Source organism: Chiloscyllium plagiosum, unplaced genomic scaffold (assembly GCF_037043375.1).
Source record: "Chiloscyllium plagiosum isolate Xiang-an unplaced genomic scaffold, Cpla_swu_hap1 HiC_scaffold_39, whole genome shotgun sequence".
NCBI lineage: Eukaryota > Metazoa > Chordata > Chondrichthyes > Orectolobiformes > Hemiscylliidae > Chiloscyllium > Chiloscyllium plagiosum.
This window is the reverse complement of record NW_028270177.1, coordinates 46,070,375-46,358,732: the sequence shown is the minus strand read 5'-3', so window position 1 is coordinate 46,358,732 and position 288,358 is coordinate 46,070,375.

The window sequence follows — 288,358 nt, the reverse complement described above, 5'->3', positions numbered from 1 at the left end:
TTAAATTCCTGTCACTGACTGAGATACAATCCCTGTCACTGACTGAGGTTCAATCCCAGTCACTGATTGAGATTCAATCCCTGTCACTGACTGAGGCTCAATCCCTGTCACTGACTGAGATTCAATCCCTGTCACTGTCTGAGGGTCAATCCCATAAACTGACTGATATTCAATCCCTGTCAATAACTGATTTTCAAACCCTGTCACTGACTAAGGTTCTATTCCTGTCACTGACTGAGATTATATTCCTGTCACTTACTGAGTTTCAATTCCTGTCACTGAATGAGATACAATCCCTGTCACTGACTGAGATTCAATTCCTGTCACTGGCTGAGATTCAATCCCTGTGACTGACTGAGGCTCAATCCCTGTTACTGATTGAGGCTCAATCCCTGTCACTGACTGTGATTCAATCCCTGTCACTGACTGAAGTTCAATCGCTGTCACTGACTGTTGCTTAATCCCTGTCATTGACTGATGTTCAATCCCTGTCACCGACTGAGGCTCAATCACTGTCACTGTCTGAGGGTCAATCCCTGTCACTGACTGAGATTCAATCCCTGTAACTGAGATTCAATCCCTGTTACTGACTGAGGGTTAAACCATGTCACTGACTGATTTCAATCCCTGTCACTAATTGATTTTCAATCCCTGTCACTGACTGAGATACAATATGTGTCACTGACTGAGAATATATACCTGTCACTTACTGAGTTTCAATTCCTGTCACTGAATGAGATACATTCCCTGTCACTGACTGAGGTTCAATCCCTGTCACTGATTGAGATTCAATTCCTGTCACTGACTGAGATTCAATCCCTGTCATTGACTGTGATTCAATCCCTGTCAATGACTGAGATTCCATCCCTGTCACTGACTGTGGTTCAATCCCTGTCACTGGCTGATGCTCAATCCCTGTCACAGACTGAGATTCAATCCCTGTCACTGACTGCGATTCAATCCCAGTCACTGACTGAGGTTCAATCCCAGTCACTGAGTGAGATTCAATCCCTGTCACTGACTTAGGTTTAGTCCCTGACACTGACTGAGGTTCAATCCCTGTCACTGACTGAGATTCAATCCCTGTCACTGACTGGGATTCAATTCCTGTCACATAATGAGATTAAATTCCTGTCACTGACTGAGATACAATCCCTGTCACTGACTGAGGTTCAATCCCAGTCACTGATTGAGATTCAATCCCTGTCACTGATTGAGATTCAATCCCTGTGACTGACTGAGGCTCAATTCCTGTTACTGATTGAGGCTCAATCCCTGTCACTGACTGTGATTCAATCCCTGTCACTGACTGAGATTCAATCCCTGTCACTGGCTGATGCTCAATTCCTGTCACTGATTGAGGCTCAATCCCTGTCACTGACTGCAATTCAATCCCTGTCACAGACTGAGATTCAATCCCTGTCACTGACTGCGATTCAATCCCAGTCACTGACTGAGGTTCAATCCCTGTCACTGAGTGAGATTCAATCCTGTCACTGACTTAGGTTTAGTCCCTGACACTGACTGAGGTTCAATCCCTGTCACTGACTGAGATTCAATCCCTGTCACTGACTGGGATTCAATTCCTGTCACATAATGAGATTAAATTCCTGTCACTGACTGAGATACAATCCCTGTCACTGACTGAGGTTCAATCCCAGTCACTGATTGAGATTCAATCCCTGTCACTGACTGAGGCTCAATCCCTGTCACTGACTGAGATTCAATCCCTGTCACTGTCTGAGGGTCAATCCCATAAACTGACTGAGATTCAATCCCTGTCACTAACTGATTTTCAAACCCTGTCACTGACTAAGGTTCTATTCCTGTCACTGACTGAGATTATATTCCTGTCACTTACTGAGTTTCAATTCCTGTCACTGGCTGAGATTCAATCCCTGTGACTGACTGAGGCTCAATCCCTGTTACTGATTGAGGCTCAATCCCTGTCACTGACTGTGATTCAATCCCTGCCACTGACTGAAGTTCAATCGCTGTCACTGACTGTTGCTTAATCCCTGTCATTGACTGATGTTCAATCCCTGTCACTGACTGAGGTTCAATCCCTGTCACTGACTGAGATTCAATCCCTGTCACTGACTGGGATTCAATTCCTGTCACATAATGAGATTAAATTCCTGTCACTGACTGAGATACAATCCCTGTCACTGACTGAGGTTCAATCCCAGTCACTGATTGAGATTCAATCCCTGTCACTGACTGAGGCTCAATCCCTGTCACTGACTGAGATTCAATCCCTGTCACTGTCTGAGGGTCAATCCCATAAACTGACTGAGATTCAATCCCTGTCACTAACTGATTTTCAAACCCTGTCACTGACTAAGGTTCTATTCCTGTCACTGACTGAGATTATATTCCTGTCACTTACTGAGTTTCAATTCCTCTCACTGAATGAGATACAATCCCTGTCACTGACTGAGATTCAATTCCTGTCACTGGCTGAGATTCAATCCCTGTGACTGACTGAGGCTCAATCTCTGTTACTGATTGAGGCTCAATCCCTGTCACTGACTGTGATTCAATCCCTGTCACTGACTGAAGTTCAATCGCTGTCACTGACTGTTGCTTAATCCCTGTCATTGACTGATGTTCAATCCCTGTCACCGACTGAGGTTCAATTCCTGTCAATGACTGAGGTTCAATCCCTGTCACAGACTGAGATTCAATTCCTGTCACTGACTGATGCTCAATTCCTGTCACTGACTGAGGTTCAATCACTGTCACTGACTGATGCTTAATCCCTGTCATTGACTGATGTTCAATCCCTGTCACTGACGGAGGTTCAATCCCTGCCATTGACTGAGGGTCAATCCCAGTCACTGACTGAGGTTCAATCACTGCCATTAACTGAGATTCAGTCCCTGTCACTGACTGAGGTTCAATCTCTGACACTGACTGATGTTCAATCCCTGTCACTGACTGAGGCTCAATCCCTGTCACAGACTGAGATTCAATCCCTGTCACTGACTGATGCTCAATTCCTGTCACTGACTATGATTCAATCCCTGTCACTGACTGAGATTCAAACCCTGTCACTGACTGAGGTTCAATCTCTGACACTGACTGAGGTTCAATCCCTGTCACTGACTGAGGCTCAATCCCTGTCACTGACTGAGGTTCAATCTCTGACACTGACTGAGATTCAATCCCTGTCACTGATGGAGGTTCAATCCCAGTCACTGACTGAGATTAAATCCCTGTCACTGACTGAGGGTTAAACTCTGTCACTGACTGAGATTCAATCCCTGTCACTAACTGATTTTCAATCCCCGTCACTGACTGAGATACAATATGTGTCACTGACTGAGATTATATTCCTGTTACTGACTGAGTTTCAATTCCTGTCACTGAATGAGATACAATCCCTGCCACTGACTGAGGTTCAATCCTGTCACTGACTGAGATTCAATTCCTGTCACTGACTGAGATTCAATCCCTGTCACTGACTGTGATTCAATCCCTGTCCCTGACTGAGGTTCAAACCCTGTCACTGACTGTGGTTCAATCCCTGTCACTGACTGATGCTCAATTCCTGTGACTGATTGAGGCTCAATCCCTGTCATTGACTGCAATTCAATCCCTGTCACAGACTGAGATTCAATCCCTGTCAATGACTCTGGTTCAATCCCGGTCACTGACTGAGGCTCAACCCCTGTCACTGACTGAGGCTCAATCTCTGTCACTGACTGAGGCTCCATCCCTGTCACTGACTCAAATTCAAACTCTGTCACTGAATATGATTCAATCCCTGTCACTGACTGAGTTTCAACTCCTGTCACTGACTGAGGTTCAATCCCTGACGCTGACTGAGATTCAATCGATATAACTGGCTGAGATTCAATCCCTGTCACTGACTGCGATTCAATCCAAGTCACTGACTCAAGGTCAATCTCTGTCACTGAATATGATTCAATCCCTGTCACTGACTGAGGTTCAATCCCTGTCACAGACTGAGATTCAATCCCTGTCACTGACTGCGGTTCAATCCCTGTCACAGACTGAGATTCAATCCCTGTCACTGACTGAGGTTCAATCCCTGTCACTGACGGAGGTTCAATCCCTGCCACTGACTGAGGGTCAATCCCAGTCACTGACTGAGATTCAATCACTGCCATTAACTGGGATTCAATCCCGGTCACTGTCTGAGGTTCAATCTCTGACACTGACTGAGATTCAATCCCTGTCACTGACGGAGGTTCAATCCCTGTCACTGACTGAGGTTCAATCCCTCTCACTGACTGAGATTCAATTCCTGTCACTGACTGAGATTCACTCCCTGTCACTGACTGCGATTTAATCCCAGTCACTGACTGAGGTTCAATCCACGTCACTGAGAGAGATTCAATCCCTGTCACTGACTTAGGTTTAGTCCCTGACACTGACTGAGGTTCAATCCCTGTCACTAACTGAGGGTCAGTCCCTGTCACTGACTGAGGCTCAATCCCTGTCACTGACTAAGGTTCAACCCCTGTCATTGACTGATGTTCAATCCCTGTCACAGAGTGAGATTCAATCCCTGTCACTGACTGAGATTCTCTTCCTGTCACTGACTGAGATCCAATTCCTGTAACTTACTGAGATTCAATCCCTGTCACTGACTGAGTGTCAATCCCTGTCACTGACTGAGGTTTCGTCCCTGCCACTAACTGAGGGGCAATCCCTTTCGCTGACTGAGGTTTAAACCCTGTCACTGACTGAGGCTCAGTCTCTGTCAATGACTGAGGTTCAATCCTTGTCACTGACTAAGATTCAATCCCTTTCACTGACTGAGGGTCAATTCCTATCACTAACTAAAACTGAATCCCTGTCACTGACTGCGTATCAATCCCTGTCACTAACTGAGGCTCAATCCCTGTCTCTGACTGAGATTCAAACCCGGTCACTGTCTGAGTGTCAATCCATGTCACTGACTAAGGTTCAATCCCTGTCACTGACTGAGATTAAATTCCTGTCACTTACTGAGATTAAATTCCTGTCACTGACTGAGATACAATCCCTGTCACTGACTGAGGTTCAATCCCAGTCACTGATTGAGATTCAATCCCTGTCACTGAATGAGATTCAATCCCTGTCACTGTCTGAGGGTCAATCCCATAAACTGACTGAGATTCAATCCCTGTCACTAACTAATTTTCAATCCCTGTCACTGACTAAGGCTCTATTCCTGTCACTGACTGAGATTATATTCCTGTCACTTACTGAGTTTCAATTCCTGTCACTGAATGAGATACAATCCCTGTCACTGACTGAGATTCAATTCCTGTCACTGGCTGAGATTCAATCCCTGTCACTGATTGAGATTCAATCCCTGTGACTGACTGAGGCTCAATTCCTGTTACTGATTGAGGCTCAATCCCTGTCACTGACTGTGATTCAATCCCTGTCACTGACTGAGGTTCAATCGCTGTCACTGACTGTTGCTTAATCCCTGTCATTGACTGATGTTCAATCCCTGTCACTGACTGAGGTTCAATTCCTGTCAATGACTGAGGTTCAATCCCTGTCACAGACTGAGATTCAATCCCTGTCACTGACTGATGCTCAATTCCTGTCACTGACTGAGGTTCAATCGCTGTCACTGAATATGATTCAATCCCTGTCATTGACTGATGTTCAATCCCTGTCACTGACTGAGGTTCAATCCCTGTCAATAACTAAGGTTCAATCCCTGTCACTGACTGAGTTTCAATCCCTGTCACTGACTGAGGTTTAATTCCTGTCACAGACTGAGGTTCAATCCCTGTCACTGATTGAGATTGAATCCCTGCCACTGACTGAGGGTCAATCCCTGTCACTGACAGAGATTTAACACTGTCACAGACTGAGATTCAATCCCTGTCACTGACTGCGGTTCAATCCCAGTCACTGACTGAGGTTCAATCCCTGTCACTGACTGAGGCTCAATCCCTGTCACTGACAGAGATTTAACACTGTCACTGACTGAGATTCAATCCCTGTCACTGACCGCGGTTCAATCCCAGTCACTGACTGAGGTTCAATCCCTGTCACTGACTGAGGTTCAATCCAAGTCATGACTGAGATTCAATCCCTGTCACTGACTGCGGTTCAATCCCTGTTACAGACTGAGATTCAATCCCTGTCACTGACTGAGGTTCAATCCCTGTCACTGACGGGGGTTCAATCCCTGCCACTGACTGAGGGTCAATCTCAGTCACTGACTGAGATTCAATCACTGCCATTAACTGGGATTCAATCCCTGTCACTGACTGAGGTTCAATCTCTGACACTGACTGAGATTCAATCCCTGTCACTGACTGAGGCTCAATCACTGTCACTGTCTGAGGGTCAATCCCTGTCACTGACTGAGATTCAATCCCTGTGACTAACTGAGATTCAATCCCTGTTACAGACTGAGGGTTAAACTCTGTCACTGACTGAGATTCAATCCCTGTCACTAATTGATTTTCAATCCCTGTCACTGACTGAGATACAATATGTGTCACTGACTGAGAATATATACCTGTCACTTACTGAGTTTCAATTCCTGTCACTGAATGAGATACATTCCCTGTCACTGACTGAGGTTCAATCCCTGTCACTGACTGAGATTCAATTCCTGTCACTGACTGAGATTCAATCCCTGTCATTGACTGTGATTCAATCCCTGTCAATGACTGAGATTCCATCCCTGTCACTGACTGTGGTTCAATCCCTGTCACTGGCTGATGCTCAATCCCTGTCACAGACTGAGATTCAATCCCTGTCACTGACTGCGATTCAATCCCAGTCACTGACTGAGGTTCAATCCCAGTCACTGAGTGAGATTCAATCCCTGTCACTGACTTAGGTTTAGTCCCTGACACTGACTGAGGTTCAATCCCTGTCACTGACTGAGATTCAATCCCTGTCACTGACTGGGATTCAATTCCTGTCACATAATGAGATTAAATTCCTGTCACTGACTGAGATACAATCCCTGTCACTGACTGAGGTTCAATCCCAGTCACTGATTGAGATTCAATCCCTGTCACTGACTGAGGCTCAATCCCTGTCACTGACTGAGATTCAATCCCTGTCACTGTCTGAGGGTCAATCCCATAAACTGACTGAGATTCAATCCCTGTCACTAACTGATTTTCAATCCCTGTCACTGACTAAGGTTCTATTCCTGTCACTGACTGAGATTATATTCCTGTCACTTACTGAGTTTCAATTCCTGTCACTGAATGAGATACAATCCCTGTCACTGACTGAGATTCAATTCCTGTCACTGGCTGAGATTCAATTCCTGTCACTGATTGAGATTCAATCCCTGTGACTGACTGAGGCTCAATCCCTGTTACTGATTGAGGCTCAATCCCTGTCACTGACTGTGATTCAATCCCTGTCACTGACTGAAGTTCAATCGCTGTCACTGACTGTTGCTTAATCCCTGTCATTGACTGATGTTCAATCCCTGTCACTGACTGAGGTTCAATCCCATAAACTGACTGAGATTCAATCCCTGTCACTAACTAATTTTCAATCCCTGTCACTGACTAAGGCTCTATTCCTGTCACTGACTGAGATTATATTCCTGTCACTTACTGAGTTTCAATTCCTGTCACTGAATGAGATACAATCCCTGTCACTGACTGAGGTTCAATCCCTGTCACTGATTGAGATTCAATTCCTGTCACTGACTGAGATTCAATCCCTGTCATTGACTGTGATTCAATCCCTGTCAATGACTGAGATTCCATCCCTGTCACTGACTGTGGTTCAATCCCTGTCACTGGCTGATGCTCAATCCCTGTCACAGACTGAGATTCAATCCCTGTCACTGACTGCGATTCAATCCCAGTCACTGACTGAGGTTCAATCCCAGTCACTGAGTGAGATTCAATCCCTGTCACTGACTTAGGTTTAGTCCCTGACACTGACTGAGGTTCAATCCCTGTCACTGACTGAGATTCAATCCCTGTCACTGACTGGGATTCAATTCCTGTCACATAATGAGATTAAATTCCTGTCACTGACTGAGATACAATCCCTGTCACTGACTGAGGTTCAATCCCAGTCACTGATTGAGATTCAATCCCTGTCACTGATTGAGATTCAATCCCTGTGACTGACTGAGGCTCAATTCCTGTTACTGATTGAGGCTCAATCCCTGTCACTGACTGTGATTCAATCCCTGTCACTGACTGAGATTCAATCCCTGTCACTGGCTGATGCTCAATTCCTGTCACTGATTGAGGCTCAATCCCTGTCACTGACTGCAATTCAATCCCTGTCACAGACTGAGATTCAATCCCTGTCACTGGCTGCGATTCAATCCCAGTCACTGACTGAGGTTCAATCCCTGTCACTGAGTGAGATTCAATCCTGTCACTGACTTAGGTTTAGTCCCTGACACTGACTGAGGTTCAATCCCTGTCACTGACTGAGATTCAATCCCTGTCACTGACTGGGATTCAATTCCTGTCACATAATGAGATTAAATTCCTGTCACTGACTGAGATACAATCCCTGTCACTGACTGAGGTTCAATCCCAGTCACTGATTGAGATTCAATCCCTGTCACTGACTGAGGCTCAATCCCTGTCACTGACTGAGATTCAATCCCTGTCACTGTCTGAGGGTCAATCCCATAAACTGACTGATATTCAATCCCTGTCAATAACTGATTTTCAAACCCTGTCACTGACTAAGGTTCTATTCCTGTCACTGACTGAGATTATATTCCTGTCACTTACTGAGTTTCAATTCCTGTCACTGAATGAGATACAATCCCTGTCACTGACTGAGATTCAATTCCTGTCACTGGCTGAGATTCAATCCCTGTGACTGACTGAGGCTCAATCCCTGTTACTGATTGAGGCTCAATCCCTGTCACTGACTGTGATTCAATCCCTGTCACTGACTGAAGTTCAATCGCTGTCACTGACTGTTGCTTAATCCCTGTCATTGACTGATGTTCAATCCCTGTCACCGACTGAGGCTCAATCACTGTCACTGTCTGAGGGTCAATCCCTGTCACTGACTGAGATTCAATCCCTGTAACTGAGATTCAATCCCTGTTACTGACTGAGGGTTAAACCATGTCACTGACTGATTTCAATCCCTGTCACTAATTGATTTTCAATCCCTGTCACTGACTGAGATACAATATGTGTCACTGACTGAGAATATATACCTGTCACTTACTGAGTTTCAATTCCTGTCACTGAATGAGATACATTCCCTGTCACTGACTGAGGTTCAATCCCTGTCACTGATTGAGATTCAATTCCTGTCACTGACTGAGATTCAATCCCTGTCATTGACTGTGATTCAATCCCTGTCAATGACTGAGATTCCATCCCTGTCACTGACTGTGGTTCAATCCCTGTCACTGGCTGATGCTCAATCCCTGTCACAGACTGAGATTCAATCCCTGTCACTGACTGCGATTCAATCCCAGTCACTGACTGAGGTTCAATCCCAGTCACTGAGTGAGATTCAATCCCTGTCACTGACTTAGGTTTAGTCCCTGACACTGACTGAGGTTCAATCCCTGTCACTGACTGAGATTCAATCCCTGTCACTGACTGGGATTCAATTCCTGTCACATAATGAGATTAAATTCCTGTCACTGACTGAGATACAATCCCTGTCACTGACTGAGGTTCAATCCCAGTCACTGATTGAGATTCAATCCCTGTCACTGATTGAGATTCAATCCCTGTGACTGACTGAGGCTCAATTCCTGTTACTGATTGAGGCTCAATCCCTGTCACTGACTGTGATTCAATCCCTGTCACTGACTGAGATTCAATCCCTGTCACTGGCTGATGCTCAATTCCTGTCACTGATTGAGGCTCAATCCCTGTCACTGACTGCAATTCAATCCCTGTCACAGACTGAGATTCAATCCCTGTCACTGACTGCGATTCAATCCCAGTCACTGACTGAGGTTCAATCCCTGTCACTGAGTGAGATTCAATCCTGTCACTGACTTAGGTTTAGTCCCTGACACTGACTGAGGTTCAATCCCTGTCACTGACTGAGATTCAATCCCTGTCACTGACTGGGATTCAATTCCTGTCACATAATGAGATTAAATTCCTGTCACTGACTGAGATACAATCCCTGTCACTGACTGAGGTTCAATCCCAGTCACTGATTGAGATTCAATCCCTGTCACTGACTGAGGCTCAATCCCTGTCACTGACTGAGATTCAATCCCTGTCACTGTCTGAGGGTCAATCCCATAAACTGACTGAGATTCAATCCCTGTCACTAACTGATTTTCAAACCCTGTCACTGACTAAGGTTCTATTCCTGTCACTGACTGAGATTATATTCCTGTCACTTACTGAGTTTCAATTCCTGTCACTGGCTGAGATTCAATCCCTGTGACTGACTGAGGCTCAATCCCTGTTACTGATTGAGGCTCAATCCCTGTCACTGACTGTGATTCAATCCCTGCCACTGACTGAAGTTCAATCGCTGTCACTGACTGTTGCTTAATCCCTGTCATTGACTGATGTTCAATCCCTGTCACTGACTGAGGTTCAATCCCTGTCACTGACTGAGATTCAATCCCTGTCACTGACTGGGATTCAATTCCTGTCACATAATGAGATTAAATTCCTGTCACTGACTGAGATACAATCCCTGTCACTGACTGAGGTTCAATCCCAGTCACTGATTGAGATTCAATCCCTGTCACTGACTGAGGCTCAATCCCTGTCACTGACTGAGATTCAATCCCTGTCACTGTCTGAGGGTCAATCCCATAAACTGACTGAGATTCAATCCCTGTCACTAACTGATTTTCAAACCCTGTCACTGACTAAGGTTCTATTCCTGTCACTGACTGAGATTATATTCCTGTCACTTACTGAGTTTCAATTCCTCTCACTGAATGAGATACAATCCCTGTCACTGACTGAGATTCAATTCCTGTCACTGGCTGAGATTCAATCCCTGTGACTGACTGAGGCTCAATCTCTGTTACTGATTGAGGCTCAATCCCTGTCACTGACTGTGATTCAATCCCTGTCACTGACTGAAGTTCAATCGCTGTCACTGACTGTTGCTTAATCCCTGTCATTGACTGATGTTCAATCCCTGTCACCGACTGAGGTTCAATTCCTGTCAATGACTGAGGTTCAATCCCTGTCACAGACTGAGATTCAATTCCTGTCACTGACTGATGCTCAATTCCTGTCACTGACTGAGGTTCAATCACTGTCACTGACTGATGCTTAATCCCTGTCATTGACTGATGTTCAATCCCTGTCACTGACGGAGGTTCAATCCCTGCCATTGACTGAGGGTCAATCCCAGTCACTGACTGAGGTTCAATCACTGCCATTAACTGAGATTCAGTCCCTGTCACTGACTGAGGTTCAATCTCTGACACTGACTGATGTTCAATCCCTGTCACTGACTGAGGCTCAATCCCTGTCACAGACTGAGATTCAATCCCTGTCACTGACTGATGCTCAATTCCTGTCACTGACTATGATTCAATCCCTGTCACTGACTGAGATTCAAACCCTGTCACTGACTGAGGTTCAATCTCTGACACTGACTGAGGTTCAATCCCTGTCACTGACTGAGGCTCAATCCCTGTCACTGACTGAGGTTCAATCTCTGACACTGACTGAGATTCAATCCCTGTCACTGATGGAGGTTCAATCCCAGTCACTGACTGAGATTAAATCCCTGTCACTGACTGAGGGTTAAACTCTGTCACTGACTGAGATTCAATCCCTGTCACTAACTGATTTTCAATCCCCGTCACTGACTGAGATACAATATGTGTCACTGACTGAGATTATATTCCTGTTACTGACTGAGTTTCAATTCCTGTCACTGAATGAGATACAATCCCTGCCACTGACTGAGGTTCAATCCTGTCACTGACTGAGATTCAATTCCTGTCACTGACTGAGATTCAATCCCTGTCACTGACTGTGATTCAATCCCTGTCCCTGACTGAGGTTCAAACCCTGTCACTGACTGTGGTTCAATCCCTGTCACTGACTGATGCTCAATTCCTGTGACTGATTGAGGCTCAATCCCTGTCATTGACTGCAATTCAATCCCTGTCACAGACTGAGATTCAATCCCTGTCAATGACTCTGGTTCAATCCCGGTCACTGACTGAGGCTCAACCCCTGTCACTGACTGAGGCTCAATCTCTGTCACTGACTGAGGCTCCATCCCTGTCACTGACTCAAATTCAAACTCTGTCACTGAATATGATTCAATCCCTGTCACTGACTGAGTTTCAACTCCTGTCACTGACTGAGGTTCAATCCCTGACGCTGACTGAGATTCAATCGATATAACTGGCTGAGATTCAATCCCTGTCACTGACTGCGATTCAATCCAAGTCACTGACTCAAGGTCAATCTCTGTCACTGAATATGATTCAATCCCTGTCACTGACTGAGGTTCAATCCCTGTCACAGACTGAGATTCAATCCCTGTCACTGACTGCGGTTCAATCCCTGTCACAGACTGAGATTCAATCCCTGTCACTGACTGAGGTTCAATCCCTGTCACTGACGGAGGTTCAATCCCTGCCACTGACTGAGGGTCAATCCCAGTCACTGACTGAGATTCAATCACTGCCATTAACTGGGATTCAATCCCGGTCACTGTCTGAGGTTCAATCTCTGACACTGACTGAGATTCAATCCCTGTCACTGACGGAGGTTCAATCCCTGTCACTGACTGAGGTTCAATCCCTCTCACTGACTGAGATTCAATTCCTGTCACTGACTGAGATTCACTCCCTGTCACTGACTGCGATTTAATCCCAGTCACTGACTGAGGTTCAATCCACGTCACTGAGAGAGATTCAATCCCTGTCACTGACTTAGGTTTAGTCCCTGACACTGACTGAGGTTCAATCCCTGTCACTAACTGAGGGTCAGTCCCTGTCACTGACTGAGGCTCAATCCCTGTCACTGACTAAGGTTCAACCCCTGTCATTGACTGATGTTCAATCCCTGTCACAGAGTGAGATTCAATCCCTGTCACTGACTGAGATTCTCTTCCTGTCACTGACTGAGATCCAATTCCTGTAACTTACTGAGATTCAATCCCTGTCACTGACTGAGTGTCAATCCCTGTCACTGACTGAGGTTTCGTCCCTGCCACTAACTGAGGGGCAATCCCTTTCGCTGACTGAGGTTTAAACCCTGTCACTGACTGAGGCTCAGTCTCTGTCAATGACTGAGGTTCAATCCTTGTCACTGACTAAGATTCAATCCCTTTCACTGACTGAGGGTCAATTCCTATCACTAACTAAAACTGAATCCCTGTCACTGACTGCGTATCAATCCCTGTCACTAACTGAGGCTCAATCCCTGTCTCTGACTGAGATTCAAACCCGGTCACTGTCTGAGTGTCAATCCATGTCACTGACTAAGGTTCAATCCCTGTCACTGACTGAGATTAAATTCCTGTCACTTACTGAGATTAAATTCCTGTCACTGACTGAGATACAATCCCTGTCACTGACTGAGGTTCAATCCCAGTCACTGATTGAGATTCAATCCCTGTCACTGAATGAGATTCAATCCCTGTCACTGTCTGAGGGTCAATCCCATAAACTGACTGAGATTCAATCCCTGTCACTAACTAATTTTCAATCCCTGTCACTGACTAAGGCTCTATTCCTGTCACTGACTGAGATTATATTCCTGTCACTTACTGAGTTTCAATTCCTGTCACTGAATGAGATACAATCCCTGTCACTGACTGAGATTCAATTCCTGTCACTGGCTGAGATTCAATCCCTGTCACTGATTGAGATTCAATCCCTGTGACTGACTGAGGCTCAATTCCTGTTACTGATTGAGGCTCAATCCCTGTCACTGACTGTGATTCAATCCCTGTCACTGACTGAGGTTCAATCGCTGTCACTGACTGTTGCTTAATCCCTGTCATTGACTGATGTTCAATCCCTGTCACTGACTGAGGTTCAATTCCTGTCAATGACTGAGGTTCAATCCCTGTCACAGACTGAGATTCAATCCCTGTCACTGACTGATGCTCAATTCCTGTCACTGACTGAGGTTCAATCGCTGTCACTGAATATGATTCAATCCCTGTCATTGACTGATGTTCAATCCCTGTCACTGACTGAGGTTCAATCCCTGTCAATAACTAAGGTTCAATCCCTGTCACTGACTGAGTTTCAATCCCTGTCACTGACTGAGGTTTAATTCCTGTCACAGACTGAGGTTCAATCCCTGTCACTGATTGAGATTGAATCCCTGCCACTGACTGAGGGTCAATCCCTGTCACTGACAGAGATTTAACACTGTCACAGACTGAGATTCAATCCCTGTCACTGACTGCGGTTCAATCCCAGTCACTGACTGAGGTTCAATCCCTGTCACTGACTGAGGCTCAATCCCTGTCACTGACAGAGATTTAACACTGTCACTGACTGAGATTCAATCCCTGTCACTGACCGCGGTTCAATCCCAGTCACTGACTGAGGTTCAATCCCTGTCACTGACTGAGGTTCAATCCAAGTCATGACTGAGATTCAATCCCTGTCACTGACTGCGGTTCAATCCCTGTTACAGACTGAGATTCAATCCCTGTCACTGACTGAGGTTCAATCCCTGTCACTGACGGGGGTTCAATCCCTGCCACTGACTGAGGGTCAATCTCAGTCACTGACTGAGATTCAATCACTGCCATTAACTGGGATTCAATCCCTGTCACTGACTGAGGTTCAATCTCTGACACTGACTGAGATTCAATCCCTGTCACTGACTGAGGCTCAATCACTGTCACTGTCTGAGGGTCAATCCCTGTCACTGACTGAGATTCAATCCCTGTGACTAACTGAGATTCAATCCCTGTTACAGACTGAGGGTTAAACTCTGTCACTGACTGAGATTCAATCCCTGTCACTAATTGATTTTCAATCCCTGTCACTGACTGAGATACAATATGTGTCACTGACTGAGAATATATACCTGTCACTTACTGAGTTTCAATTCCTGTCACTGAATGAGATACATTCCCTGTCACTGACTGAGGTTCAATCCCTGTCACTGACTGAGATTCAATTCCTGTCACTGACTGAGATTCAATCCCTGTCATTGACTGTGATTCAATCCCTGTCAATGACTGAGATTCCATCCCTGTCACTGACTGTGGTTCAATCCCTGTCACTGGCTGATGCTCAATCCCTGTCACAGACTGAGATTCAATCCCTGTCACTGACTGCGATTCAATCCCAGTCACTGACTGAGGTTCAATCCCAGTCACTGAGTGAGATTCAATCCCTGTCACTGACTTAGGTTTAGTCCCTGACACTGACTGAGGTTCAATCCCTGTCACTGACTGAGATTCAATCCCTGTCACTGACTGGGATTCAATTCCTGTCACATAATGAGATTAAATTCCTGTCACTGACTGAGATACAATCCCTGTCACTGACTGAGGTTCAATCCCAGTCACTGATTGAGATTCAATCCCTGTCACTGACTGAGGCTCAATCCCTGTCACTGACTGAGATTCAATCCCTGTCACTGTCTGAGGGTCAATCCCATAAACTGACTGAGATTCAATCCCTGTCACTAACTGATTTTCAATCCCTGTCACTGACTAAGGTTCTATTCCTGTCACTGACTGAGATTATATTCCTGTCACTTACTGAGTTTCAATTCCTGTCACTGAATGAGATACAATCCCTGTCACTGACTGAGATTCAATTCCTGTCACTGGCTGAGATTCAATTCCTGTCACTGATTGAGATTCAATCCCTGTGACTGACTGAGGCTCAATCCCTGTTACTGATTGAGGCTCAATCCCTGTCACTGACTGTGATTCAATCCCTGTCACTGACTGAAGTTCAATCGCTGTCACTGACTGTTGCTTAATCCCTGTCATTGACTGATGTTCAATCCCTGTCACTGACTGAGGTTCAATCCCATAAACTGACTGAGATTCAATCCCTGTCACTAACTAATTTTCAATCCCTGTCACTGACTAAGGCTCTATTCCTGTCACTGACTGAGATTATATTCCTGTCACTTACTGAGTTTCAATTCCTGTCACTGAATGAGATACAATCCCTGTCACTGACTGAGATTCAATTCCTGTCACTGGCTGAGATTCAATCCCTGTCACTGATTGAGATTCAATCCCTGTGACTGACTGAGGCTCAATTCCTGTTACTGATTGAGGCTCAATCCCTGTCACTGACTGTGATTCAATCCCTGTCACTGACTGAGGTTCAATCGCTGTCACTGACTGTTGCTTAATCCCTGTCATTGACTGATGTTCAATCCCTGTCACTGACTGAGGTTCAATTCCTGTCAATGACTGAGGTTCAATCCCTGTCACAGACTGAGATTCAATCCCTGTCACTGACTGATGCTCAATTCCTGTCACTGACTGAGGTTCAATCGCTGTCACTGAATATGATTCAATCCCTGTCATTGACTGATGTTCAATCCCTGTCACTGACTGAGGTTCAATCCCTGTCAATAACTCAGGTTCAATCCCTGTCACTGACTGAGTTTCAATCCCTGTCACTGACTGAGGTTTAATTCCTGTCACAGACTGAGGTTCAATCCCTGTCACTGATTGAGATTGAATCCCTGCCACTAACTGAGGGTCAATCCCTGTCACTGACAGAGATTTAACACTGTCACAGACTGAGATTCAATCCCTGTCACTGACTGCGGTTCAATCCCAGTCACTGACTGAGGTTCAATCCCTGTCACTGACTGAGGCTCAATCCCTGTCACTGACAGAGATTTAACACTGTCACTGACTGAGATTCAATCCCTGTCACTGACCGCGGTTCAATCCCAGTCACTGACTGAGGTTCAATCCCTGTCACTGACTGAGGTTCAATCCAAGTCATGACTGAGATTCAATCCCTGTCACTGACTGCGGTTCAATCCCTGTTACAGACTGAGATTCAATCCCTGTCACTGACTGAGGTTCAATCCCTGTCACTGACGGGGGTTCAATCTCTGACACTGACTGAGATTCAATCCCTGTCACTGACTGAGGCTCAATCACTGTCACTGTCTGAGGGTCAATCCCTGTCACTGACTGAGATTCAATCCCTGTGACTAACTGAGATTCAATCCCTGTTACTGACTGAGGGTTAAACTCTGTCACTGACTGAGATTCAATCCCTGTCACTAATTGATTTTCAATCCCTGTCACTGACTGAGATACAATATGTGTCACTGACTGAGAATATATACCTGTCACTTACTGAGTTTCAATTCCTGTCACTGAATGAGATACATTCCCTGTCACTGACTGAGGTTCAATCCCTGTCACTGACGGGGGTTCAATCTCTGACACTGACTGAGATTCAATCCCTGTCACTGACTGAGGCTCAATCACTGTCACTGTCTGAGGGTCAATCCCTGTCACTGACTGAGATTCAATCCCTGTGACTAACTGAGATTCAATCCCTGTTACTGACTGAGGGTTAAACTCTGTCACTGACTGAGATTCAATCCCTGTCACTAATTGATTTTCAATCCCTGTCACTGACTGAGATACAATATGTGTCACTGACTGAGAATATATACCTGTCACTTACTGAGTTTCAATTCCTGTCACTGAATGAGATACATTCCCTGTCACTGACTGAGGTTCAATCCCTGTCACTGACTGAGATTCAATTCCTGTCACTGACTGAGATTCAATCCCTGTCATTGACTGTGATTCAATCCCTGTCAATGACTGAGATTCCATCCCTGTCACTGACTGTGGTTCAATCCCTGTCACTGGCTGATGCTCAATCCCTGTCACAGACTGAGATTCAATCCCTGTCACTGACTGCGATTCAATCCCAGTCACTGACTGAGGTTCAATCCCAGTCACTGAGTGAGATTCAATCCCTGTCACTGACTTAGGTTTAGTCCCTGACACTGACTGAGGTTCAATCCCTGTCACTGACTGAGATTCAATCCCTGTCACTGACTGGGATTCAATTCCTGTCACATAATGAGATTAAATTCCTGTCACTGACTGAGATACAATCCCTGTCACTGACTGAGGGTCAATCCCAGTCACTGATTGAGATTCAATCCCTGTCACTGACTGAGGCTCAATCCCTGTCACTGACTGAGATTCAATCCCTGTCACTGTCTGAGGGTCAATCCCATAAACTGACTGAGATTCAATCCCTGTCACTAACTGATTTTCAATCCCTGTCACTGACTAAGGTTCTATTCCTGTCACTGACTGAGATTATATTCCTGTCACTTACTGAGTTTCAATTCCTGTCACTGAATGAGATACAATCCCTGTCACTGACTGAGATTCAATTCCTGTCACTGGCTGAGATTCAATCCCTGTCACTGATTGAGATTCAATCCCTGTGACTGACTGAGGCTCAATCCCTGTTACTGATTGAGGCTCAATCCCTGTCACTGACTGTGATTCAATCCCTGTCACTGACTGAAGTTCAATCGCTGTCACTGACTGTTGCTTAATCCCTGTCATTGACTGATGTTCAATCCCTGTCACTGACTGAGGTTCAATTCCTGTCAATGACTGAGGTTCAATCCCTGTCACAGACTGAGATTCAATCCCTGTCACTGACTGATGCTCAATTCCTGTCACTGACTGAGGTTCACTCCCTGTCACTGACTGCGATTTAATCCCAGTCACTGACTGAGGTTCAATCCACGTCACTGAGAGAGATTCAATCCCTGTCACTGACTTAGGTTTAGTCCCTGACACTGACTGAGGTTCAATCCCTGTCACTAACTGAGGGTCAGTCCCTGTCATTGACTGAGGCTCAATCCCTGTCACTGACTAAGGTTCAACCCCTGCCATTGACTGATGTTCAATCCCTGTCACAGAGTGAGATTCAATCCCTGTCACTGACTGAGATTCTCTTCCTGTCACTGACTGAGATCCAATTCCTGTAACTTACTGAGATTCAATCCCTGTCACTGACTGAGTGTCAATCCCTGTCACTGACTGAGGTTTCGTCCCTGCCACTAACTGAGGGTCAATCCCTGTCGCTGACTGAGGTTTAAACCCTGTCACTGACTGAGGCTCAGTCTCTGTCAATGACTGAGGTTCAATCCTTGTCACTGACTAAGATTCAATCCCTTTCACTGACTGAGGGTCAATTCCTATCACTAACTAAAACTGAATCCCTGTCACTGACTGAGTATCAATCCCTGTCACTAACTGAGGCTCAATCCCTGTCTCTGACTGAGATTCAAACCCGGTCACTGTCTGAGTGTCAATCCATGTCACTGACTAAGGTTCAATCCCTGTCACTGACTGAGATTAAATTCCTGTCACTTACTGAGATTAAATTCCTGTCACTGACTGAGATACAATCCCTGTCACTGACTGAGGTTCAATCCCAGTCACTGATTGAGATTCAATCCCTGTCACTGAATGAGGCTCAATCCCTGTCACTGAATGAGATTCAATCCCTGTCACTGTCTGAGGGTCAATCCCATAAACTGACTGAGATTCAATCCCTGTCACTAACTGATTTTCAATCCCTGTCACTGACTAAGGTTCTATTCCTGTCACTGACTGAGATTATATTCCTGTCACTTACTGAGTTTCAATTCCTGTCACTGAATGAGATACAATCCCTGTCACTGATTGAGATTCAATTCCTGTCACTGGCTGAGATTCAATCCCTGTCACTGATTGAGATTCAATCCCTGTGACTGACTGAGGCTCAATTCCTGTTACTGATTGAGGCTCAATCCCTGTCACTGACTGTGATTCAATCCCTGTCACTGACTGAGGTTCAATCGCTGTCACTGACTGTTGCTTAATCCCTGTCATTGACTGATGTTCAATCCCTGTCACTGACTGAGGTTCAATTCCTGTCAATGACTGAGGTTCAATCCCTGTCACAGACTGAGATTCAATCCCTGTCACTGACTGATGCTCAATTCCTGTCACTGACTGAGGTTCAATCGCTGTCACTGAATATGATTCAATCCCTGTCATTGACTGATGTTCAATCCCTGTCACAGACTGAGGTTCAATCCCTGTCAATAACTAAGGTTCAATCCCTGTCACTGACTGAGTTTCAATCCCTGTCACTGACTGAGGTTTAATTCCTGTCACAGACTGAGGTTCAATCCCTGTCACTGATTGAGATTCAATCCCTGCCACTGACTGAGGGTCAATCCCTGTCACTGACAGAGATTTAACACTGTCACAGACTGAGATTCAATCCCTGTCACTGACTGCGGTTCAATCCCAGTCACAGACTGAGGTTCAATCCCTGTCACTGACTGAGGCTCAATCCCTGTCACTGACTGAGGTTCAATCCCTGTCACTGACTGAGGTTCAATCCAAGTCATGACTGAGATTCAATCACTGTCACTGACTGCGGTTCAATCCCTGTTACAGACTGAGATTCAATCCCTGTCACTGACTGAGGTTCAATCCCTGTCACTGACGGAGGTACAATCCCTGCCACTGACTGAGGGTCAATCTCAGTCACTGACTGAGATTCAATCACTGCCATTAACTGGGATTCAATCCCTGTCACTGACTGAGGTTCAATCTCTGACACTGACTGAGATTCAATCCCTGTCACTGACTGAGGCTCAATCACTGTCACTGTCTGAGAATCAATCCCTGTCACTGACTGAGATTCAATCCCTGTGACTAACTGAGATTCAATCCCTGTTACTGACTGAGGGTTAAACCATGTCACTGACTGATTTCAATCCCTGTCACTAATTGATTTTCAATCCCTGTCACTGACTGAGATACAATATGTGTCACTGACTGAGAATATATACCTGTCACTTACTGAGTTTCAATTCCTGTCACTGAATGAGATACATTCCCTGTCACTGACTGAGGTTCAATCCCTGTCACTGATTGAGATTCAATTCCTGTCACTGACTGAGATTCAATCCCTGTCATTGACTGTGATTCAATCCCTGTCAATGACTGAGATTCCATCCCTGTCACTGACTGTGGTTCAATCCCTATCACTGGCTGATGCTCAATCCCTGTCACAGACTGAGATTCAATCCCTGTCACTGACTGCGATTCAATCCCAGTCACTGACTGAGATTCAATCCCTGTCACTAACTGATTTTCAATCCCTGTCACTGACTAAGGTTCTATTCCTGTCACTGACTGAGATTATATTCCTGTCACTTACTGAGTTTCAATTCCTGTCACTGAATGAGATACAATCCCTGTCACTGACTGAGATTCAATTCCTGTCACTGGCTGAGATTCAATCCCTGTCACTGATTGAGATTCAATCCCTGTGACTGACTGAGGCTCAATCCCTGTTACTGATTGAGGCTCAATCCCTGTCACTGACTGTGATTCAATCCCTGTCACTGACTGAAGTTCAATCGCTGTCACTGACTGTTGCTTAATCCCTGTCATTGACTGATGTTCAATCCCTGTCACTGACTGAGGTTCAATCCCATAAACTGACTGAGATTCAATCCCTGTCACTAACTAATTTTCAATCCCTGTCACTGACTAAGGCTCTATTCCTGTCACTGACTGAGATTATATTCCTGTCACTTACTGAGTTTCAATTCCTGTCACTGAATGAGATACAATCCCTGTCACTGACTGAGATTCAATTCCTGTCACTGGCTGAGATTCAATCCCTGTCACTGATTGAGATTCAATCCCTGTGACTGACTGAGGCTCAATTCCTGTTACTGATTGAGGCTCAATCCCTGTCACTGACTGTGATTCAATCCCTGTCACTGACTGAGGTTCAATCGCTGTCACTGACTGTTGCTTAATCCCTGTCATTGACTGATGTTCAATCCCTGTCACTGACTGAGGTTCAATTCCTGTCAATGACTGAGGTTCAATCCCTGTCACAGACTGAGATTCAATCCCTGTCACTGACTGATGCTCAATTCCTGTCACTGACTGAGGTTCAATCGCTGTCACTGAATATGATTCAATCCCTGTCATTGACTGATGTTCAATCCCTGTCACTGACTGAGGTTCAATCCCTGTCAATAACTCAGGTTCAATCCCTGTCACTGACTGAGTTTCAATCCCTGTCACTGACTGAGGTTTAATTCCTGTCACAGACTGAGGTTCAATCCCTGTCACTGATTGAGATTGAATCCCTGCCACTGACTGAGGGTCAATCCCTGTCACTGACAGAGATTTAACACTGTCACAGACTGAGATTCAATCCCTGTCACTGACTGCGGTTCAATCCCAGTCACTGACTGAGGTTCAATCCCTGTCACTGACTGAGGCTCAATCCCTGTCACTGACAGATTTTTAACACTGTCACAGACTGAGATTCAATCCCTGTCACTGACCGCGGTTCAATCCCAGTCACTGACTGAGGTTCAATCCCTGTCACTGACTGAGGTTCAATCCAAGTCATGACTGAGATTCAATCCCTGTCACTGACTGCGGTTCAATCCCTGTTACAGACTGAGATTCAATCCCTGTCACTGACTGAGGTTCAATCCCTGTCACTGACGGGGGTTCAATCTCTGACACTGACTGAGATTCAATCCCTGTCACTGACTGAGGCTCAATCACTGTCACTGTCTGAGGGTCAATCCCTGTCACTGACTGAGATTCAATCCCTGTGACTAACTGAGATTCAATCCCTGTTACTGACTGAGGGTTAAACTCTGTCACTGACTGAGATTCAATCCCTGTCACTAATTGATTTTCAATCCCTGTCACTGACTGAGATACAATATGTGTCACTGACTGAGAATATATACCTGTCACTTACTGAGTTTCAATTCCTGTCACTGAATGAGATACATTCCCTGTCACTGACTGAGGTTCAATCCCTGTCACTGACGGGGGTTCAATCTCTGACACTGACTGAGATTCAATCCCTGTCACTGACTGAGGCTCAATCACTGTCACTGTCTGAGGGTCAATCCCTGTCACTGACTGAGATTCAATCCCTGTGACTAACTGAGATTCAATCCCTGTTACTGACTGAGGGTTAAACTCTGTCACTGACTGAGATTCAATCCCTGTCACTAATTGATTTTCAATCCCTGTCACTGACTGAGATACAATATGTGTCACTGACTGAGAATATATACCTGTCACTTACTGAGTTTCAATTCCTGTCACTGAATGAGATACATTCCCTGTCACTGACTGAGGTTCAATCCCTGTCACTGACTGAGATTCAATTCCTGTCACTGACTGAGATTCAATCCCTGTCATTGACTGTGATTCAATCCCTGTCAATGACTGAGATTCCATCCCTGTCACTGACTGTGGTTCAATCCCTGTCACTGGCTGATGCTCAATCCCTGTCACAGACTGAGATTCAATCCCTGTCACTGACTGCGATTCAATCCCAGTCACTGACTGAGGTTCAATCCCAGTCACTGAGTGAGATTCAATCCCTGTCACTGACTTAGGTTTAGTCCCTGACACTGACTGAGGTTCAATCCCTGTCACTGACTGAGATTCAATCCCTGTCACTGACTGGGATTCAATTCCTGTCACATAATGAGATTAAATTCCTGTCACTGACTGAGATACAATCCCTGTCACTGACTGAGGTTCAATCCCAGTCACTGATTGAGATTCAATCCCTGTCACTGACTGAGGCTCAATCCCTGTCACTGACTGAGATTCAATCCCTGTCACTGTCTGAGGGTCAATCCCATAAACTGACTGAGATTCAATCCCTGTCACTAACTGATTTTCAATCCCTGTCACTGACTAAGGTTCTATTCCTGTCACTGACTGAGATTATATTCCTGTCACTTACTGAGTTTCAATTCCTGTCACTGAATGAGATACAATCCCTGTCACTGACTGAGATTCAATTCCTGTCACTGGCTGAGATTCAATCCCTGTCACTGATTGAGATTCAATCCCTGTGACTGACTGAGGCTCAATCCCTGTTACTGATTGAGGCTCAATCCCTGTCACTGACTGTGATTCAATCCCTGTCACTGACTGAAGTTCAATCGCTGTCACTGACTGTTGCTTAATCCCTGTCATTGACTGATGTTCAATCCCTGTCACTGACTGAGGTTCAATTCCTGTCAATGACTGAGGTTCAATCCCTGTCACAGACTGAGATTCAATCCCTGTCACTGACTGATGCTCAATTCCTGTCACTGACTGAGGTTCACTCCCTGTCACTGACTGCGATTTAATCCCAGTCACTGACTGAGGTTCAATCCACGTCACTGAGAGAGATTCAATCCCTGTCACTGACTTAGGTTTAGTCCCTGACACTGACTGAGGTTCAATCCCTGTCACTAACTGAGGGTCAGTCCCTGTCATTGACTGAGGCTCAATCCCTGTCACTGACTAAGGTTCAACCCCTGCCATTGACTGATGTTCAATCCCTGTCACAGAGTGAGATTCAATCCCTGTCACTGACTGAGATTCTCTTCCTGTCACTGACTGAGATCCAATTCCTGTAACTTACTGAGATTCAATCCCTGTCACTGACTGAGTGTCAATCCCTGTCACTGACTGAGGTTTCGTCCCTGCCACTAACTGAGGGTCAATCCCTGTCGCTGACTGAGGTTTAAACCCTGTCACTGACTGAGGCTCAGTCTCTGTCAATGACTGAGGTTCAATCCTTGTCACTGACTAAGATTCAATCCCTTTCACTGACTGAGGGTCAATTCCTATCACTAACTAAAACTGAATCCCTGTCACTGACTGAGTATCAATCCCTGTCACTAACTGAGGCTCAATCCCTGTCTCTGACTGAGATTCAAACCCGGTCACTGTCTGAGTGTCAATCCATGTCACTGACTAAGGTTCAATCCCTGTCACTGACTGAGATTAAATTCCTGTCACTTACTGAGATTAAATTCCTGTCACTGACTGAGATACAATCCCTGTCACTGACTGAGGTTCAATCCCAGTCACTGATTGAGATTCAATCCCTGTCACTGAATGAGGCTCAATCCCTGTCACTGAATGAGATTCAATCCCTGTCACTGTCTGAGGGTCAATCCCATAAACTGACTGAGATTCAATCCCTGTCACTAACTGATTTTCAATCCCTGTCACTGACTAAGGTTCTATTCCTGTCACTGACTGAGATTATATTCCTGTCACTTACTGAGTTTCAATTCCTGTCACTGAATGAGATACAATCCCTGTCACTGACTGAGATTCAATTCCTGTCACTGGCTGAGATTCAATCCCTGTCACTGATTGAGATTCAATCCCTGTGACTGACTGAGGCTCAATTCCTGTTACTGATTGAGGCTCAATCCCTGTCACTGACTGTGATTCAATCCCTGTCACTGACTGAGGTTCAATCGCTGTCACTGACTGTTGCTTAATCCCTGTCATTGACTGATGTTCAATCCCTGTCACTGACTGAGGTTCAATTCCTGTCAATGACTGAGGTTCAATCCCTGTCACAGACTGAGATTCAATCCCTGTCACTGACTGATGCTCAATTCCTGTCACTGACTGAGGTTCAATCGCTGTCACTGAATATGATTCAATCCCTGTCATTGACTGATGTTCAATCCCTGTCACAGACTGAGGTTCAATCCCTGTCAATAACTAAGGTTCAATCCCTGTCACTGACTGAGTTTCAATCCCTGTCACTGACTGAGGTTTAATTCCTGTCACAGACTGAGGTTCAATCCCTGTCACTGATTGAGATTCAATCCCTGCCACTGACTGAGGGTCAATCCCTGTCACTGACAGAGATTTAACACTGTCACAGACTGAGATTCAATCCCTGTCACTGACTGCGGTTCAATCCCAGTCACTGACTGAGGTTCAATCCCTGTCACTGACTGAGGCTCAATCCCTGTCACTGACAGAGATTTAACACTGTCACAGACTGAGATTCAATCCCTGTCACTGACCGCGGTTCAATCCCAGTCACTGACTGAGGTTCAATCCCTGTCACTGACTGAGGTTCAATCCAAGTCATGACTGAGATTCAATCACTGTCACTGACTGCGGTTCAATCCCTGTTACAGACTGAGATTCAATCCCTGTCACTGACTGAGGTTCAATCCCTGTCACTGACGGAGGTACAATCCCTGCCACTGACTGAGGGTCAATCTCAGTCACTGACTGAGATTCAATCACTGCCATTAACTGGGATTCAATCCCTGTCACTGACTGAGGTTCAATCTCTGACACTGACTGAGATTCAATCCCTGTCACTGACTGAGGCTCAATCACTGTCACTGTCTGAGGGTCAATCCCTGTCACTGACTGAGGCTCAATCACTGTCACTGTCTGAGGGTCAATCCCTGTCACTGACTGAGATTCAATCCCTGTGACTAACTGAGATTCAATCCCTGTCACTGACTGAGATACAATATGTGTCACTGACTGAGAATATATACCTGTCACTTACTGAGTTTCAATTCCTGTCACTGAATGAGATACATTCCCTGTCACTGACTGAGGTTCAATCCCTGTCACTGATTGAGATTCAATTCCTGTCACTGACTGAGATTCAATCCCTGTCATTGACTGTGATTCAATCCCTGTCAATGACTGAGATTCCATCCCTGTCACTGACTGTGGTTCAATCCCTGTCACTGGCTGATGCTCAATCCCTGTCACAGACTGAGATTCAATCCCTGTCACTGACTGCGATTCAATCCCAGTCACTGACTGAGGTTCAATCCCAGTCACTGAGTGAGATTCAATCCCTGTCACTGACTTAGGTTTAGTCCCTGACACTGACTGAGGTTCAATCCCTGTCACTGACTGAGATTCAATCCCTGTCACTGACTGGGATTCAATTCCTGTCACAGAATGAGATTAAATTCCTGTCACTGACTGAGATTCAATCCCTGTCACTGACTGAGGTTCAATCCCAGTCACTGATTGAGATTCAATCCCTGTCACTGACTGAGGCTCAATCCCTGTCACTGACTGAGATTCAATCCCTGTCACTGTCTGAGGGTCAATCCCATAAACTGACTGAGATTCAATCCCTGTCACTAACTGATTTTCAATCCCTGTCACTGACTAAGGTTCTATTCCTGTCACTGACTGAGATTATATTCCTGTCACTTACTGAGTTTCAATTCCTGTCACTGAATGAGATACAATCCCTGTCACTGACTGAGATTCAATTCCTGTCACTGGCTGAGATTCAATCCCTGTCACTGATTGAGATTCAATCCCTGTGACTGACTGAGGCTCAATCCCTGTTACTGATTGAGGCTCAATCCCTGTCACTGACTGTGATTCAATCCCTGTCACTGACTGAAGTTCAATCGCTGTCACTGACTGTTGCTTAATCCCTGTCATTGACTGATGTTCAATCCCTGTCACTGACTGAGGTTCAATTCCTGTCAATGACTGAGGTTCAATCCCTGTCACAGACTGAGATTCAATCCCTGTCACTGACTGATGCTCAATTCCTGTCACTGACTGAGGTTCACTCCCTGTCACTGACTGCGATTTAATCCCAGTCACTGACTGAGGTTCAATCCACGTCACTGAGAGAGATTCAATCCCTGTCACTGACTTAGGTTTAGTCCCTGACACTGACTGAGGTTCAATCCCTGTCACTAACTGAGGGTCAGTCCCTGTCACTGACTGAGGCTCAATCCCTGTCACTGACTAAGGTTCAACCCCTGCCATTGACTGATGTTCAATCCCTGTCACAGAGTGAGATTCAATCCCTGTCACTGACTGAGATTCTCTTCCTGTCACTGACTGAGATCCAATTCCTGTAACTTACTGAGATTCAATCCCTGTCACTGACTGAGTGTCAATCCCTGTCACTGACTGAGGTTTCGTCCCTGCCACTAACTGAGGGTCAATCCCTGTCGCTGACTGAGGTTTAAACCCTGTCACTGACTGAGGCTCAGTCTCTGTCAATGACTGAGGTTCAATCCTTGTCACTGACTAAGATTCAATCCCTTTCACTGACTGAGGGACAATTCCGATCACTAACTAAAACTGAATCCCTGTCACTGACTGAGTATCAATCCCTGTCACTAACTGAGGCTCAATCCCTGTCTCTGACTGAGATTCAAACCCGGTCACTGTCTGAGTGTCAATCCATGTCACTGACTAAGGTTCAATCCCTGTCACTGACTGAGATTAAATTCCTGTCACTTACTGAGATTAAATTCCTGTCACTGACTGAGATACAATCCCTGTCACTGACTGAGGTTCAATCCCAGTCACTGATTGAGATTCAATCCCTGTCACTGAATGAGGCTCAATCCCTGTCACTGAATGAGATTCAATCCCTGTCACTGTCTGAGGGTCAATCCCATAAACTGACTGAGATTCAATCCCTGTCACTAACTGATTTTCAATCCCTGTCACTGACTAAGGCTCTATTCCTGTCACTGACTGAGATTATATTCCTGTCACTTACTGAGTTTCAATTCCTGTCACTGAATGAGATACAATCCCTGTCACTGACTGAGATTCAATTCCTGTCACTGGCTGAGATTCAATCCCTGTCACTGATTGAGATTCAATCCCTGTGACTGACTGAGGCTCAATTCCTGTTACTGATTGAGGCTCAATCCCTGTCACTGACTGTGATTCAATCCCTGTCACTGACTGAGGTTCAATCGCTGTCACTGACTGTTGCTTAATCCCTGTCATTGACTGTTGTACAATCCCTGTCACTGACTGAGGTTCAATTCCTGTCAATGACTGAGGTTCAATCCCTATCACAGACTGAGATTCAATCCCTGTCACTGACTGATGCTCAATTCCTGTCACTGACTGAGGTTCAATCGCTGTCACTGAATATGATTCAATCCCTGTCATTGACTGATGTTCAATCCCTGTCACTGACTGAGGTTCAATCCCTGTCAATAACTAAGGTTCAATCCCTGTCACTGACTGAGTTTCAATCCCTGTCACTGACTGAGGTTTAATTCCTGTCACAGACTGAGGTTCAATCCCTGTCACTGATTGAGATTCAATCCCTGCCACTGACTGAGGGTCAATCCCTGTCACTGACAGAGATTTAACACTGTCACAGACTGAGATTCAATCCCTGTCACTGACTGCGGTTCAATCCCAGTCACTGACTGAGGTTCAATCCCTGTCACTGACTGAGGCTCAATCCCTGTCACTGACAGAGATTTAACACTGTCACAGACTGAGATTCAATCCCTGTCACTGACCGCGGTTCAATCCCAGTCACTGACTGAGGTTCAATCCCTGTCACTGACTGAGGTTCAATCCAAGTCACAGACTGAGATTCAATCCCTGTCACTGACTGAGGTTCAATCCAAGTCACAGACTGAGATTCAATCCCTGTCACTGACTGAGGTTCAATCCCTGTCACTGACGGAGGTTCAATCCCTGCCACTGACTGAGGGTCAATCTCAGTCACTGACTGAGATTCAATCACTGCCATTAACTGGGATTCAATCCCTGTCACTGACTGAGGTTCAATCTCTGACACTGACGGAGATTCAATCCCTGTCACTGACTGAGGCTCAATCACTGTCACTGTCTGAGGGTCAATCCCTGTCACTGACTGAGATTCAATCCCTGTGACTAACTGAGATTCAATCCCTGTTACTGACTGAGGGTTAAACCATGTCACTGACTGAGATTCAATCCCTGTCACTAATTGATTTTCAATCCCTGTCACTGACTGAGATACAATATGTGTCACTGACTGAGAATATATACCTGTCACTTACTGAGTTTCAATTCCTGTCACTGAATGAGATACATTCCCTGTCACTGACTGAGGTTCAATCCCTGTCACTGACTGAGATTCAATTCCTGTCACTGACTGAGATTCAATCCCTGTCATTGACTGTGATTCAATCACTGTCAATGACTGAGATTCCATCCCTGTCACTGACTGTGGTTCAATCCCTGTCACTGGCTGATGCTCAATCCCTGTCACAGACTGAGGTTCAATCCCTGTCACTGACTGCGATTCAATCCCAGTCACTGACTGAGGTTCAATCCCAGTCACTGAGTGAGATTCAATCCCTGTCACTGATTTAGGTTTAGTCCCTGACACTGACTGAGGTTCAATCCCTGTCACTGACTGAGATTCAATCCCTGTCACTGACTGGGATTCAATTCCTGTCACATAATGAGATTAAATTCCTGTCACTGACTGAGATACAATCCCTGAAATTTACTGAGATTCAATCCCTGTCACTGACTGAGGTTTCGTCCCTGCCACTAACTGTGGGTCAATCCCTGTCGCTGACTGAGGTTTAAACCCTGTCACTGACTGAGGCTCAGTCTCTGTCAATGACTGAGGTTCAATCCTTGTCACTGACTAAGATTCAATCCCTTTCACTGACTGAGGGTCAATTCCTATCACTAACTAAAACTGAATTCCTGTCACTGACTGAGTATCAATCCCTGTCACTAACTGAGGCTCAATCCCTGTCTCTGACTGAGATTCAACCCCGGTCACTGTCTGAGTGTCAATCCATGTCACTGACTAAGGTTCAATCCCTGTCACTGACTGAGATTAAATTCCTGTCACTTACTGAGATTAAATTCCTGTCACTGACTGAGATACAATCCCTGTCATTGACTGAGGTTCAATCCCAGTCACTGATTGAGATTCAATCCCTGTCACTGAATGAGGCTCAATCCCTGTCACTGTCTGAGGGTCAATCCCATAAACTGACTGAGATTCAATCCCTGTCACTAACTGATTTTCAATCCCTGTCACTGACTAAGGTTCTATTCCTGTCACTGACTGAGATTATATTCCTGTCACTTACTGAGTTTCAATTCCTGTCACTGAATGAGATACAATCCCTGTCACTGACTGAGATTCAATTCCTGTCACTGGCTGAGATTCAATCCCTGTCACTGATTGAGATTCAATCCCTGTGTCTGACTGAGGCTCAATTCCTTTTACTGATTGAGGCTCAATCCCTGTCACTGACTGTGATTCAATCCCTGTCACTGACTGAGGTTCAATCGCTATCACTGACTGTTGCTTAATCCCTGTCATTGACTGATGTTCAATCCCTGTCACTGACTGAGGTTCAATTCCTGTCAATGACTGAGGTTCAATCCCTGTCACTGACTGATGCTCAATCCCTGTCACTGACTGATGCTCAATTCCTGTCACTGACTGAGGTTCAATCGCTGTCACTGAATATGATTCAATCCCTGTCACTGACTGAGGTTCAATCCCTGTCACAGACTGAGGTTCAATCCCTGTCACTGACTGCGGTTCAATCCCTGTCACAGACTGAGTTTCAATCCCTGTCACTGACTGAGGTTTAATTCCTGTCACAGACTGAGGTTCAATCCCTGTCACTGATTGAGATTCAATCCCTGCCACTGACTGAGGGTCAATCCCTGTCACTGACAGAGATTTAACACTGTCACAGACTGAGATTCAATCCCTGTCACTGACTGCGGTTCAATCCCAGTCACTGACTGAGGTTCAATCCCTGTCACTGACTGAGGCTCAATCCCTGTCACTGACAGAGATTTAACACTGTCACAAACTGAGATTCAATCCCTGTCACTGACCACGGTTCAATCCCAGTCACTGACTGAGGTTCAATCCCTGTCACTGACTGAGGTTCAATCCAAGTCACAGACTGAGATTCAATCCCTGTCACTGACTGCGGTTCAATCCCTGTTACAGACTGAGATTCAATCCCTGTCACTGACTGAGGTTCAATCCCTGTCACTGACGGAGGTTCAATCCCTGCCACTGACTGAGGGTCAATCCCAGTCACTGACTGAGATTCAATCACTGCCATTAACTGGGATTCAATCCCTGTCACTGACTGAGGTTCAATCTCTGACACTGACTGAGATTCAATCCCTGTCACTGACTGAGGCTCAATCACTGTCACTGTCTGAGGGTCAATCCCTGTCACTGACTGAGATTCAATCCCTGTGACTAACTGAGATTCAATCCCTGTTACTGACTGAGGGTTAAACTCTGTCACTGACTGAGATTCAATCCCTGTCACTAACTGATTTTCAATCCCTGTCACTGACTGAGATACAATATGTGTCACTGACTGAGACTATATTCCTGTCACTTACTGAGTTTCAATTCCTGTCACTGAATGAGATACATTCCCTGTCACTGACTGAGGTTCAATCCCTGTCACTGACTGAGATTCAATTCCTGTCACTGACTGAGATTCAATCCCTGTCATTGACTGTGATTCAATCCCTGTCAATGACTGAGATTCCATCCCTGTCACTGACTGTGGTTCAAACCCTGTCACTGGCTGATGCTCAATTCCTGTCACTGATTGAGGCTCAATCCCGGTCACTGACTGCAATTCAATCCCTGTCACAGACTGAGATTCAATCCCTGTCACTGACTGCGATTCAATCCCTTTCACTGACTGAGGTTCAATCCCAGTCACTGAGTGAGATTCAATCCTGTCACTGACTTAGGTTTAGTCCCTGACACTGACTGAGGTTCAATCCCTGTCACTGACTGAGATTAAATCCCTGTCACTGACTGGGATTCAATTCCTGTCACATAATGAGATTAAATTCCTGTCACTGACTGAGATACAATCCCTGTCACTGACTGAGGTTCAATCCCAGTCACTGATTGAGATTCAATCCCTGTCACTGACTGAGGCTCAATCCCTGTCACTGACTGAGATTCAATCCCTGTCACTGTCTGAGGGTCAATCCCATAAACTGACTGAGATTCAATCCCTGTCACTAACTGATTTTCAATCCCTGTCACTGACTAACGTTCTATTCCTGTCACTGACTGAGATTATATTCCTGTCACTTACTGAGTTTCAATTCCTGTCACTGAATGAGATACAATCCCTGTCACTGACTGAGATTCAATTCCTGTCACTGGCTGAGATTCAATCCCTGTCACTGATTGAGATTCAATCCCTGTGACTGACTGAGGCTCAATCCCTGTTACTGATTGAGGCTCAATCCCTGTCACTGACTGTGATTCAATCCCTGTCACTGACTGAAGTTCAATCGCTGTCACTGACTGTTGCTTAATCCCTGTCATTGACTGATGTTCAATCCCTGTCACTGACTGAGGTTCAATTCCTCTCAATGACTGAGGTTCAATCCCTGTCACAGACTGAGATTCAATCCCTGTCACTGACTGATGCTCAATTCCTGTCACTGACTGAGGTTCACTCCCTGTCACTGACTGCGATTTAATCCCAGTCACTGACTGAGGTTCAATCCACGTCACTGAGAGAGATTCAATCCCTGTCACTGACTTAGGTTTAGTCCCTGACACTGACTGAGGTTCAATCCCTGTCACTAACTGAGGGTCAGTCCCTGTCACTGACTGAGGCTCAATTCCTGTCACTGACTAAGGTTCAACCCCTGCCATTGACTGATGTTCAATCCCTGTCACAGAGTGAGATTCAATCCCTGTCACTGACTGAGATTCTCTTCCTGTCACTGACTGAGATCCAATTCCTGTAACTTACTGAGATTCAATCCCTGTCACTGACTGACTGTCAATCCCTGTCACTGACTGAGGTTTCGTCCCTGCCACTAACTGAGGGTCAATCCCTGTCGCTGACTGAGGTTTAAACCCTGTCACTGACTGAGGCTCAGTCTCTGTCAATGACTGAGGTTCAATCCTTGTCACTGACTAAGATTCAATCCCTTTCACTGACTGAGGGTCAATTCCTATCACTAACTAAAACTGAATCCCTGTCACTGACTGAGTATCAATCCCTGTCACTAACTGAGGCTCAATCCCTGTCTCTGACTGAGATTCAAACCCGGTCACTGTCTGAGTGTCAATCCATGTCACTGACTAAGGTTCAATCCCTGTCACTGACTGAGATTAAATTCCTGTCACTTACTGAGATTAAATTCCTGTCACTGACTGAGATACAATCCCTGTCACTGACTGAGGTTCAATCCCAGTCACTGATTGAGATTCAATCCCTGTCACTGAATGAGGCTCAATCCCTGTCACTGAATGAGATTCAATCCCTGTCACTGTCTGAGGGTCAATCCCATAAACTGACTGAGATTCAATCCCTGTCACTAACTGATTTTCAATCCCTGTCACTGACTAAGGCTCTATTCCTGTCACTGACTGAGATTATATTCCTGTCACTTACTGAGTTTCAATTCCTGTCACTGAATGAGATACAATCCCTGTCACTGACTGAGATTCAATTCCTGTCACTGGCTGAGATTCAATCCCTGTCACTGATTGAGATTCAATCCCTGTGACTGACTGAGGCTCAATCCCTGTTACTGATTGAGGCTCAATCCCTGTCACTGACTGTGATTCAATCCCTGTCACTGACTGAGGTTCAATCGCTGTCACTGACTGTTGCTTAATCCCTGTCATTGACTGATGTTCAATCCCTGTCACTGACTGAGGTTCAATTCCTGTCAATGACTGAGGTTCAATCCCTGTCACAGACTGAGATTCAATCCCTGTCACTGACTGATGCTCAATTCCTGTCACTGACTGAGGTTCAATCGCTGTCACTGAATATGATTCAATCCCTGTCATTGACTGATGTTCAATCCCTGTCACTGACTGAGGTTCAATCCCTGTCAATAACTAAGGTTCAATCCCTGTCACTGACTGAGTTTCAATCCCTGTCACTGACTGAGGTTTAATTCCTGTCACAGACTGAGGTTCAATCCCTGTCACTGATTGAGATTCAATCCCTGCCACTGACTGAGGGTCAATCCCTGTCACTGACAGAGATTTAACACTGTCACAGACTGAGATTCAATCCCTGTCACTGACTGCGGTTCAATCCCAGTCACTGACTGAGGTTCAATCCCTGTCACTGACTGAGGCTCAATCCCTGTCACTGACAGAGATTTAACACTGTCACAGACTGAGATTCAATCCCTGTCACTGACCGCGGTTCAATCCCAGTCACTGACTGAGGTTCAATCCCTGTCACTGACTGAGGTTCAATCCAAGTCATGACTGAGATTCAATCACTGTCACTGACTGCGGTTCAATCCCTGTTACAGACTGAGATTCAATCCCTGTCACTGACTGAGGTTCAATCCCTGTCACTGACGGAGGTACAATCCCTGCCACTGACTGAGGGTCAATCTCAGTCACTGACTGAGATTCAATCACTGCCATTAACTGGGATTCAATCCCTGTCACTGACTGAGGTTCAATCTCTGACACTGACTGAGATTCAATCCCTGTCACTGACTGAGGCTCAATCACTGTCACTGTCTGAGGGTCAATCCCTGTCACTGACTGAGATTCAATCCCTGTGACTAACTGAGATTCAATCCCTGTTACTGACTGAGGGTTAAACCATGTCACTGACTGATTTCAATCCCTGTCACTAATTGATTTTCAATCCCTGTCACTGACTGAGATACAATATGTGTCACTGACTGAGAATATATACCTGTCACTTACTGAGTTTCAATTCCTGTCACTGAATGAGATACATTCCCTGTCACTGACTGAGGTTCAATCCCTGTCACTGATTGAGATTCAATTCCTGTCACTGACTGAGATTCAATCCCTGTCATTGACTGTGATTCAATCCCTGTCAATGACTGAGATTCCATCCCTGTCACTGACTGTGGTTCAATCCCTGTCACTGGCTGATGCTCAATCCCTGTCACAGACTGACATTCAATCCCTGTCACTGACTGCGATTCAATCCCAGTCACTGACTGAGGTTCAATCCCAGTCACTGAGTGAGATTCAATCCCTGTCACTGACTTAGGTTTAGTCCCTGACACTGACTGAGGTTCAATCCCTGTCACTGACTGAGATTCAATCCCTGTCACTGACTGGGATTCAATTCCTGTCACATACTGAGATTAAATTCCTGTCACTGACTGAGATTCAATCCCTGTCACTGACTGAGGTTCAATCCCAGTCACTGATTGAGATTCAATCCCTGTCACTGACTGAGGCTGAATCCCTGTCACTGACTGAGATTCAATCCCTGTCACTGTCTGAGGGTCAATCCCATAAACTGACTGAGATTCAATCCCTGTCACTAACTGATTTTCAATCCCTGTCACTGACTAAGGTTCTATTCCTGTCACTGACTGAGATTATATTCCTGTCACTTACTGAGTTTCAATTCCTGTCACTGAATGAGATACAATCCCTGTCACTGACTGAGATTCAATTCCTGTCACTGGCTGAGATTCAATCCCTGTCACTGATTGAGATTCAATCCCTGTGACTGACTGAGGCTCAATCCCTGTTACTGATTGAGGCTCAATCCCTGTCACTGACTGTGATTCAATCCCTGTCACTGACTGAAGTTCAATCGCTGTCACTGACTGTTGCTTAATCCCTGTCATTGACTGATGTTCAATCCCTGTCACTGACTGAGGTTCAATTCCTGTCAATGACTGAGGTTCAATCCCTGTCACAGACTGAGATTCAATCCCTGTCACTGACTGATGCTCAATTCCTGTCACTGACTGAGGTTCACTCCCTGTCACTGACTGCGATTTAATCCCAGTCACTGACTGAGGTTCAATCCACGTCACTGAGAGAGATTCAATCCCTGTCACTGACTTAGGTTTAGTCCCTGACACTGACTGAGGTTCAATCCCTGTCACTAACTGAGGGTCAGTCCCTGTCACTGACTGAGGCTCAATCCCTGTCACTGACTAAGGTTCAACCCCTGCCATTGACTGATGTTCAATCCCTGTCACAGAGTGAGATTCAATCCCTGTCACTGACTGAGATTCTCTTCCTGTCACTGACTGAGATCCAATTCCTGTAACTTACTGAGATTCAATCCCTGTCACTGACTGAGTGTCAATCCCTGTCACTGACTGAGGTTTCGTCCCTGCCACTAACTGAGGGTCAATCCCTGTCGCTGACTGAGGTTTAAACCCTGTCACTGACTGAGGCTCAGTCTCTGTCAATGACTGAGGTTCAATCCTTGTCACTGACTAAGATTCAATCCCTTTCACTGACTGAGGGACAATTCCTATCACTAACTAAAACTGAATCCCTGTCACTGACTGAGTATCAGTCCCTGTCACTAACTGAGGCTCAATCCCTGTCTCTGACTGAGATTCAAACCCGGTCACTGTCTGAGTGTCAATCCATGTCACTGACTAAGGTTCAATCCCTGTCACTGACTGAGATTCAATTCCTGTCACTTACTGAGATTAAATTCCTGTCACTGACTGAGATACAATCCCTGTCACTGACTGAGGTTCAATCCCAGTCACTGATTGAGATTCAATCCCTGTCACTGAATGAGGCTCAATCCCTGTCACTGAATGAGATTCAATCCCTGTCACTGTCTGAGGGTCAATCCCATAAACTGACTGAGATTCAATCCCTGTCACTAACTGATTTTCAATCCCTGTCACTGACTAAGGCTCTATTCCTGTCACTGACTGAGATTATATTCCTGTCACTTACTGAGTTTCAATTCCTGTCACTGAATGAGATACAATCCCTGTCACTGACTGAGATTCAATTCCTGTCACTGGCTGAGATTCAATCCCTGTCACTGATTGAGATTCAATCCCTGTGACTGACTGAGGCTCAATTCCTGTTACTGATTGAGGCTCAATCCCTGTCACTGACTGTGATTCAATCCCTGTCACTGACTGAGGTTCAATCGCTGTCACTGACTGTTGCTTAATCCCTGTCATTGACTGTTGTACAATCCCTGTCACTGACTGAGGTTCAATTCCTGTCAATGACTGAGGTTCAATCCCTATCACAGACTGAGATTCAATCCCTGTCACTGACTGATGCTCAATTCCTGTCACTGACTGAGGTTCAATCGCTGTCACTGAATATGATTCAATCCCTGTCATTGACTGATGTTCAATCCCTGTCACTGACTGAGGTTCAATCCCTGTCAATAACTAAGGTTCAATCCCTGTCACTGACTGAGTTTCAATCCCTGTCACTGACTGAGGTTTAATTCCTGTCACAGACTGAGGTTCAATCCCTGTCACTGATTGAGATTCAATCCCTGCCACTGACTGAGGGTCAATCCCTGTCACTGACAGAGATTTAACACTGTCACAGACTGAGATTCAATCCCTGTCACTGACTGCGGTTCAATCCCAGTCACTGACTGAGGTTCAATCCCTGTCACTGACTGAGGCTCAATCCCTGTCACTGACAGAGATTTAACACTGTCACAGACTGAGATTCAATCCCTGTCACTGACCGCGGTTCAATCCCAGTCACTGACTGAGGTTCAATCCCTGTCACTGACTGAGGTTCAATCCAAGTCACAGACTGAGATTCAATCCCTGTCACTGACTGAGGTTCAATCCAAGTCACAGACTGAGATTCAATCCCTGTCACTGACTGAGGTTCAATCCCTGTCACTGACGGAGGTTCAATCCCTGCCACTGACTGAGGGTCAATCTCAGTCACTGACTGAGATTCAATCACTGCCATTAACTGGGATTCAATCCCTGTCACTGACTGAGGTTCAATCTCTGACACTGACTGAGATTCAATCCCTGTCACTGACTGAGGCTCAATCACTGTCACTGTCTGAGGGTCAATCCCTGTCACTGACTGAGATTCAATCCCTGTGACTAACTGAGATTCAATCCCTGTTACTGACTGAGGGTTAAACCATGTCACTGACTGATTTCAATCCCTGTCACTAATTGATTTTCAATCCCTGTCACTGACTGAGATACAATATGTGTCACTGACTGAGAATATATACCTGTCACTTACTGAGTTTCAATTCCTGTCACTGAATGAGATACATTCCCTGTCACTGACTGAGGTTCAATCCCTGTCACTGATTGAGATTCAATTCCTGTCACTGACTGAGATTCAATCCCTGTCATTGACTGTGATTCAATCCCTGTCAATGACTGAGATTCCATCCCTGTCACTGACTGTGGTTCAATCCCTGTCACTGGCTGATGCTCAATCCCTGTCACAGACTGACATTCAATCCCTGTCACTGACTGCGATTCAATCCCAGTCACTGACTGAGGTTCAATCCCAGTCACTGAGTGAGATTCAATCCCTGTCACTGACTTAGGTTTAGTCCCTGACACTGACTGAGGTTCAATCCCTGTCACTGACTGAGATTCAATCCCTGTCACTGACTGGGATTCAATTCCTGTCACATACTGAGATTAAATTCCTGTCACTGACTGAGATTCAATCCCTGTCACTGACTGAGGTTCAATCCCAGTCACTGATTGAGATTCAATCCCTGTCACTGACTGAGGCTGAATCCCTGTCACTGACTGAGATTCAATCCCTGTCACTGTCTGAGGGTCAATCCCATAAACTGACTGAGATTCAATCCCTGTCACTAACTGATTTTCAATCCCTGTCACTGACTAAGGTTCTATTCCTGTCACTGACTGAGATTATATTCCTGTCACTTACTGAGTTTCAATTCCTGTCACTGAATGAGATACAATCCCTGTCACTGACTGAGATTCAATTCCTGTCACTGGCTGAGATTCAATCCCTGTCACTGATTGAGATTCAATCCCTGTGACTGACTGAGGCTCAATCCCTGTTACTGATTGAGGCTCAATCCCTGTCACTGACTGTGATTCAATCCCTGTCACTGACTGAAGTTCAATCGCTGTCACTGACTGTTGCTTAATCCCTGTCATTGACTGATGTTCAATCCCTGTCACTGACTGAGGTTCAATTCCTGTCAATGACTGAGGTTCAATCCCTGTCACAGACTGAGATTCAATCCCTGTCACTGACTGATGCTCAATTCCTGTCACTGACTGAGGTTCACTCCCTGTCACTGACTGCGATTTAATCCCAGTCACTGACTGAGGTTCAATCCACGTCACTGAGAGAGATTCAATCCCTGTCACTGACTTAGGTTTAGTCCCTGACACTGACTGAGGTTCAATCCCTGTCACTAACTGAGGGTCAGTCCCTGTCACTGACTGAGGCTCAATCCCTGTCACTGACTAAGGTTCAACCCCTGCCATTGACTGATGTTCAATCCCTGTCACAGAGTGAGATTCAATCCCTGTCACTGACTGAGATTCTCTTCCTGTCACTGACTGAGATCCAATTCCTGTAACTTACTGAGATTCAATCCCTGTCACTGACTGAGTGTCAATCCCTGTCACTGACTGAGGTTTCGTCCCTGCCACTAACTGAGGGTCAATCCCTGTCGCTGACTGAGGTTTAAACCCTGTCACTGACTGAGGCTCAGTCTCTGTCAATGACTGAGGTTCAATCCTTGTCACTGACTAAGATTCAATCCCTTTCACTGACTGAGGGACAATTCCTATCACTAACTAAAACTGAATCCCTGTCACTGACTGAGTATCAGTCCCTGTCACTAACTGAGGCTCAATCCCTGTCTCTGACTGAGATTCAAACCCGGTCACTGTCTGAGTGTCAATCCATGTCACTGACTAAGGTTCAATCCCTGTCACTGACTGAGATTCAATTCCTGTCACTTACTGAGATTAAATTCCTGTCACTGACTGAGATACAATCCCTGTCACTGACTGAGGTTCAATCCCAGTCACTGATTGAGATTCAATCCCTGTCACTGAATGAGGCTCAATCCCTGTCACTGAATGAGATTCAATCCCTGTCACTGTCTGAGGGTCAATCCCATAAACTGACTGAGATTCAATCCCTGTCACTAACTGATTTTCAATCCCTGTCACTGACTAAGGCTCTATTCCTGTCACTGACTGAGATTATATTCCTGTCACTTACTGAGTTTCAATTCCTGTCACTGAATGAGATACAATCCCTGTCACTGACTGAGATTCAATTCCTGTCACTGGCTGAGATTCAATCCCTGTCACTGATTGAGATTCAATCCCTGTGACTGACTGAGGCTCAATTCCTGTTACTGATTGAGGCTCAATCCCTGTCACTGACTGTGATTCAATCCCTGTCACTGACTGAGGTTCAATCGCTGTCACTGACTGTTGCTTAATCCCTGTCATTGACTGTTGTACAATCCCTGTCACTGACTGAGGTTCAATTCCTGTCAATGACTGAGGTTCAATCCCTATCACAGACTGAGATTCAATCCCTGTCACTGACTGATGCTCAATTCCTGTCACTGACTGAGGTTCAATCGCTGTCACTGAATATGATTCAATCCCTGTCATTGACTGATGTTCAATCCCTGTCACTGACTGAGGTTCAATCCCTGTCAATAACTAAGGTTCAATCCCTGTCACTGACTGAGTTTCAATCCCTGTCACTGACTGAGGTTTAATTCCTGTCACAGACTGAGGTTCAATCCCTGTCACTGATTGAGATTCAATCCCTGCCACTGACTGAGGGTCAATCCCTGTCACTGACAGAGATTTAACACTGTCACAGACTGAGATTCAATCCCTGTCACTGACTGCGGTTCAATCCCAGTCACTGACTGAGGTTCAATCCCTGTCACTGACTGAGGCTCAATCCCTGTCACTGACAGAGATTTAACACTGTCACAGACTGAGATTCAATCCCTGTCACTGACCGCGGTTCAATCCCAGTCACTGACTGAGGTTCAATCCCTGTCACTGACTGAGGTTCAATCCAAGTCACAGACTGAGATTCAATCCCTGTCACTGACTGAGGTTCAATCCAAGTCACAGACTGAGATTCAATCCCTGTCACTGACTGAGGTTCAATCCCTGTCACTGACGGAGGTTCAATCCCTGCCACTGACTGAGGGTCAATCTCAGTCACTGACTGAGATTCAATCACTGCCATTAACTGGGATTCAATCCCTGTCACTGACTGAGGTTCAATCTCTGACACTGACGGAGATTCAATCCCTGTCACTGACTGAGGCTCAATCACTGTCACTGTCTGAGGGTCAATCCCTGTCACTGACTGAGATTCAATCCCTGTGACTAACTGAGATTCAATCCCTGTTACTGACTGAGGGTTAAACCATGTCACTGACTGAGATTCAATCCCTGTCACTAATTGATTTTCAATCCCTGTCACTGACTGAGATACAATATGTGTCACTGACTGAGAATATATACCTGTCACTTACTGAGTTTCAATTCCTGTCACTGAATGAGATACATTCCCTGTCACTGACTGAGGTTCAATCCCTGTCACTGACTGAGATTCAATTCCTGTCACTGACTGAGATTCAATCCCTGTCATTGACTGTGATTCAATCACTGTCAATGACTGAGATTCCATCCCTGTCACTGACTGTGGTTCAATCCCTGTCACTGGCTGATGCTCAATCCCTGTCACAGACTGAGGTTCAATCCCTGTCACTGACTGCGATTCAATCCCAGTCACTGACTGAGGTTCAATCCCAGTCACTGAGTGAGATTCAATCCCTGTCACTGATTTAGGTTTAGTCCCTGACACTGACTGAGGTTCAATCCCTGTCACTGACTGAGATTCAATCCCTGTCACTGACTGGGATTCAATTCCTGTCACATAATGAGATTAAATTCCTGTCACTGACTGAGATACAATCCCTGAAATTTACTTAGATTCAATCCCTGTCACTGACTGAGGTTTCGTCCCTGCCACTAACTGTGGGTCAATCCCTGTCGCTGACTGAGGTTTAAACCCTGTCACTGACTGAGGCTCAGTCTCTGTCAATGACTGAGGTTCAATCCTTGTCACTGACTAAGATTCAATCCCTTTCACTGACTGAGGGTCAATTCCTATCACTAACTAAAACTGAATTCCTGTCACTGACTGAGTATCAATCCCTGTCACTAACTGAGGCTCAATCCCTGTCTCTGACTGAGATTCAACCCCGGTCACTGTCTGAGTGTCAATCCATGTCACTGACTAAGGTTCAATCCCTGTCACTGACTGAGATTAAATTCCTGTCACTTACTGAGATTAAATTCCTGTCACTGACTGAGATACAATCCCTGTCACTGACTGAGGTTCAATCCCAGTCACTGATTGAGATTCAATCCCTGTCACTGAATGAGGCTCAATCCCTGTCACTGTCTGAGGGTCAATCCCATAAACTGACTGAGATTCAATCCCTGTCACTAACTGATTTTCAATCCCTGTCACTGACTAAGGTTCTATTCCTGTCACTGACTGAGATTATATTCCTGTCACTTACTGAGTTTCAATTCCTGTCACTGAATGAGATACAATCCCTGTCACTGACTGAGATTCAATTCCTGTCACTGGCTGAGATTCAATCCCTGTCACTGATTGAGATTCAATCCCTGTGTCTGACTGAGGCTCAATTCCTTTTACTGATTGAGGCTCAATCCCTGTCACTGACTGTGATTCAATCCCTGTCACTGACTGAGGTTCAATCGCTATCACTGACTGTTGCTTAATCCCTGTCATTGACTGATGTTCAATCCCTGTCACTGACTGAGGTTCAATTCCTGTCAATGACTGAGGTTCAATCCCTGTCACTGACTGATGCTCAATCCCTGTCACTGACTGATGCTCAATTCCTGTCACTGACTGAGGTTCAATCGCTGTCACTGAATATGATTCAATCCCTGTCACTGACTGAGGTTCAATCCCTGTCACAGACTGAGGTTCAATCCCTGTCACTGACTGCGGTTCAATCCCTGTCACAGACTGAGTTTCAATCCCTGTCACTGACTGAGGTTTAATTCCTGTCACAGACTGAGGTTCAATCCCTGTCACTGATTGAGATTCAATCCCTGCCACTGACTGAGGGTCAATCCCTGTCACTGACAGAGATTTAACACTGTCACAGACTGAGATTCAATCCCTGTCACTGACTGCGGTTCAATCCCAGTCACTGACTGAGGTTCAATCCCTGTCACTGACTGAGGCTCAATCCCTGTCACTGACAGAGATTTAACACTGTCACAAACTGAGATTCAATCCCTGTCACTGACCGCGGTTCAATCCCAGTCACTGACTGAGGTTCAATCCCTGTCACTGACTGAGGTTCAATCCAAGTCACAGACTGAGATTCAATCCCTGTCACTGACTGCGGTTCAATCCCTGTTACAGACTGAGATTCAATCCCTGTCACTGACTGAGGTTCAATCCCTGTCACTGACGGAGGTTCAATCCCTGCCACTGACTGAGGGTCAATCCCAGTCACTGACTGAGATTCAATCACTGCCATTAACTGGGATTCAATCCCTGTCACTGACTGAGGTTCAATCTCTGACACTGACTGAGATTCAATCCCTGTCACTGACTGAGGCTCAATCACTGTCACTGTCTGAGGGTCAATCCCTGTCACTGACTGAGATTCAATCCCTGTGACTAACTGAGATTCAATCCCTGTTACTGACTGAGGGTTAAACTCTGTCACTGACTGAGATTCAATCCCTGTCACTAACTGATTTTCAATCCCTGTCACTGACTGAGATACAATATGTGTCACTGACTGAGATTATATACCTGTCACTTACTGAGTTTCAATTCCTGTCACTGAATGAGATACATTCCCTGTCACTGACTGAGGTTCAATCCCTGTCACTGACTGAGATTCAATTCCTGTCACTGACTGAGATCCAATCCCTGTCATTGACTGTGATTCAATCCCTGTCAATGACTGAGATTCCATCCCTGTCACTGACTGTGGTTCAAACCCTGTCACTGGCTGATGCTCAATTCCTGTCACTGATTGAGGCTCAATCCCGGTCACTGACTGCAATTCAATCCCTGTCACAGACTGAGATTCAATCCCTGTCACTGACTGCGATTCAATCCCTTTCACTGACTGAGGTTCAATCCCAGTCACTGAGTGAGATTCAATCCTGTCACTGACTTAGGTTTAGTCCCTGACACTGACTGAGGTTCAATCCCTGTCACTGACTGAGATTAAATCCCTGTCACTGACTGGGATTCAATTCCTGTCACATAATGAGATTAAATTCCTGTCACTGACTGAGATACAATCCCTGTCACTGACTGAGGTTCAATCCCAGTCACTGATTGAGATTCAATCCCTGTCACTGACTGAGGCTCAATCCCTGTCACTGACTGAGATTCAATTCCTGTCACTGGCTGAGATTCAATCCCTGTCACTGATTGAGATTCAATCCCTGTGACTGACTGAGGCTCAATTCCTGTTACTGATTGAGGCTCAATCCCTGTCACTGACTGTGATTCAATCCCTGTCACTGACTGAGGTTCAATCGCTGTCACTGACTGTTGCTTAATCCCTGTCATTGACTGTTGTACAATCCCTGTCACTGACTGAGGTTCAATTCCTGTCAATGACTGAGGTTCAATCCCTATCACAGACTGAGATTCAATCCCTGTCACTGACTGATGCTCAATTCCTGTCACTGACTGAGGTTCAATCGCTGTCACTGAATATGATTCAATCCCTGTCATTGACTGATGTTCAATCCCTGTCACTGACTGAGGTTCAATCCCTGTCAATAACTAAGGTTCAATCCCTGTCACTGACTGAGTTTCAATCCCTGTCACTGACTGAGGTTTAATTCCTGTCACAGACTGAGGTTCAATCCCTGTCACTGATTGAGATTCAATCCCTGCCACTGACTGAGGGTCAATCCCTGTCACTGACAGAGATTTAACACTGTCACAGACTGAGATTCAATCCCTGTCACTGACTGCGGTTCAATCCCAGTCACTGACTGAGGTTCAATCCCTGTCACTGACTGAGGCTCAATCCCTGTCACTGACAGAGATTTAACACTGTCACAGACTGAGATTCAATCCCTGTCACTGACCGCGGTTCAATCCCAGTCACTGACTGAGGTTCAATCCCTGTCACTGACTGAGGTTCAATCCAAGTCACAGACTGAGATTCAATCCCTGTCACTGACTGAGGTTCAATCCAAGTCACAGACTGAGATTCAATCCCTGTCACTGACTGAGGTTCAATCCCTGTCACTGACGGAGGTTCAATCCCTGCCACTGACTGAGGGTCAATCTCAGTCACTGACTGAGATTCAATCACTGCCATTAACTGGGATTCAATCCCTGTCACTGACTGAGGTTCAATCTCTGACACTGACGGAGATTCAATCCCTGTCACTGACTGAGGCTCAATCACTGTCACTGTCTGAGGGTCAATCCCTGTCACTGACTGAGATTCAATCCCTGTGACTAACTGAGATTCAATCCCTGTTACTGACTGAGGGTTTAACCATGTCACTGACTGAGATTCAATCCCTGTCACTAATTGATTTTCAATCCCTGTCACTGACTGAGATACAATATGTGTCACTGACTGAGAATATATACCTGTCACTTACTGAGTTTCAATTCCTGTCACTGAATGAGATACATTCCCTGTCACTGACTGAGGTTCAATCCCTGTCACTGACTGAGATTCAATTCCTGTCACTGACTGAGATTCAATCCCTGTCATTGACTGTGATTCAATCACTGTCAATGACTGAGATTCCATCCCTGTCACTGACTGTGGTTCAATCCCTGTCACTGGCTGATGCTCAATCCCTGTCACAGACTGAGGTTCAATCCCTGTCACTGACTGCGATTCAATCCCAGTCACTGACTGAGGTTCAATCCCAGTCACTGAGTGAGATTCAATCCCTGTCACTGATTTAGGTTTAGTCCCTGACACTGACTGAGGTTCAATCCCTGTCACTGACTGAGATTCAATCCCTGTCACTGACTGGGATTCAATTCCTGTCACATAATGAGATTAAATTCCTGTCACTGACTGAGATACAATCCCTGAAATTTACTGAGATTCAATCCCTGTCACTGACTGAGGTTTCGTCCCTGCCACTAACTGTGGGTCAATCCCTGTCGCTGACTGAGGTTTAAACCCTGTCACTGACTGAGGCTCAGTCTCTGTCAATGACTGAGGTTCAATCCTTGTCACTGACTAAGATTCAATCCCTTTCACTGACTGAGGGTCAATTCCTATCACTAACTAAAACTGAATTCCTGTCACTGACTGAGTATCAATCCCTGTCACTAACTGAGGCTCAATCCCTGTCTCTGACTGAGATTCAACCCCGGTCACTGTCTGAGTGTCAATCCATGTCACTGACTAAGGTTCAATCCCTGTCACTGACTGAGATTAAATTCCTGTCACTTACTGAGATTAAATTCCTGTCACTGACTGAGATACAATCCCTGTCACTGACTGAGGTTCAATCCCAGTCACTGATTGAGATTCAATCCCTGTCACTGAATGAGGCTCAATCCCTGTCACTGTCTGAGGGTCAATCCCATAAACTGACTGAGATTCAATCCCTGTCACTAACTGATTTTCAATCCCTGTCACTGACTAAGGTTCTATTCCTGTCACTGACTGAGATTATATTCCTGTCACTTACTGAGTTTCAATTCCTGTCACTGAATGAGATACAATCCCTGTCACTGACTGAGATTCAATTCCTGTCACTGGCTGAGATTCAATCCCTGTCACTGATTGAGATTCAATCCCTGTGTCTGACTGAGGCTCAATTCCTTTTACTGATTGAGGCTCAATCCCTGTCACTGACTGTGATTCAATCCCTGTCACTGACTGAGGTTCAATCGCTATCACTGACTGTTGCTTAATCCCTGTCATTGACTGATGTTCAATCCCTGTCACTGACTGAGGTTCAATTCCTGTCAATGACTGAGGTTCAATCCCTGTCACTGACTGATGCTCAATCCCTGTCACTGACTGATGCTCAATTCCTGTCACTGACTGAGGTTCAATCGCTGTCACTGAATATGATTCAATCCCTGTCACTGACTGAGGTTCAATCCCTGTCACAGACTGAGGTTCAATCCCTGTCACTGACTGCGGTTCAATCCCTGTCACAGACTGAGTTTCAATCCCTGTCACTGACTGAGGTTTAATTCCTGTCACAGACTGAGGTTCAATCCCTGTCACTGATTGAGATTCAATCCCTGCCACTGACTGAGGGTCAATCCCTGTCACTGACAGAGATTTAACACTGTCACAGACTGAGATTCAATCCCTGTCACTGACTGCGGTTCAATCCCAGTCACTGACTGAGGTTCAATCCCTGTCACTGACTGAGGCTCAATCCCTGTCACTGACAGAGATTTAACACTGTCACAAACTGAGATTCAATCCCTGTCACTGACCGCGGTTCAATCCCAGTCACTGACTGAGGTTCAATCCCTGTCACTGACTGAGGTTCAATCCAAGTCACAGACTGAGATTCAATCCCTGTCACTGACTGCGGTTCAATCCCTGTTACAGACTGAGATTCAATCCCTGTCACTGACTGAGGTTCAATCCCTGTCACTGACGGAGGTTCAATCCCTGCCACTGACTGAGGGTCAATCCCAGTCACTGACTGAGATTCAATCACTGCCATTAACTGGGATTCAATCCCTGTCACTGACTGAGGTTCAATCTCTGACACTGACTGAGATTCAATCCCTGTCACTGACTGAGGCTCAATCACTGTCACTGTCTGAGGGTCAATCCCTGTCACTGACTGAGATTCAATCCCTGTGACTAACTGAGATTCAATCCCTGTTACTGACTGAGGGTTAAACTCTGTCACTGACTGAGATTCAATCCCTGTCACTAACTGATTTTCAATCCCTGTCACTGACTGAGATACAATATGTGTCACTGACTGAGATTATATACCTGTCACTTACTGAGTTTCAATTCCTGTCACTGAATGAGATACATTCCCTGTCACTGACTGAGGTTCAATCCCTGTCACTGACTGAGATTCAATTCCTGTCACTGACTGAGATTCAATCCCTGTCATTGACTGTGATTCAATCCCTGTCAATGACTGAGATTCCATCCCTGTCACTGACTGTGGTTCAAACCCTGTCACTGGCTGATGCTCAATTCCTGTCACTGATTGAGGCTCAATCCCGGTCACTGACTGCAATTCAATCCCTGTCACAGACTGAGATTCAATCCCTGTCACTGACTGCGATTCAATCCCTTTCACTGACTGAGGTTCAATCCCAGTCACTGAGTGAGATTCAATCCTGTCACTGACTTAGGTTTAGTCCCTGACACTGACTGAGGTTCAATCCCTGTCACTGACTGAGATTAAATCCCTGTCACTGACTGGGATTCAATTCCTGTCACATAATGAGATTAAATTCCTGTCACTGACTGAGATACAATCCCTGTCACTGACTGAGGTTCAATCCCAGTCACTGATTGAGATTCAATCCCTGTCACTGACTGAGGCTCAATCCCTGTCACTGACTGAGATTCAATTCCTGTCACTGGCTGAGATTCAATCCCTGTCACTGATTGAGATTCAATCCCTGTGACTGACTGAGGCTCAATTCCTGTTACTGATTGAGGCTCAATCCCTGTCACTGACTGTGATTCAATCCCTGTCACTGACTGAGGTTCAATCGCTGTCACTGACTGTTGCTTAATCCCTGTCATTGACTGTTGTACAATCCCTGTCACTGACTGAGGTTCAATTCCTGTCAATGACTGAGGTTCAATCCCTATCACAGACTGAGATTCAATCCCTGTCACTGACTGATGCTCAGTTCCTGTCACTGACTGAGGTTCAATCGCTGTCACTGAATATGATTCAATCCCTGTCATTGACTGATGTTCAATCCCTGTCACTGACTGAGGTTCAATCCCTGTCAATAACTAAGGTTCAATCCCTGTCACTGACTGAGTTTCAATCCCTGTCACTGACTGAGGTTTAATTCCTGTCACAGACTGAGGTTCAATCCCTGTCACTGATTGAGATTCAATCCCTGCCACTGACTGAGGGTCAATCCCTGTCACTGACAGAGATTTAACACTGTCACAGACTGAGATTCAATCCCTGTCACTGACTGCGGTTCAATCCCAGTCACTGACTGAGGTTCAATCCCTGTCACTGACTGAGGCTCAATCCCTGTCACTGACAGAGATTTAACACTGTCACAGACTGAGATTCAATCCCTGTCACTGACCGCGGTTCAATCCCAGTCACTGACTGAGGTTCAATCCCTGTCACTGACTGAGGTTCAATCCAAGTCACAGACTGAGATTCAATCCCTGTCACTGACTGAGGTTCAATCCAAGTCACAGACTGAGATTCAATCCCTGTCACTGACTGAGGTTCAATCCCTGTCACTGACGGAGGTTCAATCCCTGCCACTGACTGAGGGTCAATCTCAGTCACTGACTGAGATTCAATCACTGCCATTAACTGGGATTCAATCCCTGTCACTGACTGAGGTTCAATCTCTGACACTGACGGAGATTCAATCCCTGTCACTGACTGAGGCTCAATCACTGTCACTGTCTGAGGGTCAATCCCTGTCACTGACTGAGATTCAATCCCTGTGACTAACTGAGATTCAATCCCTGTTACTGACTGAGGGTTTAACCATGTCACTGACTGAGATTCAATCCCTGTCACTAATTGATTTTCAATCCCTGTCACTGACTGAGATACAATATGTGTCACTGACTGAGAATATATACCTGTCACTTACTGAGTTTCAATTCCTGTCACTGAATGAGATACATTCCCTGTCACTGACTGAGGTTCAATCCCTGTCACTGACTGAGATTCAATTCCTGTCACTGACTGAGATTCAATCCCTGTCATTGACTGTGATTCAATCACTGTCAATGACTGAGATTCCATCCCTGTCACTGACTGTGGTTCAATCCCTGTCACTGGCTGATGCTCAATCCCTGTCACAGACTGAGGTTCAATCCCTGTCACTGACTGCGATTCAATCCCAGTCACTGACTGAGGTTCAATCCCAGTCACTGAGTGAGATTCAATCCCTGTCACTGATTTAGGTTTAGTCCCTGACACTGACTGAGGTTCAATCCCTGTCACTGACTGAGATTCAATCCCTGTCACTGACTGGGATTCAATTCCTGTCACATAATGAGATTAAATTCCTGTCACTGACTGAGATACAATCCCTGAAATTTACTGAGATTCAATCCCTGTCACTGACTGAGGTTTCGTCCCTGCCACTAACTGTGGGTCAATCCCTGTCGCTGACTGAGGTTTAAACCCTGTCACTGACTGAGGCTCAGTCTCTGTCAATGACTGAGGTTCAATCCTTGTCACTGACTAAGATTCAATCCCTTTCACTGACTGAGGGTCAATTCCTATCACTAACTAAAACTGAATTCCTGTCACTGACTGAGTATCAATCCCTGTCACTAACTGAGGCTCAATCCCTGTCTCTGACTGAGATTCAACCCCGGTCACTGTCTGAGTGTCAATCCATGTCACTGACTAAGGTTCAATCCCTGTCACTGACTGAGATTAAATTCCTGTCACTTACTGAGATTAAATTCCTGTCACTGACTGAGATACAATCCCTGTCACTGACTGAGGTTCAATCCCAGTCACTGATTGAGATTCAATCCCTGTCACTGAATGAGGCTCAATCCCTGTCACTGTCTGAGGGTCAATCCCATAAACTGACTGAGATTCAATCCCTGTCACTGACTGAGGCTCAATCCCTGTCACTGACTGAGATTCAATCCCTGTCACTGTCTGAGGGTCAATCCCATAAACTGACTGAGATTCAATCCCTGTCACTAACTGATTTTCAATCCCTGTCACTGACTAAGGTTCTATTCCTGTCACTGACTGAGATTATATTCCTGTCACTTACTGAGTTTCAATTCCTGTCACTGAATGAGATACAATCCCTGTCACTGACTGAGATTCAATTCCTGTCACTGGCTGAGATTCAATCCCTGTCACTGATTGAGATTCAATCCCTGTGACTGACTGAGGCTCAATCCCTGTTACTGATTGAGGCTCAATCCCTGTCACTGACTGTGATTCAATCCCTGTCACTGACTGAAGTTCAATCGCTGTCACTGACTGTTGCTTAATCCCTGTCATTGACTGATGTTCAATCCCTGTCACTGACTGAGGTTCAATTCCTGTCAATGACTGAGGTTCAATCCCTGTCACAGACTGAGATTCAATCCCTGTCACTGACTGATGCTCAATTCCTGTCACTGACTGAGGTTCACTCCCTGTCACTGACTGCGATTTAATCCCAGTCACTGACTGAGGTTCAATCCACGTCACTGAGAGAGATTCAATCCCTGTCACTGACTTAGGTTTAGTCCCTGACACTGACTGAGGTTCAATCCCTGTCACTAACTGAGGGTCAGTCCCTGTCACTGACTGAGGCTCAATCCCTGTCACTGACTAAGGTTCAACCCCTGCCATTGACTGATGTTCAATCCCTGTCACAGAGTGAGATTCAATCCCTGTCACTGACTGAGATTCTCTTCCTGTCACTGACTGAGATCCAATTCCTGTAACTTACTGAGATTCAATCCCTGTCACTGACTGAGTGTCAATCCCTGTCACTGACTGAGGTTTCGTCCCTGCCACTAACTGAGGGTCAATCCCTGTCGCTGACTGAGGTTTAAACCCTGTCACTGACTGAGGCTCAGTCTCTGTCAATGACTGAGGTTCAATCCTTGTCACTGACTAAGATTCAATCCCTTTCACTGACTGAGGGACAATTCCTATCACTAACTAAAACTGAATCCCTGTCACTGACTGAGTATCAATCCCTGTCACTAACTGAGGCTCAATCCCTGTCTCTGACTGAGATTCAAACCCGGTCACTGTCTGAGTGTCAATCCATGTCACTGACTAAGGTTCAATCCCTGTCACTGACTGAGATTAAATTCCTGTCACTTACTGAGATTAAATTCCTGTCACTGACTGAGATACAATCCCTGTCACTGACTGAGTTTCAATCCCAGTCACTGATTGAGATTCAATCCCTGTCACTGAATGAGGCTCAATCCCTGTCACTGAATGAGATTCAATCCCTGTCACTGTCTGAGGGTCAATCCCATAAACTGACTGAGATTCAATCCCTGTCACTAACTGATTTTCAATCCCTGTCACTGACTAAGGCTCTATTCCTGTCACTGACTGAGATTATATTCCTGTCACTTACTGAGTTTCAATTCCTGTCACTGAATGAGATACAATCCCTGTCACTGACTGAGATTCAATTCCTGTCACTGGCTGAGATTCAATCCCTGTCACTGATTGAGATTCAATCCCTGTGACTGACTGAGGCTCAATTCCTGTTACTGATTGAGGCTCAATCCCTGTCACTGACTGTGATTCAATCCCTGTCACTGACTGAGGTTCAATCGCTGTCACTGACTGTTGCTAATCCCTGTCATTGACTGTTGTACAATCCCTGTCACTGACTGAGGTTCAATTCCTGTCAATGACTGAGGTTCAATCCCTATCACAGACTGAGATTCAATCCCTGTCACTGACTGATGCTCAATTCCTGTCACTGACTGAGGTTCAATCGCTGTCACTGAATATGATTCAATCCCTGTCATTGACTGATGTTCAATCCCTGTCACTGACTGAGGTTCAATCCCTGTCAATAACTAAGGTTCAATCCCTGTCACTGACTGAGTTTCAATCCCTGTCACTGACTGAGGTTTAATTCCTGTCACAGACTGAGGTTCAATCCCTGTCACTGATTGAGATTCAATCCCTGCCACTGACTGAGGGTCAATCCCTGTCACTGACAGAGATTTAACACTGTCACAGACTGAGATTCAATCCCTGTCACTGACTGCGGTTCAATCCCAGTCACTGACTGAGGTTCAATCCCTGTCACTGACTGAGGCTCAATCCCTGTCACTGACAGAGATTTAACACTGTCACAGACTGAGATTCAATCCCTGTCACTGACCGCGGTTCAATCCCAGTCACTGACTGAGGTTCAATCCCTGTCACTGACTGAGGTTCAATCCAAGTCACAGACTGAGATTCAATCCCTGTCACTGACTGAGGTTCAATCCAAGTCACAGACTGAGATTCAATCCCTGTCACTGACTGAGGTTCAATCCCTGTCACTGACGGAGGTTCAATCCCTGCCACTGACTGAGGGTCAATCTCAGTCACTGACTGAGATTCAATCACTGCCATTAACTGGGATTCAATCCCTGTCACTGACTGAGGTTCAATCTCTGACACTGACGGAGATTCAATCCCTGTCACTGACTGAGGCTCAATCACTGTCACTGTCTGAGGGTCAATCCCTGTCACTGACTGAGATTCAATCCCTGTGACTAACTGAGATTCAATCCCTGTTACTGACTGAGGGTTAAACCATGTCACTGACTGAGATTCAATCCCTGTCACTAATTGATTTTCAATCCCTGTCACTGACTGAGATACAATATGTGTCACTGACTGAGAATATATACCTGTCACTTACTGAGTTTCAATTCCTGTCACTGAATGAGATACATTCCCTGTCACTGACTGAGGTTCAATCCCTGTCACTGACTGAGATTCAATTCCTGTCACTGACTGAGATTCAATCCCTGTCATTGACTGTGATTCAATCACTGTCAATGACTGAGATTCCATCCCTGTCACTGACTGTGGTTCAATCCCTGTCACTGGCTGATGCTCAATCCCTGTCACAGACTGAGGTTCAATCCCTGTCACTGACTGCGATTCAATCCCAGTCACTGACTGAGGTTCAATCCCAGTCACTGAGTGAGATTCAATCCCTGTCACTGATTTAGGTTTAGTCCCTGACACTGACTGAGGTTCAATCCCTGTCACTGACTGAGATTCAATCCCTGTCACTGACTGGGATTCAATTCCTGTCACATAATGAGATTAAATTCCTGTCACTGACTGAGATACAATCCCTGAAATTTACTGAGATTCAATCCCTGTCACTGACTGAGGTTTCGTCCCTGCCATTAACTGTGGGTCAATCCCTGTCGCTGACTGAGGTTTAAACCCTGTCACTGACTGAGGCTCAGTCTCTGTCAATGACTGAGGTTCAATCCTTGTCACTGACTAAGATTCAATCCCTTTCACTGACTGAGGGTCAATTCCTATCACTAACTAAAACTGAATTCCTGTCACTGACTGAGTATCAATCCCTGTCACTAACTGAGGCTCAATCCCTGTCTCTGACTGAGATTCAACCCCGGTCACTGTCTGAGTGTCAATCCATGTCACTGACTAAGGTTCAATCCCTGTCACTGACTGAGATTAAATTCCTGTCACTTACTGAGATTAAATTCCTGTCACTGACTGAGATACAATCCCTGTCACTGACTGAGGTTCAATCCCAGTCACTGATTGAGATTCAATCCCTGTCACTGAATGAGGCTCAATCCCTGTCACTGTCTGAGGGTCAATCCCATAAACTGACTGAGATTCAATCCCTGTCACTAACTGATTTTCAATCCCTGTCACTGACTAAGGTTCTATTCCTGTCACTGACTGAGATTATATTCCTGTCACTTACTGAGTTTCAATTCCTGTCACTGAATGAGATACAATCCCTGTCACTGACTGAGATTCAATTCCTGTCACTGGCTGAGATTCAATCCCTGTCACTGATTGAGATTCAATCCCTGTGTCTGACTGAGGCTCAATTCCTTTTACTGATTGAGGCTCAATCCCTGTCACTGACTGTGATTCAATCCCTGTCACTGACTGAGGTTCAATCGCTATCACTGACTGTTGCTTAATCCCTGTCATTGACTGATGTTCAATCCCTGTCACTGACTGAGGTTCAATTCCTGTCAATGACTGAGGTTCAATCCCTGTCACTGACTGATGCTCAATCCCTGTCACTGACTGATGCTCAATTCCTGTCACTGACTGAGGTTCAATCGCTGTCACTGAATATGATTCAATCCCTGTCACTGACTGAGGTTCAATCCCTGTCACAGACTGAGGTTCAATCCCTGTCACTGACTGCGGTTCAATCCCTGTCACAGACTGAGTTTCAATCCCTGTCACTGACTGAGGTTTAATTCCTGTCACAGACTGAGGTTCAATCCCTGTCACTGATTGAGATTCAATCCCTGCCACTGACTGAGGGTCAATCCCTGTCACTGACAGAGATTTAACACTGTCACAGACTGAGATTCAATCCCTGTCACTGACTGCGGTTCAATCCCTGTCACTGACTGAGGCTCAATCCCTGTCACTGACAGAGATTTAACACTGTCACAAACTGAGATTCAATCCCTGTCACTGACCGCGGTTCAATCCCAGTCACTGACTGAGGTTCAATCCCTGTCACTGACTGAGGTTCAATCCAAGTCACAGACTGAGATTCAATCCCTGTCACTGACTGCGGTTCAATCCCTGTTACAGACTGAGATTCAATCCCTGTCACTGACTGAGGTTCAATCCCTGTCACTGACGGAGGTTCAATCCCTGCCACTGACTGAGGGTCAATCCCAGTCACTGACTGAGATTCAATCACTGCCATTAACTGGGATTCAATCCCTGTCACTGACTGAGGTTCAATCTCTGACACTGACTGAGATTCAATCCCTGTCACTGACTGAGGCTCAATCACTGTCACTGTCTGAGGGTCAATCCCTGTCACTGACTGAGATTCAATCCCTGTGACTAACTGAGATTCAATCCCTGTTACTGACTGAGGGTTAAACTCTGTCACTGACTGAGATTCAATCCCTGTCACTAACTGATTTTCAATCCCTGTCACTGACTGAGATACAATATGTGTCACTGACTGAGACTATATTCCTGTCACTTACTGAGTTTCAATTCCTGTCACTGAATGAGATACATTCCCTGTCACTGACTGAGGTTCAATCCCTGTCACTGACTGAGATTCAATTCCTGTCACTGACTGAGATTCAATCCCTGTCATTGACTGTGATTCAATCCCTGTCAATGACTGAGATTCCATCCCTGTCACTGACTGTGGTTCAATCCCTGTCACTGGCTGATGCTCAATTCCTGTCACTGATTGAGGCTCAATCCCTGTCACTGACTGCAATTCAATCCCTGTCACAGACTGAGATTCAATCCCTGTCACTGACTGAGATTCAATCCCAGTCACTGACCGAGGTTCAATCCCAGTCACTGAGTGAGATTCAATCCCTGTCACTGACTTAGGTTTAGTCCCTGACACTGACTGAGGTTCAATCCCTGTCACTGATTGAGATTCAATCCCTGCCACTGACTGAGGGTCAATCCCTGTCACTGACTGAGATACAATATGTGTCACTGACTGAGACTATATTCCTGTCACTTACTGAGTTTCAATTCCTGTCACTGAATGAGATACATTCCCTGTCACTGACTGAGGTTCAATCCCTGTCACTGACTGAGATTCAATTCCTGTCACTGACTGAGATTCAATCCCTGTCATTGACTGTGATTCAATCCCTGTCAATGACTGAGATTCCATCCCTGTCACTGACTGTGGTTCAATCCCTGTCACTGGCTGATGCTCAATTCCTGTCACTGATTGAGGCTCAATCCCTGTCACTGACTGCAATTCAATCCCTGTCACAGACTGAGATTCAATCCCTGTCACTGACTGAGATTCAATCCCAGTCACTGACCGAGGTTCAATCCCAGTCACTGAGTGAGATTCAATCCCTGTCACTGACTTAGGTTTAGTCCCTGACACTGACTGAGGTTCAATCCCTGTCACTGATTGAGATTCAATCCCTGCCACTGACTGAGGGTCAATCCCTGTCACTGACAGAGATTTAACACTGTCACAGACTGAGATTCAATCCCTGTCACTGACTGAGGTTCAATCCCTGTCACTGACTGAGGCTCAATCCCTGTCACTGACAGAGATTTAACACTGTCACAGACTGAGATTCAATCCCTGTCACTGACCGCGGTTCAATCCCAGTCACTGACTGAGGTTCAATCCCAGTCACTGACTGAGGTTCAATCCAAGTCACAGACTGAGATTCAATCCCTGTCACTGACTGCGGTTCAACCCCTGTTACAGACTGAGATTCAATCCCTGTCACTGACTGAGGTTCAATCCCTGTCACTGACGGAGGTTCAATCCCTGCCACTGACTGAGGGTCAATCTCAGTCACTGACTGAGATTCAATCACTGCCATTAACTGGGATTCAATCCCTGTCACTGACTGAGGTTCAATCTCTGACACTGACTGAGATTCAATCCCTGTCACTGACTGAGGCTCAATCACTGTCACTGTCTGAGGGTCAATCCCTGTCACTGACTGAGATTCAATCCCTGTCACTAATTGATTTTCAATCCCTGTCACTGACTGAGATACAATATGTGTCACTGACTGAGAATATATACCTGTCACTTACTGAGTTTCAATTCCTGTCACTGAATGAGATACATTCCCTGTCACTGACTGAGGTTCAATCCCTGTCACTGATTGAGATTCAATTCCTGTCACTGACTGAGATTCAATCCCTGTCATTGACTGTGATTCAATCCCTGTCAATGACTGAGATTCCATCCCTGTCACTGACTGTGGTTCAATCCCTGTCACTGGCTGATGCTCAATCCCTGTCACAGACTGAGATTCAATCCCTGTCACTGACTGCGATTCAATCCCAGTCACTGACTGAGGTTCAATCCCAGTCACTGAGTGAGATTCAATCCCTGTCACTGACTTAGGTTTAGTCCCTGACACTGACTGAGGTTCAATCCCTGTCACTGACTGAGATTCAATCCCTGTCACTGACTGGGATTCAATTCCTGTCACAGAATGAGATTAAATTCCTGTCACTCACTGAGATACAATCCCTGTCACTGACTGAGGTTCAATCCCAGTCACTGATTGAGATTCAATCCCTGTCACTGACTGAGGCTCAATCCCTGTCACTGACTGAGATTCAATCCCTGTCACTGTCTGAGGGTCAATCCCATAAACTGACTGAGATTCAATCCCTGTCACTAACTGATTTTCAATCCCTGTCACTGACTAAGGTTCTATTCCTGTCACTGACTGAGATTATATTCCTGTCACTTACTGAGTTTCAATTCCTGTCACTGAATGAGATACAATCCCTGTCACTGACTGAGATTCAATTCCTGTCACTGGCTGAGATTCAATCCCTGTCACTGATTGAGATTCAATCCCTGTGACTGACTGAGGCTCAATCCCTGTTACTGATTGAGGCTCAATCCCTGTCACTGACTGTGATTCAATCCCTGTCACTGACTGAAGTTCAATCGCTGTCACTGACTGTTGCTTAATCCCTGTCATTGACTGATGTTCAATCCCTGTCACTGACTGAGGTTCAATTCCTGTCACTGACTGAGGTTCACTCCCTGTCACTGACTGCGATTTAATCCCAGTCACTGACTGAGGTTCAATCCACGTCACTGAGAGAGATTCAATCCCTGTCACTGACTTAGGTTTAGTCCCTGACACTGACTGATGTTCAATCCCTGTCACTAACTGAGGGTCAGTCCCTGTCACTGACTGAGGCTCAATCCCTGTCACTGACTAAGGTTCAACCCCTGCCATTGACTGATGTTCAATCCCTGTCACAGAGTGAGATTCAATCCCTGTCACTGACTGAGATTCTCTTCCTGTCACTGACTGAGATCCAATTCCTGTAACTTACTGAGATTCAATCCCTGTCACTGACTGAGTGTCAATCCCTGTCACTGACTGAGGTTTCGTCCCTGCCACTAACTGAGGGTCAATCCCTGTCGCTGACTGAGGTTTAAACCCTGTCACTGACTGAGGCTCAGTCTCTGTCAATGACTGAGGTTCAATCCTTGTCACTGACTAAGATTCAATCCCTTTCACTGACTGAGGGTCAATTCCTATCACGAACTAAAACTGAATCCCTGTCACTGACTGAGTATCAATCCCTGTCACTGACTGAGGCTCAATCCCTGTCTCTGACTGAGATTCAAACCAGGTCACTGTCTGAGTGTCAATCCATGTCACTGACGAAGGTTCAATCCCTGTCACTGACTGAGATTAAATTCCTGTCACTTACTGAGATTAAATTCCTGTCACTGACTGAGATACAATCCCTGTCACTGACTGAGGTTCAATCCCAGTCACTGATTGAGATTCAATCCCTGTCACTGAATGAGGCTCAATCACTGTCACTGAATGAGATTCAATCCCTGTCACTGTCTGAGGGTCAATCCCATAAACTGACTGAGATTCAGTCCCTGTCACTAACTGATTTTCAATCCCTGTCACTGACTAAGGCTCTATTCCTGTCACTGACTGAGATTATATTCCTGTCACTTACTGAGTTTCAATTCCTGTCACTGAATGAGATACAATCCCTGTCACTGACTGAGATTCAATTCCTGTCACTGGCTGAGATTCAATCCCTGTCACTGATTGAGATTCAATCCCTGTGACTGACTGAGGCTCAATTCCAGTTACTGATTGAGGCTCAATCCCTGTCACTGACTGTGATTCAATCCCTGTCACTGACTGAGGTTCAATCGCTGTCACTGACTGTTGCTTAATCCCTGTCATTGACTGATGTTCAATCCCTGTCACTGACTGAGGTTCAATTCCTGTCAATGACTGAGGTTCAATCCCTGTCACAGACTGAGATTCAATCCCTGTCACTGACTGATGCTCAATTCCTGTCACTGACTGAGGTCCAATCGCTGTCACGAATATGATTCAATCCCTGTCATTGACTGATGTTCAATCCCTGTCACTGACTGAGGTTCAATCCCTGTCAATAACTAAGGTTCAATCCCTGTCACTGACTGAGTTTCAATCCCTGTCACTGACTGAGGTTTAATTCCTGTCACAGACTGAGGTTCAATCCCTGTCACTGATTGAGATTCAATCCCTGCCACTGACTGAGGGTCAATCCCTGTCACTGACAGAGATTTAACACTGTCACAGACTGAGATTCAATCCCTGTCACTGACTGCGGTTCAATCCCAGTCACTGACTGAGGCTCAATCCCTGTCACTGACAGAGATTTAACACTGTCACAGACTGAGATTCAATCCCTGTCACTGACCGCGGTTCAATCCCAGTCACTGACTGAGGTTCAATCCCTGTCACTGACTGAGGTTCAGTCCAAGTCACAGACTGAGATTCAATCCCTGTCACTGACTGAGGTTCAATCCAAGTCACAGACTGAGATTCAATCCCTGTCACTGACTGAGGTTCAATCCCTGTCACTGATGGAGGTTCAATCCCTGCCACTGACTGAGGGTCAATCTCAGTCACTGACTGAGATTCAATCACTGCCATTAACTGGGATTCAATCCCTGTCACTGACTGAGGTTCAATCTCTGACACTGATGGAGATTCAATCCCTGTCACTGACTGAGGCTCAATCACTGTCACTGTCTGAGGGTCAATCCCTGTCACTGACTAAGATTCAATCCCTGTGACTAACTGAGATTCAATCCCTGTTACTGACTGAGGGTTAAACCATGTCACTGACTGAGATTCAATCCCTGTCACTAATTGATTTTCAATCCCTGTCACTGACTGAGATACAATATGTGTCACTGACTGAGAATATATACCTGTCACTTACTGAGTTTCAATTCCTGTCACTGAATGAGATACATTCCCTGTCACTGACTGAGGTTCAATACCTGTCACTGACTGAGATTCAATTCCTGTCACTGACTGAGATTCAATCCCTGTCATTGACTGTGATTCAATCCCTGTCAATGACTGAGATTCCATCCCTGTCACTGACTGTGGTTCAATCCCTGTCACTGGCTGATGCTCAATCCCTGTCACAGACTGAGATTCAATCCCTGTCACTGACTGCGATTCAATCCCAGTCACTGACTGAGGTTCAATCCCAGTCACTGAGTGAGATTCAATCCCTGTCACTGATTTAGGTTTAGTCCCTGACACTGACTGAGGTTCAATCCCTGTCACTGACTGAGATTCAATCCCTGTCACTGACTGGGATTCAATTCCTGTCACATAATGAGATTAAATTCCTGTCACTGACTGAGATACAATCCCTGTCACTGACTGAGGTTCAATCCCAGTCACTGATTGAGATTCAATCCCTGTCACTGACTGAGGCTCAATCCCTGTCACTGACTGAGATTCAATCCCTGTCACTGTCTGAGGGTCAATCCCATAAACTGACTGAGATTCAATCCCTGTCACTAACTGATTTTCAATCCCTGTCACTGACTGAGATTATATTCCTGTCACTTACTGAGTTTCAATTCCTGTCACTGAATGAGATACAATCCCTGTCACTGACTGAGATTCAATTCCTGTCACTGGCTGAGATTCAATCCCTGTCACTGATTGAGATTCAATCCCTGTGACTGACTGAGGCTCAATCCCTGTTACTGATTGAGGCTCAATCCCTGTCACTGACTGTGATTCAATCCCTGTCACTGACTGAAGTTCAATCGCTGTCACTGACTGTTGCTTAATCCTGTCATTGACTGATGTTCAATCCCTGTCACTGACCGAGGTTCAATTCCTGTCAATGACTGAGGTTCAATCCCTGTCACAGACTGAGATTCAATCCCTGTCACTGACTGATGCTCAATTCCTGTCACTGACGGTGATTCAATCCCTGTCACTGACTGAGATTCAACCCTGTCACTGACTGAGGTTCAATCTCTGACACTGACTGAGGTTCAATCCCTGTCACTGACTAAGGTTCTATTCCTGTCACTGACTGAGATTATATTCCTGTCACTTACTGAGTTTCAATTCCTGTCACTGAATGAGATACAATCCCTGTCACTGACTGAGATTCAATTCCTGTCACTGGCTGAGATTCAATCCCTGTCACTGATTGAGATTCAATCCCTGTGACTGACTGAGGCTCAATTCCTGTTACTGATTGAGGCTCAATCCCTGTCACTGACTGTGATTCAATCCCTGTCACTGACTGAGGTTCAATCGCTGTCACTGACTGTTGCTTAATCCCTGTCATTGACTGATGTTCAATCCCTGTCACTGACTGAGGTTCAATTCCTGTCAATGACTGAGGTTCAATCCCTGTCACAGACTGAGATTCAATCCCTGTCACTGACTAATGCTCAATTCCTGTCACTGACTGAGGTTCAGTCGCTGTCACTGAATATGATTCAATCCCTGTCACTGACTGAGGTTCAATCCCTGTCACAGACTGAGGTTCAATCCCTGTCACTGACTGTGGTTCAATCCCTGTCACAGACTGAGTTTCAATCCCTGTCACTGACTGAGGTTCAATCCCTGTCACAGACTGAGATTCAATCCCTGTCACTGACTGATGCTCAATTCCTGTCACTGACTGAGGTCCAATCGCTGTCACGAATATGATTCAATCCCTGTCATTGACTGATGTTCAATCCCTGTCACTGACTGAGGTTCAATCCCTGTCAATAACTAAGGTTCAATCCCTGTCACTGACTGAGTTTCAATCCCTGTCACTGACTGAGGTTTAATTCCTGTCACAGACTGAGGTTCAATCCCTGTCACTGATTGAGATTCAATCCCTGCCACTGACTGAGGGTCAATCCCTGTCACTGACAGAGATTTAACACTGTCACAGACTGAGATTCAATCCCTGTCACTGACTGCGGTTCAATCCCAGTCACTGACTGAGGCTCAATCCCTGTCACTGACAGAGATTTAACACTGTCACAGACTGAGATTCAATCCCTGTCACTGACCGCGGTTCAATCCCAGTCACTGACTGAGGTTCAATCCCTGTCACTGACTGAGGTTCAGTCCAAGTCACAGACTGAGATTCAATCCCTGTCACTGACTGAGGTTCAATCCAAGTCACAGACTGAGATTCAATCCCTGTCACTGACTGAGGTTCAATCCCTGTCACTGATGGAGGTTCAATCCCTGCCACTGACTGAGGGTCAATCTCAGTCACTGACTGAGATTCAATCACTGCCATTAACTGGGATTCAATCCCTGTCACTGACTGAGGTTCAATCTCTGACACTGATGGAGATTCAATCCCTGTCACTGACTGAGGCTCAATCACTGTCACTGTCTGAGGGTCAATCCCTGTCACTGACTAAGATTCAATCCCTGTGACTAACTGAGATTCAATCCCTGTTACTGACTGAGGGTTAAACCATGTCACTGACTGAGATTCAATCCCTGTCACTAATTGATTTTCAATCCCTGTCACTGACTGAGATACAATATGTGTCACTGACTGAGAATATATACCTGTCACTTACTGAGTTTCAATTCCTGTCACTGAATGAGATACATTCCCTGTCACTGACTGAGATTCAATCCCTGTAACTAACTGAGATTCCATCCCTGTCACTGACTGAGATTCAATCCCTGTCACTGACTGAGGGTCAATTCCTGTCAATGACTGAGATTCAATCCCTATAACTAACTGAGATTCCATCCCAGTCACTGACTGCGATTCCATGCCTGTCACTGACTGAGATTCCATTCCTGTCACTTTCTGAGCGTCAATCCCTGTCACTGATTGAGATTCAATCCCTGTCACTGACTAAGTTTCAATCCCTGTCACTGACTGAGATTCAATCCCTGTCACTGACTGCGAGTCAATCCCTGTCATAGACTGAGATTGAATCCCTATCACAGACTGAGATTCAATGCCTGTCACTGGCTGAGTCTCAATCCCTGTCACTGACTGAGCCTCAATCCCTGTCACTGACGAAGGTTCAATTCCAGTCACTGACTGAGGTTCAATCCCTGTCACTCACTAAGGTTCAATCCCTGTCATTGACTGAGGCTCAATCCCTGTCATTGACTGAGATTCAATCCCTGTCAGTGACTGTGGCTTAATCCCTGTCACTGACTGAGATTCAATCCCTGTCACTGAATGAGGCTCAAACCCTGTCACTGACTGAGATTCAATCCCTGTCACTGAGTGAGATTCAATTCCTGTCACTGACTGAGATTCAATCCCTGTCACTGACTGAGATTCAATCCCTGTCACTGTCTGAGGGTCAATCCCAGTCACTGACTGAGATTCAATCCTTGTCACTAACTGAGATTCAATCCCTGACACTGACTAAGGGTCAATCCCTGTCACAGACTGACATTCAATCACTGTAACTAACTGAGATTCAATCCCTGTCACTGACTGCGATTCAATCCAGGTCACTGACTGAGGTTCAATTCCTGTCACTGACTGAGATTCAATCACTGTCTCTGACTGAGATTCAAACCCTGTCACTGATTGAGAATCAATCCCTGTCACTGACTGAGGCTCAATCCCTGTCTCTCATTGAGGCTCAATCCCTGTCAGTCACTCCGAGTCAATCCCTGTCACAGACTGAGGTTCAATCCCTGTCACTGCCTGAGATTGAATCCCTGTCACTGACTGCGATTCAAATCCTGTCACTGACTGAGGGTCAATCCCTGTGACTGACTGAGGCTCAACCCTGACACTGACTGAGGGTCAATTCCTGTCAATGACTGAGATTCAATCCCTGTAACTAACTGAGATTCCATCCCTGTCACTGACTGAGATTCAATCCCTGTCACTGACTGAGGGTCAATTCCTGTCAATGACTGAGATTCAATCCCTATAACTAACTGAGATTCCATCCCAGTCACTGACTGCGATTCCATGCCTGTCACTGACTGAGATTCCATTCCTGTCACTTTCTGAGCGTCAATCCCTGTCACTGATTGAGATTCAATCCCTGTCACTGACTAAGTTTCAATCCCTGTCACTGACTGAGATTCAATCCCTGTCACTGACTGCGATTCAATCCCAGTCACTGACTGATGATCAATCCCAGCACTGATTGAGATTCAATCCCTGTCACTAACTGAGATTCAATCTCTGTCACTGACTAAGGTTCAATCCCTGTCACTAACTGAGATTCAATCCCTGTCACTGACTGCGATTCAATCCAGGTCACTGACTGAGGTTCAATTCTTGTCACTGATTGTGATTCAATCACTGTCACTGACTGAGATTCACTTCCTGTCACTTACTGAGATTCAATCCCTGTCACTGACTGAGGTTCAATCCCTGTCACTGATTGAGATTCCATCCCTGTCACTGACTGAGATTCAATCCCGTCACTAACTGAGATTCAATCCCTGTCACTGACTAAGGTTCAATCCCTGTCACTGACTGAGAAACAATTCCTGTCATTGACTGTGATACAATCCCTGTCACTGCCTGATGTTCAATCCCTGCACTGACTGAAATTCAATTCCTGTCACTGACTGAGATTCAATCCCTGAAATTGACTGAGATTCAAACCCTGTCACTAAATGAGATTAAATCCATGTCACTGACTGAGATTCAATCCCTGTCTCTGACTGAGATTCAAACCCTGTCACTGATTGAGAATCAATCCCTGTCACTGAATGAGGGTCAATCCCGTCACTATTTGAGGCTCAATCCCTGTCACTCTCTGAGCGTCAATCCCTGTCACGGACTGAGATTCAATCCCTGAAACTAACTGAGATTCCATCCCTGTAACTGACTGAGGGTCAATACCGGTCACTGACTGTGATTCAACCCCAGTCACTGACTGAGCTGCAATCCCTGTCACTGACTGCGATTCTATGCCTGTCACAGACTGAGATTCCATTCCTATCACTTTCTGAGCGCCACTCCCTGTCACTGAATGAGATTCAATCCCTGTCACTGACTGAGATTCAATCCCTGTCACTGACTTCGATTCAATACCTGTCACTGACTGCGAGTCAATCCCTGTCATAGACTGAGATTGAATCCCTGTCACAGACTGAGATTCAATGCCTGTCACTGGCTGAGTCTCAATCCCTGTCACTGACTGAGCCTCAATCCCTGTCACTGACGAAGGTTCAATTCCAGTCACTGACTGAGGTTCAATCCCTGTCACTCACTAAGGTTCAATCCCTGTCATTGACTGAGGCTCAATCCCTGTCATTGACTGAGATTCAATCCCTGTCAGTGACTGTGGCTTAATCCCTGTCACTGACTGAGATTCAATCCCTGTCACTGACTGAGATTCAATCCCTGTCACTGACTGAGGCTCAAACCCTGTCACTGACTGAGATTCAATCCCTGTCACTGAGTGAGATTCAATTCCTGTCACTGACTGAGATTCAATCCCTGTCACTGACTGAGATTCAATCCCTGTCACTGTCTGAGGGTCAATCCCAGTCACTGACTGAGATTCAATCCTTGTCACTAACTGAGATTCAATCCCTGTCACTGATTTCGATTCAATCCCTGTCATTGACTGAGGCTCAATTCCTGTCACTGCCTGAGGTTCAATCCCTGTCACGAACTGAGGTTCAATCTGTGTCACTGACTGAGATTCAATCCCTGTCACTGACTGAGATTCAATCCCTGTCATTGACTGCGATTTAATGACTGTCACTGACTGAGATTCAATCCCTGTCACTGACTGCGATTTAATGACTGTCACTGATTGAGATTCAATCCCTGTCACTGACTTAGGTTTAGTCCATGACACTGACTGAGATTCAATCCCTGTCACTGACTGCGATTCAATCCCTGTCACTGACTGAGATTCAACCCCTGTCACTGACGGAGATTCAAGCCCTGTCACTGACTGTGGTTCAAACCCTGTCAAGGACTGCGATTCAATCCCAGTCACTGACTGAGGGTCAATCCCTGTCACAGACTGAGATTCAATCCTGGTCACTGTCTGAGTGTTAATCCCAGTCACTGACTGAGAATCAATCCCTGTCACTGACGAATGTACAATCCCTGTCACTGACTGAGGTTCAATTACTGTCACTGACTGAGATTCAATCACTGTCTCTGACTGAGATTCAAACCCTGTCACTGATTGAGAATCAATCCCTGTCACTGACTGCGGCTCAACCCCTGTCTCTCATTGAGGCTCAATCCCTGTCAGTCACTCCGAGTCAATCCCTGTCACAGAGTGTGATTCAATCCCTGTCACAGAATGAGGTTCAATCCCTGTCACTGCCTGAGATTGAATCCCTGTCACTGACTGCGATGCAAATCCTGTCACTGACTGAGGGTCAATCCCTGTGACTGACTGTGGCTCAACCCTGACACTGACTGAGGGTCAATTCCTGTCAATGACTGAGATTCAATCCCTGTAACTAACTGAGATTCCATCCCTGTCACTGACTGAGATTCAATCCCTGTCACTGACTGAGATTCCATTCCTGTCACTTTCTGAGCGTCAATCCCTGTCACTGATTGAGATTCAATCCCTGTCACTGACTAAGTTTCAATCCCTGTCACTGACTGAGATTCAATCCCTGTCACTGACTGCGATTCAATCTCAGTCACTGACTGATGATCAATCCCAGCACTGATTGAGATTCAATCCCTGTCACTAACTGAGATTCAATCTCTGTCACTGACTAAGGTTCAATCCCTGTCACTAACTGAGATTCAATCCCTGTCACTGACTGAGATTCACTTCCTGTCACTTACTGAGATTCAAACCCTGTCACTGCCTCATGATCAATCCCTGCACTGACTGAGATTCAATTCCTGTCACTGACTGAGATTCAATCCCTGAAACTGACTGAGATTCAATCCCTGTCACTAAATGAGATTAAATCCATGTCACTGACTGAGATTCAATCCCTGTCTCTGACTGAGATTCAAACCCTGTCACTGATTAAGAATCAATCCCTGTCACTGAATGAGGGTCAATCCCGTCACTATTTGAGGCTCAATCCCTGTCACTCTCTGAGCGTCAATCCCTGTCACGGACTGAGATTCAATCCCTGAAACTAACTGAGATTCCATCCCTGTAACTGACTGTGGGTCAATACTGGTCACTGACTGTGATTCAACCCCAGTCACTGACTGAGCTGCAATCCCTGTCACTGACTGCGATTCTATGCCTGTCACAGACTGAGATTCCATTCCAATCACTTTCTGAGCGCCACTCCCTGTCACTGAATGAGATTCAATCCCTGTCACTGACTGAGATTCAATCCCAGTCACTGACTTCGATTCAATCCCAGTACCTGACTGATGATCAATCCCAGTCACTGATTGAGATTCCATCCCTGTCACTGACTGAGATTCAATCCCGTCACTAACTGAGATTCAATCTCTGTCACTGACTGAGGTTCAATCCCTGTCACTGACTGAGATACAATCCCTGTCACTGACTGCGAGTCAATTCCTGTCACAGACTGAGATTGAATCCCTGACACAGAGTGAGGTTCAATCCCAGTCACTGACTGATGATCAATCCCAGCACTGATTGAGATTCAATCCCTGTCACTAACTGAGATTCAATCCCTGTCACTGACTGAGATTCAATCCCTGTCACTAACTGAGATTCAATCCCTGTCACTGAATGAGATTAAATCCATGTCACTGACTGAGATACAATCCCTGTCACTGACAGATTCAATTCCTATCACTGACTGAGATTCAATCCCTGTCACTGACTGAGATTCAATCCCTGTCACTGAATGAGATTAAATCCATGTCACTGACTGACATCATACCCTGTCACTGACTGAGATTCAATCACTGTCACTGATGGAGATTCAATCCCTGTCACTGACTGAGGGTCAATCCCGTCACTATTTGAGATTCAATCCCTGTCACTGACTGAGGTTCAATCCCTGTCACTGACTGAGATTCAATCCCTGTAACTGACTGAGAATCAATCCCTGTCACTGACTGAGGTTCAATCCCTGTCACTGACTGAGATTCAATCCCTGTCACTGACTGAGATACAATCCCTGTCGCTGACTGCGATTCAATCCCAGTCACTGACTGATGATCAATTCCAATCACTGATTGAGAATCAATCCCTGTCACTGACTGAGATTCAATCCCTGTTACTGAATGAGATTAAATCCATGACACTGACTGAGATTCAATCCCTGTCACTGACTGAGATTCAATTCCTGTCACTGACTGAGATTCAATAACTGTCACTGACTGAGATTCCATCCCTGTCACTGAATGAGATTAAATCCATGTCACTGATAGAGATTCAATCCCTGTCACTGACTGAGGTTCAATCCCTGTCACTGACTGAGATTCAATCCCTGTCACTGACTGAGATTCAATCCGTGTCACTGACTGCGATTCAATCCCAGTAACTGACTGATGATCAATTCCAGTCACTGATTGAGATTCAATCCCTGTCACTGATTGAGATTCAACCCCTGTCACTGACTGAGATTCAATCCCTGTTACGGACTGAGGTTGAATCCCTGACACAAACTGAGATTCAATCCCTGTAACTGAATGAGATTAAATCCCTGTCACTGACTGAGATTCAATATCTGTCACTGACTGAGGTTCAATTCCTGTCACTGACTGAGGTTCAATCCCTGTCACTGCCGGAGGTTCAATCCCTGTCAATCACTGAGGTTCAATCCCTGTCACTGCCTGAGGCTCAATCCCGGTCACTGAATGAGGCTCAATCCCTGTCACTTACTGAGATTCAATCCCTGTCACTGTCTGAGGGTCAATCCCTGTCACTGTCTGAGGTTCAATCCCTGTCACTGACTGAGATTCAATCTCTGTCACGAACTGAGATTCAATCCCTGTCACTGACTAAGGGTCAATCCCTGTCACTGACTGAGATTCGATCACTGTAACTAACTGAGAATCAATCCCTGTCACTGACTGAGGCTCAACCCCTGTCTCTCATTGAGGCTCAATCCCTGTCAGTCACTCCGAGTCAATCCCTGTCACAGTGTGTGATTCAATCCCTGTCACAGACTGAGGTTCAATCCCTGTCACTGACTGAGATTGAATCCCTGTCACTGACTGCGAATCAAATCCTGTCACTGACTGAGGGTCAATCTCTGTGACTGACTGTGGCTCAACCCTGACACTGACTGAGGGTCAATTCCTGTCAATGACTGAGATTCAATCCCTGTAACTAACTGAGATTCCATCCCAGTCACTGACTGCGATTCCATGCCTGTCACTGACTGAGATTCCATTCCTGTCACTCTCTGAGCGTCAATCCCTGTCACTGATTGAGATTCAATCCCTGTCACTGACTAAGTTTCAATCCCTGTCACTGACTGAGATTCAATCCCTGTCACTGACTGCGATTCAATCCCAGTCACTGACTGATGATCAATACCAGCACTGATTGAGATTCAATCCCTGTCACTAACTGAGATTCAATCTCTGTCACTGACTAAGGTTCAATCCCTGTCACTAACTGAGATACAATCCCTGTCACTGACTGCGAGTCAATTCCTGTCACAGACTGAGATTGAATCCCTGTCACAGAGTGAGGTTCAATCCCAGTCACTGACTGATGATCAATCCCAGCACTGACTGAGATTCAATCCCTGTCACTAACTGAGATTCAATCCCTGTCACTGACAAAGGTTCAATCGCTGTCACTGACTGAGTCTCAATCACTGTCACTGACTGAGACTCAATCCTAGTCACTGACTGAGGCTCAATTCCTGTCACTGACTGAGATTCAATCCCTGTCACTAACTGAGATTCAATCCCTGTCACTGACTGAGATAAAATTCCTGTCATTGAATGTGATACAATCCCTATCACTGCCTGAGGTTCAATCCCTGTCACTAACTGAAGTTCAATTCCTGTCACTGACTGAGATACAATCCCTGTCACTGACTGAGATTCAATTCCTATCACTGACTGAGATTAAATCCATGTCACTGACTGACATCATACCATGTCACTGACTGAGATTCAATCTCTGTCACTGACTAAGGTTCAATCCCTGTCACTAACTGAGATACAATCCCTGTCACTGACTGCGAGTCAATTCCTGTCACAGACTGAGATTGAATCCCTGTCACAGACTGAGGTTCAATCCCAGTCACTGACTGATGATCAATCCCAGCACTGATTGAGATTCAATCCCTGTCACTAACTGAGATTCAATCCCTGTCACTGACAAAGGTTCAATCGCTGTCACTGACTGAGTCTCAATTCTAGTCACTGACTGAGGCTCAATTCCTGTCACTGACTGAGATTCAATCCCTGTCACTAACTGAGATTCAATCCCTGTCACTGACTGAGATAAAATTCCTGTCATTGAATGTGATACAATCCCTATCACTGCCTGAGGTTCAATCCCTGTCACTAACTGAAGTTCAATTCCTGTCACTGACTGAGATTCAATCCCTGTCACTGACTGAGATTCAATCCCTGCAACTGAATGAGATTAAATCCATGTCACTGACTGAGATACAATCCCTGTCACTGACTGAGATTCAATCCCTGTCACTGAATGAGATTAAATCCATGTCACTGACTGACATCATACCATGTCACTGACTGAGATTCAATCACTGTCACTGATAGAGATTCAATCCCTGTCACTGACTGAGGGTCAATCCCGTCACTATTTGAGATTCAATCCCTGTCACTGACTGAGGTTCAATCCCTGTCACTGACTGAGATTCAATCCCTGTAACTGACTGAGAATCAATCCCTGTCACTGACTGAGGTTCAATCCCTGTCACTGACTGAGATTCAATCCCTGTCACTGACTGAGATACAATCCCTGTCGCTGACTGCGATTCAATCCCAGTCACTGACTGATGATCAATTCCAATCACTGATTGAGAATCAATCCCTGTCACTGACTGAGATTCAATCCCTGTTACTGAATGAGATTAAATCCATGTCACTGACTGAGATTCAATCCCTGTCACTGACTGAGATTCAATTCCTGTCACTGACTGAGATTCAATCCCTGCAACTGAATGAGATTAAATCCATGTCACTGACTGAGATACAATCCCTGTCACTGACTGAGATTCAATCCCTGTCACTGAATGAGATTAAATCCATGTCACTGACTGACATCATACCATGTCACTGACTGAGATTCAATCACTGTCACTGATAGAGATTCAATCCCTGTCACTGACTGAGGGTCAATCCCGTCACTATTTGAGATTCAATCCCTGTCACTGACTGAGGTTCAATCCCTGTCACTGACTGAGATTCAATCCCTGTAACTGACTGAGAATCAATCCCTGTCACTGACTGAGGTTCAATCCCTGTCACTGACTGAGATTCAATCCCTGTCACTGACTGAGATACAATCCCTGTCGCTGAATGCGATTCAATCCCAGTCACTGACTGATGATCAATTCCAATCACTGATTGAGAATCAATCCCTGTCACTGACTGAGATTCAATCCCTGTTACTGAATGAGATTAAATCCATGTCACTGACTGAGATTCAATCCCTGTCACTGACTGAGATTCAATTCCTGTCACTGACTGAGATTCAATAACTGTCACTGACTGAGATTCCATCCCTGTCACTGAATGAGATTAAATCCATGTCACTGACAGAGATTCAATCCCTGTCACTGACTGAGGTTCAATCCCTGTCACTGACTGAGATTCAATCCCTGTCACTGACTGCGATTCAATCCCAGTAACTGACTGATGATCAATTCCAGTCACTGATTGAGATTCAATCCCTGTCACTGATTGAGATTCAATCCCTGTCACTGACTGAGATTCAATCCCTGTTACGGACTGAGGTTGAATCCCTGACACAAACTGAGATTCAATCCCTGTAACTGAATGAGATTAAATCCATGTCACTGACTGACATCATACCCTGTCACTGACTGCGATTCAATCCCTGTCACTGACTGCGGTTCAATCCCTGTCACTGACTAACGTTCAATCCCTGTCACTGACTGAGGTCCAATCCCTGTCACAGACTAAGATTCAACCCCTGTCACTGACTGAGATTCAATATCTGTCACTGACTGAGGTTCAATTCCTGTCACTGACTGAGGTTCAATCCCTGTCACTGCCGGAGGTTCAATCCCTGTCAATCACTGAGGTTCAATCCCTGTCACTGCCTGAGGCTCAATCCCGGTCACTGAATGAGGCTCAATCCCTATCAATTACTGAGATTCAATCCCTGTCACTGTCTGAGGGTCAATCCCTGTCACTGTCTGAGGTTCAATCCCTGTCACTGACTGAGATTCAATCTCTATCACGAACTGAGATTCAATCCCTGTCACTGACTAAGGGTCAATCCCTGTCACTGACTGAGATTCGATCACTGTAACTAACTGAGAATCAATCCCTGTCACTGACTGAGGCTCAACCCCTGTCTCTCATTGAGGCTCAATCCCTGTCAGTCACTCCGAGTCAATCCCTGTCACAGTGTGTGATTCAATCCCTGTCACAGACTGAGGTTCAATCCCTGTCACTGACTGAGATTGAATCCCTGTCACTGAATGCGAATCAAATCCTGTCACTGACTGAGGGTCAATCCCTGTGACTGACTGTGGCTCAACCCTGACACTGACTGAGGGTCAATTCCTGTCAATGACTGAGATTCAATCCCTGTAACTAACTGAGATTCCATCCCAGTCACTGACTGCGATTCCATGCCTGTCACTGACTGAGATTCCATTCCTGTCACTCTCTGAGCGTCAATCCCTGTCACTGATTGAGATTCAATCCCTGTCACTGACTAAGTTTCAATCCCTGTCACTGACTGAGATTCAATCCCTGTCACTGACTGCGATTCAATCCCAGTCACTGACTGATGATCAATACCAGCACTGATTGAGATTCAATCCCTGTCACTAACTGAGATTCAATCTCTGTCACTGACTAAGGTTCAATCCCTGTCACTAACTGAGATACAATCCCTGTCACTGACTGCGAGTCAATTCCTGTCACAGACTGAGATTGAATCCCTGTCACAGAGTGAGGTTCAATCCCAGTCACTGACTGATGATCAATCCCAGCACTGACTGAGATTCAATCCCTGTCACTAACTGAGATTCAATCCCTGTCACTGACAAAGGTTCAATCGCTGTCACTGACTGAGTCTCAATCACTGTCACTGACTGAGACTCAATCCTAGTCACTGACTGAGGCTCAATTCCTGTCACTGACTGAGATTCAATCCCTGTCACTAACTGAGATTCAATCCCTGTCACTGACTGAGATAAAATTCCTGTCATTGAATGTGATACAATCCCTATCACTGCCTGAGGTTCAATCCCTGTCACTAACTGAAGGTCAATTCCTGTCACTGACTGAGATTCAATCCCTGTCACTGACTGAGATTCAATCCCTGCAACTGAATGAGATTAAATCCATGTCACTGACTGAGATACAATCCCTGTCACTGACTGAGATTCAATCCCTGTCACTGAATGAGATTAAATCCATGTCACTGACTGACATCATACCATGTCACTGACTGAGGTTTAATCACTGTCACTGATAGAGATTCATTCCCTGTCACTGACTGAGGGTCAATCCCGTCACTATTTGAGATTCAATCCCTGTCACTGACTGAGGTTCAATCCCTGTCACTGACTGAGATTCAATCCCTGTAACTGACTGAGAATCAATCCCTGTCACTGACTGAGGTTCAATCCCTGTCACTGAATGAGATTCAATCCCTGTCACTGACTGAGATACAATCCCTGTCGCTGACTGCGATTCAATCCCAGTCACTGACTGATGATCAATTCCAATCACTGACTGAGATTCAATCCCTGTTACTGAATGAGATTAAATCCATGTCACTGACTGAGATTCAATCCCTGTCACTGACTGAGATTCAATTCCTGTCACTGACTGAGATTCAATAACTGTCACTGACTGAGATTCCATCCCTGTCACTGAATGAGATTAAATCCATGTCACTGACAGAGATTCAATCCCTGTCACTGACTGAGGTTCAATCCCTGTCACTGACTGAGATTCAATCCCTGTCACTGACTGCGATTCAATCCCAGTAACTGACTGATGATCAATTCCAGTCACTGATTGAGATTCAATCCCTGTCACTGATTGAGATTCAATCCCTGTCACTGACTGAGATTCAATCCCTGTTACGGACTGAGGTTGAATCCCTGACACAAACTGAGATTCAATCCCTGTAACTGAATGAGATTAAATCCATGTCACTGACTGACATCATACCCTGTCACTGACTGCGATTCAATCCCTGTCACTGACTGCGGTTCAATCCCTGTCACTGACTAACGTTCAATCCCTGTCACTGACTGAGGTCCAATCCCTGTCACAGACTAAGATTCAACCCCTGTCACTGACTGAGATTCAATATCTGTCACTGACTGAGGTTCAATTCCTGTCACTGACTGAGGTTCAATCCCTGTCACTGCCGGAGGTTCAATCCCTGTCAATCACTGAGGTTCAATCCCTGTCACTGCCTGAGGCTCAATCCCGGTCACTGAATGAGGCTCAATCCCTATCAATTACTGAGATTCAATCCCTGTCACTGTCTGAGGGTCAATCCCTGTCACTGTCTGAGGTTCAATCCCTGTCACTGACTGAGATTCAATCTCTATCACGAACTGAGATTCAATCCCTGTCACTGACTAAGGGTCAATCCCTGTCACTGACTGAGATTCGATCACTGTAACTAACTGAGAATCAATCCCTGTCACTGACTGAGGCTCAACCCCTGTCTCTCATTGAGGCTCAATCCCTGTCAGTCACTCCGAGTCAATCCCTGTCACAGTGTGTGATTCAATCCCTGTCACAGACTGAGGTTCAATCCCTGTCACTGACTGAGATTGAATCCCTGTCACTGAATGCGAATCAAATCCTGTCACTGACTGAGGGTCAATCCCTGTGACTGACTGTGGCTCAACCCTGACACTGACTGAGGGTCAATTCCTGTCAATGACTGAGATTCAATCCCTGTAACTAACTGAGATTCCATCCCAGTCACTGACTGCGATTCCATGCCTGTCACTGACTGAGATTCCATTCCTGTCACTCTCTGAGCGTCAATCCCTGTCACTGATTGAGATTCAATCCCTGTCACTGACTAAGTTTCAATCCCTGTCACTGACTGAGATTCAATCCCTGTCACTGACTGCGATTCAATCCCAGTCACTGACTGATGATCAATACCAGCACTGATTGAGATTCAATCCCTGTCACTAACTGAGATTCAATCTCTGTCACTGACTAAGGTTCAATCCCTGTCACTAACTGAGATACAATCCCTGTCACTGACTGCGAGTCAATTCCTGTCACAGACTGAGATTGAATCCCTGTCACAGAGTGAGGTTCAATCCCAGTCACTGACTGATGATCAATCCCAGCAATGACTGAGATTCAATCCCTGTCACTAACTGAGATTCAATCCCTGTCACTGACAAAGGTTCAATCGCTGTCACTGACTGAGTCTCAATCACTGTCACTGACTGAGACTCAATCCTAGTCACTGACTGAGGCTCAATTCCTGTCACTGACTGAGATTCAATCCCTGTCACTAACTGAGATTCAATCCCTGTCACTGACTGAGATAAAATTCCTGTCATTGAATGTGATACAATCCCTATCACTGCCTGAGGTTCAATCCATGTCACTAACTGAAGGTCAATTCCTGTCACTGACTGAGATTCAATCCCTGTCACTGACTGAGATTCAATCCCTGCAACTGAATGAGATTAAATCCATGTCACTGACTGAGATACAATCCCTGTCACTGACTGAGATTCAATCCCTGTCACTGAATGAGATTAAATCCATGTCACTGACTGACATCATACCATGTCACTGACTGAGGTTTAATCACTGTCACTGATAGAGATTCATTCCCTGTCACTGACTGAGGGTCAATCCCGTCACTATTTGAGATTCAATCCCTGTCACTGACTGAGGTTCAATCCCTGTCACTGACTGAGATTCAATCCCTGTAATTGACTGAGAATCAATCCCTGTCACTGACTGAGGTTCAATCCCTGTCACTGACTGAGATTCAATCCCTGTCACTGACTGAGATACAATCCCTGTCGCTGACTGCGATTCAATCCCAGTCACTGACTGATGATCAATTCCAATCACTGATTGAGAATCAATCCCTGTCACTGACTGAGATTCAATCCCTGTTACTGAATGAGATTAAATCCATGTCACTGACTGAGATTCAATCCCTGTCACTGACTGAGATTCAATTCCTGTCACTGACTGAGATTCAATAACTGTCACTGACTGAGATTCCATCCCTGTCACTGAATGAGATTAAATCCATGTCACTGATAGAGATTCAATCCCTGTCACTGACTGAGGTTCAATCCCTGTCACTGACTGAGATTCAATCCCTGTCACTGACTGAGATTCAATCCGTGTCACTGACTGCGATTCAATCCCAGTAACTGACTGATGACCAATTCCAGTCACTGATTGAGATTCAATCCCTGTCACTGATTGAGATTCAATCCCTGTCACTGACTGAGATTCAATCCCTGTTACGGACTGAGGTTGAATCCCTGACGCAAACTGAGATTCAATCCCTGTAACTGATTGAGATTAAATCCATGTCACTGACTGACATCATACCCTGTCACTGACTGCGATTCAATCCCTGTCACTGACTGAGGTTCAATCCCTGTCACTGACTAACGTTCAATCCCTGTCACTGACTGAGGTCCAATCCCTGTCACAGACTAAGATTCAACCCCTGTCACTGACTGAGATTCAATATCTGTCACTGACTGAGGTTCAATTCCTGTCACTGACTGAGGTTCAATCCCTGTTACTGCCGGAGGTTCAATCCCTGTCAATCACTGAGGTTCAATCCCTGTCACTGCCTGAGGCTCAATCCCGGTCACTGAATGAGGCTCAATCCCTGTCACTTACTGAGATTCAATCCCTGTCACTGTCTGAGGGTCAATCCCTGTCACTGTCTGAGGTTCAATCCCTGTCACTGACTGAGATTCAATCTCTGTCACGAACTGAGATTCAATCCCTGTCACTGACTAAGGGTCAATCCCTGTCACTGACTGAGATTCGATCACTGTAACTAACTGAGAATCAATCCCTGTCACTGACTAAGGCTCAACCCCTGTCACTCATTGAGGCTCAATCCCTGTCAGTCACTCCGAGTCAATCCCTGTCACAGTGTGTGATTCAATCCCTGTCACAGACTGAGGTTCAATCCCTGTCACTGACTGAGATTGAATCCCTGTCACTTACTGCGATTCAAATCCTGTCACTGACTGAGGGTCAATCCCTGTGACTGACTGTGGCTCAACCCTGACACTGACTGAGGGTCAATTCCTGTCAATGACTGAGATCCAATCCCTGTAACTAACTGAGATTCCATCCCAGTCACTGACTGCGATTCCATGCCTGTCACTGACTGAGATTCCATTCCTGTCACTCTCTGAGCGTCAATCCCTGTCACTGATTGAGATTCAATCCCTGTCACTGACTAAGTTTCAATCCCTGTCACTGACTGAGATTCAATCCCTGTCACTGACTGCGATTCAATCCCAGTCACTGACTGATGATCAATCCCTGTCACTGATTGAGATTCAATCCCTGTCACTAACTGAGATTCAATCTCTGTCACTGACTAAGGTTCAATCCCTGTCACTAACTGAGATACAATCCCTGTCACTGACTGTGAGTCAATTCCTGTCACAGACTGAGATTGAATCCCTGTCACTGACAAAGGTTCAATCGCTGTCACTGACTGAGTCCCAATCACTGTCACTGACTGAGACTCAATCCTAGTCACTGACTGAGGCTCACTTCCTGTCACTGACTGAGATTCAATCCCTGTCACTAACTGAGATTCAATCCCTGTCACTGACTGAGATAAAATTCCTGTCATTGAATGTGATACAATCCCTATCACTGCCTGAGGTTTAATCCCTGTCACTAACTGAAGTTCAATTCCTATCACTGACTGAAATTCAATCCCTGTCACTGACTGAGATTCAATCCCTGCAACTGAATGAGATTAAATCCTTGTCACTGACTGAGATACAATCCCTGTCACTGACTGAGATTCAATCCCTGTCACTGAATGAGATTAAATCCCTGTCACTGACTGACATCATACCCTGTCACTGACTGAGATTCAATCACTGTCACTGATAGAGATTCAATCCCTGTCACTGACTGAGGGTCAATCCCGTCACTATTTGAGATTCAATCCCTGTCACTGACTGAGGTTCAATCCCTGTCACTGACTGAGATTCAATCCTTGTAACTGACTGAGAATCAATCCCTGTCACTGACTGAGGTTAAAGCCCTGTCACTGACTGAGATTCAATCCCTGTCACTGACAGATACAATCCCTGTCGCTGACTGCGATTCAATCCCAGTCACTGACTGATGATCAATTCCAATCACTGATTGAGATTCAATCCCTGTCGCTGACTGAGATTCAATCCCTGTTACTGAATGAGATTAAATCCATGTCACTGACTGAGATTCAATCCCTGTCACTGACTGAGATTCAATTCCTGTCACTGACTGAGATTCAATAACTGTCACTGACTGAGATTCCATCCCTGTCACTGAATGAGATTAAATCCATGTCACTGATAGAGATTCAATCCCTGTCACTGACTGAGGTTCAATCCCTGTCACTGACTGAGATTCAATCCCTGTCACTGACTGAGATTCAATCCGTGTCACTGACTGCGATTCAATACCAGTAACTGACTGATGATCAATTCCAGTCACTGATTGAGATTCAATCCCTGTCACTGATTGAGATTCAATCCCTGTCACTGACTGAGATTCAATCCCTGTTACGGACTGAGGTTGAATCCCTGACACAAACTGAGATTCAATCCCTGTAACTGAATGAGATTAAATCCATGTCACTGACTGACATCATACCCTGTCACTGACTGCGATTCAATCCCTGTCACTGACTGAGGTTCAATCCCTGTCACTGACTAACGTTCAATCCCTGTCACTGACTGAGGTCCAATCCCTGTCACAGACTAAGATTCAACCCCTGTCACTGACTGAGATTCAATATCTGTCACTGACTGAGGTTCAATTCCTGTCACTGACAGAGGTTCAATCCCTGTCACTGCCGGAGGTTCAATCCCTGTCAATCACTGAGGTTCAATCCCTGTCAATGCCTGAGGCTCAATCCCGGTCACTGAATAAGGCTCAATCCCTGTCACTTACTGAGATTCAATCCCTGTCACTGTCTGAGGGTCAATCCCTGTCACTGTCTGAGGTTCAATCCCTGTCACTGACTGAGATTCAATCTCTGTCACGAACTGAGATTCAATCCCTGTCACTGACGAAGGGTCAATCCCTGTCACTGACTGAGATTCGATCACTGTAACTAACTGAGAATCAATCCCTGTCACTGACTGAGGCTCAACCCCTGTCTCTCATTGAGGCTCAATCCGTATCAGTCACTCCGAGTCAATTCCTGTCACAGTGTGTGATTCAATCCCTGTCACAGACTGAGGTTCAATCCCTGTCACTGACTGAGATTGAATCCCTGTCACTGACTGCGATTCAAATCCTGTCACTGACTGAGAGTCAATCCCTGTGACTGACTGTGGCTCAACCCTGACACTGACTGAGGGTCAATTCCTGTCAATGACTGAGATTCAATCCCTGTAACTAACTGAGATTCCATCCCAGTCACTGACTGCGATTCAATCCCAGTCACTGACTGATGATCAATCCCAGCACGGATTGAGATTCAATCCCAGGTCACAGACTGAGATTCAATCCCTGTCACTGACTGAGATTCAATCCCTGTCACTGAATGAGATTAAATCCATGTCACTGACTGACATCATACCATGTCACTGACTGAGGTTTAATCACTGTCACAGATAGAGATTCATTCCCTGTCACTGACTGAGGGTCAATCCCGTCACTATTTGAGATTCAATCCCTGTCACTGACTGAGGTTCAATCCCTGTCACTGACTGAGATTCAATCCCTGTAACTGACTGAGAATCAATCCCTGTCACTGACTGAAGTTCAATCCCTGTCACTGACTGAGATTCAATCCCTGTCACTGACTGAGATACAATCCCTGTCGCTGACTGCGATTCAATCCCAGTCACTGACTGATGATCAATTCCAATCACTGATTGAGATTCAATCCCTGTCACTGACTGAGATTCAATCCCTGTTACTGAATGAGATTAAATCCATGTCACTGACTGAGATTCAATCCCTGTCACTGACTGAGATTCAATTCCTGTCACTGACTGAGATTCAATAACTGTCACTGACTGAGATTCCATCCCTGTCACTGAATGAGATTAAATCCATGTCACTGATAGAGATTCAATCCCTGTCACTGACTGAGGTTCAATCCCTGTCACTGACTGAGATTCAATCCCTGTCACTGACTGAGATTCAATCCGTGTCACTGACTGCGATTCAATCCCAGTAACTGACTGATGATCAATTCCAGTCACTGATTGAGATTCAATCCCTGTCACTGATTGAGATTCAATCCCTGTCACTGACTGAGATTCAATCCCTGTTACGGACTGAGGTTGAATCCCTGACGCAAACTGAGATTCAATCCCTGTAACTGAATGAGATTAAATCCATGTCACTGACTGACATCATACCCTGTCACTGACTGCGATTCAATCCCTGTCACTGACTGAGGTTCAATCCCTGTCACTGACTAACGTTCAATCCCTGTCACTGACTGAGGTCCAATCCCTATCACAGACTAAGATTCAACCCCTGTCACTGACTGAGATTCAATATCTGTCACTGACTGAGGTTCAATTCCTGTCACTGACTGAGGTTCAATCCCTGTCACTGCCGGAGGTTCAATCCCTGTCAATCACTGAGGTTCAATCCCTGTCACTGCCTGAGGCTCAATCCCGGTCACTGAATGAGGCTCAATCCCTGTCACTTACTGAGATTCAATCCCTGTCACTGTCTGAGGGTCAATCCCTGTCACTGTCTGAGGTTCAATCCCTGTCACTGACTGAGATTCAATCTCTGTCACAAACTGAGATTCAATCCCTGTCACTGACTAAGGGTCAATCCCTGTCACTGACTGAGATTCGATCACTGTAACTAACTGAGAATCAATCCCTGTCACTGACTGAGGCTCAACCCCTGTCTCTCATTGAGGCTCAATCCCTGTCAGTCACTCCGAGTCAATCCCTGTCACAGTGTGTGATTCAATCCCTGTCACAGACTGAGGTTCAATCCCTGTCACTGACTGAGATTGAATCCCTGTCACTGACTGCGATTCAAATCCTGTCACTGACTGAGGGTCAATCCCTGTGACTGACTGTGGCTCAACCCTGACACTGACTGAGGGTCAATTCCTGTCAATGACTGAGATCCAATCCCTGTAACTAACTGAGATTCCATCCCAGTCACTGACTGCGATTCCATGCCTGTCACTGACTGAGATTCCATTCCTGTCACTCTCTGAGCGTCAATCCCTGTCACTGATTGAGATTCAATCCCTGTCACTGACTAAGTTTCAATCCCAGTCACTGACTGATGATCAATCCCTGTCACTGATTGAGATTCAATCCCTGTCACTAACTGAGATTCAATCTCTGTCACTGACTAAGGTTCAATCCCTGTCACTAACTGAGATACAATCCCTGTCACTGACTGTGAGTCAATTCCTGTCACAGACTGAGATTGAATCCCTGTCACTGACAAAGGTTCAATCGCTGTCACTGACTGAGTCCCAATCACTGTCACTGACTGAGACTCAATCCTAGTCACTGACTGAGGCTCACTTCCTGTCACTGACTGAGATTCAATCCCTGTCACTAACTGAGATTCAATCCCTGTCACTGACTGAGATAAAATTCCTGTCATTGAATGTGATACAATCCCTATCACTGCCTGAGGTTTAATCCCTGTCACTAACTGAAGTTCAATTCCTATCACTGACTGAAATTCAATCCCTGTCACTGACTGAGATTCAATCCCTGCAACTGAATGAGATTAAATCCTTGTCACTGACTGAGATACAATCCCTGTCACTGACTGAGATTCAATCCCTGTCACTGAATGAGATTAAATCCCTGTCACTGACTGACATCATACCCTGTCACTGACTGAGATTCAATCACTGTCACTGATAGAGATTCAATCCCTGTCACTGACTTAGGGTCAATCCCGTCACTATTTGAGATTCAATCCCTGTCACTGACTGAGGTTCAATCCCTGTCACTGACTGAGATTCAATTCTTGTAACTGACTGAGAATCAATCCCTGTCACTGACTGAGGTTAAAGCCCTGTCACTGACTGAGATTCAATCCCTGTCACTGACAGATACAATCCCTGTCGCTGACTGCGATTCAATCCCAGTCACTGACTGATGATCAATTCCAATCACTGATTGAGATTCAATCCCTGTCGCTGACTGAGATTCAATCCCTGTTACTGAATGAGATTAAATCCATGTCACTGACTGAGATTCAATCCCTGTCACTGACTGAGATTCAATTCCTGTCACTGACTGAGATTCAATAACTGTCACTGACTGAGATTCCATCCCTGTCACTGAATGAGATTAAATCCATGTCACTGATAGAGATTCAATCCCTGTCACTGACTGAGGTTCAATCCCTGTCACTGACTGAGATTCAATCCCTGTCACTGACTGAGATTCAATCCGTGTCACTGACTGCGATTCAATCCCAGTAACTGACTGATGATCAATTCCAGTCACTGATTGAGATTCAATCCCTGTCACTGATTGAGATTCAATCCCTGTCACTGACTGAGATTCAATCCCTGTTACGGACTGAGGTTGAATCCCTGACACAAACTGAGATTCAATCCCTGTAACTGAATGAGATTAAATCCATGTCACTGACTGACATCATACCCTGTCACTGACTGCGATTCAATCCCTGTCACTGACTGAGGTTCAATCCCTGTCACTGACTAACGTTCAATCCCTGTCACTGACTGAGGTCCAATCCCTGTCACAGACTAAGATTCAACCCCTGTCACTGACTGAGATTCAATATCTGTCACTGACTGAGGTTCAATTCCTGTCACTGACAGAGGTTCAATCCCTGTCACTGCCGGAGGTTCAATCCCTGTCAATCACTGAGGTTCAATCCCTGTCAATGCCTGAGGCTCAATCCCGGTCACTGAATAAGGCTCAATCCCTGTCACTTACTGAGATTCAATCCCTGTCACTGTCTGAGGGTCAATCCCTGTCACTGTCTGAGGTTCAATCCCTGTCACTGACTGAGATTCAATCTCTGTCACGAACTGAGATTCAATCCCTGTCACTGACTAAGGGTCAATCCCTGTCACTGACTGAGATTCGATCACTGTAACTAACTGAGAATCAATCCCTGTCACTGACTGAGGCTCAACCCCTGTCTCTCATTGAGGCTCAATCCCTGTCAGTCACTCCGAGTCAATCCCTGTCACAGTGTGTGATTCAATCCCTGTCACAGACTGAGGTTCAATCCCTGTCACTGACTGAGATTGAATCCCTGTCACTGACTGCGATTCAAATCCTGTCACTGACTGAGGGTCAATCCCTGTGACTGACTGTGGCTCAACCCTGACACTGACTGAGGGTCAATTCCTGTCAATGACTGAGATTCAATCCCTGTAACTAACTGAGATTCCATCCCAGTCACTGACTGCGATTCAATCCCAGTCACTGACTGATGATCAATCCCAGCACGGATTGAGATTCAATCCCTGTCACTAACTGAGATTCAATCTCTGTCACTGACTAAGGTTCAATCCCTGTCACTAACTGAGATACAATCCCTGTCACTGACTGCGAGTCAATTCCTGTCACAGACTGAGATTGAATCCCTGTCACAGACTGAGGTTCAATCCCAGTCACTGACTGATGATCAATCCCAGCACTGATTGAGATTCAATCCCTATCACTAACTGAGATTCAATCCCTGTCACTGACAAAGGTTCAATCGCTGTCACTGACTGAGTCACAATCACTGTCACTGACTGAGACTCAATCCTAGTCACTGACTGAGGCTCAATTCCTGTCACTGACTGAGATTCAATCCCTGTCACTAACTGAGATTCAATCCCTGTCACTGACTGAGATAAAATTCCTGTCATTGAATGTGATACAATCCCTATCACTGCCTGAGGTTCAATCCCTGTCACTAACTGAAGTTCAATCCCTGTCACTGACTGAGATACAATCCCTGTCACTGACTGAGATTCAATTCCTATCACTGACTGAGATTAAATCCATGTCACTGACTGACTTCATATCCTGTCACTGACTGAGATTCAATCACTGACACTGATAGAGATTCAATCCCTGTCACTGACTGAGGGTCAATCCCGTCACTATGTGAGATTCAATCCCTGTCACTGACTGAGGTTCAATCCCTGTCACTGACTGAGATTCAATCCCTGTAACTGACTGAGAATCAATCCCTGTCACTGACTGAGGTTCAATCCCTGTCACTGACTGAGATTCAATCCCTGTAACTGACTGAGAATCAATCCCTGTCACTGACTGAGGTTCAATCCCTGTCACTGACTGAGATTCAATCCCTGTCACTGACTGAGATACAATTCCTGTCGCTGACTGCGATTCAATCCCAGTCACTGACTGATGATCAATTCCAATCACTGATTGAGATTCAATCCCTGTCACTGACTGAGATTCAATCCCTGTTACTGAATGAGATTAAATCCATGTCACTGACTGAGATTCAATTCCTGTCACTGACTGAGATTCAATAACTGTCACTGACTGAGATTCCATCCCTGTCACTGAATGAGATTAAACCCCTGTCACTGATAGAGATTCAATCCCTGTCACTGACTGAGGTTCAATCCCTGTCACTGACTGAGATTCAATCCCTGTCACTGACTGAGATTCAATCCGTGTCACTGACTGCGATTCAATCCCAGTAACTGACTGATGATCAATTCCAGTCACTGATTGAGATTCAATCCCTGTCACTGATTGAGATTCAATCCCTGTCACTGACTGAGATTCAATCCCTGTTACGGACTGAGGTTGAATCCCTGACACAAACTGAGATTCAATCCCTGTAACTGAATGAGATTAAATCCATGTCACTGACTGACATCATACCCTGTCACTGACTGCGATTCAATCCCTGTCACTGACTGAGGTTCAATCCCTGTCACTGACTAACGTTCAATCCCTGTCACTGACTGAGGTCCAATCCCTGTCACAGACTAAGATTCAACCCCTGTCACTGACTGAGATTCAATATCTGTCACTGACTGAGGTTCAATTCCTGTCACTGACTGAGGTTCAATCCCTGTCACTTCCGGAGGTTCAATCCCTGTCAATCACTGAGGTTCAATCCCTGTCACTGCCTGAGGCTCAATCCCGGTCACTGAATGAGGCTCAATCCCTGTCACTTACTGAGATTCAATCCCTGTCACTGTCTGAGGGTCAATCCCTGTCACTGTCTGAGGTTCAATCCCTGTCACTGACTGAGATTCAATCTCTGTCACGAACTGAGATTCAATCCCTGTCACTGACTAAGGGTCAATCCCTGTCACTGACTGAGATTCGATCACTGTAACTAACTGAGAATCAATCCCTGTCACTGACTGAGGCTCAACCCCTGTCTCGCATTGAGGCTCAATCCCTGTCAGTCACTCCGAGTCAATCCCTGTCACAGTGTGTGATTCAATCCCTGTCACAGACTGAGGTTCAATCCCTGTCACTGACTGAGATTGAATCCCTGTCACTGACTGCGAATCAAATCCTGTCACTGACTGAGGGTCAATCCCTGTGACTGACTGTGGCTCAACCCTGACACTGACTGAGGGTCAATTCCTGTCAATGACTGAGATTCAATCCCTGTAACTAACTGAGATTCCATCCCAGTCACTGACTGCGATTCCATGCCTGTCACTGACTGAGATTCCATTCCTGTCACTCTCTGAGCGTCAATCCCTGTCACTGATTGAGATTCAATCCCTGTCACTGACTAAGTTTCAATCCCTGTCACTGACTGAGATTCAATCCCTGTCACTGAATGCGATTCAATCCCAGTCAATGACTGATGATCAATCCCAGCACTGATTGAGATTCAATCCCTGTCACTAACTGAGATTCAATCTCTGTCACTGACAAAGGTTCAATCCCTGTCACTAACTGAGATACAATCCCTGTCACTGACTGCGAGTCAATTCCTGTCACAGACTGAGATTGAATCCCTGTCACAGACTGAGGTTCAATCCCAGTCACTGACTGATGATCAATCCCAGCACTGATTGAGATTCAATCCCTGCCACTAACTGAGATTCAATCCCTGTCACTGACAAAGGTTCAATCGCTGTCACTGACTGAGTCTCAATCACTGTCACTGACTGAGACTCAATCCTAGTCACTGACTGAGGCTCAATTCCTGTCACTGACTGAGATTCAATCCCTGTCACTAACTGAGATTGAATCCCTGTCACTGACTGAGATAAAATTCCTGTCATTGAATGTGATACAATCCCTATCACTGCCTGAGGTTCAATCCCTGTCACTAACTGAAGTTCAATTCCTGTCACTGACTGAGATTCAAACCCTGTCACTGACTGAGATTTAATCCCTGCAACTGAATGAGATTAAATCCATGTCACTGACTGAGATACAATCCCTGCAACTGAATGAGATTCAATTCCTATCACTGACTGAGATTCAATCCCTGTCACTGACTGAGATTCAATCCCTGTCACTGAATGAGATTAAATCCATGTCACTGACTGACATCATACCCTGTCACTGACTGAGATTCAATCACTGTCACTGATAGAGATTCAATCCCTGTCACTGTCTGAGGGTCAATCCCGTCACTATTTGAGATTCAATCCCTGTCACTGACTGAGGTTCAATCCCTGTCACTGACTGAGATTCAATCCCTGTAACTGACTGAGAATCAATCCCTGTCACTGACTGAGGTTCAATCCCTGTCACTGACTGAGATTCAATCCCTGTCACTGACTGAGATACAATCCCTGTCGCTGATTGCGATTCAATCCCAGTCACTGACTGATGATCAATTCCAATCACTGATTGAGATTCAATCCCTGTCACTGACTGCGATTCAATCCCAGTCACTGACTGATGATCAATTCCAATCACTGACTGAGATTCAATTCCTGTCACTGACTGAGATTCAATAACTGTCACTGACTGAGATTCCATCCCTGTCACTGAATGAGATTAAATCCATGTCACTGATAGAGATTCAATCCCTGTCACTGACTGAGGTTCAATCCCTGTCACTGACTGAGATTCAATCCCTGTCACTGACTGAGATTCAATCCGTGTCACTGACTGCGATTCAATCCCAGTAACTGACTGATGATCAATTCCAGTCACTGATTGAGATTCAATCCCTGTCACTGATTGAGATTCAATCCCTGTCACTGACTGAGATTCAATCCCTGTTACGGACTGAGGTTGAATCCCTGACACAAACTGAGATTCAATCTCTGTAACTGAATGAGATTAAATCCATGTCACTGACTGACATCATACCCTGTCACTGACTGCGATTCAATCCCTGTCACTGACTGCGGTTCAATCCCTGTCACTGTCTAACGGTCAACCCCTGTCACTGACTGAGATTCAATATCTGTCACTGACTGAGGTTCAATTCCTGTCACTGACTGAGGTTCAATCCCTGTCACTGCCGGAGGTTCAATCCCTGTCAATCACTGAGGTTCAATCCCTGTCACTGCCTGAGGCTCAATCCCGGTCACTGAATGAGGCTCAATCCCTGTCACTTACTGAGATTCAATCCCTGTCACTGTCTAAGGGTCAATCCCTGTCACTGTCTGAGGTTCAATCCCTGTCACTGACTGAGATTCAATCTCTGTCACGAACTGAGATTCAATCCCTGTCACTGGCTAAGGGTCAATCCCTGTCACTGACTGAGATTCGATCACTGTAACTAACTGAGAATCAATCCCTGTCACTGACTGAGGCTCAACCCCTGTCTCTCATTGAGGCTCAATCCCTGTCAGTCACTCCGAGTCATCCCTGTCACAGTATGTGATTCAATCCCTGTCACAGACTGAGGTTCAATCCCTGTCACTGACTGAGATTGAATCCCTGTCACTGACTGCGAATCAAATCCTGTCACTGACTGAGGGTCAATCCCTGTGACTGACTGTGGCTCAACCCTGACACTGACTGAGGGTCAATTCCTGTCAATGACTGAGATTCAATCCCTGTAACTAACTGAGATTCCATCCCAGTCACTGACTGCGATTCCATGCCTGTCACTGACTGAGATTCCATTCCTGTCACTCTCTGAGCGTCAATCCCTGTCACTGATTGAGATTCAATCCCTGTCACTGACTAAGTTTCAATCCCTGTCACTGACTGAGATTCAATCCCTGTCACTGACTGCGATTCAATCCCAGTCACTGACTGATGATCAATCCCAGCACTGATTGAAATTCAATCCCTGTCACTAACTGAGATTCAATCTCTGTCACTGACTAAGGTTCAATCCCTGTCACTAACTGAGATACAATCCCTGTCACTAACTGCGAGTCAATTCCTGTCACAGACTGAGATTGAATCCCTGTCACAGACTGAGGTTCAATCCCAGTCACTGACTGATGATCAATCCCAGCACTGATTGAGATTCAATCCCTGTCACTAACTGAGATTCAATCCCTGTCACTGACAAAGGTTCAATCGCTGTCACTGACTGAGTCTCAATCACTGTCACTGACTGAGACTCAATTCTAGTCACTGACTGAGGCTCAATTCCTGTCACTGACTGAGATTCAATCCCTGTCACTAACTGAGATTCAATCCCTGTCACTGACTGAGATAAAATTCCTGTCATTGAATGTGATACAATCCCTATCACTGCCTGAGTTTCAATGCCTGTCACTAACTGAAGTTCAATTCCTGTCACTGACTGAGATTCAATCCCTGTCACTGACTGAGATTCAATCCCTGCAACTGAATGAGATTAAATCCATGTCACTGACTGAGATACAATCCCTGTCACTGACTGAGATTCAATCCCTGTCACTGAATGAGATTAAATCCATGTCACTGACTGACATCATACCATGTCACTGACTGAGATTCAATCACTGTCACTGATAGAGATTCAATCCCTGTCACTGACTGAGGGTCAATCCCGTCACTATTTGAGATTCAATCCCTGTCACTGACTGAGGTTCAATCCCTGTCACTGACTGAGATTCAATCCCTGTAATTGACTGAGAATCAATCCCTGTCACTGACTGAGGTTCAATCCCTGTCACTGACTGAGATTCAATCCCTGTCACTGACTGAGATACAATCCCTGTCGCTGACTGCGATTCAATCCCAGTCACTGACTGATGATCAATTCCAATCACTGATTGAGAATCAATCCCTGTCACTGACTGAGATTCAATCCCTGTTACTGAATGAGATTAAATCCATGTCACTGACTGAGATTCAATCCCTGTCACTGACTGAGATTCAATTCCTGTCACTGACTGAGATTCAATAACTGTCACTGACTGAGATTCCATCCCTGTCACTGAATGAGATTAAATCCATGTCACTGATAGAGATTCAATCCCTGTCACTGACTGAGGTTCAATCCCTGTCACTGACTGAGATTCAATCCCTGTCACTGACTGAGATTCAATCCGTGTCACTGACTGCGATTCAATCCCAGTAACTGACTGATGACCAATTCCAGTCACTGATTGAGATTCAATCCCTGTCACTGATTGAGATTCAATCCCTGTCACTGACTGAGATTCAATCCCTGTTACGGACTGAGGTTGAATCCCTGACACAAACTGAGATTCAATCCCTGTAACTGATTGAGATTAAATCCATGTCACTGACTGACATCATACCCTGTCACTGACTGCGATTCAATCCCTGTCACTGACTGAGGTTCAATCCCTGTCACTGACTAACGTTCAATCCCTGTCACTGACTGAGGTCCAATCCCTGTCACAGACTAAGATTCAACCCCTGTCACTGACTGAGATTCAATATCTGTCACTGACTGAGGTTCAATTCCTGTCACTGACTGAGGTTCAATCCCTGTCACTGCCGGAGGTTCAATCCCTGTCAATCACTGAGGTTCAATCCCTGTCACTGCCTGAGGCTCAATCCCGGTCACTGAATGAGGCTCAATCCCTGTCACTTACTGAGATTCAATCCCTGTCACTGTCTGAGGGTCAATCCCTGTCACTGTCTGAGGTTCAATCCCTGTCACTGACTGAGATTCAATCTCTGTCACGAACTGAGATTCAATCCCTGTCACTGACTAAGGGTCAATCCCTGTCACTGACTGAGATTCGATCACTGTAACTCACTGAGAATCAATCCCTGTCACTGACTGAGGCTCAACCCCTGTCTCGCATTGAGGCTCAATCCCTGTCAGTCACTCCGAGTCAATCCCTGTCACAGTGTGTGATTCAATCCCTGTCACAGACTGAGGTTCAATCCCTGTCACTGACTGAGATTGAATCCCTGTCACTGACTGCGAATCAAATCCTGTCACTGACTGAGGGTCAATCCCTGTGACTGACTGTGGCTCAACCCTGACACTGACTGAGGGTCAATTCCTGTCAATGACTGAGATTCAATCCCTGTAACTAACTGAGATTCCATCCCAGTCACTGACTGCGATTCCATGCCTGTCACTGACTGAGATTCCATTCCTGTCACTCTCTGAGCGTCAATCCCTGTCACTGATTGAGATTCAATCCCTGTCACTGACTAAGTTTCAATCCCTGTCACTGACTGAGATTCAATCCCTGTCACTGAATGCGATTCAATCCCAGTCAATGACTGATGATCAATCCCAGCACTGATTGAGATTCAATCCCTGTCACTAACTGAGATTCAATCTCTGTCACTGACAAAGGTTCAATCCCTGTCACTAACTGAGATACAATCCCTGTCACTGACTGCGAGTCAATTCCTGTCACAGACTGAGATTGAATCCCTGTCACAGACTGAGGTTCAATCCCAGTCACTGACTGATGATCAATCCCAGCACTGATTGAGATTCAATCCCTGCCACTAACTGAGATTCAATCCCTGTCACTGACAAAGGTTCAATCGCTGTCACTGACTGAGTCTCAATCACTGTCACTGACTGAGACTCAATCCTAGTCACTGACTGAGGCTCAATTCCTGTCACTGACTGAGATTCAATCCCTGTCACTAACTGAGATTGAATCCCTGTCACTGACTGAGATAAAATTCCTGTCATTGAATGTGATACAATCCCTATCACTGCCTGAGGTTCAATCCCTGTCACTAACTGAAGTTCAATTCCTGTCACTGACTGAGATTCAAACCCTGTCACTGACTGAGATTTAATCCCTGCAACTGAATGAGATTAAATCCATGTCACTGACTGAGATACAATCCCTGTCACTGACTGAGATTCAATTCCTATCACTGACTGAGATTCAATCCCTGTCACTGACTGAGATTCAATCCCTGTCACTGAATGAGATTAAATCCATGTCACTGACTGACATCATACCCTGTCACTGACTGAGATTCAATCACTGTCACTGATAGAGATTCAATCCCTGTCACTGTCTGAGGGTCAATCCCGTCACTATTTGAGATTCAATCCCTGTCACTGACTGAGGTTCAATCCCTGTCACTGACTGAGATTCAATCCCTGTAACTGACTGAGAATCAATCCCTGTCACTGACTGAGGTTCAATCCCTGTCACTGACTGAGATTCAATCCCTGTCACTGACTGAGATACAATCCCTGTCGCTGATTGCGATTCAATCCCAGTCACTGACTGATGATCAATTCCAATCACTGATTGAGATTCAATCCCTGTCACTGACTGCGATTCAATCCCAGTCACTGACTGATGATCAATTCCAATCACTGACTGAGATTCAATTCCTGTCACTGACTGAGATTCAATAACTGTCACTAACTGAGATTCCATCCCTGTCACTGAATGAGATTAAATCCATGTCACTGATAGAGATTCAATCCCTGTCACTGACTGAGGTTCAATCCCTGTCACTGACTGAGATTCAATCCCTGTCACTGACTGAGATTCAATCCGTGTCACTGACTGCGATTCAATCCCAGTAACTGACTGATGATCAATTCCAGTCACTGATTGAGATTCAATCCCTGTTACTGATTGAGATTCAATCCCTGTCACTGACTGAGATTCAATCCCTGTTACGGACTGAGGTTGAATCCCTGACACAAACTGAGATTCAATCTCTGTAACTGAATGAGATTAAATCCATGTCACTGACTGACATCATACCCTGTCACTGACTGCGATTCAATCCCTGTCACTGACTGCGGTTCAATACCTGTCACTGTCTAACTTTCAACCCCTGTCACTGACTGAGATTCAATATCTGTCACTGACTGAGGTTCAATTCCTGTCACTGACTGAGGTTCAATCCCTGTCACTGCCGGAGGTTCAATCCCTGTCAATCACTGAGGTTCAATCCCTGTCACTGCCTGAGGCTCAATCCCGGTCACTGAATGAGGCTCAATCCCTGTCACTTACTGAGATTCAATCCCTGTCACTGTCTAAGGGTCAATCCCTGTCACTGTCTGAGGTTCAATCCCTGTCACTGACTGAGATTCAATCTCTGTCACGAACTGAGATTCAATCCCTGTCACTGGCTAAGGGTCAATCCCTGTCACTGACTGAGATTCGATCACTGTAACTAACTGAGAATCAATCCCTGTCACTGACTGAGGCTCAACCCCTGTCTCTCATTGAGGCTCAATCCCTGTCAGTCACTCCGAGTCAATCCCTGTCACAGTATGTGATTCAATCCCTGTCACAGACTGAGGTTCAATCCCTGTCACTGACTGAGATTGAATCCCTGTCACTGACTGCGAATCAAATCCTGTCACTGACTGAGGGTCAATCCCTGTGACTGACTGTGGCTCAACCCTGACACTGACTGAGGGTCAATTCCTGTCAATGACTGAGATTCAATCCCTGTAACTAACTGAGATTCCATCCCAGTCACTGACTGCGATTCCATGCCTGTCACTGACTGAGATTCCATTCCTGTCACTCTCTGAGCGTCAATCCCTGTCACTGATTGAGATTCAATCCCTGTCACTGACTAAGTTTCAATCCCTGTCACTGACTGAGATTCAATCCCTGTCACTGACTGCGATTCAATCCCAGTCACTGACTGATGATCAATCCCAGCACTGATTGAGATTCAATCCCTGTCACTAACTGAGATTCAATCCCTGTTACGGACTGAGGTTGAATCCCTGACACAAACTGAGATTCAATCCCTGTAACTGATTGAGATTAAATCCATGTCACTGACTGACATCATACCCTGTCACTGACTGCGATTCAATCCCTGTCACTGACTGAGGTTCAATCCCTGTCACTGACTAACGTTCAATCCCTGTCACTGACTGAGGTCCAATCCCTGTCACAGACTAAGATTCAACCCCTGTCACTGACTGAGATTCAATATCTGTCACTGACTGAGGTTCAATTCCTGTCACTGACTGAGGTTCAATCCCTGTCACTGCCGGAGGTTCAATCCCTGTCAATCACTGAGGTTCAATCCCTGTCACTGACTGAGGCTCAATCCCGGTCACTGAATGAGGCTCAATCCCTGTCACTTACTGAGATTCAATCCCTGTCACTGTCTGAGGGTCAATCCCTGTCACTGTCTGAGGTTCAATCCCTGTCACTGACTGAGATTCAATCTCTGTCACGAACTGAGATTCAATCCCTGTCACTGACTAAGGGTCAATCCCTGTCACTGACTGAGATTCGATCACTGTAACTCACTGAGAATCAATCCCTGTCACTGACTGAGGCTCAACCCCTGTCTCGCATTGAGGCTCAATCCCTGTCAGTCACTCCGAGTCAATCCCTGTCACAGTGTGTGATTCAATCCCTGTCACAGACTGAGGTTCAATCCCTGTCACTGACTGAGATTGAATCCCTGTCACTGACTGCGAATCAAATCCTGTCACTGACTGAGGGTCAATCCCTGTGACTGACTGTGGCTCAACCCTGACACTGACTGAGGGTCAATTCCTGTCAATGACTGAGATTCAATCCCTGTAACTAACTGAGATTCCATCCCAGTCACTGACTGCGATTCCATGCCTGTCACTGACTGAGATTCCATTCCTGTCACTCTCTGAGCGTCAATCCCTGTCACTGATTGAGATTCAATCCCTGTCACTGACTAAGTTTCAATCCCTGTCACTGACTGAGATTCAATCCCTGTCACTGAATGCGATTCAATCCCAGTCAATGACTGATGATCAATCCCAGCACTGATTGAGATTCAATCCCTGTCACTAACTGAGATTCAATCTCTGTCACTGACAAAGGTTCAATCCCTGTCACTAACTGAGATACAATCCCTGTCACTGACTGCGAGTCAATTCCTGTCACAGACTGAGATTGAATCCCTGTCACAGACTGAGGTTCAATCCCAGTCACTGACTGATGATCAATCCCAGCACTGATTGAGATTCAATCCCTGCCACTAACTGAGATTCAATCCCTGTCACTGACAAAGGTTCAATCGCTGTCACTGACTGAGTCTCAATCACTGTCACTGACTGAGACTCAATCCTAGTCACTGACTGAGGCTCAATTCCTGTCACTGACTGAGATTCAATCCCTGTCACTAACTGAGATTGAATCCCTGTCACTGACTGAGATAAAATTCCTGTCATTGAATGTGATACAATCCCTATCACTGCCTGAGGTTCAATCCCTGTCACTAACTGAAGTTCAATTCCTGTCACTGACTGAGATTCAAACCCTGTCACTGACTGAGATTTAATCCCTGCAACTGAATGAGATTAAATCCATGTCACTGACTGAGATACAATCCCTGTCACTGACTGAGATTCAATTCCTATCACTGACTGAGATTCAATCCCTGTCACTGACTGAGATTCAATCCCTGTCACTGAATGAGATTAAATCCATGTCACTGACTGACATCATACCCTGTCACTGACTGAGATTCAATCACTGTCACTGATAGAGATTCAATCCCTGTCACTGTCTGAGGGTCAATCCCGTCACTATTTGAGATTCAATCCCTGTCACTGACTGAGGTTCAATCCCTGTCACTGACTGAGATTCAATCCCTGTAACTGACTGAGAATCAATCCCTGTCACTGACTGAGGTTCAATCCCTGTCACTGACTGAGATTCAATCCCTGTCACTGACTGAGATACAATCCCTGTCGCTGATTGCGATTCAATCCCAGTCACTGACTGATGATCAATTCCAATCACTGATTGAGATTCAATCCCTGTCACTGACTGCGATTCAATCCCAGTCACTGACTGATGATCAATTCCAATCACTGACTGAGATTCAATTCCTGTCACTGACTGAGATTCAATAACTGTCACTAACTGAGATTCCATCCCTGTCACTGAATGAGATTAAATCCATGTCACTGATAGAGATTCAATCCCTGTCACTGACTGAGGTTCAATCCCTGTCACTGACTGAGATTCAATCCCTGTCACTGACTGAGATTCAATCCGTGTCACTGACTGCGATTCAATCCCAGTAACTGACTGATGATCAATTCCAGTCACTGATTGAGATTCAATCCCTGTTACTGATTGAGATTCAATCCCTGTCACTGACTGAGATTCAATCCCTGTTACGGACTGAGGTTGAATCCCTGACACAAACTGAGATTCAATCTCTGTAACTGAATGAGATTAAATCCATGTCACTGACTGACATCATACCCTGTCACTGACTGCGATTCAATCCCTGTCACTGACTGCGGTTCAATACCTGTCACTGTCTAACTTTCAACCCCTGTCACTGACTGAGATTCAATATCTGTCACTGACTGAGGTTCAATTCCTGTCACTGACTGAGGTTCAATCCCTGTCACTGCCGGAGGTTCAATCCCTGTCAATCACTGAGGTTCAATCCCTGTCACTGCCTGAGGCTCAATCCCGGTCACTGAATGAGGCTCAATCCCTGTCACTTACTGAGATTCAATCCCTGTCACTGTCTAAGGGTCAATCCCTGTCACTGTCTGAGGTTCAATCCCTGTCACTGACTGAGATTCAATCTCTGTCACGAACTGAGATTCAATCCCTGTCACTGGCTAAGGGTCAATCCCTGTCACTGACTGAGATTCGATCACTGTAACTAACTGAGAATCAATCCCTGTCACTGACTGAGGCTCAACCCCTGTCTCTCATTGAGGCTCAATCCCTGTCAGTCACTCCGAGTCAATCCCTGTCACAGTATGTGATTCAATCCCTGTCACAGACTGAGGTTCAATCCCTGTCACTGACTGAGATTGAATCCCTGTCACTGACTGCGAATCAAATCCTGTCACTGACTGAGGGTCAATCCCTGTGACTGACTGTGGCTCAACCCTGACACTGACTGAGGGTCAATTCCTGTCAATGACTGAGATTCAATCCCTGTAACTAACTGAGATTCCATCCCAGTCACTGACTGCGATTCCATGCCTGTCACTGACTGAGATTCCATTCCTGTCACTCTCTGAGCGTCAATCCCTGTCACTGATTGAGATTCAATCCCTGTCACTGACTAAGTTTCAATCCCTGTCACTGACTGAGATTCAATCCCTGTCACTGACTGCGATTCAATCCCAGTCACTGACTGATGATCAATCCCAGCACTGATTGAGATTCAATCCCTGTCACTAACTGAGATTCAATCTCTGTCACTGACTAAGGTTCAATCCCTGTCACTAACTGAGATACAATCCCTGTCACTAACTGCGAGTCAATTCCTGTCACAGACTGAGATTGAATCCCTGTCACAGACTGAGGTTCAATCCCAGTCACTGACTGATGATCAATCCCAGCACTGATTGAGATTCAATCCCTGTCACTAACTGAGATTCAATCCCTGTCACTGACAAAGGTTCAATCGCTGTCACTGACTGAGTCTCAATCACTGTCACTGACTGAGACTCAATTCTAGTCACTGACTGAGGCTCAATTCCTGTCACTGACTGAGATTCAATCCCTGTCACTAACTGAGATTCAATCCCTGTCACTGACTGAGATAAAATTCCTGTCATTGAATGTGATACAATCCCTATCACTGCCTGAGGTTCAATGCCTGTCACTAACTGAAGTTCAATTCCTGTCACTGACTGAGATTCAATCCCTGTCACTGACTGAGATTCAATCCCTGCAACTGAATGAGATTAAATCCATGTCACTGACTGAGATACAATCCCTGTCACTGACTGAGATTCAATCCCTGTCACTGAATGAGATTAAATCCATGTCACTGACTGACATCATACCATGTCACTGACTGAGATTCAATCACTGTCACTGATAGAGATTCAATCCCTGTCACTGACTGAGGGTCAATCCCGTCACTATTTGAGATTCAATCCCTGTCACTGACTGAGGTTCAATCCCTGTCACTGACTGAGATTCAATCCCTGTAATTGACCGAGAATCAATCCCTGTCACTGACCGAGGTTCAATCCCTGTCACTGACTGAGATTCAATCCCTGTCACTGACTGAGATACAATCCCTGTCGCTGACTGCGATTCAATCCCAGTCACTGACTGATGATCAATTCCAATCACTGATTGAGAATCAATCCCTGTCACTGACTGAGATTCAATCCCTGTTACTGAATGAGATTAAATCCATGTCACTGACTGATATTCAATCCCTGTCACTGACTGAGATTCAATTCCTGTCACTGACTGAGATTCAATAACTGTCACTGACTGAGATTCCATCCCTGTCACTGAATGAGATTAAATCCATGTCACTGATAGAGATTCAATCCCTGTCACTGACTGAGGTTCAATCCCTGTCACTGACTGAGATTCAATCCCTGTCACTGACTGAGATTCAATCCGTGTCACTGACTGCGATTCAATCCCAGTAACTGACTGATGACCAATTCCAGTCACTGATTGAGATTCAATCCCTGTCACTGATTGAGATTCAATCCCTGTCACTGACTGAGATTCAATCCCTGTTACGGACTGAGGTTGAATCCCTGACACAAACTGAGATTCAATCCCTGTAACTGATTGAGATTAAATCCATGTCACTGACTGACATCATACCCTGTCACTGACTGCGATTCAATCCCTGTCACTGACTGAGGTTCAATCCCTGTCACTGACTAACGTTCAATCCCTGTCACTGACTGAGGTCCAATCCCTGTCACAGACTAAGATTCAACCCCTGTCACTGACTGAGATTCAATATCTGTCACTGACTGAGGTTCAATTCCTGTCACTGACTGAGGTTCAATCCCTGTCACTGCCGGAGGTTCAATCCCTGTCAATCACTGAGGTTCAATCCCTGTCACTGCCTGAGGCTCAATCCCGGTCACTGAATGAGGCTCAATCCCTGTCACTTACTGAGATTCAATCCCTGTCACTGTCTGAGGGTCAATCCCTGTCACTGTCTGAGGTTCAATCCCTGTCACTGACTGAGATTCAATCTCTGTCACGAACTGAGATTCAATCCCTGTCACTGACTAAGGGTCAATCCCTGTCACTGACTGAGATTCGATCACTGTAACTAACTGAGAATCAATCCCTGTCACTGACTGAGGCTCAACCCCTGTCTCTCATTGAGGCTCAATCCCTGTCAGTCACTCCGAGTCAATCCCTGTCACAGTGTGTGATTCAATCCCTGTCACAGACTGAGGTTCAATCCCTGTCACTGACTGAGATTGAATCCCTGTCACTGACTGCGAATCAAATCCTGTCACTGACTGAGGGTCAATCCCTGTGACTGACTGTGGCTCAACCCTGACACTGACTGAGGGTCAATTCCTGTCAATGACTGAGATTCAATCCCTGTAACTAACTGAGATTCCATCCCAGTCACTGACTGCGATTCCATGCCTGTCACTGACTGAGATTCCATTCCTGTCACTCTCTGAGCGTCAATCCCTGTCACTGATTGAGATTCAATCCCTGTCACTGACTAAGTTTCAATCCCTGTCACTGACTGAGATTCAATCCCTGTCACTGACTGCGATTCAATCCCAGTCACTGACTGATGATCAATCCCAGCACTGATTGAGATTCAATCCCTGCCACTAACTGAGATTCAATCCCTGTCACTGACAAAGGTTCAATCGCTGTCACTGACTGAGTCTCAATCACTGTCACTGACTGAGACTCAATCCTAGTCACTGACTGAGGGTCAATTCCTGTCACTGACTGAGATTCAATCCCTGTCACTAACTGAGATTCAATCCCTGTCACTGACTAAGGTTCAATCCCTGTCACTGACTGAGATTCAATCCCTGTAACTGACTGAGAATCAATCCCTGTCACTGACTGAGATTCAATCCCTGTCACTGACTTAGATTCAATCCCTGTCACTGACTGAGATACAATCCCTGTCGCTGACTGCGATTCAATCCCAGTCACTGACTGATGATCAATTCCAATCACTGACTGAGATTCAATTCCTGTCACTGACTGAGGTTCAATCCCTGTCACTGACTGAGATTCAATCCCTGTCACTGACTGAGATTCAATCCGTGTCACTGACTGCGATTCAATCCCAGTAACTGACTGATGATCAATTCCAGTCACTGATTGAGATTCAATCTCTGTCACTGATTGAGATTCAATCCCTGTCACTGACTGAGATTCAATCCCTGTTACGGACTGAGGTTGAATCCCTGACACAAACTGAGATTCAATCCCTGTAACTGAATGAGATTAAATCCATGTCACTGACTGAGATTCAATCCCTGTCACTGACTGCGATTCAATCCCTGTCACTGACTGCGGTTCAATCCCTGTCACTGACTAACGTTCAATCCCTGTCACTGACTGAGGTCCAATCCCTGTCACAGACTAAGATTCAACCCCTGTCACTGACTGAGATTCAATATCTGTCACTGACTGAGGTTCAATTCCTGTCACTGACTGAGGTTCAATCCCTGTCACTGCCGGAGTTTCAATCCCTGTCAATCACTGAGGTTCAATCCCTGTCACTGCCTGAGGCTCAATCCCGGTCACTGAATGAGGCTCAATCCCTGTCACTTACTGAGATACAATCCCTGTCACTGTCTGAGGGTCAATCCCTGTCACTGTCTGAGGTTCAATCCCTGTCACTGACTGAGGTTCAATCTCTGTCACGAACTGAGATTCAATCCCTGTCACTGACTAAGGGTCAATCCCTGTCACTGACTGAGATTCGATCACTGTAACTAACTGAGAATCAATCCCTGTCACTGACTGAGGCTCAACCCCTGTCTCTCATTGAGGCTCAATCCCTGTCAGTCACTTCGAGTCAATCCCTGTCACAGTGTGTGATTCAATCCCTGTCACAGACTGAGGTTCAATCCCTGTCACTGACTGAGATTGAATCCCTGTCACTGATTGCGAATCAAATCCTGTCACTGACTGAGGGTTAATCCCTGTGACTGACTGTGGCTCAACCCTGACACTGACTGAGGGTCAATTCCTGTCAATGACTGAGATTCAATCCCTGTAACTAACTGAGATTCCATCCCAGTCACTGACTGCGATTCCATGCCTGTCACTGACTGAGATTCCATTCCTGTCACTCTCTGAGCGTCAATCCCTGTCACTGATTGAGATTCAATCCCTGTCACTGACTAAGTTTCAATCCCTGTCACTGACTGAGATTCAATCCCTGTCACTGACTGCGATTCAATCCCAGTCACTGACTGATGATCAATCCCAGCACTGATTGAGATTCAATCCCTGTCACTAACTGAGATTCAATCTCTGTCACTGACTAAGGTTCAATCCCTGTCACTAACTGAGATACAATCCCTGTCACTGACTGCGAGTCAATTCCTGTCACAGACTGAGATTGAATCCCTGTCACAGAGTGAGGTTCAATCCCAGTCACTGACTGATGATCAATCCCAGCACTGATTGAGATTCAATCCCTGTCACTAACTGAGATTCAATCCCTGTCACTGACAAAGGTTCAATCGCTGTCACTGACTGAGGCTCAATTCCTGTCACTGACTAAGATTCAATCCCTGTCACTAACTGAGATTCAATCCCTGTCACTGACTGAGATAAAATTCCTGTCATTGAATGTGATACAATCCCTATCACTGCCTGAGGTTCAATCCCTGTCACTAACTGAAGTTCAATTCCTGTCACTGACTGAGATTCAATCCCTGTCACTGACTGAGATTCAATCCCTGCAACTGAATGAGATTAAATCCATGTCACTGACTGAGAGACATTCCCTGTCACTGACTGAGATTCAATCCCTGTCACTGAATGAGATTAAATCCATGTCACTGACTGACATCATACCATGTCACTGACTGAGATTCAATCACTGTCACTGATAGAGATTCAATCCCTGTCACTGACTGAGGGTCAATCCCGTCACTATTTGAGATTCAATCCCTGTCACTGACTGAGGTTCAATCCCTGTCACTGACTGAGATTCAATCCCTGTAACTGACTGAGAATCAATCCCTGTCACTGACTGAGGTTCAATCCCTGTCACTGACTGAGATTCAATCCCTGTCACTGACTGAGATACAATCCCTGTCGCTGACTGCGATTCAATCCCTGTCACTGACTGATGATCAATTCCAATCACTGATTGAGATTCAATCCCTGTCACTGACTGAGATTCAATCCCTGTTACTGAATGAGATTAAATCCATGTCACTGACTGAGATTCAATCCCTGTCACTGACTGAGATTCAATTCCTGTCACTGACTGAGATTCAATAACTGTCACTGACTGAGATTCCATCCCTGTCACTGAATGAGATTAAATCCATGTCACTGATAGAGATTCAATCCCTGTCACTGACTGAGGTTCAATCCCTGTCACTGACTGAGATTCAATCCCTGTCACTGACTGCGATTCAATCCCAGTAACTGACTGATGATCAATTCCAGTCACTGATTGAGATTCAATCCCTGTCACTGATTGAGATTCAATCCCTGTCACTGACTGAGATTCAATCCCTGTTACGGACTGAGGTTGAATCCCTGACACAAACTGAGATTCAATCCCTGTAACTGAATGAGATTAAATCCATGTCACTGACTGACATCATACCCTGTCACTGACTGCGATTCAATCCCTGTCACTGACTGAGGTTCAATCCCTGTCACTGACTAACGTTCAATCCCTGTCACTGACTGAGGTCCAATCCCTGTCACAGACTAAGATTCAACCCCTGTCACTGACTGAGATTCAATATCTGTCACTGACTGAGGTTCAATTCTTGTCACTGACTGAGGTTCAATCCCTGTCACTGCCGGAGGTTCAATCCCTGTCAATCACTGCGGTTCAATCCCTGTCACTGCCTGAGGCTCAATCCCGGTCACTGAATGAGGCTCAATCCCTGTCACTTACTGAGATTCAATCCCTGTCACTGTCTGAGGGTCAATCCCTGTCACTGTCTGAGGTTCAATCCCTATCACTGACTGAGATTCAATCTCTGTCACGAACTGAGATTCAATCCCTGTCACTGACTAAGGGTCAATCCCTGTCACTGGCTGAGATTCGATCACTGTAACTAACTGAGAATCAATCCCTGTCACTGACTGAGGCTCAACCCCTGTCTCTCATTGAGGCTCAATCCCTGTCAGTCACTCCGAGTCAATCCCTGTCACAGTGTGTGATTCAATCCCTGTCACAGACTGAGGTTCAATCCCTGTCACTGACTGAGATTGAATACCTGTCACTGACTGCGAATCAAATCCTGTCACTGACTGAGGGTCAATCCCTGTGACTGACTGTGGCTCAACCCTGACACTGACTGAGGGTCAATTCCTGTCAATGACTGAGATTCAATCCCTGTAACTGAATGAGATTAAATCCATGTCACTGACTGACATCATACCCTGTCACTGACTGCGATTCAATCCCTGTCACTGACTGAGGTTCAATCCCTGTCACTGACTAACGTTCAATCCCTGTCACTGACTGAGGTCCAATCCCTGTCACAGACTAAGATTCAACCCCTGTCACTGACTGAGATTCAATATCTGTCACTGACTGAGGTTCAATTCCTGTCACTGACTGAGGTTCAATCCCTGTCACTGCCGGAGGTTCAATCCCTGTCAATCACTGCGGTTCAATCCCTGTCACTGCCTGAGGCTCAATCCCGGTCACTGAATGAGGCTCAATCCCTGTCACTTACTGAGATTCAATCCCTGTCACTGTCTGAGGGTCAATCCCTGTCACTGTCTGAGGTTCAATCCCTATCACTGACTGAGATTCAATCTCTGTCACGAACTGAGATTCAATCCCTGTCACTGACTAAGGGTCAATCCCTGTCACTGACTGAGATTCGATCACTGTAACTAACTGAGAATCAATCCCTGTCACTGACTGAGGCTCAACCCCTGTCTCTCATTGAGGCTCAATCCCTGTCAGTCACTCCGAGTCAATCCCTGTCACAGTGTGTGATTCAATCCCTGTCACAGACTGAGGTTCAATCCCTGTCACTGACTGAGATTGAATCCCTGTCACTGACTGCGAATCAAATCCTGTCACTGACTGAGGGTCAATCCCTGTGACTGACTGTGGCTCAACCCTGACACTGACTGAGGGTCAATTCCTGTCAATGACTGAGATTCAATCCCTGTAACTAACTGAGATTCCATCCCAGTCACTGACTGCGATTCCATGCCTGTCACTGACTGAGATTCCATTCCTGTCACTCTCTGAGCGTCAATCCCTGTCACTGATTGAGATTCAATCCCTGTCACTGACTAAGTTTCAATCCCTGTCACTGACTGAGATTCAATCCCTGTCACTGACTGCGATTCAATCCCAGTCACTGACTGATGATCAATCCCAGCACTGATTGAGATTCAATCCCTGTCACTAACTGAGATTCAATCTCTGTCACTGACTAAGGTTCAATCCCTGTCACTAACTGAGATACAATCCCTGTCACTGACTGCGAGTCAATTCCTGTCACAGACTGAGATTGAATCCCTGTCACAGACTGAGGTTCAATCCCAGTCACTGACTGATGATCAATCCCAGCACTGATTGAGATTCAATCCCTGCCACTAACTGAGATTCAATCCCTGTCACTGACAAAGGTTCAATCGCTGTCACTGACTGAGTCCCAATCACTGTCACTGACTGAGACTCAATCCTAGTCACTGACTGAGGCTCAATTCCTGTCACTGACTGAGATTCAATCCCTGTCACTAACTGAGATTCAATCCCTGTCACTGACTGAGATAAAATTCCTGTCATTGAATGTGATACAATCCCTATCACTGCCTGAGGTTTAATCCCTGTCACTAACTGAAGTTCAATTCCTGTCACTGACTGAGATTCAATCCCTGTCACTGACTGAGATTCAATCCCTGCAACTGAATGAGATTAAATCCTTGTCACTGACTGAGATACAATCCCTGTCACTGACTGAGATTCAATCCCTGTCACTGAATGAGATTAAATCCATGTCACTGACTGACATCATACCCTGTCACTGACTGAGATTCAATCACTGTCACTGATAGAGATTCAATCCCTGTAACTGACTGAGAATCAATCCCTGTCACTGACTGAGGGTCAATCCCGTCACTATTTGAGATTCAATCCCTGTCACTGACTGAGGTTCAATCCCTGTCACTGACTGAGATTCAATCCCTGTAACTGACTGAGAATCAATCCCTGTCACTGACTGAGGTTCAATCCCTGTCACTGACTGAGATTCAATCCCTGTCACTGACGGAGATACAATCCCTGTCGCTGACTGCGATTCAATCCCAGTCACTGACTGATGATCAATTCCAATCACTGATTGAGATTCAATCCCTGTCACTGACTGAGATTCAATCCCTGTTACTGAATGAGATTAAATCCATGTCACTGACTGAGATTCAATCCCTGTCACTGACTGAGATTCAATTCCTGTCACTGACTGAGATTCAATAACTGTCACTGACTGAGATTCCATCCCTGTCACTGAATGAGATTAAATCCATGTCACTGATAGAGATTCAATCCCTGTCACTGACTGAGATTCAACCCCTGTCACTGACTGAGATACAATCCGTGTCACTGACTGCGATTCAATCCCAGTAACTGACTGATGATCAATTCCAGTCACTGATTGAGATTCAATCCCTGTCACTGATTGAGATTCAATCCCTGTCACTGACTGAGATTCAATCCCTGTTACGGACTGAGGTTGAATCCCTGACACAAACTGAGATTCAATCCCTGTAACTGAATGAGATTAAATCCATGTCACTGACTGACATCATACCCTGTCACTGACTGCGATTCAATCCCTGTCACTGACTGCGGTTCAATCCCTGTCACTGACTAACGTTCAATCCCTGTCACTGACTGAGGTCCAATCCCTGTCACAGACTAAGATTCAACCCCTGTCACTGACTGAGATTCAATATCTGTCACTGACTGAGATTCAATCCCTGTCACTGACTGAGATTCAATTCCTGTCACTGACTGAGGTTCAATCCCTGTCACTGACTGAGATTCAATCCCTGTAACTGACTGAGAATCAATTCCTGTCACTGACTGAGGTTCAATCCCTGTCACTGACTGAGATTCAATCCCTGTCACTGACTGAGATTCAATCCGTGTCACTGACTGCGATTCAATCCCAGTAACTGACTGATGATCAATTCCAGTCACTGATTGAGATTCAATCTCTGTCACTGATTGAGATTCAATCCCTGTCACTGACTGAGATTCAATCCCTGTTACGGACTGAGGTTGAATCCCTGACACAAACTGAGATTCAATCCCTGTAACTGAATGAGATTAAATCCATGTCACTGACTGAGATTCAATCCCTGTCACTGACTGCGATTCAATCCCTGTCACTGACTGCGGTTCAATCCCTGTCACTGACTAACGTTCAATCCCTGTCACTGACTGAGGTCCAATCCCTGTCACAGACTAAGATTCAACCCCTGTCACTGACTGAGATTCAATATCTGTCACTGACTGAGGTTCAATTCCTGTCACTGACTGAGGTTCAATCCCTGTCACTGCCGGAGTTTCAATCCCTGTCAATCACTGAGGTTCAATCCCTGTCACTGCCTGAGGCTCAATCCCGGTCACTGAATGAGGCTCAATCCCTGTCACTTACTGAGATACAATCCCTGTCACTGTCTGAGGGTCAATCCCTGTCACTGTCTGAGGTTCAATCCCTGTCACTGACTGAGGTTCAATCTCTGTCACGAACTGAGATTCAATCCCTGTCACTGACTAAGGGTCAATCCCTGTCACTGACTGAGATTCGATCACTGTAACTAACTGAGAATCAATCCCTGTCACTGACTGAGGCTCAACCCCTGTCTCTCATTGAGGCTCAATCCCTGTCAGTCACTTCGAGTCAATCCCTGTCACAGTGTGTGATTCAATCCCTGTCACAGACTGAGGTTCAATCCCTGTCACTGACTGAGATTGAATCCCTGTCACTGATTGCGAATCAAATCCTGTCACTGACTGAGGGTTAATCCCTGTGACTGACTGTGGCTCAACCCTGACACTGACTGAGGGTCAATTCCTGTCAATGACTGAGATTCAATCCCTGTAACTAACTGAGATTCCATCCCAGTCACTGACTGCGATTCCATGCCTGTCACTGACTGAGATTCCATTCCTGTCACTCTCTGAGCGTCAATCCCTGTCACTGATTGAGATTCAATCCCTGTCACTGACTAAGTTTCAATCCCTGTCACTGACTGAGATTCAATCCCTGTCACTGACTGCGATTCAATCCCAGTCACTGACTGATGATCAATCCCAGCACTGATTGAGATTCAATCCCTGTCACTAACTGAGATTCAATCTCTGTCACTGACTAAGGTTCAATCCCTGTCACTAACTGAGATACAATCCCTGTCACTGACTGCGAGTCAATTCCTGTCACAGACTGAGATTGAATCCCTGTCACAGAGTGAGGTTCAATCCCAGTCACTGACTGATGATCAATCCCAGCACTGATTGAGATTCAATCCCTGTCACTAACTGAGATTCAATCCCTGTCACTGACAAAGGTTCAATCGCTGTCACTGACTGAGGCTCAATTCCTGTCACTGACTAAGATTCAATCCCTGTCACTAACTGAGATTCAATCCCTGTCACTGACTGAGATAAAATTCCTGTCATTGAATGTGATACAATCCCTATCACTGCCTGAGGTTCAATCCCTGTCACTAACTGAAGTTCAATTCCTGTCACTGACTGAGATTCAATCCCTGTCACTGACTGAGATTCAATCCCTGCAACTGAATGAGATTAAATCCATGTCACTGACTGAGAGACATTCCCTGTCACTGACTGAGATTCAATCCCTGTCACTGAATGAGATTAAATCCATGTCACTGACTGACATCATACCATGTCACTGACTGAGATTCAATCACTGTCACTGATAGAGATTCAATCCCTGTCACTGACTGAGGGTCAATCCCGTCACTATTTGAGATTCAATCCCTGTCACTGACTGAGGTTCAATCCCTGTCACTGACTGAGATTCAATCCCTGTAACTGACTGAGAATCAATCCCTGTCACTGACTGAGGTTCAATCCCTGTCACTGACTGAGATTCAATCCCTGTCACTGACTGAGATACAATCCCTGTCGCTGACTGCGATTCAATCCCTGTCACTGACTGATGATCAATTCCAATCACTGATTGAGATTCAATCCCTGTCACTGACTGAGATTCAATCCCTGTTACTGAATGAGATTAAATCCATGTCACTGACTGAGATTCAATCCCTGTCACTGACTGAGATTCAATTCCTGTCACTGACTGAGATTCAATAACTGTCACTGACTGAGATTCCATCCCTGTCACTGAATGAGATTAAATCCATGTCACTGATAGAGATTCAATCCCTGTCACTGACTGAGGTTCAATCCCTGTCACTGACTGAGATTCAATCCCTGTCACTGACTGCGATTCAATCCCAGTAACTGACTGATGATCAATTCCAGTCACTGATTGAGATTCAATCCCTGTCACTGATTGAGATTCAATCCCTGTCACTGACTGAGATTCAATCCCTGTTACGGACTGAGGTTGAATCCCTGACACAAACTGAGATTCAATCCCTGTAACTGAATGAGATTAAATCCATGTCACTGACTGACATCATACCCTGTCACTGACTGCGATTCAATCCCTGTCACTGACTGAGGTTCAATCCCTGTCACTGACTAACGTTCAATCCCTGTCACTGACTGAGGTCCAATCCCTGTCACAGACTAAGATTCAACCCCTGTCACTGACTGAGATTCAATATCTGTCACTGACTGAGGTTCAATTCTTGTCACTGACTGAGGTTCAATCCCTGTCACTGCCGGAGGTTCAATCCCTGTCAATCACTGCGGTTCAATCCCTGTCACTGCCTGAGGCTCAATCCCGGTCACTGAATGAGGCTCAATCCCTGTCACTTACTGAGATTCAATCCCTGTCACTGTCTGAGGGTCAATCCCTGTCACTGTCTGAGGTTCAATCCCTATCACTGACTGAGATTCAATCTCTGTCACGAACTGAGATTCAATCCCTGTCACTGACTAAGGGTCAATCCCTGTCACTGGCTGAGATTCGATCACTGTAACTAACTGAGAATCAATCCCTGTCACTGACTGAGGCTCAACCCCTGTCTCTCATTGAGGCTCAATCCCTGTCAGTCACTCCGAGTCAATCCCTGTCACAGTGTGTGATTCAATCCCTGTCACAGACTGAGGTTCAATCCCTGTCACTGACTGAGATTGAATACCTGTCACTGACTGCGAATCAAATCCTGTCACTGACTGAGGGTCAATCCCTGTGACTGACTGTGGCTCAACCCTGACACTGACTGAGGGTCAATTCCTGTCAATGACTGAGATTCAATCCCTGTAACTGAATGAGATTAAATCCATGTCACTGACTGACATCATACCCTGTCACTGACTGCGATTCAATCCCTGTCACTGACTGAGGTTCAATCCCTGTCACTGACTAACGTTCAATCCCTGTCACTGACTGAGGTCCAATCCCTGTCACAGACTAAGATTCAACCCCTGTCACTGACTGAGATTCAATATCTGTCACTGACTGAGGTTCAATTCCTGTCACTGACTGAGGTTCAATCCCTGTCACTGCCGGAGGTTCAATCCCTGTCAATCACTGCGGTTCAATCCCTGTCACTGCCTGAGGCTCAATCCCGGTCACTGAATGAGGCTCAATCCCTGTCACTTACTGAGATTCAATCCCTGTCACTGTCTGAGGGTCAATCCCTGTCACTGTCTGAGGTTCAATCCCTATCACTGACTGAGATTCAATCTCTGTCACGAACTGAGATTCAATCCCTGTCACTGACTAAGGGTCAATCCCTGTCACTGACTGAGATTCGATCACTGTAACTAACTGAGAATCAATCCCTGTCACTGACTGAGGCTCAACCCCTGTCTCTCATTGAGGCTCAATCCCTGTCAGTCACTCCGAGTCAATCCCTGTCACAGTGTGTGATTCAATCCCTGTCACAGACTGAGGTTCAATCCCTGTCACTGACTGAGATTGAATCCCTGTCACTGACTGCGAATCAAATCCTGTCACTGACTGAGGGTCAATCCCTGTGACTGACTGTGGCTCAACCCTGACACTGACTGAGGGTCAATTCCTGTCAATGACTGAGATTCAATCCCTGTAACTAACTGAGATTCCATCCCAGTCACTGACTGCGATTCCATGCCTGTCACTGACTGAGATTCCATTCCTGTCACTCTCTGAGCGTCAATCCCTGTCACTGATTGAGATTCAATCCCTGTCACTGACTAAGTTTCAATCCCTGTCACTGACTGAGATTCAATCCCTGTCACTGACTGCGATTCAATCCCAGTCACTGACTGATGATCAATCCCAGCACTGATTGAGATTCAATCCCTGTCACTAACTGAGATTCAATCTCTGTCACTGACTAAGGTTCAATCCCTGTCACTAACTGAGATACAATCCCTGTCACTGACTGCGAGTCAATTCCTGTCACAGACTGAGATTGAATCCCTGTCACAGACTGAGGTTCAATCCCAGTCACTGACTGATGATCAATCCCAGCACTGATTGAGATTCAATCCCTGCCACTAACTGAGATTCAATCCCTGTCACTGACAAAGGTTCAATCGCTGTCACTGACTGAGTCCCAATCACTGTCACTGACTGAGACTCAATCCTAGTCACTGACTGAGGCTCAATTCCTGTCACTGACTGAGATTCAATCCCTGTCACTAACTGAGATTCAATCCCTGTCACTGACTGAGATAAAATTCCTGTCATTGAATGTGATACAATCCCTATCACTGCCTGAGGTTTAATCCCTGTCACTAACTGAAGTTCAATTCCTGTCACTGACTGAGATTCAATCCCTGTCACTGACTGAGATTCAATCCCTGCAACTGAATGAGATTAAATCCTTGTCACTGACTGAGATACAATCCCTGTCACTGACTGAGATTCAATCCCTGTCACTGAATGAGATTAAATCCATGTCACTGACTGACATCATACCCTGTCACTGACTGAGATTCAATCACTGTCACTGATAGAGATTCAATCCCTGTAACTGACTGAGAATCAATCCCTGTCACTGACTGAGGGTCAATCCCGTCACTATTTGAGATTCAATCCCTGTCACTGACTGAGGTTCAATCCCTGTCACTGACTGAGATTCAATCCCTGTAACTGACTGAGAATCAATCCCTGTCACTGACTGAGGTTCAATCCCTGTCACTGACTGAGATTCAATCCCTGTCACTGACGGAGATACAATCCCTGTCGCTGACTGCGATTCAATCCCAGTCACTGACTGATGATCAATTCCAATCACTGATTGAGATTCAATCCCTGTCACTGACTGAGATTCAATCCCTGTTACTGAATGAGATTAAATCCATGTCACTGACTGAGATTCAATCCCTGTCACTGACTGAGATTCAATTCCTGTCACTGACTGAGATTCAATAACTGTCACTGACTGAGATTCCATCCCTGTCACTGAATGAGATTAAATCCATGTCACTGATAGAGATTCAATCCCTGTCACTGACTGAGATTCAACCCCTGTCACTGACTGAGATACAATCCGTGTCACTGACTGCGATTCAATCCCAGTAACTGACTGATGATCAATTCCAGTCACTGATTGAGATTCAATCCCTGTCACTGATTGAGATTCAATCCCTGTCACTGACTGAGATTCAATCCCTGTTACGGACTGAGGTTGAATCCCTGACACAAACTGAGATTCAATCCCTGTAACTGAATGAGATTAAATCCATGTCACTGACTGACATCATACCCTGTCACTGACTGCGATTCAATCCCTGTCACTGACTGAGGTTCAATCCCTGTCACTGACTAACGTTCAATCCCTGTCACTGACTGAGGTCCAATCCCTGTCACAGACTAAGATTCAACCCCTGTCACTGACTGAGATTCAATATCTGTCACTGACTGAGGTTCAATTCCTGTCACTGACTGAGGTTCAATCCCTGTCACTGCCGGAGGTTCAATCCCTGTCAATCACTGAGGTTCAATCCCTGTCACTGCCTGAGGCTCAATCCCGGTCACTGAATGAGGCTCAATCCCTGTCACTTACTGAGATTCAATCCCTGTCACTGTCTGAGGGTCAATCCCTGTCACTGTCTGAGGTTCAATCCCTGTCACTGACTGAGATTCAATCTCTGTCACGAACTGAGATTCAATCCCTGTCACTGACTAAGGGTCAATCCCTGTCACTGACTGAGATTCGATCACTGTAACTAACTGAGAATCAATCCCTGTCACTGACTGAGGCTCAACCCCTGTCTCTCATTGAGGCTCAATCCCTGTCAGTCACTCCGAGTCAATCCCTGTGACAGTGTGTGATTCAATCCCTGTCACAGACTGAGGTTCAATCCCTGTCACTGACTGAGATTGAATCCCTGTCACTGACTGCGATTCAAATCCTGTCACTGACTGAGGGTCAATCCCTGTGACTGACTGTGGCTCAACCCTGACACTGACTGAGGGTCAATTCCTGTCAATGACTGAGATTCAATCCCTGTAACTAACTGAGATTCCATCCCAGTCACTGACTGCGATTCCATGCCTGTCACTGACTGAGATTCCATTCCTGTCACTCTCTGAGCGTCAATCCCTGTCACTGATTGAGATTCAATCCCTGTCACTGACTAAGTTTCAATCCCTGTCACTGACTGAGATTCAATCCCTGTCACTGACTGCGATTCAATCCCTGTCACTGACTGAGATTCAATCTCTGTCACTGACTGAGATACAATCCCTGTCGCTGACTGCGATTCAATCCCAGTCACTGACTGATGATCAATTCCAATCACTGATTGAGATTCAATGCCTGTCACTGACTGAGATTCAATCCCTGTTACTGAATGAGATTAAATCCATGTCACTGACTGAGATTCAATCCCAGTCACTGACTGAGATTCAATTCCTGTCACTGACTGAGATTCAATAACTGTCACTGACTGAGATTCCATCCCTGTCACTGAATGAGATTAAATCCATGTCACTGATAGAGATTCAATCCCTGTCACTGACTGAGGTTCAATCCCTGTCACTGACTGAGATTCAACCCTTTCACTGACTGAGATTCAATCCGTGTCACTGACTGCGATTCAATCCCAGTAACTGACTGATGATCAATTCCAGTCACTGATTGAGATTCAATCCCTGTCACTGATTGAGATTCAATCCCTGTCACTGACTGAGATTCAATCCCTGTTACGGACTGAGGTTGAATCCCTGACACAAACTGAGATTCAATCCCTGTAACTGAATGAGATTAAATCCATGTCACTGACTGACATCATACCCTGTCACTGACTGCGATTCAATCCCTGTCACTGACTGAGGTTCAATCCCTGTCACTGACTAACGTTCAATCCCTGTCACTGACTGAGGTCCAATCCCTGTCACAGACTAAGATTCAACCCCTGTCACTGACTGAGATTCAATATCTGTCACTGACTGAGGTTCAATTCCTGTCACTGACTGAGGTTCAATCCCTGTCACTGCCGGAGGTTCAATCCCTGTCAATCACTGAGGTTCAATCCCTGTCACTGCCTGAGGCACAATCCCGGTCACTGAATGAGGCTCAATCCCTGTCACTTACTGAGATTCAATCCCTGTCACTGTCTGAGGGTCAATCCCTATCACTGTCTGAGGTTCAATCCCTGTCACTGACTGAGATTCAATCTCTGTCACGAACTGAGATTCAATCCCTGTCACTGGCTAAGGGTCAATCCCTGTCACTGACTGAGATTCGATCACTGTAACTAACTGAGAATCAATCCCTGTCACTGACTGAGGCTCAACCCCTGTCTCTCATTGAGGCTCAATCCCTGTCAGTCACTCCGAGTCAATCCCTGTGACAGTGTGTGATTCAATCCCTGTCACAGACTGAGGTTCAATCCCTGTCACTGACTGAGATTGAATCCCTGTCACTGACTGCGAATCAAATCCTGTCACTGACTGAGGGTCAATCCCTGTGACTGACTGTGGCTCAACCCTGACACTGACTGAGGGTCAATTCCTGTCAATGACTGAGATTCAATCCCTGTAACTAACTGAGATTCCATCCCAGTCACTGACTGCGATTCCATGCCTGTCACTGACTGAGATTCCATTCCTGTCACTCTCTGAGCGTCAATCTCTGTCACTGATTGAGATTCAATCCCTGTCACTGACTAAGATTCAATCCCTGTCACTGACTGAGATTCAATCCCTGTCACTGACTGCGATTCAATCCCAGTCACTGACTGATGATCAATCCCAGCACTGATTGAGATTCAATCCCTGTCACTAACTGAGATTCAATCTCTGTCACTGACTAAGGTTCAATCCCTGTCACTAACTGAGATACAATCCCTGTCACTGACTGCGAGTCAATTCCTGTCACAGACTGAGATTGAATCCCTGTCACAGACTGAGGTTCAATCCCAGTCAGTGACTGATGATCAATCCCAGCACTGATTGAGATTCAATCCCTGTCACTAATTGAGATTCAATCCCTGTCACTGACAAAGGTTCAATCGCTGTCACTGACTGAGTCTCAATCACTGTCACTGACTGAGACTCAATCCTCGTCACTGACTGAGGCTCAATTCCTGTCACTGACTGAGATTCAATCCCTGTCACTAACTGAGATTCAATCCCTGTCACTGACTGAGATAAAATTCCTGTCATTGAATGTGATACAATCCCTATCACTGCCTGAGGTTCAATCCCTGTCACTAACTGAAGTTCAATTCCTGTCACTGACTGAGATTCAATCCCTGTCACTGACTGAGATTCAATCCCTGCAACTGAATGAGATTAAATCCATGTCACTGACTGAGATACAATCCCTGTCACTGACTGAGATTCAATTCCTATCACTGACTGAGATTCAATCCCTGTCACTGACTGAGATTCAATCCCTGTCACTGAATGATATTAAATCCATGTCACTGACTGACATCATACCCTGTCACTGACTGAGATTCAATCCCTGTCACTGACTGAGGGTCAATCCCGTCACTATTTGAGATTCAATCCCTGTCACTGACTGAGGTTCAATCCCTGTCACTGACTGCGATTCAATCCCTGTAACTGACTGAGAATCAATCCCTGTCACTGACTGAGATTCAATCCCTGTCACTGACTGAGATTCAATCCCTGTCACTGACTGAGATACAATCCCTGTCGCTGACTGCGATTCAATCCCAGTCACTGACTGATGATCAATTCCAATCACTGATTGAGATTCAATCCCTGTCACTGACTGAGATTCAATCCCTGTTACTGAATGAGATTAAATCCATGTCACTGACTGAAATTCAATCCCTGTCACTGACTGAGATTCAATTCCTGTCACTGACTAATATTCAATAACTGTCACTGACTGAGATTCCATCCCTGTCACTGAATGAGATTAAATCCATGTCACTGATAGAGATTCAATCCCTGTCACTGACTGAGGTTCAATCCCTGTCACTGACTGAGATTCAATCCCTGTCACTGACTGAGATTCAATCCGTGTCACTGACTGCGATTCAATCCCAGTAACTGACTGATGATCAATTCCAGTCACTGATTGAGATTCAATCCCTGTCACTGATTGAGATTCAATCCCTGTCACTGACTGAGATTCAATCCCTGTTTCGGACTGAGGTTGAATCCCTGACACAAACTGAGATTCAATCCCTGTAACTGAATGAGATTAAATCCATGTCTCTGACTGACATCATACCCTGTCACTGACTGCGATTCAATCCCTGTCACTGACTGAGGTTCAAGCCCTGTCACTGACTAACGTTCAATCCCTGTCACTGACTGAGGTCCAATCCCTGTCACAGACTAAGATTCAACCCCTGTCACTGACTGAGATTCAATATCTGTCACTGACTGAGGTTCAATTCCTGTCACTGACTGAGGTTCAATCCCTGTCACTGCCGGAGGTTCAATCCCTGTCAATCACTGAGGTTCAATCCCTGTCACTGCCTGAGGCTCAATCCCGGTCACTGAATGAGGCTCAATCCCTGTCACTTACTGAGATTCAATCCCTGTCACTGTCTGAGGGTCAATCCCTGTCACTGTCTGAGGTTCAATCCCTGTCACTGACTGAGATTCAATCTCTGTCACGAACTGAGATTCAATCCCTGTCACTGACTAAGGGTCAATCCCTGTCACTGACTGAGATTCGATCACTGTAACTAACTGAAAATCAATCCCTGTCACTGACTGAGGCTCAACCCCTGTCTCTCATTGAGGCTCAATCCCTGTCAGTCACTCCGAGTCAATCCCTGTCACAGTGTGTGATTCAATCCCTGTCACAGACTGAGGTTCAATCCCTGTCACTGACTGAGATTGAATCCCTGTCACTGACTGCGATTCAAATCCTGTCACTGACTGAGGGTCAATCCCTGTGACTGACTGTGGCTCAACCCTGACACTGACTGAGGGTCAATTCCTGTCAATGACTGAGATTCAATCCCTGTAACTAACTGAGATTCCATCCCAGTCACTGACTGCGATTCCATGCCTGTCACTGACTGAGATTCCATTCCTGTCACTCTCTGAGCGTCAATCCCTGTCACTGATTGAGATTCAATCCCTGTCACTGACTAAGTTTCAATCCCTGTCACTGACTGAGATTCAATCCCTGTCACTGACTGCGATTCAATCCCAGTCACTGACTGATGATCAATCCCAGCACTGATTGAGATTCAATCCCTGTCACTAACTGAGATTCAATCTCTGTCACTGACTAAGGTTCAATCCCTGTCACTAACTGAGATACAATCCCTGTCACTGACTGCGAGTCAATTCCTGTCACAGACTGAGATTGAATCCCTGTCACAGACTGAGGTTCAATCCCAGTCACTAACTGATGATCAATCCCAGCACTGATTGAGATTCAATCCCTGTCACTAACTGAGATTCAATCCCTGTCACTGACAACTGAATGAGATTAAATCCATGTCACTGACTGAGATACAATCACTGTCACTGACTGAGATTCAATTCCTATCACTGACTGAGATTCAATCCCAGTCACTGACTGAGATTCAATCCCTGTCACTGAATGAGATTAAATCCATGTCACTGACTGACATCATACCCTGTCACTGACTGAGATTCAAACACTGTCACTGATAGAGATTCAATCCCTGTCACTGACTGAGAGTCAATCCCGTCACTATTTGAGGCTCAATCCCGGTCACTACTGAGGTTCAATCCCTGTCACTGACTGAGATTCAATCCCTGTAACTGACTGAGAATCAATCCCTGTCACTGACTGAGGTTCAATCCCTGTCACTGACTGAGATTCAATCCCTGTCACTGACTGAGATACAATCCCTGTCGCTGACTGCGATTCAATCCCAGTCACTGACTGATGATCAATTCCAATCACTGACTGAGATTCAATCCCTGTCACTGACTGAGATTCAATTCCTGTCACTGACTGAGATTCAATAACTGTCACTGACTGAGATTCCATCCCTGTCACTGAATGAGATTAAATCCATGTCACTGATAGAGATTCAATCCCTGTCACTGACTGAGGTTCAATCCCTGTCACTGACTGAGGTTCAATCCCTGTCACTGACTGAGATTCAATCCCTGTCACTGACTGAGATTCAATCCGTGTCACTGACTGCGATTCAATCCCAGTAACTGACTGATGATCAATTCCAGTCACTGATTGAGATTCAATCCCTGTCACTGATTGAGATTCAATCCCTGTCACTGACTGAGATTCAATCCCTGTTACGGACTGAGGTTGAATCCCTGACACAAACTGAGATTCCGTCCCTGTAACTGAATGAGATTAAATCCATGTCTCTGACTGAGATTCAATGCCTGTCACTGACTGCGATTCAATCCCTGTCACTGACTGAGGTTCAATCCCTGTCACTGACTAACGTTCAATCCCTGTCACTGACTGAGGTCCAATCCCTGTCACAGACTAAGATTCAACCCCTGTCACTGACTGAGATTCAATATCTGTCACTGACTGAGGTTCAATTCCTGTCACTGACCGAGGTTCAATCCCTGTCACTGCCGGAGGTTCAATCCCTGTCAATCACTGAGGATCAATCCCTGTCACTGCCTGAGGCTCAATCCCGGTCACTGAATGAGGCTCAATCCCTGTCACTTACTGAGATTCAATCCCTGTCACTGTCTGAGGGTCAATCCCTGTCACTGACTGAGATTCAATCTTTGTCACGAACTGAGATTCAATCCCTGTCACTGACTAAGGGTCAATCCCTGTCACTGACTGAGGCTCAACCCCTGTCTCTCATTGAGGCTCAATCCCTGTCAGTCACTCCGAGTCAATCCCTGTCACAGTGTGTGATTCAATCCCTGTCACAGACTGAGGTTCAATCCCTGTCACTGACTGAGATTGAATCCCTGTCACTGACTGCGATTCAAATCCTGTCACTGACTGAGGGTCAATCCCTGTGACTGACTGTGGCTCAACCCTGACACTGACTGAGGGTCAATTCCTGTCAATGACTGAGATTCAATCCCTGTAACTAACTGAGATTCCATCCCTGTCACTGACTGAGATTCAATCCCCGTCACTGACTGAGGGTCAATACCGGTCACTGACTGTGATTCAATCCCAGTCACTGACTGAGCTTCAATCCCAGTCACTGACTGCGATTATATGCCTGTCACTGACTAAGATTCCATTCCTGTCACTTTCTGAGCGTCAATCCCTGTCACTGATTGAGATTCAATCCCTGTCACTGACTAAGTTTCAATCCCTGTCACTGACTGAGATTCAATCCCTGTCACTGACTGCGATTCAATCCCAGTCACTGACTTATGATCAATCCCAGCACTGATTGAGATTCAATCCCTGTCACTAACTGAGATTCAATCTCTGTCACTGATTGAGATTCAATCCCTGTCACTGACTAAGTTTCAATCCCTGTCACTGACTGAGATACAATCCCTGTCGCTGACTGCGATTCAATACCAGTCACTGACTGATGATCAATTCCAAACACTGATTGAGATTCAATCCCTGTCACTGACTGAGATTCAATCCCTGCAACTGAATGAGATTAAATCCATGTCACTGACTGAGATTCAATCCCTGTCACTGACTGAGATTCAATTCATGTCACTGACTGAGATTCAATCCCTGTCACTGACTGAGATTCCATCCCTGTCACTGAATGAGATTAAATCCATGTCACTGATAGAGATTCAATCCCAGTCACTGACTGAGGGTCAATCCCGTCACTATTTGAGGCTCAATCCCTGTCACTGACTGAGAATCAATCCCTGTCACTGACTGAGGTTCAATCCCTGTCACTGACTGAGATTCAATCCCTGTCACTGACTGCGATTCAATCCCAGTAACTGACTGATGATCAATTCCAGTCACTGATTGAGATTCAATCCCTGTCACTGATTGAGATTCAATCCCTGTCACTGACAGAGATTCAATCCCTGTTAGGGACTGAGGTTGAATCCCTGACACAAACTGAGATTCAATCCCTGAAACTGAATGAGATTAAATCCATGTCACTGACTGAGATTCAATCCCTGTCACTGACTGCGATTCAATCCCTGTCACTGACTGAGGTTTAATCCCTGTCACTGACTAACGTTCAATCCCTGTCACTGACTGAGATCCAATCCCTGTCACAGACTAAGATTCAACCCCTGTCACTGACTGAGATTCAATATCTGTCACTGACTGAGATTCAATCCCTGTCACTGACTGAGATTCAAACCCTGTCACTGATTGAGAATCAATCCCTGTCACTGACTGAGGCTCAACCCATGTCTCTCATTGAGGCTCAATCCCTGTCAGTCACTCCGAGTCAATCCCTGTCACAGTGTGTGATTTAATCCCAGTCACAGACTGAGGTTCAATCCCTGTCACTGACTGAGATTGAATCCCTGTCACTGACTGCGATTCAAATCCTGTCACTGACTGAGGGTCAATCCCTGTGACTGACTGTGGCTCAACCCTGACACTGACTGAGGGTCAATTCCTGTCAATGACTGAGATTCAATCCCTGTAACTAACTGAGTTTCCATCCCTGTCACTGACTGAGATTCAATCCCTGCCACTGACTGAGGGTCAATACCGGTCACTGACTGTGATTCAATCCCAGTCACTGACTGAGCTTCAATCCCAGTCACTGACTGCGATTCCATGCCTGTCACTGACTGAGATTCCATTTCTGTCACTTTCTGAGCATCAATCCCTGTCACTGATTGATATTCAATCCCTGTCACTGACTAAGTTTCAATCCCTGTCACTGACTGAGATTCAATCCCTGTCACTGACTGCGATTCAATCCCTGTCACTGACTTATGATCAATCCCAGCACTGATTGAGATTCAATCCCTGTCACTAACTGTGATTCAATCTCTGTCACTGACTAAGGTTCAATCCCTGTCACTAACTGAGATACAATCCCTGTCACTGACTGCGAGTCAATTCCTGTCACAGACTGAGATTGAATCCCTGTCACAGACTGAGGTTCAATCCCAGTCACTGACTGATGATCAATCCCAGCACTGATTGAGATTCAATCCCTGTCACTAACTGAGATTCAATCCCTGTCACTGACAAAGGTTCAATCGCTGTCACTGACTGAGTCTCAATCCCTGTCACTGACTGAGATTCAATCTCTGTCACTGACTAAGGTTCAATCCCTGTCACTAACTGAGATACAATCCCTGTCACTGACTGCGAGTCAATTCCTGTCACAGACTGAGATTGAATCCCTGTCACAGACTGAGGTTCAATCCCAGTCAGTGACTGATGATCAATCCCAGCACTGATTGAGATTCAATCCCTGTCACTAATTGAGATTCAATCCCTGTCACTGACAAAGGTTCAATCGCTGTCACTGACTGAGTCTCAATCACTGTCACTGACTGAGACTCAATCCTCGTCACTGACTGAGGCTCAATTCCTGTCACTGACTGAGATTCAATCCCTGTCACTAACTGAGATTCAATCCCTGTCACTGACTGAGATAAAATTCCTGTCATTGAATGTGATACAATCCCTATCACTGCCTGAGGTTCAATCCCTGTCACTAACTGAAGTTCAATTCCTGTCACTGACTGAGATTCAATCCCTGTCACTGACTGAGATTCAATCCCTGCAACTGAATGAGATTAAATCCATGTCACTGACTGAGATACAATCCCTGTCACTGACTGAGATTAAATTCCTATCACTGACTGAGATTCAATCCCTGTCACTGACTGAGATTCAATCCCTGTCACTGAATGAGATTAAATCCATGTCACTGACTGACATCATACCCTGTCACTGACTGAGATTCAAACATTGTCACTGACTGAGATTCAATCCCTGTCACTGACTGAGGGTCAATCCCGTCACAATTTGAGGCTCAATCCCTGTCACTGACTGAGGTTCAATCCCTGTCACTGACTGAGATTCAATCCCTTTAACTGACTGAGAATCAATCCCTGTCACTGACTGAGGTTCAATCCCTGTCACTGACTGAGATTCAACCCCTGTCACTGACTGAGATTCAATATCTGTCACTGACTGAGGTTCAATTCCTGTCACTGACCGAGGTTCAATCCCTGTCACTGCCGGAGGTTCAATCCCTGTCAATCACTGAGGATCAATCCCTGTCACTGCCTGAGGCTCAATCCCGGTCACTGAATGAGGCTCAATCCCTGTCACTTACTGAGATTCAATCCCTGTCACTGTCTGAGGGTCAATCCCTGTCACTGACTGAGATTCAATCTCTGTCACGAACTGAGATTCAATCCCTGTCACTGACTAAGGGTCAATCCCTGTCACTGACTGAGATTCGATCAGTGTAACTAACTGAGAATCAATCCCTGTCACTGACTGAGGCTCTACCCCTGTCTCTCATTGAGGCTCAATCCCTGTCAGTCACTCCGAGTCAATCCCTGTCACAGTGTGTGATTCAATCCCTGTCACAGACTGAGGTTCAATCCCTGTCACTGACTGAGATTGAATCCCTGTCACTGACTGCGATTCAAATCCTGTCACTGACTGAGGGTCAATCCCTGAGACTGACTGTGGCTCAACCCTGACACTGACTGAGGGTCAATTCCTGTCAATGACTGAGATTCAATCCCTGTAACTAACTGAGATTCCATCCCTGTCACTGTCTGAGATTCAATCCCCGTCACTGACTGAGGGTCAATACCGGTCACTGACTGTGATTCAATCCCAGTCACTGACTGAGCTTCAATCCCAGCCACTGACTGCGATTCTATGCCTGTCACTGACTAAGATTCCATTCCTGTCACTTTCTGAGCGTCAATCCCTGTCACTGATTGAGATTCAATCCCTGTCACTGACTAAGTTTCAATCCCTGTCACTGACTGAGATTCAATCCCTGTCACTGACTGCGATTCAATCTCAGTCACTGACTTATGATCAATCCCAGCACTGATTGAGATTCAATCCCTGTCACTGACTGAGATTCAATCTCTGTCACTGACTGAGATTCAATACCTGTAACTGACTGAGAATCAATCCCTTTAACTGACTGAGAATCAATCCCTGTCACTGACTGAGGTTCAATCCCTGTCACAGACTGAGATTCAATCCCTGTTACTGACTGAGATACAATCCCTGTCGCTGACTGCGATTCAATACCAGTCACTGACTGATGATCAATTCCAAACACCGATTGAGATTCAATCCCTGTCACTGACTGAGATTCAATCCCTGTGACTGAATGAGATTAAATCCATGTCACTGACTGAGATTCAATCCCTGTCACTGACTGAGATTCAATTCATGTCACTGACTGAGATTCAATCCCTGTCACTGACTGAGATTCCATCCCTGTCACTGAATGAGATTAAATCCATGTCACTGATAGAGATTCAATCCCTGTCACTGACTGAGGGTCAATCCCGTCACTATTTGAGGCTCAATCCCTGTCACTGACTGAGAATCAATCCCTGTCACTGACTGAGGTTCAATCCCTGTCACTGACTGAGATTCAATCCCTGTCACTGACTGAGATTCGATCCGTGTCACTGACTGCGATTCAATCCCAGTAACTGACTGATGATCAATTCCAGTCACTGATTGAGATTCAATCCCTGTCACTGATTGAGATTCAATCCCTGTCACTGACAGAGATTCAATCCCTGTTAGGGACTGAGGTTGAATCCCTGACACAAACTGAGATTCAATCCCTGTAACTGAATGAGATTAAATCCATGTCACTGACTGAGATTCAATCCCTGTCACTGACTGCGATTCAATCCCTGTCACTGACTGAGGTTTAATCCCTGTCACTGACGAACGTTCAATCCCTGTCACTGACTGAGATCCAATCCCTGTCACAGACTAAGATTCAACCCCTGTCACTGACTGAGATTCAATATCTGTCACTGACTGAGATTCAATCCCGGTCACTGACTGAGATTCAAACCCTGTCACTGATTGAGAATCAATCCCTGTCACTGACTGAGGCTCAACCCATGTCTCTCATTGAGGCTCAATCCCTGTCAGTCACTCCGAGTCAATCCCTGTCACAGTGTGTGATTCAATCCCTGTCACAGACTGAGGTTCAATCCCTGTCACTGACTGAGATTGAATCCCTGTCACTGACTGCGATTCAAATCCTGTCACTGACTGAGGGTCAATCCCTGTGACTGAATGTGGCTCAACCCTGACACTGACTGAGGGTCAATTCCTGTCAATGACTGAGATTCAATCCCTGTAACTAACTGAGTTTCCATCCCTGTCACTGACTGAGATTCAATCCCTGTCACTGACTGAGGGTCAATACCGGTCACTGACTGTGATTCAATCCCTGTCACTGACTGAGCTTCAATCCCAGTCACTGACTGCGATTCTATGCCTGTCACTGACTGAGATTCCATTCCTGTCACTTTCTGAGCGTCAATCCCTGTCACTGATTGATATTCAATCCCTGTCACTGACTAAGTTTCAATCCCTGTCACTGACTGAGATTCAATCCCTGTCACTGACTGCGATTCAATCCCAGTCACTGACTAAGGTTCAATCCCTGTCACTAACTGAGATACAATCCCTGTCACTGACTGCGAGTCAATTCCTGTCACAGACTGAGATTGAATCCCTGTCACAGACTGAGTTTCAATCCCTGTCACTAACTGCGATTCAATCACTGTCACTGACTGAGATAAAATTCCTGTCATTGAATGTGATACAATCCCTATCACTGCCTGAGGTTCAATCCCTGTCACTAACTGAAGTTCAATTCCTGTCACTGACTGAGATTCAATCCCTGTCACTGACTGAGATTCAATCCCTGTCACTGAATGAGATTAAATCCATGTCACTGACTGACATCATACCCTGTCACTGACTGAGATTCAAACATTGTCACTGACTGAGATTCAATCCCTGTCACTGACTGAGGGTCAATCCCGTCACAATTTGAGGCTCAATCCCTGTCACTGACTGAGATTCAATCCCTTTAACTGACTGAGAATCATTCCCTGTCACTGACTGAGGTTCAATCCCTGTCACTGACTGAGATTCAATCCCTGTCACTGACTGAGATACAATCCCTGTCGCTGATTGCGATTCAATCCCAGTCACTGACTGATGATCAATTCCAATCACTGATTGAGATTCAATCCCTGTCACTGACTGAGATTCAATCCCTGTTACTGAATGTGATTAAATCCATGTCACTGACTGAGATTCAATCCCTGTCACTGACTGAGATTCAATTCCTGTCACTGACTGAGATTCAATCCCTGTCACTGACTGAGATTCCATCCCTGTCACTGAATGAGATTAAATCCATGTCACTGATAGAGATTCAATATCTGTCACTGACTGAGGGTCAATCCCGTCACTATTTGAGGCTCAATCCCTGTCACTGACTGTGAATCAATCCCGGTCACTGACTGAGGTTCAATCCCTGTCACTGACTGAGATTTAATCCCTGTCACTGACTGAGATTCAATCCGTGTCACTGACTGCGATTCAATCCCAGTAACTGACTGATGATCAATTCCAATCACTGATTGAGATTCAATCCCTGTCACTGATTGAGACTCAATCCCTGTCACTGACTGAGATTCAATCACTGTTACGCACTGAGGTTGAATCCCTGACACAAACTGAGATTCAATCCCTGTAACTGAATGAGATTAAATCCATGTCACTGACTGAGATTCAATCCCTGTCACTGACTGCGATTCAATCCCTGTCACTGACTGAAGTTCAATCCCTGTCACTGACTAACGTTCAATCCCTGTCACTGACTGAGGTCCAATCCCTGTCACAGACTAAGATTCAACCCCTGTCACTGACTGAGATTTAATATCTGTCACTGACTGAGGTTGAATTCCTGTCACTGACTGAGGTTCAATCCCTGTCACTGCTGGAGGTTCAATCCCTGTCAATCACTGAGGTTCAATCCCTGTCACTGCCTGAGGCTCAATCCCGGTCACTGAATGAGGCTCAATCCCTGTCACTTACTGAGATTCAATCCCTGTCACTGTCTGAGGGTCAATCCCTGTCACTGTCTGAGGTGCAATCCCTGTCACTGACTGAGATTCAATCTCTGTCACGAACTGAGGTTCAATCCCTGTCACTGACTAAGGGTCAATCCCTGTCACTGACTGAGATTCAATCACTGTAACTAACTGAGATTCAATCCCTGTCACTGACTGCGATTCAATCCAGGTCACTGACTGAGGTTCAATTCCTGTCACTGACTGAGATTCAATCACTGTCTCTGACTGAGATTCAAACCCTGTCAATGATTGAGAATCAATCCCTGTGACTGACTGAGGGTCAATACCGGTCACTGACTGTGATTCAATCCCAGTCACTGACTGAGCTCCAGTCCCAGTCACTGACTGCGATTCTATGCCTGTCACTGACTGAGATTCCATTCCTGTCACTCTCTGAGCGTCAATCCCTGTCACTGATTGAGATTCAATCCCTGTCACTGACTAAGTTTCAATCCCTGTCACTGACTGAGATTCAATCCCTGTCACTGACTGCGATTCAATCCGAGTCACTGACTGATGATCAATCCCAGCACTGATTGAGATTCAATCCCTGTCACTAACTGAGAATCAATCTCTGTCACTGACTAAGGTTCAATCCCTGTCACTAACTGAGATACAATCCCTGTCACTGACTGCGAGTCAATTCCTGTCACAGACTGAGATTGAATCCCTGTCACAGACTGAGGTTCAATCCCAGTCACTGACTGATGATCAATCCCAGCACTGATTGAGATTCAATCCCTGTCACTAACTGAGATTCAATCCCTGTCACTGACAAAGGTTCAATCGCTGTCACTGACTGAGTCTCAATCCCTGTCACTGACTGAGACACAATCCTAGTAACTGACTGAGGCTCAATTCCTGTCACTGACTGAGATTCAATCCCTGTCACTAATTGAGATTCAATCCCTGTCACTGACTGAGATAAAATTCCTGTCATTGAATGTGATACAATCCCTATCACTGCCTGAGGTTCAATCCCTGTCACTAACTGAAGTTCAATCCCTGTCACTGACTGAGATTCAATCCCTGCAACTGAATGAGATTAAATCCATGTCACTGATTGAGATACAATCCCTGTCACTGACTGAGATAAAATTCCTGTCATTGGATGTGATACAATCCCTATCACTGCCTGAGGTTCAATCCCTGTCACTAACTGAAGTTCAATTCCTGTCACTGACTGAGATTCAATCCCTGTCACTGACTGAGATTCAAACCCTGCAACTGAATGAGATTAAATCCATGTCACTGACTGAGATTCAATCCCTGTCACTGACTGAGATTCAATTCCTATCACTGACTGAGATTCAATCCTTGTCACTGACTGAGATTCAATCCCTGTCACTGAATGAGATTAAATCCATGTCACTGACTGACATCATATCCTGTCACTGACTGAGATTCAAACACTGTCACTGATAGAGATTCAATCCCTGTCACTGACTGAGGGTCAATCCTGTCACTATTTGAGGCTCAATCCCAGTCACTGACTGAGGTTCAATCCCTGTCACTGACTGAGGTTCAATCCCTTTAACTGACTGAGAATCAATCCCTGTCACTGACTGAGGTTCAATCCCTGTCACTGACTGAGATTCAATCCCTGTCACTGACTGAGATACAATCCCTGTCGCTGACTGCGATTCAATCCCAGTCACTGACTGATGATCAATTCCAATCACTGATTGAGATTCAATCCCTGTCACTGACTGAGATTCAATCCCTGTTACTGAATGAGATTAAATCCATGTCACTGACTGAGATTCAATCCCTGTCACTGACTGAGATTCAATTCCTGTCACTGACTGAGATTCAATCCCTGTCACTGACTGAGATTCCATCCCTGTCACTGAATGAGATTAAATCCATGTCACTGACTGAGATTCAATCCCTGTCACTGACTGAGATTCAAACCCTGTCACTGACTGAGGGTCAATCCCGTCACTATTTGAGGCTCAATCCCTGTCACTGACTGAGATTCAATCCCTGTCACTGATTGAGGCTCAATCCCTGTCACAGATTGCGAGTCAATCCCTCTCACAGACTGAGATTCAATCCCTGTCCCAGACTGAGTTTCAATCCCTGTCACTGTCTGAGGGTCAATCCCTGTCACTGACTGAGATTCAACACCTGACACTGACTAAGGTTCAATCACTGTCACTGACTGAGTTTCAATCGCTGTCACAGACTGATATTTAATCCCTGTCACTGACTGAGGTTCAATCCCTATCACTGACTGAAACTCAATCACTGACACTGACTAAGATTCAATCCCTATCACTCTCTGAGCGTCAATCACTGTCACGGACTGAGATTCAATCCCTGTAACTAACTGAGCTTCAATCCCTGTCACGGACTGAGGTTCAATCCCTGTCACAGACTGAGATTCATTCCCTGTCACTGACTGAGGTTCAATCTCTGTCACTGCCTGTGGTTCAATCCCTGTCACGAACTGAGTTTCAATCCCTGTCACTGACTGAGATTCAATCCCTGTCACTGACTGAGATTCAAGCCCTGTCACTGTCTGAGGGTCAATCTCTGCCACTGACTGAGGTTCAATCCCTGTCACTAACTGAGGTTCAATCCCTGTCACTGACTGAGATTCAATTCCTTTCACAGACTGAGATTCAATCCCTGTCACTGACTTTGGTTTAGTCCATGACACTGACTGAGATTCAATCCCTGTCACTGACTGAGATTCAACCCCTGTCACTGACTGAGATTCAAACCCTGTCACTGACTGAGGTTCAATCCCTGTCACGGACTGCGATTCAATCCCAGTCACTGACTGAGGTTCAATCCCTGTGACAGACTGAGATTCAATCCTGGTCACTGTCTGAGATTCAATCCCTGTCACTGACTGTGGTTCAATTTCTTTCACTGATTGAGATTCAATTCCTGTCACTGACTTAGGTTTTGTCCATGACACTGACTGAGATTCAATCCCTGTCACTGACTGAGATTCAACCCCTGTCACTGACTGAGATTCAAACCCTGTCACTGACTGAGGTTCAATCCCTGTCACGGACTGCGATTCAATCCCAGTCACTGACTGAGGTTCAATCCCTGTGACAGACTGAGATTCAATCCTGGTCACTGTCTGAGTTTTAATCCCAGTCACTGACTGAGATTCAATCCCTGTCACTGACTCATGTTCAATCCCTGTCACTGACTGAGTCTCAATCCCTGTCACTGACTGAGCCTCAATCCCTCTAACTGACGAAGGTTCAATCCCCGTCACTGCCTGAGGTTCAATTCCAGTCACTGACTGAGGTTCAATCCCTGTCACTCACTAAGGTTCAATCCCTGTCTCTGACTGAGGCTCAATCCCTGACATTGACTGAGAATCAATCCCTGTCAGTGACTGAGGCTTTCGCCCTGTCACTGACTGAGATTCAATCCCTGTCACTGACTGGGGCTCGAACGCTGTCACTGACTGAGATTCAATCCCTGTCACTGTCTGAGGGTCAATCCCAGTTTCTGACTGAGATTCAATCCCTGTCCCTAACTGAGATTCAATCCCTGACACAGACTGAGATTCAATTCCTGTAACTGACTAATGGTCAATCCCTGTCACTGACTGAGGTTCTAACCCTGTCACTAACTGAGATGCAAATCCTACCACTGAGTGAGATTCAATCCCTGGCACTGACTGAGGGTCAATCCCGTCACTATTTGAGGCTCAATCCCTGTCACTGACTGAGAATCAATCCCTGTCACTGACTGAGGTTCAATCCCTGTCACTGACTGTGATTCAATCCCTGTCACTGACTGAGATTCAATCCGTGTCACTGACTGCGATTCAATCCCAGTAACTGACTGAGATTCCATTCCTATCGCTTTCTGAGCGTCAATCCCTGTCACTGATTGAGATTCAATCCCTGTCACTGACTGAGATTCAATGCCAGTCACTGACTTCGATTCACTCCCAGTACCAGACTGATGATCAATCCCAGTCACTGATTGAGATTCCATCCCTGTCACTGACTGAGATTCAATCCCGTCACTAACTGAGATTCAATCCATGTTACGGACTGAGGTTGACTCCCTGTCACTGATTGATGCTCAATCCCTGTCACTGACTGAGATTCAATCCCTGTCACTAACTGAAATTTAATCCCTGTCACTAACTGAGATTCAACACCTGTCACTGACTGCGAGTCAATCCCTGTCATAGACTGAGATTGAATCCCTGTCACAGACTGAGATTCAATGCCTGTCACTGACTGAGTCTCAATCCCTGTCACTGACGAAGGTTCAATTCCAGTCACTGACTGAGGTTCAATCCCTGTCACAGATGGAGATTCTATCCCTGTCACTGACTAATGTTCAATCCCTGTCACTGACTGAGGGTCAATCCCTGTCACTAACTGAGATACACTCCCTGACACAGACTGAGATTCAATTCCTGTAACTGACTAATGGTCCATCCCTGTCACTGATTGCGATTCAATCCCTATCACAAATTGAGATTCAATCCTGTCACTGACTGAGCTTCAATTCCTGTCACTGACTGAGGTTCAATCCCTGTCACAGACTGAGATTCATTACCTGTCACAGACTGAGGTTCAATCCCTGTCACTGCCTGTGGTTCAATCCCTGTCACGAACTGAGTTTCAATCTGTGTCACTGACTGAGATTCAATCCCTGTCACTGACTGAGATTCAACCCCTGTCACTGTCTGAGGGTCAATCTCTGCCACTGACTGAGGTTCAATCCCTGTCACTAACTGAGGTTCAATCCCTGTCACTGACTGAGATTCAATTCCTATCACTGACTGAGATTCAATCCCTGTCACTGACTGAGGTTCAATTCCTTTCACTGATTGAGATTCAATCCCTGTCACTGACTTAGGTTTAGTCCATGACACTGACTGAGATTCAATCCCTGTCACTGACTGAGATTCAATCCCTGTCACTGATTGCGATTCAATCCCTGTCATTGACTGAGGTTCAATCCCTGTCACGAACTGAGATTCAATCTGTGTCACTGACTGAGATACATTCCCTGTCACTGACTGAGATTCAATCCCTGTCACTGATTGCGATTCAATCCCTGTCACTAACTGAGGTTCAATCCCTGTCACTGACTGAGATTCCATTCCTGTCACTGACTGAGATTCAATCCCTGTCACTGACTGTGATTCAATCCCTGTCACTGACTGAGATTCAATCCGTGTCACTGACTGCGATTCAATCCCAGTAACTGACTGAGATTCCATTCCTATCGCTTTCTGAGCGTCAATCCCTGTCACTGATTGAGATTCAATCCCTGTCACTGACTGAGATTCAATGCCAGTCACTGACTTCGATTCACTCCCAGTACCAGACTGATGATCAATCCCAGTCACTGATTGAGATTCCATCCCTGTCACTGACTGAGATTCAATCCCGTCACTAACTGAGATTCAATCCATGTTACGGACTGAGGTTGACTCCCTGTCACTGATTGATGCTCAATCCCTGTCACTGACTGAGATTCAATCCCTGTCACTAACTGAAATTTAATCCCTGTCACTAACTGAGATTCAACACCTGTCACTGACTGCGAGTCAATCCCTGTCATAGACTGAGATTGAATCCCTGTCACAGACTGAGATTCAATGCCTGTCACTGACTGAGTCTCAATCCCTGTCACTGACGAAGGTTCAATTCCAGTCACTGACTGAGGTTCAATCCCTGTCACAGATGGAGATTCTATCCCTGTCACTGACTAATGTTCAATCCCTGTCACTGACTGAGGGTCAATCCCTGTCACTAACTGAGATACACTCCCTGACACAGACTGAGATTCAATTCCTGTAACTGACTAATGGTCCATCCCTGTCACTGATTGCGATTCAATCCCTATCACAAATTGAGATTCAATCCTGTCACTGACTGAGCTTCAATTCCTGTCACTGACTGAGGTTCAATCCCTGTCACAGACTGAGATTCATTACCTGTCACAGACTGAGGTTCAATCCCTGTCACTGCCTGTGGTTCAATCCCTGTCACGAACTGAGTTTCAATCTGTGTCACTGACTGAGATTCAATCCCTGTCACTGACTGAGATTCAACCCCTGTCACTGTCTGAGGGTCAATCTCTGCCACTGACTGAGGTTCAATCCCTGTCACTAACTGAGGTTCAATCCCTGTCACTGACTGAGATTCAATTCCTATCACTGACTGAGATTCAATCCCTGTCACTGACTGAGGTTCAATTCCTTTCACTGATTGAGATTCAATCCCTGTCACTGACTTAGGTTTAGTCCATGACACTGACTGAGATTCAATCCCTGTCACTGACTGAGATTCAATCCCTGTCACTGATTGCGATTCAATCCCTGTCATTGACTGAGGTTCAATCCCTGTCACGAACTGAGATTCAATCTGTGTCACTGACTGAGATACATTCCCTGTCACTGACTGAGATTCAATCCCTGTCACTGATTGCGATTCAATCCCTGTCACTAACTGAGGTTCAATCCCTGTCACTGACTGAGATTCCATTCCTGTCACTGACTGTGATTCAATCCCTGTCACTGACTGTGGTTCAATTCCTTTCACTGATTGAGATTCAATCCCTGTCACTGACTTAGGTTTAGTCCATGACACTGACTGAGATTCAATCCCTGTCACTGACTGAGTCTCAATCCCAGTCACTGACTGAGATTCAAACCCTGTCACTGCCTGAGGTTCAATCCCTGTCACGGACTGCGATTCAATCCCAGTCACTGACTGAGGTTCAATTCCTGTGACAGACTGAGATTCAATCCCTGTCACGAAATGAGATTCAATCCCTGTCACTGATTGAGATTCAATCCCTGTCACTAACTGAGGTTCAATCCCTGTCACTGAGTGAGATTCAATCCCTGTCATTGACTGAGGTTCAATCCCTGTCACGAACTGAGATTCAATCCCTGCCACTGATTCAGATTCAATCCCTGTCACTAACTGAGGTTCAATCCCTGTCACTGACTGAGATTCAATTCCTGTCACTGACTGAGATTCAATCCCAGTCACTGACTGAGGTTCAATTCCTTTCACTGATTGAGATTCAATCCCTGTCACTGACTGAGATTCAACCCCTGTCACTGACTGAGATTCAATCCCAGTCACTGACTTCGATTCAATCCCTGTCACGGACTGCGATTCAATCCCAGTCACTGACTGAGGTTCAATCCCTGTGACAGACTGAGATTCAATCCTGGTCACTGTCTGAGATTCAATCCCTGTCACTGACTGTGGTTCAATTCCTTTCACTGATTGAGATTCAATCCCTGTCACTGACTTAGGTTTTGTCCATGACACTGACTGAGATTCAATCCCTGTCACTGACTGAGATTCAACCCCTGTCACTGACTGAGATTCAAACCCTGTCACTGACTGAGGTTCAATCCCTGTCACGGACTGCGATTCAATCCCAGTCACTGACTGAGGTTCAATCCCTGTGACAGACTGAGATTCAATCCTGGTCACTGTCTGAGTTTTAATCCCAGTCACTGACTGAGATTCAATCCCTGTCACTGACTAATGTTCAATCCCTGTCACTGACTGAGTCTCAATCCCTGTCACTGACTGAGCCTCAATCCCTGTAACTGACGAAGGTTCAATCCCCGTCACTGCCTGAGGTTCAATTCCAGTCACTGACTGAGGTTCAATCCCTGTCACTCACTAAGATTCAATACCTGTCTCTGACTGAGGCTCAATCCCTGACATTGACTGAGAATCAATCCCTGTCAGTGACTGAGGCTTAAGCCCTGTCACTGACTGAGATTCAATCCCTGTCACTGACTGGGGCTCGAACCCTGTCACTGACTGAGATTCAATCCCTGGCACTGACTGAGGGTCAATCCCGTCACTATTTGAGGCTCAATCCCTGTCACTGACTGAGAATCAGTCACTGTCACTGACAGAGGCTCAATCCGTGTCTCTGACTGAGGCTCAATCCCTGTCACTGACTGAGATTCAATCCCTGACACAGACTGAGATTCAATCCCTGTCACTGACTAAGGTACAATCCCTGACACTGACTGAGGTTGAACCGCTGTCACAGACTGATATTCAATCCTTGTCACTGACTGAGGGTCAAGCCCTATAACTGACTGATACTCAATCCCTGTCACTGACTGATATTCAATCCCTGTAACTAACTGAGATTCCATCCCTGTAACTGACTGAGGGTCAATACCGGTCACTGACTGAGATTAAATCCCTGTCACTGACTGAGCTTCAATCCCTGTCACTGACTGAGATTCAATCACTGTCACTGACTGAGATTCAATCCCTGTCACTGACTGCGATTCCATGCCAGTTACTGACTGAGGTTCAATCCCAGTCACAGATTGAGATTCAATCCCTGTAACTGACTGAGATTCAATCCCTGTCACTGACTGAGATTCAATCCCTGTCACTGACTGAGGCTCAATCCCTGTCACTGATTCAGGCTCAATCCCTGTCACTGACTGAGATTCAATCCCTGTCACTAACTGAGATTCAATCCCTGTCACTGACTAAGGTTCAATCCCTGTCACTGACTGAGAAACAATTCCTGTCATTGACTGTGATACAATCCCTGTCACTGCCTGATGTTCAATCCCTGCACTGACTGAGATTCAATTCCTGTCACTGACTGAGATTCAATCCCTGAAACTGACTGAGATTCAATCCCTGTCACTAAATGAGATTAAATCCATGTCACTGACTGAGATTCAATCCCAGTCTCTGACTGAGATTCAATCCCTGTCACTGAATGAGAGTCAATCCCGTCACTATTTGAGGCTCAATCCCTGTCTCTCTCTGAGCGTCAATCCCTGTCACGGACTGAGATTCAATCCCTGTAACTAACTGAGATTCCATCCCTGTAACTGACTGAGGGTCAATACCGGTCACTGAATGTGATTCAACCCCAGTCACTGACTGAGCTGCAATCCCTGTCACTGACTGCGATTCTATGCCTGTCACAGACTGAGATTCCATTCCTATCACTTTCTGAGCGTCAATCCCTGTCACTGAATGAGATTCAATCCCTGTCACTGACTGAGATTCAATCCCAGTCACTGACTTCGATTCAATCCCAGTACCTATCTGATGATCAATCCCAGTCACTGATTGAGATTCAATCCCTGTCACTGACTGAGATTCAATCCCGTCACTAACTGAGATTCAATCCATGTTACGGACTGAGGTTGATTCTCTGTCACTGACTGATGCTCAATCCCCGTCACTGACTGAGATTCAATCCCTGTCACTAACTGAAATTCAATCCCTGTCACTGACTAAGTTTCAATCGCTGTCATAGACTGAGATTGAATCCCTGTCACAGACTGAGATTCAATGCCTGTCACTGACTGAGTCTCAATCCCTGTTACTGACTGAGCCTCAATCCCTGTCACTGACGAAGGTTCAATTCCAGTCACTGACTGAGGTTCAATCCCTGTCACTCACTAAGGTTCAATCCCTGTCTCTGACTGAGGCTCAATCCCTGACATTGACTGAGAATCAATCCCTGTCAGTGACTGAGGCTTAAGCCCTGTCACTGACTGAGATTCAATCCCTGTCACTGACTGGGGCTCGAACCCTGTCACTGACTGAGATTCAATCCCTGTCACTGTCTGAGGGTCAATCCCAGTCACTGACTAATGGTCAATCCCTGTCACTGACTGAGGTTCTAACCCTGTCACTAACTGAGATGCAAATCCTACCACTGACTGAGATTCAATCCCTGGCACTGACTGAGGGTCAATCCCGTCACTATTTGAGGCTCTATCCCTGTCACTGACTGAGAATCAGTCCCTGTCACTGACAGAGGCTCAATCCGTGTCTCTGACTGAGGCTCAATCCCTGTCACTGACTGAGACTCAAACCCTGTCACTGTCTGAGGTGCAATCCCTGTCACTGACTGAGATTCAATCCATGACACAGACTGAGATTCAATCCCTGTCACTGACTAAGATTCAATCCCTGACACTGACTGAGGTTCAACCGCTGTCACAGACTGATATTCAATCCTTGTCACTGACTGAGGGTCAAGCCCTATAACTGACTGATACTCAATCCCTGTCACTGACTGATATTCAATCCCTGTAACTAACTGAGATTCCATCCCTGTAACTGACTGAGGGTCAATACCGGTCACTGACTGAGGCTCAATCCCTGTCACTGATTCAGGCTCAATCCCTGTCACTGACTGAGATTCAATCCCTGTCACTAACTGAGATTCAATCCCTGTCACTGACTAAGGTTCAATCCCTGTCACTGACTGAGAAACAATTCCTGTCATTGACTGTGATACAATCCCTGTCACTGCCTGATGTTCAATCCCTGCACTGACTGAGATTCAATTCCTGTCACTGACTGAGATTCAATCCCTGAAACTGACTGAGATTCAATCCCTGTCACTAAATGAGATTAAATCCATGTCACTGACTGAGATTCAATCCCAGTCTCTGACTGAGATTCAATCCCTGTCACTGAATGAGAGTCAATCCCGTCACTATTTGAGGCTCAATCCCTGTCTCTCTCTGAGCGTCAATCCCTGTCACGGACTGAGATTCAATCCCTGTAACTAACTGAGATTCCATCCCTGTAACTGACTGAGGGTCAATACCGGTCACTGAATGTGATTCAACCCCAGTCACTGACTGAGCTGCAATCCCTGTCACTGACTGCGATTCTATGCCTGTCACAGACTGAGATTCCATTCCTATCACTTTCTGAGCGTCAATCCCTGTCACTGAATGAGATTCAATCCCTGTCACTGACTGAGATTCAATCCCAGTCACTGACTTCGATTCAATCCCAGTACCTGTCTGATGATCAATCCCAGTCACTGATTGAGATTCAATCCCTGTCACTGACTGAGATTCAATCCCGTCACTAACTGAGATTCAATCCATGTTACGGACTGAGGTTGATTCTCTGTCACTGACTGATGCTCAATCCCCGTCACTGACTGAGATTCAATCCCTGTCACTAACTGAAATTCAATCCCTGTCACTGACTAAGTTTCAATCGCTGTCATAGACTGAGATTGAATCCCTGTCACAGACTGAGATTCAATGCCTGTCACTGACTGAGTCTCAATCCCTGTTACTGACTGAGCCTCAATCCCTGTCACTGACGAAGGTTCAATTCCAGTCACTGACTGAGGTTCAATCCCTGTCACTCACTAAGGTTCAATCCCTGACATTGACTGAGGCTCAATCCCTGTCATTGACTGAGATTCAATCCCTGTCAGTGACTGTGGCTTAATCCCTGTCACTGACTGAGATTCAATCACTGTCACTGACTGAGGCTCAAACCCTGTCACTGACTGAGATTCAATCCCTGTCACTGAGTGAGATTCAATTCCTGTCACTGACTGAGATTCAATCCCTGTCACTGACTGAGGCTCAATCCCTGTCACTGACTGAGATTCAATCCCTGTCACTGTCTGAGGGTCAATCCCAGTCACTGACTGAGATTCAATCCTTGTCACTAACTGAGATTCAATCCCTGTCACTGATTGCGATTCAATCCCTGTCATTGACTGAAGCTCAATTCCTGTCACTGCCTGAGGTTCAATCCCTGTCACGAACTGAGGTTCAATCTGTGTCACTGACTGAGATTCAATCCCTGTCACTGACTGAGATTCAATCCCTGTCACTGACTGCGATTTAATGACTGTCACTGACTGAGATTCAATCCCTGTCACTGACTGCGATTTCATGACTGTCACAGACTGATATTCAATCCTTGTCACTGACTTAGGTTTAGTGCATGACACTGACTGAGATTCAATCCCTGTCACTGACTGAATTTCAATCCCTGTCACTGACTGAGTTCAATCCCTGCACTGACTGAGATTCAATTCCTGTCACTGACTGAGATTCAATCCCTGAAACTGACTGAGATTCAATCCCTGTCACTAAATGAGATTAAATCCATGTCACTGACTGAGATTCAATCCCAGTCTCTGACTGAGATTCAATCCCTGTCACTGAATGAGAGTCAATCCCGTCACTATTTGAGGCTCAATCCCTGTCTCTCTCTGAGCGTCAATCCCTGTCACGGACTGAGATTCAATCCCTGTAACTAACTGAGATTCCATCCCTGTAACTGACTGAGGGTCAATACCGGTCACTGAATGTGATTCAACCCCAGTCACTGACTGAGCTGCAATCCCTGTCACTGACTGCGATTCTATGCCTGTCACAGACTGAGATTCCATTCCTATCACTTTCTGAGCGTCAATCCCTGTCACTGAATGAGATTCAATCCCTGTCACTGACTGAGATTCAATCCCAGTCACTGACTTCGATTCAATCCCAGTACCTGTCTGATGATCAATCCCAGTCACTGATTGAGATTCAATCCCTGTCACTGACTGAGATTCAATCCCGTCACTAACTGAGATTCAATCCATGTTACGGACTGAGGTTGATTCTCTGTCACTGACTGATGCTCAATCCCCGTCACTGACTGAGATTCAATCCCTGTCACTAACTGAAATTCAATCCCTGTCACTGACTAAGTTTCAATCGCTGTCATAGACTGAGATTGAATCCCTGTCACAGACTGAGATTCAATGCCTGTCACTGACTGAGTCTCAATCCCTGTTACTGACTGAGCCTCAATCCCTGTCACTGACGAAGGTTCAATTCCAGTCACTGACTGAGGTTCAATCCCTGTCACTCACTAAGGTTCAATCCCTGACATTGACTGAGGCTCAATCCCTGTCATTGACTGAGATTCAATCCCTGTCAGTGACTGTGGCTTAATCCCTGTCACTGACTGAGATTCAATCACTGTCACTGACTGAGGCTCAAACCCTGTCACTGACTGAGATTCAATCCCTGTCACTGAGTGAGATTCAATTCCTGTCACTGACTGAGATTCAATCCCTGTCACTGACTGAGGCTCAATCCCTGTCACTGACTGAGATTCAATCCCTGTCACTGTCTGAGGGTCAATCCCAGTCACTGACTGAGATTCAATCCTTGTCACTAACTGAGATTCAATCCCTGTCACTGATTGCGATTCAATCCCTGTCATTGACTGAAGCTCAATTCCTGTCACTGCCTGAGGTTCAATCCCTGTCACGAACTGAGGTTCAATCTGTGTCACTGACTGAGATTCAATCCCTGTCACTGACTGAGATTCAATCCCTGTCACTGACTGCGATTTAATGACTGTCACTGACTGAGATTCAATCCCTGTCACTGACTGCGATTTCATGACTGTCACTGATTGAGATTCAATCCCTGTCACTGACTTAGGTTTAGTGCATGACACTGACTGAGATTCAATCCCTGTCACTGACTGAATTTCAATCCCTGTCACTGACTGAGTTCAATCCCTGCACTGACTGAGATTCAATTCCTGTCACTGACTGAGATTCAATCCCTGAAACTGACTGAGATTCAATCCCTGTCACTAAATGAGATTAAATCCATGTCACTGACTGAGATTCAATCCCAGTCTCTGACTGAGATTCAATCCCTGTCACTGAATGAGAGTCAATCCCGTCACTATTTGAGGCTCAATCCCTGTCTCTCTCTGAGCGTCAATCCCTGTCACGGACTGAGATTCAATCCCTGTCACTAACTGAGATTCCATCCCTGTAACTGACTGAGGGTCAATACCGGTCACTGAATGTGATTCAACCCCAGTCACTGACTGAGCTGCAATCCCTGTCACTGACTGCGATTCTATGCCTGTCGCAGACTGAGATTCCATTCCTATCACTTTCTGAGCGTCAATCCCTGTCACTGAATGAGATTCAATCCCTGTCACTGACTGAGATTCAATCCCAGTCACTGACTTCGATTCAATCCCAGTACCTGTCTGATGATCAATCCCAGTCACTGATTGAGATTCAATCCCTGTCACTGACTGAGATTCAATCCCGTCACTAACTGAGATTCAATCCATGTTACGGACTGAGGTTGATTCTCTGTCACTGACTGATGCTCAATCCCCGTCACTGACTGAGATTCAATCCCTGTCACTAACTGAAATTCAATCCCTGTCACTGACTAAGTTTCAATCGCTGTCATAGACTGAGATTGAATCCCTGTCACAGACTGAGATTCAATGCCTGTCACTGACTGAGTCTCAATCCCTGTTACTGACTGAGCCTCAATCCCTGTCACTGACGAAGGTTCAATTCCAGTCACTGACTGAGGTTCAATCCCTGTCACTCACTAAGGTTCAATCCCTGTCTCTGACTGAGGCTCAATCCCTGACATTGACTGAGAATCAATCCCTGTCAGTGACTGAGGCTTAAGCCCTGTCACTGACTGAGATTCAATCCCTGTCACTGACTGGGGCTCGAACCCTGTCACTGACTGAGATTCAATCCCTGTCACTGTCTGAGGGTCAATCCCAGTCACTGACTAATGGTCAATCCCTGTCACTGACTGAGGTTCTAACCCTGTCACTAACTGAGATGCAAATCCTACCACTGACTGAGATTCAATCCCTGGCACTGACTGAGGGTCAATCCCGTCACTATTTGAGGCTCTATCCCTGTCACTGACTGAGAATCAGTCCCTGTCACTGACAGAGGCTCAATCCGTGTCTCTGACTGAGGCTCAATCCCTGTCACTGACTGAGACTCAAACCCTGTCACTGTCTGAGGTGCAATCCCTGTCACTGACTGAGATTCAATCCATGACACAGACTGAGATTCAATCCCTGTCACTGACTAAGATTCAATCCCTGACACTGACTGAGGTTCAACCGCTGTCACAGACTGATATTCAATCCTTGTCACTGACTGAGGGTCAAGCCCTATAACTGACTGATACTCAATCCCTGTCACTGACTGATATTCAATCCCTGTAACTAACTGAGATTCCATCCCTGTAACTGACTGAGGGTCAATACCGGTCACTGACTGAGGCTCAATCCCTGTCACTGATTCAGGCTCAATCCCTGTCACTGACTGAGATTCAATCCCTGTCACTAACTGAGATTCAATCCCTGTCACTGACTAAGGTTCAATCCCTGTCACTGACTGAGAAACAATTCCTGTCATTGACTGTGATACAATTCCTGTCACTGCCTGATGTTCAATCCCTGCACTGACTGAGATTCAATTCCTGTCACTGACTGAGATTCAATCCCTGAAACTGACTGAGATTCAATCCCTGTCACTAAATGAGATTAAATCCATGTCACTGACTGAGATTCAATCCCAGTCTCTGACTGAGATTCAAACCCTGTCACTGATTGAGAATCAATCCCTGTCACTGAATGAGAGTCAATCCCGTCACTATTTGAGGCTCAATCCCTGTCTCTCTCTGAGCGTCAATCCCTGTCACGGACTGAGATTCAATCCCTGTAACTAACTGAGATTCCATCCCTGTAACTGACTGAGGGTCAATACCGGTCACTGAATGTGATTCAACCCCAGTCACTGACTGAGCTGCAATCCCTGTCACTGACTGCGATTCTATGCCTGTCACAGACTGAGATTCCATTCTTATCACTTTCTGAGCGTCAATCCCTGTCACTGAATGAGATTCAATCCCTGTCACTGACTGAGATTCAATCCCAGTCACTGACTTCGATTCAATCCCAGTACCTGTCTGATGATCAATCCCAGTCACTGATTGAGATTCAATCCCTGTCACTGACTGAGATTCAATCCCGTCACTAACTGAGATTCAATCCATGTTACGGACTGAGGTTGATTCTCTGTCACTGACTGATGCTCAATCCCCGTCACTGACTGAGATTCAATCCCTGTCACTAACTGAAATTCAATCCCTGTCACTGACTAAGTTTCAATCGCTGTCATAGACTGAGATTGAATCCCTGTCACAGACTGAGATTCAATGCCTGTCACTGACTGAGTCTCAATCCCTGTTACTGACTGAGCCTCAATCCCTGTCACTGACGAAGGTTCAATTCCAGTCACTGACTGAGGTTCAATCCCTGTCACTCACTAAGGTTCAATCCCTGACATTGACTGAGGCTCAATCCCTGTCATTGACTGAGATTCAATCCCTGTCAGTGACTGTGGCTTAATCCCTGTCACTGACTGAGATTCAATCACTGTCACTGACTGAGGCTCAAACCCTGTCACTGACTGAGATTCAATCCCTGTCACTGAGTGAGATTCAATTCCTGTCACTGACTGAGATTCAATCCCTGTCACTGACTGAGGCTCAATCCCTGTCACTGACTGAGATTCAATCCCTGTCACTGTCTGAGGGTCAATCCCAGTCACTGACTGAGATTCAATCCTTGTCACTAACTGAGATTCAATCCCTGTCACTGATTGCGATTCAATCCCTGTCATTGACTGAAGCTCAATTCCTGTCACTGCCTGAGGTTCAATCCCTGTCACGAACTGAGGTTCAATCTGTGTCACTGACTGAGATTCAATCCCTGTCACTGACTGAGATTCAATCCCTGTCACTGACTGCGATTTAATGACTGTCACTGACTGAGATTCAATCCCTGTCACTGACTGCGATTTCATGACTGTCACTGATTGAGATTCAATCCCTGTCACTGACTTAGGTTTAGTGCATGACACTGACTGAGATTCAATCCCTGTCACTGACTGAATTTCAATCCCTGTCACTGACTGAGTTCAATCCCTGTCACTGAATGAGATTCAACCCCTGTCACTGACGGAGATTCAAACCCTGTCACTGACTGTGGTTCAATCCCTGTCACGGACTGCGATTCAATCCCAGTCACTGACTGAGGGTCAATCCCTGTCACAGACTGAGATTCAATCCTGGTCACTGTCTGAGTGTTAATCCCAGTCACTGACTGAGATTCAATCCCTGTCACTGACTAATGTTCAATCCCTGTCACTGACTGAGTTCAATCCCTGTCACTGACTGAGATTCAATCCCTGTCACTGACTAAGGTTCAATCCCTGACACTGACTGAGGTTCAACCGCTGTCACTGACTGATATTCAATCCTTGTCACTGACTGAGGGTCAAGCCCTATAACTGACTGATACTCAATCCCTGTCACTGACTGATATTCAATCCCTGTAACTAACTGAGATTCCATCCCTGTAACTGACTGAGGGTCAATACCGGTCACTGACTGAGATTAAATCCCTGTCACTGATTGAGCTTCAATCCCTGTCACTGACTGAGATTCAATCACTGTCACTGACTGAGATTCAATCCCTGTCACTGACTGCGATTCCATGCCAGTTACTGACTGAGGTTCAATCCCAGTCACAGATTGAGATTCAATCCCTGTAACTGACTGAGATTCAATCCCTGTCACTGACTGAGATTCAATCCCTGTCACTGACTGAGGCTCAATCCCTGTCACTGATTCAGGCTCAATCCCTGTCACTGACTGAGATTCAATCCCTGTCACTAACTGAGATTCAATCCCTGTCACTGACTAAGGTTCAATCCCTGTCACTGACTGAGAAACAATTCCTGTCATTGACTGTGATACAATCCCTGTCACTGCCTGATGTTCAATCCCTGCACTGACTGAGATTCAATTCCTGTCACTGACTGAGATTCAATCCCAGTCTCTGACTGAGATTCAAACCCTGTCACTGATTGAGAATCAATCCCTGTCACTGAATGAGAGTCAATCCCGTCACTATTTGAGGCTCAATCCCTGTCTCTCTCTGAGCGTCAATCCCTGTCACGGACTGAGATTCAATCCCTGTAACTAACTGAGATTCCATCCCTGTAACTGACTGAGGGTCAATACCGGTCACTGAATGTGATTCAACCCCAGTCACTGACTGAGCTGCAATCCCTGTCACTGACTGCGATTCTATGCCTGTCACAGACTGAGATTCCATTCCTATCACTTTCTGAGCGTCAATCCCTGTCACTGAATGAGATTCAATCCCTGTCACTGACTGAGATTCAATCCCAGTCACTGACTTCGATTCAATCCCAGTACCTGTCTGATGATCAATCCCAGTCACTGATTGAGATTCAATCCCTGTCACTGACTGAGATTCAATCCCGTCACTAACTGAGATTCAATCCATGTTACGGACTGAGGTTGATTCTCTGTCACTGACTGATGCTCAATCCCCGTCACTGACTGAGATTCAATCCCTGTCACTAACTGAAATTCAATCCCTGTCACTGACTAAGTTTCAATCGCTGTCATAGACTGAGATTGAATCCCTGTCACAGACTGAGATTCAATGCCTGTCACTGACTGAGTCTCAATCCCTGTTACTGACTGAGCCTCAATCCCTGTCACTGACGAAGGTTCAATTCCAGTCACTGACTGAGGTTCAATCCCTGTCACTCACTAAGGTTCAATCCCTGTCTCTGACTGAGGCTCAATCCCTGACATTGACTGAGAATCAATCCCTGTCAGTGACTGAGGCTTAAGCCCTGTCACTGACTGAGATTCAATCCCTGTCACTGACTGGGGCTCGAACCCTGTCACTGACTGAGTTTCAATCCCTGTCACTGTCTGAGGGTCAATCCCAGTCACTGACGAATGGTCAATCCCTGTCACTGACTGAGGTTCTAACCCTGTCACTAACTGAGATGCAAATCCTACCACTGACTGAGATTCAATCCCTGGCACTGACTGAGGGTCAATCCCGTCACTATTTGAGGCTCAATCCCTGTCACTGACTGAGAATCAGTCCCTGTCACTGACAGAGGCTCAATCCGTGTCTCTGACTGAGGCTCAATCCCTGTCACTGACTGAGACTCAAACCCTGTCACTGTCTGAGGTTCAATCCCTGTCACTGACTGAGATTCAATCCCTGACACAGACTGAGATTCAATCCCTGTCACTGACTAAGATTCAATCCCTGACACTGACTGAGGTTCAACCGCTGTCACAGACTGATATTCAATCCTTGTCACTGACTGAGGGTCAAGCCCTATAACTGACTGATACTCAATCCCTGTCACTGACTGATATTCAATCCCTGTAACTAACTGAGATTCCATCCCTGTAACTGACTGAGGGTCAATACCGGTCACTGACTGAGGCTCAATCCCTGTCACTGATTCAGGCTCAATCCCTGTCACTGACTGAGATTCAATCCCTGTCACTAACTGAGATTCAATCCCTGTCACTGACTAAGGTTCAATCCCTGTCACTGACTGAGAAACAATTCCTGTCATTGACTGTGATACAATCCCTGTCACTGCCTGATGTTCAATCCCTGCACTGACTGAGATTCAATTCCTGTCACTGACTGAGATTCAATCCCTGAAACTGACTGAGATTCAATCCCTGTCACTAAATGAGATTAAATCCATGTCACTGACTGAGATTCAATCCCAGTCTCTGACTGAGATTCAAACCCTGTCACTGATTGAGAATCAATCCCTGTCACTGAATGAGAGTCAATCCCGTCACTATTTGAGGCTCAATCCCTGTCTCTCTCTGAGCGTCAATCCCTGTCACGGACTGAGATTCAATCCCTGTAACTAACTGAGATTCCATCCCTGTAACTGACTGAGGGTCAATACCGGTCACTGAATGTGATTCAACCCCAGTCACTGACTGAGCTGCAATCCCTGTCACTGACTGCGATTCTATGCCTGTCACAGACTGAGATTCCATTCCTATCACTTTCTGAGCGTCAATCCCTGTCACTGAATGAGATTCAATCCCTGTCACTGACTGAGATTCAATCCCAGTCACTGACTTCGATTCAATCCCAGTACCTGTCTGATGATCAATCCCAGTCACTGATTGAGATTCAATCCCTGTCACTGACTGAGATTCAATCCCGTCACTAACTGAGATTCAATCCATGTTACGGACTGAGGTTGATTCTCTGTCACTGACTGATGCTCAATCCCCGTCACTGACTGAGATTCAATCCCTGTCACTAACTGAAATTCAATCCCTGTCACTGACTAAGTTTCAATCGCTGTCATAGACTGAGATTGAATCCCTGTCACAGACTGAGATTCAATGCCTGTCACTGACTGAGTCTCAATCCCTGTTACTGACTGAGCCTCAATCCCTGTCACTGACGAAGGTTCAATTCCAGTCACTGACTGAGGTTCAATCCCTGTCACTCACTAAGGTTCAATCCCTGACATTGACTGAGGCTCAATCCCTGTCATTGACTGAGATTCAATCCCTGTCAGTGACTGTGGCTTAATCCCTGTCACTGACTGAGATTCAATCACTGTCACTGACTGAGGCTCAAACCCTGTCACTGACTGAGATTCAATCCCTGTCACTGAGTGAGATTCAATTCCTGTCACTGACTGAGATTCAATCCCTGTCACTGACTGAGGCTCAATCCCTGTCACTGACTGAGATTCAATCCCTGTCACTGTCTGAGGGTCAATCCCAGTCACTGACTGAGATTCAATCCTTGTCACTAACTGAGATTCAATCCCTGTCACTGATTGCGATTCAATCCCTGTCATTGACTGAAGCTCAATTCCTGTCACTGCCTGAGGTTCAATCCCTGTCACGAACTGAGGTTCAATCTGTGTCACTGACTGAGATTCAATCCCTGTCACTGACTGAGATTCAATCCCTGTCACTGACTGCGATTTAATGACTGTCACTGACTGAGATTCAATCCCTGTCACTGACTGCGATTTCATGACTGTCACTGATTGAGATTCAATCCCTGTCACTGACTTAGGTTTAGTGCATGACACTGACTGAGATTCAATCCCTGTCACTGACTGAATTTCAATCCCTGTCACTGACTGAGTTCAATCCCTGTCACTGAATGAGATTCAACCCCTGTCACTGACGGAGATTCAAACCCTGTCACTGACTGTGGTTCAATCCCTGTCACGGACTGCGATTCAATCCCAGTCACTGACTGAGGGTCAATCCCTGTCACAGACTGAGATTCAATCCTGGTCACTGTCTGAGTGTTAATCCCAGTCACTGACTGAGATTCAATCCCTGTCACTGACTAATGTTCAATCCCTGTCACTGACTGAGTTCAATCCCTGTCACTGACTGAGATTCAATCCCTGTCACTGACTAAGGTTCAATCCCTGACACTGACTGAGGTTCAACCGCTGTCACTGACTGATATTCAATCCTTGTCACTGACTGAGGGTCAAGCCCTATAACTGACTGATACTCAATCCCTGTCACTGACTGATATTCAATCCCTGTAACTAACTGAGATTCCATCCCTGTAACTGACTGAGGGTCAATACCGGTCACTGACTGAGATTAAATCCCTGTCACTGATTGAGCTTCAATCCCTGTCACTGACTGAGATTCAATCACTGTCACTGACTGAGATTCAATCCCTGTCACTGACTGCGATTCCATGCCAGTTACTGACTGAGGTTCAATCCCAGTCACAGATTGAGATTCAATCCCTGTAACTGACTGAGATTCAATCCCTGTCACTGACTGAGATTCAATCCCTGTCACTGACTGAGGCTCAATCCCTGTCACTGATTCAGGCTCAATCCCTGTCACTGACTGAGATTCAATCCCTGTCACTAACTGAGATTCAATCCCTGTCACTGACTAAGGTTCAATCCCTGTCACTGACTGAGAAACAATTCCTGTCATTGACTGTGATACAATCCCTGTCACTGCCTGATGTTCAATCCCTGCACTGACTGAGATTCAATTCCTGTCACTGACTGAGATTCAATCCCAGTCTCTGACTGAGATTCAAACCCTGTCACTGATTGAGAATCAATCCCTGTCACTGAATGAGAGTCAATCCCGTCACTATTTGAGGCTCAATCCCTGTCTCTCTCTGAGCGTCAATCCCTGTCACGGACTGAGATTCAATCCCTGTAACTAACTGAGATTCCATCCCTGTAACTGACTGAGGGTCAATACCGGTCACTGAATGTGATTCAACCCCAGTCACTGACTGAGCTGCAATCCCTGTCACTGACTGCGATTCTATGCCTGTCACAGACTGAGATTCCATTCCTATCACTTTCTGAGCGTCAATCCCTGTCACTGAATGAGATTCAATCCCTGTCACTGACTGAGATTCAATCCCAGTCACTGACTTCGATTCAATCCCAGTACCTGTCTGATGATCAATCCCAGTCACTGATTGAGATTCAATCCCTGTCACTGACTGAGATTCAATCCCGTCACTAACTGAGATTCAATCCATGTTACGGACTGAGGTTGATTCTCTGTCACTGACTGATGCTCAATCCCCGTCACTGACTGAGATTCAATCCCTGTCACTAACTGAAATTCAATCCCTGTCACTGACTAAGTTTCAATCGCTGTCATAGACTGAGATTGAATCCCTGTCACAGACTGAGATTCAATGCCTGTCACTGACTGAGTCTCAATCCCTGTTACTGACTGAGCCTCAATCCCTGTCACTGACGAAGGTTCAATTCCAGTCACTGACTGAGGTTCAATCCCTGTCACTCACTAAGGTTCAATCCCTGTCTCTGACTGAGGCTCAATCCCTGACATTGACTGAGAATCAATCCCTGTCAGTGACTGAGGCTTAAGCCCTGTCACTGACTGAGATTCAATCCCTGTCACTGACTGGGGCTCGAACCCTGTCACTGACTGAGTTTCAATCCCTGTCACTGTCTGAGGGTCAATCCCAGTCACTGACGAATGGTCAATCCCTGTCACTGACTGAGGTTCTAACCCTGTCACTAACTGAGATGCAAATCCTACCACTGACTGAGATTCAATCCCTGGCACTGACTGAGGGTCAATCCCGTCACTATTTGAGGCTCAATCCCTGTCACTGACTGAGAATCAGTCCCTGTCACTGACAGAGGCTCAATCCGTGTCTCTGACTGAGGCTCAATCCCTGTCACTGACTGAGACTCAAACCCTGTCACTGTCTGAGGTTCAATCCCTGTCACTGACTGAGATTCAATCCCTGACACAGACTGAGATTCAATCCCTGTCACTGACTAAGATTCAATCCCTGACACTGACTGAGGTTCAACCGCTGTCACAGACTGATATTCAATCCTTGTCACTGACTGAGGGTCAAGCCCTATAACTGACTGATACTCAATCCCTGTCACTGACTGATATTCAATCCCTGTAACTAACTGAGATTCCATCCCTGTAACTGACTGAGGGTCAATACCGGTCACTGACTGAGGCTCAATCCCTGTCACTGATTCAGGCTCAATCCCTGTCACTGACTGAGATTCAATCCCTGTCACTAACTGAGATTCAATCCCTGTCACTGACTAAGGTTCAATCCCTGTCACTGACTGAGAAACAATTCCTGTCATTGACTGTGATACAATCCCTGTCACTGCCTGATGTTCAATCCCTGCACTGACTGAGATTCAATTCCTGTCACTGACTGAGATTCAATCCCTGAAACTGACTGAGATTCAATCCCTGTCACTAAATGAGATTAAATCCATGTCACTGACTGAGATTCAATCCCAGTCTCTGACTGAGATTCAAACCCTGTCACTGATTGAGAATCAATCCCTGTCACTGAATGAGAGTCAATCCCGTCACTATTTGAGGCTCAATCCCTGTCTCTCTCTGAGCGTCAATCCCTGTCACGGACTGAGATTCAATCCCTGTAACTAACTGAGATTCCATCCCTGTAACTGACTGAGGGTCAATACCGGTCACTGAATGTGATTCAACCCCAGTCACTGACTGAGCTGCAATCCCTGTCACTGACTGCGATTCTATGCCTGTCACAGACTGAGATTCCATTCCTATCACTTTCTGAGCGTCAATCCCTGTCACTGAATGAGATTCAATCCCTGTCACTGACTGAGATTCAATCCCAGTCACTGACTTCGATTCAATCCCAGTACCTGTCTGATGATCAATCCCAGTCACTGATTGAGATTCAATCCCTGTCACTGACTGAGATTCAATCCCGTCACTAACTGAGATTCAATCCATGTTATGGACTGAGGTTGATTCTCTGTCACTGACTGATGCTCAATCCCCGTCACTGACTGAGATTCAATCCCTGTCACTAACTGAAATTCAATCCCTGTCACTGACTAAGTTTCAATCGCTGTCATAGACTGAGATTGAATCCCTGTCACAGACTGAGATTCAATGCCTGTCACTGACTGAGTCTCAATCCCTGTTACTGACTGAGCCTCAATCCCTGTCACTGACGAAGGTTCAATTCCAGTCACTGACTGAGGTTCAATCCCTGTCACTCACTAAGGTTCAATCCCTGACATTGACTGAGGCTCAATCCCTGTCATTGACTGAGATTCAATCCCTGTCAGTGACTGTGGCTTAATCCCTGTCACTGACTGAGATTCAATCCCTGTCACTGACTGAGGCTCAAACCCTGTCACTGACTGAGATTCAATCCCTGTCACTGAGTGAGATTCAATTCCTGTCACTGACTGAGATTCAATCCCTGTCACTGACTGAGGCTCAATCCCTGTCACTGACTGAGATTCAATCCCTGTCACTGTCTGAGGGTCAATCCCAGTCACTGACTGAGATTCAATCCTTGTCACTAACTGAGATTCAATCCCTGTCACTGATTGCGATTCAATCCCTATCATTGACTGAAGCTCAATTCCTGTCACTGCCTGAGTTTCAATCCCTGTCACGAACTGAGGTTCAATCTGTGTCACTGACTGAGATTCAATCCCTGTCACTGACTGAGATTCAATCCCTGTCACTGACTGCGATTTAATGACTGTCACTGACTGAGATTCAATCCCTGTCACTGACTGCGATTTCATGACTGTCACTGATTGATATTCAATACCTGTCACTGACTTAGGTTTAGTGCATGACACTGACTGAGATTCAATCCCTGTCACTGACTGAATTTCAATCCCTGTCACTGACTGAGTTCAATCCCTGTCACTGAATGAGATTCAACCCCTGTCACTGACGGAGATTCAAACCCTGTCACTGACTGTGGTTCAATCCCTGTCACGGACTGCGATTCAAACCCAGTCACTGACTGAGGGTCAATCCCTGTCACAGACTGAGATTCAATCCTGGTCACTGTCTGAGTGTTAATCCCAGTCACTGACTGAGATTCAATCCCTGTCACTGACTAATGTTCAATCCCTGTCACTGACTGAGTTCAATCCCTGTCACTGACTGAGATTCAAACCCTGTCACTGACGGAGATTCAAACCCTGTCACGGACTGCGATTCAATCCCAGTCACTGACTGAGGGTCAAACCCTGTCAAAGACTGAGATTCAATCCTGGTCACTGTCTGAGTGTTAATCCCAGTCACTGACTGAGATTCAATCCCTGTCACTGACTAATGTTCAATCCCTGTCACTGACTGAGTCTCAATCCCTGTCACTGACTGAGCCTCAATCCCTGTAACTGACGAAGGTTCAATCCCCGTCACTGCCTGAGGTTCAATTCCAGTCACTGACAGAGGTTCAATCCCTGTCACTCACTAAGGTTCAATCCCTGTCTCTGACTGAGGCTCAATCCCTGTCACTGACTGAGAATCAATCCCTGTCAGTGACTGAGGCTTAATCCCTGTCACTGACTGAGATTCAATCCCTGTCACTGTCTGAGGCTCAAACCCTGTCACTAACTGCGATTCAATCCGTGACACAGACTGAGATTTAATTCCTGTAACTGACTAATAGTCAATCCCTGTCACTGATTGCGATTCAATCCCAGTCACAAATTGAGATTCAATCCCTGTCACTGACTGAGGTTCAATCGCTGTCACTGATTTCGATTCAATCCCGGTCACTGACTGAGGTTCAATGGATGACACTGACTCAGTTTCAATCCCTGTCAATAATTGAGGTTCAATCCCTGTCACTGACTGAGAATCAATCGCTGTCAGTGACTGAGGCTTAATCCCTGTCACTGACTGAGATTCAATCCCTGTCACTGTCTGAGGGTCAATCCCTGTCACTGATTGAGATTCAATCCCTGTCACTGACTAAAGTTTAATCCCTGTCACTGACTGAGTCTCAATCCCTGTCACTGCCTGAGGTTCAATTCCAGTCACTGACTGAGGTTCAATCCCTGTCACTCACTAAGATTCAATCCCTGTCTCTGACTGAGGCTCAATCCCTGTCACTGACTGAGAATCAATCCCTGTCAGTGACTGAGGCTTAATCCCTGTCACTGACTGAGATTCAATTCCTGTCACTGTCAGAGGCTCAAACCCTGTCACTGACTGAGATTCAATCCATGTCACTGTCTGAGGTTCAATCCCAGTCACTGACTGAGATTCAATCCCTGTCACTAACTGAGATTCAATTTCTGACACAGACTGAGATTCAATTCCTGTAACTGACTAATGGTCAATCCCTGTCACTGATTGCGATTCAATCCCTGTCACCGACTGAGGTTCAATGGATGACACTGACTGAGATTCAATCCCTGTCACTGACTGAGATGCAATCCCTGTCACTAACTGAGATGCAATTCCTACCACTGACTGAGATTCAATCCTTGTCACTGATTGAGTTTCACTTCTTTTCACCGATTGAGATTCAATCCCTGTCACTGACTGAGCGTCAGTCCTTGTCACTATTTGAGTCTCAATCCCTGTCACTGACTGAGGCTCAATCCCTGTCACTGATTCAGGCTCAATCCCTGTCACTGACTGCGAGTCAATCCCTGTCACAGACTGAGACTCAATCCCCATCACAGACTGAGGTTCAATCCCTGTCAAAGACAGAGATTCAATCCCTGTCACTGACGGAGATTCACTATCTGTCAGTGACTGAGGTTCAATCCCTGTCACTGATTCAGGCTCAATCCCTGTCACTGACTGCGATTCAATCCCTGTCACGGACTGAGGTTCAATCAATGTCACTGACTAACGTTCAATTCCTGTCACTGACTGAGGTCCAATTCCGGTCACAGACAAAGATTCAACCCCTGTCACTGACTGAGATTCAATATCTGTCACTGACTGAGGTTCAATAACTGTCACTGACTGAGGTTCAATCCCTGTCACTGCCGGAGGTTCAATCCCTGTCAATCACTGAGGTTCAATCCCTGTCACTATCTGAGGCTCAATCCCTGTCACTGAGTGAGGCTCAATCTCTGTCACTGACTGAGATTCAATCCCTGTCACTGTCTGAGGGTCAATCCCTGTCACTGTCTGAGGTTCAATCCCTGTCACTGACTGTGATTCAATCCCTGTCACTGACTAAGGGTCAATCCCTGTCACTGACTGAGATTCAATCATTGTAACGAACTGAGATTCAATCCCTGTCACTGACTGCGATTCAATCCAGGTCACTGACTGAGGTTCAATTCCTGTCGCTGATTGAGATTCAATCACTGTCACTGACTGAGATTCACTTCCTGTCACTTACTGAGATTCAATCCCTGTCACTGACTGAGGTTCAATCCCTGTCACTGACTGAGGCTCAATCCCTGTCACTGACTGAGATTCAATTCCTGTCACTAACTGAGATTCAATCCCTGTCACTGACTAAGGTTCAATCCCTGTCACTGACGGAGAAACAATTCCTGTCATTGACTGTGATACAATCCCTGTCACTGCCTGATGTTCAATCCCTGCACTGACTGAGATTCAATTCCTGTCACTGACTGAGATTCAATCCCTGAAACTGACTGAGATTCAATCCCTGTCACTAAATGAGATTAAATCCATGTCACTGACTGAGATTCAATCCCTGTCTCTGACTGAGATTCAAACCCTGTCACTGATTGAGAATCAATCCCTGTCACTGAATGAGAGTCAATCCCGTCACTATTTGAGGCTCAATCCCTGTCTCTCTCTGAGCGTCAATCCCTGTCACGGACTGAGATTCAATCCCTGTAACTAACTGAGATTCCATCCCTGTAACTGACTGAGGGCCTATACCGGTCACTGAATGTGATTCAACCCCTGTCACTGACTGAGCTGCAATCCCTGTCACTGACTGCGATTCTATGCCTGTCACAGACTGAGATTCCATTCCTATCACTTTCTGAGCGTCAATCCCTGTCACTGAATGAGATTCAATCCCTGTCACTGACTGAGATTCAATCCCAGTCACTGACGTCGATTCAATCCCAGTACCTGTCTGATGATCAATCCCAGTCACTGATTGAGATTCAATCCCTGTCACTGACTGAGATTCAATCCCGTCACTAACTGAGATTCAATCCATGTTACGGACTGAGGTTGACTCTCTGTCACTGACTGATGCTCAATCCCCGTCAATGACTGAGATTCAATCCCTGTCACTAACTGAAATTCAATCCCTGTCACTGACTAAGTTTCAATCCCTGTCACTAACTGAGATTCAATACCTGTCACTGACTGCGAGTCAATTCCTGTCATAGACTGAGATTTAATCCCTGTCACAGACTGAGATTCAATGCCTGTCACTGACTGAGTCTCAATCCCTGTCACTGACTGAGCCTCAATCCCTGTCACTGACGAAGGTTCAATTCCAGTCACTGACTGAGGTTCAATCCCCGTCACTCACTAAGGTTCAATCCCTGTCATTGACTGAGATTCAATCCCTGGCAGTGACTGTGGCTTAATCCCTGTCACTGACTGAGATTCAATCCCTGTCACTGACTGAGGCTCAAACCCTGTCACTGACTGAGATTCAATCCCTGTCACTGAGTGAGATTCAATTCCTGTCACTGACTGAGATTCAATCCCTGTCACTGACTGAGGATCAAACCCTGTCACTGACTGAGGCTCAATCCCTGTCACTCACTGCGATTTAATGACTGTCAATGAGTGAGATTCAATCCCTATCACTGTCTGAGGGTCAATCCCTGTCACTGATTGAGATTCAATCCCTGTCACTAACTGAGGTTCAATCCCTGTCACTGACTGAGATTCAATTCCTGTCACTGACTGACACTCAATGCCTGTCACTGACTGTGGTTCAATTCCTTTCACTGATTGAGATTCAATCCCTGTCACTGACTTAGGTTTAGTCCATGACACTGACTGAGATTCAATCCCTGTCACTGACTAAAGTTCAATCCCTGTCACTGATTGCGATTCCATCCCTGTCACTGACTAAGGTTCAATCTGTGTCACTTACTGAACTTCAATCCCTGTCACAGACTGAGATTGAATCCCTGTCACTAACTTAGATTCAATCCCTGTCACTGACTGAGATTCATTCCCTGTCACAGTCTGAGGTTCAATCGCTGTCATTGACTGAGGCTCAATTCCTGTCACTGACTGAGGTTCAATCGCTGGCACTGACTGAGGTTCAATCTGTGTCACTGACTGAGGTTCAATCCCTGTCACTGACTGAGGTTCAATCCTTGTCACTGACTAATGTTCAATCCCTGTCACTGACTGAGATTCATTCCCTGTCACAGTCTGAGGTTCAATCGCTGTCATTGACTGAGGCTCAATTCCTGTCACTGACTGAGGTTCAATCGCTGGCACTGACTGAGGTTCAATCTATGTCACTGACTGAGGTTCAATCTCTCTCACTAACTGAGGTTCAATCTGTGTCACTGACTGAGATTCAATCCCTGTCACTGACTGAGGGTCAATCCCTGTCACTGATTGAGATTCAATCCCTGTCACTGATTGAGATTCATTCCCTGTCACAGTCTGAGGTTCAATCGCTGTCATTGACTGAAGCTCAATTCCTGTCACTGACTGAGGTTCAATCGCTGGCACTGACTGAGGTTCAATCTATGTCACTGACTGAGGTTCAATCCCTGTCACTAACTGAGGTTCAATCTCTGTCACTGACTGAGATTCAATCCCTGTCACTGACTGAGGGTCAATCCCTGTCACTGATTGAGATTCAATCCCTGTCACTGATTGAGATTCAATCCCTATCACTGATTTAGGTTTAGTCCATGACACTGACTGAGATTCAATCCCTGTCACAGACTTAGATTCAATCCTGGTCACTGTCTGAGTGTCAATCCCAGTCACTGACTGAGATTCAATCCCTGTCACTGACGAAAGTTCAATCCCTGTCACTGACAGAGGTTCAATTCCAGTCACTGACTGAGGTTCGATCCCTGTCACTCACTAAGGTTCAATCCCTGCCACTGACTGAGGCTCAATCCCTGTCACTGACTGAGATTCAATCCCTGTCACTGCCTGAGGTGCAATCCCTGTCACGAACTGAGGTTCAATCTGTGTCACTGACTGAGATTCAATCCCCGGCACTGACTGAGATTCAATCCCTGTCACTGACTGTGATTTAATGACAGTCACTGACTGAGATTCAATCCCTATCACTGTCTGAGGGTCAATCCCTGTCACTGACTGAGATTCAATCCCTGTCACTAACTGAGGTTCAATCCCAGTCACTGACTGAGATTCAATCCCTGTCACTGAATGAGGTTCAATTCCTTTCATTGATTGAGATTCAATCCCTGTCACTGACTTAGGTTTAGTCCATGACACTGACAGAGATTCAATCCCTGTCACTGACTGAGATTCAATCCTGATCACTGTCTGAGTGTCAATCCCAGTCACTGACTGAGATTCAATCCCTGTCACTGACAAATGTTCAATCCCTGTCACTAACTGAGGTTCAAACTGTGTCACTTACTGAGATTCTATCCCTGTCACTGACTGAGATTCAATCCCTGTCACTCACTGCGATTTAATGACTGTCAATGAGTGAGATTCAATCCCTATCACTGTCTGAGGGTCAATCCCTGTCACTGATTGAGATTCAATCCCTGTCACTAACTGAGGTTCAATCCCTGTCACTGACTGAGATTCAATTCCTGTCACTGACTGACACTCAATGCCTGTCACTGACTGTGGTTCAATTCCTTTCACTGATTGAGATTCAATCCCTGTCACTGACTTAGGTTTAGTCCATGACACTGACTGAGATTCAATCCCTGTCACTGACTAAAGTTCAATCCCTGTCACTGATTGCGATTCCATCCCTGTCACTGACTAAGGTTCAATCTGTGTCACTTACTGAGCTTCAATCCCTGTCACAGACTGAGATTGAATCCCTGTCACTAACTTAGATTCAATCCCTGTCACTGACTGAGATTCATTCCCTGTCACAGTCTGAGGTTCAATCGCTGTCATTGACTGAGGCTCAATTCCTGTCACTGACTGAGGTTCAATCGCTGGCACTGACTGAGGTTCAATCTGTGTCACTGACTGAGGTTCAATCCCTGTCACTGACTAATGTTCAATCCCTGTCACTGACTGAGATTCATTCCCTGTCACAGTCTGAGGTTCAATCGCTGTCATTGACTGAGGCTCAATTCCTGTCACTGACTGAGGTTCAATCGCTGGCACTGACTGAGGTTCAATCTATGTCACTGACTGAGGTTCAATCCCTGTCACTAACTGAGGTTCAATCTCTGTCACTGACTGAGATTCAATCCCTGTCACTGACTGAGTGTCAATCCCTGTCACTGATTGAGATTCAATCCCTGTCACTGATTGAGATTCAATCCCTATCACTGATTTAGGTTTAGTCCGTGACACTGACTGAGATTCAATCCCTGTCACAGACTTAGATTCAATCCTGGTCACTGTCTGAGTGTCAATCCCAGTCACTGACTGAGATTCAATCCCTGTCACTGACGAAAGTTCAATCCCTGTCACTGACAGAGGTTCAATTCCAGTCACTGACTGAGGTTCAATCCCTGTCACTGACTAATGTTCAATCCCTGTCACTGACTGAGATTCATTCCCTGTCACAGTCTGAGGTTCAATCGCTGTCATTGACTGAGGCTCAATTCCTGTCACTGACTGAGGTCCAATCGCTGGCACTGACTGAGGTTCAATCTGTGTCACTGACTGAGGTTCAATCCCTGTCACTGACTGAGGTTCAATCCCTGTCACTGACAAATGTTCAATCCCTGTCACTGACTGAGATTCATTCCCTGTCACAGTCTGAGGTTCAATCGCTGTCATTGACTGAGGCTCAATTCCTGTCACTGACTGAGGTTCAATCGCTGGCACTGACTGAGGTTCAATCTATGTCACTGACTGAGGTTCAATCCCTCTCACTAACTGAGGTTCAATCTGTGTCACTGACTGAGATTCAATCCCTATCACTGATTTAGGTTTAGTCCATGACACTGACTGAGATTCAATCCCTGTCACAGACTTAGATTCAATCCTGGTCACTGTCTGAGTGTCAATCCCAGTCACTGACTGAGATTCAATCCCTGTCACTGACGAAAGTTCAATCCCTGTCACTGACAGAGGTTCAATTCCAGTCACTGACTGAGATTCGATCCCTGTCACTGACTGTGGCTCAAACCCTGTCACTGACTGAGGCTCAATCCCTGTCACTGACTGAGATTGAATCCCTGTCACTGACTGAGATTCAATCCCTGTCACTGACTGCGATTCAAATCCTGTCACTGACTGAGGGTCAATCCCTGTCACTGACTGAGATTCAATTCCTGTCACTAACTGAGGTTCAATCCCTGTCACTGACTGAGATTCAATTCCGGTCACTGACTGAGATTCAATCCCTGTCACTGACTGAGGTTCAATTCCTTTCACTGATTGAGATTCAATCCCTGTCACTGACTTAGGTTTAGTCCATGACACTGACTGAGATTCAATCCCTGTCACTGACTGAGATTCAATCCCTGTTACTGAATGAGATTCAATCCCTGTCACTGACTGAGTTCAATCACTGTTACTGACTGAGATTCAATCTGTCACACTGACTGAGGTTCAATCCCTGTCACTGCCTGAGGTTCAATCCCTGTCACTAACTGAGGTTCAATCTGTGTCACTGACTGAGATTCAATTCCTGTCACTGACTGAGACTCAATCCCTGTCACTGACTGAGGTTCAATCCCTTTCAATGATTGAGATTCAATCTCTGTCACTGACTTAGGTTTAGTCCATGACACTGACTGAGATTCAATCCCTGTCACAGAATTAGATTCAATCCTGGTCACTGCCTGAGTGTTAATCCCAGTCACAGACTGAGACTCAATTTCTGTAACTGACTAATGGTCAATCCCAGTCACAAATTGAGATTCAATCCCGGTCACTGACTGAGGTTCAATGGCTGACACTGACTGAGGTTGAATCCCTGTCACTAACTGAGTTTCAATCCGTGTCATTGACTGATGTTCAATACCATTCACTGACTGAGATTCAATCCCTGTCACTGTCTGAGGGTCAATCGCAGTCACTGACTGAGATTCAATCACTCTCACTAACTTAGATTCAATCCCTGTCACTGACTGAGGTTCAATCCCTGTCACTAACTGAGATTCAATCCCTGTAACTGAATAATGGTCAATCCCTGTCACTGATTGCAATTCAATCCCTGTCATTGACTGAGGCTCAATCCCTGTCACAGACTGAGATTCATTCCCTGTCACTGACTGAGGTCAATCCCTGTCACTGCCTGAGGTGCAATCCCTGTCACGAACTGAGGCTCAATCTGTGTCACTGACTGAGATTCAATCCCTGGCACTGACTGAGATTCAATCCCTGTCACTGACTGTGATTTAATGACAGTCACTGACTGAGATTCAATCCCTATCACTGTCTGAGGGTCAATCCCAGTCACTGACTGAGATTGAATCCCTGTCACTGACTGAGATTCAATCCCTGTCATTGTCTGAGGGTTAGTCCCAGTCACTGACTGAAATTCAATCCCTGTCACTAACTTAGATACAATCCCTGTAACTGACTAAGGTCCAATCCCTGTCACTGACTTAGGTTTAGTCCATGACACTGACTGAGATTCAATCCCTGTCACAGACTTAGATTCAATCCTGGTCACTGTCTGAGTGTCAATCCCAGTCACTGACTGAGATTCAATCCCTGTCACTGACTAATGTTCAATCCCTGTCACTGACTAATGTTCAATCCCTGTCACTGACTGAGGGTCAATCCCTGTAACTGACTAATCGTTATACCCTGTCACTGATTGCGATTCCATCCCCGTCACTGACTAAGTTTCAAACCCTGTCATTTACTGAGATTCAATCCCTGTCACAGACTGAGATTGAATCCCTGTCACTAACTTAGATTCAATCCCTCTCAGTGACAAAGGTTCAATCCCTGTCACTGACTGAGATTCAATCCCTGTCACAGTCTGAGGTTCAATCGCTGGCACTGACTGAGGTTCAATCTGTGTCACTGACTGAGGTTCAATCCCTGTCATTAACTGAGGTACAATCTGTGTCACTGACTGAGATTCAATCCCAGTCATTGACTGAGATTCAATCCCTGTCACTGTCTGAGGGTCAATCCCAGTCACTGACTGAGATTCAATCCCTATCACTGACTGAGGTTCAATCCCTGCCACAGACTGAGATTCAATCCCTGTAACTGACTAATGGTCAATCCGTGTCACTGATTGCGATTCAATCCCTGTCATTGACTGAGGCTCAATTCCTGTCACTGACTGAGGTTCCATCCCTGTCACAGACTGAGATTCATTCCCTGTCACTGACTGAGGTTCAATCCCTGTCACGAACTGAGGTTCAATCTGTGTCACTGACTGAGATTCAATCCCTGGCACTGACTGAGATTCAATCCCTGTCACTGACTGTGATTTAATGACTGTCATTGACTGAGATTCAATCCCTATCACTGTCTGAGGGTCAATCCCTGTCACTGACTGAGATTCGATCCCTGTCACTAACTGAGGTTCAATCCCTGTCACTGACTGAGATTCAATTCCTGTCACTGACTGAGATTCAATCCCTGTCACTGACTGAGGTTCAATTCCTTTCTCTGATTCAGATTCAATACCTGTCACTAACTTAGGTTGAGTCCATGACACTGACTGAGATTCAATCCCTGTCACTGACTGAGATTCAATCTTGGTCACTGTCTGAGTGTCACTCCCAGTCACTGACTGAGATTCAATCCCTGTCACTGACTAATGTTCAATCCCTGTCACAGACTGAGATTCAATCTGTCTCACTGACTGAGGTTTAATCCCTGTCACTGCCTGAGGTTCAATCCCTGTCACTAACTGAGGTTCAATCTGTGTTACTGACTGAGATTCAATCCCTGTCACTGACTGAGATTCAATCCCTGTCACTGAATGAGATTCAATCCCTATCACTGTCTGAGGGCCAATCCCTGTCACTGATTGAGATTCAATCTCTGTCACTGACTGAGGTTCAATCCCTGTCACTGACTGAGATTCAATTCCTGTCAATGACTGAGATTCAATCCCTGTCACTGACTGTGGTTCAATTCCTTTCACTGATTCAGATTCAATCCCTGTCACTGACTTAGGTTTAGTCCATGACACTGATTGAGATTCAATCCCTGTCACTGACTGAGAAACAATCCCTGTCACTGACTGAGATTCAATCCTTTTCACTGACTGAGATTTAAACCCTATCACTGACTGATGTTCAGTCCCTGTCACTGACTGCGATTCAATCCCAGTCACAGATGAAGGGTCAATCCCTGTCACAGACTGAGATTCAATCCTGGTCACTGTCTGAGTGTTAATCCCAGTCACTGACTGAGATTCAATCCCTGTCACTGATGAAGGTTCAATCCCTGTCACTGCCTGAGGTTCAATTCCAGTCACTGACTGAATTCAATCCCTGTCACTGTCTGAGGGTCAATCCCAGTCACTGACTGAGATTCAATCCCTGTCACTGACTGAGAATCAATCCCTGTCAGTGATTGAGGCTTAATCCCTGTCACTGACTGAGATTCAATCCCTGTCACTGACTGAGGCTCAAACTCTGTCACTGACTTAGATTCAATCCCTGTCACTGTCTGAGGGTCAATCCCAGTCACTGACTGAGATTCAATCCCTGACACAGACTGAGATTCAATTCCTGGAACTGACTAATGGGCAATCCCTGTCACTGATTGCGATTCAATCCCAGTCACAAATTGAGATTCAATCCCTGTCATTGACTGAGGTTCAATCGCTGTCCCTGAATGATGCTTCATCCCTGTCACTGACTGATGTTCAATCCCAGTCACTGATTTAGATTGAATCCCGGTCACTGACTGAGTTTCAATGGATGACACTGACTGAGGTACAATCCCTGTCACTAAGTGAGGTCCAATCCCTGTCACTGACTGATGTTCTATCCCAGTCACTGACTGAGATTCAATCCCTGTCACTGTCTGAGGGTTAATCCCAGTCACTGACTGAGATTCAATCCCTGTCACTAACTTAGATCAATCCCTGTCACTGACTGAGGTTCAAACCCTGTCACAGACTGAGATTCAATCCCTGTCACTGTCGGAGGTTCAATCCCTGTCACAGACTGAGATTCAATCCCTGTAACTGACTAATGGTCAATCCCTGTCACTGATTGCGATTCTATGCCTGTCACTGACTAAGGTTCAATCCCTGTCACTGACTGAGGTTCAATCCTGGTCACTGTCTGAGTGCCAATCCCAGTCAATGACTGAGATTCAATCCCTGTCACTGACTGATATTCAATCCCTGTCACTGACTAATGTTCAATCCTTGTCACTGACTGAGTGTCAATCCCTGTCACTGACTGAGCCTCAATCCCTGTCCCGGATGAAGGTTCACATCCAGTCACTAACTGAGGTTCAATCCCTGTCACTCACTAAGGTTCAATCCCTGTCAGTGACTGAGGTTCAAACCCTGTCACAGACTGAGATTCAATCCCTGTCACTGTCGGAGGTTCAATCCCTGTCATAGACTGAGATTCAATCCCTGTAACTGACTAATGGTCAATCCCTGTCACTGATTGCGATTCTATGCCTGTCACTGACTAAGGTTCAATCCCTGTCACTGACTGAGGTTCAATCCTGGTCACTGTCTGAGTGCCAATCCCAGTCACTGACTGAGATTCAATCCCTGTCACTGACTGATATTCAATCCCTGTCACTGACTAATGTTCAATCCTTGTCACTGACTGAGTGTCAATCCCTGTCACTGACTGAGCCTCAATCCCTGTCCCGGATGAAGGTTCAAATCCAGTCACTAACTGAGGTTCAATCCCTGTCACTCACTAAGGTTCAATCCCTGTCAGTGACTGAGGCTCAATCCCAGTCACTGACTGAGATTCAATCCCTGTCACTAACTGAGATTCAATCCCTGACACAGACTGAGATTCAATTCCTGGAACTGACTAATGGGCAATCCCTGTCACTGATTGCGATTCAATCCCAGTCACAAATTGAGATTCAATCCCTGTCACTGACTAAGGTTCAATCGCTGTCCCTGAATGATGCTTCATCCCTGTCACTGACTGATGTTCAATCCCAGTCACTGATTTAGATTGAATCCCGGTCACTGACTGAGGTTCAATGGATGACACTGACTGAGGTACAATCCCTGTCACTAAGTGAGGTCCAATCCCTGTCACTGACTGATGTTCTATCCCAGTCACTGACTGAGATTCAATCCCTGTCACTGTCTGAGGGTTAATCCCAGTCACTGACTGAGATTCAATCCCTGTCACTAATTTAGATCAATCCCTGTCACTGACTAAGGTTCAATCCCTGTCACTGACTGAGGTTCAAACCCTGTCACAGACTGAGATTCAATCCTTGTCACTGTCGGAGGTTCAATCCCTGTCACAGACTGAGATTCAATCCCTGTAACTGACTAATGGTCAGTCCCTGTCACTGATTGAGATTCTATGCCTGTCACTGACTAAGGTTCAATCCCTGTCACTGACTGAGGTTCAATCCCTGTCACTGACTGATATTCAATCCCTGTCACTGACTAATGTTCAATCCTTGTCACTGACTAATGTTCAATCTGACTAAGGGTCAATCCCTGTCACAGACTGAGATTCAAACCTGGTCACTGTCTGAGTGTTAATCCCAGTCACTGACTGAGATTCAATCCCTGTCACTGACGAAGGTTCAATCCCTGTCACTGCCTGAGGTTCAATTCCAGTCACTGACTGAGATTCAATCCCTGTCACTGTCTGAGTGCCAATCCCAGTCACTGACTGAGATTCAATCCCTGTCACTGACTGATATTCAATCCCTGTCACTGACTAATGTTCAATCCTTGTCACTGACTGAGTGTCAATCCCTGTCACTGACTGAGCCTCAATCCCTGTCCCGGATGAAGGTTCAACTCCAGTCACTAACTGAGGTTCAATCCCTGTCACTCACTAAGGTTCAATCCCTGTCAGTGACTGAGGCTCAATCCCAGTCACTGACTGAGATTCAATCCCTGTCACTAACTTAGATTCAATCCCTGTCACTGACTAAGGTTCAATCCCTGTCACAGACTGAGATTGAATCCCTGTCACTAACGCAGATTCAATCCCTGTCACTGACTAAGGTTCAATCCCTGTCACAGACTGAGATTCAATCCCTGTCACTGACTGAGATTCATTCCCTGTCACTAACTGAGATTCAATTCCTGTAACTGACTAATGGGCAATCCCTGTCACTGATTGCGATTCAATCCCAGTCACAAATTGAGATTCAATCCCTGTCATTGACTGAGGTTCAATCGCTGTCCCTGAATGATGCTTCATACCTGTCACTGACTGATGTTCAATCCCAGTCACTGATTTAGATTGAATCCCGGTCACTGACTGAGGTTCAATGGATGACACTGACTGAGGTACAATCCCTGTCACGAAGTGAGGTCCAATCCCTGTCACTGACTGATGTTCTATCCCAGTCACTGACTGAGATTCAATCCCTGTCACTGTCTGAGGGTTAATCCCAGTCACTGACTGAGATTCAATCCCTGTCACTAACTTAGATCAATCCCTGTCACTGACTAAGGTTCAATCCCTGTCACTGACTGAGGTTCAAACCCTGTCACAGACTGAGATTCAATCCTTGTCACTGTCGGAGGTTCAATCCCTGTCACAGACTGAGATTCAATCCCTGTAACTGACTAATGGTCATTCCCTGTCACTGATTGAGATTCTATGCCTGTCACTGACTAAGGTTCAATCCCAGTCACTGACTGAGGTTCAATCCCTGTCACTGACTGATATTCAATCCCTGTCACTGACTAAGGTTCAATCCCTGTCACTGACTGAGTTTCAAACCCTGTCACAGACTGAGATTCAATCCCTGTCACTCTCGGAGGTTCAATCCCTGTCACAGACTGAGATTCAATCCCTGTAACTGACTAATGGTCAATCCCTGTCACTGATTGAGATTCTATGCCTGTCACTGACTAAGGTTCAATCCCTGTCACTGACTGAGGTTCAATCCCTGTCACTGACTGATATTCAATCCCTGTCACTGACTAATGTTCAATCCTTGTCACTGACTAATGTTCAATCTGACTAAGGGTCAATCCCTGTCACAGACTGAGATTCAAACCTGGTCACTGTCTGAGTGTTAATCCCAGTCACTGACTGAGATTCAATCCCTGTCACTGACGAAGGTTCAATCCCTGTCACTGCCTGAGGTTCAATTCCAGTCACTGACTGAGATTCAATCCCTGTCACTGTCTGAGTGCCAATCCCAGTCACTGACTGAGATTCAATCCCTGTCACTGACTGATATTCAATCCCTGTCACTGACTAATGTTCAATCCTTGTCACTGACTGAGTGGCAATCCCTGTCACTGACTGAGCCTCAATCCCTGTCCCGGATGAAGGTTCAAATCCAGTCACTAACTGAGTTTCAATCCCTGTCACTCACTAAGGTTCAATCCCTGTCAGTGACTGAGGCTCAATCCCAGTCACTGACTGAGATTCAATCCCTGTCACTAACTTAGATTCAATCCCTGTCACTGACTAAGGTTCAATCCCTGTCACTGACTGAGGTTCAATCCCTGTCACAGACTGAGATTGAATCCCTGTCACGAACGTAGATTCAATCCCTGTCACTGACTAAGGTTCAATCCCTGTCACAGACTGAGATTCAATCCCTGTCACTGAATGAGATTCAATCCCTGTCACAGTCTGAGGTTCAATCGCTGTCATTGACTGAGGCTCAATTCCTGTCACTGATTGAGGTTCAATCGCAGGCACTGACTGAGGTTCAATCTGTGTCACTGACTGAGGTTCAATCCCTGTCACTCACTGAGGTTCAATCCCTGTCACTGACTAAGGTTCAATCCCTGTCACAGACTGAGATTCAATCCCTGTCACTGAATGAGATTCAATCCCTGTCACAGTCTGAGGTTCAATCGCTGTCATTGACTGAGGCTCAATTCCTGTCACTGACTGAGGTTCAATCGCAGGCACTGACTGAGGTTCAATCTGTGTCACTGACTGAGGTTCAATCCCTGTCACTAACTGAGGTTAAATCCCTGTCACTGACTAAGGTTCAATCCCTGTCACAGACTGAGATTCAATCCCTGTCACTGACTGCGATTCAATCCCTGTCACAGTCTGAGGTTCAATCGCTGTCATTGACTGAGGCTCAATTCCTGTCACTGATTGAGGTTCAATCGCAGGCACTGACTGAGGTTCAATCTGTGTCACTGACTGAGGTTCAATCCCTGTCACTGACTAAGGTTCAATCCCTGTCACAGACTGAGATTCAATCCCTGTCACTGACTGAGATTCAATCCCTGTCACGGTCTGAGATTCAATCGCTGCCATTGACTGAGGGTCAATTCCTGTCACTGACTGAGGTTCAATCGCAGGCACTGACTGTGGTTCAATCCCTGTCACTGACTGTGGTTCAATCACTGTCACTACCTGAGGTTCAATCTGTGTCACTAACTGAGTTTCAATCCCAGTCGCTGACTGAGATTCGATCCCTGTCACTAACTGAGGTTCAATCCCTGTCACTGACTGAGATTCAATTCCTGTCACTGACTGAGATTCAATCCCTGTCACTGACTGAGGTTCAATTCCTTTCTCTGATTCAGATTCAATACCTGTCACTAACTTAGGTTGAGTCCATGACACTGACTGAGATTCAATCCCTGTCACTGACTTAGATTCAATCTTGGTCACTGTCTGAGTGTCACTCCCAGTCACTGACTGAGATTCAATCCCTGTCACTGACTAATGTTCAATCCCTGTCACAGACTGAGATTCAATCTGTCTCACTGACTGAGGTTTAATCCCTGTCACTGCCTGAGGTTCAATCCCTGTCACGAACTGAGGTTCAATCTGTGTTACTGACTGAGATTCAATCCCTGTCACTGACTGAGATTCAATCCCTGTCACTGACTGCGATTTAATGACTGTCACTGAATGAGATTCAATCCCTATCACTGTCTGAGGGCCAATCCCTGTCACTGATTGAGATTCAATCTCTGTCACTAACTGAGGTTCAATCCCTGTCACTGACTGAGATTCAATTCCTGTCAATGACTGAGATTCAATCCCTGTCACTGACTGTGGTTCAATTCCTTTCACTGATTCAGATTCAATCCCTGTCACTGACTTAGGTTTAGTCCATGACACTGATTGAGATTCAATCCCTGTCACTGACTGAGAAACAATCCCTGTCACTGACTGAGATTCAATCCTTTTCACTGACTGAGATTTAAACCCTATCACTGACTGATGTTCAGTCCCTGTCACTGACTGCGATTCAATCCCAGTCACAGACTAAGGGTCAATCCCTGTCACAGACTGAGATTCAATCCTGGTCACTGTCTGAGTGTTAATCCCAGTCACTGACTGAGATTCAATCCCTGTCACTGACGAAGGTTCAATCCCTGTCACTGCCTGAGGTTCAATTCCAGTCACTGACTGAGATTCAATCCCTGTCACTGTCTGAGGGTCAATCCCAGACACTGACAGAGATTCAATCCCTGTCACTGACTGAGAATCAATCCCTGACAGTGATTGAGGCTTAATCCCTGTCACTGACTGAGATTCAATCCCTGTCACTGTCTGAGGGTCAATCCCAGACACTGACAGAGATTCAATCCCTGTCACTGACTGAGAATCAATCCCTGACAGTGATTGAGGCTTAATCCCTGTCACTGACTTAGATTCAATCCCTGTCAATGTCTGAGGGTCAATCCCAGTCACTGACTGAGATTCAATCCCTGACACAGACTGAGATTCAATTCCTGTAACTGACTAATGGGCAATCCCTGTCACTGATTGCGATTCAATCCCAGTCACAAATTGAGATTCAATCCCTGTCATTGACTGAGGTTCAATCGCTGTCCCTGAATGATGCTTCATCCCTGTCACTGACTGATGTTCAATCCCAGTCACTGATTTAGATTGAATCCCGGTCACTGACTGAGGTTCAATGGATGACACTGACTGAGGTACAATCCCTGTCACTAAGTGAGGTCCAATCCCTGTCACTGACTGATGTTCTATCCCAGTCACTGACTGAGATTCAATCCCTGTCACTGTCTGAGGGTTAATCCCAGTCACTGACTGAGATTCAATCCCTGTCACAGACTGAGATTCAATCCCTGTCACTGTCGGAGGTTCAATCCCTGTCACAGACTGAGATTCAATCCCTGTAACTGACTAATGGTCAATCCCTGTCACTGATTGCGATTCTATGCCTGTCACTGACTAAGGTTCAATCCCTGTCACTGACTGAGGTTCAATCCTGGTCACTGTCTGAGTGCCAATCCCAGTCACTGACTGAGATTCAATCCCTGTCACTGACTGATATTCAATCCCTGTCACTGACTAATGTTCAATCCTTGTCACTGACTGAGTGTCAATCCCTGTCACTGACTGAGCCTCAATCCCTGTCCCGGATGAAGGTTCAAATCCAGTCACTAACTGAGTTTCAATCCCTGTCACTCACTAAGGTTCAATCCCTGTCAGTGACTGAGGCTCAATCCCAGTCACTGACTGAGATTCAATCCCTGTCACTAACTGAGATTCAATCCCTGACACAGACTGAGATTCAATTCCTGTAACTGACTAATGGGCAATCCCTGTCACTGATTGCGATTCAATCCCAGTCACAAATTGAGATTCAATCCCTGTCATTGACTGAGGTTCAATCGCTGTCCCTGAATGATGCTTCATCCCTGTCACTGACTGATGTTCAATCCCAGTCACTGATTTAGATTGAATCCCGGTCACTGACTGAGGTTCAATGGATGACACTGACTGAGGTACAATCCCTGTCACTAAGTGAGGTCCAATCCCTGTCACTGACTGATGTTCTATCCCAGTCACTGACTGAGATTCAATCCCTGTCACTGTCTGAGGGTTAATCCCAGTCACTGACTGAGATTCAATCCCTGTCACTAACTTAGATCAATCCCTGTCACTGACTAAGGTTCAATCCCTGTCACTGACTGAGGTTCAAACCCTGTCACAGACTGAGATTCAATCCTTGTCACTGTCGGAGGTTCAATCCCTGTCACAGACTGAGATTCAATCCCTGTAACTGACTAATGGTCAATCCCTGTCACTGATTGCGATTCTATGCCTGTCACTGACTAAGGTTCAATCCCTGTCACTGACTGAGGTTCAATCCCTGTCACTGACTGATATTCAATCCCTGTCACTGACTAATGTTCAATCCTTGTCACTGACTAATGTTCAATCTGACTAAGGGTCAATCCCTGTCACAGACTGAGATTCAAACCTGGTCACTGTCTGAGTGTTAATCCCAGTCACTGACTGAGATTCAATCCCTGTCACTGACGAAGGTTCAATCCCTGTCACTGCCTGAGGTTCAATTCCAGTCACTGACTGAGATTCAATCCCTGTCACTGTCTGAGTGCCAATCCCAGTCACTGACTGAGATTCAATCCCTGTCACTGACTGATATTCAATCCCTGTCACTGACTAATGTTCAATCCTTGTCACTGACTGAGTGTCAATCCCTGTCACTGACTGAGCCTCAATCCCTGTCCCGGATGAAGGTTCAACTCCAGTCACTGACTGAGGTTCAATCCCTGTCACAGACTGAGATTGAATCCCTGTCACTAACGTAGATTCAATCCCTGTCACTGACTGAGGTTCAATCCCTGTCACTGACTGAGGTTCAATCCCTGTCACTGACTGAGCTTCAAACCCAGTCACTGACTGTGGTTGAATCCCTGTCACTGACTGATGTTCAATCCCTGTCACTGACTGATATTCAATCCCTGTCACTGAATGAATCTCAATCCCTGTCACTGATTGAGATTCAATCCCTATCTCTGAATGAGATTCAATCCCTGTCAATAACTGAGATTCAAACCTTGTCACGGACTGAGATTCGGTACCTATCACTGACTGAGGTTCAATCCCTTTCACTGACTGAGATTCAAACCTGTCTCTGACTGAGGTTCAATCTCTGTCACTGACTGAGATTCAATCCCTGTCACTAACTGACTGAGGTTCAATCCCTGTCACAAACTGAGATTCAATCCTTGTCACTGACTGCGGCTCACTCCCTGTCACTGTCTGAGATTCAATTCCTGTCACTGACTGAGATTCAATTCCTGTCACTGACTGAGATTCAATCCCTGTCACTAACTGAGATTAAATTCCTGTAACTGACTAATGGGCAATCCCTGTCACTGATTGCGATTCAATCCCAGTCACAAATTGAGATTCAATGCCTGTCATTGACTGAGGTTCAATCGCTGTCCCTGAATGATGCTTCATCCCTGTCACTGACTGATGTTCAATCCCAGTCACTGATTTAGATTGAATCCCGGTCACTGACTGAGGTTCAATGGATGACACTGACTGAGGTACAATCCCTGTCACTGACTGATATTCAATCCCTGTCACTGACTGAAGTTCTATCCCAGTCACTGACTGAGATTCAATCCCTGTCACTGTCTGAGGGTTAATCCCAGTCACTGACTGAGATTCAATCCCTGTCACTAACTTAGATCAATCCCTGTCACTGACTAAGGTTCAATCCCTGTCACTGACTGAGTTTCAAACCCTGTCACAGACTGAGATTCAATCCCTGTCACTGTCGGAGGTTCAATCCCTGTCACAGACTGAGATTCAATCCCTGTAACTGACTAATGGTCAATCCCTGTCACTGATTGAGATTCTATGCCTGTCACTGACTAAGGTTCAATCCCTGTCACTGACTGAGGTTCAATCCCTGTCACTGACTGATATTCAATCCCTGTCACTGACTAATGTTCAATCCTTGTCACTGACTAATGTTCAATCTTTCTAAGGGTCAATCCTTGTCACAGACTGAGATTCAAACCTGGTCACTGTCTGAGTGTTAATCCCAGTCACTGACTGAGATTCAATCCCTGTCACTGACGAAGGTTCAATCCCTGTCACTGCCTGAGGTTCAATTCCAGTCACTGACTGAGATTCAATCCCTGTCACTGTCTGAGTGCCAATCCCAGTCACTGACTGAGATTCAATCCCTGTCACTGACTGATATTCAATCCCTGTCACTGACTAATGTTCAATCCTTGTCACTGACTGAGTGTCAATCCCTGTCACTGACTGAGCCTCAATCCCTGTCCCGGATGAAGGTTCAAATCCAGTCACTAACTGAGGTTCAATCCCTGTCACTCACTAAGGTTCAATCCCTGTCAGTGACTGAGGCTCAATCCCAGTCACTGACTGAGATTCAATCCCTGTCACTAACTTAGATTCAATCCCTGTCACTGACTAAGGTTCAATCCCTGTCACTGACTGAGGTTCAATCCCTGTCACAGACTGAGATTGAATCCCTGTCACTAACGTAGATTCAATCCCTGTCACTGACTAAGGTTCAATCCCTGTCACAGACTGAGATTCAATCCCTGTCACTGAATGAGATTCAATCCCTGTCACAGTCTGAGGTTCAATCGCTGTCATTGACTGAGGCTCAATTCCTGTCACTGATTGAGGTTCAATCGCAGGCACTGACTGAGGTTCAATCTGTGTCACTGACTGAGGTTCAATCCCTGTCACTCACTGAGGTTCAATCCCTGTCACTGACTAAGGTTCAATCCCTGTCACAGACTGAGATTCAATCACTGTCACTGAATGAGATTGAATCCCTGTCACAGTCTGAGGTTCAATCGCTGTCATTGACTGAGGCTCAATTCCTGTCACTGACTGAGGTTCAATCGCAGGCACTGACTGAGGTTCAATCTGTGTCACTGACTGAGGTTCAATCCCTGTCACTAACTGAGGTTAAATCCCTGTCACTGACTAAGGTTCAATCCCTGTCACAGACTGAGATTCAATCCCTGTCACTGACTGCGATTCAATCCCTGTCACAGTCTGAGGTTCAATCACTGTCATTGACTGAGGCTCAATTCCTGTCACTGATTGAGGTTCAATCGCAGGCACTGACTGAGGTTCAATCTGTGTCACTGACTGAGGTTCAATCCCTGTCACTGACTAAGGTTCAATCCCTGTCACAGACTGAGATTCAATCCCTGTCACTGACTGAGATTCAATCCCTGTCACGGTCTGAGATTCAATCGCTGCCATTGACTGAGGGTCAATTCCTGTCACTGACTGAGGTTCAATCGCAGGCACTGACTGTGGTTCAATCCCTGTCACTGACTGTGGTTCAATCCCTGTCACTACCTGAGGTTCAATCTGTGTCACTAACTGAGTTTCAATCCCAGTCGCTGACTGAGATTCGATCCCTGTCACTAACTGAGGTTCAATCCCTGTCACTGACTGAGATTCAATTCCTGTCACTGACTGAGATTCAATCCCTGTCACTGACTGAGGTTCAATTCCTTTCTCTGATTCAGATTCAATACCTGTCACTAACTTAGGTTGAGTCCATGACACTGACTGAGATTCAATCCCTGTCACTGACTGAGATTCAATCTTGGTCACTGTCTGAGTGTCACTCCCAGTCACTGACTGAGATTCAATCCCTGTCACTGACTAATGTTCAATCCCTGTCACAGACTGAGATTCAATCTGTCTCACTGACTGAGGTTTAATCCCTGTCACTGCCTGAGGTTCAATCCCTGTCACTAACTGAGGTTCAATCTGTGTTACTGACTGAGATTCAATCCCTGTCACTGACTGAGATTCAATCCCTGTCACTGACTGCGATTTAATGATTGTCACTGAATGAGATTCAATCCCTATCACTGTCTGAGGGCCAATCCCTGTCACTGATTGAGATTCAATCTCTGTCACTAACTGAGGTTCAATCCCTGTCACTGACTGAGATTCAATTCCTGTCAATGACTGAGATTCAATCCCTGTCACTGACTGTGGTTCAATTCCTTTCACTGATTCAGATTCAATCCCTGTCACTGACTTAGGTTTAGTCCATGACACTGATTGAGATTCAATCCCTGTCACTGACTGAGAAACAATCCCTGTCACTGACTGAGATTCAATCCTTTCCACTGACTGAGATTTAAACCCTATCACTGACTGATGTTCAGTCCCTGTCACTGACTGCGATTCAATCCCAGTCACAGACTAAGGGGCAATCCCTGTCACAGACTGAGATTCAATCCTGGTCACTGTCTGAGTGTTAATCCCAGTCACTGACTGAGATTCAATCCCTGTCACTGACGAAGGTTCAATCCCTGTCACTGCCTGAGGTTCAATTCCAGTCACTGACTGAGATTCAATCCCTGTCACTGTCTGAGGGTCAATCCCAGACACTGACAGAGATTCAATCCCTGTCACTGACTGAGAATCAATCCCTGTCAGTGATTGAGGCTTAATCCCTGTCACTGACTGAGATTCAATCCCTGTCAGTGACTGAGGCTCAAACTCTGTCACTGACTTAGATTCAATCCCTGTCACTGTCTGAGGGTCAATCCCAGTCACTGACTGAGATTCAATCCCTGACACAGACTGAGATTCAATTCCTGTAACTGACTAATTGTCAATCCCTGTCACTGATTGCGATTCTATGCCTGTCACTGACTAAGGTTCAATCCCTGTCACTGACTGAGGTTCAATCCTGGTCACTGTCTGAGTGTCAATCCCTGTCACTGACTGAGCCTCAATCCCTGTCCCGGATGAAGGTTCAAATCCAGTCACTAACTGAGGTTCAATCCCTGTCACTGACTGATATTCAATCCCTGTCACTGACTAATGTTCAATCCTGGTCACTGACTGAGTGTCAATCCCTGTCACTGACTGAGCCTCAATCCCTGTCCCGGATGAAGGTTCAAATCCAGTCACTAACTAAGGTTCAATCCCTGTCACTCTCTAAGGTTCAATCCCTGTCAGTGACTGAGGCTCAATCCCAGTCACTGACTGAGATTCAATCCCTGTCACTAACTGAGATTCAATCCCTGACACAGACTGAGATTCAATTCCTGTAACTGACTAATGGGCAATCCCTGTCACTGATTGCGATTCAATCCCAGTCACAAATTGAGATTCAATCCCTGTCATTGACTGAGGTTCAATCGCTGTCCCTGAATGATGCTTCATCCCTGTCACTGACTGATGTTCAATCCCAGTCACTGATTTAGATTGAATCCCGGTCACTGACTGAGGTTCAATGGATGACACTGACTGAGGTACAATCCCTGTCACTAAGTGAGGTCCAATCCCTGTCACTGACTGATGTTCTATCCCAGTCACTGACTGAGATTCAATCCCTGTCACTGTCTGAGGGTTAATCCCAGTCACTGACTGAGATTCAATCCCTGTCACTAACTTAGATCAATCCCTGTCACTGACTGAGGTTCAAACCCTGTCACTGACTGAGGTTCAAACCCTGTCACAGACTGAGATTCAATCCCTGTCACTGTCGGAGGTTCAATCCCTGTCACAGACTGAGATTCAATCCCTGTAACTGACTAATGGTCAATCCCTGTCACTGATTGAGATTCTATGCCTGTCACTGACTAAGGTTCAATCCCTGTCACTGACTGAGGTTCAATCCCTGTCACTGACTGATATTCAATCCCTGTCACTGACTAATGTTCAATCCTTGTCACTGACTAATGTTCAATCTGACTAAGGGTCAATCCCTGTCACAGACTGAGATTCAAACCTGGTCACTGTCTGAGTGTTAATCCCAGTCACTGACTGAGATTCAATCCCTGTCACTGACGAAGGTTCAATCCCTGTCACTGCCTGAGGTTCAATTCCAGTCACTGACTGAGATTCAATCCCTGTCACTGTCTGAGTGCCAATCCCAGTCACTGACTGAGATTCAATCCCTGTCACTGACTGATATTCAATCCCTGTCACTGACTAATGTTCAATCCTTGTCACTGACTGAGTGTCAATCCCTGTCACTGACTGAGCCTCAATCCCTGTCCCGGATGAAGGTTCAACTCCAGTCACTAACTGAGGTTCAATCCCTGTCACTCACTAAGGTTCAATCCCTGTCAGTGACTGAGGCTCAATCACAGTCACTGACTGAGATTCAATCCCTGTCACTAACTTAGATTCAATCCCTGTCACTGACTAAGGTTCAATCCCTGTCACTGACTGAGGTTCAATCCCTGTCACAGACTGAGATTGAATCCCTGTCACTAACGTGGATTCAATCCCTGTCACTGACTAAGGTTCAATCCCTGTCACAGACTGAGATTCAATCCCTGACACAGACTGAGATTCAATTCCTGTAACTGACTAATGGGCAATCCCTGTCACTGATTGCGATTCAATCCCAGTCACAAATTGAGATTCAATCCCTGTCATTGACTGAGGTTCATTCGCTGTCCCTGAATGATGCTTCATCCCTGTCACTGACTGATGTTCAATCCCAGTCACTGATTTAGATTGAATCCCGGTCACTGACTGAGGTTCAATGGATGACACTGACTGAGGTACAATCCCTGTCACTAATTCAGGTCCAATCCCTGTCACTGACTGATGTTCTATCCCAGTCACTGACTGAGATTCAATCCCTGTCACTGTCTGAGGGTTAATCCCAGTCACTGACTGAGATTCAATCCCTGTCACTAACTTAGATCAATCCCTGTCACTGACTAAGGTTCAATCCCTGTCACTGACTGAGGTTCAAACCCTGTCACAGACTGAGATTCTATGCCTGTCACTGACTAAGGTTCAATCCCTGTCACTGACTGAGGTTCAATCCCTGTCACTGACTGATATTCAATCCCTGTCACTGACTAATGTTCAATCCTTGTCACTGACTAATGTTCAATCTGACTAAGGGTCAATCCCTGTCACAGACTGAGATTCAAACCTGGTCACTGTCTGAGTGTTAATCCCAGTCACTGACTGAGATTCAATCCCTGTCACTGACGAAGGTTCAATCCCTGTCACTGCCTGAGGTTCAATTCCAGTCACTGACTGAGATTCAATCCCTGTCACTGTCTGAGTGCCAATCCCAGTCACTGACTGAGATTCAATCCCTGTCACTGACTGAAATTCAATCCCTGTCACTGACTAATGTTCAATCCTTGTCACTGACTGAGTGTCAATCCCTGTCACTGACTGAGCCTCAATCCCTGTCCCGGATGAAGGTTCAAATCCAGTCACTAACTGAGGTTCAATCCCTGTCACTCACTAAGGTTCAATCCCTGTCAGTGACTGAGGCTCAATCCCAGTCACTGACTGAGATTCAATCCCTGTCACTAACTTAGATTCAATCCCTGTCACTGACTAAGGTTCAATCCCTGTCACTGACTGAGGTTCAATCCCTGTCACAGACTGAGATTGAATCCCTGTCACTAACGTAGATTCAATCCCTGTCACTGACTAAGGTTCAATCCCTGTCACAGACTGAGATTCAATCCCTGTCACTGAATGAGATTCAATCCCTGTCACAGTCTGAGGTTCAATCGCTGTCATTGACTGAGGCTCAATTCCTGTCACTGATTGAGGTTCAATCGCAGGCACTGACGGAGGTTCAATCTGTGTCACTGACTGAGGTTCAATCCCTGTCACTCACTGAGGTTCAATCCCTGTCACTGACTAAGGTTCAATCCCTGTCACAGACTGAGATTCAATCCCTGTCACTCAATGAGATTCAATCCCTGTCACAGTCTGAGGTTCAATCGCTGTCATTGACTGAGGCTCAATTCCTGTCACTGACTGAGGTTCAATCGCAGGCACTGACTGAGGTTCAATCTGTGTCACTGACTGAGGTTCAATCCCTGTCACTAACTGAGGTTAAATCCCTGTCACTGACTAAGGTTCAATCCCTGTCACAGACTGAGATTCAATCCCTGTCACTGACTGCGATTCAATCCCTGTCACAGTCTGAGGTTCAATCGCTGTCATTGACTGAGGCTCAATTCCTGTCACTGATTGAGGTTCAATCGCAGGCACTGACTGAGGTTCAATCTGTGTCACTGACTGAGGTTCAATCCCTGTCACTGACTAAGGTTCAATCCCTGTCACAGACTGAGATTCAATCCCTGTCACTGACTGAGATTCAATCCCTGTCACGGTCTGAGATTCAATCGCTGTCATTGACTGAGGGTCAATTCCTGTCACTGACTGAGGTTCAATCGCAGGCACTGACTGTGGTTCAATCTGTGTCACTGACTGAGGTTCAATCCCTGTCACTACCTGAGGTTCAATCTGTGTCACTAACTGAGTTTCAATCCCAGTCGCTGACTGAGATTCAATCCCTTTCACTGTCTGAGGGTCAATCCCAGTCACTGACTGAGATTCAATCCCTATCACTGTCTGAGGGTCAATACCTGTCACTGATTGAGATTCAATCCGTGTCACTAACTGAGGTTCAATCTCTGTCACTGACTGAGATTCAATTCCTGTCAATGACTGAGTCTCAATCCCTGTCACTGACTGAGGTTCAATCCCTTTCACTGATTGAGATTCAATCCCTGTCACTGATTTAGGTTTAATCCATGACACTGACTGAGATTCAATCCCTGTCACAGACTGAGATTCAATCCTGGTCACTGTCTGAGTGTCAATGCCAGTCACTGACTGAGATTCAATCCCTGTCACTGACTAATGTTCAATCCCTGTCTCTGGCTGAGTGTCAATCCCTGTCACTGACTGAGCCTCAATCCCTGTAACTGACGAAGGTTCAAACGCTGTCACTGACTGAGGTTCAATTCCAATCACTGACTGAGGTTCAATCCCTGTCACTCACTAAGGTTCAATCCCTGTCACTGACTGAGGCTCAATCCCTGTCACTGACTGAGATTCAATCCCTGTCAGTGACTGAGGCTTAATCCCTGTCACTGACTGAGATTCAATCCCTGTCACTAACTGAGATTCAATCCCTGACACAGACTGAGATTCAATTTCTGTAACTGACTAATGGTCAATCCCTGTCACTGAATGCGATTCAATCCCAGTCACAAATTGAGATTCAATCCCTGTCACTGACTGAGGTTCAATCCCAGTCACTGACTTAGATTCAATCCCGGTCAATGACTGAGGTTCACTGGCTGACACTGACTGAGGTTCAATCCCTGTCACTAACTGAGGTTCAATCCCTGTCACTGACTGATGTTCAATCCCTGTCACTGTCTGATAGTCAATCCCAGTCACTGACTAAAGTTCAATCACTGTCACTAACTTAGATTCAATCCCTGTCACTGACTGAGGCTCAAACTCTGTCACTGACTTAGATTCAATCCCTGTCACTGTCTGAGGGTCAATCCCAGTCACTGACTGAGATTCAATCCCTGACACAGACTGAGATTCAATTCCTGTAACTGACTAATGGGCAATCCCTGTCACTGATTGCGATTCAATCCCAGTCACAAATTGAGATTCAATCCCTGTCATTGACTGAGGTTCAATCGCTGTCCCTGAATGATGCTTCATCCCTGTCACTGACTGATGTTCAATCCCAGTCACTGATTTAGATTGAATCCCGGTCACTGACTGAGGTTCAATGGATGACACTGACTGAGGTACAATCCCTGTCACTAAGTGAGGTCCAATCCCTGTCACTGACTGATGTTCTATCCCAGTCACTGACTGAGATTCAATCCCTGTCACTGTCTGAGGGTTAATCCCAGTCACTGACTGAGATTCAATCCCTGTCACTAACTTAGATCAATCCCTGTCACTGACTGAGGTTCAAACCCTGTCACAGACTGAGATTCAATCCCTGTCACTGTCGGAGGTTCAATCCCTGTCACAGACTGAGATTCAATCCCTGTAACTGACTAATGGTCAATCCCTGTCACTGATTGCGATTCTATGCCTGTCACTGACTAAGGTTCAATCCCTGTCACTGACTGAGGTTCAATCCTCGTCACTGTCTGAGTGCCAATCCCAGTCACTGACTGAGATTCAATCCCTGTCACTGACTGATATTCAATCCTTGTCACTGACTAATGTTCAATCCTTGTCACTGACTGAGTGTCAATCCCTGTCACTGACTGAGCCTCAATCCCTGTCCCGGATGAAGGTTCAAATCCAGTCACTAACTGAGGTTCAATCCCTGTCACTCACTAAGGTTCAATCCCTGTCAGTGACTGAGGCTCAATCCCAGTCACTGACTGAGATACAATCCCTGTCACTAACTGAGATTCAATCCCTGACACAGACTGAGATTCAATTCCTGTAACTGACTAATGGGCAATCCCTGTCACTGATTGCGATTCAATCCCAGTCACAAATTGAGATTCAATCCCTGTCATTGACTGAGGTTCAATCGCTGTCCCTGAATGATGCTTCATCCCTGTCACTGACTGATGTTCAATCCCAGTCACTGATTTAGATTGAATCCCGGTCACTGACTGAGGTTCAATGGATGACACTGACTGAGGTACAATCCCTGTCACTAAGTGAGGTCCAATCCCTGTCACTGACTGATGTTCTATCCCAGTCACTGACTGAGATTCAATCCCTGTCACTGTCTGAGGGTTAATCCCAGTCACTGACTGAGATTCAATCCCTGTCACTAACTTAGATCAATCCCTGTCACTGACTAAGGTTCAATCCCTGTCACTGACTGAGGTTCAAACCCTGTCACAGACTGAGATTCAATCCCTGTCACTGTCGGAGGTTCAATCCCTGTCACAGACTGAGATTCAATCCCTGTAACTGACTAATGGTCAATCCCTGTCACTGATTGCGATTCTATGCCTGTCACTGACTAAGGTTCAATCCCTGTCACTGACTGAGGTTCAATCCCTGTCACTGACTGATATTCAATCCCTGTCACTGACTAATGTTCAATCCTTGTCACTGACTAATGTTCAATCTGACTAAGGGTCAATCCCTGTCACAGACTGAGATTCAAACCTGGTCACTGTCTGAGTGTTAATCCCAGTCACTGACTGAGATTCAATCCCTGTCACTGCCTGAGGTTCAATTCCAGTCACTGACTGAGATTCAATCCCTGTCACTGTCTGAGTGCCAATCCCAGTCACTGACTGAGATTCAATCCCTGTCACTGACTGAGATTCAATCCCTGTCACTGACTGATATTCAATCCCTGTCACTGACTAATGTTCAATCCTTGTCACTGACTGAGTGTCAATCCCTGTCACTGACTGAGCCTCAATCCCTGACCCGGATGAAGGTTCAAATCCAGTCACTAACTGAGGTTCAATCCCTGTCACTCACTAAGGTTCAATCCCTGTCAGTGACTGAGGCTCAATCCCAGTCACTGACTGAGATTCAATCCCTGTCACTAACTTAGATTCAATCCCTGTCACTGACTAAGGTTCAATCCCTGTCACTGACTGAGGTTCAATCCCTGTCACAGACTGAGATTGAATCCCTGTCACTAACGTAGATTCAATCCCTGTCACTGACTAAGGTTCAATCCCTGTCACAGACTGAGATTCAATCCCTGTCACTGAATGAGATTCAATCCCTGTCACAGTCTGAGGTTCAATCGCTGTCATTGACTGAGGCTCAATTCCTGTCACTGATTGAGGTACAATCGCAGGCACTGACTGAGGTTCAATCTGTGTCACTGACTGAGGTTCTATCTGTGTCACTAACTGAGGTTAAATCCCTGTCACTGACTAAGGTTCAATCCCTGTCACAGACTGAGATTCAATCCCTGTCACTGACTGCGATTCAATCCCTGTCACAGTCTGAGGTTCAATCGCTGTCATTGACTGAGGCTCAATTCCTGTCACTGAGGTTCAATCGCAGGCACTGACTGAGGTTCAATCTGTGTCACTGACTGAGGTTCAATCCCTGTCACTGACTAAGGTTCAATCCCTGTCACAGACTGAGATTCAATCCCTGTCACTGACTGAGATTCAATCCCTGACACGGTCTGAGATTCAATCGCTGTCATTGACTGAGGGTCAATTCCTGTCACTGACTGAGGTTCAATCGCAGGCACTGACTGTGGTTCAATCCCTGTCACTGACTGAGGTTCAATCCCTGTCACTACCTGAGGTTCAATCTGTGTCACTAACTGAGTTTCAATCCCAGTCGCTGACTGAGATTCAATCCCTTTCACTGTCTGAGGGTCAATCCCAGTCACTGACTGAGATTCAATCCCTATCACTGTCTGAGGGTCAATACCTGTCACTGATTGAGATTCAATCCGTGTCACTAACTGAGGTTCAATCTCTGTCACTGACTGAGATTCAATTCCTGTCAATGACTGAGACTCAATCCCTGTCACTGACTGAGGTTCAATCCCTTTCACTAATTGAGATTCAATCCCTGTCACTGATTTAGGTTTAATCCATGACACTGACTGAGATTCAATCCCTGTCACAGACTGAGATTCAATCCGGGTCACTGTCTGAGTGTCAATGCCAGACACTGACTGAGATTCAATCCCTGTCACTGACTAATGTTCAATCCCTGTCTCTGGCTGAGTGTCAATCCCTGTCACTGACTGAGCCTCAATCCCTGTAACTGACGAAGGGTCAATCGCTGTCACTGACTGAGGTTCAATTCCAATCACTGACTGAGGTTCAATCCCTGTCACTCACTAAGGTTCAATCCCTGTCACTGACTGAGGCTCAATCCCTGTCACTGACTGAGATTCAATCCCTGTCAGTGACTGAGGCTTAATCCCTGTCACTGACTGAGATTCAATCCCTGTCACTGACTGAGGCTCAAACCCTGTCACTGACTGAGATTCAATCCCTGTCACTGTCTGAGGGTCAATCCCAGTCACTGACTGAGATTCAATCCCTGTCACTAACTGAGATTCAATCCCTGACACAGACTGAGATTCAATTTCTGTAACTGACTAATGGTCAATCCCTGTCACTGAATGCGATTCAATCCCAGTCACAAATTGAGATTCAATCCCTGTCACTGACTGAGGTTCAATCCCAGTCACTGACTTAGATTCAATCCCGGTCAATGACTGAGGTTCACTGGCTGACACTGACTGAGGTTCAATCCCTGTCACTAACTGAGGTTCAATCCCTGTCACTGACTGATGTTCAATCCCTGTCACTGTCTGATAGTCAATCCCAGTCACTGACTAAAGTTCAATCACTGTCACTAACTTAGATTCAATAACTGTCACTGACTAAAGTTCAATCCCTGTCACTGACTGAGATTCAATCCCTGTCACTGACTGAGGCTCAAACTCTGTCACTGACTTAGATTCAATCCCTGTCACTGTCTGAGGGTCAATCCCAGTCACTGACTGAGATTCAATCCCTGACACAGACTGAGATTCAATTCCTGTAACTGACTAATGGGCAATCCCTGTCACTGATTGCGATTCAATCCCAGTCACAAATTGAGATTCAATCCCTGTCATTGACTGAGGTTCAATCGCTGTCCCTGAATGATGCTTCATCCCTGTCACTGACTGATGTTCAATCCCAGTCACTGATTTAGATTGAATCCCGGTCACTGACTGAGGTTCAATGGATGACACTGACTGAGGTACAATCCCTGTCACTAAGTGAGGTCCAATCCCTGTCACTGACTGATGTTCTATCCCAGTCACTGACTGAGATTCAATCCCTGTCACTGTCTGAGGGTTAATCCCAGTCACAGACTGAGATTCAATCCCTGTAACTGACTAATGGTCAATCCCTGTCACTGATTGCGATTCTATGCCTGTCACTGTTTAAGGTTCAATCCCTGTCACTGACTGAGGTTCAATCCTGGTCACTGTCTGAGTGCCAATCCCAGTCACTGACTGAGATTCAATCCCTGTCACTGACTGATATTCAATCCCTGTCACTGACTAGTGTTCAATCCTTGTCACTGACTGAGTGTCAATCCCTGTCACTGACTGAGCCTCAATCCCTGTCCCGGATGAAGGTTCAAATCCAGTCACGAACTGAGGTTCAATCCCTGTCACTCACTAAGGTTCAATCCCTGTCAGTGACTGAGGTTCAAACCCTGTCACAGACTGAGATTCAATCCCTGTCACTGTCGGAGGTTCAATCCCTGTCACAGACTGAGATTCAATCCCTGTAACTGACTAATGGTCAATCCCTGTCACTGATTGCGATTCTATGCCTGTCACTGACTAAGGTTCAATCCCTGTCACTGACTGAGGTTCAATCCCTGTCACTGACTGATATTCAATCCCTGTCACTGACTAATGTTCAATCCTTGTCACTGACTAATGTTCAATCTGACTAAGGGTCAATCCCTGTCACAGACTGAGATTCAAACCTGGTCACTGTCTGAGTGTTAATCCCAGTCACTGACTGAGATTCAATCCCTGTCACTGACTGAGATTCAATCCCTGTCACTGTCTGAGTGCCAATCCCAGTCACTGACTGAGATTCAATCCCTGTCACTGACTGAGATTCAATCCCTGTCACTGACTGATATTCAATCCCTGTCACTGACTAATGTTCAATCCTTGTCACTGACTGAGTGTCAATCCCTGTCACTGACTGAGCCTCAATCCCTGTCCCGGATGAAGGTTCAACTCCAGTCACTAACTGAGGTTCAATCCCTGTCACTCACTAAGGTTCAATCCCTGTCAGTGACTGAGGCTCAATCCCAGTCACTGACTGAGATTCAATCCCTGTCACTAACTTAGATTCAATCCCTGTCACTGACTAAGGTTCAATCCCTGTCACTGACTGAGGTTCAATCCCTGTCACAGACTGAGATTGAATCCCTGTCACTAACGTAGATTCAATCCCTGTCACTGACTAAGGTTCAATCCCTGTCACAGACTGAGATTCAATCCCTGTCACTGAATGAGATTCAATCCCTGTCACAGTCTGAGGTTCAATCGCTGTCATTGACTGAGGCTCAATTCCTGTCACTGATTGAGGTTCAATCGCAGGCACTGACTGAGGTTCAATCTGTGTCACTGACTGAGGTTCAATCCCTGTCACTCACTGAGGTTCAATCCCTGTCACTGACTAAGGTTCAATCCCTGTCACAGACTGAGATTCAATCCCTGTCACTCAATGAGATTCAATCCCTGTCACAGTCTGAGGTTCAATCGCTGTCATTGACTGAGGCTCAATTCCTGTCACTGACTGAGGTTCAATCGCAGGCACTGACTGAGGTTCAATCTGTGTCACTGACTGAGGTTCAATCCCTGTCACTAACTGAGGTTAAATCCCTGTCACTGACTAAGGTTCAATCCCTGTCACAGACTGAGATTCAATCCCTGTCACTGACTGCGATTCAATCCCTGTCACAGTCTGAGTTTCAATCACTGTCATTGACTGAGGCTCAATTCCTGTCACTGATTGAGGTTCAATCGCAGGCACTGACTGAGGTTCAATCTGTGTCACTGACTGAGGTTCAATCCCTGTCACTGACTGAGGTTCAAACCCTGTCACAGACTGAGATTCAATCACTGTCACTGTCGGAGGTTCAATCCCTGTCACAGACTGAGATTCAATCCCTGTCACTAACTTAGATCAATCCCTGTCACTGACTGAGGTTCAAACCCTGTCACAGACTGAGATTCAATCCCTGTCACTGTCGGAGGTTCAATCCCTGTCACAGACTGAGATTCAATCCCTGTAACTGACTAATGGTCAATCCCTGTCACTGATTGCGATTCTATGCCTGTCACTGTTTAAGGTTCAATCCCTGTCACTGACTGAGGTTCAATCCTGGTCACTGTCTGAGTGCCAATCCCAGTCACTGACTGAGATTCAATCCCTGTCACTGACTGATATTCAATCCCTGTCACTGACTAGTGTTCAATCCTTGTCACTGACTGAGTGTCAATCCCTGTCACTGACTGAGCCTCAATCCCTGTCCCGGATGAAGGTTCAAATCCAGTCACGAACTGAGGTTCAATCCCTGTCACTCACTAAGGTTCAATCCCTGTCAGTGACTGAGGTTCAAACCCTGTCACAGACTGAGATTCAATCCCTGTCACTGTCGGAGGTTCAATCCCTGTCACAGACTGAGATTCAATCCCTGTAACTGACTAATGGTCAATCCCTGTCACTGATTGCGATTCTATGCCTGTCACTGACTAAGGTTCAATCCCTGTCACTGACTGAGGTTCAATCCCTGTCACTGACTGATATTCAATCCCTGTCACTGACTAATGTTCAATCCTTGTCACTGACTAATGTTCAATCTGACTAAGGGTCAATCCCTGTCACAGACTGAGATTCAAACCTGGTCACTGTCTGAGTGTTAATCCCAGTCACTGACTGAGATTCAATCCCTGTCACTGACGAAGGTTCAATCCCTGTCACTGCCTGAGGTTCAATTCCAGTCACTGACTGAGATTCAATCCCTGTCACTGTCTGAGTGCCAATCCCAGTCACTGACTGAGATTCAATCCCTGTCACTGACTGAGATTCAATCCCTGTCACTGACTGATATTCAATCCCTGTCACTGACTAATGTTCAATCCTTGTCACTGACTGAGTGTCAATCCCTGTCACTGACTGAGCCTCAATCCCTGTCCCGGATGAAGGTTCAAATCCAGTCACTAACTGAGGTTCAACTGAGGTTCAATCCCTGTCACTCACTAAGGTTCAATCCCTGTCAGTGACTGAGGCTCAATCCCAGTCACTGACTGAGATTCAATCCCTGTCACTAACTTAGATTCAATCCCTGTCACTGACTAAGGTTCAATCCCTGTCACTGACTGAGGTTCAATCCCTGTCACAGACTGAGATTGAATCCCTGTCACTAACGTAGATTCAATCCCTGTCACTGACTAAGGTTCAATCCCTGTCACAGACTGAGATTCAATCCCTGTCACTGAATGAGATTCAATCCCTGTCACAGTCTGAGGTTCAATCGCTGTCATTGACTGAGGCTCAATTCCTGTCACTGATTGAGGTTCAATCGCAGGCACTGACTGAGGTTCAATCTGTGTCACTGACTGAGGTTCAATCCCTGTCACTCACTGAGGTTCAATCCCTGTCACTGACTAAGGTTCAATCCCTGTCACAGACTGAGATTCAATCCCTGTCACTGAATGAGATTCAATCCCTGTCACAGTCTGAGGTTCAATCGCTGTCATTGACTGAGGCTCAATTCCTGTCACTGACTGAGGTACAATCGCAGGCACTGACTGAGGTTCAATCTGTGTCACTGACTGAGGTTCAATCCCTGTCACTAACTGAGGTTAAATCCCTGTCACTGACTAAGGTTCAATCCCTGTCACAGACTGAGATTCAATCCCTGTCACTGACTGCGATTCAATCCCTGTCACAGTCTGAGGTTCAATCGCTGTCATTGACTGAGGCTCAATTCCTGTCACTGACAATTCCTGTCAATCTGTGTCACTGACTGAGGTTCAATCCCTGTCACTGACTAAGGTTCAATCCCTGTCACAGACTGAGATTCAATCCCTGTCACTGACTGAGATTCAATCCCTGTCACGGTCTGAGATTCAATCGCTGTCATTGACTGAGGGTCAATTCCTGTCACTGACTGAGGTTCAATCGCAGGCACTGACTGTGGTTCAATCCCTGTCACTACCTGAGGTTCAATCTGTGTCACTAACTGAGTTTCAATCCCAGTCGCTGACTGAGATTCAATCCCTTTCACTGTCTGAGGGTCAATCCCAGTCACTGACTGAGATTCAATTCCTATCACTGTCTGAGGGTCAATACCTGTCACTGATTGAGATTCAATCCGTGTCACTAACTGAGGTTCAATCTCTGTCACTGACTGAGATTCAATTCCTGTCAATGACTGAGACTCAATCCCTGTCACTGACTGAGGTTCAATCCCTTTCACTGATTGAGATTCAATCCCTGTCACTGATTTAGGTTTAATCCATGACACTGACTGAGATTCAAACCCTGTCACAGACTGAGATTCAATCCTGGTCACTGTCTGAGTGTCAATGCCAGTCACTGACTGAGATTCAATCCCTGTCACTGACTAATGTTCAATCCCTGTCTCTGACTGAGTGTCAATCCCTGTCACTGACTGAGCTTCAATCCCTGTAACTGACGAAGGTTCAATCGCTGTCACTGACTGAGGTTCAATTCCAATCACTGACTGAGGTTCAATCCCTGTCACTCACTAAGGTTCAATCCCTGTCACTGACTGAGGCTCAATCCCTGTCACTGACTGAGATTCAATCCCTGTCAGTGACTGAAGCTTAATCCCTGTCTCTGACTGAGATTCAATCCCTGTCTCTGACTGAGATTCAATCCCTGTCACTGACTGAGGCTCAAACCCTGTCACTGACTGAGGTTCAATCCCTGTCACTGTCTGAGGGTCAATCCCAGTCACTGACTGAGATTCAATCCCTGTCACTAACTGAGATTCAATCCCTGACACAGACTGAGATTCAATTTCTGTAACTGACTAATGGTCAATCCCTGTCACTGAATGCGATTCAATCCCAGTCACAAATTGAGATTCAATCCCTGTCACTGACTGAGGTTCAATCCCAGTCACTGACTTAGATTCAATCCCGGTCAATGACTGAGTTTCACTGGCTGACACTGACTGAGGTTCAATCCCTGTCACTAACTGAGGTTCAATCCCTGTCACTGACTGATGTTCAATCCCTGTCACTGTCTGATAGTCAATCCCAGTCACTGACTAAAGTTCAATCACTGTCACTAATTTAGATTCAATCACTGTCACTGACTGAGGTTCAAACTCTGTCACTGACTTAGATTCAATCCCGGTCAATGACTGAGGTTCACTGGCTGACACTGACTGAGGTTCAATCCCTGTCACTAACTGAGGTTCAATCCCTGTCACTGACTGATGTTCAATCCCTGTCACTGTCTGATAGTCAATCCCAGTCACTGACTAAAGTTCAATCACTGTCACTAATTTAGATTCAATCACTGTCACTGACTGAGGTTCAAACTCTGTCACTAACTGAGGTTCAATCCCTGTCACTGACTGATGTTCAATCCCTGTCACTGTCTGATAGTCAATCCCAGTCACTGACTAAAGTTCAATCACTGTCACTAACTTAGATTCAATCACTGTCACTGACTAAAGTTCAATCCCTGTCACTGACTGAGATTCAATCCCTGTCACTGACTGAGGTTCAAACTCTGTCACTGACTTAGATTCAATCCCTGTCACTGTCTGAGGGTCAATCCCAGTCACTGACTGAGATTCAATCCCTGACACAGACTGAGATTCAATTCCTGGAACTGACTAATGGGCAATCCCTGTCACTGATTGCGATTCAATCCCAGTCACAAATTGAGATTCAATCCCTGTCATTGACTGAGGTTCAATCGCTGTCCCTGAATGATGCTTCATCCCTGTCACTGACTGATGTTCAATCCCAGTCACTGATTTAGATTGAATCCCGGTCACTGACTGAGGTTCAATGGATGACACTGACTGAGGTACAATCCCTGTCACTAAGTGAGGTCCAATCCCTGTCACTGACTGATGTTCTATCCCAGTCACTGACTGAGATTCAATCCCTGTCACTGTCTGAGGGTTAATCCCAGTCACAGTCTGAGGTTCAATCGCTGTCACTAACTTAGATCAATCCCTGTCACTGACTGAGGTTCAAACCCTGTCACAGACTGAGATTCAATCCCTGTCACTGTCGTAGGTTCAATCCCTGTCACAGACTGAGATTCAATCCCTGTAACTGACTAATGGTCAATCCCTGTCACTGATTGCGATTCTATGCCTGTCACTGACTAAGGTTCCAGCCCAGTCACTGACTGAGGTTCAATCCTGGTCACTGTCTGAGTGCCAATCCCAGTCACTGACTGAGATTCAATCCCTGTCACTGACTGATATTCAATCCCTGTCACTGACTAATGTTCAATCCTGGTCACTGACTGAGTGTCAATCCCTGTCACTGACTGAGCCTCAATCCCTGTCCCGGATGAAGGTTCAAATCCAGTCACTAACTGAGGTTCAATCCCTGTCACTCACTAAGGTTCAATCCCTGTCAGTGACTGAGGCTCAATCCCAGTCACTGACTGAGATTCAAACCCTGTCACTAACTGAGATTCAATCCCTGACACAGACTGAGATTCAATTCCTGTAACTGACTAATGGGCAATCCCTGTCACTGATTGCGATTCAATCCCAGTCACAAATTGAGATTCAATCCCTGTCATTGACTGAGGTTCAATCGCTGTCCCTGAATGATGCTTCATCCCTGTCACTGACTGATGTTCAATCCCAGTCACTGATTTAGATTGAATCCCGGTCACTGACTGAGGTTCAATGGATGACACTGACTGAGGTACAATCCCTGTCACTAAGTGAGGTCCAATCCCTGTCACTGACTGATGTTCTATCCCAGTCACTGACTGAGATTCAATCCCTGTCACTGTCTGAGGGTTAATCCCAGTCACTGACTGAGATTCAATCCCTGTCACTAACTTAGATCAATCCCTGTCACTGACTGAGGTTCAAACCCTGTCACTGACTGAGGTTCAAACCCTGTCACAGACTGAGATTCAATCCCTGTCACTGTCGGAGGTTCAATCCCTGTCACAGACTGAGATTCAATCCCTGTAACTGACTAATGGTCAATCCCTGTCACTGATTGAGATTCAATGCCTGTCACTGACTAAGGTTCAATCCCTGTCACTGACTGAGGTTCAATCCCTGTCACTGACTGATATTCAATCCCTGTCACTGACTAATGTTCAATCCTTGTCACTGACTAATGTTCAATCTGACTAAGGGTCAATCCCTGTCACAGACTGAGATTCAAACCTGGTCACTGTCTGAGTGTTAATCCCAGTCACTGACTGAGATTCAATCCCTGTCACTGACGAAGGTTCAATCCCTGTCACTGCCTGAGGTTCAATTCCAGTCACTGACTGAGATTCAATCCCTGTCACTGTCTGAGTGCCAATCCCAGTCACTGACTGAGATTCAATCCCTGTCACTGACTGATATTCAATCCCTGTCACTGACTAATGTTCAATCCTTGTCACTGACTGAGTGTCAATCCCTGTCACTGACTGAGCCTCAATCCCTGTCCCGGATGAAGGTTCAACTCCAGTCACTAACTGAGGTTCAATCCCTGTCACTCACTAAGGTTCAATCCCTGTCAGTGACTGAGGCTCAATCCCAGTCACTGACTGAGATTCAATCCCTGTCACTAACTTAGATTCAATCCCTGTCACTGACTAAGGTTCAATCCCTGTCACTGACTGAGGTTCAATCCCTGTCACAGACTGAGATTGAATCCCTGTCACTAACGTAGATTCAATCCCTGTCACTGACTAAGGTTCAATCCCTGTCACAGACTGAGATTCAATCCCTGTCACTGACTGAGATTCAATCCCTGTCACTAACTGAGATTCAATCCCTGACACAGACTGAGATTCAATTCCTGGAACTGACTAATATGGCAATCCCTGTCACTGATTGCGATTCAATCCCAGTCACAAATTGAGATTCAATCCCTGTCATTGACTGAGGTTCAATCGCTGTCCCTGAATGATGCTTCATCCCTGTCACTGACTGATGTTCAATCCCAGTCACTGATTTAGATTGAATCCCGGTCACTGACTGAGGTTTAATGGATGACACTGACTGAGGTACAATCCCTGTCACTAAGTGAGGTCCAATCCCTGTCACTGACTGATGTTCTATCCCAGTCACTGACTGAGATTCAATCGCTGTCACTGTCTGAGGGTTAATCCCAGTCACTGACTGAGATTCAATCCCTGTCACTAACTTAGATCAATCCCTGTCACTGACTAAGGTTCAATCCCTGTCACTGACTGAGGTTCAAACCCTGTCACAGACTGAGATTCAATCCCTGTCACTGTCGGAGGTTCAATCCCTGTCACTGACTGAGATTCAATCCCTGTCACTGACTGATATTCAATCCCTGTCACTGACTAATGTTCAATCCTTGTCACTGACTGAGTGTCAATCCCTGTCACTGACTGAGCCTCAATCCCTGTCCCGGATGAAGGTTCAAATCCAGTCACTAACTGAGGTTCAATACCTGTCACTCACTAAGGTTCAATCCCTGTCAGTGACTGAGGCTCAATCCCAGTCACTGACTGAGATTCAATCCCTGTCACTAACTTAGATTCAATCCCTGTCACTGACTAAGGTTCAATCCCTGTCACTGACTGAGGTTCAATCCCTGTCACAGACTGAGATTGAATCCCTGTCACTAACGTAGATTCAATCCCTGTCACTGACTAAGGTTCAATCCCTGTCACAGACTGAGATTCAATCCCTGTCACTGAATGAGATTCAATCCCTGTCACAGTCTGAGGTTCAATCGCTGTCATTGACTGAGGCTCAATTCCTGTCACTGATTGAGGTTCAATCGCAGGCACTGACTGAGGTTCAATCTGTGTCACTGACTGAGGTTCAATCCCTGTCACTCACTGAGGTTCAATCCCTGTCACTGACTAAGGTTCAATCCCTGTCACAGACTGAGATTCAATCCCTGTCACTGAATGAGATTCAATCCCTGTCACAGTCTGAGGTTCAATCGCTGTCATTGACTGAGGCTCAATTCCTGTCACTGACTGAGGTTCAATCGCAGGCACTGACTGAGGTTCAATCTGTGTCACTGACTGAGGTTCAATCCCTGTCACTAACTGAGGTTAAATCCCTGTCACTGACTAAGGTTCAATCCCTGTCACAGACTGAGATTCAATCCCTGTCACTGACTGCGATTCAATCCCTGTCACAGTCTGAGGTTCAATCGCTGTCATTGACTGAGGCTCAATTCCTGTCACTGATTGAGGTTCAATCGCAGGCACTGACTGAGGTTCAATCTGTGTCACTGACTGAGGTTCAATCCCTGTCACTGACTAAGGTTCAATCCCTGTCACAGACTGAGATTCAATCCCTGTCACTGACTGAGATTCAATCCCTGTCACGGTCTGAGATTCAATCGCTGTCATTGACTGAGGGTCAATTCCTGTCACTGACTGAGGTTCAATCGCAGGCACTGACTGTGGTTCAATCCCTGTCACTGACTGAGGTTCAATCCCTGTCACTACCTGAGGTTCAATCTGTGTCACTAACTGAGTTTCAATCCCAGTCGCTGACTGAGATTCAATCCCTTTCACTGTCTGAGGGTCAATCCCAGTCACTGACTGAGATTCAATCCCTATCACTGTCTGAGGGTCAATACCTGTCACTGATTGAGATTCAATCCGTGTCACTAACTGAGGTTCAATCTCTGTCACTGACTGAGATTCAATTCCTGTCAATGACTGAGACTCAATCCCTGTCACTGACTGAGGTTCAATCCCTTTCACTGATTGAGATTCAATCCCTGTCACTGATTTAGGTTTAATCCATGACACTGACTGAGATTCAATCCCTGTCACAGACTGAGATTCAATCCTGGTCACTGTCTGAGTGTCAATGCCAGTCACTGACTGAGATTCAATCCCTGTCACTGACTAATGTTCAATCCCTGTCTCTTACTGAGTGTCAATCCCTGTCACTGACTGAGCCTCAATCCCTGTAACTGACGAAGGTTCAATCGCTGTCACTGACTGAGGTTCAATTCCAATCACTGACTGAGGTTCAATCCCTGTCACTCACTAAGGTTCAATCCCAGTCACTGACTGAGGCTCAATCCCTGTCACTGACTGAGATTCAATCCCTGTCAGTGACTGAGGCTTAATACCTGTCTCTGACTGAGATTCAATCCCTGTCACTGACTGAGGCTCAAACCCTGTCACTGACTAAAGTTCAATCCCTGTCACTGTCTGAGGGTCAATCCCAGTCACTGACTGAGATTCAATCCCTGTCACTGACTGAGGCTCAAACCCTGTCACTGACTGAGGTTCAATCCCTGTCACTGTCTGAGGGTCAATCCCAGTCACTGACTGAGATTCAATCCCTGTCACTAACTGAGATTCAATCCCTGACACAGACTGAGATTCAATTTCTGTAACTGACTAATGGTCAATCCCTGTCACTGAATGCGATTCAATCCCAGTCACAAATTGAGATTCTATCCCTGTCACTGACTGAGGTTCAATCCCAGTCACTGACTTAGATTCAATCCCGGTCAATGACTGAGGTTCACTGGCTGACACTGACTGAGGTTCAATCCCTGTCACTAACTGAGGTTCAATCCCTGTCACTGACTGATGTTCAATCCCTGTCACTGTCTGATAGTCAATCCCAGTCACTGACTAAAGTTCAATCCCTGTCACTGACTGAGATTCAATCCCTGTCACTGACTGAGGTTCAAACTCTGTCACTGACTTAGATTCAATCCCTGTCACTGTCTGAGGGTCAATCCCAGTCACTGACGGAGATTCAATCCCTGACACAGACTGAGATTCAATTCCTGGAACTGACTAATGGGCAATCCCTGTCACTGATTGCGATTCAATCCCAGTCACAAATTGAGATTCAATCCCTGTCATTGACTGAGGTTCAATCGCTGTCCCTGAATGATGCTTCATCCCTGTCACTGACTGATGTTCAAACCCAGTCACTGATTTAGATTGAATCCCGGTCACTGACTGAGGTTCAATGGATGACACTAACTGAGGTACAATCCCTGTCACTAAGTGAGGTCCAATCCCTGTCACTGACTGATGTTCTATCCCAGTCACTGACTGAGATTCAATCCCTGTCACTGTCTGAGGGTTAATCCCAGTCACTGACTGAGATTCAATCCCTGTCACTAACTTAGATCAATCCCTGTCACTGACTGAGGTTCAAACCCTGTCACAGACTGAGATTCAATCCCTGTCACTGTCGTAGGTTCAATCCCTGTCACAGACTGAGATTCAATCCCTGTAACTGACTAATGGTCAATCCCTGTCACTGATTGCGATTCTATGCCTGTCACTGACTAAGGTTCAATCCCTGTCACTGACTGAGGTTCAATCCTGGTCACTGTCTGAGTGCCAATCCCAGTCACTGACTGAGATTCAATCCCTGTCACTGACTGATATTCAATCCCTGTCACTGACTAATGTTCAATCCTGGTCACTGACTGAGTGTCAATCCCTGTCACTGACTGAGCCTCAATCCCTGTCCCGGATGAAGGTTCAAATCCAGTCACTAACTGAGGTTCAATCCCTGTCACTCACTAAGGTTCAATCCCTGTCAGTGACTGAGGCTCAATCCCAGTCACTGACTGAGATTCAATCCCTGTCACTAACTGAGATTCAATCCCTGACACAGACTGAGATTCAATTCCTGTAACTGACTAATGGGCAATCCCTGTCACTGATTGCGATTCAATCCCAGTCACAAATTGAGATTCAATCCCTGTCATTGACTGAGGTTCAATCGCTGTCCCTGAATGATGCTTCATCCCTGTCACTGACTGATGTTCAATCCCAGTCACTGATTTAGATTGAATCCCGGTCACTGACTGAGGTTCAATGGATGACACCGACTGAGGTACAATCCCTGTCACTAAGTGAGGTCCAATCCCTGTCACTGACTGATGTTCTATCCCAGTCACTGACTGAGATTCAATCCCTGTCACTGTCTGAGGGTTAATCCCAGTCACTGACTGAGGTTCAAACCCTGTCACAGACTGAGATTCAATCCCTGTCACTGTCGGAGGTTCAATCCCTGTCACAGACTGAGATTCAATCCCTGTAACTGACTAATGGTCAATCCCTGTCACTGATTGAGATTCAATGCCTGTCACTGACTAAGGTTCAATCCCTGTCACTGACTGAGATTCAATCCCTGTCACTGACTGATATTCAATCCCTGTCACTGACTAATGTTCAATCCTTGTCACTGACTAATGTTCAATCTGACTAAGGGTCAATCCCTGTCACAGACTGAGATTCAAACCTGGTCACTGTCTGAGTGTTAATCCCAGTCACTGACTGAGATTCAATCCCTGTCACTGACGAAGGTTCAATCCCTGTCACTGCCTGAGGTTCAATTCCAGTCACTGACTGAGATTCAATCCCTGTCACTGTCTGTGTGCAATTTCCCAGTCACTGACTGAGATTCAATCCCTGTCACTGACTGATATTCAATCCCTGTCACTGACTAATGTTCAATCCTTGTCACTGACTGAGTGTCAATCCCTGTCACTGACTGAGCCTCAATCCCTGTCCCGGATGAAGGTTCAACTCCAGTCACTAACTGAGGTTCAATCCCTGTCACTCACTAAGGTTCAATCCCTGTCAGTGACTGAGGCTCAATCCCAGTCACTGACTGAGATTCAATCCCTGTCACTAACTTAGATTCAATCCCTGTCACTGACTAAGGTTCAATCCCTGTCACTGACTGAGGTTCAATCCCTGTCACAGACTGTGATTGAATCCCTGTCACTAACGTAGATTCAATCCCTGTCACTGACTAAGGTTCAATCCCTGTCACAGACTGAGATTCAATCCCTGTCACTGACTGAGATTCAATCCCTGTCACTAACTGAGATTCAATCCCTGACACAGACTGAGATTCAATTCCTGTAGCTGACTAATGGGCAATCCCTGTCACTGATTGCGATTCAATCCCAGTCACAAATTGAGATTCAATCCCTGTCATTGACTGAGGTTCAATCGCTGTCCCTGAATGATGCTTCATCCCTGTCACTGACTGATGTTCAATCCCAGTCACTGATTTAGATTGAATCCCGGTCACTGACTGAGGTTCAATGGATGACACTGACTGAGGTACAATCCCTGTCACTAAGTGAGGTCCAATCCCTGTCACTGACTGATGTTCTATCCCAGTCACTGACTGAGATTCAATCCCTGTCACTGTCTGAGGGTTAATCCCAGTCACTGACTGAGATTCAATCCCTGTCACTAACTTAGATCAATCCCTGTCACTGACTGAGGTTCAAACCCTGTCACAGACTGAGATTCAATCCCTGTCACTGTCGGAGGTTCAATCCCTGTCACAGACTGAGATTCAATCCCTGTAACTGACTAATGGTCAATCCCTGTCACTGATTGCGATTCTATGCCTGTCACTGACTAAGGTTCAATCCCTGTCACTGACTGAGGTTCAATCCTGGTCACTGTCTGAGTGCCAATCCCAGTCACTGACTGAGATTCAATCCCTGTCACTGACTGATATTCAATCCCTGTCACTGACTAATGTTCAATGCTGGTCACTGACTGAGTGTCAATCCCTGTCACTGACTGAGCCTCAATCCCTGTCCCGGATGAAGGTTCAAATCCAGTCACTAACTGAGGTTCAATCCCTGTCACTCACTAAGGTTCAATCCCTGTCAGTGACTGAGGCTCAATCCCAGTCACTGACTGAGATTCAATCCCTGTCACTAACTGAGATTCAATCCCTGACACAGACTGAGATTCAATTCCTGTAACTGACTAATGGGCAATCCCTGTCACTGATTGCGATTCAATCCCAGTCACAAATTGAGATTCAATCCCTGTCATTGACTGAGGTTCAATCGCTGTCCCTGAATGATGCCTCATCCCTGTCACTGACTGATGTTCAATCCCAGTCACTGATTTAGATTGAATCCCGGTCACTGACTGAGGTTCAATGGATGACACTGACTGAGGTACAATCCCTGTCACTAAGTGAGGTCCAATCCCTGTCACTGACTGATGTTCTATCCCAGTCACTGACTGAGATTCAATCCCTGTCACTGTCTGAGGGTTAATCCCAGTCACTGACTGAGATTCAATCCCTGTCACTAACTTAGATCAATCCCTGTCACTGACTAAGGTTCAATCCCTGTCACTGACTGAGGTTCAAACCCTGTCACAGACTGAGATTCAATCCCTGTCACTGTCGGAGGTTCAATCCCTGTCACAGACTGAGATTCAATCCCTGTAACTGACTAATGGTCAATCCCTGTCACTGATTGCGATTCTATGCCTGTCACTGACTAAGGTTCAATCCCTGTCACTGACTGAGGTTCAATCCCTGTCACTGACTGATATTCAATCCCTGTCACTGACTAATGTTCAATCCTTGTCACTGACTAATGTTCAATCTGACTAAGGGTCAATCCCTGTCACAGACTGAGATTCAAACCTGGTCACTGTCTGAGTGTTAATCCCAGTCACTGACTGAGATTCAATCCCTGTCACTGACGAAGGTTCAATCCCTGTCACTGCCTGAGGTTCAATTCCAGTCACTGACTGAGATTCAATCCCTGTCACTGTCTGAGTGCCAATCCCAGTCACTGACTGAGATTCAATCCCTGTCACTGACTGAGATTCAATCCCTGTCACTGACTGATATTCAATCCCTGTCACTGACTAATGTTCAATCCTTGTCACTGACTGAGTGTCAATCCCTGTCACTGACTGAGCCTCAATCCCTGTCCCGGATGAAGGTTCAAATCCAGTCACTAACTGAGGTTCAATTCCTGTCACTCACTAAGGTTCAATCCCTGTCAGTGACTGAGGCTCAATCCCAGTCACTGACTGAGATTCAATCCCTGTCACTAACTTAGATTCAATCCCTGTCACTGACTAAGGTTCAATCCCTGTCACTGACTGAGGTTCAATCCCTGTCACAGACTGAGATTCAATCCCTGTCACTGACTGAGATTCAATCCCTGTCACTAACTGAGATTCAATCCCTGACACAGACTGAGATTCAATTCCTGTAGCTGACTAATGGGCAATCCCTGTCACTGATTGCGATTCAATCCCAGTCACAAATTGAGATTCAATCCCTGTCATTGACTGAGGTTCAATCGCTGTCCCTGAATGATGCTTCATCCCTGTCACTGACTGATGTTCAATCCCAGTCACTGATTTAGATTGAATCCCGGTCACTGACTGAGGTTCAATGGATGACACTGACTGAGGTACAATCCCTGTCACTAAGTGAGGTCCAATCCCTGTCACTGACTGATGTTCTATCCCAGTCACTGACTGAGATTCAATCCCTGTCACTGTCTGAGGGTTAATCCCAGTCACTGACTGAGATTCAATCCCTGTCACTAACTTAGATCAATCCCTGTCACTGACTGAGGTTCAAACCCTGTCACAGACTGAGATTCAATCCCTGTCACTGTCGGAGGTTCAATCCCTGTCACAGACTGAGATTCAATCCCTGTAACTGACTAATGGTCAATCCCTGTCACTGATTGCGATTCTATGCCTGTCACTGACTAAGGTTCAATCCCTGTCACTGACTGAGGTTCAATCCTGGTCACTGTCTGAGTGCCAATCCCAGTCACTGACTGAGATTCAATCCCTGTCACTGACTGATATTCAATCCCTGTCACTGACTAATGTTCAATGCTGGTCACTGACTGAGTGTCAATCCCTGTCACTGACTGAGCCTCAATCCCTGTCCCGGATGAAGGTTCAAATCCAGTCACTAACTGAGGTTCAATCCCTGTCACTCACTAAGGTTCAATCCCTGTCAGTGACTGAGGCTCAATCCCAGTCACTGACTGAGATTCAATCCCTGTCACTAACTGAGATTCAATCCCTGACACAGACTGAGATTCAATTCCTGTAACTGACTAATGGGCAATCCCTGTCACTGATTGCGATTCAATCCCAGTCACAAATTGAGATTCAATCCCTGTCATTGACTGAGGTTCAATCGCTGTCCCTGAATGATGCCTCATCCCTGTCACTGACTGATGTTCAATCCCAGTCACTGATTTAGATTGAATCCCGGTCACTGACTGAGGTTCAATGGATGACACTGACTGAGGTACAATCCCTGTCACTAAGTGAGGTCCAATCCCTGTCACTGACTGATGTTCTATCCCAGTCACTGACTGAGATTCAATCCCTGTCACTGTCTGAGGGTTAATCCCAGTCACTGACTGAGATTCAATCCCTGTCACTAACTTAGATCAATCCCTGTCACTGACTAAGGTTCAATCCCTGTCACTGACTGAGGTTCAAACCCTGTCACAGACTGAGATTCAATCCCTGTCACTGTCGGAGGTTCAATCCCTGTCACAGACTGAGATTCAATCCCTGTAACTGACTAATGGTCAATCCCTGTCACTGATTGCGATTCTATGCCTGTCACTGACTAAGGTTCAATCCCTGTCACTGACTGAGGTTCAATCCCTGTCACTGACTGATATTCAATCCCTGTCACTGACTAATGTTCAATCCTTGTCACTGACTAATGTTCAATCTGACTAAGGGTCAATCCCTGTCACAGACTGAGATTCAAACCTGGTCACTGTCTGAGTGTTAATCCCAGTCACTGACTGAGATTCAATCCCTGTCACTGACGAAGGTTCAATCCCTGTCACTGCCTGAGGTTCAATTCCAGTCACTGACTGAGATTCAATCCCTGTCACTGTCTGAGTGCCAATCCCAGTCACTGACTGAGATTCAATCCCTGTCACTGACTGAGATTCAATCCCTGTCACTGACTGATATTCAATCCCTGTCACTGACTAATGTTCAATCCTTGTCACTGACTGAGTGTCAATCCCTGTCACTGACTGAGCCTCAATCCCTGTCCCGGATGAAGGTTCAAATCCAGTCACTAACTGAGGTTCAATTCCTGTCACTCACTAAGGTTCAATCCCTGTCAGTGACTGAGGCTCAATCCCAGTCACTGACTGAGATTCAATCCCTGTCACTAACTTAGATTCAATCCCTGTCACTGACTAAGGTTCAATCCCTGTCACTGACTGAGGTTCAATCCCTGTCACAGACTGAGATTGAATCCCTGTCACTAACGTAGATTCAATCCCTGTCACTGACTAAGGTTCAATCCCTGTCACAGACTGAGATTCAATCCCTGTCACTGAATGAGATTCAATCCCTGTCACAGTCTGAGGTTCAATCGCTGTCATTGACTGAGGCTCAATTCCTGTCACTGACTGAGGTTCAATCGCAGGCACTGACTGAGGTTCAATCTGTGTCACTGACTGAGGTTCAATCCCTGTCACTAACTGAGGTTAAATCCCTGTCACTGACTAAGGTTCAATCCCTGTCACAGACTGAGATTCAATCCCTGTCACTGACTGCGATTCAATCCCTGTCACAGTCTGAGGTTCAATCGCTGTCATTGACTGAGGCTCAATTCCTGTCACTGATTGAGGTTCAATCGCAGGCACTGACTGAGGTTCAATCTGTGTCACTGACTGAGGTTCAATCCCTGTCACTGACTAAGGTTCAATCCCTGTCACAGACTGAGATTCAATCCCTGTCACTGACTGAGATTCAATCCCTGTCACGGTCTGAGATTCAATCGCTGTCATTGACTGAGGGTCAATTCCTGTCACTGACTGAGGTTCAATCGCAGGCACTGACTGTGGTTCAATCCCTGTCACTGACTGAGGTTCAATCCCTGTCACTACCTGAGGTTCAATCTGTGTCACTAACTGAGTTTCAATCCCAGTCGCTGACTGAGATTCAATCCCTTTCACTGTCTGAGGGTCAATCCCAGTCATTGACTGAGATTCAATCCCTATCACTGTCTGAGGGTCAATACCTGTCACTGATTGAGATTCAATCCGTGTCACTAACTGAGGTTCAATCTCTGTCACTGACTGAGATTCAATTCCTGTCAATGACTGAGACTCAATCCCTGTCACTGACTGAGGTTCAATCCCTTTCACTGATTGAGATTCAATCCCTGTCACTGATTTAGGTTTAATCCATGACACTGACTGAGATTCAATCCCTGTCACAGACTGAGATTCAATCCTGGTCACTGTCTGAGTGTCAATGCCAGTCACTGACTGAGATTCAATCCCTGTCACTGACTAATGTTCAATCCCTGTCTCTTACTGAGTGTCAATCCCTGTCACTGACTGAGCCTCAATCCCTGTAACTGACGAAGGTTCAATCGCTGTCACTGACTGAGGTTCAATTCCAATCACTGACTGAGGTTCAATCCCTGTCACTCACTAAGGTTCAATCCCTGTCACTGACTGAGGCTCAATCCCTGTCACTGACTGAGATTCAATCCCTGTCAGTGACTGAGGCTTAATCCCTGTCTCTGACTGAGATTCAATCCCTGTCACTGACTGAGGCTCAAACCCTGTCACTGACTAAAGTTCAATCCCTGTCACTGTCTGAGGGTCAATCCCAGTCACTGACTGAGATTCAATCCCTGTCACTGACTGAGGCTCAAACCCTGTCACTGACTGAGGTTCAATCCCTGTCACTGTCTGAGGGTCAATCCCAGTCACTGACTGAGATTCAATCCCTGTCACTAACTGAGATTCAATCCCTGACACAGACTGAGATTCAATTTCTGTAACTGACTAATGGTCAATCCCTGTCACTGAATGCGATTCAATCCCAGTCACAAATTGAGATTCTATCCCTGTCACTGACTGAGGTTCAATCCCAGTCACTGACTTAGATTCAATCCCGGTCAATGACTGAGGTTCACTGGCTGACACTGACTGAGGTTCAATCCCTGTCACTAACTGAGGTTCAATCCCTGTCACTGACTGATGTTCAATCCCTGTCACTGTCTGATAGTCAATCCCAGTCACTGACTAAAGTTCAATCCCTGTCACTGACTGAGATTCAATCCCTGTCACTGACTGAGGTTCAAACTCTGTCACTGACTTAGATTCAATCCCTGTCACTGTCTGAGGGTCAATCCCAGTCACTGACGGAGATTCAATCCCTGACACAGACTGAGATTCAATTCCTGGAACTGACTAATGGGCAATCCCTGTCACTGATTGCGATTCAATCCCAGTCACAAATTGAGATTCAATCCCTGTCATTGACTGAGGTTCAATCGCTGTCCCTGAATGATGCTTCATCCCTGTCACTGACTGATGTTCAAACCCAGTCACTGATTTAGATTGAATCCCGGTCACTGACTGAGGTTCAATGGATGACACTAAATGAGGTACAATCCCTGTCACTAAGTGAGGTCCAATCCCTGTCACTGACTGATGTTCTATCCCAGTCACTGACTGAGATTCAATCCCTGTCACTGTCTGAGGGTTAATCCCAGTCACTGACTGAGATTCAATCCCTGTCACTAACTTAGATCAATCCCTGTCACTGACTGAGGTTCAAACCCTGTCACAGACTGAGATTCAATCCCTGTCACTGTCGTAGGTTCAATCCCTGTCACAGACTGAGATTCAATCCCTGTAACTGACTAATGGTCAATCCCTGTCACTGATTGCGATTCTATGCCTGTCACTGACTAAGGTTCAATCCCTGTCACTGACTGAGGTTCAATCCTGGTCACTGTCTGAGTGCCAATCCCAGTCACTGACTGAGATTCAATCCCTGTCACTGACTGATATTCAATCCCTGTCACTGACTAATGTTCAATCCTGGTCACTGACTGAGTGTCAATCCCTGTCACTGACTGAGCCTCAATCCCTGTCCCGGATGAAGGTTCAAATCCAGTCACTAACTGAGGTTCAATCCCTGTCACTCACTAAGGTTCAATCCCTGTCAGTGACTGAGGCTCAATCCCAGTCACTGACTGAGATTCAATCCCTGTCACTAACTGAGATTCAATCCCTGACACAGACTGAGATTCAATTCCTGTAACTGACTAATGGGCAATCCCTGTCACTGATTGCGATTCAATCCCAGTCACAAATTGAGATTCAATCCCTGTCATTGACTGAGGTTCAATCGCTGTCCCTGAATGATGCTTCATCCCTGTCACTGACTGATGTTCAATCCCAGTCACTGATTTAGATTGAATCCCGGTCACTGACTGAGGTTCAATGGATGACACTGACTGAGGTACAATCCCTGTCACTAAGTGAGGTCCAATCCCTGTCACTGACTGATGTTCTATCCCAGTCACTGACTGAGATTCAATCCCTGTCACTGTCTGAGGGTTAATCCCAGTCACTGACTGAGATTCAATCCCTGTCACTAACTTAGATCAATCCCTGTCACTGACTGAGGTTCAAACCCTGTCACAGACTGAGATTCAATCCCTGTCACTGTCGGAGGTTCAATCCCTGTCACAGACTGAGATTCAATCCCTGTAACTGACTAATGGTCAATCCCTGTCACTGATTGAGATTCAATGCCTGTCACTGACTAAGGTTCAATCCCTGTCACTGACTGAGGTTCAATCCCTGTCACTGACTGATATTCAATCCCTGTCACTGACTAATGTTCAATCCTTGTCACTGACTAATGTTCAATCTGACTAAGGGTCAATCCCTGTCACAGACTGAGATTCAAACCTGGTCACTGTCTGAGTGTTAATCCCAGTCACTGACTGAGATTCAATCCCTGTCACTGACGAAGGTTCAATCCCTGTCACTGCCTGAGGTTCAATTCCAGTCACTGACTGAGATTCAATCCCTGTCACTGTCTGTGTGCAATTTCCCAGTCACTGACTGAGATTCAATCCCTGTCACTGACTGATATTCAATCCCTGTCACTGACTAATGTTCAATCCTTGTCACTGACTGAGTGTCAATCCCTGTCACTGACTGAGCCTCAATCCCTGTCCCGGATGAAGGTTCAACTCCAGTCACTAACTGAGGTTCAATCCCTGTCACTCACTAAGGTTCAATCCCTGTCAGTGACTGAGGCTCAATCCCAGTCACTGACTGAGATTCAATCCCTGTCACTAACTTAGATTCAATCCCTGTCACTGACTAAGGTTCAATCCCTGTCACTGACTGAGGTTCAATCCCTGTCACAGACTGAGATTGAATCCCTGTCACTAACGTAGATTCAATCCCTGTCACTGACTAAGGTTCAATCCCTGTCACAGACTGAGATTCAATCCCTGTCACTGACTGAGATTCAATCCCTGTCACTAACTGAGATTCAATCCCTGACACAGACTGAGATTCAATTCCTGTAACTGACTAATGGGCAATCCCTGTCACTGATTGCGATTCAATCCCAGTCACAAATTGAGATTCAATCCCTGTCATTGACTGAGGTTCAATCGCTGTCCCTGAATGATGCTTCATCCCTGTCACTGACTGATGTTCAATCCCAGTCACTGATTTAGATTGAATCCCGGTCACTGACTGAGGTTCAATGGATGACACTGACTGAGGTACAATCCCTGTCACTAAGTGAGGTCCAATCCCTGTCACTGACTGATGTTCTATCCCAGTCACTGACTGAGATTCAATCCCTGTCACTGTCTGAGGGTTAATCCCAGTCACTGACTGAGATTCAATCCCTGTCACTAACTTAGATCAATCCCTGTCACTGACTGAGGTTCAAACCCTGTCACAGACTGAGATTCAATCCCTGTCACTGTCGGAGGTTCAATCCCTGTCACAGACTGAGATTCAATCCCTGTAACTGACTAATGGTCAATCCCTGTCACTGATTGCGATTCTATGCCTGTCACTGACTAAGGTTCAATCCCTGTCACTGACTGAGGTTCAATCCTGGTCACTGTCTGAGTGCCAATCCCAGTCACTGACTGAGATTCAATCCCTGTCACTGACTGATATTCAATCCCTGTCACTGACTAATGTTCAATCCTTGTCACTGACTGAGTGTCAATCCCTGTCACTGACTGAGCCTCAATCCCTGTCACGGATGAAGGTTCAAATCCAGTCACTAACTGAGGTTCAATCAATGTCACTCACTAAGGTTCAATCCCTGTCAGTGACTGAGGCTCAATCCCAGTCACTGACTGAGATTCAATCCCTGTCACTAACTGAGATTCAATCCCTGACACAGACTGAGATTCAATTCCTGGAACTGACTAATGGGCAATCCCTGTCACTGATTGCGATTCAATCCCAGTCACAAATTGAGATTCAATCCCTGTCATTGACTGAGGTTCAATCGCTGTCCCTGAATGATGCTTCATCCCTGTCACTGACTGATGTTCAATCCCAGTCACTGATTTAGATTGAATCCCGGTCACTGACTGAGGTTCAATGGATGACACTGACTGAGGTACAATCCCTGTCACTAAGTGAGGTCCAATCCCTGTCACTGACTGATGTTCTATCCCAGTCACTGACTGAGATTCAATCCCTGTCACTGTCTGAGGGTTAATCCCAGTCACTGACTGAGATTCAATCCCTGTCACTAACTTAGATCAATCCCTGTCACTGACTAAGGTTCAATCCCTGTCACTGACTGAGGTTCAAACCCTGTCACAGACTGAGATTCAATCCCTGTCACTGTCGGAGGTTCAATCCCTGTCACAGACTGAGATTCAATCCCTGTAACTGACTAATGGTCAATCCCTGTCACTGATTGCGATTCTATGCCTGTCACTGACTAAGGTTCAATCCCTGTCACTGACTGAGGTTCAATCCCTGTCACTGACTGATATTCAATCCCTGTCACTGACTAATGTTCAATCCTTGTCACTGACTAATGTTCAATCTGACTAAGGGTCAATCCCTGTCACAGACTGAGATTCAAACCTGGTCACTGTCTGAGTGTTAATCCCAGTCACTGACTGAGATTCAATCCCTGTCACTGACGAAGGTTCAATCCCTGTCACTGCCTGAGGTTCAATTCCAGTCACTGACTGAGATTCAATCCCTGTCACTGTCTGAGTGCCAATCCCAGTCACTGACTGAGATTCAATCCCTGTCACTGACTGAGATTCAATCCCTGTCACTGACTGATATTCAATCCCTGTCACTGACTAATGTTCAATCCTTGTCACTGACTGAGTGTCAATCCCTGTCACTGACTGAGCCTCAATCCCTGTCCCGGATGAAGGTTCAAATCCAGTCACTAACTGAGGTTCAATTCCTGTCACTCACTAAGGTTCAATCCCTGTCAGTGACTGAGGCTCAATCCCAGTCACTGACTGAGATTCAATCCCTGTCACTAACTTGATTCAATCCCTGTCACTGACTAAGGTTCAATCCCTGTCACTGACTGAGGTTCAATCCCTGTCACAGACTGAGATTGAATCCCTGTCACTAACGTAGATTCAATCCCTGTCACTGACTAAGGTTCAATCCCTGTCACAGACTGAGATTCAATCCCTGTCACTGAATGAGATTCAATCCCTGTCACAGTCTGAGGTTCAATCGCTGTCATTGACTGAGGCTCAATTCCTGTCACTGACTGAGGTTCAATCGCAGGCACTGACTGAGGTTCAATCTGTGTCACTGACTGAGGTTCAATCCCTGTCACTAACTGAGGTTAAATCCCTGTCACTGACTAAGGTTCAATCCCTGTCACAGACTGAGATTCAATCCCTGTCACTGACTGCGATTCAATCCCTGTCACAGTCTGAGGTTCAATCGCTGTCATTGACTGAGGCTCAATTCCTGTCACTGATTGAGGTTCAATCGCAGGCACTGACTGAGGTTCAATCTGTGTCACTGACTGAGGTTCAATCCCTGTCACTGACTAAGGTTCAATCCCTGTCACAGACTGAGATTCAATCCCTGTCACTGACTGAGATTCAATCCCTGTCACGGTCTGAGATTCAATCGCTGTCATTGACTGAGTGTCAATTCCTGTCACTGACTGAGGTTCAATCGCAGGCACTGACTGTGGTTCAATCCCTGTCACTGACTGAGGTTCAATCCCTGTCACTACCTGAGGTTCAATCTGTGTCACTAACTGAGTTTCAATCCCAGTCGCTGACTGAGATTCAATCCCTTTCACTGTCTGAGGGTCAATCCCAGTCACTGACTGAGATTCAATCCCTATCACTGTCTGAGGGTCAATACCTGTCACTGATTGAGATTCAATCCGTGTCACTAACTGAGGTTCAATCTCTGTCACTGACTGAGATTCAATTCCTGTCAATGACTGAGACTCAATCCCTGTCACTGACTGAGGTTCAATCCCTTTCACTGATTGAGATTCAATCCCTGTCACTGATTTAGGTTTAATCCATGACACTGACTGAGATTCAATCCCTGTCACAGACTGAGATTCAATCCTGGTCACTGTCTGAGTGTCAATGCCAGTCACTGACTGAGATTCAATCCCTGTCACTGACTAATGTTCAATCCCTGTCTCTGACTGAGTGTCAATCCCTGTCACTGACTGAGCCTCAATCCCTGTAACTGACAAAGGTTCAATCGCTGTCACTGACTGAGGTTCAATTCCAATCACTGACTGAGGTTCAATCCCTGTCACACACTAAGGTTCAATCCCTGTCACTGTCTGAGGCTCAATCCCTGTCACTGACTGAGATTCAATCCCTGTCAGTGACTGAGGCTTAATCCCTGTCTCTGACTGAGATTCAATCCCTGTCACTGACTGAGGCTCAAACCCTGTCACTGACTGAGATTCAATCCCTGTCACTGTCTGAGGGTCAATCCCAGTCACTGACTGAGATTCAATCCCTGTCACTAACTGAGATTCAATCCCTGACACAGACTGAGATTCAATTTCTGTAACTGACTAATGGTCAATCCCTGTCACTGAATGCGATTCAATCCCAGTCACAAATTGAGATTCAATCCCTGTCACTGACTGAGGTTCAATCCCAGTCACTGACTTAGATTCAATCCCGGTCAATGACTGAGGTTCACTGGCTGACACTGACTGAGGTTCAATCCCTGTCACTAACTGAGGTTCAATCCCTGTCACTGACTGAGGTTCAATCCTGGTCACTGTCTGATAGTCAATCCCAGTCACTGACTAAAGTTCAATCACTGTCACTAACTTAGATTCAATCACTGTCACTGACTAAAGTTCAATCCCTGTCACTGACTGAGATTCAATCCCTGTCACTGACTGAGGTTCAAACTCTGTCACTGACTTAGATTCAATCCCTGTCACTGTCTGAGGGTCAATCCCAGTCACTGACTGAGATTCAATCCCTGACACAGACTGAGATTCAATTCCTGGAACTGACTAATGGGCAATCCCTGTCACTGATTGCGATTCAATCCCAGTCACTAATTGAGATTCAATCCCTGTCATTGACTGAGGTTCAATCGCTGTCCCTGAATGATGCTTCATCCCTGTCACTGACTGATGTTCAATCCCAGTCACTGATTTAGATTGAATCCCGGTCACTGACTGAGGTTCAATGGATGACACTGACTGAGGTACAATCCCTGTCACTAAGTGAGGTCCAATCCCTGTCACTGACTGATGTTCTATCCCAGTCACTGACTGAGATTCAATCCCTGTCACTGTCTGAGGGTTAATCCCAGTCACTGACTGAGATTCAATCCCTGTCACTAACTTAGATCAATCCCTGTCACTGACTGAGGTTCAAACCCTGTCACAGACTGAGATTCAATCCCTGTCACTGTCGTAGGTTCAATCCCTGTCACAGACTGAGATTCAATCCCTGTAACTGACTAATGGTCAATCCCTGTCACTGATTGCGATTCTATGCCTGTCACTGACTAAGGTTCAATCCCTGTCACTGACTGAGGTTCAATCCTGGTCACTGTCTGAGTGCCAATCCCAGTCACTGACTGAGATTCAATCCCTGTCACTGACTGATATTCAATCCCTGTCACTGAATAATGTTCAATCCTGGTCACTGACTGAGTGTCAATCCCTGTCACTGACTGAGCCTCAATCCCTGTCCCGGATGAAGGTTCAAATCCAGTCACTAACTGAGGTTCAATCCCTGTCACTCACTAAGGTTCAATCCCTGTCAGTGACTGAGGCTCAATCCCAGTCACTGACTGAGATTCAATCCCTGTCACTAACTGAGATTCAATCCCTGACACAGACTGAGATTCAATACCTGTAACTGACTAATGGGCAATCCCTGTCACTGATTGCGATTCAATCCCAGTCACAAATTGAGATTCAATCCCTGTCATTGACTGAGGTTCAATCGCTGTCCCTGAATGATGCTTCATCCCTGTCACTGACTGATGTTCAATCCCAGTCACTGATTTAGATTGAATCCCGGTCACTGACTGAGGTTCAATGGATGACACTGACTGAGGTACAATCCCTGTCACTAAGTGAGGTCCAATCCCTGTCACTGACTGATGTTCTATCCCAGTCACTGACTGAGATTCAATCCCTGTCACTGTCTGAGGGTTAATCCCAGTCACTGACTGAGATTCAATCCCTGTCACTAACTTAGATCAATCCCTGTCACTGACTGAGGTTCAAACCCTGTCACTGACTGAGATTCAAACCCTGTCACAGACTGAGATTCAATCCCTGTCACTGTCGGAGGTTCAATCCCTGTCACAGACTGAGATTCAATCCCTGTAACTGACTAATGGTCAATCCCTGTCACTGATTGAGATTCTATGCCTGTCACTGACTAAGGTTCAATCCCTGTCACTGACTGAGGTTCAATCCCTGTCACTGACTGATATTCAATCCCTGTCACTGACTAATGTTCAATCCTTGTCACTGACTAATGTTCAATCTGACTAAGGGTCAATCCCTGTCACAGACTGAGATTCAAACCTGGTCACTGTCTGAGTGTTAATCCCAGTCACTGACTGAGATTCAATCCCTGTCACTGACGAAGGTTCAATCCCTGTCACTGCCTGAGGTTCAATTCCAGTCACTGACTGAGATTCAATCCCTGTCACTGTCTGAGTGCCAATCCCAGTCACTGACTGAGATTCAATCCCTGTCACTGACTGATATTCAATCCCTGTCACTGACTAATGTTCAATCCTTGTCACTGACTGAGTGTCAATCCCTGTCACTGACTGAGCCTCAATCCCTGTCCCGGATGAAGGTTCAACTCCAGTCACTAACTGAGGTTCAATCCCTGTCACTCACTAAGGTTCAATCCCTGTCAGTGACTGAGGCTCAATCCCAGTCACTGACTGAGATTCAATCCCTGTCACTAACTTAGATTCAATCCCTGTCACTGACTGAGGTTCAATCCCTGTCACTGACTGAGGTTCAATCCCTGTCACAGACTGAGATTGAATCCCTTTCACTAACGTAGATTCAATCCCTGTCACTGACTAAGGTTCAATCCCTGTCACAGACTGAGATTCAATCCCTGTCACTGACTGAGATTCAATCCCTGTCACTAACTGAGATTCAATCCCTGACACAGACTGAGATTCAATTCCTGTAACTGACTAATGGGCAATCCCTGTCACTGATTGCGATTCAATCCCAGTCACAAATTGAGATTCAATCCCTGTCATTGACTGAGGTTCAATCGCTGTCCCTGAATGATGCTTCATCCCTGTCACTGACTGATGTTCAATCCCAGTCACTGATTTAGATTGAATCCCGGTCACTGACTGAGGTTCAATGGATGACACTGACTGAGGTACAATCCCTGTCACTAAGTGAGGTCCAATCCCTGTCACTGACTGATGTTCTATCCCAGTCACTGACTGAGATTCAATCCCTGTCACTGTCTGAGGGTTAATCCCAGTCACTGACTGAGATTCAATCCCTGTCACTAACTTAGATCAATCCCTGTCACTGACTGAGGTTCAAACCCTGTCACAGACTGAGATTCAATCCCTGTCACTGTCGGAGGTTCAATCCCTGTCACAGACTGAGATTCAATCCCTGTAACTGACTAATAGTCAATCCCTGTCACTGATTGCGATTCTATGCCTGTCACTGACTAAGGTTCAATCCCTGTCACTGACTGAGGTTCAATCCTGGTCACTGTCTGAGTGCCAATCCCAGTCACTGACTGAGATTCAATCCCTGTCACTGACTGATATTCAATCCTTGTCACTGACTAATGTTCAATCCTTGTCACTGACTGAGTGTCAATGCCTGTCACTGACTGAGCCTCAATCCCTGTCCCGGATGAAGGTTCAAATCCAGTCACTAACTGAGGTTCAATCCCTGTCACTCACTAAGGTTCAATCCCTGTTAGTGACTGAGGCTCAATCCCTGTCACAGACTGAGATTCAATCCCTGTCACTAACTGAGATTCAATCCCTGACACAGACTGAGATTCAATTCCTGTAACTGACTAATGGGCAATCCCTGTCACTGATTGCGATTCAATCCCAGTCACAAATTGAGCTTCAATCCCTGTCATTGACTGAGGTTCAATCGCTGTCCCTGAATGATGCTTCATCCCTGTCACTGACTGATGTTCAATCCCAGTCACTGATTTAGACTGAATCCCGGTCACTGACTGAGGTTCAATGGATGACACTGACTGAGGTACAATCCCTGTCACTAAGTGAGGTCCAATCCCTGTCACTGACTGATGTTCTATCCCAGTCACTGACTGAGATTCAATCCCTGTCACTATCTGAGGGTTAATCCCAGTCACTGACTGAGATTCAATCCCTGTCACTAACTTAGATCAATCCCTGTCACTGACTAAGGTTCAATCCCTGTCACTGACTGAGGTTCAAACCCTGTCACAGACTGAGATTCAATCCCTGTCACTCTCGGAGGTTCAATCCCTGTCACAGACTGAGATTCAATCCCTGTCACTGATTGCGATTCTCTGCCTGTCACTGACTAAGGTTCAATCCCTGTCACTGACTGAGGTTCAATCCCTGTCACTGACTGATATTCAATCCCTGTCACTGACTAATGTTCAATCCTTGTCACTGACTAATGTTCAATCTGACTAAGGGTCAATCCCTGTCACAGACTGAGATTCAAACCTGGTCACTGTCTGAGTGTTAATCCCAGTCACTGACTGAGATTCAATCCCTGTCACTGACGAAGGTTCAATCCCTGTCACTGCCTGAGGTTCAATTCTAGTCACTGACTGATATTCAATCCCTGTCACTGACTAATGTTCAATCCTTGTCACTGACTGAGTGTCAATCCCTGTCACTGACTGAGCCTCAATCCCTGTCCCGGATGAAGGTTCAAATCCAGTCACTAACTGAGGTTCAATCCCTGTCACTCACTAAGGTTCAATCCCTGTCAGTGACTGAGGCTCAATCCCAGTCACTGACTGAGATTCAATCCCTGTCACTAACTTAGATTCAATCCCTGTCACTGACTAAGGTTCAATCCCTGTCACTGACTGAGGTTCAATCCCTGTCACAGACTGAGATTGAATCCCTGTCACTAACGTAGATTCAATCCCTATCACTGACTAAGGTTCAATCCCTGTCACAGACTGAGATTCAATCCCTGTCACTGAATGAGATTCAATCCCTGTCACAGTCTGAGGTTCAATCGCTGTCATTGACTGAGGCTCAATTCCTGTCACTGATTGAGGTTTAATCGCAGGCACTGACTGAGGTTCAATCTGTGTCACTGACTGAGGTTCAATCCCTGTCACTCACTGAGGTTCAATCCCTGTCACTGACTAAGGTTCAATCCCTGTCACAGACTGAGATTCAATCCCTGTCACTGAATGAGATTCAATCCCTGTCACAGTCTGAGGTTCAATCGCTGTCATTGACTGAGGCACAATTCCTGTCACTGACTGAGGTTCAATCGCAGGCACTGACTGAGGTTCAATCTGTGTCACTGACTGAGGTTCAATCCCTGTCACTAACTGAGGTTAAATCCCTGTCACTGACTAAGGTTCAATCCCTGTCACAGACTGAGATTCAATCCCTGTCACTGACTGCGATTCAATCCCTGTCACAGTCTGAGGTTCAATCGCTGTCATTGACTGAGGCTCAATTCCTGTCACTGATTGAGGTTCAATCGCAGGCACTGACTGAGGTTCAATCTGTGTCACTGACTGAGGTTCAATCCCTGTCACTGACTAAGGTTCAATCCCTGTCACAGACTGAGATTCAATCCCTGTCACTGACTGAGATTCAATCCCTGTCACGGTCTGAGATTCAATCGCTGTCATTGACTGAGGGTCAATTCCTGTCACTGACTGAGGTTCAATCACAGGCACTGACTGTGGTTCAATCCCTGTCACTGACTGAGGTTCAATCCCTGTCACTACCTGAGGTTCAATCTGTGTCACTAACTGAGTTTCAATCCCAGTCGCTGACTGAGATTCAATCCCTTTCACTGTCTGAGGGTCAATCCCAGTCACTGACTGAGATTCAATCCCTATCACTGTCTGAGGGTCAATACCTGTCACTGATTGAGATTCAATCCGTGTCACTAACTGAGGTTCAATCTCTGTCACTGACTGAGATTCAATTCCTGTCAATGACTGAGACTCAATCCCTGTCACTGACTGAGGTTCAATCCCTTTCACTGATTGAGATTCAATCCCTGTCACTGATTTAGGTTTAATCCATAACACTGACTGACATTCAATCCCTGTCACAGACTGAGATTCAATCCTGGTCACTGTCTGAGTGTCAATGCCAGTCACTGACTGAGATTCAATCCCTGTCACTGACTAATGTTCAATCCCTGTCTCTGACTGAGTGTCAATCCCTGTCACTGACTGAGCCTCAATCCCTGTAACTGACGAAGGTTCAATCGCTGTCACTGACTGAGGTTCAATTCCAATCACTGACTGAGGTTCAATCCCTGTCACTCACTAAGGTTCAATCCCTGTCACTGACTGAGGCTCAAACCCTGTCACTGACTGAGATTCAATCCCTGTCACTGTCTGAGGGTCAATCCCAGTCACTGACTGAGATTCAATCCCTGTCACTAACTGAGATTCAATCCCTGACACAGACTGAGATTCAATTTCTGTAACTGACTAATGGTCAATCCCTGTCACTGAATGCGATTCAATCCCAGTCACAAATTGAGATTCCATCCCTGTCACTGACTGAGGTTCAATCCCAGTCACTGACTTAGATTCAATCCCGGTCAATGACTGAGGTTCACTGGCTGACACTGACTGAGGTTCAATCCCTGTCACTAACTGTGGTTCAATCCCTGTCACTGACTGATGTTCAATCCCTGTCACTGTCTGATAGTCAATCCCAGTCACTGACTAAATTTCAATCACTGTCACTAACTTAGATTCAATCACTGTCACTGACTAAAGTTCAATCCCTGTCACTGACTGAGATTCAATCCCTGTCACTGACTGAGGGTCAATCCCTGTCACTGATTCAGATTCAATCCGTGTCACTGATCGAGATTCAATCCCTGTCACTGACTAAGGTTCAATCCCTGTCACTGATTCAGATTCAATTCCTGTCACTGGTTGTGTCTCAATCCGTGTAACTGATTGAGTCTCAATCCCTATCACTGACTGAGGTTCAATCCCTGTCACAGACTGAGATTCAATCACAGTCAATGAGTGAGTTTCCATCCCTGTCACAGACAAAGGTTCAATCCCAGTCACTGACTGAGATTCAATCCCTGTCACTGTCTGAGGTTCAATCCCAGTCACTGACTGAGATTCAATCCCTGTCACTAACTTAGATTCAATCCCTGTCACTGACTAAGGTCCAATCCCTGTCACTGACTCAGGCTCAATCCCTGTCACTGATTCAGGCTCAATCCCTGTCAAAGACAGAGATTCAACCCCTGTCACAGACTGAGGTTCAATCCCTGTCAAAGACAGAGATTCAACCCCTGTCACTGACTGAGATTCAATCCCTTTCAATGAATGAGATTAAATCCATGTCACTGACTGAGATTCAATTCCTGTTACTGACTGAGATTCTAACCCTGTCACTGATAGAGATTCAATGCCTGTCACTGACTGAGGGTCAATCCCGTCACTATTTGAGGCTCAATCCCTGTCATTGACTGAGAATCAATCCCTGTCACTGACTGCGGCACAATCCCTGTCACTGATTGAGGCTCAATCCCTATCACTGACTGTGATTCAATCCCTGTCACTGTCTCAGGGTCAATCCCTCTCACTGACTGAGGCTCAATCCCCGTCACTGACTGATGTTCAATCCCTGTCACTGACTGAGATTCAATCCCTGTCACTGACTAAGGTTTAATCACAGTTACTGACTGAGTTTCAATCGCTGTCACAGACTGAGATTCAATGCCTGTCACTCTCTGAGGGTCAATCCCTGTCACATGACTGAGATTTAATCCCTGGAACTAACTGAGATTCACTTCCTGTCACTGACTGATGCTCACACCCTGTCACTGATTGAGATTCATTTCCTGTCACTGACTGTGGGTCAATCCCTATCACTGACTGAGGCTCAATCCAAGTCACTGACTGAGATTCAATCCCTGTCACTGTGGCGTCTCAATCTCTGTCAAAGACTGAGATTCAATCACTGTCACTGACTGAGGTTCAATCCCTGTCACAGACAAAGGTTCAATTCCTGTCACTGACTGAGTCTCAATCCCTGTCACTGACTGAGGCTCAATCTCTGTCATGGACTGAGGTTCATTCTCTGTCACTGACTGAGGGTCAATCTCTGTCTCTGACTGAGGTTCAATCCCTGTCACTGACTGAGATTCAATCCCTTTCACTGACTGAGATTATGTCCCTGTCACTGACTGAGGCTCAATTCCTGTCACTGACTGAGGTTCAATCCCTGTCACTGACTGAGATACAATCCCTGTCGCTGACTGCGATTCAATCCCAGTCACTGACTGAGATTCAATCCCTGTCAATAACTGAGATTCAAACCCTGTCATAGACTGAGGTTCAATCGCTGTTTCTGACTGAATTTCAATCCCTGTCACTGACTGATGGTCAATTCCTATCACTGACTGAGATTAAATTCCTGTCACTGATTGTGATACAATTCCTGTCACAGACTGACGTTCAATCCCTGTCAATGACTGAGTTTGAATTCCTGTCACTGAATCAGACTCAATCCCTGTTACTGATTGAGGGTCAATCCTGTCACTGACCGAGATTCAAACCCTGTCACTGACTGAGGCTCAATCCCTGTTATTGATGAGGCTCAAACCCTGTCACTGACTGAGATTCAAACCTGTCACTGACTGCGGTTCAATCCCTGTCACTGACTGAGATTCAATCCCTGTCACTAACTGAGGTTCAAACCCTGTCACAGACTGAGGTTCAATCCTTGTCACTGACTGAGGCTCACTACCTGTCAATGACTGAGATTCAATTCCTGTCACTGACTGAGGCTCACTCCCTGTCACTGACTGAGATTCAATTCCTGTCACTGACTGAGATTCAATCCCTGTCACTGACTGAGGTTCACTCCCTGTCACTGACGGAGATTCAATCCCCGTCACTGAATGAGATTCAATCCCTGTCACTGACTGAGTCTCAATTCCTGTCACTGAATAAGATTCAATTCCTGTCACTGATTCAGATTCAATTCCTGTCACTGGTTGTGTCTCAATCCGTGTAACTGATTGAGGCTCAATCCCTATCACTGACTGAGGTTCAATCCCTGTCACAGACTGAGATTCAATCACTGTCAATGAGTGAATTTCCATCCCTGTCACAGACAAAGGTTCAATCCCTGTCACTGACTGAGGCTCAATCCCTGTCACTGACTGAGGCTCAATTCCTGTCACTGACTGAGGCTCAATTCCTGTCGCTGACTGAGATTCAATCCCTGTCACTGACTGAAGGTCAATCCCTGTCATTGATTGAGATTCAATCCCTTTCACTGATCGAGATTCAATCCCTGTCACTGACTGAGATTCAATCCCTGTCACTGACTCAGGTTCAATTCCTGTCGCAGACTGAGATTCAATCCCTGTCACTGACTGAGATTCAATCCCTGCCTCTGATTGAGATTCAATCCCTGTCACTGACTGAGATTCAATGCCTGCCTCTGATTGAGATTCAATCCCAGTCACTGACTGAGGCTCAATCCCTGTCACTGACTGAGTCTCAATCCCTGTAACTGATTGAGATTCAATCCCTGTCACTGATCGAGATTCAATCTCTGTCACTGACAGATTTTAAATCCCTGTCACTGATTGAGATTCAATCCCTGTCACTAACCGAGGTTCAATCCCTGTCACTGAATGAGATTCAATCGCTGTCACTGAATGAGATTCAAACCCTGTCACAGACTGAGGTTCAATCGCTGTCACTGACTGAATTTCAATCCCTGTCACTGACCTATGGTCAATTCCTATCTCTGACCGAGATTCTATCCCTGTCACTGACTGAGGTACAATCACTGTAATTTACTGAGATTCAATCCCTGTCACTGACTGAGGGTCAATCCCTGTCACCGACTGAGGTTTTGTCCCTGTCACTAACTGTGATTCAATTCCATGTTACTGACTAAGGTTCATTCCCTGTCGCTGACTGAGATTAAATTCCTGTCACTTACTGAGATTCAATTCCTGTCACTGACTGAGATACAATCTCAGTCACTGACTGTGTTCAATTCCTGTCACTGACTGAGATACAATCTCTGTCACTGACTGAGATTCAATCCCTGTCACTGACTGAGATTCAATCCATGTCACTAGTTGAGGCTCAATCCCTGTTACTGATTGAGATTCAATCCCTGTCACTGACTGAGGTTTAATTCTTGCCACTGACTGAGATTCAATCCGTCACTGACTGAAATTCAATTCCTGTCACTGATTGAGATTCAATCACTATCACTGAATGAGGTTCAATCCCTGTCACTAACTGAGATTCAATTCCTACCACTGACTGAGGTTCTATCCCTGTCCCAGACGCGATTCAATCCCTGTCACTAACTGACGTTCAATTCCTGTCACTGAGTGAGATTTAATTCCTGTCACTGACTGAGATTCAATCCCTGTCACTGACTGAATCTGTATTCCTTTCACTGATTGATCTTCAATCCCTGTCACTGACTGAGGTTCAATCCCTGTTACTAACTGAGATTCAATACCTGTCACTGATTGAGATTCAATCCCTGTCACTGACTGAGGTTCAAACCCTGTCACAAACTGAGATTCAATTCCTACCACTGACTGAGATTCAATCCCTGTCACTGACTGAATCTGTATTCCTGTCAGTGACTGAGGTTCAATCCCTGTCACTGACTGCGGTTCAATCCCTGTCACTAACTGAAATTCAATTCCTGTCACTGATTGAGATTCAATCCCTGTCACTGACTGAGGTTAAATCCCTGTCACTAACTGAGATTCAATTCCTACCACTGACAGAGATTCAATCCCTGGCACTGTCTGAGATTCACTTCTTGTCACAGACTGATGCTCACACCCTGTCACTGATTGAGATTCAATTCCTGTCACTGACTGAGGGTCAATTTCTGTCACTGACTGAGGTTCAATCCCTGTCACTGGTTGTGTCTCAATCCCTGTCACTCATTGAGGCTCAATCCCTGTCACTGACTGAGGTTCAATCGCTGGCACTAAGTGAGGTTCAATCTGTGTCACTGACTGAGATTCAATCCCTGTCACTGACTGAGATTCAATCCCTGTCACTGACTGCGATTTAATGACTGTCACTGACAGGAGATTCAATCCCTGTCACTGTCTGAGGTTCAATCCCTGTCACTGACTGAGATTCAATTCCTGTCACTGACTGAGACTCAATCCCTGTCACTGACTTAGGTTTAGTCCATGACACTGACTGAGATTCAATCCCTGTCACAGACTTAGATTCAATCCTGGTCACTGTCTGAGTGTCAATCCCAGTCACTGACTGAGATTCAATCCCTGTCACTGACTAATGTTCAATCCCTGCCACAGACTGAGTGTCAATCCCTGTCACTGACTGAGCCTCAATCCCTGTCACTGAAGAAAGTTCAATCCCTGTCACTCACTAAGGTTCAATCCCTGTCACTGACTGAGGTTCGATCCCTGTCACTCACTAAGGTTCAATCCCTGTCAGTGACTGAGGCTTAATGCCTGTCACGGACTGAGATTCAATCCCTGTCACTGACTGAGGCTCAAACCCAGTCACTGTCTGAGATTCAATCCCTGTCACTGACTGAGGTTCAATCGCTGTCACTGAATGTTGCTTCATCCCTGTCACTGACTGATGTTGAATCCCAGTCACTGACTTAGATTTAATCCCGGTCACTGACTGAGGTTCAATGGCTGAAACTGACTGAGGTTCAATTCCTGTCACTAACTGAATTTCAATCCCTGTCACTGACTGATGTTCAATCCCTGTCACTGACTGAGATTCAATCCCTGTCACTGTCTGAGGTTCAATCCAGTCACTGACTGAGATTCAATCCCTGTCACTAACTTAGATTCAATCCCTGTCACTGACTAAGTTTCAATCCCTGTCACTGATTCAGATTCAATTCCTGTCACTGGTTGTGTCTCAATCCGTGTAACTGATTGAGTCTCAATCCCTATCACTGACTGAGGTTCAATCCCTGTCACAGACTGAGATTCAATCACAGTCAATGAGTGAGTTTCCATCCCTGTCACAGACAAAGGTTCAATCCCAGTCACTGACTGAGATTCAATCCCTGTCACTGTCTGAGGTTCAATCCCAGTCACTGACTGAGATTCAATCACTGTCAATGAGTGAGTTTCCATCCCTGTCACAGACAAAGGTTCAATCCCTGTCACTGACTGAGGCTCAATCCCTGTCACTGATTGAGGCTCAATTCCTGTCACTGACTGAGGCTCAATTTCTGTCGCTGACTGAGATTCAATCCCTGTCACTGATTGAAGGTCAATCCCTGTCACTGATTGAGATTCAATCCCTTTCACTGATCGAGATTCAATCCCTGTCACTGACTGAGATTCAATCCCTGTCACTGACTCAGGTTCAATCCCTGTCGCAGACTGAGATTCAATCCCTGTCACTGACTGAGATTCAATCCCTGCCTCTGATTGAGATTCAATCCCAGTCACTGACTGAGGCTCAATCCCTGTCACTGACTGAGTCTCAATCCCTGTCACTGATTGAGATTCAATCCCTGTCACTGATCGAGATTCAATCTCTTTCACTGACAGAGATTCAATCCCTGTCACTGACTGAGATTCAATCCCTGTCACTGACTGAGGGTCATTCCCTGTCACTAAACGAGGTTCAATCCCTGTCACTGAATGAGATTCAATCGCTGTCACTGAATGAGATTCAAACCCGGTCACAGACTGAGGTACAATCCCTGTAATTTACTGAGATTCAATCCCTGTCACTGACTGAGGGTCAATCCCTGTCACCGACTGAGGTTTTGTCCCTGTCACTAACTGTGATTCAATTCCATGTTACTGACTGAGGTTCAATTCCTGTCACTGACTGAGATACAATCTCTGTCACTTACTGAGATTCAATTCCTGTCACTGACTGAGATACAATCTCTGTCACTGACTGAGGTTCAATTCCTGTCACTGACTGAGATACAATCTCTGTCACTGACTGAGATTCAATCCCTGTCACTGACTGGGATTCAATCCATGTCACTAGTTGAGGCTCAATCCCTGTTACTGATTGAGATTCAATCCCTGTCACTGACTGAGGTTTAATTCTTGCCACTGACTGAGATTCAATCCGTCACTGACTGAAATTCAATTCCTGTCACTGATTGAGATTCAATCACTATCACTGACTGAGGTACTGAGGTACAATCCCTGTCACAGACTGAGGGTCAATTCCTGTCACAGACTGAGATTCAATCCCTGTCACAAACTTAGATTCAATCCCTGTCACTGACTGAGGTACAATCCCTGTCACAGACTGAGGGTCAATCCCTGCAACTGACTAATGGTCAATCCCTGTCACTGAATGCGATTCCATCCCTGTCACTGACTAAGGTTCAATCCCTGTCACTGACTGAGATTCAATCACTGTCATTGACTGAGGCTCAATTCCTGACACTGACTGAGGTTCAATCGCAGGCACTCACGGAGGTTCAATCTGTGTCACTGACTGAGGTTCAATCACTGTCACTAACTGAGGTTCAATCTGTGTCACTGACTGAGATTCAATCCCTGTCACTGACTGAGATTCAATCCCTGTCACTGACTGCGATTTAATGACTGTCACTGACTGAGATTCAATCCCTATCACTGTCTGAGGGTCAATCCCTGTCACTGACTGAGATTCAATCCCTGTCACTGACTGAGTTCAATCCCTGTCACTGACTGAGGATCAATCCCTGTCACAGACAGAGGCTGAATCCCTGTCACTGACTGAGGCTCAATCCCTGTCACTGACTGTGAGACAATCCCTGTCAAGACTGAGATTCAATCCCTGTCACAGACTGAGATTCAATCCCTGTCACTGACATGGTCTCAATCCCTGTCACTGACTGAGCCTAAATTCCTGTCACTGACTCAGGTTCAATCCTTGTCTCTGACTGAGGTTCAATCTGTGTCGCTGAATGAGGTTCAATCCCTGTCACTGACTGAGGATTAATCCCAGTCACTGATTGAGATTCAACCCCTGTCACTGACTGAGATTCAATCCCTGTCACTGACTGAGGGTCAATCCCTGTCACTATTTGAGTCTCAATCCCTGTCACTGACTGAGATTCAATCCCTCTCACTGACTCAGGCTCAATCCCTGTCACTGATTCAGGCTCAATCCCTGTCAAAGACAGAGATTCAACCCCTGTCACAGACTGAGGTTCAATCCCTGTCAAAGACAGAGATTCAACCCCTGTCACTGACTGAGATTCAATCCCTTTCAATGAATGAGATTAAATCCATGTCACTGACTGAGATTCAATTCCTGTTACTGACTGAGATTCTAACCCTGTCACTGATAGAGATTCAATGCCTGTCACTGACTGAGGGTCAATCCCGTCACTATTTGAGGCTCAATCCCTGTCATTGACTGAGAATCAATCCCTGTCACTGACTGCGGCACAATCCCTGTCACTGATTGAGGCTCAATCCCTATCACTGACTGTGATTCAATCCCTGTCACTGTCTCAGGGTCAATCCCTCTCACTGACTGAGGCTCAATCCCCGTCACTGACTGATGTTCAATCCCTGTCACTGACTGTGATTCATTCCCTGTCACTGTCTGAGGTTCAATCCCTGTCACTGACTGAGATTCAATCCCTGTCACTGACTGAGATTCAATCCCTGTCACTGACTGCGATTTAATGACTGTCACTGACAGGAGATTCAATCCCTATCACTGTCTGAGGTTCAATCCCTGTCACTGATTGAGATTTAATTCCTGTCACTGACTGAGACTCAATCCCTGTCACTGACTTAGGTTTAGTCCATGACACTGACTGAGATTCAATCCCTGAGATTCAATCCCTGAGATTCAATCCCTGTCAGTGACTGAGGCTTAATCCCTGTCACGGACTGAGATTCAATCCCTGTCACTGACTGAGGCTCAAACACAGTCACTGTCTGAGATTCAATCCCTGTCACTATCTGAGGGTCAATCCCAGTCACAAATTGAGATTCAATCCCTGTCACTGACTGAGGTTCAATCGCTGTCACTGAATGTTGCTTCATCCCTGTCACTGACTGATGTTGAATCCCAGTCACTGACTTAGATTCAATCCCGGTCACTGACTGAGGTTCAATGGCTGAAACTGACTGAGGTTCAATCCCTGTCACTGACTGATGTTCAATCCCAGTCACTGACTGAGATTCAATCCCTGTCACTAACTTAGATTCAATCCCTGTCACTGACTAAGGTTCAATCCCTGTCACTGACTGAGGTACAATCCCTGTCACAGACTGAGGGTCAATCCCTGCAACTGACTAAGGGTCAATCCCTGTCACTGATTGCGATTCCATCCCTGTCACTGACTAAGGTTCAATTCCTGTCACTGACTGAGGTTCAATTCCTGTCACAGACTGAGATTCAATCCCTGTCACAAACTTAGATTCAATCCCTGTCACTGACTGAGGTACAATCCCTGTCACAGACTGAGGGTCAATCCCTGCAACTGACTAATGGTCAATCCCTGTCACTGAATGCGATTCCATCCCTGTCACTGACTAAGGTTCAATCCCTGTCACAGACTGAGATTCAATCCCTGTCACTGACTGAGATTCAATCACTGTCATTGACTGAGGCTCAATTCCTGACACTGACTGAGGTTCAATCGCAGGCACTCACGGAGGTTCAATCGGTGTCACTGACTGAGGTTCAATCCCTGTCACTAACTGAGGTTCAATCTGTGTCACTGACTGAGATTCAATCCCTGTCACTGACTGCGATTTAATGACTGTCACTGACTGAGATTCAATCCCTATCACTGTCTGAGGGTCAATCCCTGTCACTGACTGAGATTCAATCCCTGTCACTGACTGAGATTCAATCCCTGTCACTGACTGAGTTCAATCCCTGTCACTGACTGAGGATCAATCCCTGTCACAGACAGAGGCTCAATCCCTGTCACTGACTGAGGCTCAATCCCTGTCACTGACTGTGAGACAATCCCTGTCAAGACTGAGATTCAATCCCTGTCACTGACATGGTTTCAATCCCTGTCACTGACTGAGCCTAAATTCCTGTCACTGACTCAGGTTCAATCCCTGTCACTGACTGAGGTTAAATCTGTGTCGCTGAATGAGGTTCAATCGCTGACACTGACTGAGATTCAATCCCTGTCACTGACTGAATGTCAATCCCTGTCACTGACTGCGATTCAATCCCTGTCACTGACTGAGGATTAATCCCAGTCACTGATTGAGATTCAACCCCTGTCACTGACTGAGATTCAATCCCTGTCACTGACTGAGGGTCAATCCCTGTCACTATTTGAGTCTCAATCCCTGTCACTGACTGAGATTCAATCCCTATCACTGACTAAGGCTCAATCCCTGTCACTGATTCAGGCTCAATCCCTGTCAAAGACAGAGATTCAACCCCTGTCACAGACTGAGGTTCATTCCCTGTCAAAGACAGAGATTCAACCCCTGTCACTGACTGAGATTCAATCCCTTTCAATGAATGAGATTAAATCCATGTCACTGTCTGAGATCAATCCCTGTCACTGACTGAGATTCAATCCCTGACTCTGACTGAATTCAATCCCTGTCACTGACTGAGGTTCAATCCCTGTCACTGACTGAGGGTCAATCCCTGTCACTGACTGAGGCTCAATCTCTGTCACTGACTGAGATTCATTCTCTGTCACTGACTGAGGGTCAATCCCTGTCAATGACTTAGATTGAATCCCTGTCAATGACTGAGATTCAATCCCTGTCACTGACTGAGTCTCAATCCCTGTCACTGAATAAGATTCAATTCCTGTCACTGATTCAGATTCAATTCCTGTCACTGGTTGTGTCTCAATCCGTGTAACTGATTGAGGCTCAATCCCTATCACTGACTGAGGTTCAATCCCTGTCACAGACTGAGATTCAATCACAGTCAATGAGTGAGTTTCCATCCCTGTCACAGACAAAGGTTCAATCCCTGTCACTGACTGAGGCTCAATTCCTGTCACTGACTGAGGCTCAATTCCTGTCGCTGACTGAGATTCAATCCCTGTCACTGACTGAAGGTCAATCCCTGTCACTGATTGAGATTCAATCCCTTTCACTGATCGAGATTCAATCCCTGTCACTGACTGAGGTTCAATCCCTGTCACTGACTCAGGTTCAACCCCTGTCGCAGACTGAGATTCAATCCCTGTCACTGACTGAGATTCAATCCCTGCCTCTGATTGAGATTCAATCCCAGTCACTGACTGAGGCTCAATCCCTGTCACTGACTGAGGCTCAATCCCTGTCACTGACTGCGGGTCAATCCCAGTCACTGACTGAGATTCAATCACTGTCACTGAATGAGATTCAACCCCTGTTACTGATTGAGGGTCAATCCCTGTCACTGACTGAGATTCAATCCCTGTCACTGACTAAGATTCAATTCCTTTCACTGACTGAGGGTCAATCCCTGTCACTGGTTTAATCTCAATCCCTGTCACTGACTGAGATTCAATCATTGTCACTGATTGAGATTCAATCCCTGTCTCTGACTGAGATCCAATCCCGATCAATAACTGAGATTCAAACCCAGTCACTGACTGAGATTCAGTCCCTGTCACTGACTGAGATTCAAACCCAGTCACTGACTGAGATTCAGTCCCTGTCACTGACTGAGATTCAAACCCTGTCACTGACTGAGGCTCAATCCCTGTTACTGATTAGGCTCAAACCCTGTCACTGACTGAGATTCAAACCTGTCACTGAATGAGGCTCAAACCCTATCACTGACTGAGATTCAAACCTGTCACAAACTGAGGTTCAATCCTTGTCACTGACTGCGGCTCACTCCCTCTCACTGACTGAGATTCAATTCCTGTCACTGAATGAGATTCAATCCATGTTACTGATTGAGGGTCAATCCCTGTCACTGACTGAGATTCAATCCCTGTCACTGAATGAGATTCAATCCATGTTACTGATTGAGGGTCAATCCATGTCACTGACTGAGATTCAATCCCTGTCACTGACTGAGATTCAATTCCTTTCACTGACTGAGGGTCAATCCCTGTCACTGAATGAATCTCAATGCCTGTCACTGATTGAGATTCAATCCCGGTCTCTGACTGAGATTCAATCCCTGTCAACAACTGAGATTCAATCCCAGTCACTGACTGAGATTCAATCCCTGTCACTGACTGAGGCTCAATCCCTGTCACTGACTGAGAATCAAACCCTGTCACTGACTGAGGTTTAATCCCTGTCACAGACTGAGATGCAATCCCTCTCACTAACTGAGGTTCAATCTCTGTCACAAACTGAGGTTCATTCCTTGTCACTGACTGCGGCTCACTCCCTGTCACTGACTGAGATTCAATTCCTGTCTCTGACTGAGATTCAATTCCTGTCACTGATTGAGATTCACTCTCTGTCACTGACTGAGATTCAATCCCTGTCACTGAATGAGTTTCAATCCCTGTCACTGACTGAGATACAAGATTTGTCACTGATTGAGGCTCAATCCCTGTCACTGACTGAGGTCCAATCCCTGTCACAGACTGAGATTTAATCAGAGTCAATGACTGAGTTTCAATCCCTGTCACAGACAAAGGTTCAATCCCTGTCACTGACTGAGGCTCAAACGCTGTCACTGACTGAGGCTCAATCCCTGTCACTGACTGAGATTCATTCTCTGTCACTGACTGAGGGTCAATCCCCGTCAGTGACTAAGGTTCAATCCCTGTCACTGACTGAATGTCAATCCCTGTCACTGTCTAAGGGTCAATTCCGATGACTGACTGAGGCTCAATCCCTGTCACTGACTGAGGTTCAAACCCTGTCACTGACTGAGGTTCAATCCCTGTCACTGACTGAGCTTCAATCCCTGTCACTGACTGAGGCTCAATCCCTGTCACTGACTGAGGTTCAATCCCTGTCACTGACTGAATGTCAATCCCTGTCACTGTCTAAGGGTCAATTCCGATGACTGACTGAGGCTCAAGCCCTGCCACTGATTGAGATTCAATCCCTGTCGCTGATCGAGATTCAATCCCTGTCACTGATTGAGATTCAAACCCTGTCACAGTCTGAGGTTCAATCCCTGCCACTGATTGAGATTCAATCCCTGTCACTGATTGAGATTCAATCCCTGTCACTGAGTCAGGTTCAATCCCTGTCACTGACTGAGGTACAGTCCCTGTCACAGACTGAGGTTCAATCCCTGTCAATGACTGAGGCTCAGTCTATGTCACTGTCTGAGATTCAATCCCTGTCACTGATTGAGATTCAATCCCTGTCACTGACTGAGGTTCAGACCCTGTCACAGACTGAGGTTCAATCCCTGTCAATGACTGAGGTTCAATCCCTGTCACTGATTGAGGCTCAGTCCCTGTCACTGTCTGAGATTCAATCCCTGTCACTGACTGAGATTCAATCCCTGACTCTGACTGAATTCAATCCCTGTCACTGACTGAGGTTCAATCCCTGTCACTGACTGAGGGTCAATCCCTGTCACTGACTGAGGCTCAATCTCTGTCACTGACTGAGATTCATTCTCTGTCACTGACTGAGGGTCAATCCCTGTCAATGACTTAGATTGAATCCCTGTCAATGACTGAGATTCAATCCCTGTCACTGACTGAGTCTCAATCCCTGTCACTGAATAAGATTCAATTCCTGTCACGGATTCAGATTCAATTCCTGTCACTGGTTGTGTCTCAATCCGTGTAACTGATTGAGGCTCAATCCCTATCACTGACTGAGGTTCAATCCCTGTCACAGACTGAGATTCAATCACAGTCAATGAGTGAGTTTCCATCCCTGTCACAGACAAAGGTTCAATCCCTGTCACTGACTGAGGCTCAATTCCTGTCACTGACTGAGGCTCAATTCCTGTCGCTGACTGAGATTCAATCCCTGTCACTGACTGAAGGTCAATCCCTGTCACTGATTGAGATTCAATCCCTTTCACTGATCGAGATTCAATCCCTGTCACTGACTGAGGTTCAATCCCTGTCACTGACTCAGGTTCAACCCCTGTCGCAGACTGAGATTCAATCCCTGTCACTGACTGAGATTCAATCCCTGCCTCTGATTGAGATTCAATCCCAGTCACTGACTGAGGCTCAATCCCTGTCACTGATTGAGATTCAATCCCTGTCACTGATCGAGATTCAATCTCTGTCACTGACAGAGATTCAATCCCTGTCACTGACTGAGATTCAATCCCTGTCACTGAATGAGATTCAAACCCTGTCACAGACTGAGGTTCAATCGCTGTCACTGACTGAATTTCAATCCCTGTCACTGACCGATGGTCAATTCCTATCTCTGACTGAGATTCAATCCCTGTCACTGACTGAGGGTCAATCCCTGTCACCGACTGAGGTTTTGTCCCTGTCACTAACTGTGATTCAATTCCATGTTACTGACTAAGGTTCATTCCCTGTCACTGACTGAGATTAAATTCCTGTCACTTACTGAGATTCAATTCCTGTCACTGACTGAGATACAATCTCTGTCACTGACTGAGGTTCAATTCCTGTCACTGACTGAGATACAATCTCTGTCACTGACTGAGATTCAATCCCTGTCACTGACTGAGATTCAATCCATGTCACTAGTTGAGGCTCAATCCCTGTTACTGATTGAGATTCAATCCCTGTCACTGACTGAGGTTTAATTAGAACATAGAACATAGAACATAGAAGAATACAGCGCAGTACAGGCCCTTTGGCCCTCGATGTTGCGCCGATCCAAGCCCACCTAACCTATACTAACCCACTATCCTCCATATACCTATCCAATGCCCGCTTAAATGCCCAAAAAGAGGGAGAGTCCACCACTGCTACTGGCAGGGCATTCCATGAACTTACGACTCGTTGAGTGAAGAACCTACCCCTAACTTCAGTCCTATATCTACCCCCCCTTAATTTAAAGCTATGCCCCCTTGTAATACCCGACTCCATACGCGGGAAAAGGTTCACACTGTCAACCCTATCTAACCCCCTAATCATCTTGTACACCTCAATCAAGTCACCTCTAAACCTTCTTTTCTCTAGTGAAAACAGCCCCAAGTGTCTCAGTCTTTCCTCATACGATCTTCCTTCCATACCAGGCAACATCCTGGTAAACCTCCTCTGCACCCGTTCCAGTGCCTGTACATCCTTCCTATAGTATGGCGACCAAAACTGCACACAATATTCCAGATGCGGCCGTACCAGAGTCTTATAAAACTGCATCATGACCTCAGGACTCCGGAACTCAATTCCTCTACCAATAAAAGCCAGTACGCCATATGCCTTCCTCACCGCACTATTTACCTGGGTGGCAACTTTCAGAGATCTGTGTACATGGACACCAAGATCCCTCTGCTCATCCACACTATCAAGTATCCGACCATTAGCCCAGTACCCCATCTTTTTGTTATTCTTCCCAAAGTGAATCACCACACACTTAGCTACATTGAATTCCATTTGCCAACTTTCTGCCCAGCACTGCAGCTTCTCTATATCCTGCTGTACAATTCTTGCCACTGACTGAGATTCAATCCGTCACTGACTGAAATTCAATTCCTGTCACTGATTGAGATTCAATCACTATCACTGACTGAGGTTCAATCCCTGTCACTAACTGAGATTCAATTCCTACCACTGACTAAGGTTCTATCCCTGTCCCAGACGCGATTCAATCCCTGTCACTAACTGAATCTGTATTCCTTTCACTGATTGATCTTCAATCCCTGTCACTGACTGAGGTTCAATCCCTGTTACTAACTGAGATTCAATACCTGTCACTGATTGAGATTCAATTCCTGTCACTGACTGAGATTCAATCACTGTCACTGTCTTAGATTCAATCCCTGTCACTGAATGAGATTCAATCCCTGTCACTGACTGAGGTTCAATCCCTGTCACTGACTGAATCTCTATCCCTGTCACTGACTAAGATTCAATTCCCGTCACTGATTGAGATTCAATCCCTGTCACTGACTAAGATTCAATTCCCGTCATTGATTGAGATTCAATCCCGGTCACTGACTAAGATTCAATTCCCGTCACTGAATGATATTCAATCCCTGTCACTGGTTCTATCTCAATCCCTGTCACTGAATGAGATTCAATCCCTGTCACTGACTCAGATTCAATCCCTGTCAATGACTGAGATTCAATCCCTGTCACAGACTGAATATCAATCCTTGTCACTGACTGAGATTCAATTCCTTTCACTGACTGATGGTCAACCCTGTCACTGAATGAATCTCAATCCCTGTCACTGACTAAGATTCAATCCCTGTCACTGATTGAGATTCAATCCCTGTCTCTGACTGAGATTCAATCCCTGTCAATAACTGAGATTCAAACCCAGTCACTGACTGAGATTCAGTCCCTGTCACTGACTGAGATTCAATCCCTGTCACTGACTGAGATTCAAACCTGTCACTGACTGAGGTTCAATCCCTGTCACTGATTGAGATTCAGTCCCTGTCACTAACTGAGGTTCAATCCCTGTCACAAACTGAGGTTCAATTCTTGTCACTGACTGCGGCTCACTCCCTGTCACTGTCTGAGATTCAATCCCTGTCACCAACAGAGATTCACTGAATGAATCACTGACTGAGATTCAATTCCTGTCACTGACTGAGATTCAATCACTGTCACTGTCTTAGATTCAATCCCTGTCACTGAATGAGATTCAATCCCTGTCAGTGACTGAGGTTCAATCCCTGTCACTGACTGAATCTCTATCCCTGTCACTGTCTAAGATTCAATTCCCGTCACTGATTGAGATTCAATCCCTGTCACTGACTAAGATTCAATTCCCGTCACTGATTGAGATTCAATCCCGGTCACTGACTAAGATTCAATTCCCGTCACTGAGTGATATTCAATCCCTGTCACTGGTTCTATCTCAATCCCTGTCACTGAATGAGATTCAATCCCTGTCTCTGACTGAGATTCAATCCCTGTCAATGACTGAATCTCTATCCTTGTTACTGACTAAGATTCAATTCCTATCACTGATTGAGATTCAATCCCTGTCACTGATGAGATTCAATCCCTGTCACTGGTTGTGTCTCAATCCCTGTCACTGATTGTGGCTCAATCCCTGTCACTGACTGAGTTTCAGTCCCAGTCACAGACTGAGGATCAATTCCTGTCACTGACTGAGGCTCAGTCCCTGTCACTGACTGAGGCTCAATCCCTGTCACTGAGTGAGGCTCAATTCCTGTCACTGACTGGGGTTCATTCACTGTCACTGACTATGATTCAATCCCTGTCAATGACTGAATCTCTATCCTTCTCACTGACTGAGACTCAATTCCTATCACTGATTGAGATTCAATCCCTGTCACTGATGAGATTCAATCCCTGTCACTGGTTGTGTCTCAATCCCTGTCACTGATTGTGGCTCAATCCCTGTCACTGACTGAGTTTCAGTTCCAGTCACAGACTGAGGTTCAATCCCTGTCACTGACTGAGGCTCAGTCCCAGTCACAGACTGAGATTCAATCCCTGTCACTGACTGAGGCTCAATTCCAGTCACTGACTAAGGTTCAATCCCTGTCACTGACTGAGGGCCAATCCCTGTCACAGACTGAGGGTCAATCCCAGCCAATGACTGAGATTCAATCACTGTCACTGACTGAGATTCAATCCCTGTCACTGAATGAGATTCAATCCCTGTCACTGACTGAGGTTCAATCCCAGTCACAGATGGAGATTCAATCTCTGTCACTGACTGAGGTTCAATTCCTGTCACTGAATAAGGCTCAATCCCATTCACTGACTGAGGTTCAATCCCTGTCACTGTCTGAGGTACAATCCCGGTCACTGACTGAAATTCAATCCCTGTCTCTGAGTGAGATTCAATCCGTGTCAATAACTGAGATTCAATCCTTGTCACGGACTGAGATTCAGTCCCTGTCACTGACTAAGATTCAAACCCTGTAACTGACTGAGATTCAAACCTGTCACTAACTGAGGTTCAATGCCTGTCACAAACTGAGGTTCAATCCTTGCCACTGACTGAGATTCAATTCCTGTCACTGACTGTGTTTCAATTCCTGTCACTGACTGAGTTTGAATCCCTGTCACTGAATGAGATTCAATCCCTGTTACTGACTGAGATTCAATCCCTGTCACTGACTGCGGTTCAATCCCTGTCCCTGACTGAAATTCAATCCCTGCCTCTGACTGAGGTTCAATTCCTGTCACTGATTGAGATTCAATCCCTGTCACTGACTGAGGCACAATTCTTGTCTCGGACTGAGATTCAATCCCTGTCTCTGACTGAGATTCAATCCGTGTCAATAACTCAGATTCAATCCTTGTCACTGACTGAGATTCAGTCCCTGTCACTGACTGAGATTCAAACCCTGTAACTGACTGAGGTTCAATCCCTGTCACTGACTTCGGTTCAATCCCTGTCACTGACTGCGGTTCAATCCCTGTCACTAACTGAGATTCAATCCTTGTCACTGACTGAGGCTCACTCCCGCTCACTGACTGAGATTCAATTCCTGTCACTGAATTAGATTCAATTCCTGTCACTGACTGAGATTCAATCCCTGTCACTGACTGAGATTCAATCCCTGTCACTGAATGAGATTCAATCTCTGTCACTGGTTGTGTCTCAATCCCTGTCACTGACTGAGGTTCAGTCCCAGTCAAAGACTGAGGTTCAATCCCTGTCACTGATTGAAATTCAGTCCATGTCACTAACTGAGGTTCAATCCCTGTCACAAACAGAGGTTCAATTCTTGTCACTGACTGCGGCTCACTCCCTGTCACTGTCTGAGATTCAATCCCTGTCACCAAAAGAGATTCAATCCCTGTCACTGACTGAGATTCAATCGCTGTCACTGACTGTGATTCAAGTCCTGTCACTGACTGAGATTCAATTCCTGTCACTGACTGAGATTCAATCACTGTCACTGTCTTAGATTCAATCCCTGTCACTGAATGAGATTCAATCCCTGTCAGTGACTGAGGTTCAATCCCTGTCACTGACTGAATCTCTATCCCTGTCAAAAACTAAGATTCAATTCCCGTCACTGATTGAGATTCAATCCCTGTCACTGACTAAGATTCAATTCCCGTCACTGAATGATATTCAATCCCTGTCACTGGTTCTATCTCAATCCCTGTCACTGTATGAGATTCAATCCCTGTCACTGACTGAGATTCAATCCCTGTCAATGACTGAGGCTCAATCCCTGTAACTGACTGAGATTCATTCTCTGTCACTGACTGAATGTCAATCCCTGTCACTGATTGAGATTCAATCCCTGTCACTGATCGAGATTCCGATGACTGACTGAGGGTCAATCCCTGTCACTGACTGAGGCTCAATCCCTGTCACTGACTGATTGTCAATCCCTGTCACTATCTCAGGGTCAATTCATATGGTTCAATCCCTGTCACTGACAGAGGCTCAAACTCTGTGACTGACTGAGTTGCAATCCCTGTCACTGATTGAGATTCAATCCCTGTCACTGATCGAGATTCAATCTCTGTCACTGATTGAGATTCAATCCCTGTCACTCACTCAGGTTCAATCCCTGTCACTGACTGAGATTCAAACCCAGTTACTGACTGATGGTCAATTTCTGTCACTGACTGAGGCTCAAACCCTGTCATTGACTGAGATTCAATCCCTGTCACTGACTGAAGCTCAATCCCTGTCACTGACTGAGAATCAATCCCTGTCACTGACGGATGGTCAATCCCTGTCACTGATTGAGATTCAATCCCTGTCTCTGATCGAGATTCAATCTCTGTCACTGATTGATATTCAATCCCTGTCACTGACTGAGGTTCACTCCCTGTCACTGACTGAGATTCAATCCCTGTCACTGACTGAGGGTCAATCCCTGTCACTGATTGAGATTCAATCCCTGTCACTGATCGAGATTCAATCCCTGTCACTGATTGAGATTCAATTCCAGTCACTGACTCAGGTTCAATCCCTGTCACTGACTGGGATTCAATCCCTGTCACTGACTGAGGGTCAATCCCTGTCACTGACTGAGGCTCAATCCCTGTCACTGACTGATTGTCAATCCCTGTCACTATCTCAGGGTCAATTCCTATGGTTCAATCCCTGTCACTGACAGAGGCTCAAACTCTGTGACTGACTGAGTCGCAATCCCTGTCACTGATTGAGATTCAATCCCTGTCACTGATCGAGATTCAATCTCTGTCACTCACTCAGGTTCAATCTCTGTCACTGACTGAGATTCAAACCCAGTCACTGACTGATGGTCAATTTCTGTCACTGACTGAGGCTCAAACCCTGTCATTGACTGAGATTCAATCCCTGTCACTGACTGAGGCTCAATCCCTGTCACTGACGGAGATTCAATCGCAGTCACTGACTGAAGCTCAATCCCTGTCACTGACTGAGAATCAATCCCTGTCACTGACGGATGGTCAATCCCTGTCACTGATTGAGATTCAATCCCTGTCTCTGATCGAGATTCAATCCCTGTCACTGATTGATATTCAATCCCTGTCACTGACTGAGTTTCAATCCCTGTCACTGACTGAGGTTCAATCCCTGCCACAGACTGAGGTTCAATCCCTGTCACTGACTGAGGCTCACTCCCTGTCACTGACTGAGATTCAATTCCTGTCATTGACTGAGATTCAATTCCTGTCACTGACTGAGAATCAATCCCTGTCACAGACTGAGGTTCAATCCTTGTCACTGACTGAGGCTCACTCCCTGTCACTGACTGAGATTCAATTCCTGTCACTGACTGAGATTCAATTCCTGTCACTGACTGAGATTCAATCTCTGTCACTGACTGAGATTCAATCCCTGTCACTGAATGAGATTCAATCCCTGTCACTGACTGAGGTTCAATCCCTGTCAATGACTGAGATTCAATCGCTGTCACTCACTGAGGTTCAAACCCTGTCACAGACTGAGGTTCAATCGCTGTTACTGACTGATGGTCAATTCCTATCACCGACTGAGATTCTATCTCTGTCACTGACTGAGGTTCAATCCCTGTAATTTACTGAGATTCAATCCCTGACACTGACTGAGCGTCAATCCCTGTCACTGATTGAGATTCAATCCCTGTCACTGACTGAGATTCAATCCCTGTCACTGGTTGCGTCTCAATCCCTGTCACTCATTGAGGCTCAATCCTTGTCATTGACTGAGGTTCAATCCCTGTCACAGACTGAGATACAATCACTGTCACTGAATGAGGTTCAATCCCTATCACAGACAAAGGTACAATTCCTGTCACTGACTGAGGCTCAATTCCTGTCACTGACTGAGGCTCAATCTCTGTCACTGACTGAGGTTCATTCTCTGTCACTGACTGAGGGTCAATCCCTGTCACTAATGGAGATCCAATCCCTTTCACTGACTGAGATTCAGTCCCTGTCACTGAGTGAGGCTCAATTCCTGTCACTGACTGAGGGTCAATCCCTGTCAATGACTGAGATTCAATCCCTGTCACAGACTGAGGTTCAAACCCTATCACTGACTGTATCTCTATCCCTGTCACTGTCTGTGATTAAACCCCTGTCACTGACTGAGATTCACTTCCTGTCACTGATTGAGATTTAATCCCTGTCACTGACTGTGGGTCAATCCCTGTCACTATTTGAGGCTCAATCCCTGTCACTGACTGAGGCTCACTCCCTGTCACTGACTGAGATTCAATTCCTGTCACTGACTAAGATTCAATTCCTGTCACTGATTGAGATTCAATCCCTGTCACTGACTGTGGTTTAATTCTTGTCCCAGACTGCGATTCAATCCCTGTCACTAACTGAAGTTCAATTCCTGTCACTGAGTGAGATTTAATTCCTGTCACTGACTCAGATTCAATCCCTGTCACTGACTGAATCTGTATTCCTGTCACTGATTGATCATCAATCCCTGTCACTGACTGAGGTTCAATCCCTGTCACTAACTGAGATTCAATTCCTGTCACTGATTGAGATTCAATCCCTGTCATTGACTGAGGTTTAATGCCTGTCACTGACTGAGATTCAATCCCTGTCACTGACTGAATCTGTATTCCTGTCACTGACTGAGGTTCAATCCCTGTCACTGACTGAGGTTCAATCCCTGTCACTAACTGAAATTCAATTCCTGTCACTGATTGAGATTCAATCCCTGTCACTGACTGAGGTTCAATCCCTGTCACTAACTGAGATTCAATTCCTGTCACTGACTAAGATTCAATTCCTGTCACTGAGTGAGATTTAATTCCTGTCACTGACTCAGATTCAATCCCTGTCACTGACTGAATCTGTATTCCTGTCACTGATTGATCATCAATCCCTGTCACTGACTGAATCTGTATTCCTGTCACTGACTGAGGTTCAATCCCTGTCACTGACTGAGGTTCAATCCCTGTCACTAACTAAGATTCAATTCCTGTCACTGACTGAGGCTCACTCCCTGTCACTGACTGAGGCTCACTCCCTGTCACTGACTGAGATTCAATTCCTGTCACTGACTAAGATTCAATTCCTGTCACTGAGTGAGATTTAATTCCTGTCACTGACTCAGATTCAATCCCTGTCACTGACTGAATCTGTATTCCTGTCACTGATTGATCATCAATCCCTGTCACTGACTGAGGTTCAATCCCTGTCACTAACTGAGATTCAATTCCTGTCACTGATTGAGATTCAATCCCTGTCATTGACTGAGGTTTAATGCCTGTCACTGACTGAGATTCAATCCCTGTCACTGACTGAATCTGTATTCCTGTCACTGACTGAGGTTCAATCCCTGTCACTGACTGAGGTTCAATCCCTGTCACTAACTGAAATTCAATTCCTGTCACTGATTGAGATTCAATCCCTGTCACTGACTGAGGTTCAATCCCTGTCACTAACTGAGATTCAATTCCTACCACTGACAGAGATTCACTCCCTGGCACTGACTGAGATTCAATTCCTGTCACAGACTGATGATCACACCCTGTCACTGATTGAGATGCAATTCCTGTCACTGACTGAGGGTCAATTTCTGTCATTGACTGAGGTTCAATCCCTGTCACTGACTGAGATTCAATCCCTGTCACTGGTTGTGTCTCAATCCCTGTCACTCATTGAGGCTCAATACCTGTCACTGACTGTGGTTCAATCCCTGTCACCGACTGAGATTCAATCCCTGTCACTGACTGAGGGTCAATTTCTGTCACTGATTGAGATTCCATCCCTGTCACTGACTGAGATTCAATCCCTGTCACTGGTTGTGTCTCAATCCCTGTCACTCATTGAGGCTCAATCCCTGTCACCGACTGAGATTCAATCCCTGTCACTGACTGAGGGTCAATCCCTGTCACAGACTGAGATTCAATCCCTGTCACTGACTGAGGTACAATCCCTGTCACTATCTCAGGGTCAATTCCTATGACGGACGGATGCTCAATTCCTGTCACTGACTGAGGTTCAAACCCTGTCCCAGATGGAGATTCAATCCCTGTCACTGACTGAGGTTCAATCCCTGTCACTGACAGAGGCTCAATCTCTGTGACTGACTGAGTCGCAATCCCTGTCACTGACTGAATCTGCATTCCTGTCACTGACTGAGGTTCAATCCCTGTCACTAACTGAAATTCAATTCCTGTCACTGATTGATATTCAATCCCTGTCACTGACTGAGGTTCAATCCCTGTCACTAACTGAGATGCAATTCCTACCACTGACAGAGATTCAATCCCTGGCACTGACTGAGATTCACTTCCTGTCACAGACTGATGCTCACACCCTGTCACTGATTGAGATTCAATTCCTGTCACTGACTGTGGGTCAATCGCTATCACTGACTGACATTCAATCCCAGTCCCTAACTGAGATTCAATCCCTGTGACTGACTGAAGCTCAGTTCCTGTCACTCACTGATGTACAATCCCTGTCAATAACTGAGATTCAATTCCTGCCACTGACTGAGAGTCAATTCCTGTCACTGCCTGAGATTCAATACCTGTCACTGAGTGAGGCTCAATCCCTGTCACTAATTAAGATTCAATCCCTGTCACTGACTGAGGCTCAATCCCTGTCACTGACTGAGGCTCAATCTCTGTCACTGACTGAGGTTCAAACTCTGTCACTCACTGAGGGTCAATCCCTGTCACTGATTGAGATCCAATCCCATTCACTGACTGAGATTCAGTCCCTGTCACTGAGTGAGGCTCAATTCCTGTCACTGACTGAGGGTCAATCCCTGTCACAGACTGAGATTCAATCCCTGTCACTGACTGATTGTCAATCCCTGTTACTATCTCAGGGTCAATTCCTATGACGGATGGAGGCTCAATCCCTGTCACTGACTGAGGTTCAAACCCTGTCCCAGATGGAGATTCAATCCCTGTCACTGACTGAGGTTCAATCCCTGTCACTGACAGAGGCTCAATCTCTGTGACTGACTGAGTCGCAATCCCTGTCACTGATTGAGATTCAATCCCTGTCACTTATCGAGATTCAATCTCTGTCACTCACTCAGGTTCAATCCCTGTCACTGACTGAGATTCAAACCCAGTCACTGACTGATGGTCAATTTCTGTCACTGACTGAGGGTCATTCCCTGTCACTGACTGAGGTTCAATCCCTGTCACTGACTGAGATTCAAACCCTGTCACAGACTGAGGTTCAGTCGCTGCTACTGACTGAATTTCAATCCCTGTCAATTCCTATCACTGACAGAGATTCTATCCCTGTCACTGTCTGAGGTTCAATCCCTATAATGTACTGAGATTCAATCCCTGTCACTGACTGAGGTTTTGTCCGTGTCACTAACTGGGATTCAATTCCATGTTCCTGACTGAGGTTCAATCCCTGTCACTGACTGAGAGTAAATTCCTGTCACTTACTGAGATTCAATTCCTGTCACTGACTGAGATACAATCCCTATCACTGACTGAGGTTCAATCCCCGTAACTGACTGAGACACAATTCCTGTCACTGACTGAGATTCAATCCCCGTCACTGACTGAGATTCAATCCCTGTCACAGACTGAGGTTCAAACCCTCTCACTGACTGTATCTCTATCCCTGTCACTGACTGTGATTAAACCCATGTCACTGACTGAGATTCACTTCCTGATACTGATTGAGATTTAATCCCTGTCACTGACTGTGGGTCAATCCCTGTCACTATTTGAGGCTCAATCCCTGTCACTGACTGAGACTCACTCCCTGTCACTGACTGAGATTCAATTCCTGTCACTGACTAAGATTCAATTCCTGCCACTGATTGAGATTCAATCCCTGACACTGACTGTGGTTTAATTCTTGTCCCAGACTGCGATTCAATCCCTGTCACTAACTGACGTTCAATTCCTGTCACTTAGTGAGATTTAATTCCTGTCACTGACTGACATTCAATCCCTGTCACTGACTGAATCTGTATTCCTGTCACTGATTGATCTTCAATCCCTGTCACTGACTGAGGTACAATCCCTGTCACTAACTGAGATTCAATTCCTGTCACTGATTGAGATTCAATCCCTGTCAATGACTGAGGTTTAATGCCTGTCACTGACTGAGATTCAATTCCTACCACTGACAGAGATTCAATCCCTGGCACTGACTGAGATTCACTTCCTGTAACAGACTGAGGTTCAAACCCTATCTCTGACTGTATCTCTATCCCTGTCACTGACTGCGGTTCAATCCCTGTCACTAACTGAGATTCAATTCCTGTCACTGACTGATGTTCAATCCCTGTCACTGACTGAGGTTCAATCCCTGTCACTAACTGAGATTCAATTCCTACCACTGACAGAGATTCAATCCCTGGCACTGACTGAGATTCACTTCCTGTCACAGACTGATGCTCACACCCAGTCACTGATTGAGATTCAATTCCTGTCACTGACTGTGGGTCAATCCCTATCACTGGCTGACATTCAATCCCAGTCCCTAACTGAGATTCAATCCATGTGACTGACTGAAGCTGAATTCATGTCAGTCACTGATGTACAATCCCTGTCAATAACTGAGATTCAATTCCTGCCACAGACTGAGAGTCAATTCCTGACACTGCCTGAGATTCAATCCCTGTCACTGAGTGAGGCTCAATCCCTGTCACTAATTAAGATTCAATCCCTGTCACTGACTGAGGGACAATCCCTGTCACTGACTGAGGCTCAATCCCTGTCACTGATTGAGATTCAATCCCTGTCACTGACAGAGATTCAATCCCTGCAACTCTTTGAGATTCAATCCCTGTCACTGACTGAGGTTCAATCGCTGTCACTGACTGAATTGCAATCCCTGTCACTGACTGATGGTCAATTCCGGTCACTGACTATGATTCAATTCCTGTCACAGACTGAGGTTCAATCCCAGTCACTGACTGAGGGTCAATCCCTGTCACTGACTGCGATTCACTTCCTGTCACTGACTGATGCTCACACCCTGTCACTGATTGAGATTCAATTCCTGTCACTGACTGTGAGTCAATCCCAGTCACTAACTGAGATTCAATTCCTGTCACTGACTGAAGCTCAATTCCTGTCACTCACTGATGTACAATCCCTGTCATTAACTGAGATTCAATTTCTGCCACTGACTGAGAGACAATCCCTGTCACTGACTGAGGTTCAATCCTTGTCACTGACTGAGGTTCAATCCCTGTCACTGACTGAGATTCAATCCCTGTCACTGACTGAGATTCAATTCCTGTCACTGACTGAGATTCAATCCCTGTCACTGACTGAGATTCAATCCCTGTCACAGACTGAGGTTCAAACCCCGTAACTGACTGAGACACAATCCCTGTCACTGACTGAGGCTCAATCCCTGTAACTGACTGAGATTCATTCTCTGTCACTGACTGAATGTCAATCCCTGTCACTGTCTCAGGGTCAATTCCTATGTCTGACTGAGGCTCAATCCCTGTCACTGACTGTGGCTCAATCCCTCTCAAAGACTGAGGTTCAATCCCTGTCATTGACTGAGGCTCAATCCCTGTCACTAACTGAGATTCAATCCCTGTCACTGACTGAGGGTCAATCCCTGTCACTGATTGAGATTCAATCCCTGTCACTGATCGAGATTCAATCCCTGTCACTGATTGAGATTCAATTCCAGTCACTGACTCAGGTTCAATCCCTGTCACTGACTGGGATTCAATCCCTGTCACTGACTGAGGTTCTATCCCTGTCACAGACTGAGGCTCAATCCCTGTCACTGATTGGGATTCAATCCCTGTCACTGACTGAGCTTCAATCCCTGTCACTGACTGAGAGTCAAACCCAGTCACTGACTGAGGCTCAATTCCTGTCACTGACTTATGTTCAATTCCTGTCACTGATTGTGATTCAATTCCTGTCACAGACTGAGGTTGAATCCCTGTCACTGACTGAGGGTCAATCCCTGTCACTGAATGAATCTCAATCCCTGTCACGGACTGAGATTCAATCCCTGTCACTGATTGAGATTCAATCCCTGTCACTGACAGAGATTCTATCCCTGTCAAAAACTGAGATTCAAACCCTGTCACTGACTGAGGTTCAATCCCTGTTATTGATTAGGCTCAAACACTGTCACTGACTGAGATTCAAACCTGTCACTGACTGAGGTTCAATCCCTGTCACTAACTGAGATTCAATCCTTGTAACTGACTGCGGCTCATTCCCTGTCACTGACTGAGATTCAATTCCTGTCACTGACTGTGATTCAATTCCTGTCACTGACTGTGATTCAATTCCTGTCACAGACTGAGGTTCAATCCCTGTCACTGACTGAGTTTGAATCCATGTCACGGAATGAAATTCAATCCCTGTTACTGATTGAGGGTCAATCCCTCTCACTGTCTAAGATTCAATCCTTGTCACTGACTGAGGCTCAATAACTGTCACTGACTGAATCTGTATTCCTGTCACTGACTGATGTTCAATCCCTGTCACTGACAGAGGTTCAATCCCTGTCACTAACTGAGATTCAATTCCTACCACTGACAGAGATTCAATCCCTGGCACTGACTGAGATACACTTCCTGTCACTGACTGATGCTCACACCCTGTCACTGATTGAGATTCAATTCCTGTCACTGACTGAGATTCATTCCCTGTCACTGACTGAGATTCAATCCCTGTCACTTACTGAGGCTCAATCCCTGTAACTGACTGAGATTCATTCTCTGTCACTGACTGATTGTCAATCCCTGTCACTGTCTCAGGGTCAATTCCTATGACTGACTGAGGCTCAATCCCTGTCACTGACTGTGCCTCAATCCCTCCCAAAGACTGAGGTTCAATCCCTGTCATTGACTGAGATTCAATCCCTGTTACTGACTGAGGGTCATTTCCTGTCACTGACTGAGGATCAATCCCTGTCACAAACTGAGATTCAATCCCTGTCACTGATTGAGATTCAATCCCTGTCACTGATCAAGATTCAATCCCTGTCACTGATTGAGATTCAATTCCAGTCACTGACTCAGGTTCAATCCCTGTCACTGACTGAGGCTCAATCCCTGTCACTGATTGAGATTCAATCCCTGTCACTGACTGAGGTTCAATTCCTGTCACTGATTGTGATTCAATTCCTGTCACAGACTGAGGGTCAATCCCTGTCACTGATTGAGATTCAATTCCTGTCACTGATTGTGATTCAATTCCTGTCACAGACTGAGGGTCAATCCCTGTCACTGATTGAGATTCAATCCCTGTCACTGACTGAGGGTCAATCCCTATCACTGAATGAATCTCAATCCCTGTCACGGACTGAGATTCAATCACTGTCACTGATTGAGGTTCAATCCCTGTCACTGACTGAGATTCTATCCCTGTCAATAACTGAGATTCAAACCCTGTCACTGACTGTGGCTCAATCCCTGTTATTGATTAGGCTCAAACCCTGTCACTGACTGAGATTCAAACCTGTCACTGACTGAGGTTCAATCCCTGTCACAGACTGAGATTCAATCCCTGTCACTAACTGAGGTTCAATCCTTGTAACTGACTGTGGCTCACTCCCTGTCACTGACTGAGATTCAAACCTGTCACTGACTGAGGTTCAATCCCTGACACTGACTGAGATTCAATTCCTGTCACTGACTGTGATTCAATTCCTGTCACTGACTGTGATTCAATTCCTGTCACAGACTGAGGTTCAATCCCTGTCACTGACTGAGTTTGAATCCATGTCACGGAATGAAATTCAATCCCTGTTACTGATTGAGGGTCAATCCCTCTCACTGTCTAAGATTCAATCCTTGTCACTGACTGAGGCTCAATACCTGTCACTGACAGAGGTTCAATCCCTGTCACTAACTGAAATTCAATTCCTGTCACTGATTGAGATTCAATCCCTGTCACTGACTGAGGTTCAATCCCTGTCACTAACTGAGATTCAATTCCTACCACTGACAGAGATTCAATCCCTGGCACTGACTGAGATACACTTCCTGTCACTGACTGATGCTCACACCCTGTCACTGATTGAGATTCAATTCCTGTCCCTGGCTGTGGGTCAATCCCTATCACTGGCTGACGTTCAATCCCAGTCCCCAACTGAGATTCAATCCCTGTGACTGACTGTAGCTCAATTCCTGTCACTCACTGAGGTACAATCCCTGTCAATAACTGAGATTCAATTCCTGCCACTGACTGAGAGTCAATTCCTGTCACTGCCTGAGATTCAATCCCTGTCACTGAGTGAGGCTCAATCCCTGTCACTAATTAAGATTCAATCCCTGTCACTGACCGAGGGACAATCCCTGTCACTGACTGAGGCTCAATCCCTGTCACTGACTGAGATTCAATCCCTGTCACAGACTGAGGTTCAATCGCTGTCACTGACTGAATTGCAATCCCTGTCACTGACTGATGGTCAATTCCGGTCACTGACTGTGATTCAATTCCTGTCACTGACTGAGGTTCAATCCCTGTCACTGACTGCGATTCACTTCCTGTCACTGACTGATGCTCACACCCTGTCACTGATTGAGATTCAATTCCTGTCACTGACTGAGATTCATTCCCTGTCACTGACTGAGATTCAATCCCTGTCACTTACTGAGGCTCAATCCCTGTAACTGACTGAGATTCATTCTCTGTCACTGACTGAATGTCAATCCCTGTCACTGTCTAAGGGTCAATTCCTATGACTGACTGAGGCTCAATCCCTGTCACTGACTGTGGCTCAATCCCTCTCAAAGACTGAGGTTCAATTCCTGTCATTGACTGAGATTCAATCCCTGTCACTGACCGAGGGTCATTTCCTGTCACTGACTGAGGCTCAATCCCTGTCACTAACTGAGATTCAATCCCTGTCACTGATCGAGATTCAATCCCTGTCACTGATTGAGATTCAATTCCAGTCACTGACTCAGGTTCAATCCCTGTCACTGATTGGGAAGCAATCCCTGTCACTGACTGAGGTTTTATCCTGTCACTGACTGAGGCTCAATCCCTGTCACTGATTGAGATTCAATCCCTGTCACTGACTGAGGTTCAATCCCTGTCACTGACTGAGAGTCAAACCCAGTCACTGACTGAGGCTCAATCCCTGTCACTGACTGATGTTCAATTCCTGTCACTGATTGTGATTCAATTCCTGTCACAGACTGAGGTTGAATCCCTGTCACTGAATGAATCTCAATCCCTGTCACGGACTGAGATTCAATCCCTGTCACTGATTGAGATTCAATCCCTGTCACTGACTGAGATTCTATCCCTGTCAATAACTGAGATTCAAACCCTGTCACTGACTGAGGCTCAATCCATGTTATTGATTAGGCTAAAACCCTGTCACTGACTGAGGCTCAAACCTGTCACTGACTGAGGTTCAATCCCTGTCACAGACTGAGATTCAATCCCTGTCACTAACTGAGGTTCAATCCTTGTAACTGACTGCGGCTCACTCCCTGTCACTGACTGAGATTCAATTCCTGTCACTGACTGTGATTCAATTCCTGTCACAGACTGAGGATCAATCCCTGTCACTGACTGAGTTTGAATCCATGTCACGGAATGAAATTCAATCCCTGTTACTGATTGAGGGTCAATCCCTGTCACTGAATAAGAATCAATCCTTGTCACTGACTGAGGCTCAATACCTGTCACTGATTGAATCTGTATTCCTGTCACTGACTGATGTTCAATCCCTGTCACTGACTGAGGTTCAATCCCTGTCACTAACTGAAATTCAATTCCTGTCACTGATTGAGATTCAGTCCCTGTCACTGACTGAGGTTCAATCCCTGTCACTAACTGAGCTTCAATTCCTACCACTGACAGAGATTCAATCCCTGGCACTGACTGAGATACAGTTCCTGTCACAGACTGATGCTCACACCCTGTCACTGATTGAGATTCAATTCCTGTCACTGACTGTGGGTCAATCCCTATCACTGGCTGACGTTCAATCCCAGTCCCTAACTGAGATTCAATCCCTGTGACTGACTGAAGCTCAATTCCTGTCACTCACTGAGGTACAATCCCTGTCAATAACTGAGATTCAATTCCTGCCACTGACTGAGAGTCAATTCCTGTCACTGCCTGAGATTCAATTCCTGTCACTGAGTGAGGCTCAATCCCTGTCACTAATTAAGATTCAATTCCTGTCACTGACTGAGGGACAATCCCTGTCACTGACTGAGGCTCAATCCCTGTCACTGATTGAGATTCAATTCCTGTCACTGACAGAGGTTCAATCCCTGTCACTGACTGAGATTCAATCCCTGTCACAGACTGAGGTTCAATCGCTGTCACTGACTGAATTGCAATCCTTGTCACTGACTGATGGTCAATTCCGGTCACTGAATGAATCTCAATCCCTTTCACTGACTGAGATTCAATCCCTGTCACTGATTGAGATTCAATCCCTGTCACTGACTGAGGGTCAATCCCTGTCACTGAATGAATGTCAATCCCTTTCACTGACTGAGATTCAATCCCTGTCACTGATTGAGATTCAATTCCTGACACTGACTGAGGGTCAATTTCTGTCATTGACTGAGGTTCAATCCCTGTCACTGACTGAGATTCAATCCCTGTCACTGGTTGTGTCTCAATCCCTGTCACTCATTGAGGCTCAATCCCTGTCACTGACTGTGGTTCAATCCCTGTCACCGACTGAGATTCAATCCCTGTCACTGACTGAGGTTCAATCCCTTTCACTGACTGAGAGTCAAACCCAGTCACTGACTGAGGCTCAATCCCTGTCACTGACTGATGTTCAATTCCTGTCACTGATTGTGATTCAATTCCTGTCACAGACTGAGGTTGAATCCCTGTCACTGAATGAATCTCAATCCCTGTCACGGACTGAGATTCAATCCCTGTCACTGATTGAGATTCAATCCCTGTCACTGACTGAGATTCTATCCCTGTCAATAACTGAGATTCAAACCCTGTCACTGACTGAGGCTCAATCCCTGTTATTGATTAGGCTAAAACCCTGTCACTGACTGAGATTCAAACCTGTCACTGACTGAGGTTCAATCCCTGTCACAGACTGAGATTCAATCCCTGTCACTAACTGAGGTTCAATCCTTGTAACTGACTGCGGCTCACTCCCTGTCACTGACTGAGATTCAATTCCTGTCACTGACTGTGATTCAATTCCTGTCACAGACTGAGGATCAATCCCTGTCACTGACTGAGTTTGAATCCATGTCACGGAATGAAATTCATTCCCTGTTACTGATTGAGGGTCAATCCCTGTCACTGAATAAGAATCAATCCTTGTCACTGACTGAGGCTCAATACCTGTCACTGATTGAATCTGTATTCCTGTCACTGACTGATGTTCAATCCCTGTCACTGACTGAGGTCCAATCCCTGTCACTAACTGAAATTCAATTCCTGTCACTGATTGAGATTCAATCCCTGTCACTGACTGAGGTTCAATCCCTGTCACTAACTGAGCTTCAATTCCTACCACTGACAGAGATTCAATCCCTGGCACTGACTGAGATATAGTTCCTGTCACAGACTGATGCTCACACCCTGTCACTGATGGAGATTCAATTCCTGTCACTGACTGTGGGTCAATCCCTATCACTGGCTGACGTTCAATCCCAGTCCCTAACTGAGATTCAATCCCTGTGACTGACTGAAGCTCAATTCCTGTCACTCACTGAGGTACAATCCCTGTCAATAACTGAGATTCAATTCCTGACACTGACTGAGAGTCAATTCCTGTCACTGCCTGAGATTCAATCCCTGTCACTGAGTGAGGCTCAATCCCTGTCACTAATTAAGATTCAATCCCTGTCACTGACTGAGGGACAATCCCTGTCACTGACTGAGGCTCAATCCCTGTCACTGATTGAGATTCAATTCCTGTCACTGACAGAGGTTCAATCCCTGTCACTGACTGAGATTCAATCCCTGTCACAGACTGAGGTTCAATCGCTGTCACTGACTGAATTGCAGTCCCTGTCACTGACTGATGGTCAATTCCGGTCACTGAATGAATCTCAATCCCTTTCACTGACTGAGATTCAATCCCTGTCACTGATTGAGATTCAATCCCTGTCACTGACTGAGGGTCAATCCCTGTCACTGAATGAATGTCAATCCCTTTCACTGACTGAGATTCAATCCCTGTCACTGATTGAGATTCAATCCCTGTCACTGACTGAGATTCTATCCCTGTCAATAACTGAGATTCAAACCCTGTCACTGACTAAGGCTCAATCCCTGTTATTGATTAGGCTCAAACCCTGTCACTGACTGAGATTCAAACCTGTCACTGACTGAGGCTCAATCCCTGTCACAGACTGCGATTCAATCCCTGTCACTAACTGAGGGACAATCCTTGTAACTGACTCCGGCTCACACCCTGTCACTGATTGAGATTCAATTCCTGTCACTGACTGAGGGTCAATTTCTGTCATTGACTGAGGTTCAATCCCTGTCACTGACTGAGATTCAATCCCTGTCACTGGTTGTGTCTCAATCCCTGTCACTCATTGAGGTTTTATCCTGTCACTGACTGAGGCTCAATTCCTGTCACTGATTGAGATTCAATCCCTGTCACTGACTGAGGGTCAATCCCTGTCACTGACTGAGGATCAATCCCTGTCACTGATTGAGATTCAATCCCTGTCACTGACTAAGGTTCAATCCCTGTCACTGACTGAGAGTCAAACCCAGTCACTGACTGAGGCTCAATCCCTGTCACTGACTGATGTTCAATTCCTGTCACTGATTGTGATTCAATTCCTGTCACAGACTGAGGTTGAATCCCTGTCACTGAATGAATCTCAATCCCTGTCACGGACTGAGATTCAATCCCTGTCACTGATTGAGATTCAATCCCTGTCACTGATTGAGATTCAATCCCTGTCACTGACTGAGATTCTATCCCTGTCAATAACTGAGATTCAAACCCTGTCACAGACTGAGGTTGAATCCCTGTCACTGAATGAATCTCAATCCCTGTCACGGACTGAGATTCAATCCCTGTCACTGATTGAGATTCAATCCCTGTCACTGATTGAGATTCAAACCCTGTCACTGACTGAGGCTCAATCCATGTTATTGATTAGGCTCAAACCCTGTCACTGACTGAGATTCAAACCTGTCACTGACTGAGGTTCAATCCCTGTCACAGACTGAGATTCAATCCCTGTCACTAACTGAGGTTCAATCCTTGTAACTGACTGCGGCTCACTCCCTGTCACTGACTGAGATTCAATTCCTGTCACTGACTGTGATTCAATTCATGTCACAGACTGAGGATCAATCCCTGTCACTGACTGAGTTTGAATCCATGTCACGGAATGAAATTCAATCCCTGTTACTGATTGAGGGTCAATCCCTGTCACTGAATAAGAATCAATCCTTGTCACTGACTGAGGCTCAATACCTGTCACTGATTGAATCTGTATTCCTGTCACTGACTGATGTTCAATCCCTGTCACTGACTGAGGTTCAATCCCTGTCACTAACTGAAATTCAATTCCTGTCACTGATTGAGATTCAGTCCCTGTCACTGACTGAGGTTCAATCCCTGTCACTAACTGAGCTTCAATTCCTACCACTGACAGAGATTCAATCCCTGGCACTGACTGAGATACAGTTCCTGTCACAGACTGATGCTCACACCCTGTCACTGATTGAGATTCAATTCCTGTCACTGACTGTGGGTCAATCCCTATCACTGGCTGACGTTCAATCCCAGTCCCTAACTGAGATTCAATCCCTGTGACTGACTGAAGCTCAATTCCTGTCACTCACTGAGGTACAATCCCTGTCAATAACTGAGATTCAATTCTTGACACTGACTGAGAGTCAATTCCTGTCACTGCCTGAGATTCAATCCCTGTCACTGAGTGAGGCTCAATCCCTGTCACTAATTAAGATTCAATCCCTGTCACTGACTGAGGGACAATCCCTGTCACTGACTGAGGCTCAATCCCTGTCACTGATTGAGATTCAATTCCTGTCACTGACAGAGGTTCAATCCCTGTCACTGATTGAGATTCAATTCCTGTCACTGACAGAGGTTCAATCCCTGTCACAGACTGAGGTTCAATCGCTGTCACTGACTGAATTGCAATCCCTGTCACTGACTGATGGTCAATTCCGGTCACTGAATGAATCTCAATCCCTTTCACTGACTGAGATTCAATCCCTGTCACTGATTGAGATTCAATCCCTGTCACTGACTGAGGGTCAATCCCTGTCACTGAATGAATGTCAATCCCTTTCACTGACTGAGATTCAATCCCTGTCACTGATTGAGATTCAATCCCTGTCACTGACTGAGATTCTATCCCTGTCAATAACTGAGATTCAAACCCTGTCACTGACTAAGGCTCAATCCCTGTTATTGATTAGGCTCAAACCCTGTCACTGACTGAGATTCAAACCTGTCACTGACTGAGGCTCAATCCCTGTCACAGACTGTGATTCAATCCCTGTCACTAACTGAGGTACAATCCTAGTAACTGACTGCGGCTCACACCCTGTCACTGATTGAGATTCAATTCCTGTCACTGACTGAGGGTCAATTTCTGTCATTGACTGAGGTTCAATCCCTGTCACTGACTGAAATTCAATCCCTGTCACTGGTTGTGTCTCAATCCCTGTCACTCATTGAGTCTCAATCCCGGCCACTGACTGAGATTCAATCCCTGTCACTGACTGAGGGTCAATCCCTATCACTGAATGAATCTCAATCCCTGTCACGGACTGAGATTCAATCACTGTCACTGATTGAGGTTCAATCCCTGTCACTGACTGAGATTCTATCCCTGTCAATAACTGAGATTCAAACCCTGTCACTGACTGTGGCTCAATCCCTGTTATTGATTAGGCTCAAACCCTGTCACTGACTGAGATTCAAACCTGTCACTGACTGAGGTTCAATCCCTGTCACAGACTGAGATTCAATCCCTGTCACTAACTGAGGTTCAATCCTTGTAACTGACTGTGGCTCACTCCCTGTCACTGACTGAGATTCAAACCTGTCACTGACTGAGGTTCAATCCCTGTCACTAACTGAGATTCAATCCTTGTAACTGACTGCGGCTCATTCCCTGTCACTGACTGAGATTCAATTCCTGTCACTGACTGTGATTCAATTCCTGTCACTGACTGTGATTCAATTCCTGTCACAGACTGAGGTTCAATCCCTGTCACTGACTGAGTTTGAATCCATGTCACGGAATGAAATTCAATCCCTGTTACTGATTGAGGGTCAATCCCTCTCACTGTCTAAGATTCAATCCTTGTCACTGACTGAGGCTCAATACCTGTCACTGACAGAGGTTCAATCCCTGTCACTAACTGAAATTCAATTCCTGTCACTGATTGAGATTCAATCCCTGTCACTGACTGAGGTTCAATCCCTGTCACTAACTGAGATTCAATTCCTACCACTGACAGAGATTCAATCCCTGGCACTGACTGAGATACACTTCCTGTCACTGACTGATGCTCACACCCTGTCACTGATTGAGATTCAATTCCTGTCCCTGGCTGTGGGTCAATCCCTATCACTGGCTGACGTTCAATCCCAGTCCCCAACTGAGATTCAATCCCTGTGACTGACTGTAGCTCAATTCCTGTCACTCACTGAGGTACAATCCCTGTCAATAACTGAGATTCAATTCCTGCCACTGACTGAGAGTCAATTCCTGTCACTGCCTGAGATTCAATCCCTGTCACTGAGTGAGGCTCAATCCCTGTCACTAATTAAGATTCAATCCCTGTCACTGACCGAGGGACAATCCCTGTCACTGACTGAGGCTCAATCCCTGTCACTGACTGAGATTCAATCCCTGTCACAGACTGAGGTTCAATCGCTGTCACTGACTGAATTGCAATCCCTGTCACTGACTGATGGTCAATTCCGGTCACTGACTGTGATTCAATTCCTGTCACTGACTGAGGTTCAATCCCTGTCACTGACTGCGATTCACTTCCTGTCACTGACTGATGCTCACACCCTGTCACTGATTGAGATTCAATTCCTGTCACTGACTGAGATTCATTCCCTGTCACTGACTGAGATTCAATCCCTGTCACTTACTGAGGCTCAATCCCTGTAACTGACTGAGATTCATTCTCTGTCACTGACTGAATGTCAATCCCTGTCACTGTCTAAGGGTCAATTCCTATGACTGACTGAGGCTCAATCCCTGTCACTGACTGTGGCTCAATCCCTCTCAAAGACTGAGGTTCAATTCCTGTCATTGACTGAGATTCAATCCCTGTTACTGACCGAGGGTCATTTCCTGTCACTGACTGAGGCTCAATCCCTGTCACTAACTGAGATTCAATCCCTGTCACTGATCGAGATTCAATCCCTGTCACTGATTGAGATTCAATTCCAGTCACTGACTCAGGTTCAATCCCTGTCACTGATTGGGAAGCAATCCCTGTCACTGACTGAGGTTTTATCCTGTCACTGACTGAGGCTCAATCCCTGTCACTGATTGAGATTCAATCCCTGTCACTGACTGAGGTTCAATCCCTGTCACTGACTGAGAGTCAAACCCAGTCACTGACTGAGGCTCAATCCCTGTCACTGACTGATGTTCAATTCCTGTCACTGATTGTGATTCAATTCCTGTCACAGACTGAGGTTGAATCCCTGTCACTGAATGAATCTCAATCCCTGTCACGGACTGAGATTCAATCCCTGTCACTGATTGAGATTCAATCCCTGTCACTGACTGAGATTCTATCCCTGTCAATAACTGAGATTCAAACCCTGTCACTGACTGAGGCTCAATCCATGTTATTGATTAGGCTAAAACCCTGTCACTGACTGAGGCTCAAACCTGTCACTGACTGAGGTTCAATCCCTGTCACAGACTGAGATTCAATCCCTGTCACTAACTGAGGTTCAATCCTTGTAACTGACTGCGGCTCACTCCCTGTCACTGACTGAGATTCAATTCCTGTCACTGACTGTGATTCAATTCCTGTCACAGACTGAGGATCAATCCCTGTCACTGACTGAGTTTGAATCCATGTCACGGAATGAAATTCATTCCCTGTTACTGATTGAGGGTCAATCCCTGTCACTGAATAAGAATCAATCCTTGTCACTGACTGAGGCTCAATACCTGTCACTGATTGAATCTGTATTCCTGTCACTGACTGATGTTCAATCCCTGTCACTGACTGAGGTTCAATCCCTGTCACTAACTGAAATTCAATTCCTGTCACTGATTGAGATTCAGTCCCTGTCACTGACTGAGGTTCAATCCCTGTCACTAACTGAGCTTCAATTCCTACCACTGACAGAGATTCAATCCCTGGCACTGACTGAGATACAGTTCCTGTCACAGACTGATGCTCACACCCTGTCACTGATTGAGATTCAATTCCTGTCACTGACTGTGGGTCAATCCCTATCACTGGCTGACGTTCAATCCCAGTCCCTAACTGAGATTCAATCCCTGTGACTGACTGAAGCTCAATTCCTGTCACTCACTGAGGTACAATCCCTGTCAATAACTGAGATTCAATTCCTGCCACTGACTGAGAGTCAATTCCTGTCACTGCCTGAGATTCAATTACTGTCACTGAGTGAGGCTCAATCCCTGTCACTAATTAAGATTCAATTCCTGTCACTGACTGAGGGACAATCCCTGTCACTGACTGAGGCTCAATCCCTGTCACTGATTGAGATTCAATTCCTGTCACTGACAGAGGTTCAATCCCTGTCACTGACTGAGATTCAATCCCTGTCACAGACTGAGGTACAATCGCTGTCACTGACTGAATTGCAATCCTTGTCACTGACTGATGGTCAATTCCGGTCACTGAATGAATCTCAATCCCTTTCACTGACTGAGATTCAATCCCTGTCACTGATTGAGATTCAATCCCTGTCACTGACTGAGGGTCAATCCCTGTCACTGAATGAATGTCAATCCCTTTCACTGACTGAGATTCAATCCCTGTCACTGATTGAGATTCAATTCCTGACACTGACTGAGGGTCAATTTCTGTCATTGACTGAGGTTCAATCCCTGTCACTGACTGAGATTCAATCCCTGTCACTGGTTGTGTCTCAATCCCTGTCACTCATTGAGGCTCAATCCCTGTCACTGACTGTGGTTCAATCCCTGTCACCGACTGAGATTCAATCCCTGTCACTGACTGAGGTTCAATCCCTTTCACTGACTGAGAGTCAAACCCAGTCACTGACTGAGGCTCAATCCCTGTCACTGACTGATGTTCAATTCCTGTCACTGATTGTGATTCAATTCCTGTCACAGACTGAGGTTGAATCCCTGTCACTGAATGAATCTCAATCCCTGTCACGGACTGAGATTCAATCCCTGTCACTGATTGAGATTCAATCCCTGTCACTGACTGAGATTCTATCCCTGTCAATAACTGAGATTCAAACCCTGTCACTGACTGAGGCTCAATCCCTGTTATTGATTAGGCTAAAACCCTGTCACTGACTGAGATTCAAACCTGTCACTGACTGAGGTTCAATCCCTGTCACAGACTGAGATTCAATCCCTGTCACTAACTGAGGTTCAATCCTTGTAACTGACTGCGGCTCACTCCCTGTCACTGACTGAGATTCAATTCCTGTCACTGACTGTGATTCAATTCCTGTCACAGACTGAGGATCAATCCCTGTCACTGACTGAGTTTGAATCCATGTCACGGAATGAAATTCATTCCCTGTTACTGATTGAGGGTCAATCCCTGTCACTGAATAAGAATCAATCCTTGTCACTGACTGAGGCTCAATACCTGTCACTGATTGAATCTGTATTCCTGTCACTGACTGATGTTCAATCCCTGTCACTGACTGAGGTCCAATCCCTGTCACTAACTGAAATTCAATTCCTGTCACTGATTGAGATTCAGTCCCTGTCACTGACTGAGGTTCAATCCCTGTCACTAACTGAGCTTCAATTCCTACCACTGACAGAGATTCAATCCCTGGCACTGACTGAGATACAGTTCCTGTCACAGACTGATGCTCACACCCTGTCACTGATGGAGATTCAATTCCTGTCACTGACTGTGGGTCAATCCCTATCACTGGCTGACGTTCAATCCCAGTCCCTAACTGAGATTCAATCCCTGTGACTGACTGAAGCTCAATTCCTGTCACTCACTGAGGTACAATCCCTGTCAATAACTGAGATTCAATTCCTGACACTGACTGAGAGTCAATTCCTGTCACTGCCTGAGATTCAATCCCTGTCACTGAGTGAGGCTCAATCCCTGTCACTAATTAAGATTCAATCCCTGTCACTGACTGAGGGACAATCCCTGTCACTGACTGAGGCTCAATCCCTGTCACTGATTGAGATTCAATTCCTGTCACTGACAGAGGTTCAATCCCTGTCACTGACTGAGATTCAATCCCTGTCACAGACTGAGGTTCAATCGCTGTCACTGACTGAATTGCAGTCCCTGTCACTGACTGATGGTCAATTCCGGTCACTGAATGAATCTCAATCCCTTTCACTGACTGAGATTCAATCCCTGTCACTGATTGAGATTCAATCCCTGTCACTGACTGAGGGTCAATCCCTGTCACTGAATGAATGTCAATCCCTTTCACTGACTGAGATTCAATCCCTGTCACTGATTGAGATTCAATCCCTGTCACTGACTGAGATTCTATCCCTGTCAATAACTGAGATTCAAACCCTGTCACTGACTAAGGCTCAATCCCTGTTATTGATTAGGCTCAAACCCTGTCACTGACTGAGATTCAAACCTGTCACTGACTGAGGCTCAATCCCTGTCACAGACTGCGATTCAATCCCTGTCACTAACTGAGGGACAATCCTTGTAACTGACTCCGGCTCACACCCTGTCACTGATTGAGATTCAATTCCTGTCACTGACTGAGGGTCAATTTCTGTCATTGACTGAGGTTCAATCCCTGTCACTGACTGAGATTCAATCCCTGTCACTGGTTGTGTCTCAATCCCTGTCACTCATTGAGGTTTTATCCTGTCACTGACTGAGGCTCAATTCCTGTCACTGATTGAGATTCAATCCCTGTCACTGACTGAGGGTCAATCCCTGTCACTGATTGAGATTCAATCCCTGTCACTGACTAAGGTTCAATCCCTGTCACTGACTGAGAGTCAAACCCAGTCACTGACTGAGGCTCAATCCCTGTCACTGACTGATGTTCAATTCCTGTCACTGATTGTGATTCAATTCCTGTCACAGACTGAGGTTGAATCCCTGTCACTGAATGAATCTCAATCCCTGTCACGGACTGAGATTCAATCCCTGTCACTGATTGAGATTCAATCCCTGTCACTGATTGAGATTCAATCCCTGTCACTGACTGAGATTCTATCCCTGTCAATAACTGAGATTCAAACCCTGTCACAGACTGAGGTTGAATCCCTGTCACTGAATGAATCTCAATCCCTGTCACGGACTGAGATTCAATCCCTGTCACTGATTGAGATTCAATCCCTGTCACTGATTGAGATTCAAACCCTGTCACTGACTGAGGCTCAATCCATGTTATTGATTAGGCTCAAACCCTGTCACTGACTGAGATTCAAACCTGTCACTGACTGAGGTTCAATCCCTGTCACTAACTGTGGTTCAATTCATGTCACAGACTGAGGATCAATCCCTGTCACTGACTGAGATTCAATTCCTGTCACTGACTGTGATTCAATTCATGTCACAGACTGAGGATCAATCCCTGTCACTGACTGAGTTTGAATCCATGTCACGGAATGAAATTCGTCCCTGTTACTGATTGAGGGTCAATCCCTGTCACTGAATAAGAATCAATCCTTGTCACTGACTGAGGCTCAATACCTGTCACTGATTGAATCTGTATTCCTGTCACTGACTGATGTTCAATCCCTGTCACTGACTGAGGTTCAATCCCTGTCACTAACTGAAATTCAATTCCTGTCACTGATTGAGATTCAGTCCCTGTCACTGACTGAGGTTCAATCCCTGTCACTAACTGAGCTTCAATTCCTACCACTGACAGAGATTCAATCCCTGGCACTGACTGAGATACAGTTCCTGTCACAGACTGATGCTCACACCCTGTCACTGATTGAGATTCAATTCCTGTCACTGACTGTGGGTCAATCCCTATCACTGGCTGACGTTCAATCCCAGTCCCTAACTGAGATTCAATCCCTGTGACTGACTGAAGCTCAATTCCTGTCACTCACTGAGGTACAATCCCTGTCAATAACTGAGATTCAATTCTTGACACTGACTGAGAGTCAATTCCTGTCACTGCCTGAGATTCAATCCCTGTCACTGAGTGAGGCTCAATCCCTGTCACTAATTAAGATTCAATCCCTGTCACTGACTGAGGGACAATCCCTGTCACTGACTGAGGCTCAATCCCTGTCACTGATTGAGATTCAATTCCTGTCACTGACAGAGGTTCAATCCCTGTCACTGATTGAGATTCAATTCCTGTCACTGACAGAGGTTCAATCCCTGTCACAGACTGAGGTTCAATCGCTGTCACTGACTGAATTGCAATCCCTGTCACTGACTGATGGTCAATTCCGGTCACTGAATGAATCTCAATCCCTTTCACTGACTGAGATTCAATCCCTGTCACTGATTGAGATTCAATCCCTGTCACTGACTGAGGGTCAATCCCTGTCACTGAATGAATGTCAATCCCTTTCACTGACTGAGATTCAATCCCTGTCACTGATTGAGATTCAATCCCTGTCACTGACTGAGATTCTATCCCTGTCAATAACTGAGATTCAAACCCTGTCACTGACTAAGGCTCAATCCCTGTTATTGATTAGGCTCAAACCCTGTCACTGACTGAGATTCAAACCTGTCACTGACTGAGGCTCAATCCCTGTCACAGACTGTGATTCAATCCCTGTCACTAACTGAGGTACAATCCTAGTAACTGACTGCGGCTCACACCCTGTCACTGATTGAGATTCAATTCCTGTCACTGACTGAGGGTCAATTTCTGTCATTGACTGAGGTTCAATCCCTGTCACTGACTGAGATTCAATCCCTGTCACTGGTTGTGTCTCAATCCCTGTCACTCATTGAGTCTCAATCCCGGCCACTGATTGAGATTCAATCCCTGTCACTGATCGAGATTCAATCCCTGTCACTGATTGTGATTCAATCCCTGTCAGTGACTCAGGTTCAATCCCTGCCACTGACTGAGATTCAATTCTTTTCACTGACTGAGCGTCATTCCCTGTCACTGAATGAATCTCTATCCCTGTCACTGACTGAGGTTCAATCCCTGCCACTGACTGAGATTCAATCCCTGTCACTGATCGAGATTCAATCCCTGCCACTGATTGAGATTCAATCCCTGTCACTGAGTCAGGTTCAATCCCTGTCACTGATCAAGATTCAATCCCTGTCACTGAATGAGATTCAATCCCTGTTACTGATTGAGGGTCAATTCGTGCCACTGACTGTGATTCAATCCCTGTCACTGACTATGGTTCAATCCCTGTCACTGACTGAGGCTCAATCCCTGTCACTGACTGCGGGTCAATCCCAGTCACTGACTGAGATTCAACCCCGGTCACTGAATGAGATTCAACCCCTGTTACTGATTGAGGGTCAGTCCCTGTCACTGACTGAGATTCAATCCCTGTCACTCATTGAGTCTCAATCCCGGCCACTGATTGAGATTCAATCCCTGTCACTGATCGAGATTCAATCCCTGTCACTGATTGTGATTCAATCCCTGTCAGTGACTCAGGTTCAATCCCTGCCACTGACTGAGATTCAATTCTTTTCACTGACTGAGCGTCATTCCCTGTCACTGAATGAATCTCTATCCCTGTCACTGACTGAGGTTCAATCCCTGCCACTGACTGAGGGTCAATCCCTGTCACTGATTTAATCTCAATCCCTGTCACTGACTGAGATTCAATCATTGTCACTGATTGAGCTTCAATCCCTGTCACTGACTGAGTCTCAATCCCTGTCACTGACTGAGATTCAATTCCTTTCACTGATTGATATTCAATCCCTGTCACTGATTTAATCTCAATCCCTGTCAATAACTGAGATTCAAACCCAGTCACTGATTGAGATTCAGTCCCTGTCACTGACTGAGATTCAAACCCAGTCACTGACTGAGATTCAGTCCCTGTCACTGACTGAGATTCAAACCCTGTCACTGACTGAGGCTCAATCCCTGTTATTGATTAGGCTGAAAACCTGTCACTGACTGAGATTCAAACCTGTCACAAACTGAGGTTCAATCCTTGTCACTGACTGCGGCTCACTCCGTCTCACTGACTGAGATTCAATCGCTGTCACTGACTGAGATTCAATTCATGTCACTGACTGAGATTCAATTCCTGTCACTGACTGAGATTGAATCCCTGTCACTGACTGAGATTCAATCCCTGTCACTGAATGAGATTCAATCCCTGTCACTGACTGAGATTCAATCCCTGTCACTGATTGAGATTCAATCCCTGTCTCAGACTGAGATTCAATCCCTGTCACTGATTGAGATTCAATCCCTGTCTCTGACTGAGATTCAATCCCTGTCAATAACTGAGATTCAAACTCAGTCAATGACTGAGATTCAGTCCCTGTCACTGACTGAGATTGAAACACAGTCACTGACTGAGATTCACTCCCTGTCACTGACTTAGATTCAATTCCTGACACTGACTGAGATTGAATCCCTGTCACTGACAGAGAGTCAATTCCTGTCACTGACTGAGATTGAATCCCTGTCACTAACTGAGAATCTATCCCTGTCACTGAATGAGATTCATTCCCTGTCACTGACTGAGGTTCAATCCCTGTCACTGACTGAATCTCTATCCCTGTCACTGACGAAGATTCAATTCCTGTCACTGATTGAGATTCAATCCCTGTCACTGACTGAGATTCAATCCCTGTTACTGGTTGTGTCTCAATCCCTGTCACTGATTGTGGCTCAATCCCTGTCACTGACTGAGGCTCAGTCACTGATTGAGGGTCAATCCCTGTCACAGACTGAGGATCACTCCCTGTCAATGCTTGAGAGTCAATCCCTGTCACAGACTGAGATTTAATCCCTGTCACTGACTGAGGCTCAATCCCTGAAACTGACTGAGATTCATTCTCTGTCACTGATTGAATGTCAATCCCTGTCACTATCTCAGGGTCAATTCCTATGACTGACTGAGGCTCAATCCCTGTCACTGACTGAGGCTCAATCCCTCTCACTGACTGAGGTTCAATCCCTGTCATTGACTGAGATTCAATCCCTGTCACTGACTGAGGGTCAATCCCTGTCACTGACTGAGTTTCAATCCCTGTCACTGACTGAGATTCAATCCCTGTCGCTGACTGAGGTTCAATACCTGTCACTGATTCAGATTCAATCCGTGTCACTGATCGAGATTCAATCCCTGTCACTGATTGAGTGTCAATTCCTGTCACTGAATGAATCCCAATCCTTGTCACTGATTGAGATTCAATCCCTGTCTCTGACTGAGTTTCAATCCCTGTTATTGATTAGGCTCAAACCCTGTCACTGACTGAGATTCAACCCTGTCACTGACTGCGGTTCAATCCCTGTCACAGACTGTGATTCAATTCCTGTCACTGACTGAGATACAATCCCTGTCACTGACTGAGGTTCAATTCCTGTAACTGACTGAGACACAATTCCTGTCACTGACTGAGATTCAATCCCTCTCACTGACTGAGATTCACTTCCTGTCACTGATTGAGATTTAATCCCTGTCACTGACTGTGGGTCAATCCCTGTCACTATTTGAGGCTCAATCCCTGTCACTGACTGAGGCTCACTCCCTGTCACTGACTGAGATTCAATTCCTGTCACTGACTAAGATTCAATTCCTGTCACTGATTGAGATTCAATCCCTGTCACTGACTGTGGTTTAATTCTTGTCCCAGACTGCGATTCAATCCCTGTCACTGACTGGGATTCAATCCCTGTCACTGACTGAGGGTCAATCCCTTACACTGACTGAGGCTCAATCACTGTCACTGATTGAGATTCAATCCCTGTCACTGACTGAGAGTCAAACGCAGTCACTGACTGTTGCTCAATCCCTGTCACTGACTGATGTTCAATTCCTGTCACTGATTGTGATTCAATTCCTGTCACAGACTGAGGTTGAATCCCTGTCACTGAATGAATCTCAATCCCTGTCACGGACTGAGATTCAATCCCTGTCACTGATTGAGATTCAATCCCTGTCACTGACTGAGATTCTATCCCTGTCAATAACTGAGATTCAAACCCTGTCACTGACTGAGGCTCAATCCCTGTTATTGATTAGGCTAAAACCCTGTCACTGACTGAGATTCAAACCTGTCACTGACTGAGGTTCAATCCCTGTCACAGACTGAGATTCAATCCCTGTCACTAACTGAGGTTCAATCCTTGTAACTGACTGCGGCTCACTCCCTGTCACTGACTGAGATTCAATTCCTGTCACTGACTGTGATTCAATTCATGTCACAGACTGAGGATCAATCCCTGTCACTGACTGAGTTTGAATCCATGTCACGGAATGAAATTCAATCCCTGTTACTGATTGAGGGTCAATCCCTGTCACTGAATAAGAATCAATCCTTGTCACTGACTGAGGCTCAATACCTGTCACTGATTGAATCTGTATTCCTGTCACTGACTGATGTTCAATCCCTGTCACTGACTGAGGTTCAATCCCTGTCACTAACTGAAATTCAATTCCTGTCACTGATTGAGATTCAGTCCCTGTCACTGACTGAGGTTCAATCCCTGTCACTAACTGAGCTTCAATTCCTACCACTGACAGAGATTCAATCCCTGGCACTGACTGAGATACAGTTCCTGTCACAGACTGATGCTCACACCCTGTCACTGATTGAGATTCAATTCCTGTCACTGACTGTGGGTCAATCCCTATCACTGGCTGACGTTCAATCCCAGTCCCTAACTGAGATTCAATCCCTGTGACTGACTGAAGCTCAATTCCTGTCACTCACTGAGGTACAATCCCTGTCAATAACTGAGATTCAATTCTTGACACTGACTGAGAGTCAATTCCTGTCACTGCCTGAGATTCAATCCCTGTCACTGAGTGAGGCTCAATCCCTGTCACTAATTAAGATTCAATCCCTGTCACTGACTGAGGGACAATCCCTGTCACTGACTGAGGCTCAATCCCTGTCACTGATTGAGATTCAATTCCTGTCACTGACAGAGGTTCAATCCCTGTCACTGATTGAGATTCAATTCCTGTCACTGACAGAGGTTCAATCCCTGTCACAGACTGAGGTTCAATCGCTGTCACTGACTGAATTGCAATCCCTGTCACTGACTGATGGTCAATTCCGGTCACTGAATGAATCTCAATCCCTTTCACTGACTGAGATTCAATCCCTGTCACTGATTGAGATTCAATCCCTGTCACTGACTGAGGGTCAATCCCTGTCACTGAATGAATGTCAATCCCTTTCACTGACTGAGATTCAATCCCTGTCACTGATTGAGATTCAATCCCTGTCACTGACTGAGATTCTATCCCTGTCAATAACTGAGATTCAAACCCTGTCACTGACTAAGGCTCAATCCCTGTTATTGATTAGGCTCAAACCCTGTCACTGACTGTGATTCAATCCCTGTCACTAACTGAGGTACAATCCTAGTAACTGACTGCGGCTCACACCCTGTCACTGATTGAGATTCAATTCCTGTCACTGACTGAGGGTCAATTTCTGTCATTGACTGAGGTTCAATCCCTGTCACTGACTGAGATTCAATCCCTGTCACTGGTTGTGTCTCAATCCCTGTCACTCATTGAGTCTCAATCCCGGCCACTGATTGAGATTCAATCCCTGTCACTGATCGAGATTCAATCCCTGTCACTGATTGTGATTCAATCCCTGTCGGTGACTCAGGTTCAATCCCTGCCACTGACTGAGATTCAATTCTTTTCACTGACTGAGCGTCATTCCCTGTCACTGAATGAATCTCTATCCCTGTCACTGACTGAGGTTCAATCCCTGCCACTGACTGAGATTCAATCCCTGTCACTGATCGAGATTCAATCCCTGCCACTGATTGAGATTCAATCCCTGTCACTGAGTCAGGTTCAATCCCTGTCACTGATCGAGATTCAATCCCTGTCACTGAATGAGATTCAATCCCTGTTACTGATTGAGGGTCAATTCGTGCCACTGACTGTGATTCAATCCCTGTCACTGACTATGGTTCAATCCCTGTCACTGACTGAGGCTCAATCCCTGTCACTGACAGCGGGTCAATCCCAGTCACTGACTGAGATTCAACCCCGGTCACTGAATGAGATTCAACCCCTGTTACTGATTGAGGGTCAGTCCCTGTCACTGACTGAGATTCAATCCCTGTCACTCATTGAGTCTCAATCCCGGCCACTGATTGAGATTCAATCCCTGTCACTGATCGAGATTCAATCCCTGTCACTGATTGTGATTCAATCCCTGTCACTGATTGAGTGTCAATTCCTGTCACTGAATGAATCCCAATCCTTGTCACTGATTGAGATTCAATCCCTGTCTCTGACTGAGTTTCAATCCCTGTTATTGATTAGGCTCAAACCCTGTCACTGACTGAGATTCAACCCTGTCACTGACTGCGGTTCAATCCCTGTCACAGACTGTGATTCAATTCCTGTCACTGACTGAGATACAATCCCTGTCACTGACTGAGGTTCAATTCCTGTAATTGACTGAGACACAATTCCTGTCACTGACTGAGATTCAATCCCTCTCACTGACTGAGATTCACTTCCTGTCACTGATTGAGATTTAATCCCTGTCACTGACTGTGGGTCAATCCCTGTCACTATTTGAGGCTCAATCCCTGTCACTGACTGAGGCTCACTCCCTGTCACTGACTGAGATTCAATTCCTGTCACTGACTAAGATTCAATTCCTGTCACTGATTGAGATTCAATCCCTGTCACTGAATGTGGTTTAATTCTTGTCCCAGACTGCGATTCAATCCCTGTCACTGACTGGGATTCAATCCCTGTCACTGACTGAGGGTCAATCCCTTACACTGACTGAGGCTCAATCCCTGTCACTGATTGAGATTCAATCCCTGTCACTGACTGAGAGTCAAACGCAGTCACTGACTGTTGCTCAATCCCTGTCACTGACTGATGTTCAATTCCTGTCACTGATTGTGATTCAATTCCTGTCACAGACTGAGGTTGAATCCCTGTCACTGAATGAATCTCAATCCCTGTCACGGACTGAGATTCAATCCCTGTCACTGATTGAGATTCAATCCCTGTCACTGACTGAGATTCTATCCCTGTCAATAACTGAGATTCAAACCCTGTCACTGACTGAGGCTCAATCCCTGTTATTGATTAGGCTAAAACCCTGTCACTGACTGAGATTCAAACCTGTCACTGACTGAGGTTCAATCCCTGTCACAGACTGAGATTCAATCCCTGTCACTAACTGAGGTTCAATCCTTGTAACTGACTGCGGCTCACTCCCTGTCACTGACTGAGATTCAATTCCTGTCACTGACTGTGATTCAATTCATGTCACAGACTGAGGATCAATCCCTGTCACTGACTGAGTTTGAATCCATGTCACGGAATGAAATTCAATCCCTGTTACTGATTGAGGGTCAATCCCTGTCACTGAATAAGAATCAATCCTTGTCACTGACTGAGGCTCAATACCTGTCACTGATTGAATCTGTATTCCTGTCACTGACTGATGTTCAATCCCTGTCACTGACTGAGGTTCAATCCCTGTCACTAACTGAAATTCAATTCCTGTCACTGATTGAGATTCAGTCCCTGTCACTGACTGAGGTTCAATCCCTGTCACTAACTGAGCTTCAATTCCTACCACTGACAGAGATTCAATCCCTGGCACTGACTGAGATACAGTTCCTGTCACAGACTGATGCTCACACCCTGTCACTGATTGAGATTCAATTCCTGTCACTGACTGTGGGTCAATCCCTATCACTGGCTGACGTTCAATCCCAGTCCCTAACTGAGATTCAATCCCTGTGACTGACTGAAGCTCAATTCCTGTCACTCACTGAGGTACAATCCCTGTCAATAACTGAGATTCAATTCTTGACACTGACTGAGAGTCAATTCCTGTCACTGCCTGAGATTCAATCCCTGTCACTGAGTGAGGCTCAATCCCTGTCACTGACTGAGGGTCAATTTCTGTCATTGACTGAGGTTCAATCCCTGTCACTGACTGAGATTCAATCCCTGTCACTGGTTGTGTCTCAATCCCTGTCACTCATTGAGTCTCAATCCCGGCCACTGATTGAGATTCAATCCCTGTCACTGATCGAGATTCAATCCCTGTCACTGATTGTGATTCAATCCCTGTCGGTGACTCAGGTTCAATCCCTGCCACTGACTGAGATTCAATTCTTTTCACTGACTGAGCGTCATTCCCTGTCACTGAATGAATCTCTATCCCTGTCACTGACTGAGGTTCAATCCCTGCCACTGACTGAGATTCAATCCCTGTCACTGATCGAGATTCAATCCCTGCCACTGATTGAGATTCAATCCCTGTCACTGAGTCAGGTTCAATCCCTGTCACTGATCGAGATTCAATCCCTGTCACTGAATGAGATTCAATCCCTGTTACTGATTGAGGGTCAATTCGTGCCACTGACTGTGATTCAATCCCTGTCACTGACTATGGTTCAATCCCTGTCACTGACTGAGGCTCAATCCCTGTCACTGACAGCGGGTCAATCCCAGTCACTGACTGAGATTCAACCCCGGTCACTGAATGAGATTCAACCCCTGTTACTGATTGAGGGTCAGTCCCTGTCACTGACTGAGATTCAATCCCTGTCACTCATTGAGTCTCAATCCCGGCCACTGATTGAGATTCAATCCCTGTCACTGATCGAGATTCAATCCCTGTCACTGATTGTGATTCAATCCCTGTCAGTGACTCAGGTTCAATCCCTGCCACTGACTGAGATTCAATTCTTTTCACTGACTGAGCGTCATTCCCTGTCACTGAATGAATCTCTATCCCTGTCACTGACTGAGGTTCAATCCCTGCCACTGACTGAGGGTCAATCCCTGTCACTGATTTAATCTCAATCCCTGTCACTGACTGAGATTCAATCATTGTCACTGATTGAGCTTCAATCCCTGTCACTGACTGAGTCTCAATCCCTGTCACTGACTGAGATTCAATTCCTTTCACTGATTGATATTCAATCCCTGTCACTGATTTAATCTCAATCCCTGTCAATAACTGAGATTCAAACCCAGTCACTGATTGAGATTCAGTCCCTGTCACTGACTGAGATTCAAACCCAGTCACTGACTGAGATTCAGTCCCTGTCACTGACTGAGATTCAAACCCTGTCACTGACTGAGGCTCAATCACTGTTATTGATTAGGCTGAAAACCTGTCACTGACTGAGATTCAAACCTGTCACAAACTGAGGTTCAATCCTTGTCACTGACTGCGGCTCACTCCGTCTCACTGACTGAGATTCAATTCCTGTCACTGACTTAGATTCAATTCCGGTCACTGACTGAGATTCAATCGCTGTCACTGACTGAGATTCAATTCATGTCACTGACTGAGATTCAATTCCTGTCACTGACTGAGATTGAATCCCTGTCACTGACTGAGATTCAATCCCTGTCACTGAATGAGATTCAATCCCTGTCACTGACTGAGATTCAATCCCTGTCACTGATTGAGATTCAATCCCTGTCTCAGACTGAGATTTAATCCCTGTCACTGATTGAGATTCAATCCCTGTCTCTGACTGAGATTCAATCCCTGTCAATAACTGAGATTCAAACTCAGTCAATGACTGAGATTCAGTCCCTGTCACTGACTGAGATTGAAACACAGTCACTGACTGAGATTCAGTCCCTGTCACTGACTTAGATTCAATTCCTGACACTGACTGAGATTGAATCCCTGTCACTGACAGAGAGTCAATTCCTGTCACTGACTGAGATTGAATCCCTGTCACTAACTGAGAATCTATCCCTGTCACTGAATGAGATTCATTCCCTGTCACTGACTGAGGTTCAATCTCTGTCACTGACTGAATCTCTATCCCTGTCACTGACGAAGATTCAATTCCTGTCACTGACTGAGGGTCAATCCCTGTCACTGACTGGGGCTCCATCCCTGTTACTGAATGAGATTCAATCCCTGTCACTGATTGTGGCTCAATCCCTGTCACTGACTGAGGCTCAGTCACTGATTGAGGGTCAATCCCTGTCACAGACTGAGGATCACTCCCTGTCAATGCTTGAGACTCAATCCCTGTCACAGACTGAGATTTAATCCCTGTCACTGACTGAGGCTCAATCCCTGAAACTGACTGAGATTCATTCTCTGTCACTGATTGAATGTCAATCCCTGTCACTATCTCAGGGTCAATTCCTATGACTGACTGAGGCTCAATCCCTGTCACTGACTGAGGCTCAATCCCTCTCACTGACTGAGGTTCAATCCCTGTCATTGACTGAGATTCAATCCCTGTCACTGACTGAGGGTCAATCCCTGTCACTGACTGAGTTTCAATCCCTGTCACTGACTGAGATTCAATCCCTGTCGCTGACTGAGGTTCAATACCTGTCACTGATTCAGATTCAATCCGTGTCACTGATCGAGATTCAATCCCTGTCACTGATTGAGTGTCAATTCCTGTCACTGAATGAATCCCAATCCTTGTCACTGATTGAGATTCAATCCCTGTCTCTGACTGAGTTTCAATCCCTGTTATTGATTAGGCTCAAACCCTGTCACTGACTGAGATTCAACCCTGTCACTGACTGCGGTTCAATCCCTGTCACTTACTGAGATTCAATTCCTGTCACTGACTGAGATACAATCCCTGTCACTGACTGAGGTTCAATTCCTGTAACTGACTGAGACACAATTCCTGTCACTGACTGAGATTCAATCCCTCTCACTGACTGAGATTCACTTCCTGTCACTGATTGAGATTTAATCCCTGTCACTGACTGTGGGTCAATCCCTGTCACTATTTGAGGCTCAATCCCTGTCACTGACTGAGGCTCACTCCCTGTCACTGACTGAGATTCAATCCCTGTCACTGACTGTGGTTGAATTCTTGTCCAAGACTGCGCTTCAATCCCTGTCACTAACAGACGTTCAATTCCTGTCACTGAGTGAGATTTAATTCCAGTCACTGACTCAGGTTCAATCCCTGTCACTGACTGGGATTCAAACCCTGTCACTGACTGAGGGTCAATCCCTGTCACTGACTGAGGCTCAATCCCTGTCACTGATTGAGATTCAATCCCTGTCACTGACTGAGATTCAATCCCTGTCACTGATTGAGATTCAATCCCTGTCACTGACTGAGATTCTATCCCTGTCAATAACTGAGATTCAAACAATGTCACTGACTGAGGCTCAATCCCTGTTATTGATTAGGCTCAAACCCTGTCACTGACTGAGATTCAAACCTGTAACTGACTGAGGTTCAATCCCTGTCACAGACTGAGATACAATCCCTGTTACTAACTGAGGTTCAATCCTTGTCACTAACTGCGGCTCACTCCCTGTCACTGACTGAGGCTCAATCCCTGTCACTGACTGAGATACAATCCCTGTTACTAACTGAGGTTCAATCCTTGTCACTAACTGCGGCTCACTCCCTGTCACTGACTGAGGCTCAATCCCTCTCACTAACTGCGGTTCAATCCCTGTCATTGACTGAGATTCAATCCCTGTCACTGACTGAGGGTCAATCCCTGTCACTGACTGAGTTTCAATCCCTTTCACTGACTGAGATTCAATCCCTGTCACTGACTGAGGGTCAATCCCTGCCACTGATTCAGATTCAATCCGTGTCACTGATCGAGATTCAATCCCTGTCACTGATTGAGATTCAATCCCTGTCACTGACTCAGGTTCAATCCCTGTCACTGACTGAGGCTCAATCTCTGTCACTGACTGAGATTCAATCCCTGTCACTGACTGAGGTTCAATCCCTCTTACTGACTGAGGCTCAATCCCTGTCAGTGATTGAGATTCAATCCCTGTCACTGACTGAGGTTCAATCCCTGTCACTGACTGAGGTTGACTCCCTGTCACTGACTGAGGGTCAATCCCTGTCACTGAATGAATCTCAATCCCTGTCACTGACTGAGATTCAATCCCTGTCACTGACTGAGATTCATTTCCTGTCAATAACTGAGATTCAAACCCTGTCACTGACTGAGGCTCAATCCCTGTCACTGACTGAGGCTCAATCCCTCTCACTAACTGAGGTTCAATCCCTGTCATTGACTGAGATTCAATCCCTGTCACTGACTGAGGGTTAATCCCTGTCACTGACTGAGTTTCAATCCCGTTCACTGACTGAGATTCAATCCCTGTCACTGACTGAGGGTCAATCCCTGCCACTGATTCAGATTCAATCCGTGTCACTGATCGAGATTCAATCCCTGTCACTGATTGAGATTCAATCCCTGTCACTGACTCAGGTTCAATCCCTGTCACTGACTGAGGCTCAATCCCTGTCACTGATTGAGATTCAATCCCTGTCACTGACTGATGGTCAATCCCTGTCACTGACTGAGGCTCAATCCCTGTCACTGATTGAGATTCAATTACTGTCACAGACTGAGGTTGAATCCCTGTCACTGACTGAGGGTCAAACCCTGTCACTGAATGAATCTCAATCCCTGTCACGGACTGAGATTCAATCCCTGTCACTGATTGAGATTCAATCCCTGTCAGTGACTGAGATTCTATCCCTGTCAATAACTGAGATTCAAACCCTTTCACTGACTGAGGCTCAATCCCTGTTATTGATTCGGCTCAAACCCTGACACTGACTGAGATTCAAACCTGTCACTGACTGAGGTTCAATCCCTGTCACAGACTGAGATTCAATCCCTGTCACTAACTGAGGTTCAATCCTTGTAACTGAATGCGGCTCACTCCCTGTCACTGACTGTGTCTCAATCCCTGTCACAGACTGAGGCTCAATCCCTCTCACTAACTGAGGTTCAATCCCTGTCATTGACTGAGATTCAATCCCTGTCACTGACTGAGGGTCAATCCCTGTCACTGACTGAGGGTCAATCCCTGTCACTGACTGAGATTCAATCCCTGTCACTGACTGAGGGTCAATCCCTGTCACTGATTCAGATTCAATCCGTGTCACTGATCGAGATTCAATCCCTGTCACTGACTTAGATTCAATTCCTGTCACTGACTGAGACTGAATCCCTGTCACTGACTGAGAATCTAACCCTGTCACTGAATGAGATTCAATCCCTGTCACTGGACTGAATCTCTATCCCTGTCACTGACGAAGATTCAATTCCTGTCACTGATTGAGATTCAATCCCTGTCACTGAATGAGATTCAATCCCTGTCACTGGTTGTATCTCAATCCCTGTCACTGAATGAGATTCAATCCATGTCACTGACTGAATCTCTATCCCTGTCACTGACTAAGATTCAATTCCTGACACTGATTGAGATTCAATCCCTGTCACTGAATGAGATTCAATCCCTGTTACTGATTGTGTCTCAATCCCTGTCACTGATTGTGGCTCAATCCCTGTCACTGACTGAGGGTCAGTCCCTGTCACTGACTGAGGCTCAGTCCCTGTTACTGACTGAGGCTCCGTCCCAGTCACAGACTGAGGTTCAATCCCTGTCACTGACTGAGATTCTATCCCTGTCAATAACTGAGATTCAAACCCTGTCACTGACTGAGGCTCAATCCCTGTTATTGATTCGGCTCAAACCCTGTCACTGACTGAGATTCAAACCTGTCACTGACTGAGGTTCAATCCCTGTCACTGACTGAGATTCAATCCCTGTCACTAACTGAGGTTCAATCCTTGTAACTGACTGTGGCTCACTCCCTGTCACTGACTGAGGCTCAATCCCTGTCACTGACTGAGGCTCAATCCCTGTCACTGACTGAGGTTCAATCCCTGTCACTGACTGAGATTCAATCCCTGTCACTGACTGAGGGTCAATCCCTGTCACTGACTGAGTTTCAATCCCTGTCACTGACTGAGATTCAATCCCTGTCACTGACTGAGTGTCAATCCCTGTCACTGATTCAGATTCAATCCGTGTCACTGATCGAGATTCAATCCCTGTCTCTGACTGAGATTCAATCCCTGTCAATAACTGAGTTTGAAACACAGTCACTGACTGAGATTCAGTCCCTGTCACTGACTTAGATTCAATTCCTGTCACTGACTGAGATTGAATCCCTGTCACTGACTGAGAATCTATCCCTGTCACTGACTGAGATTGAATCCCTGTCACTGACTGAGAATCTATCCCTGTCACTGAATGAGATTCAATCCCTGTCACTGACTGAGGTTCAATCCCTGTCACTGGACTGAATCACTATCCTGTCACTGACGAAGATTCAATTCCTGTCACTGATTGAGATTCAATCCCTGTCACTGAATGAGATTCAATCCCTGTCACTGGTTGTATCTCAATCCCTGTCACTGAATGAGATTCAATCCCTGTCACTGACTGAATCTCTATCCCTGTCACTGACTAAGATTCAATTCCTGACACCGATTGAGATTCAATCCCTGTCACTGAATGAGATACAATCCCTGTTACTGGTTGTGTCTCAATCCCTGTCACTGATTGTGGCTCAATCCCTGTCACTGACTGAGGCTCAGTCCATGTCACTGACTGAGGCTCAATCCCTGTCACTGACCGAGGCTCAGTCCCAGTCACAGACTGAGGTTCAATCCCTGTCACTGACTGAGATTCTATCCCTGTCAATAACTGAGATTCAATCCCTGTCACTAACTGGGGCTCCATCCCTGTCACTCACTGGGGTTCAGTCTCTGTCACTGACTATGATTCAATCCCTGTCTCTGACTGAGATTCAATCCCTGTCACTGATTGAGGGTCAATCCTTGTCACAGACCGAGGATCACTCCCATTTCAATGTTTGAGATTCAATCCCTGTCACTGACTGAGATTCAATCCCTGTCACTGACTGAGGCTCAATCCCTGAAACTGACTGAGATTCATTCTCTGTCACTGATTGAATGTCAATCCCTGTCACTATCTCAGGGTCAATTCCTATGACTGACTGAGGTTCAATCCCTGTCACTGACTGAGGCTCAATTCCTCTCACTGACTGAGGTTCAATCCCTGTCATTGATTGAGATTTAATCCCTGTCACTGACTGAGGGTCAATCCCTGTCACTGACTGAGTTTCAATCCCTTTCACTGACTGAGATTCAATCCCTGTCACTGACTGAGGGTAAATCCCTGTCACTGATTCAGATTCAATCCGTGTCACTGATCGAAATTCAATCCCTGTCACTGATTGAGATTCAATCCCTGTCACTGACTGAGATTCAATCCCTGTCACTGACTGAGATTCAATCCCTGTCACTGACTGAGGCTCAATCCCTCTCACTGACTGAGGTTCAATCCCTGTCATTGATTGAGATTCAATCCCTGTCACTGACTGAGGGTCAATCCCTGTCACTGAATGTATCTCAATCCCTGTCACTGACTGAGATTCAATCCCTGTCACTGACTGAGATTCAATCCCTGTCAATAACTGAGATTCAAACCCTGTCACTGACTGAGGCTCAATCCCTGTCACTGACTGAGGCTCAATCCCTCTCACTAACTGAGGTTCAATCCCTGTCATTGACTGAGATTCAATCCCTGTCACTGACTGAGGGTCAATCCCTGTCACTGACTGAGTTTCAATCCCGTTCACTGACTGAGATTCAATCCCTGTCACTGACTGAGAGTCAATCCCTGCCACTGATTCAGATTCAATCCGTGTCACTGATCGAGATTCAATCCCTGTCACTGATTGAGATTCAATCCCTGTCACTGACTCAGGTTCAATCCCTGTCACTGACTGAGGCTCAATCCCTGTCACTGATTGAGATTCAATCCCTGTCACTGACTGATGGTCAATCCCTGTCACTGACTGAGGCTCAATCCCTGTCACTGATTGAGATTCAATTACTGTCACAGACTGAGGTTGAATCCCTGTCACTGACTGAGGGTCAAACCCTGTCACTGAATGAATCTCAATCCCTGTCACGGACTGAGATTCAATCCCTGTCACTGATTGAGATTCAATCCCTGTCACTGACTGAGATTCTATCCCTGTCAATAACTGAGATTCAAACCCTTTCACTGACTGAGGCTCAATCCCTGTTATTGATTCGGCTCAAACCCTGACACTGACTGAGATTCAAACCTGTCACTGACTGAGGTTCAATCCCTGTCACAGACTGAGATTCAATCCCTGTCACTAACTGAGGTTCAATCCTTGTAACTGAATGCGGCTCACTCCCTGTCACTGACTGTGTCTCAATCCCTGTCACAGACTGAGGCTCAATCCCTCTCACTAACTGAGGTTCAATCCCTGTCATTGACTGAGATTCAATCCCTGTCACTGACTGAGGGTCAATCCCTGTCACTGACTGAGTTTCAATCCCTGTCACTGACTGAGATTCAATCCCTGTCACTGACTGAGGGTCAATCCCTGTCACTGATTCAGATTCAATCCGTGTCACTGATCGAGATTCAATCCCTGTCACTGACTTAGATTCAATTCCTGTCACTGACTGAGATTGAATCCCTGTCACTGACTGAGAATCTAACCCTGTCACTGAATGAGATTCAATCCCTGTCACTGGACTGAATCTCTATCCCTGTCACTGACGAAGATTCAATTCCTGTCACTGATTGAGATTCAATCCCTGTCACTGAATGAGATTCAATCCCTGTCACTGGTTGTATCTCAATCCCTGTCACTGAATGAGATTCAATCCATGTCACTGACTGAATCTCTATCCCTGTCACTGACTAAGATTCAATTCCTGACACTGATTGAGATTCAATCCCTGTCACTGAATGAGATTCAATCCCTGTTACTGGTTGTGTCTCAATCCCTGTCACTGATTGTGGCTCAATCCCTGTCACTGACTGAGGGTCAGTCCCTGTCACTGACTGAGGCTCAGTCCCTGTTACTGACTGAGGCTCCGTCCCAGTCACAGACTGAGGTTCAATCCCTGTCACTGACTGAGGCTCAATCCCTGAAACTGACTGAGATTCATTCTCTGTCACTGATTGAATGTCAATCCCTGTCACTATCTCAGGGTCAATTCCTATGACTGACTGAGGCTCAATCCCTGTCACTGACTGAGGCTCAATCCCTCTCACTGACTGAGGTTCAATCCCTGTCATTGACTGAGATTCAATCCCTGTCACTGACTGAGGGTCAATCCCTGTCACTGACTGAGTTTCAATCCCTGTCACTGACTGAGATTCAATCCCTGTCGCTGACTGAGGTTCAATACCTGTCACTGATTCAGATTCAATCCGTGTCACTGATCGAGATTCAATCCCTGTCACTGATTGAGTGTCAATTCCTGTCACTGAATGAATCCCAATCCTTGTCACTGATTGAGATTCAATCCCTGTCTCTGACTGAGTTTCAATCCCTGTTATTGATTAGGCTCAAACCCTGTCACTGACTGAGATTCAACCCTGTCACTGACTGCGGTTCAATCCCTGTCACTTACTGAGATTCAATTCCTGTCACTGACTGAGATACAATCCCTGTCACTGACTGAGGTTCAATTCCTGTAACTGACTGAGACACAATTCCTGTCACTGACTGAGATTCAATCCCTCTCACTGACTGAGATTCACTTCCTGTCACTGATTGAGATTTAATCCCTGTCACTGACTGTGGGTCAATCCCTGTCACTATTTGAGGCTCAATCCCTGTCACTGACTGAGGCTCACTCCCTGTCACTGACTGAGATTCAATTCCTGTCACTGACTAAGATTCAATTCCTGTCACTGATTGAGATTCAATCCCTGTCACTGACTGTGGTTTAATTCTTGTCCCAGACTGCGATTCAATCCCTGTCACTAACTGACATTCAATTCCTGTCACTGAGTGAGATTTAATTCCTGTCACTGACTCAGATTCAATCCCTGTCACTGACTGAGGTTCAATCCCTGTCACTGACTGAGATTCAATTCCTGTCACTAACTGAGATTCAATCCCTGTCACTGACTGAGGTTCAATCCCTGTCATTGACTGAGATTCAATTCCTGTCACCAACTGAGATTCAATCCCTGTCACTGACTGAGATTCAATCCCTGTCACTGACTGAGGCTCAATCCCTGTAACTGACTGAGATTCATTCTCTGTCACTGACTGAATGTCAATCCCTGTCACTGTCTCAGGGTCAATTCCTATGACTGACTGAGGCTCAATCCCTGTCACTGACTGAGGATCAATCCCTGTCACTGACTGAGGCACAATCCCTGTCACTAATTGAGATTCAATCCCTGTCACTGACTGAGGGTCAATCCCTGTCACTGATTGAGATTCAATCCCTGTCACTGATCGAGATTCAATCCCTGTCACTGCTTGAGATTCAATTCCAGTCACTGACTCAGGTTCAATCCCTGTCACTGTTTGGGATTCAATCCCTGTCACTGACTGAGGGTCAATCCCTGTCACTGACTGAGGCTAAATCCCTGTCACTGATTGAGATTCAATCCCTGTCACTGACTGAGGTTCAATCCCTGTCACTGACTGAGAGTCAAACACAGTCACTGACTGAGGCTCAATCCCTGTCACTGGCTGATGTTCAATTCCTGTCACTGATTGTGATTCAATTCCAGTCACAGACTGAGGTTGAATCCCTGTCACTGACTGAGGGTCAATCCCTGTCACTGAATGAATCTCAATCCTTGTCACGGACTGAGATTCAATACCTGTCACTGATTGAGATTCAATCCCTGTCACTGACTGAGATTCTATCCCTGTCAATAACTGAGATTCAAACCCTGTCACTGACTGAGGCTCAATCCCTGTTATTGATTAGGCTCAAACCCTGACACTGACTGAGATTCAAACCTGTCACTGACTGAGGTTCAATCCCTGTCACAGACTGAGATTCAATCCCTGTCACTAACTGAGGTTCAATCCTTGTAACTGACTGCGGCTCACTCCCTGTCACTGACTGAGGCTCAATCCCTGTCACTGACTGAGGGTCAATCCCTGTCACTGACTGAGTTTCAATCCCTGTCACTGACTGAGATTCAATCCCTGTCACTGACTGAGGGTCAATCCCTGTCACTGATTCAGATTTAATCCGTGTCACTGATCGAGATTCAATCCCTGTCTCTGACTGAGATTCAATCCCTGTCAATAACTGAGATTCAAACTCAGTCACTGACTGAGATTCAGTCCCTGTCACTGACTGAGATTGAAACGCAGTCACTGACTGAGATTCAGTCCCTGTCACTGACTGAGATTGAATCCCTGTCACTGATTGAGAATCTATCCCTGTCACTGAATGAGATTCAATCCCTGTCACTGACTGAGGTTCAATCCCTGTCACTGGACTGAATATCTAACCCTGTCACTGACGAAGATTCAATTCCTGTCATTGATTGAGATTTAATCCCTGTCACTGACTGAGATTCAATCCCTGTCACTGACTGAGATTCAATCACTGTCACAGACTGAGGTTCAAACCCTATCTCTGACTGTATCTCTATCCCTGTCACTGACTGTGATTAAACCCCTGTCACTGACTGAGATTCACTTCCTGTCACTGATTGAGATTCAATCCCTGTCACTGACTGTGGTTGAATTCTTGTCCAAGACTGCGCTTCAATCCCTGTCACTAACAGACGTTCAATTCCTGTCACTGAGTGAGATTTAATTCCAGTCACTGACTCAGGTTCAATCCCTGTCACTGACTGGGATTCAAACCCTGTCACTGACTGAGGGTCAATCCCTGTCACTGACTGAGGCTCAATCCCTGTCACTGATTGAGATTCAATCCCTGTCACTGACTGAGATTCAATCCCTGTCACTGATTGAGATTCAATCCCTGTCACTGACTGAGATTCTATCCCTGTCAATAACTGAGATTCAAACAATGTCACTGACTGAGGCTCAATCCCTGTTATTGATTAGGCTCAAACCCTGTCACTGACTGAGATTCAAACCTGTAACTGACTGAGGTTCAATCCCTGTCACAGACTGAGATACAATCCCTGTTACTAACTGAGGTTCAATCCTTGTCACTAACTGCGGCTCACTCCCTGTCACTGACTGAGGCTCAATCCCTGTCACTGACTGAGATACAATCCCTGTTACTAACTGAGGTTCAATCCTTGTCACTAACTGCGGCTCACTCCCTGTCACTGACTGAGGCTCAATCCCTCTCACTAACTGCGGTTCAATCCCTGTCATTGACTGAGATTCAATCCCTGTCACTGACTGAGGGTCAATCCCTGTCACTGACTGAGTTTCAATCCCTTTCACTGACTGAGATTCAATCCCTGTCACTGACTGAGGGTCAATCCCTGCCACTGATTCAGATTCAATCCGTGTCACTGATCGAGATTCAATCCCTGTCACTGATTGAGATTCAATCCCTGTCACTGACTCAGGTTCAATCCCTGTCACTGACTGAGGCTCAATCTCTGTCACTGACTGAGATTCAATCCCTGTCACTGACTGAGGTTCAATCCCTCTCACTGACTGAGGCTCAATCCCTGTCAGTGATTGAGATTCAATCCCTGTCACTGACTGAGGTTCAATCCCTGTCACTGACTGAGGTTGACTCCCTGTCACTGACTGAGGGTCAATCCCTGTCACTGAATGAATCTCAATCCCTGTCACTGACTGAGATTCAATCCCTGTCACTGACTGAGATTCAATCCCTGTCAATAACTGAGATTCAAACCCTGTCACTGACTGAGGCTCAATCCCTGTCACTGACTGAGGCTCAATCCCTCTCACTAACTGAGGTTCAATCCCTGTCATTGACTGAGATTCAATCCCTGTCACTGACTGAGGGTTAATCCCTGTCACTGACTGAGTTTCAATCCCGTTCACTGACTGAGATTCAATCCCTGTCACTGACTGAGGGTCAATCCCTGCAACTGATTCAGATTCAATCCGTGTCACTGATCGAGATTCAATCCCTGTCACTGATTGAGATTCAATCCCTGTCACTGACTCAGGTTCAATCCCTGTCACTGACTGAGGCTCAATCCCTGTCACTGATTGAGATTCAATCCCTGTCACTGACTGAGGCTCAATCCCTGTCACTGATTGAGATTCAATTACTGTCACAGACTGAGGTTGAATCCCTGTCACTGACTGAGGGTCAAACCCTGTCACTGAATGAATCTCAATCCCTGTCACGGACTGAGATTCAATCCCTGTCACTGATTGAGATTCAATCCCTGTCAGTGACTGAGATTCTATCCCTGTCAATAACTGAGATTCAAACCCTTTCACTGACTGAGGCTCAATCCCTGTTATTGATTCGGCTCAAACCCTGACACTGACTGAGATTCAAACCTGTCACTGACTGAGGTTCAATCCCTGTCACAGACTGAGATTCAATCCCTGTCACTAACTGAGGTTCAATCCTTGTAACTGAATGCGGCTCACTCCCTGTCACTGACTGAGGGTCAATCCCTGTCACTGACTGAGTTTCAATCCCTGTCACTGACTGAGATTCAATCCCTGTCACTGACTGAGGGTCAATCCCTGTCACTGATTCAGATTCAATCCGTGTCACTGATCGAGATTCAATCCCTGTCACTGACTTAGATTCAATTCCTGTCACTGACTGAGACTGAATCCCTGTCACTGACTGAGAATCTAACCCTGTCACTGAATGAGATTCAATCCCTGTCACTGGACTGAATCTCTATCCCTGTCACTGACGAAGATTCAATTCCTGTCACTGATTGAGATTCAATCCCTGTCACTGAATGAGATTCAATCCCTGTCACTGGTTGTATCTCAATCCCTGTCACTGAATGAGATTCAATCCATGTCACTGACTGAATCTCTATCCCTGTCACTGACTAAGATTCAATTCCTGACACTGATTGAGATTCAATCCCTGTCACTGAATGAGATTCAATCCCTGTTACTGATTGTGTCTCAATCCCTGTCACTGATTGTGGCTCAATCCCTGTCACTGACTGAGGGTCAGTCCCTGTCACTGACTGAGGCTCAGTCCCTGTTACTGACTGAGGCTCCGTCCCAGTCACAGACTGAGGTTCAATCCCTGTCACTGACTGAGATTCTATCCCTGTCAATAACTGAGATTCAAACCCTGTCACTGACTGAGGCTCAATCCCTGTTATTGATTCGGCTCAAACCCTGTCACTGACTGAGATTCAAACCTGTCACTGACTGAGGTTCAATCCCTGTCACAGACTGAGATTCAATCCCTGTCACTAACTGAGGTTCAATCCTTGTAACTGACTGTGGCTCACTCCCTGTCACTGACTGAGGCTCAATCCCTGTCACTGACTGAGGCTCAATCCCTGTCACTGACTGAGGTTCAATCCCTGTCACTGACTGAGATTCAATCCCTGTCACTGACTGAGGGTCAATCCCTGTCACGAACTGAGTTTCAATCCCTGTCACTGACTGAGATTCAATCCCTGTCACTGACTGAGTGTCAATCCCTGTCACTGATTCAGATTCAATCCGTGTCACTGATCGAGATTCAATCCCTGTCTCTGACTGAGATTCAATCCCTGTCAATAACTGAGTTTGAAACACAGTCACTGACTGAGATTCAGTCCCTGTCACTGACTTAGATTCAATTCCTGTCACTGACTGAGATTGAATCCCTGTCACTGACTGAGAATCTATCCCTGTCACTGACTGAGATTGAATCCCTGTCACTGACTGAGAATCTATCCCTGTCACTGAATGAGATTCAATCCCTGTCACTGACTGAGGTTCAATCCCTGTCACTGGACTGAATCACTATCCTGTCACTGACGAAGATTCAATTCCTGTCACTGATTGAGATTCAATCCCTGTCACTGAATGAGATTCAATCCCTGTCACTGGTTGTATCTCAATCCCTGTCACTGAATGAGATTCAATCCCTGTCACTGACTGAATCTCTATCCCTGTCACTGACTAAGATTCAATTCCTGACACCGATTGAGATTCAATCCCTGTCACTGAATGAGATACAATCCCTGTTACTGGTTGTGTCTCAATCCCTGTCACTGATTGTGGCTCAATCCCTGTCACTGACTGAGGCTCAGTCCATGTCACTGACTGAGGCTCAATCCCTGTCACTGACCGAGGCTCAGTCCCAGTCACAGACTGAGGTTCAATCCCTGTCACTGACTGAGATTCTATCCCTGTCAATAACTGAGATTCAATCCCTGTCACTAACTGGGGCTCCATCCCTGTCACTCACTGGGGTTCAGTCTCTGTCACTGACTATGATTCAATCCCTGTCTCTGACTGAGATTCAATCCCTGTCACTGATTGAGGGTCAATCCTTGTCACAGACCGAGGATCACTCCCATTTCAATGTTTGAGATTCAATCCCTGTCACTGACAGAGATTCAATCCCTGTCACTGACTGAGGCTCAATCCCTGAAACTGACTGAGATTCATTCTCTGTCACTGATTGAATGTCAATCCCTGTCACTATCTCAGGGTCAATTCCTATGACTGACTGAGGTTCAATCCCTGTCACTGACTGAGGCTCAATTCCTCTCACTGACTGAGGTTCAATCCCTGTCATTGATTGAGATTTAATCCCTGTCACTGACTGAGGGTCAATCCCTGTCACTGACTGAGTTTCAATCCCTTTCACTGACTGAGATTCAATCCCTGTCACTGACTGAGGGTAAATGCCTGTCACTGATTCAGATTCAATCCGTGTCACTGATCGAAATTCAATCCCTGTCACTGATTGAGATTCAATCCCTGTCACTGACTCAGGTTCAATCCCTGTCACTGACTGAGATTCAATCCCTCTCACTGACTGAGGCTCAATCCCTCTCACTGACTGAGGTTCAATCCCTGTCATTGATTTAGATTCAATCCCTGTCACTGACTGAGGGTCAATCCCTGTCACTGAATGTATCTCAATCCCTGTCACTGACTGAGATTCAATCCCTGTCACTGACTGAGATTCAATCCCTGTCAATAACTGAGATTCAAACCCTGTCACTGACTGAGGCTCAATCCCTGTCACTGACTGAGGCTCAATCCCTCTCACTAACTGAGGTTCAATCCCTGTCATTGACTGAGATTCAATCCCTGTCACTGACTGAGGGTCAATCCCTGTCACTGACTGAGTTTCAATCCCGTTCACTGACTGAGATTCAATCCCTGTCACTGACTGAGAGTCAATCCCTGCCACTGATTCAGATTCAATCCGTGTCACTGATCGAGATTCAATCCCTGTCACTGATTGAGATTCAATCCCTGTCACTGACTCAGGTTCAATCCCGGTCACTGACTGAGGCTCAATCCCTGTCACTGATTGAGATTCAATCCCTGTCACTGACTGATGGTCAATCCCTGTCACTGACTGAGGCTCAATCCCTGTCACTGATTGAGATTCAATTACTGTCACAGACTGAGGTTGAATCCCTGTCACTGACTGAGGGTCAAACCCTGTCACTGAATGAATCTCAATCCCTGTCACGGACTGAGATTCAATCCCTGTCACTGATTGAGATTCAATCCCTGTCACTGACTGAGATTCTATCCCTGTCAATAACTGAGATTCAAACCCTTTCACTGACTGAGGCTCAATCCCTGTTATTGATTCGGCTCAAACCCTGACACTGACTGAGATTCAAACCTGTCACTGACTGAGGTTCAATCCCTGTCACAGACTGAGATTCAATCCCTGTCACTAACTGAGGTTCAATCCTTGTAACTGAATGCGGCTCACTCCCTGTCACTGACTGTGTCTCAATCCCTGTCACAGACTGAGGCTCAATCCCTCTCACTAACTGAGGTTCAATCCCTGTCATTGACTGAGATTCAATCCCTGTCACTGACTGAGGGTCAATCCCTGTCACTGACTGAGATTCAATCCCTGTCACTGACTGAGGGTCAATCCCTGTCACTGACTGAGATTGAATCCCTGTCACTGACTGAGAATCTAACCCTGTCACTGAATGAGATTCAATCCCTGTCACTGGACTGAATCTCTATCCCTGTCACTGACGAAGATTCAATTCCTGTCACTGATTGAGATTCAATCCCTGTCACTGAATGAGATTCAATCCATGTCACTGACTGAATCTCTATCCCTGTCACTGACTAAGATTCAATTCCTGACACTGATTGAGATTCAATCCCTGTCACTGAATGAGATTCAATCCCTGTCACTGGTTGTATCTCAATCCCTGTCACTGAATGAGATTCAATCCATGTCACTGACTGAATCTCTATCCCTGTCACTGACTAAGATTCAATTCCTGACACTGATTGAGATTCAATCCCTGTCACTGAATGAGATTCAATCCCTGTTACTGGTTGTGTCTCAATCCCTGTCACTGATTGTGGCTCAATCCCTGTCACTGACTGAGGATCAGTCCCTGTCACTGACTGAGGCTCAGTCCCTGTTACTGACTGAGGCTCCGTCCCAGTCACAGACTGAGGTTCAATCCCTGTCACTGACTGAGATTCTATCCCTGTCAATAACTGAGATTCAAACCCTGTCACTGACTGAGGCTCAATCCCTGTTATTGATTCGGCTCAAACCCTGTCACTGACTGAGATTCAAACCTGTCACTGACTGAGGTTCAATCCCTGTCACAGACTGAGATTCAATCCCTATCACTAACTGAGGTTCAATCCTTGTAACTGACTGCGGCTCACTCCCTGTCACTGACTGAGGCTCAATCCCTCTCACTGACTGAGGTTCAATCCCTGTCATTGACTGAGATTCAATCACTGTCACTGACTGAGGGTCAATCCGTGTCACACACTGAGTTTCAATCCCTGTCACTGACTGAGATTCCATCCCTGTCACTGACTGAGGGTCAATCCCTGTCACTGATTGTGATTCAATCCCTGTCACAGACTGAGGGTCAATCCTTGTCACTGACTGAGTTTCAATCCCTGTCACTGACTGAGATTCAATCCCTGTCACTGACTGAGTGTCAATCCCTGTCACTGTATCAGATTCAATCCGTGTCACTGATCGAGATTCAATCCCTGTCTCTGACTGAGATTCAACCCCTGTCAATAACTGAGTTTGAAACACAGTCACTGACTGAGATTCAGTCCCTGTCACTGACTTAGATTCAATTCCTGTCACTGACTGAGATTGAATCCCTGTCACTGACTGAGAATCTATCCCTGTCACTGACTGAGATTGAATCCCTGTCACTGACTGAGAATCTATCCCTGTCACTGAATGAGATTCAATCCCTGTCACTGACTGAGGTTCAATCCCTGTCACTGGACTGAATCACTATCCTGTCACTGACGAAGATTCAATTCCTGTCACTGATTGAGATTCAATCCCTGTCACTGAATGAGATTCAATCCCTGTCACTGGTTGTATCTCAATCCCTGTCACTGAATGAGATTCAATCCCTGTCACTGACTGAATCTCTATCCCTGTCACTGACTAAGATTCAATTCCTGACACCGATTGAGATTCAATCCCTGTCACTGAATGAGATACAATCCCTGTTACTGGTTGTGTCTCAATCCCTGTCACTGATTGTGGCTCAATCCCTGTCACTGACTGAGGCTCAGTCCCTGTCACTGACTGAGGCTCAATCCCTGTCACTGACCGAGGCTCAGTCCCAGTCACAGACTGAGGTTCAATCCCTGTCACTGACTGAGATTCTATCCCTGTCAATAACTGAGATTCAATCCCTGTCACTAACTGGGGCTCCATCCCTGTCACTCACTGGGGTTCAGTCTCTGTCACTGACTATGATTCAATCCCTGTCTCTGACTGAGATTCAATCCCTGTCACTGATTGAGGGTCAATCCTTGTCACAGACCGAGGATCACTCCCATTTCAATGTTTGAGATTCAATCCCTGTCACTGACTGAGATTCAATCCCTGTCACTGACTGAGGCTCAATCCCTGAAACTGACTGAGATTCATTCTCTGTCACTGATTGAATGTCAATCCCTGTCACTATCTCAGGGTCAATTCCTATGACTGACTGAGGTTCAATCCCTGTCACTGACTGAGGCTCAATTCCTCTCACTGACTGAGGTTCAATCCCTGTCATTGATTGAGATTTAATCCCTGTCACTGACTGAGGGTCAATCCCTGTCACTGACTGAGATTCTATCCCTGTCAATAACTGAGATTCAATCCCTGTCACTAACTGGGGCTCCATCCCTGTCACTCACTGGGGTTCAGTCTCTGTCACTGACTATGATTCAATCCCTGTCTCTGACTGAGATTCAATCCCTGTCACTGATTGAGGGTCAATCCTTGTCACAGACCGAGGATCACTCCCATTTCAATGTTTGAGATTCAATCCCTGTCACTGACTGAGATTCAATCCCTGTCACTGACTGAGGCTCAATCCCTGAAACTGACTGAGATTCATTCTCTGTCACTGATTGAATGTCAATCCCTGTCACTATCTCAGGGTCAATTCCTATGACTGACTGAGGTTCAATCCCTGTCACTGACTGAGGCTCAATTCCTCTCACTGACTGAGGTTCAATCCCTGTCATTGATTGAGATTTAATCCCTGTCACTGACTGAGGGTCAATCCCTGTCACTGACTGAGTTTCAATCCCTTTCACTGACTGAGATTCAATCCCTGTCACTGACTGAGGGTAAATCCCTGTCACTGATTCAGATTCAATCCGTGTCACTGATCGAAATTCAATCCCTGTCACTGATTGAGATTCAATCCCTGTCACTGACTCAGGTTCAATCCCTGTCACTGACTGAGATTCAATCCCTGTCACTGACTGAGGCTCAATCCCTCTCACTGACTGAGGTTCAATCCCTGTCATTGATTGAGATTCAATCCCTGTCACTGACTGAGGGTCAATCCCTGTCACTGAATGTATCTCAATCCCTGTCACTGACTGAGATTCAATCCCTGTCACTGACTGAGATTCAATCCCTGTCAATAACTGAGATTCAAACCCTGTCACTGACTGAGGCTCAATCCCTGTCACTGACTGAGGCTCAATCCCTCTCACTAACTGAGGTTCAATCCCTGTCATTGACTGAGATTCAATCCCTGTCACTGACTGAGGGTCAATCCCTGTCACTGACTGAGTTTCAATCCCGTTCACTGACTGAGATTCAATCCCTGTCACTGACTGAGAGTCAATCCCTGCCACTGATTCAGATTCAATCCGTGTCACTGATCGAGATTCAATCCCTGTCACTGATTGAGATTCAATCCCTGTCACTGACTCAGGTTCAATCCCTGTCACTGACTGAGGCTCAATCCCTGTCACTGATTGAGATTCAATCCCTGTCACTGACTGATGGTCAATCCCTGTCACTGACTGAGGCTCAATCCCTGTCACTGATTGAGATTCAATTACTGTCACAGACTGAGGTTGAATCCCTGTCACTGACTGAGGGTCAAACCCTGTCACTGAATGAATCTCAATCCCTGTCACGGACTGAGATTCAATCCCTGTCACTGATTGAGATTCAATCCCTGTCACTGACTGAGATTCTATCCCTGTCAATAACTGAGATTCAAACCCTTTCACTGACTGAGGCTCAATCCCTGTTATTGATTCGGCTCAAACCCTGACACTGACTGAGATTCAAACCTGTCACTGACTGAGGTTCAATCCCTGTCACAGACTGAGATTCAATCCCTGTCACTAACTGAGGTTCAATCCTTGTAACTGAATGCGGCTCACTCCCTGTCACTGACTGTGTCTCAATCCCTGTCACAGACTGAGGCTCAATCCCTCTCACTAACTGAGGTTCAATCCCTGTCATTGACTGAGATTCAATCCCTGTCACTGACTGAGGGTCAATCCCTGTCACTGACTGAGATTCAATCCCTGTCACTGACTGAGGGTCAATCCCTGTCACTGATTCAGATTCAATCCGTGTCACTGATCGAGATTCAATCCCTGTCACTGACTTAGATTCAATTCCTGTCACTGACTGAGATTGAATCCCTGTCACTGACTGAGAATCTAACCCTGTCACTGAATGAGATTCAATCCCTGTCACTGGACTGAATCTCTATCCCTGTCACTGACGAAGATTCAATTCCTGTCACTGATTGAGATTCAATCCCTGTCACTGAATGAGATTCAATCCCTGTCACTGGTTGTATCTCAATCCCTGTCACTGAATGAGATTCAATCCATGTCACTGACTGAATCTCTATCCCTGTCACTGACTAAGATTCAATTCCTGACACTGATTGAGATTCAATCCCTGTCACTGAATGAGATTCAATCCCTGTTACTGGTTGTGTCTCAATCCCTGTCACTGATTGTGGCTCAATCCCTGTCACTGACTGAGGGTCAGTCCCTGTCACTGACTGAGGCTCAGTCCCTGTTACTGACTGAGGCTCCGTCCCAGTCACAGACTGAGGTTCAATCCCTGTCACTGACTGAGATTCTATCCCTGTCAATAACTGAGATTCAAACCCTGTCACTGACTGAGGCTCAATCCCTGTTATTGATTCGGCTCAAACCCTGTCACTGACTGAGATTCAAACCTGTCACTGACTGAGGTTCAATCCCTGTCACAGACTGAGATTCAATCCCTATCACTAACTGAGGTTCAATCCTTGTAACTGACTGCGGCTCACTCCCTGTCACTGACTGAGGCTCAATCCCTCTCACTGACTGAGGTTCAATCCCTGTCATTGACTGAGATTCAATCACTGTCACTGACTGAGGGTCAATCCGTGTCACACACTGAGTTTCAATCCCTGTCACTGACTGAGATTCAATCCCTGTCACTGACTGAGGGTCAATCCCTGTCACTGATTGAGATTCAATCCCTGTCACAGACTGAGGGTCAATCCTTGTCACTGACTGAGTTTCAATCCCTGTCACTGACTGAGATTCAATCCCTGTCACTGACTGAGTGTCAATCCCTGTCACTGTATCAGATTCAATCCGTGTCACTGATCGAGATTCAATCCCTGTCTCTGACTGAGATTCAACCCCTGTCAATAACTGAGTTTGAAACACAGTCACTGACTGAGATTCAGTCCCTGTCACTGACTTAGATTCAATTCCTGTCACTGACTGAGATTGAATCCCTGTCACTGACTGAGAATCTATCCCTGTCACTGACTGAGATTGAATCCCTGTCACTGACTGAGAATCTATCCCTGTCACTGAATGAGATTCAATCCCTGTCACTGACTGAGGTTCAATCCCTGTCACTGGACTGAATCACTATCCTGTCACTGACGAAGATTCAATTCCTGTCACTGATTGAGATTCAATCCCTGTCACTGAATGAGATTCAATCCCTGTCACTGGTTGTATCTCAATCCCTGTCACTGAATGAGATTCAATCCCTGTCACTGACTGAATCTCTATCCCTGTCACTGACTAAGATTCAATTCCTGACACCGATTGAGATTCAATCCCTGTCACTGAATGAGATACAATCCCTGTTACTGGTTGTGTCTCAATCCCTGTCACTGATTGTGGCTCAATCCCTGTCACTGACTGAGGCTCAGTCCCTGTCACTGACTGAGGCTCAATCCCTGTCACTGACCGAGGCTCAGTCCCAGTCACAGACTGAGGTTCAATCCCTGTCACTGACTGAGATTCTATCCCTGTCAATAACTGAGATTCAATCCCTGTCACTAACTGGGGCTCCATCCCTGTCACTCACTGGGGTTCAGTCTCTGTCACTGACTATGATTCAATCCCTGTCTCTGACTGAGATTCAATCCCTGTCACTGATTGAGGGTCAATCCTTGTCACAGACCGAGGATCACTCCCATTTCAATGTTTGAGATTCAATCCCTGTCACTGACTGAGATTCAATCCCTGTCACTGACTGAGGCTCAATCCCTGAAACTGACTGAGATTCATTCTCTGTCACTGATTGAATGTCAATCCCTGTCACTATCTCAGGGTCAATTCCTATGACTGACTGAGGTTCAATCCCTGTCACTGACTGAGGCTCAATTCCTCTCACTGACTGAGGTTCAATCCCTGTCATTGATTGAGATTTAATCCCTGTCACTGACTGAGGGTCAATCCCTGTCACTGACTGAGTTTCAATCCCTTTCACTGACTGAGATTCAAACCCTGTCACTGACTGAGGGTCAATCCCAGTCACTGATTCAGGATCAATCCGTGTCACTGATCGAAATTCAATCCCTGTCACTGATTGAGATTCAATCCCTGTCACTGATCGAGATTCAATCCCTGTCACTGATTGAGATTCAATTCCAATCACTGACTCAGGTTCAATCCCTGTCACTGACTGGGATTCAATCCCTGTCACTGACTGAGGGTCAATCCCTGTCACTGACTGAGGCTCAATCCCTGTCACTGATTGAGATTTAATTCCTGTCACTGACTCAGATTCAATCCCTGTCACTGACTGAATCTGTATTCCTGTCACTGATTGATCTTCAATCCCTGTCACTGACTGAGGTTCAATCCCTGTCACTGACTGAGATTCAATCCCTGTCACTGACTGAGATTCAATCCCTGTCACTGACTGAGGCCCAATCCCTGAAACTGACTGAGATTCATTCTCTGTCACTGATTGAATGTCAATCCCTGTCACTATCTCAGGGTCAATTCCTATGACTGACTGAGGCTCAATCCCTGTCACTGACTGAGGCTCAATCACTGTCACTGACTGAGGCTCAATCCCTGTCACTGACTGAGGGTCAATCCGTGTCACTGACTGAGTTTCAATCCCTAAAACTGACTGAGAATCTATCCCTGTCACTGAATGAGATTCATTCCCTGTCACTGACTGAGAATCTATCCCTGTCACTGGACTGAATCTCTATCCCTGTCACTGACGAAGATTCAATTCCTGTCACTGATTGAGATTCAATCCCTGTCACTGAATGAGATTCAATCCCTGTCACTGGTTGTATCTCAATCCCTGTCACTGATTGAGATTCAATCCCTGTCTCTGAATGAGATTCAATCCCTGTTACTGGTTGTGTCTCAATCCCTGTCACTGATTGTGGCTCACTCCCTGTTACTGACTGAGGCTCAGTCCCTGTCACTGACTGAGGCTCAATCCCTGTCACTGACTGAGGCTCAGTCCCAGTCACAGACTGAGGTTCAATCCCTGTCACTGACTGAGGCTCAGTCCCTGTCACTGACTGAGGCTCAATCCCTGTCACTGACTGGGGCTCCATCCCTGTCACTCACTGGGGTTCAGTCTCTGTCACTGACTATGATTCAATCCCTGTCTCTGACTGAGATTCAATCCCTGTCACTGATTGAGGGTCAATCCTTGTCACAGGCTGAGGATCACTCCCTTGTCAATGTTTGAGATTCAATCCCTGTCACTGACTGAGATTCAATCCCTGTCACTGACTGAGGCCCAATCCCTGAAACTGACTGAGATTCATTCTCTGTCACTGATTGAATGTCAATCCCTGTCACTATCTCAGGGTCAATTCCTATGACTGACTGAGGATCAATCACTGTCACTGACTGAGGCTCAATCCCTGTCACTGACTGAGGGTCAATCCGTGTCACTGACTGAGTTTCAATCCCTGTCACTGACTGAGATTCAATCCCTGTCACTGACTGAGGGTCAATCCCTGTCACTGATTCAGATTCAATCCGTGTCACTGATCGAGATTCAATCCCTGTCACTGATTGAGATTCAATCCCTGTCACTGACTGAGTGTCAATCCCTGTCACTGAATGAATCCCAATCCCTGTCACTGATTGAGATTCAATCCCTGTCTCTGACTGAGATTCAATCCCTCTTATTGATTAGGCTCAAACCCAGTCACTGACTGAGATTCAACCCTGTCACTGACTGCGGTTCAATCCCTGTCACTTACTGAGATTCAATTCCTGTCACTGACTGAGATACAATCCCTGTCACTGACTGAGGTTCAATCCCTGTAACTGACTGAGACACAATTCCTGTCACTGACTGAGATTCAATCCCTGTCACTGACTGAGATTCAATCCCTGTCACAGACTGAGGTTCAAACCCTATCACTGACTGTATCTCTATCCCTGTCACTGACTGTGATTAAACCCCTGTCACTGACTGAGATTCACTTCCTGTCACTGATTGAGATTCAATCCCTGTCACTGACTGAGATTCTATCCCTGTCATTAACTGAGATTCAAACAATGTCACTGACTGAGGCTCAATCCCTGTTATTGATTAGGCTCAAACCCCGTCACTTACTGAGATTCAAACCTGTAACTGACTGAGGTTCAATCCCTGTCACAGGCTGAGATACAATCCCTGTTACT